Source organism: Mesoplodon mirus (assembly GCF_964341445.2).
Source record: "Mesoplodon mirus genome assembly, chromosome: 5".
NCBI classification, from domain to species: domain Eukaryota; kingdom Metazoa; phylum Chordata; class Mammalia; order Artiodactyla; family Ziphiidae; genus Mesoplodon; species Mesoplodon mirus.
In genome coordinates, this window is record NC_138980.1 from 63,848,186 (window position 1) to 64,129,788 (window position 281,603).

At 39.1% G+C, this 281,603-nt stretch overlaps 1 protein-coding gene and 1 pseudogene across 7 annotated transcripts; both read left to right on the forward strand.

Annotated features, from left to right (window-relative positions):
* Positions 1–117,161: 117,161 nt before the first annotated feature.
* Positions 117,162–242,585, forward strand: NR3C1 (nuclear receptor subfamily 3 group C member 1). 6 transcript variants are annotated; one of them, XM_082620918.1, is made up of 9 exons: positions 117,162–117,282; positions 120,873–122,084; positions 208,931–209,097; positions 215,301–215,417; positions 222,025–222,303; positions 222,796–222,940; positions 226,884–227,014; positions 237,942–238,099; positions 238,668–242,585. In XM_082620918.1, exons 2-9 carry the CDS (start codon positions 120,886–120,888, stop codon positions 238,818–238,820), a joined length of 2,349 nt encoding a protein of 782 aa, XP_082477044.1. In that variant the 5' UTR covers positions 117,162–117,282; positions 120,873–120,885; the 3' UTR covers positions 238,821–242,585. The 6 variants fall into 6 exon arrangements, with proteins under 6 accessions (XP_082477044.1, XP_082477042.1, XP_082477047.1 ...); XM_082620916.1 differs by lacking the exon at positions 117,162–117,282 and adding an exon at positions 117,311–117,670; XM_082620921.1 differs by lacking the exon at positions 117,162–117,282 and adding an exon at positions 117,312–117,670 and having other exon boundaries at positions 208,931–209,094.
* LOC309803977 (large ribosomal subunit protein uL4-like) lies at positions 160,740–162,319 on the forward strand (annotated as a pseudogene). Its single transcript has one exon. The product of its transcript is annotated as a large ribosomal subunit protein uL4-like (transcript).
* Positions 242,586–281,603: the final 39,018 nt, after the last annotated feature.

Here is a 281,603-nt window from a genome sequence, read left to right on the forward strand (position 1 = left end):
AGCAGCACAGCCTACATGGTTGAAGCTCATGATAGCACATAATTGAGAAAGTCTGTGATTTGAACTAAGCCAGGAAACTACTTGCCACAGGTCATCATGCCATACAATAAAAATGATAACTATATGTAAAACAATTTTTAGATAACCCATTATAGGACTCTTTTGGCTGTTTCATTCCAGCTATTTACAGGGACTTCATAACACATATATCTGTTATGACAAGGTTTGGGGGAAATGGGATAACAGAGAAGCTGATATATCTTCTCTCTGAGATCCTCAACTTCTTTTTTAATTAAGAAGGAACAAATACCACTATTGACCTCACAGAACTGTTGAAAGGACTAAATAAGCTGATGTGTGTCAGGCACATGGGCCAGGCCAAGTCATAAGGCTCATGAACAGTCACTCTTATCATCATATTATGATGCAACACTATTTCTCTTTAAAAAAAAATCTGTAACTCAGACTTTCTACCCCTAGGACACACTCTTCCATCAGTGAGAGCCAAGCAAGGGTTTATTCTGTGTGCAGGGGGATTATTTTTAGAATTTTCTTAGATTTCTCAGTTTTCTTAAGAATTTAGAAATTGTAGTTGGAACCTTATTCTGTGGATGGCACAGTTGAGTCCCATAGAGGACAATTCTGAAGCCACATGGAGTCCAGCAAGTTGCTGGTAAAAATAGTCAATCCATAACTGTGGTCTTGGCTTCATTAGAACTAGTGACATATGGTCTACGCTATATTTATTCTACTTCCTGGGCAAGAGCCACTTTGATACTCATTACAATATAAAATAGTTACAATCTATATATAAAAGGCCGAATCTTAATCATTGTGATTTTTGATACCAGTAAAAAAAAAATGTAGAAGAAATCTGTATATTATGGTTCTTAATGTATTTCTCAAGTGCTAACCATGTACCAGCCGCTGTGCTCAGTGTTCTATATGAATTGCCTTATGTACTGCTCTACCTATAAGTTAGATACCATGCCTATGCCCATTTTACAGATGAGAACACAGAGGATCACAACTATGAGGTATGTGGCCCAATGTTACCCACCTGGACAACCCCCATCTGTGTCATCTTCACTGTACTCTCTATGGGACAAACTTGTACCTCCTCTCCAGGCTAACTGTGATGGGTAAGAGCACAGACTCCTGGGCAAGTCACATCACCTCTTTGTGCCTCAGTTTCCTCCTTGACCACACAGGGACAATAATCCCATTTGCCTCGGTCAGCTTCTGTGAGAATTAAATGAGATGATGGATGTAAAGGACTTAACCTGGAACAACCAGTCTCACCCTTTAGGAACCCGACCTACCCTTTCTGGAATATCACACTTTACTTGATCGGAAAGAATTTCCCCAGGTTGTCTGGCCTGACAGTCCATTGTTCCCAGCCAAGTTCATGTTATGTAACTAGCTCCACCCCCCTGTTTTGGTTTCCTCAGATGGAAGGTTAATTTTTTATAGTCATTACAACTTCCTTAATCAGTTGCATTTAATTCCCAGTATAAGAAATATACGTAGTCCTGTGCTTCTGTTGATTTCTGGACTAAAAGATTTAACAGATCTCTGGTGTCACATGCTTCTCTGTTCCCAGCTTTCCTCTTCATAGAAATGAAATCTTAAGGATATCCATGAAGATGCTCTGAATATATATGTATTCTTTTTTTTTAAACATATTTATTGGAGTTTAACTGCTTTACAATGGTGTGTTAGTTTCTGCTGTATAACAAAATGAATCAGCTATACATATACATATATCCCCATATCTCCTCCCTCTTGTGTCTCCCTCCCACCCTGCCTATCCCACCACTCTAGGTGGTCACAAAGCACCAAGCTGATCTCCCTGTGCTATGCGGCTGCTTCCCACTAGCTAACTATTGTACATTTGGTAGTGTATATATGTCCATGCCACTCTCTCACTTCGTCCCAGCTTCCCCTTCCCCTGTCACTGTGTCCTCAAGTCCATTCTCTACATCTGCATCTTAACCCCGTACTGCCCCTAGGTTCATCAGAGCCATTTTTTTCTTAGATTCCATATATATGTATTAGCATACAGTATTTGTTTTTCGCTTTCTGACTTACTTCACTCTGTATGACAGACTCTAGGTCCATCCACCTCACTACAAGTAACTCAATTTCGTTTCTTTATATGTCTGAGTAATATTCCATTGTATATATGTGCCACATCTTCTTTATCCATTCGTCTGTCAATGGACATTTAGGTTGCTTCCATCCTGGCTATTGTAAATAGAGCTACGATAAACATTGTGGTACATGACTCTTTTTGAATTATGGTTTTCTCAGGGTATGTGCCCAGCAGTGGGATTCCTGGGTCATATGGTAGTCCTATTTGTAGTTTTTTTAAAGAACCTCCATACTGTTCTCCATAGTGGCTGTATCAATTTACATTCCCACCAGCAGTGCAAGAGGGTTCCCTTTTCTCCACACCCTTTCCAGCATTTATTGTTTGCAGATTTTTTGATGATGGCCATTCTGACTAGTGTGAGGTGATACCTCATTGTAGTTTTGATTTGCATTTCTCTAATGATCAGTGATGTTGAGCATCCTTTCATGTGTTTGTTGGCAATCTGTATATCTTCTTTGGAGAAATGTCTATTTAGGTCTTCTGCCCATTTTTGGATTGGGTTGTTTGTTCTTTTGATATTGAACTGCATGAGCTGCTTGTATATTTTGGAGATTAATCCTTTGTCAGTTGCTTCATTTGCAAATACTTTCTCCCATTCTGAGGGTTGTCCTTTTGTCTTGTTTATGATTTCCTTTGCCATGCAAAAGCTTTGAAGTTTCATTAGGTCCCATTTGTTTATGTTTGTGTTTATTTCCATTTCTCTAGGAGGTGGGTCAAAAAGGACCTTGCTGTGATTTATGTCATAGAGTGTTCTGCCTATGTTTTCCTCTAAGAATTTTATAGTGTCTGGCCTTATATTTAGGTCTTTAATCCATTTTGAGTTTATTTTATTTTATTTTTATTTATTTATTTATTTATTTATTTATTTATTTATTTTTAGCTGTGTTGGGTCTTCATTTCTGTGCGAGGGCTTTCTCTAGTTGTGGCAAGCGGGGGCCACTCTTCATTGCGGTGCGCAGGCCTCTCACTATCGCGGCCTCTCTTGCTGCGGAGCACAGGCTCCAGACGCGCAGGCTCAGTAGTTGTGGCTCACGGGCCCATTTGCTCCGCGGCATGTGGGATCTTCCCAGACCAGGGCTCGAACCCGTGTCCCCTGCATTGGCAGGCAGATTCTCAACCACTGCGCCACCAGGGAAGCCCCTTGAGTTTATTTTTGTGTATGGTATGAGGGAGTGTTCTAATTTCATTCTTTTACATGTAGCTGTCCAGTTTTCCCAGCACCACTTATTGAAGAGACTGTCTTTTCTCCATTATATATTCTTGCCTCCTTTACCAAAGATAAGGTGACCATATGTGTGTGGGTTTATCTCTGGGCTTTCTATCCTGTTGCATTGATCTATATTTCTGTTTTTGTGCCAGTACCATACTGTCTTGGTTACTGTAGCTTTGTAGTATAGTCTGAAGTCCGGGAGCCTGATTCCTCCAGCTCCGTGTTTCTTTCTCAAGATTCCTTTGGCTATTCGGGGTCTTTTGTGTTTCCATACAAATTGTGAAATTTTTTGTTCCAGTTCTGTGAAAAATGTCATTGATAGTTTGATAGGGATTGCGTTGAATCTTGATTGCATTGAATCTTGGAATGTTGATTCTTCCAATCCAAGAACATGGTATATCTCTCCATCTGTTTGTATCGTCTTTAATTTCTTTCATCAGTGTCTTATAGTTTTCTGCATACGTGTCTTTTGTCTCCTTAGGTAGATTTATTCCTAGGTATTTTATTCTTTTTTGTTGCAATGGTAAATGGGAGTGTTTCCTTAATTTCTCTGTTAGATTTTTCATCATTAGTGTATAGGAGTGCAAGAGATTTCTGTGCATTAATTTTGTACAAATTGACTTTTTAAATATTGTTGGGGAACAGGCTGTGGGAAATATTCATAGACTAGATGAGACAGAATTGGGACTTGTGTATTCTCTCATTCTCTTCCTCTCTCTTCTTTTTTGAATTTATTTTTTTATTTTAATTTATTTATTTTATTGACGTATAGTTGATTTGCAATGTCACATTAGTTTCAGGCGTACAGCACAGTGATTCAGTTGTGTGTGTGTTTATATATATATATATATATATATATATATATATACATGTATTTTCTTTTCCTTTATATATAGGTTATTACAAAATATCAAGCATAGTTCCCTGTGCTATACAGTGGGTCCTTGTTGTTAATTTTATATATAGTAGTATGTATGTGTTAATCCCAACCTCCTAATTTATCCCTCCCCTGCTTTTCCCTTTGGTATCTTCCTCTCTCTTGACGGCTGTCCAACTCAAAGTATCAAAGTGCCACTCACATCAGGGTCCACTAGATCTATCTACAACACGGAAAACAAATACCTGGATAGTGAGGCAAAGATCTAGGCTTTTTTTTTTAATTAAAAAAAATTGTTGTGCTGTTTAACACAGCTCACTGAGCACTTCCTTTTGCATGTGTAGACACAACCCTTTTTAAATCTGTATTAAAAAATAGAACTGGCAATGGCTTTTGCTCCCACTCAGGCTTGCCAAAAAGGTTGGAAGTGAGCATGCTTCTTCCTGCCTCTCTTGGCTGTGTTCTCTCTTAAAAGTTAGTGGAGACAGAAGCCTTCCCTTCCATAACTTTCCCTTGAGCAATAAGTTGACTAAGGGGTGGGGTCCAGGAGAAGGGCCCCCGCCTTTCATAATCAAGGAGGTGGTGATGTAGAAATATCAGGTGCTGGCAACAAAATTTTGGAACTTCTGATCAAGTGCCCATGCTGTTGTTTAATCCTTAATCATCCCTCTTGGCATACTTCCCATTGCTACTGCTTGCTTAAAATTGGAAGGGACTAATTGCCTCAATCTGTATTTTCTGTAAAGCTATGCTCAATACAAACCCCACAGGGACTCCTTGCATGATCATCTTGACCTAATAGGCTGTTTTATTTGCTTCCAAACAGTCTCTTCTATCTTCCCCTTACATTCTAAAATTTTCTTAGTCCCAAGTGACAGTCAGCAGTATGAGAGATATTTAAATGTTTCCTGCAGAGAAAGAAGTTGTTAGCTGAATTCCATACCCATCTCTCTGAATGGGTTTGACTATCAGTGGAGTTTGCTGCCATGCACAGGGGTCTTTATGGAAATTACCTTAACTATTTTGTTTTTCCTCAAGACTGTTTCAGAGACAAAGAATAATCATTATTCTTCAAGTCTTCTATACCAAAAAAAAAAAATGTCAGATTGTTTCAGCTAATTAAAATTGAAATTTGAGGGCTCTTGTAATCTAAAACATGTCATTCAAATGGAGGCTTTCTCGGGAGAAAAAGTTCATTGTACTCCTCAGGAATGAAAGTCCAAGATCCACCCAAGTTATTGCATAAACTTTTAGTTTATACTCACAGCTAATCCCATGCACAAGCCGAGATGGCCAACCCCTAGGTGCTGTCCCTGTGTTGCCAGAGAGGCCCTAAAATCTCTCTCCCTCTAATGCGTGAATTCTACCTTTTGTGAAAACTCCCTTAAAATCCCTAATAACCACAGGAGGAAAAATGTAATCAATCCCTAATAACTTGTAGTCAATTGTTAAATCTTTCCCTACCTTGGAATTAAAAGTGTTTTCTTCCCATTGCTTTCTTTTTGTAGATATGCCTATAGGTAGATACAGAGGCAGAATGAGTGTATATTACTTAGGGAAAAAAATGTTAATTTCTTACTCCATGGTAAGAGATGTGGTAGCACACAGTTGCTTCAAGTGAGGAAGGAAGAAAAATGTTAGGTTGAATGTGGGGAGACAAAAACAGGAGACAGAGGGGCTTCCCTGGTGGCGCAGTGGTTGAGAGTCCGCCTGCCAATGCAGGGGACACGGGATCGTGCCCCGGTCCGGGAAGATCCCACATGCCACGGAGCAGCTGGGCCCGTGAGCCATGGCCGCTGAGTCTGCGCATCCAGAGCCTGTGCTCCGCAACGGGAGAGGCCACAACAGTGAGAGGCCCGCGTACCGCAAAACAAACAAACAAACAAACAACAACAACAAAAAAAAACCAGGAGACAGAGATAAAGACATGGGGTACCTAAACCACAGTGGTGTTGGACCAGGCTGGACATGCTCACCAGGGCTGGGTCAGGTAAGGTGTGAGCACAAAATAAGAGAGGCACACCAATTTCTGCAGATGTCATTTTCCATTCCCATCTCTGATTACCTGTGCATACCAGCTCTGTAAGATTAACATGTCCCTAAAATAATATTTGGTCTCTGAGTCTCACTTCATATTTTATTGCAGTGAATTCTAAACAATCAGAGCCAGTTTCCAACGCTGAAAGCATTCCACAGAAATAATATAAATAGTCCAGCTTCAATCAGGTATCCATCCCTGAGCCAAACAACTAGGACCAAGAATGCAAACATGGGTGCATGGACCCGACCCGAGCAGACTGAAGAGATGCTCTCAGAGGAAAGAAGGGTTAAAGGAATTCTGTGACTTGTGTGACCTCAGGGAAAGTAATTTTACCTCTGTGAGCCTCTGTTTATCAGTAAAATCAATTATACCTCCTACTGTAAGGACCACTACTCTGTAAACCTTAAATTGCTAGTCAAGGATTTGGGGACCTGAGTTGACTGTAAGTTTAAGATGAATCACGAGTCTTATGAGGCTGCCAAAAAAGCAAACATGATCTTGGATCATAATAATATAAGTATATGCGTTAAAATGAGTGCGATGACAGCCTTCTTCTGTTGGATAAACATCTGATTCCTGTGGAGTAGAGTCTTGTGTTTGAGGTACCTCACTAAAAGAGATATTGGCAAACTGAGACAGGATATGGCAGAATTTAATAATATCAGTACTTCTTTACAGCATACCTTCATATAAGTTAGAAAAGCTTTTAAAAACTCCAATCCACAGGGTCTTAAACAGTTAGAGATGTATTTATTTATTTATTTTTACATAGGAAAGTGTCTACAGAAGATTGTTTCTGGCCTCGGGTCATTGGTCCAATGATGTTAAGGCTAGTGTCTCTGTTGATGTGATTGACCTTTCCTCATGGTTGCAAGATGGCTGTCAGTGCTCCAGACATCTCATCCATGTTCAAAGCAGGAAAAAGTGGAGAAAGAGGGCTATTAGCTTGATCTGTCCACAGTATCAGAAAAGCAAAAGCTTTCTCTGAGAAAACTCAAAGAAGACATTTTCTTATATCTCATTCATTTGAACTGTGTCTCATGGTCACCTTTAATGCAAGAGGGGCTGGGGAGGTATTTGCTAGAAGGTGACAAGGAAAAATGAGATCTACAATAGCTATATTTCAGCCAAACACTACTATCTGCCACGATTGCCATTATTTCCTTTCCTTTTTTTAAAAAAGAAACATTTCAGGTATATATAAAAGAGAGAATCTGATTGGTCTAGCTTAGTCAGGTATCCACCCTGACCCATCAGCTGTGGCTAAGATACAGACACAACTGCAAAAGTTTCATTACTATAAAAAGTGTTTGTAACGTGCACCCAAGCAAGAATACTCAGCTAAAAAAAAAAAAAAAATCACGAATCCAATTGAAGCCTCCTGTACACTTCTCAGTTGCATTTCCTCACCCTGACCCCATAACCAACCACTATCCTGAATTTGGGGTCTATTATTCCCACACATATTTTCACTATATATGGTTATTCTCATAGTCTCACTTGGGCTGTTTTAAAATTTGTGCAAGTACTGTAACTTAGCCCTCTTCGATTTCCTTTCTTAGCTAATTATAATTTTTGAGAATGATTTCATGTTTATACATATGGTCTAGTTCATTCAATTTCACTGCTGTATAAAAAGCATTTGTTGAAAATAGTACAATTTGTTTATCCATTCCTACATTGATAGACATTTAGTTTATTTATAATTCTTTGCTACTGTAAGAATGCTGCAGTGAATTTCTAGTACATGCCTCTTTCTGCACACATGAAATTATTTCTCTGAGGCATATACCCAGAGGTGGAATTGCTGGGTCAAAAGTTCTTTGAACTTTTAATTTTACAAAATATTGCCAAATGGCTCTCCAAACTGATCTATCAGTTAACCATCCAACACAGGGTATTATTGTTCTAATTGCTCCACGTTTTCACCAACTCTTGGCATTGTCAGGCTTCTCAGATTATGCCAATCTCATGAATGTGAAATGGTGTGTTGTCTCTTTTAATTTCCCTGATTACTAGCGAGATTGAGCATTATGTCAGATTTTTATTGGCCATTCGGCTTTCCCCTTCCTCTAATTTCCTGTTGATCTCATTCACCCATTTTCCCATGAATTTGTTTTCTTTTCCTTATCTTTCACATCTTTCTGTGTCTCATGCCCCCCGCCAGACCATGAGCATCTCTAGTTGAGTCATGGCTTCCACCATTCATTCAATTAATATCCACTAGTGTATATGCCAGACACTGTGAAAGCAATGGAGATACAGATCCTTGCCCTGGAGATATTATTATGTCTTTACAGTTCTTAAAGTCTGTCTGGCATATAAAGAGATTTGTTGAATGAATAAACAACGAATAAACACAATTCTAAGGAATCTGGGAGCTGTCCTCTGTGGTCTCTGTGTAGAGAAGTCCTCAAACTTACTCTGTTTTGCTCTAAAGGGAAGACTCATTTTAGACAGGTAAAAGGTACATGGAAAGACTTGGGCTCAAACAGAACAAAAAATTTTCTAATGATCAGATATGTTCAAAGATAGGGTAGTGAATACCCCATCACTGGAGGTATTCAAGAACAGCCTGATTAACTACCGAGCAAACCCATTGTATAAGGAATAAAACATTAGATAAGTAGTTGGACTAGTAAAGTCTTTCTCTATTCCCTGAAATTTTATAAAATGCAGTGTGTCATTTTAGTCCACTCAAGATCCCACTTTTTATTATTATTATTACTATTTTAATTTATTCTTGGCTGCGTTGGGTCTTCATTGCTGTGCGCAGGCTTTCTCTAGTTGCGGCGAGCGGGGGCTACTCTTCAGTGCAGTGTGCGGGCTTCTCATTGCAGTGGCTTCTCTTGTTGCAGGGCATGGGCTCTAGGCGTGTAGGCTTCAGTAGTTGCAGCACACAGGCTCAGTAGTTGCAGCATGCAGGCCCTAGAGCGCACAGGCTTCAGTAGTTGTGGCACATGGGCTCAGTAGTTGTGGTTCGCAGGTTCTAGGGTGCATGGGCTTCAGTAGTTGTGGCATGTGGGCTCAAGAGCCCAGGCTCAGTAGTTGTGGCACATGGGCTTAGTTGCTCCGGGGCAAGTGGGATCTTCCCAGACCAGGGATCAAACCCTAGTCCCCTGCATTGGCAGGGAGATTCTTAACCACTGTGCCACCAGGGAAGTCCCAAGATCCCACTTTTTAAAAAAAATCCCTCATGATTATGTGTAAAATTCATATCTGTCCATCTGATGATTTTCATATTCAAATGCCTGCGATTGCTCACCAAATGCCGTAAATCTGACCCTTTCTTATGCCTGTGGTTAGTTTCATAAATCATTTCCCTTACGGCCTTTTCAATTTACATAACCCTTCACATTATGACAGAAAGGATTCAACCTTTTTTTCATGCAGGTGACCTAATGTGTTACACCATAACGCTTGAGAAAAGATGAAGAAAGATTTGCTTCCTATCCCAGCACTACTCTATGAGGAACAAAATTACTGCTTTGAATCCAGCCCTTCTATTAGCATACATGCATCTGAAAACTTAGAAGTAAAGCTTGGAATTAGGATCTCCATTGGTTTAAAAACACACACATTCTCCTAGTATCACAGATTTTAAAGCAGGAAGAGACCGTAAAATCCTTTATGTTTACTCAGGTCGGGCCTCTGGTATTGGGCGGCCCTAAAGAACGAAAGAGCACTCCTCTTTTAGCCTCTGAATATCTACTTTGTTTGCACATCGTAGATTGGTATATGGCCACTTAAGCGGTCAGTAAACATCTACTCGAGTGCCTGCTGGGAATGTGACAGTGTGCTGGAGTTAGGACTGGCAGGATGTGTGAGAGATAGAGTCTCTACTCTCCAGTAGCTTGCAGTCTTAGTGGAGAGAGAGGTCACATGTGTACAGAGAACAAAGACAATATGACAGACATGAATGGAAGCCAGAGTCTGGTCCATAGTCAGCATCAGTAAATGTGTCTGTAACAAGAGGGCCCAGGAGGGACCCCAGCGCTCTGGCTTCTGTGCCTGGATGGATGGTAAAGCCATTCACTGAGAGAAGAAACACTGGAAAGGTCAAGACTGGCAGCAGAGGAAGCAGGGAGCGGGGAAACACAATCATGAATTTGTCTTAGCCATACTGGGGATGAGGTATGGCTGAGGGTCCGAGAGCTGGATGCAAGAGTTTAGAGCTCGGAGGAAATATCTAGGATAGGATACAAATCTGTGAGTCATTTGTACACAGGTGAGAAATGAGAATAGAGAGCCTAGGGCCATACTTAGAGAAACGCTGGATAGAAAAAGATGTATCCACAGAGGAGACAGAGGGAGGCAGTGGGGGGGGTGGTATCACAAAGAAGAGGGAACAAGAGAGGTCAGAGGAGTTCTGCCAAGATGCCAAGTAAATGAGGGCATGGAAGGAGTTACTGGCTTTAGTTTGAGGTGGTGACATCAGGGTTGGGCTGATCCCGAGAAGCAGCATGGGGATGGTACCCAGACATGCAGAGGAGGAGGACAAGCATTCTGGGCTGGGGAACAGCACTGCCTAAAACCCAAACAGCAAAGTAGCCATTGGGGTACGATGTGTGTCACAGTGGAACTTTCCTGTTTAGTCACCTTCCGGAAGGGGACCCTGGAGAGGAAGCCTGGGCCAGGAGGGCCTTGGATGTCTGGTGAAGAACTGGAATCTTCCTCTCCAACAAAAAAGACCCATCGTTGGTTTCTGAGCCCAGAAATGACTATGTAAAGCCGTGACAGATGCTTGCTAGCTATGGGAGATACGGTCCTTCTCAGTAACTGGGTGGGGGGCGCACTTCCGAAACACAAAATCAAGCTGAGATTCAGCAACAAAGCACAAAAACACTCTTCTGAGTGGGCAGATTTGTTGCGCCATTCTGTGAGCTCACGGATGGGAAACTCTCCACCCTCAAAGGGAAGCCCGATTTAGAGGTGTTGTTATTATAGTAATAGCCACTGCCTCCCCCTCCAAGGAGAAGAGTAGAAAACCAGCGCTCCCAGCAGAAAGCAGGAAAACAGTAACTACTGTCCTTTTATAATTCCTGACTTGGTGAGTTACATAAGCATGGGCTGTACCACGTCCAAGGTTCCCACAGCAGAGCTTTCATCTCCTCTGCCTCCAGGACCTTGGCTAATTTGACTAGTATGAGGTCTCTGCTTGCTCTGGTGGACTCAAGGCCCTTAGGGCAGTTGGGAGCAGGGATTCACATCTGTGTGTTTTAGAAACAAAATGCTCTGGTCCTGACCCTTCTCCCTCCTGCCTCCCGTTTCTAGCAGGGAAATAGAGGAGGGAAGCCAGATAAAGGGGTTTGGAGTCGTTGCTGGGGGTTTGCATCGGGAGAGGGGTTGCTAGAAGAGTCAACAGAGTTGGTGGCACGGAAAGAGAGGCAAGAAGAGAGAGAGGGACAGCCACGAAGCGGATTCCTCTCTGTGTGCCTCCTTCCTCTCCTCCCACCCAAGTGACAATAATGACAGCATTATGCCTTCCTTCATTGACTTATTGAGAACTTACTACGTGCTCAGCACTGACCTGGGCACGAAGGATTACCCAGTGAACAGCTCAGGCAGGTATCCCTACCCTCATGGAATTTGATTCAAGCAAGCAATCACATCAGCTGATGTGCGTTTGCAAATATGATGAGTGCAGGCTAACTTCTAAGAATGAGGAAGTAAGGCCAGACCACAAGGGCAGATGGGGCCATGATGCCAGGGAGGTCCCCAGACCAAACTACCCAGCGGCCCCCTCCATTGATCAGGGTGTAGGTAGTTATCTTAAAAGCACTGAGCAGCCAAGGAGCATTTTTAAGCAGCGGGTGGGTAGAGAGATCAGGTTTATGTTTGAATTCTCATCAACACCAACAATAATGCGAATGTTACTGTGACTAGCACTGCATACGTGTTTGGAGTTAGTAAGGTGCTTCCTCCTCTTCCTGTCCACAGGGTTTATCCCTGACCCTGGCCCTGCACTTCTTCTGGGGTCGATGGATCACTTGGCTGCAGCAGAGGGAGAAAGAGGCAGCAGGCAGATGTTCCCCTGGAGGAGTGGCCAAGAGAAACTGCTTTCAGGCAGCTGGCGCACACTTAGAAACGTGGGAGTCAGATAAGGGCATCTTGGAACCGTTTGGAGGTTAAACTAGCCTGTTTAAGCATGCCATGCGTATGAGGAAAATGCCCAAGCTACACTGTGCAGTGGGAAAAGCCAGGGACAAAGCAACAGAGGCAGCATCCAACACCCTGGGTGTCTCTATGGGCTCATGCACTTACAAGTATGCATGAATATGTTTGCATAGAAAAGAAGCCTAGAAGTCAGTACACAAAAACTCTTAACAGCAGGTAGATCTGCACAGTGGGACTCAGACTTACTGGGTTTTTATTCTTCTTTATGCCTTACTGGGTTTTCCAAACTACTCTGCTCCTTAGAATCCCAAACTACAATGCAGAGGGACCAAGGACAGGCTCATTCAGTGATCTCTTCAATCAACCAGTCATCATTGAGTGGCTCCCTCAGTGCCAGGAGCTGTGATTCCGATAAGAAGAGAGAAATCGGTCACCACCCACAGAAGGAGACCAAGCCACTGAGCTCCCCTGAGCCTCACCCTTGGAGGTTTTACCACCTATTCTACCTGCCAAGGCAGCCAGTAATTTTGTAGGGCTAATGTTTTAATAAGTTTATATTGCTATAGTCAGTTGGATCTGGAGATCAGGGCTGGCTTTCAGGATTGGCCAAAGTAGAAAACAGTTGACCATTAGATATGAGTCCCCACATATCCTTGTCCACACCCATGCGACGGCAGTTGGACTCTCCATGTGGGGGTCTATCCTAAAACAGTGCCTGAGATATAGAAAGCATTTGGAAATGTTTCTGGACATATTTGTTAGGAACCTTCCAATAGCTGATGAAACTGAAGCCAAAAGAGGGATTCACATAACTGAAGAGTCTAGGGTAGTACTGAGTCTTATTGTCCTGGCCTGGCCACATATCCAGCACTGACCCAGTCACTTTCCTAGGAAGACAGAATATATAGATTAGCTAGATCTGGGTCAGGTACCAATCCCTGGAGCCTGGGGGAGTGGTCAGCCTCCTGTGGAAGCTCAGGTTGAGTTTGGGATGGGAATGGTTCCCCAAAAAGGAAATCAAAATGTTGTTACCATAAGATAAAGGAATGAGTGCCCATCAGGCAAAAATAACAGATGCCCAGAAAACCAAGGGAATCGCTTAAGGCTTTCTGGAGGCATTTGCTTCCAGCTGAGTGCATGGAGGCAACATGGTGTAGTTGGTGGAACACTGGGCTCTGAAGGAAGAGACCAGCATTCTAGACTCACTATTTCTCTTGCCTCTTGTCTATCCCCAGATCCATCTCCACGGTGTTACCATGCTGATCCAGCTAAAATGCAAATCTAACCATGCCTCAGCATGAAATTCTTCACTGCCACCCACCCCACCCCTATCTCCCAACCCCAGCCCCACTGCCTGCAGGATCAAGTCCAAAGCCCCTCAGTAGCATGCAAGACCCTCTGCCTGCTTTTCTACCTCATCCCCCTTGGCCTCACACTGTCATCCCAGCAACCTGAGTTCCCTGTAGCTCACACTCACACACACACACCCCGAGCTGAAGCTATTCATGACTTTGCTCATGCCTTTCCCTGCAGTGCCCTTCACCTTTCCTCACCCAACTTTTACATTGCCAACTCCATCTCATCCTTGATAACCTGGCCTGGACATCATCTTCAAGAAACCCTCCGCTCCGTGCTTCCATGAGCACCATCATACCCTAAAGATACCTCTCCCTTAGCACTTGAAGTAATCTAATTACCTTCTTGTGATTCTAATCCAACAAAATAATTGTGGTAGAAATCTCACCTTACTTATATATACCACCCCAGGTGCTGGCATGCTCACTGGCCCCAAAGAGATGCTTATTAAATATTTACTGAACTGAACATTTCAGAACTCCATTCCCCCTTATCTAAAATGAGAACATTGGACTGTGTAAGCTATGAGATTCCTTCCAGCTCTGGAAGGTCATGGATCAGTCTAGCTCTTGTCACTGGAGAGAAAAATCAGGAGAGAATGAGACACAGAGAAAATAAGTTTTGATTTGCAGGCAAAGATTCAGAATAAGTCCTAACCAAGAGGCAATACCCCAGCCCAAACTGGGCAGCACATGAATTCTGTATACTTAAGAGGGAGTAAGGTCAGTGTGCATCCAAAACCAAGTGATGAAAAATAGAACTGCTTTATCTCCAGATGTAAGCTCACCACGTAAAGCATGTGGCCACTCACAGACACAGCATCTAGCATGCACTGGTCACAGAGTAAGCACTCAACAATTTTGTTGAATGGAATGCCAAAACCCAACTTTTTCTGCTGCTTCACCCAGAGGATGGACTGGCATTTACCTCGTAAGGGGAGAGTGCAGGAAATATCATACAAACATTATAAAAACAGCCACAGGCTATCCTGACAGATTCCCACAAGGCCTGCAGTTCAGCCTGAAAAACCTCTGAAAAAGCTTTTGCCAACCAAGAGGGAAGGACAAAAACTTAAAGAATAAAAACTAAAGCTCCATAAAATGCTGAAAGCTTAATAGCAATAAGATAGTCCCACCAGACTGAACCGACTTGAACATTTGCAGGGAAGGCTCATCTAAGTGCTATCACCCACTTCTTCAGATTCCTTTGCTATTCTTTTGACATCTGGTAGAGATTGAATGAGAGGCAGATTGAATTTATGGTTGGTGGAAAACCTAATCTGAAAGGAGGACAAAAAAGTCAGTATTTCATCATTGTTAGGCAGAGTGACTTGCCCAAGAGCTTCCCCATTTTTCAAAAATTATATGTCAGTTACTTGAGGAGGGGGAAATATAAGTTAAACTTTTAGGAAAATCACATATTCTAGGAAGAAATATAATCAAAGCGTTAAGGAGACATTTGCATCAAAATAAAATTCTATTTGATTGATCTAGCACTGATTTTCTAACACTCAAGGGAGAATTTATTTTGGGGGACATTACCTCATCATCTTTGTGGCTGGTTAGTGTTTTTATATCCCTATGAGTTTGTGCCAGAAGATTTATTTTGTCTCATGGCCAGAGTTCTGGTAATATAAATGTACTGTGCTTCATTTAATTTATTCATTTAATTTCTTCTTGGGTGATAGTTGTCTGTCTTTTCCCCTCTTCTAGCTCAGACTTCCTGAAAATCTTATGTAGAAAATTAAAGTCATATTCTTTCTGAACCTGAATTGATTTTGCCCAGGTCTTGTTTCAGAAATAATAGCAAAGAGAAATAATAGACTCCAAGACCTTGACTTTCACAGATTCCTTCTTTGCAGTCTGGCTTGAAGCCATCATATGAAGTCAGAGCTTTTTTTCCTCTCTCTCTCTCCTCTTTATCGCCCATATTTAAAGAGTAATCACTTGACTCGTGTCACTGGTTTATATGACTTTATTGTTACTGCTGAAAATAAATCAGTTTAAGAGCTGGTAATTAAATCATCTGCTTACATTTTTTTCCCCTTAAAAATCACTCAGAACCAGAACCGTTTTCCCCCCTAGTTCTGAGAAGCAATGTCACACAGATCTTAAGACTCTTGGGCGTTTGACATCGAAGGGAACCCTCAAGGTTGTGAAGTCCAACAAAATGGGGTGGGTGAGAGAGGCAGCCATCTGGCTGTCATTCATCCCCAGTCTTCACATGACAGTCTTATTTGACCTCGTTTATCCAAATATTTGCCCTTGTTCTTTCTTTTACTTTCTTTGTGTACACCTCTGTCTCTTTTTATTTATTTTTTCCTCCATAATGTAGAGCAAAGTAACTGTTGCTTGGTAAATTGACCAGGATAAAAACAAGCACATCTGAAAAAGGAAGCCAATATCCACCTCCACCCACAAAATAAAATTCATGTTAACAATTTATTTATTTGCTCTCATAGATGAGGTTAGCCAGATGATGTCTAGGTTTCCACTTTATGATATGTAGAAGCAGTCTTTTTTTAACACAATTTTTAAAGGTTACTTTTATTTACAGTTATTATAAAATATTGGCTATATTCCCTGTGCTGTACAATACATCCTTTGAACCTATCTTACACCCCATAATTTGTGTCTCCCACTTGCCCACCTATATATTGCCCCTCCCCCCACCACTGGTAACCACTAGTTTGTTCTGTATATCTGTGAGTCTGCTTCTTTTTTGTTATATTCACTAGTTTGCTGTATTTTTTAGATTCCACATATAAGTGATATCATACGATATTTGTCTGTCTGGCTTACTTCACTTAGTATGATAATCTCTAAGTTCATCCATGTTGCTGCAAATGGCATTATGTCATTCTTTTTTATTGCTGCATAGTATTCCATTGCGTGTGTGCACACGCACATGTGCGCGCATGCATGTATTGGGTTGGACAAAAGGTTTGTTCCGTTTTTTCCGTAAGATGGCTCTAGTAGTGCTTAGTTGTCTTTAACTTTATTCAAAACAATTTTGTTAGATTGTATTGTGACAGCCGTCATATCAGCGTGCATTTAAAACAAAAAATATTATCTAAATTGGTGAATTTTTGTAGCCATTTTAATATTGAAGATGAAAGAAAAAAGCAACATTTTCGGCATATTATGCTTTATTATTTCAAGGGTAAAAATGCAACTGAAACACAAAAAAGGATTTGGGCAGTGTATGGAGAAGGTGCTGTGACTGATCGAATGTGTCAAAAGTGGTTTGCAGGGCTTCCCTGGTGGCGCATCTGCCTGCCGATGCAGGGGACACGGGTTCGTGCCCCGGTGCAGGAAGATCCCACATGCCGTGGAGCGGCTGGGCCCGTGAGCCATGGCCGCTGAGCCTGCGCATCTGGAGCCTGTGCTCCGCAACAGGAGAGGCCACAGCGGTGAGAGGCCCACGTACCGCAAAAAAAAAAAAAGTGGTTTGCAAAGTTTTGTGATGGAGATTTCTTGCTGGACGTTGCTCCACAGTCGGGTAGACCAGTTGAAGTTGATAGCAATCAAATCATGACATTAATTGAGAATGGTCAACATTATACCATGTGGGATATAGCCAATATACTTTAAATATCCAAATCAAGCATTGGTTATGTTCATTGCTTTGATGTTTGGGTTCCACATAAGAGAAAAAAACCTTCTTGCCCGTATTTCCGCATGAGGTGCTCTACTTAAACGTAGTGAAAATGTTCCGTTTTTAAAACAAATTATGATGGGCAATGAAAAGTGGATACTGTACAATAATGTGGAACAGAAGAGATCGTGGGGCAAGTGAAATGAACCACCACTAACCACACCAAAGGCCGGTCTTCATCCAAAGAAGGTGATGTTGTGTATATGGTGGGAATGAAAGGGAGTCCTCTATTATGAGCTCCTTCTGGAAAACCAACGATTAATCCTAACAAGTACTGCTCCCAATTAGACCAACTGAAATCAGCACTCGATGAAAAGTGTCCAGAATTAGTCAAGAGAAAACGCATAATATTCCATCAGGATAACGTAAGACCGCATGTTTCTTTGATGACCAGGCAAAAACTGTTACAGCTTGGCTGGGAAGTTCTGATTCATCCGCGTTATTCACCAGACATTGCACCTTCAGATTTCCATTTATTTAGATCTTTACAAAATTCTCTTAATGGAAAAAATTTCAATTCCCTGGAAGACTGTAAAAGGTACCTGGAACAGTTCTTTGCTCCAAAAGATTAAAAGTTTTGGGAAGATGAAATTATGAAGTTGCCTGGAAAATGTCAGAAGGTAGTAGAACAAAAGGGTGAATATGTTGTTCAATAAAGTTTGTGGTGCAAATGAAAACTGTGTCTTTTATTTTTACTTAAAAACTGAAGGCACTTTTTGGCCAACCCAATACACACACACACACACACACACACACGCACACATATATGTATGATATATATGTGTGTGTGTATATATATATATATACACACGTACACCACATCTTCTTTGTCCATTCATCTGATGATAGACATTTAGGTTGCTTTCTATACCTTGGCTATTGTAAATAATGCTGCTATGAACTGCAGTCTTAAAATTAGCTCCATATTCCTTCAATAATGGTTCATTTTCAATGTCATGTTGCCTCATGATATAGGGCCAAGGTGTCTGTATTAGGATAACGATTTAAGAGAACTGAGTTTTAGACCCAGCATTGTCTCCACCCAGCTGTTGGATAAAGCCCCTTAAATTCTGTGGCTCTCAGTGTCCAAACATGTAAACTTGAACTCAAAGTCTTTTCCAGCTCTAACATTCTGGAGTCTTTGATCTGTTCTAAATATCTTCTCTAAATACCAACATTCTGTTTGTAGTCCACTTATGGTCTCCAAATTTAAATTATTCTTAATTTAATTATTCTTAATTTTCTTAATGAAAAATTTCTATATGTGACTCACATTCAGACAAAAAAAGCTGCAGAGGTTTCTGCTTTTCCTGCCTCACTCCTCCATTGGGCATATCTGACTCACCAAGAAAGGGGGCTGTGATCAATTAGAAAAATCTACTGTGAGTGAAGGGTCGGGAGGAACGTGCAAGGCCCATTCTGAGAGCAACTCAGATGAGCACATTTCTTCACACCAGGCAGAGAGGAGAGGCCCAATACCCCCAAAAAAGAGAAAATGGCTCTCAAAGCCAAGTTACATAACTTCTGATGTTTTTAAATTTCTTTGTAAAAAGTTCGACAAATTCACACTGATTTCAACACCAAGAAAGCTGCCAGTTTGGCAGTCCCATGCTGAATTTTCTCTCTGATCTGAGGTACAAAGTTCCTGGACTGTGTAAGTTTTCTTTCCTGCTATAGTACTTCTGACCTGCTTGGAGAGGTTACAGTCGAAAATGTAAAACTACAGCAATGAGATTGCATTATGATGTAGGACAAAGTTTGTACAAGTGGAAACAAAACAGCACCCAAACAGCCTGACGCTAATGCAAAGAGAGAGAAGAAAGTCAATTGACTTTCACAAACTTGTTTCTCTCTAAGAGGTCTTTTAAACAACTTGCGAAACTCTACAATCATTTGTATGCTGTAGGATCCTCTTTACTTCCTATATCTTACACCTGACCAGTTCCTCTCTGGCTACCCTCCCTACTAATCTCCCCAGACACAAGCTATGCTGAGCCTTGCTAAGCCACTCACAGTTTCTCAAGTTACCCCCAATCCCCTCCCTCCACCTGGGAAAAAAAGGTACATATTCTGAGGCCTCCCTAAACATCAGATTGAGACCCTATACAACCTTCAGGTCCCACACACTTAACACCTGAACTGAATGCTGTGCTTCTGTGTTTTCCTCCATCTCCCGTTTGCAAGATGCTTCAAGCTATGGACCAAATACTCTTCAGGTTTCTGTCGGCAGTGCCTGCATAGTTTCTGGCCCATTACAGGCAGGTAAAAAGTGCTTGTAGAAAAAATAAGTGAGTGAATGAATGAACAAATCAATAGTGGGTTCTATTGTTTCAGTATAAAAGACTGGAATTATTTTATTAGACAAGCTAAAATGTTACCTTCTCCAGTGCTAAATTGGACTGCTTTCACTTTTGAACTTTGAAGCCTCTGTTTAAATCCAAAAGACATAGAGAGATGATCTGTTTCTCCATGATATAATTTAGGCTGAATTCTGTTTATTAGCAAGTGTTCAGGAGGCATCATGAAGAGGCAGTCTGGGCATTTGATGATAGATAAGCCATCTGGATGCATTGTCAGTCAGACCATATGACACACATTTTGACTTCTGGGTCTAGGTATCAATGTAAGGGCAGATTCATCCATCTACATTCTGTTATGCAGGCCCCCTGTGATCAATAAAATGAATTTTGCAAGAGGTTTGGTAGGTGAGAGATTTATCTCTAATAGCCATGGAAAAACCGAGTGAAATCAGCTAGCCCAAACCAAAATGGAGGCCATTCCATCCTTACCAAGGTCCAAAACAAAAATCTTTATTCATTCTCTTATTTATTTTATTTAGGGCAAATCATAATATGTGTCAGTAAAGAAAATTGAAAAAATTATTCTTCTGTTTTTACACCTTCTGTGGTAGACTGTAATCTTCATGAGAGCAAGGATCTTGTTTATTTTGTTCACTAAGCAGTGACTACCTCCACAGGGAGTACTCCTTAAATATTGTTGACCAGTTAGATGAAAGAATGATGCTTACATGTGACGTAGAAAAAGGCATGCTATAAAATTTTCTCATAACAGCTTGGTGTTAAGAACGGCACATTTCTGGTAAATATGTTCTCTTCTATGAAAAGAACTATGATGTGATGCTACTGTAAGACTATAGCTTTCTCCCCTCACCACTCTTGAATGTAAAATTAAGAGAAACATGCTTTAGGTCAAGGGAGGCCAAATGAATGACGGAAACGATTTTCATTCCAGAAACATCAATAACCGAACATGAAAAAACATTTTTCTGCTAAGTGACCACATTGGTGGATTCTTCAAAGAGTCCATTAGGTAGGGAAGGAGATGCTGGTACTGAGAGGAAGATATCAATCCATGGGTGCTTGATGCACGACTGCTTCAGTCTCCCCATTGAGTCAACACAGGCTGGGAAAAGGTTGCACTAAGTTTCTGGGTTTCTAAGTTATTTGAACCTTTCAAAGAATGTTGAAAACAGAACTTGGGAAGAAACTTTTTCGCAGAATGGAAGGTTACAGCCTTAAGGGGACTTGGTGCCAGAGTTAAGACTGGTTAAAAATAATTGGTTTGCAAAGAGCAGTATTTTTTTGTCAAAATTAAGTCTACCATTACTGATATTACTCTAAAGGTGGCCTAGTATGGAAGAAAAATAGCAAGAGAAACACATTTTACTCAAGTATGAGTCCCCAGACTAAATTTTTTTCCAGTTCACTAAAATAGCATTGAAATTTTGAAAAGACTGTTACAAAAGATAAGAAGGGACACTGCATAATGATCAAAGGATCACTCCAAGAAGAAGATATAACAATTATAAACGTTTATGCGCCCAACATAGGAGCACTTCAATACATAAGGAAAATGCTAACAACCATAAAAGGAGAAATCGACAGTAACACAATAATAGTAGGGGACTTTAACACCCCACTTACACCAATGGGCAGATCATCCAAATAGAAAATAAATAAGGAAACACAAGCTTTAAATGACACAATAGACCAGATAGATCTAATTTATATTTATAGAACATTCCATCCAAAAGTAGCAGAATACACTTTCTTCTCAAGTGCACATGGAACATTCTCCAGGATAGATCACATCTTGGGTCACAAATCAAGCCTTGGAAAGTTTAAGAAAATTGAAATCATATCAAGCATCTTTTCTGACCACAACGCTATGAGATTGGAAATCAATTACAGGAAAAAAACTGTAAAAAAACACAAATACATGGAGGCTAAACAGTGCGCTACTAAATAATCAAGAGTTCACTGAAGAAATCAAAGAAGAAATTAAAAAATACATAGAAACAAATGACAATGAAAACATGAAGACCCAAAACCTATGGGACACAGCAAAAGCAGTTCTATGAGGGAAGTTTATAGCAATTCATTCTCACCTCAAGAAACAAGAAAAGTCTCAAATAAACAATCTAACCCTATGCTTAAAACAACTAGTGAAAGAAGAACAAAGAAAACCCAAAGTCAGTAGAAGGAAAGAAATCATAAAGATAGAGCAGAAATAAATGAAATAGAAACAAAGAAAACAATAGCAAAGATAAATAAAACTAAAAGCTGGTTCTCTGAGAAGATAAACAAAATGGATAAACCCTTAGCCAGACTAATCAAGAAAAAAGGGGAGAGGACGCAAATCAATAAAATTAGAAATGAAAAAGGGGAAATCACAACTGACACTGCAGAATACAAAGGATTATAAAAGACTACTACAAACAACTATATGCCCGTAAAATGGACAACCACGAAGAAATGGACAAATTCTTGGAAATGTACAATTTTCCAAGACTGAACCAGGAAGAATTAGAAAACATAGACCTGTCACAAGTAATGAAATTAAAGCCATAATTTAAAATCTTCCAACAAACAAAAGTCCAGGACCAGAGAGCTTCACAGGCAAATTCTATCAAACATTTAGAGAACAGCTAACACCGATCCTTCTCAAACTCTTCCAAAAAACTGCAGAGGGAGAAACACTCCGAAATTCATTCTACGAAGCAACCATCATGCTGATATCAAAACCAGAAAAATCTATTACCAAAAAAGAAAATTATAGACCAATATCACTGATGAACATAGATGCAGAAATCCTGAACAAAATATGAGCAAACAGAATCCAACAACACATTAAGAAGGATCATACACCATGATCAACTGGGATTTATCCCAGGGATGCAAGGGTTCTTCAATATACACAAATCAATCAGTGTCATACACCACATAAACAAATTAATGAATAAATACCATATGATCATCTCAATAGATGCAGAAAAAGCCTTTGACAAAATTCAACACCCATTTATGATAAAAACTCTCCAGAAAATGGGCATGGAGGGAACCTACGTCAACATAATAAATGTCATATATGACAAACCCACAGCAAACATCATACTCAATGGTGAAAAACTGAAAGCATTTCGTCTAAGATCAGGAACAAGACAAGGATGTCCACTTTCACCACTCTTACTCAACATAGTTTTAGAAGTCCTGGCCATGGCAATCAGAGAAGAAAAAAAATTAAAGGAATACAAACTGGAAAAGAAGAAGTAAAGCTGTCAGTTTGCGGATGACATGATACTATACATAGAAAATCCTAAATATGCCACCAGAAAACTACTAGAACTAATCAATGCATTTGGGAAGCTTGCAGGATACAAAATTAAGGCATAGAAATCTCTGGCATTCCTATACAGCAACAACAAAAAAATCAGAAACAGAAATTAAGGAAACAATCCCATTTACCATTGCAACAAAAAGAATAAAATACCTCAGAATAAACCTGCCTAAGGAGGCAAAAGACTTGTACTCAGAAAACAATAAAACACTGATGAAAGAAATCAAAGATGACAAACAGATGGAGAAATATACCACGTTCTTGGATTGGGGGAATCAATATTGTGAAAATGACTATACTATCCAAAGCAATCTGTAGATTCAGTGCAATCCCTATCAAACTACCAATGGCATTCTTCACAGAATTAGCACAAAAAATTTTACAATTCGTATGGAACCATAAAGGGCCCCGAATAGCCAAAGCAATCTTGAGAAAGAAAAACGGAGTTGGAGTAATCAGGCTCCCCAACTTCAAAGTATACCACAAAGCTCCAGTAATCAAGACAGTATGGTACTGGCACAAAAACAGAAATATAGATCAATGGTCCAGGATAGAATGCTCAGAGATAAACACATGCACGTATGGTCACCTAATTTACGACAAGGGAGGCAAGAACATACAGTGGAGAAAGGACAGCCTCTTCAATAAGTGGTGCTGGGAAAACTGGACAGCTACATATAAAGAATGAAATTAGAACACCACCTAACACCATACACAAAAATAAAGTCAAGGGCTTCCCTGGTGGCGCAGTGGTTGAGAGTCCGCCTGCCGATGCAGGGGACATGGGTTCGTGCCCTGGTCCGGGAAGATCCCACGTGCCGCGGAGCGGCTGGTCCCGTGAGCCATGGCTGCTGAGCCTGTGCGTCCGGAGCCTGTGCTCCGCAACGGGAGAGGCCACAACAGTGAGAGGCACGCATGCTGCAAAAAAATAAATAAATAAAATAAAATAAAAATAAAGTCAAAATGGATTAAAGACCTAAATGTAAGACCAGACACCATAAAACTCTTAGAGGAAAACATAGAAAAAACACTCTTTGACATAAACCACTGCAAGATCTTTCTTGACCTATGTCCTAGAGTAACAGAAATAAAAACAAAAATAAACAAATGGGACCTAATTAAGCTTAAAAGCTTTTGCACAGCAAAGGAAACCATAAACAAGACAAAAAGACAACCCTCAGAATGGGAGAAAATATTTGCAAATGCAGCAACAGACAAATGATTAATCTTCAAAATATACAAACAGTTCATGGAGCTCAATATCAAAAGAACAAACAATCCAATTAAAAAATGGGTGGAAGGGCTTCCCTGGTGGCGCAGTGTTTGAGAGTCCACCTGCCAATGCAGGGGACACGGGTTTGTGCCCCGGTCCGGGAAGATCCCACATGCCGCAGAGCGGCTAGGCCCATGAGCCATGGCCTCTGAGCCTGCACGTCCAGAGCCTGTGCTCTGCAACAGGAGAGGCCACAACAGTGAGATGCCCGCATACCGCAAAAAAAAAAAAAAAAAAAAAGAAAAGGGTGGAAGACCTAAATAGACATTTCACCAAGGAAGACATACAGCTGGCCAAGAGGCACATGAAAAGATGCTCAACATCACTAATTATTAGAGAAATGCAAATCAGAACTACAATGAGGTATCACCTCTAGCCAGTCAGAATGGCTATTTTCAAAAAATCTACAAACAGTAAATGCTGCAAAGGGTGTGGTGAAAAGGAAACCTTCCTGCACTGTTGGTGGCAATGTAAATTGATACAACCACTAAGGAAAACAGTATGGAGGTTCCTTAGAAAGCTAAAAATAGAACTACCATATGACCCAGCAGTCCCACTACTGGGCATATACTGTGAGAAAACCATAATTCAAAAAAATACATGTACCACAGTGTTCATTGCTGCACTGTTTACAATAGCCAGGATATGGAACCAACCTAAGTGTCCATTGACAGATGAATGGTTAAAGAAGATGTGGCACATGTATACAATGGAATATTACTCAGCCATAAAAAGAAACAAAATTGAGTTAGTTGTAGTGAGGTGGATGGACCTAGAGTCTGTCATACAGAGTGAAGTCAGAAAGAGAAAAACAAATACTGTATGCTAACATATATATATGGAATCTAAAAAAAAAAAAAATGGCTGATGAACCTAGTTGCAGGACAGGAATAAAGAGGTAGACATAGAGAATGGACTTGAGGACTTGGAGTGGGAGGGGGAAACTGAGGCAAAGTGAGAGTAGCATCAACATATATATACTACCAAATGTAAAATACTTGGCTGGTGGGAAGCAGCAGCATAGCACAGGGAGACTGGCTCAGTGGTTTGCAATGACCTAGAGGGGTGGAATAGGGAGGATGGGAGGGAGGCTCAAGAAGGAAGGGATATGGGGATATATGTATGCATATGGCTGATTCACTTTGGTGTACAACTGAAACTAACAGTATTGTGAAACAATTATACTCCAATAAAGATCTGTTAAAAAAAACTGAAGTTAAAAAAAAAATCTTGACAAATGAAAATGGAAATACAACATACCAAAACTTAAGGGATATAAAACAAAACAAAACCAAAAAAGCAGTTCTAAGAGGGAAGTTCATAGTGATAAATGCCTACATTAAGGGAAAAAAGCCTCAAGTAAACAACACAACTTTATACCTCAAGGAACTAGAAAAAGAGCAAACTAAGTTAGTAGAAGGAAGGAAATAAGAAAGATCAAACCACATGCATGCCACAACCAAGAGTTCAAATGCCACGACTAAGAGTCTGCATGCTGCAACTGCGAAGCCTTCATGCTGCAGCGAAGATCCTGTGTGCAGCAGCTAAGACCTGGCACAGCCATAATAAATAAATAAATATTTTTTAAAAAAAGCTTACCAAATCCTGAAAATTCTAAAAACAAAACAAAACAGAAATAAATGAAATTAAGACTAAGAACACAGTTAAAAAGATCTATGAAGCTAAGAGCTGTTTTTTTAAGCTAAACAAAATAGACAAACCTTTAGCTAGATTTACCAAGAAAAAAAAGAGAGAGGACTCAAGTAAATAAAATTAGAATTGAAAGAAAAGACATTACAAGTGATACCACAGAAATACAAAGGATCATAAGAGACTACTGTGAACAATTATATGACAACAAATTGAAGAAATAATTAAGTCTCTATAAACATACAACCTAACAAGACTAAGTCATAAAGAAAGAAAATTTGAATAGCCCAATAATGATTATAGAGACTGAATCAGTAATCAAAAATCTCTCAATAAAGAAAAGCCCAGGACTAGATAGCTTCACAGGTGAATTCTACCAAACATTTAAATAATTAATACCAATCCTTTTTAAACTCTTCTAAAAAATTGAAGAAGAGTGACAACTTCCAGAACCAGGTTAGCATTACCCTGGTACCAAAGCCTGACAAGAACACTACAGGAAAAAAAAAATTACCGTCCAATATCCATAAGGAACATTGATGCTAAAATACTCAACAAAATACTAGCAAACTGATTTCAAGAACACATTAGAAGGATAATACACCATGACCAAGTGAGATTTATCACTGTGATTCCAGGACAGTTCAACACATGCAAGTGAATAAATATGATGCACAGCATTAACAGAATGAAAGATGAAAATCATATGATCATCTCAATGATGGAGAAAAAGCATTTGACAGAATTTAACATCCTTCCATGATAAAAACTCAACAAATTAGGTATAGAAGGAATGTACCTCAACATGATAAAAGTCACATATAACAAGCCCACAGTGAACATCATACTCAATAGTGAAAGCTGAAAGCTTTTTCTCTAAGGTCAGGAACAAGAAAGAATGCCCACTCTCACCACTTCTACTCCACATAGTATTAGAAGGCTTAGCCAGAGCAATTAGGCAGGAAAAAAAAATAAAAGGCATCCAAATCAGAAAAAACAGTAAATTTGTCCCTGTTTGCAGATGACATGATCTTGTATGTAGAAAATCCTGGAGACTCGATCAAAAAACTGTTAGAACTAGTAAATGAATTCAGCAAGTTTTCAGGATGCAAAATCAACATACAAGTCAATTGCACTGTGTGTGTGTGTGTGTGTGTGTATGTGTGTTCCAGTAAAATTTTACTTACAAAAAAACCCCAAAAATATAGAATTTGGCCCACAGACATGGTTCCTCAACTCCTGGTGGTGAAGCATTAAAAAACACCTGTCTATAAGGTTTGTAAGAAATCAGGCTAAATGTTGCCCATGCTTTGGCTGGAAGATTTGCTTTTATTTGAGAAATGCTTTCCTCTTGCATTGTCAAGTACCAAGGGGATATGTGAGTCTCAAAGATGCCTCTTCAGGCATACCTATCATCACACCAGATCAACTTCTTCAAATTAATTTTTCTTTTTTTTAAACTGAGATGTAATTGACATAAAACTATATTAATTTCAGGTATACAACAGAATGATTTGAAATATGTACATATTACAAAATGACCCCCACAGTTAAGTCTAGTTAACATCCATTACCACACATCATTACATACTTTTTTCTTGTGATGAGAACTTTTAAGATCTACTCTCTTAGCAACTTTTAAATATACAATACAGTATTATTAACTATAGTCACCATTGCTATACATTATATCCCAGAATTTATTTTATTTTATAACTGGAAGTTTGTACCTTTTGACCACCTTCACCTGTTTCACCCACTCCCTAACCCCCACCTCTGGCAACTACTAATCTGTTCTCTGTATCTGAGTTCAGGCATCAGGCTTTCTTGGGTTCACTGTTGTTTTTGTTTTTGTTTTTGTTTATTCCACATATGAATGAGATCATATGGTATTTGTCTTTCTCTGTCTGATTTATTTCACTTAGCATAATGCCCTCAGGGTCCATTCATGTTGTTGCAAATGGCAAGATTTCCTTCCTTTTATGGCTAGATAATATTCCATTCTGGATATATATATCACATTTTTTATCCATTCATCTATTGATAGACACTTAGGTTGTTTCCATGTCTTGACTATCGTAAATAACTCTGCAATGATCCCTGGGGCACAGATTTTTTTTTAAAAAATACCATACAAGTAAGGCACTGTTTTATTATTTAGATTCTTGTCAGTTTGCATCAACAAAACATGTCTTTGTGTTTTCACAAATAAAAGGGCAAAATCAAAGTGAATATGATCTGTAGATTGTTGGTTTATATTAACTGAAAACAATAACAGAAAAAACCCCAAAGCTTTTAAGAACCCAAAATATCTTGTTCTTACACTGAGGCATTATATCCTTAATCTTTGTTCAGGTGTAATATATATATATATATATTTTTTTTTACATCTTTATTGGAGTATAATTGCTTTACAATGGTGTGTTAATTTCTGCTTTATAACAAAGTGAATCAGTTATACATATACATATGTTCCCATATCTCTTCCCTCTTGCGTCTCCCTCCCTCCCACCCTCCCTATCCCACCCCTCTAGGTGGTCACAAAACACCGAGCTGATCTCCCTGTGCTATGTGGCTGCTTCCCACTAGCTATCTATTTTACATTTGGTAGTGTATATATGTCCATACCACTCTCTCGCTTTGTCACAGCTTACCCTTCCCCCTCCCTATATCCTCAAGTCCATTCTCTAGTAGGTCTGTGTCTTTATTCCTGTCTTACCCCTAGGTTCTTCATGACATTTTTTTTCTTAAATTCCATGTATATGTGTTAATGTACGGTATTTGTCTTTCTCTTTCTGACTTACTTCACTCTGTATGACAGACTCTAGGTCCATCCACCTCATTACAAATAGCTCAATTTATTTTCTTGTTATGGCTGAGTAATATTCCATTGTATATATGTGCCACATCTTCTTTATCCATTCATCCGATGATGGACACTTAGGTTGTTTCCATCTCTGGGCTATTGTAAATAGAGCTGAAATGAACATTTTGGTACATGACTCTTTTTGAATTATGGTTTTCTCAGGGTATATGCCTAGTAGTGGGATTGCTGGGTCATATGGTAGTTCTATTTGTAGTTTTTAAGGAACCTCCATTCTGTTCTCCATAGGGGCTCTACCAATTCACATTCCCACCAGCAGAGCAAGAGTGTTCCCTTTTCTCCACACCCTCTCCAGCATTTATTGTTTCTAGATTTTTTGATGATGGCCATTCTGACTGGTGTGAGATGATATCTCACTGTGGTTTTGATTTGCATTTCTCTAATGATTAATGATGTTGAGCATTCTTTCATGTGTTTGTTGGCAGTCTGTATATCTTCTTTGGAGAAATGTCTATTTATGTCTTCTGCCCAGTTTTGGATTGGGTTGTTTGTTTTTTTGTTATTGAGCTGCATGAACTACTTGTAAATTTTGGAGATTAATCCTTTGTCAGTTGCTTCATTTGCAAATATTTTCTCCCATTCTGAGGGTTGTCTTTTGGTCTTGTTTATGATTTCCTTTGTGGTGCAAGAACTTTGAAGTTTCATTAGGTCCCACCTGTTTATTTTTGTTTTTATTTCCATTTCTCTAGGAGGTGGGTCAAAAAGGATCTTGCTGTGATTTATATCATAGAGTGTTCTGCTTATGTTTTCCTCTAAGAGTTTGATAGTTTGATAGTATCTGGCCTTACATTTAGGTCTTTAATCCATTTTGAGCTTATTTTTATGTGTGGTGTTAGGGAGTGATTTAATCTCATACTTTTACATGTCACTGTCCAGTTTTCCCAGCACCACTTATTGAAGAGGCTGTCCTTTCTCCACTGTACATTCCTGCCTCCTTTATCAAAGATAAGGTGACCATATGTGCATGGGTTTATCTCTGGGCTTTCTATCCTGTTCCATTGATCTATATTTCTGTTTTTGTGCCAGTACCATACTGTCTTGATTATTGTAGCTTTGTAGTATAGTCTGAAGTCAGGGAGCCTGATTCCTCCAGCTCCGTTTTTCGTTCTTAAGATTGCTTTGGCTATTCGGGGTCTTTTGTGTTTCCATACAAATTGTGAAATATTTTGTTCTAGTTCTGTGAAAAATCCCAGTGGTAGTTTGATAGGGATTGCATTGAATCTGTAGATTGCTTTGGGTAGTAGTGTCATTTTCACAATGTTGATTCTTCCAATCCAAGAACATGGTATGTCTCTCCATCTATTTGTATCATCTTTAATTTCTTTCATCAGTGTCTTATAATTTTCTGCATACAGGTCTTTTTTCTCCTTAGGTAGGTTTATTCCTAGATATTTTATTCTTTTTGTTGCAGTGGTAAATGGGAGTGTTTTCTTGATTTCACTTTTAGATTTTTCATCATTAGTGTATAGGAATGCCAGAGATTTCTGTGCATTAATTTTGTATGCTGCTACTTTACCAAATTCATTGATTAGCTCTAGTAGTTTTCTGGTAGCATCTTTAGGATTCTCTATGTATAGTATCATGTCATCTGCAAACAGTGACAGCTTTACTTCTTCTTTTCCAATTTGGATTCCTTTTATTTCCTTTTCTTCTCTGATTGCTGTGGCTAAAACTTCCAAAACTAGGTTGAATAAGAGTGGTGAGAGTGGGCAACCTTGTCTTGTTCCTGATCTTAGTGGAAATGGTTTCAGTTTTTCACCATTGAGGACAATGTTGGCTGTGGGTTTGTCATATATGGCCTTTGTTATGTTGAGGAAAGTTCCCTCTATGCCTACTTTCTGCAGGGTTTTTATCATAAATGGGTGTTGAATTTTGTCAAAAGCTTTCTCTGCATCTATTGAGATCACCATATGGTTTTTCTCCTTCAGTTTGTTAGTATGGTGTATCACATTGATTGATTTGCGTATATTGAAGAATCCTTGCATTCCTGGAATAAACCCCACTTGATCATGGTGTATGATCCTTTTAATGTGTTGTTGGATTCTGTTTGCTAGTATTTTGTTGAGGATTTTTGCATCTATGTTCATCAGTGATATTGGCCAAAACTACAGATATTTTTTTGACTTAGTGTTTTTTTCTTCAGATAAATACCCACAAGTGGAATTGCTGGATCATATGGTAGTTCTACTTTTAATCTGTTGAGGATCTGCCATGCTGTTGTCCATAGTGACTATACCAATTTATGTTCCCACCTACAGTGCACAAGCATTCCCTTGTCTCCACATCCTGGACGACACTTGTTATCTCTTGTTTTTTTTGATGATAGCTGTTCCAACAGGTGTGAGGTGATATCTCATTGTGGCTTTGATTTGCATTTCCCTGATTATTAGTGATGTGGAGCACATTTTCATGTACCTTTTGGCCATCTGTATGTCTTTGGGAAAATGTCTATTCAGATACTCTGCCCGTTTTTTAATCAGATTGGGTTTTTTTGCTATTGAGTTGCATGAATTCTTTATATATTTTTTATATTAACCCTTTATCAGATATATGATTTTCAAATATTTTCTCCTATTCTTTACATTGCCTTTTCATTTTGTTGATGGTTTCCTTTGCTGTGCAGAAGCTTTTTAGTTTGATGTAATCCCACTTATTTTTTATTTTGTTGCCTTTGCTTTTGCTGTCAAACCCCAAAAATCATCACCAAGACCAAATAAGGAGCCTTCTGTTTGTTTTCCCCAGGGTGCTACCTGGACATGCTTAAGTTTGTGTGCCTTCTCCCAATACCACAGCCAGCTTTCTGGGTTTGCTTGTGAGCTGTCTGCAAAAACTCGCACTCACCTAGTGGTGGGGGAGCACACAGGAACCAGCTATGTTTGGGGGGAGGCACCAGAAAATTGGGGGTGCCTCTGGGCCATATGGGGAGTCCGCAAGCAAGGCTGACTTCCTGATGGAGTCTGTAAAGCAGTTAATAGGACCCACAGCCCTCTTTGTTGAGTTCTGAATCCTGGTGGCTATGAGTCCCCACTTCTCTTCCCTACTCCCAGTCTTTCCCAACCATTTAGCCATGCTGATACTCTCAGTATTTTGGGTGAGGGAGAAACAAGTGTGCCTCTTGTTTTACATTCCATACAGCTGGAAAGCTGAGCTCTTACTGGCTACACTCTCACTTTCCCCTGTGGGAGAAATTGGGTCTGAGGAGGTCTTTCTTGACATCGGGCTGTGCCACCTTGGGAGTGGGGTGATGCTGATGAAGTGAAACTGCTCTTCTTACCCTCTTCATTATGTGTATTCATGAATTATTATTTTCTCCAGTCATGTGCTGGAAATTCTCTGCTGGATTTTCAGACTCCCACAATGGTACTTTCATCCATGGAAGTTGTCAAAATTGATGTTCTGTGGGTGGGATGACAGCTGAAAACTCTGATTCCACCATTTTGCTGATGTCACTCTTCAGTGAAAGCTTGAGAAGACTTTAAAAATTTTGTATATAGGGCCTCCCTGGTGGCGCAGTGGTTGAGAGTCCGCCTGCCGATGCAGGGGATACGGGTTTGTGCCCCGGTCTGGGAGGATCCCATATGCCGCGGAGCGGCTGGGCCCGTGAGCCATGGCCGCTGGGCCTGCGCATCCGGAGCCTGTGCTCTGCAACGGGAGAGGCCACAACAGTGAGAGGCCCGCATACCGCAAAAAGAAAAAAAAAAAAAAAATTTTGTATATAAATTTTTTTCTATGAACATTGTTGTCATCTTCATATCAATGTGTACAGCCCTAGCTCCTGTATGAGTCATTGAGATGCTATAGCGTAATGGTCCGAAGTGGGGTCTGTTGTACTATAGAGTCAAGCTAAGTCTTCCATTTATTAGCAGTTTGACTTTAGGCAGGTTATTTAACCTCTCTGAGAATAGGAATAATAATAATATCTATCCACTTCGTAGGGTTGATATGAGGATTGGATAAAGCAATGCGTGTAAAGTGCCTGGCACAAGGCAAGCACTCAGAATCATTGACTTTTTATTATTATCATCAGAATCATCATCATCATCACAAAAATTAGTAAAATGTGTGGTCATTTGGGACCAGACTGAAGTGTTTACCTTTAACGGACTCTGAAAAAAATTCATCCTGTTAAGAAAACTCATAAAATAAGCAAGGTTGTGAGAGGAAGAGTATACTTCTATAATTAAAAAAATGTTAAGACATCAGCAACATCAATTTTTACAAAAAAAAATTTCCCAGAAATGGTGCATTCAAACTAGTTACAAGTGTGCTCGTCTATAATGCTTAGCTTTGAAAAATCTCATTGTATCAACATTTCTGTCAATGTTTCCAGCTTCATTTGTGTCACTAAATATAGTTGAAAGCTATAAACTATAATTCTTTTAAAAATATTGTAAAACTCAGGTTTTACCCTATTCTGAATTCAAACAAATGAGTTTTGTGAGTATAGAAGGAAGGAAGGAGGAAAGGGAAAGGAGGAAAGAAAAGTCTTTTATAAATTTACTTGTAAAGAAGATATTTGCTAGAAAAGAGGTTTACTGTAAAACCATCTTTGCTTGTGGAAGATGAGTAAGGCCACATCCCTAAGCAACTTTCGAACAGCTGTAAGGACTGACAGATTTTACCCTGTTAACTCAGTCCTTTGTTCCCAGCAGAATATTTCTCAAAACCACAGCACAGGATGAGGGAGCTTCAAATAAATCATGATCATTGAGACTAGATGGACTGCCCAGTTATCAAACTCTGAGCTGTCCCTTTCAAATTTGATTTGGCCCAGTTTAACCTTGTAAAGAGAATTTTAAGGTTATAATACTGAAAAGTCTTCAACAGGCTCCTCTGAGGCAGCCTCCTCACTTAAGCTGATATATTTTACTTCCCCTGTATGTCTACCATGGGAGGAGATGTAGGTTCCAGCAGAAGTTTTTTTAACTGTTCAAATATTACAGATTGGATTGGAGAGGCTGTATTTCACAGACATTCCAAAATTATTAGATTGCAGACAGTCTGCTTTGGCTTTACTGGCTTGCTTTCTTTGGGAGAGGGTGTTGAATACAGTTGTCCAGTCCCCATTCCAGACATTCGGAAACCACATTTCTGGAGTGGAGGTTGGGGGAAGGACTCAGTATACTAACAGCTCTCAGGTGATTCTTATGTGTAGTCATGTTTAGGAATAGCTGCTATAGGACTCAGACCAAGAAAACCTTACCTGGATGACCTACAAGGACGCTATGGTACTGTCTTCCACATATGATGCCATAAATCTTAACTAAATGGAAGAATTCTTAGTGGGAAGTGGGGAGGGCAGAGGTCAGGGGACTTCAGGCCTCCTGCAAGGCATCCTCTTCACACCTCTGCCTATTTTTTATTTTCAAATAGTATCTGTGTTTGTAAACACAGTTCATTCAGTGTTTATTGAGCACCTACTAGGTATGCTAGATGAGCAACACAGAGCAGCTGATCAGGCGGATGTTAATTAATTCTAACATATGCTGATGCTATTAACAAGTGCAGTGGGAGAGGGCGTTTCAGAGGAGGAAACTCACAAGGTGCACCCCAGAAGCTACTTCACTGCACAGAAAAGTGAGGCAGAGGTGTTCAAAGGCAGTGAGACTGTAGGACGATTTTTGGTGCTTTCAAGAAATAATGAAAATATCCTGGACCCTTACTGTTCTCCAACAGAAAATAGGGGTGATAGCTACCTTAGCGGAGAAGGCCTGGGAGCAACTACCTCCCAATGCCTAGATCTCGGTTTCTAATACCATCCTCCAATGAAGGGAACCAGGGCTGCTTGGAGAAATGACAAACCCTAGAACTGGGGCAGGAAATTTATAAGATGAGCCTGTCAAAGGAACATAGGAGCCACTGAAAGAGCTCCCAGTGGCCCCAGGTGGCGCAATTTGAGGAAGAAATAAAGTAGTATTGAATTAGAACCCAAAGTAAAAAATAAATACTCATAAGTCCACACTGATATAAATGATGGATGGAATAAATAAATGGGGGCAAAGAACTAATCTGCCATGCAGAAGAATTCCAAATAACTTACGTAAATATTCTCAAGAAGGAGGGCATCAGTCCCCAACACCAGGTGGGCTGTGCATAACGACTTCGCTCCAAACAGTGCAGTGTGGAAAAGGAAGGAAAAAGTGTCACTTCACAGGGGAGAAATCTGACAAACACTGACTGAGCTAGGTGACCAAAGCTCACATCAAAAGTGATAAGTCATCCTTTTGTTTAGTGAAGTATAGTTGATTTACAATATTGTGTTAATTTCAGGTGTACAGCAAAGTGATTCAGTTTTTTTTTTTCAGATTATTTTCCATTATAGGTTATTACAAGATATTGAATACAGTTCCCTAGGCTACATAGCAAATCCTTGTTGCTTATCTATTTTATATATAGTAGTGTGTATCTGTTAATCCCATACTCCTAATTTATCCCTCATCTCTCCCTTTCCCCTTTCATAACCAGAAGTTTGTTTTCTAATATGTCTATGAGTCTGTTTCTGTTTTGTAAATAGATTCATCTGGATTACTTTTTAGATTGCACATATAAGTGATATCATGGAATATTTGTCTTTCTCTGTTAGACTTACATCACTTGGTATGACAATCTCTAGGTCCATCCATGTTGCTGCAAATGGCAAAATTTCATTCCTTTTTAAAGCTGAGTAATATTCCATTATATATATGTACCACATCTTGAACGTATGCACCCTTGGTACGATGGGATGAGAAAAGTGCCTCTTCTCTGGGGTCTTCCTCCTAAAAATGCATCACCTCAGAATAATCATGAGAAAAAAATTAGAAAAATCCCAATTGAGGGACATTCTACAAAACACCTGATCAGTACTCCTCAAACTGTAAAGGTCATAAAAAACAAGGAAAGTCAGAAAAACTGTCACAGCCAAGAGAAGCCTAAGACATAAGAACTAAATATAATGTAGTTTCCTGGATGGGATCTTGGACCACAAGAAGGACAGTGAGGAAAAAGTAAGGAAATCTGGAGAAAGTATAGACTTCAGCTAATAGTCATGGATCAATACTGGTTCATAAATGTGTCAAATGTATCTCATTAATGCAAAATATAAATAATAGTGGAAACTGGTTGTGGGGTGTTAGGAAGTTTCTGCACTGTCTTTAAACTTTTCTGTAAATCTAAATCGATTATAAAATGAAAAGTTTATTTTAAAAAATAGGGATGTAGGGCTTCCCTGGTGGCGCAGTGGTTGAGAGTATGCCTGCCAATGCAGGGGACACGGGTTCGTGCCCCAGTCCGGGAAGATCCCACATGCCGCAGAGCGGCTGGGCCCGTGAGCCATGGCCGCTGAGCCTGCACATCCGGAGCCTGTGCTCTGCAGCGGGAGAGGCCACAGCAGTGAGAGGCCCGCGTACCACAGGAATGAATGAATGAATGAATGAATGAATAGATAGGGATGCTCACCTGCTTGCCTGCCTGGTATTGTTGCTATGAATATCAAATGGCTTAATGTATGTGAGTGTACTTTCTAAACTCTGCTGCACACCACAGATATGAAAGGGATTTAAGTATGATTTTATTTCAGTAAAATTATTTTTATTTAAAAAAATTTTAATTTAAATTATTAAATTACTTTTAAATATTTAAAATTATTCTTGGTGTGAGGCTGCATAGAGACTGATTAGGCAGGCTGAGAGAAGACTATGAAGAGCCCCAGAAGATATGTTAAAGAGTTTGGATTTGATTCTGAAAATAATGGATCATTAAAGGTTTCTTAGCAGAAGAGGAGTGCAATTGGATCTGGATTTCAGGACTGGCAAAGGAAGGAGGCTGGAGTCATGGAAAACACAGAAATGGTGGCAGAGATCCTCAAAACAGGGCAGAGGTGGTACAGGGAGGAATCAAGTGGCATTGGCATCCCTCTGATAGGGATGATTTCCTTCTCTGTACCCCAAACCAGTAACCCTCCAGCCCAGACTTTTCAAGGACAGTGTTAACTTGATATCATTTTAATATTTTCAATAGAAATGATTCATTATTGAATAAGTGTATGTGAATTTTTATACATTGGTTAAAATTCTTATAAATACATAAATCACGCAGAGATATTTTGTTGTTCCATGGGTCTGGTTGGGGTTTGAGAAGGTTTTATCCTAATCGTGGTGGCCTAGCACATGTTAGTGGTTCATTACTCAGCCTCAGTTTCCTTCTCTATAATATGGGCATCATTATAGTACCTGCCTCATTGGTTGTTGCGAGGAATAAACAAGATAACCAATGTAAAAGCACATAGTTCATTTCCTGGCACGTAGAAAGCCCATGGCAAATGGTAGCTATTATTAATGGTGGTAGTAGAAGAAGTAATGGGCCTCCTTGACATTGTTCGGGAGAATTAATAAATATAGTGAAATAAATAAATTCCTGCTGCTACTCATCCTGAAGCACTGTATATATTTGCCTTGGTGAGAGCAGCTAGACCATTGCTAATAAGTGTCGACAGTTGGCGAGCATCTGCTGTCAGTGACTTTCCTCTTGAGGCTCATATATAAAGCCATTGTTTTGGTACTCTGTCTGCTTCATCTTAACACAAAGTAAGCACTCAACACACATTAGTTCTTCTTAATAGCATTATTATGCCACGCCATAATTTTCCCTATTGTTGGTCTCACAGACTTGTTCTATCCAGTTTCAGGTGCCCTGGAGGATAATTGCCCATCTATTTGAAATGCCCTCCTTGGCATCCAAAGTTAATACTCCATAGAGCCGACGTTTTATGTCACACTATCCCAAACGTACCCTCCAGGTATCATGAAAGTCTATCCAGCTGTTTCCTGGGATGTGATGACAGGCAAACTGACAAACTTAATTTTATGAGCGTAGTTGTGAAGGTTCTCTCTGCCCCGTGCCCTGCTGTTATCTGTGGCTAAGCTTTCATCAGCAGCTTGAGGGCAGGGTCCTGTACCACCCATCCATACACAGGGCTTAGCCTGCAGTGGGTCTTCATTAAAGCTGGTAATAGACACTGCTGGGAAAAACTTCTAGGAAGCACCACCTCTTTTCCTAAAAGTTCCCAGACAGAGAGGCACAGCACTACCAAAGCAAACTTCCTGCCGCACACAGTTTTACCTGGGGTTAACTCTCCTTGTGAAACTCCAGTGCATGAGCCACTTCTAACAGTCCCATTTACTTTTTAAAGAAATGAGGCTATTTTCTTCTCTATTCCACCATTCCAGGAAACTATCTGTAGATTTTTTTTTAAGGCAAGAACAATCTAATAATGAGTAATTTCACTGGTCTATATTTAGTAGCAAGGAAGATTTTTTTTTTTAGGTCATTGCAGGGAAGTTGTCAGAAACTGCAAGTTGGGAAGGGCTAACAGAAGGTAGATGTCATAGTTTTTTTTTCCTTCTAGAGCAGAGGGATTCGCCATCAGGAACCAGGTCTCAGAGAGTAGGGACTCAGTTTCCTCATCAACAAAATGGGTGTTATAGTACTTACCCTATGGGGCTTTGGTGAGGATTAAACAAGATAGCAACTGTAAAACACTTAGTTCAGTTCTCGGACACTCTTGGTCCATCTCCACCTGTCCAACTGTCAGCCACCACCTCCATTACCCCCCGTTCGCTGGATAGCTTCATGGCTGGTTCCATACTTTAGGCTCCTCCCTCTAATCTCCCAGTTTGCCCTTGTCCTTCCTAAAGCGTAGCTCTGAGGTGCCTCCCTCTGCCTTGCTATCTTTCTAGACTTCCTTAGGCCTTGGGCTGGTATTCTTGGCCTCCATCACTACACTACATCCCGTAGTTCTAGACCTGCCTCCCACTACCTGCTTGCACAGTCACTCAGAGTTTCCCAGTCATGCTGTGTGCCGTCCAATAGACAGCTAGTACATTGATTAAATGAGATGATTTATGTAAAGTCATTACATGAATGCCTAGAACATGATAAATAGTATTGTATTGATAGCTATTGGCATTGGCATTTTGAAATATTTTGAGCATACAGAAAAGTTTAGCATAGAAAGTAACAAATACTCACGCCCCAGCCACTCAACTTTATCAAATCATAATATTATGCCATATTTTTTCATATCTTTTTTAAGAAGCAAAACATTCCAGGTGTTACTGAGTTGAAGCCCCCTCTGTACTCTTCCCACCTCCCATTCCCATCCCTCCCTTCATAGCAGGGGCTACGGTCCCAAATTTTGTATTAATCATGCTTTTATATTTTTATCTTGTGTTCTAAAATTTTATTTAAGTGGTATAGTGTGGTCCATAGCCTTTTTCAAATTACATTTTTGGTCAACATTATGTTTTTAAGATTTATCTGTGTTGGAATATGTAATTTTAGTTAATTCATTTTCATTACTGTGTTGTATTTCATTATAGGAGCATTTTATATTTTATTCATTCCACTTTTGAGAGACATTTATATTGCTTCCAAAGTACAGATAGAATAAATATCAGAGATCATTGTGCAGATGAGAAAATGGAGCTAGAGAAGGGAAGTGATTTGGCTAAAGTCATAGAGAAGCGAGTGGACACAGGACTTTAAAGGAAATTATAGTACCCTGCAGTGGCCAGTTTTTGTTTGCCCAACAGACTTTCCCATTTGCTTTCTTCAGATTCCTTAGAGGAACTCATTCCTCATTCCATGAGACCCTGTTGGGAGTATCAGTCATTCCCTGGCCAATGAGCACGAGAGCCCATGACTCAGTGGTGGTCAATCACAATACCAAGTTCCTTGGTGAGCAGTGATGGGATCAGAATAGACCATGTGACTTAAGCAGAGCCAATCAAAATCTGTAACTCTGACAAGCTGAAAAAATATATGCCTGGGGTTTCCAGAAAATATTTTTCTGCTAGGTAGGGAGAATCTACCTCCAGCCAACAAACAAAGAGAAGCAGAGACAGTGGGGAGAGAGGAAAGAGAGAAAGACACAGAGAGGCTTAATGACATTGTTTGAGCCTCTGGAGAAAGCATTCCTAAACTTCTCATTTATGAAAGCTGATCAATACCTGTCCTTCTCCTTTGTTTTTAGCTTAACCAGTTTGACATGGGTTTCTTTAACTTGCAAAACAAGAGTCCTGACTCTGTTTCCACCTCTTTCTGTTCTGTCACCACTGCACCCCCTAGATATTCAGTAAGCAGTTAATTGAAAATGATGATCACAGTGAAGTCATACAAATACCACTAACCTTGGACTTAGGAAACAGCAAGACTAACTGTGGTCAAAGTTATAATGAGACGTTTCTCTTCTCTTGTATATTTTACTCTTACCTGCCATCAATTCATTCAATACATATTTATCATGTTCCTACTGTGTGGCAGATGGAAGATGCAAAACAAGGATAGCACAAAGGACATAGAGATAATAAAATACTTTTCTAAGCATTTTGTAGGAAGTGGTACAATATTAATTCTAAATAGACTGCCATTAGGAGATAATGCCTATTCAAATACCTAGAGAAAAAACTAAAAAACCAAGAAAGGAATTAAATGGAATATTTAAAAATACCTGATTAGCCTAACAGGAAATAGGAAAGAACAAATAGAGGAATGAAGAGGAATGGACAGATAGAAGACAAACAATAAGACAGTAGTCTTAAACCCAACCTTATCAATAATTACATTAAGAATAAATAGCTTAAGCCACCAATTAAGAGGCAGAGACTTTTAAATGGGAAACAAAACCAAGACCTATTTGTTGTCTGTAAGATACACACTTGAAATATCAAATAAGGTTAAAAGCAAAAAGATGGGAAAATATATCATGCAAACTGTAAGCATAGGAAAGCTAATGTGGCTACATAATATGAAACAAAGATGACTTAGGAGTGACATCAGAGAAAAGGACAAACATTTCATAATGATAGAAGGGTCATTTCATCAGGAAGACATAGCACTTATAAATGTGTATTAACTTAGAAACAGAGGTTCAAAATACATGAAGCAAAAGCTGACAGAACTAAAGGCAGAATTAAGATAAAGTCACAATTATAGTTGGAGATCTTAACCTCCCTCTTTCAGTAATTAGTAAAACAAGTAGACAAGTAGACAGTAACTGGTAGAGCGAGTGATGTATATAGACTATCCAAATGCTATTAATCACCTTGACCTAAATGATATTTATAGATCATATGAAATCACTGCAGAATATACATTATTTCCAAGTGCATGTGGAATACTCAGCAGAACACCCCATATCCTCAAATATAAAATAAGTCTCAATAACTTTTAAAAAGATTAAGATAAAAGCATATTCTCTGACCACAATGAAATTAAGTTAGAACTTAATACCAATAAAATATCTGAAAACTCTCCAAATATTTTAGAACTAAACAATGCATTTTTAAATGACACGTGGACCAAAGAAGAAATTAGAAAATATTTCAAAATGAATGCTAAAGACAATACAGCATATCAAAATGTGTGGGATGTTGGTTAACCAGCATTTAGAAGGAAATTTGTAAATTTAAATGCTTATTTAGAAAAGAAGAAAAAGGGCAAAAATCAGTGATTTATGTTTACACCTTAAGAAATTAGAAAAGAGCAAATCAATACCAAAATAAATAGAAAGAAAGAAATAATAAATATAAGAGCAAAATTCAATGAGATGAAATGAAAAACCATAGAAAAATGTAACAAAACAAAAAGGCTATTTTTTGAAAATATTAATAAAATTGATAAACCCGTAGCGAGACTGATTAACGAAGAAAGGATGAGAATACAGATTACAAATGTCAGTAATGAAAGAAGGTGTGTCATTACAGGTCCTACAGACATTAAAGGGTAATAAGAAAATATTATAAACATCTTTATACCAATAAAACTTGACAACTTAGATTAATTGGACAAATTCCTTAAAAAATAACTTGTCTTTCCTTGAAAGGCATTCAAAGCAATCCTAATAAAAGTCAAGTCGGCTTTTTGAGGAAAGTGATATGATGATTCTAAAATGTATATGGAAATGAAAAGAACCTGAAACAGCCAAAACAATCTTGACCCAGAAAAATAAATTTGGAGGGCCTCACACTACCTTATTTTAAGACTTTCTATGAAACTACAGGAATCATGACAGTGTGCTTTGGTATAAGGGTAAACAAATAAATCAATGAACCTAAATACAGAGTCCAGAAGTAGATCTACACATATTTTTCAACTGATTTTCAACAAAGAACCCATGGCAATTTACTGGAGAAAATAAAATCTTTTCAATGATTTGTCCTGGAAAAACTAGATAAGTATGCAGGAAAGAAGGAAGAGAGGGAGGGAGGGAGGAAGTGAGGGAGGAAGGAAGGAAGGACTTTATACCATATACAGAAATTAATTCTAAATGGATCCTAGAGCTAAACATAAAAGCTTGAACTTTAGACCTAAACATGAAACTTCAAGGAAAAAAAAAAAAAAAACTTAGGATAGTATCTTCATGAGCTTGGAATAAATGAAGATTTCTTAGATGATACAAAAAGCATGAATCATAAATGATAAATTAGACTTCATAAAAATTTAAAACTTCTGCTCATTAAAAGATAGGGATAAAATATTTATAATGTATAGATTATGTACAAAGGGTTTGTATCCAGATATATAAAGAACTATTGCAAATTAATTTTAAAAAAACAGTAAAGATGGGCAAAAAGACTTGGATACCTCACAAAGAAGATGTATGAGGGGCCAATAACACATGAAAGTGCTCAATACCTTTAATTAAAACCATGAGATACAATTTCATATCCACTAGAGTAGCTAAAATCAAAAAAGCAATACCAAATTTTGGTAAGCATGTAGAGCAGCTGGCATTCTCATACGTTTTTGGTGGGATTGCAAAATGGGATAGCCACTTTGTAAATCTGTTTGGCAATTCCTTATAAGGTTAAAGATACTCTTATTCTGTAACCCAGCAGTTCTACTCTGAGGTATTTATTCAAGAGAAATAAAAACATATGTCTACACAAACCCTATACAAGAATATCCATACCAACTTTATTTAACATCCAGAACCTGTCAGCAAATGTCCATCCACAAGAGAATGGATAAACAAACTGTGATATGTTCATATAATGGAATACTACTCAGCAATAAAAATGAACGCAGTACTGATATGTCCAACAACATAGACAAAACTATTGTGATAGAAATCAGAGCAGTGGTTTTCTGCAGTAGATTAGGATTGATTGGAAGGAGGCACGAGAGAGCTTTCTAAGGCAATAATAAGGTAATGAAATAATAATGAGGTAATGAAAGCATTCTCTATCCTGATTGGAGTGTTGGTTACAAAAGTCTATATGTTTGTCAAAGCTCACCAAATTGAACAAATATTTGGGATCTTTGCATTTCACCATGTGTAAAATTTACCTCAGTAGAAACAATGATCTCTTTTCTATTAAAGGGGAGACAGGGTGCTGCTGAAGGAAGAGGTACCTAGGAATCATGGCTTGACCGCTTACTAGCTAAGTGACCTTGAGCAAGTTACTTACCCTTCCATAACTTACATTCCTCATCTAAAAATGGAGATGATGATAATACCAATCTAATTATGTTTGTTGGGAAGATTAAAGAATGTAGCCCCTGAAACCGGCTTAGCACAGTGCCTGACCTGATCTCCTACCTTCCCAAATAGGCTCAGTCTTGAAGACCTAGTTAGTCCTTGTATCTTTTCTATGAACTCACCCTCTTAAACTCTAGCCCTCACCACTTTGTTCTTGATCCTTCTCTTGCTCAGTACTTTATTTCTTCACCTCACATTTTGATAGAGCCCTCTAGCACTCTCCTCCTTTTCCCTGTGTTTAAATGTGATCCCCACAGTAGACTGCAAGCTCCTTGAGACCAGGACTCTCTCTGCTATCTCCACACCCCGGGAGTATGGGAGGTACCCAGGTAGTATTCCACAGTTGCTTCTCTGTGTTATTATTTAATTTGTGAATAGGTAATACAAAATTTTAAGGCAGAATAGTCAGTGACGAATCTCACATTGTTCAAGAATTTTAAATAATAAAAAATATTCAGTGAAGAGTCTCTTCCCAACCTCTCTTCTATCTGGTTCGCATGCCCCCAATACCACCAAAAAAAAGAAAACTCCTGTTATTCCACATATTTCTCTGTGAAAATATGATACATATTCTTATTTTTCCCTCTTCGTTACATAAAAGGTAGCTACCATAACACTTGTGCATTTTGTTTTGTTTCAACTAACAATATACTTTGAACCTCTTTGCAAATCACTCATAGAAATCCATCATAAAATGTCCTATTGATTAATGTGCTATAAGTTATTTCTGATCTTTTGCTGTTACAAAAATGCTATAGTGAAAAACTTTTTATACAGGCCTTTCACACATGTACCAGTACAACTGTAGTATAAATTCTTAAAAGTGAAATTTCTGGTGTATAGAACCTATGCATTATTAATTGATATTGTCAAATTGTCCTCCCTAGGAGCTTACCAATTTATATATCCACAAATGTTGAATGACACTGCTTGTTTCCCAACAGCCTCGCCAATAAATGAGTGATCAAACACTGGGATTTCTACCAAAATCATAAGTAGAAAATGGTGTCTCAATGTAGTTTCTCTTATAGGAACCTGAGACTCTCGTTATATGCTTATATACCATTTGTTTTACCTTCTTTGTGAATTGTCTATACCTATCCCTTGCCCATTTTTCTTTACAGTTGTTGGGCTTTTTCTTTTCAGTTTCAAGTCATTCCTTATATATCGGAGAGATGAATACTTTTCAATATGAATTGCAATTTCTCGGTGTGTCCTTTGAATTTATTCTCTGCTCTTGTGGTTTCTGCTAGGCAAAGTGGTTCTAATTTTTACATACTTTAATTTATTAATCTTTTATTTTATGGCTTCTAGATTTTGAGTCATAGTTATTAAGGCCTTCATATATTTTTTTTGATTTGGCTGTTTCATTGTACAACAGATAACAATCCAAAAAGATGGAAGATTTCACTGTAAAAATGGAAACCTCGGGAGTATTAAAAGAAAAGACAGATGCTTCTTGACTTGAATTGAGTCCAATTTAATTGACACATTTTGCATGTTTGGGGACCCACTTAACTCCACATTAGACACAGAGAAGGAATCTTGCTAATCTTGCCTGGGGACATTTTACTTTGATTATCCCGTTGGCTGAAACATGATGGCAGCTCTAACTGGGAACTCATGTTTCTCACTCTGGCTGTGGTCCAGACACTTTTTCTAAGTTGCCGCTTTTGTTTCTTTTGTTGCATTTCTTTGTTTTGCTTTGTTTTCTCATGAGCAGGAAAACAAGCAGTTGTCAGCCACAGTTACTCAGAGACCCTTATCATTGCCTTTTTCTGCCTATCACCATGGGCCAAAACAAGGGAATTAAATTGTTCACGCATTTACTCATCCAACAAATGAATGTATTAAACAGCTATTAAATGTAAGGCAGCCTGCTCAGCGCTAAGCAGACATGATGGAGGAAAGCAGGCAAAGTCACTACCTGCCTGAAGCTTATATTCTAGCATGAAAGGTTGATCTTAAACATGTCATAAGAGCTAAGTGCCAGGAAAAGTTATAGGGTGTTGTGAGAGTTTGTAACAGGAACCCCTGCCCTAGTCTTGACAGATCATGGATGAATTCCCTGAGGAAGTCTCTTTGGAACTGAGTATTGATGGAGTAGGAACTAATCAGGCAAAAAGCGGACAGAGACTTCCAGACAGAGGGGGAAAACCAGAAGAGAAATGGCCCCAAGGCCAGAAGGAGCATGGTGCCATATAGGAAGCGAAGAAGAGTGAGGTGATTGGCTTGGAGAAGGGAAATGGCATACAAGCTACACAGGGGCTGCTGTCAGTTGGGTTCCCTGGCTCTTGGGATCACCAACTAGGAGGAGAAGAGGAAAGAGTAAGATTAGGTGGACGGAGAAGTTGGGCTATGGTGCAGTCACAAGAAGACTTCAGCTGACTCTGCAGGGAGCTCTGAACTGGGATGCCCTTCAGTGTTAGGACATGGGGGACAGCCTTCATGTCCCAATGTTGAATAGTCAGTAGGCCTGGGCTGCTCTCTGCCAGCTAGTGCTGATAGGTGAGGACTGTCAGATGGCAGCACTGCCAACAGCTGGGAGGAGAAGTCCTTTGTCCTGGAAGGGAATCTGGGCAGCAAAACACAGTAGGAGCAAATCCTTCTGAGCCTTTCAGGTCATGGTAAAGAATTTTAATTTTATTCCAAGTGAAGGGGGATGCCAAAAGAGAGTTTTACACAGTAAGAAAAATGATCTGATTGACCTTTAAGAGTAGTCTGGCTGCTTTATGTACATATTTTAAGTGGATGAATGTGGAAGAAGAGAACGCACTTAAGAGCCAATTGCAGTGGTGGCATGGACTTGAGTGGTAGCGGAGGAGAGAAGTGGGAGGTGGGAAGGAGTTTGACTGGGTTTGGCCACAGTGTCAACAAGATTTACTGATGGATTGAATGTGGGTTGGTGGGGAAAAAATAGAGGAATTATAGATGATGGCTTTGGATTGAGGGTTTGGATTGGGCAGTTCCTAGACGGTGGTGCCATTTAATAAGATGAGGAAGATGGGAAGGAGCACTGTTCTAGGCCATCTCATCACATATCCCAGGAAATCAACTTTGTAATACATTTGTCAGCTATTTTCTATCTTTGTGCTATTCCAAACACACAAGGACACGTTACCCATTCTTTGGGCCATAGTTTTCACTTGAAACACAGGTCAAAAGCCTCTCATCCTTCAATGTCCTGGTCCAGTGCTACTTCCTCTGTAAAACCTTCCTTTTTCATAAAAACATTGGTGTATGTATAGATCCTGATATTTTGTATTTGGGGAAACTAGAAATAAGGGAAATTAACTGACTTGCCCAAGACTGTACTGGATACCAACAGAGCTGTGACTAGACATCAAGTCTCCTGATTCAGTGGCTGAAAACAGCATTAAATCAAGGGAGAATGGAAAGTCAACAAGGAGGGGCAGAGTGAAGGCCATATCAGTTAGGAATTGATTATGGAGGTCCAGGCAAGAGATGATGGTAGCCTAGCCTAGGGTGAGAGTAGGGAGAAGAAGTGAACATATCTAAGAGGCTTCTAGGAAGTAGAATGACCAGGACTTGGTGTTGGTTTTGGACAGAGGAAGTGAGGGAGAGGCAGGTGTCAAGAGTAACTCTTTGGATAACCTGTCATTCCACAAGCTTGGAAGCAACAAAAGAAGACTTGGTTGGGGGGGAAAGATCATGAGTTTGGTTTTAATTTCATTGTTCAGACCTGAACTCATACCTCTGGGATTAGGGGCTTGGCACTGGGACCTCCCAGTGGGATCACTAGGTGACTAGTACTTGAACCTCTGTGGGAAAACTGCAGGGCTGGTGCTCAGACCTCCAATGAATGTTTGTCACTGGTACTTGGAACACCAAGAAACAATGGACTAGAGCTTCATGCTGCGCCCTCTCCCTGCCTGTCTCCTGCCTTCCAAATTTCCATCACTGCTTCCCACCGGCAGAACCTAACTTGGAAACTCAGGTGTCTGGGAAATGCAGTATCACAGAGCAGAACATGGGGCAGTGAGCTTGGGGCTGAAAGACCTTAGATAATAACCAGAACAACAGGATTAGGGAATGAGCCCTGGGTTAGGAATCAAAACACTGGGTTTTCTTTCCAGCTTTGCCATCAGCCAGGTGTGACCTTGAACATATCACTTCACATCTCTGAGTCTCTTTTCCCTTCCTTCAGATGTGTAAACATCTCTCTGATGTTGCACATACTTAGATGTCTGTCCTTAAAGAAGCCTTCTCTGACCCCCATCACTTAGGGGGATTTGGTGCCCTTCCTGTTGCTCATATAAACACCTCTCCTCACCTCCTTTTTAAAAATTTACCTTACTTTTTAACTGAGAAATACGTAACACACAATTAAAAGCACAGATCTTAAATGCTCAGTTGGGTGAGTTTTGACAAGTGTATACACCCATGTAATCACCAGTAAACTTTGCCATTTAAAAAAATTTTATTTTTTATTGAAGTATAGTTGATTTACATTGTTCTAATTTCTGCTGTACAGCAAAGTGACTCAGTTATACACAAATATATATATTCTTTTTTAATATAAAATTTGCCATTTTAACCATCACTTAGTATACAATTCCATGGCATTAATCATATTCACAATGTGTGCAACCATTACTACTACCTACCTCTTAGTATCACATTGCATTTTACTTGCCTATTGATAAGTATGAATCCCCTAATAGAGAGTAAACCCTCAAGGGCTAGAATCATGTCTTATCCCAGTGATTGGCGTTTAGTAAATACTGATATTTGTTGGTTGGTTGAACAAGTGAATGAATGAATGAATGAATGTCTAAAGTCTCACTGAATGTGTCTTTTTATTTAGTAACTATAATAGAGTCATCTAACTTCTCCTTTAATTCTCCTCCCTTTCTCAAATGTTTATTAAGTATCAACAGGTTTTCTGTGCTAAGCTCTAGAAATCAAAAGACAACCTGGGCAGAATTCCTGCCCACAAGTCCACAGCCAGGTGAGGGGGTCCAGACAAGTAAATAAAGTGTAATAAAACAATTAATTCTTAGGAGGAAGATGAACAGGGTGGGAGTTATGGTTGCAGAAATCAGGTTATGCCTTATACTGACTTGGAAAATCAAGGACAGCTTCACAAAGATTAAGAAAACAGGCTTAGTGGTGTTGAGTGGCAGGGTGGGGTGCAGAGTCTAGAGAAACTGCAAGGAATTCTTTAGGGCCAGAGTCAGGGTCCTTTCTCCTCCTGGAGTCCCACTTTCTGCCTCAATGCCTGAGACTATTTTTGGCAGAGAAGTAAAATAGTGACACTAGTTTTTTTAAGCATAATGGGTTTTGCTTATCCCCTTCCCACCCCACTTCCTCTTCACTAAGGTTCTTCCTTGTTTCTCAACGCTTCCCTGTTTCTCAACGTTTCACTTGAGTTAGTTTCTCCTCTTTGTGCATGCTTTCTTTAAACGGGTGGCTTTCATTATTTGTGGCTTCTCATAAGGTCTTTGTTCAAGACCTTGGGGTTTTCCCAGAGAAAGCCATGTAAATCTCTAGAATAGTTTTACATATTTATTGGTCTCATTCAAAAGTAGCTGATAAGGGAATCTGTACGTCCTTGCTACTATGAGTACTCATATTCACGCACACACACACACACACACACACACACATTCTCTCATGTCCCCCACTCTACCTCACTCTCCCATTGTATGTATCTTAAGGACTCAAACCACTAAGAAGTAGTTATCTGTGGTCAAAATAGTGTTATCAGACTTTAAATAACTTAGGGACCAAGACGCTCTTATTTAAAGGGCTGGGTGATTAGATGGATGGATGGATGGATGGATGGATGGACGGATGGAAAGGTGAATGACCGAGACAGTCAAGCTTCTGCAATCATGCTGAGGTCACCCTTAGTAACAACCCTTAGTAGGCTACTCACAATTCGTGTTGGCAGTGATGATGACAATAATAATAATACTGATGATTGTGTAATGTAAGTGCTACAACAGGAGAATGAGAAAATGTTCTGGGAAAGGATGTCAATGAGATTCCAAAGAGTTAGTCAGGGCTAAGACTTCATGCTCTCCCTCTTTTGTTCATTGAACTGAATATTTATGGGGCAGTCTTCTTAGGCATCACCTTTTGTTCAGCCCCTACTGTGCATTGTCGTGAATACAAAAGAAGTATTAGATGGCACCCTTGTGTGTTTTAGGGTAATTCATGGCCTGACATAAGAGATCCCCTTCTCCTTGTCAACCCTAAATTAAGTAATTGGGTGAAAGATTGTGAACTCTCAAGGATGGGAATCATCCAAAAGCATTTTTCAATAAAGACTTTATTTTCTACTCAAGATAATATTAAGTAATAATAAGATATTATCCACGCTGTTTCTCAGGTTCTAACTATAAGGCATCTTGAATAGTTTGAGAAATCCAAACAAGATCATACCCTATTTTCAGAAGCACAGATAGAGAGGTCCATCTATAGCCAGGCTCAGTTGGAGATGTAGGGGAAGGACATGCCTCTCTCTCTTTTGTGCCCAAAATGATTTATTCAGAGAAAGATATAAAGATGTAGAAGAGTATCTCATGCTTTCCTTTCCACCTCTCATTGTCACAAGGGAAATTACACATGACATTGGATTAGCCCAAGTGTTGCATTGCCACGCAGTCCAAAACTCCCTCTTTGCCCATATGAAAGAGGGATTGTCGTGTGGCCAGGAAGATTTCCAGAGTATGCAAAGCAGGGTTATCTGAGGACCCTGGCTTCTGCCCAAGAAGAAATTTGACTCCAGTTGCAGAAATAGGAATAACTCAGAAGTCCTACAAGCCAAGGGTGAAAAGATGAACCAGCCTCAACAGCTTCCCTTATGAAATGAAGGCAGAACTATTTGATAGTAAGGCTATAAGCAGAAGTAGCAGCAGCTAAAAAGGCAGGAAGACCTGTGTGCAAGGTAAATTTATATTTGAGCCGGAAGTATAAGCAAGCACAAACTGTGAGGGGCTCATTGTGCTTGGTACACGTTTTCCACACACAGCTCATTAATCTGACGGATTCCAGTTTAATCGTCACCTCCCTGAAGAAGCCTCCCTAGTCAACCCTATCGTCACCCCCTTACCCCACTCCTACCCCCAGATATGGAGACTTGATCAGGGTCCCCTGTATATGCCCTCATCAAATCCTATGTTATTTAGCCCATCACAGTAATCACATTTGTAAATAGTCATTTACGAGATTATCAGCTGCCTCTCTCTCTCCCTGACTGGGCTATCAGCTCCCTGAAGGAAGGGGTCACGTCCGTCATTTTCTTGCTGTACATACTCAGTGTTCACACAGTGCCTGGTTTGCATCAAAAAATAAATAAATGTTTCTTGAAATGTTTAATGAGAAGAAGCATTTACTCTGCAGAGGACACAGCCTTGAGAAGACTGAAATGAGGAGCCTGGCTTCAGAAGACAGGTTGTTGCACTAATTTACATTCCCACCAACAGGGTACGAGGGTTCCCTTTTCTCCACATCCTACCCATCACTTGCTATTTGCGGTCTTTCTGATGATAGCCATTCTGACAGGTGTGAGGTGATATCTCGTGGTTTTGATTTGCATCTCCCTGACGATCAGCCATGTTGACAAACTAGTGGTTACCAGTGGAGAGAGGGAAGGGGGAGGCGCAAACTAGGCATATGGGATTAAAAGATACAAACTACTATGTATAAAATGGATAAGCAACAAGAATACTACATTGCAAGGCACAGGGAATGTAACCATTATTTTGTAATAACTTTAAAGGGAGTATGATCTGTTAAAGTATTGAATTACTGTGTTGTACATATGAAGGTAATATAAGATTATAAAGTATACTTCAATTTAAAAAAAAAAGAAGAAGAAGAAAACAGATTGCTGTTGCTGTCCCTGGAGAGATACCACCCAGCCTCTGGGTTTGAAGCCCTGGGCCCCTAGCAACGGCACCTCTGGGGTCCCAGTTCCTGCCGCAGGATGCTTAAGGGTGAATACTTGGTTACCCACATATGTCCCCAAAACAAATACCAGAGGGAACGAAGCACAGACTACATGCCACATAAGCAGAATTATTGCTAAAAATAATGCTTCTCAAAGCCTCAGAAAGGAGTCAGTGAATTAAAGGTTTATATTAACCTCAATTCAGTTTTCTTTTCCTTTACAGGAAATTGTTTTAATTTGCCATGTGCATCTGTTTGATGTTTACGTCACTGACTGTATTTAAAAAAATAGCTGCAACATTCTGTTTTGTTCTAAGTTATTTAAATAGAAAAAGGACCCCAATTGATACCTTATTAGTTGCTATATAATAATTTGTTTTCAAAGTACTGGATTCTTTTAAAATTTAGGATACTATACATGTCTTTCCTATTTGGGAGTGAGAGAAATATTTTTTAAGAACATCACGTTCAAATAAATAAGTAAAACATCTCCCTTCTCTTCAATGGTCCTACACATCGTATTTTATACGATTAATTTAGATATCCAGGCTGTTGAACTGTCTGGGTTTTCTATACTTTTTGAAAGAATAAGGACTTTTTATGGGATAGGTAGAACATTACTTTGAAGCAGGGTTTTTGGACCTGACAATTCTTTGTTTTGGGGGGCTGTTCTGTACATTGTAGGACGTTTAGCCTCTCCTACTCGATTCCAGTGGCATACACCCAGCTAGAGTTATAACAATCAAAAATGTTTCCCGGCATTGCCACATGTTCCAGGGAGCAAAATCATCACTGTTGAGAACCGTTGGTTTAGAGGGTGGGAGAGGCTAGCAGGCAGAGACTGTTTCTTCATCCTTCAAGAAAGGTAGACCTAGATGAGGCAAGACCCATCATTGGCCTTTTTGGTCATATATTTTTCCAATCACCAATTTGGTCTCCTTAAACCACTTTGGACTGGATGCTGAAATGCTTCATAGAGTCCCATCCCTTGGTGAAAACATGGGACAGAAAATGTCTTTCTGAAATGCCTGGAGGCTCCCCTCCCTATACAGTGGAGAGAATACTGTACAGGCAACTAGTCAGACCAGCAGTCTGCTACTTGTTCCCCATGTGACTCTGGGGACTCCCAAGTCCCTCAACTATACAAAGTACTGGTACAATGCTTGGTCCCCATATCAAAGAATGGTTGGAAGAATGGAATCAAAAGGTACCCAGTTTTGTTTTTCACAAGTGACAGAGTCAGACCAAGGAATACCTGTCAATGTAATGCCCTTTCCTGAGAAAATTACTTTCTCAGTGGGAGGTAGAACAGAGCGTGGTTATGGGTCTGGTCTTTGAAATCTGACCAGCCAGGGCTGAAAGCAGCTACCTCATCTTACCAGTTGTGTAGCTGGTATACCGACTAGGACACATAACCTCACTTAGCCTCTCTTTCCTCATCAATGAAATGATCGTAACATCTACTATAAAGGGGAGACTGTGAGAATTACAGAATATATGCAAGGCACATTGTACAAGTGTCCAACATAGGAGAGGCACCCACAAGTCATGTTTGCCATGGCTGTTACCATTGTTAATAAATGCAGAAAATATTACGTGCTGTCTGGCTCATGGGAGAGACATTTGGGAGCAGAGTTTCCTTTAGGATCCCTAAACCAGAGCTTTAACGGAAATGTCCACTTAAATTGCTTTGCTTACGTCCAACAGTGCAGAAAGTCATGTTGGAAAGATTAGTCCTTTGTCAGGCTTTGATGGCGAGAACTGTGTCTCATTCACATCTATGTTCAAAACACCTAGCACAATGCATGGCCAAAGTAGATGCATTCAATCCTCTACTTGACAGGTTAAATTTCTAAGCATCTGCTGGGTACCAAAAACAGTTCTAGGGTCTGGAAGAAGGAACAAAGATGAGCAAAAACAGGTGCAGTCATGGCCCTCATGAAGACAAGAGTCCTATTGCAAAGACTGCAAATCAAAAACTCACAGGGAACAGGCAGATGTCAGAAGAGCCACACAATCTTTTTGCTCTCTTTAATTTTCCCACTTATGGTAGACACATAGTTATAGAGAATTCATTCTCAACTTTAAAAAAAAACAGGATTATAAAAATGCTAGTAAATGGCAGACACTGTAGTCTCAGTTTTAGAGACAATAGTGCATGGTAAGAAGTGTGGTTCGCTGGAGAGGAGAATGCTACTACTGAACAGTAAAGGTGGCACAGTCTCTGAATGGTTTTGAGATTTCTGGCTCAGATCAGTCTGAAGAGAACTGATTTTCGATAGTGGGGTGCTTATAATGGACAGAGGGTGGCAGGCAGTTGCGAGGGCCATGGGTAAGATATAGTATGAACTCCAGAAGACTGGGTTATAGGAGCCATATTCCCTGAGTCCCTGAGCCCACAAGGCTCAGCCACGTACCTGACAGTGTAGGCACTGTTGCACAACTAGGACGATAATGACTGGCCTACCTCTTTATAGAGATCTTTTTTAACATTCACCCAAATTATAGAGATGGGGAAGGAAAAAAAAAACTTTTCATTCAGTCGTCTTGAGAAAACTGTCAGAAAATTCCTCTCCAGGTGATTTTAAGTATCTTCTTCCTGTGGGAAGAAGCCAATAGAATTAAGCATCCCTCTGCTAGATTAAATCTTAGTGCTTTTAGAATGGTTAACGTCTATAGGACTTGTTAAATGGTTGGGGTTGGTCTTAATCTCCTAGATGCCTATGATTAGAGTCTTGACAGAGCCCCATGGGGTGCTCCAAGAGAGATTAGGACCACCCAACTTTTAAAAAATTTTTCTTTTTCTTTTTCTAAAATTTTGGTCTTTAGACTGAAGCATCACAGGACTCTGGATAAGGAACAGAATGAAGGTAGGATTATAGGGAAAGGCAAAAGGAGCTAAAGGACATTGAGGGAGGAGATTTCAAAAGAGTTTGGGGTCATCATAGTTTTAAAATAAATATGAAGCAAAATTCCAAACTGCGCATTATTTACTTCTAAATAGGACATTAGCTGGGTCATTTTTAATTAAGAGGTCTGCAAAATTCCACATATAAGAAACTGTGCAGTTTTGTGTTCTTTCTCATACAGGTTTCAGACTTGTCTGGTTTTCTCTTGGTACGCTTATAAAAACAAGTATAAACTGAATGCTATTTTAATAACCTTTATGGTACAGTATTATATATTAGATGCAATTCATTATTTCTCACCCCATATTATTTCCCACAGCATACCACTGCTTTTACATTAGATGTCTACCCTACAGGGAGAAAAATGGGTCTGAAATATAAAGCTAGCCCTTTCTTTTTACAGACATCCTGTAATTAGCCCAAGTTTTCATCTCTTCACAGCAAGATCCTGCTGCACAAAAGTTCTCTTTTCTCAACATATTTTTGCCAGATGTTTCCACCAAAAAAAAGTGTAAGGCAAAGTATTTTGTGTGCATTGGTGCATATGACTTCATCCTTAATAACTGCCTCAAAATGCTCCACCTCCTTAATTAAGTGAATTAGTTCTCCTCCAGTTCCTGTGTAGAGAACATCTATTGTCTCCATCTTCACAAACTCTCAGCATTTCAGCCATGTGTGACTGTCCCGTGTGCCCTCAGGAGGAGTCAAACAGCTTCACTCACACTCATCCTATATTTTTAAAACCCAGAGTAAACACTTTAGCTTTTTGACCGATGAGAACTCACTCACTGCAAATTAACCTGTGAAATTGCTGTTCTCTCTCCAGTTAACCTTACAGTTTTGTCTGATTAAAGGATGATTCTACACTCTGTGTTGAAATATTATGATAAGTTTGCATCCGTATTAGCAGTCAGGCTCTATTTTGTTTCAGATAGCAAGGTTTTCAGCTTTGCTAGAGAATACTTCTATGTATTCTAAAATATTTTCCAGAATATCAGTGCCCCTGAGGCGGGGGAGATCAGGAGAAGCAGGTGGGAGGGACTCTCCGGGAAGAGCAGGAGAGGAGCAGAGGGCGATCGCCTGGCCCACTTGGGCAGAGAAGCCTGCTGAGCTCCCAAGCTGGTTCCCCACACTCCAAAGCCCCATCCAGTGTTCTGGGGGCATAGGAGGGAGGCTGGGGAGATCAGGAGTGGCAGGCGGGAGGGGCCATCCAGGAGGAGCGAGAGAGGAACAGAGGGCAATTGCCCCACCCACTCGGGCCAGGGGAGCCTGCTGAGCTCCCAGGCCGATCCCCTGCCCTCCAGGCCACATGGGTCCTTGGGGGCATAGGAGGGAGGCTGAGGAGATCAGGGGAGGCAGGTGGGAGGGGTCCTCCCAGACCCCAGACTGGAGGAACAGAAGAGGAGAGGAGGGCGTTTGCCCTGCCCTCTTGAGCCCAGGAAGCCTGCTAGCTCCCAGGTGAGGCCCCCTGCCCTTTGAGACCCGGCTGGGGGGCAGGCCTGGGCCCCTTCTGTTCCTTGAGCCTAAGCCCCATCCCCCACAGCCCCCAGCACCATTTCCAGCCCTGTGGGGCCTGAGCATTGGACCTGCCCACCACCCAAACCTTGCCCTTGCTTAGGCCCCGCCCTCCACAGCCAAGGCCTTCCCCCCCACACTTTTTTTTTCTTTTCCCTCGTTCTCTTTTTTACTATTGTGGTACTGATGTACCTTCCAGTTGTTGATTCATTTATATTTTTATTTTTACATTCTATCGAACATATCTGTTAGTTTCCTAGTCTAATTTTACTTTTTACTTTGTTATCGTTCTCTTTTTTTTTTGCCACCCCACATGGCGTGCGAGATCTTGATTTGAAAGCCCAGAGTTGTGGGGAAGCTCCTACAATGGGAGCTCCGAGTCTGAACCACTTAACTAACAGAGAACCTCAGACCCCAGGGAATATTCATCATAGTGAGGTCTCACAGAGTGCCTCATCTCAGCACCAAGACCCAACTATTCCCAATAGCCTACAAACCCCAGTGTAGGAAGCCTCAGGCCAAACAACCGGTAAAACAGGAACACAATCCCACTCATAAAAAACAAAAAAAAATGAGATGGCAAAAAAATATGTCACAGATGAAGGAGCAAGGTAAAAACCTACAAGACCAAATAAATGAAGAGGAAATAGGCAATCTACATGAAAAAGAATTCAGAGAAATGATAGTAAAGATGATTCAAAATCTTGGAAATAGAATGGAAGCATGGATTGAGGAAATACAAGAAATATTTAACAAACATCTAGAAGAACAAACAAACAGAGATGAACAACACAATAACTGAAATGAAAAATACACTAGAAGAAATCAATAATAGAATAACTGAGACAGAAGAACAAATAAGTGAGCTGGAAGACAAAATGGTGGAAAGAACTGGCAAGGAGCAGAAGAAATAAAAAGAATGAAAATAATTGAAGACAATCTCAGGGACCTCTGGGACAACGCTAAATGCACCAACATTCGAATTATAGGGGTCCCAGAAGAGGAAGAGAAAAAGAAAGGGTCTGAGAAAATATTTGAAGAGATTATAGTGGGAAACTTCCCTAACATGGGAAAGGAAATAGTCACCCAAGTCCAGGAAGCACAGAGACTCCCATCCAGGATAAACCCTAGGAAAAAGACACCAAGACACATATTAATCAAACTAACAAAAATTAAATTGATAGAAAAATATTAAAATCAGCAAGGGAAAAACAAAAAATAACATACAAAGGAATCCCCATAAGGTTACTAGCTGATTTTTTAGTGGAAACTCTGCAGGCCAGATGGGAGTGGCAGGATATACTTAAAGTGATGAAAGAGAAAAACCTACAACCAAGATTACTCTATCCAGCAAGGATCACATTCAGATTCGATGGAGAAGTGAAAAGCTTTTGAGACAAGCAAAAGCTAACAGAATTCAGCACCACCAAACCAGCTTTACAACAAATGCTAAAGAAACTTCTCTAAGCGGGAAGCACAAGAGAAGAAAAAGACCCAAAAAAATAAACCCAAAACAATTAAGAAAATGATAATAGAAACATACATGTTGATAATAATCTTGAATGTAAATGGATTAAATGCCCCAACCAAAAAACCCAGACTGGCTGAATGGTTACAAAAACAAGACCCATATATATGCTGTCTACAAGAGACCACTTCAGACCTAGGGACAACATACAGACTGAAAGTGAGGGGATGGAAAAAGATATTCCATGCAAATGGAAATCAAAAGAAAACTGGAGTAGCAATACTCATATACGATAAAATAGACTTTAAAATAAAGACTGTTACAAAAGATAAGGAGGGACACTATGTTATGATCAAAGGATCATTCCAAGAAGAAGATATAAAAATTATAAATGTTTATGCACCCAACATAGGAGCACCTCAATACATAAGGAAAATGCTAACAACCATGAAAGGAGAAATCGATAGTAACACAATAATAGTAGGGGACTTTAACACCCCACTTACACCAATGGACAGATCATCCAAACAGAAAATAAATAAGGAAACACAAGCTTTAAATGACACAATAGGCCAGATAGATCTAAGTGATATTTAGAACATTCCACCCCAAAGTGGTGGAATACACTTTCTTCTCAAGTGCACACAGAACATTCTCCAGGATAGATCACATCTTGGGTCACATCAAGCCTTGGAAAATTTAAGAAAATTGAAATCGTATCAAGCATCTTTTCTGACCACAACACTATGAGATTGGAAATCAATTACAGGGAAAATACTGTAAAAGACACAAATACATGGAGGCTAAACAGTGCACTACTAAATAACCAAGAGTTCACTGAAGAAATCAAAGAAGAAATAAAAAATACATAGAAACAAATGACAATGAAAACACGAAGACCCAAAACCTATGGGACACAGCAAAAGCAGTTCTAAGAGGAAAGTTTATAGCAATTCATTCTCACCTCAATAAGCAAGAAAAATCTCAAATAAACAGTCTAACCCTACACTGAAAACAACTAGAGAAAGAAGAACAATGAAAACCCAAAGTCAGTAGAAGGAAAGAAATCATAAAGATCAGAGCAGAAATAAATGAAATAGAAATAAAGAAAACAATAGCAAAGATCAACAAAACTAAAAGCTGGTTCTTTGAGAGGATACACAAAATGGATAAACCCTTAGCCAGACTAATCAAGAAAAAAAGGGAGAGGATGCAAATCAATAAAATTAGAAATGAAAAAGGAGAAATCACAACTGACACTGCAGAAATACAAAGGATTATAAGAGACTACTACAAACAACTATATGCCAATAAAATGGACAACCATGAAGGAATGGACAAATTCTTGGAAAGATGCAATTTTCCAAGACTGAACCAGAAAGAATTAGAAAATATAAACAGACCTATCACAAGTAATGTAATTGAAACCATAATTAAAAATCTTCCAACAAACAAAAGCCCAGGACCAGATGGCTTCACAGGCGAATTCTATCAAACATCTAGAGAAAAGCTAACACCGATCCTTCTCAAACTCTTCCAAAAACTTGTGGAGGGAGAAACACTCCCAAATTCATTATACGAAGCCATCATCACCCTGATACCAAAACCAGACAAAGATGTCACAAAAAAAGAAAAGTACAGGCCAATATCACTGATGGACATAGATGCAAAAATCCTCAACAAAATACTAGCAAGCGGAATCCAGCAGCACATTAAAAGGATCATACACCATGATCAAGTGGGGTTTATCCCAGGAATGGAAGGATTCTTCAATATACGCGAATCAATGTGATACACCATATTAACAAAGTGAAGGATAAAAACCATATGATAATCTCAATAGATGCAGAAAAAGCTCTTGACAAAATTCAACACCGCTTTATGATACAAACTCTCCAGAAAATGGGCATAGAGGGAACCTACCTCACCATAATAAAGGCCATATATTACAAACCCACAGCAAGCATCATACTCAATGGTGAAAAACTGAAAGCATTTCCACTAGGATCAGGAAAAAGACACTCTCACCACTCTTATTCAACATAATTTTGGAAGTCCTAGCCACAGCAATCAGAGAAGAAAAAGAAAAGGAATACAAATTGGAAAAGAAGAAGTTAGACTGTCACTATTTGCCGATGACATGATACTGTACATAGAAAATCCTTAATATGCCACCAGAAAACTACTAGAACTAATCAATGAATTTGGTAAGATTGCTGGGTACATAATTAATGCACAGAAATCTCTGGCATTCCTATACAGCAACAACAAAAAATCAGAAAGAGAAATCAAGGAAACAGTCCCATTTACCATTGCAACAAAAAGAATAAAATACCTAGGAATAAACCTGCCTAAGGAGGCGAAAGACTTATACTCAGAAAACTATAAAACAATGATGAAAGAAATCAAAAATGACATAAACACATGGAGAAATATACCATGTTCTTGGATTGGAAGAATCAATATTGTGAAAATGACTATACTACCCAAAGCAATCTACAGATTCAGTGCAATCCCTATCAAACTACCAATGGCATTCTTCACAGAATTAGAACAAAATAATCATTCAGTTCGTATGGAAACATAAAAGACCCCGAAGAGCCAAAGCAATCTTGAGAAAGAAAAATGGAGTTGGAGGAATCAGTCTCCCTGACTTCAAACTATACCACAAAGCTCTAGTAATCAAGACAGTATGGTACTGGCACAAAAACAGAAATATAGATCAATGGTACAGGATAGAATGCCCAGAGATAAACCCACATATATATGGGCACCTAATTTACAACTAAGGAGGCAAGATCATACAATGGAGAAAAGACAGCCTCTTCAATAAGTGGTGCTGGGAAAACTGGACAGCTACATGTAAAAGAATGAAATTAGAACACTCCCTAACACCATACACAAAAATAAACTCCAAATGGATTAAAGACTTAAAAGTAAGACCAGGCGCTATAAAACTTTTAGAGGAAAACATAGGAAAGACACTCTTTGACATAAACTACAGCAAGGTCTTTTTTGACCCACCTCCTAGAGTAACAGAAATAAAAACAAAAATATGCCAACACATTTATATGGAATCTAAAAAAATAGAGTTGTTCTGAAGAACCTAGGGGCAGGACAGCAATAAACATGCAGATGTAGAGAATTGGCTGAGGACACAGGGAGGGGGAAGGGTAAGCTGGGACGAAGTGAGAGAGTGGCATGGACATATATACACTACCAAATGTAAAATAGATAGCTAGTGGGAAGCAGCCACATAGCACAGGGAGATCAGCTCGGTGCTTTGTGACCGCCTAGAGGGGTGGGATAGGGAGGATGGGAGGGAGGGAGACACAAGAGGGAAGAGATATGGGGATATATGTATATGTATAGCTGATTCACTTTGTTATACAGCAGAAACTAACACCATTGTAAAGCAATTATACTCCAATAAAGATGTTAAAAAAAGTTATTATAAAAAAATTTAAGAAGAAATAGATGTGGCACATATATACAATGGAATATTACTCAGCCATATAAAGAAATGCAATTGAGTTATTTGTAGTGAGGTGGATGGACCTAGAGTTTGTCATACAGAGTGAAGTAAGTCAAAAAGAAATAAATACCATATGCTAACCCATATATATGGAATCTAAAAAAAAAATTGACTGATGAACCTAGTTACAGTGCAGGAATAAAGAGGTAGACATAGAGAATGGACTTGAGGACCTGGGGTGGGAGAGCAAAGCTGGGGCAAAGAGAGAGTAGCATCGACATATATACACTACCGAATGTAAAATAGTTGGCTGGTGGGAAGCAGCAGCATAGCACAGGGAGATCGGCTCGGTGCTTTGTGATGGCCTAGAGGGATGGGATAGGGAGGATGGGAGGGAGGCTAAAGAGGGAGGGGATATGGGGACGTATGTATGCATATGGCTGATTCACTTTGTTGTGCAACAGAAACTAACACGATATTGTGAAGCAATTATACTCCAATAAAGATCTATTTAAAAATTTAAAATTAAAATTAAAATTAAAAAAATAATAATAAAATATTTTCCACCCTTATGATCTTACCTATCTCTGCCATCAACACTGAATTTTGTAAGGTCAATAGTGGAGGTGACCTTAGGAAATCTGATTCAGCCCCCTTTTTTGATAGCTGGCAAAACAGAGGGAGTTGCCCCAATCATACATCTAATTGGTAAAGACACCTTGACCCTCATTCTCTATTCCACATCTGCTAATAACAGATGGCACTGAATTTTCATGTGGAAAACCAAAAGAAAACAACAACAACAAAATCCCATCACCTTTTATCAATGACATAGGCTTAGTATCACTGATGATGATGCTACAGCTACTTCTTACCAGTGGCAAGTCAATATTTCTCTCCAACTATCTCATGGGTTGGGCTGATGTAGCCACACTCTCATTTAATAAACTTGGAATACAGCACGATTGTAAGCTCCCACGAGGATGGGTGGCATAGGGTTAAAGACGAGGAAAAAAGTCTTTCTAGTTAGATATGAGTCCAAATCTCAGCTTTACCCTTTATAGAAATGACTTGGGCAAGTTATTCAATTTCTCTAAGCCTCAGTTTTCTCATTTAAAAACTGAATTTTTTTAAAATTGTGATATAGTTGATTTATAATGGTGTGTTAGTTTCTGCTATACAACAAAGTGAATCAGCCATACATATCCCCTCCCTCTTGGACCTCCCTCCCATCCCACCCATAGGAACTTCTTCAGAGGGCTGTTGTGAGGAAAGAATAAATGCATTGATGAGCATAAGCATGGATAGTGTAATACCTGACACACAGCAAGCATCTGACATACAGCTTTTGTTATATTTGGTTAAAATCCCAAAGCTTGGCAACTGCCTGGATTAGAGAGGTAGGGAGAAAAGGAGCAGAAGGCAGCGTCACAGATGAGGGTGAGGTTTCAAGCCCAGGTTACTAGACATTCCTAGTCCTCACCAGTATCCACCTTATCTCTCCCTCCCAAACATGAGAGACACTGCATTTCCCAGCCCCCTATCAGTTAGGTGGGGGCCATGTCTGGGACTAGGGTGAGACCGGTAAGTTGCCTAAGGTAAAAAATACAAGGAGCCACTGGCTTTTGGGGTCACACCAGTGCCAGTCCTGTGTTTGCGTGACCCAAAGAGCCCATGCCTCCTTAGATGTCACACTAAGGGCTTCACTCCTCTCAGCCTCATCCCAACCCTGAGTAAAGCCATGTGACGAGGGCTGGCCAGTGAGCTGCACCTGGACATGACCCTCAGAGCCAGTACTGGATAATCCTCCATGCCCTTTGCCTCTGCCTCTGCAACTGAGGAGGATGCCGGTTCTAGATGGTGGAGCTCAGTGGCTCCATGTCATAGAGTCCCTTGCCAGCCTACATGGACATGGAGCAAAATTGAGAGATGAAATTGTGTTGAGCCACTGAGGTGTGAAGAGGCTTTTTTTTTTTTTTGCTGCTGTAACAAATCTAGCCTGTTTTTTTTGTTTTTTGTTTTTTAAATATAAATTTATTTATTTTATTTTTGGCTGCGTTGGGTCTTTGGTGCTGCGCTCGGGCTTTTCTCTAGTTGCGGTGAGGGGGGGTTCTGTTCGTTGTGTTGCACGGGCTTCTCATTGGGGTAGTTTCTCTCGTTGCAGAGCATGGGCTCTAGGTGTGTGAGCTTCAGTAGTTGCAGCATGCGGGCTCAGCAGTTGCAGTGCACGGGCTTAGTTGCTCCGCGGCATGTGGGATCTTCCCGGACCAGGGCTCAAACCCTTGTCCCCTGCATTGGCAGGTGGATTCTTAACCACTGCGCCACCAGGGAAGTCCCCAAACCTAGCCTGTTTTTATTCTCATTATTAGCATTATCCCAATCAAAATAAATCACTTCATTTTGGTCACTCTTCTGAGAATCGAGCCCAGTTGAAATGTTAGCCTTGGCCCTTTCTATTTGTATTTTCTCTGAACTTCAGTTACCTTGGTCGATAAAATGGCACTAATAAGCCATGACTTGCAGGGTTCCTGGGTGGGGTTGAAGTGCAGGGTTGCATTCTAACTGGCTGTAAATGGGAATGTCCTTCTTGAGAAGCTTCTCATGGCAAGGGAATGTCTCTATATCCCCAAGACCTAGCACAGTGTCTTGGCATGTTACAAACGTTTAATAGATGTTTGTTGATTAAGTAAAAAAAGACTGCTTTATGAGTTATAACAAATTTTCTACAGAGTAAAAGCTATGAGCCATCAGTCAACCAAGAAAATGGCCCAGATTTTCTCCTGGGTCTCCCTGTGAATCTCTTATTCTTTCAGTGCCTGCATCAGCTGAGTTGTCAAGGTTGCCTGCATCATCTTTGAAATATTATTAGATGTTGACCCATATTGTGTCAAAATTATACATAGACCTGGATGTGTGTTTGCCTCCCCTACTGTTCTGACTACTCTCGCTCTCTTTTCTCATCTGTTTCCCTCATTTTACTGTATTTAAATTGATGAAAGACTTTAAAGACTTTACCAGAATGAGATATTCTGTATTATACTGACTCAGTGAGATTTCAAGGGACTTAGATTCAAACCTTGAATAAGTTGCCAAGTTCTTTTCCTAGCATTTAGGTGAGATTTCATCTGTTCCTTCTAAATTAAGTAGATACGACCTGGAGTTCCCCTCATAGTTCTGATCAGTTCTCTTACGTTCTTAAGCTTTCATCATTACCATCATCCCCACCCCCGTCATCTTAAGCTTTCATCATTATCGCCATCATTGTCTCAGCAGTGTATTTATCTGGTCCTCTGTTACTCTGTTTACTCTAAATGCTCCACTTGCCTTTTATCACTTAGAGTAGTGAAACACATGCCAGTATTAGTCCTACTCTACAGATGAGAAAGTTGAGGTTCAAGAGAATAAGAAACTTTTATCAGATATCAGATATAGGTAACTAAATACCAGAGCAAAGATTAAACTCAGGTTCGGTTTGACTCCAAATCCTGTGAGCTTACCTTGCCCTTGTACTGACTAAGCAAGAGATAAACATGAAGGGGATCTCAAAGGTGACCCAATTCCTTCCTGTTTCATTAAGTTTTAAAACATATATTTGAAAAGTGGCAGTGATACCTAATATTCTGAGTATTTCAGTAGGGATGGGAAATGGGGAAGAATAATTGGCAGCCCAGTCTGAAGAATTGGGCTTAAGTAAAACATTACTTAGAAAAACATCCCCCATTTCTTTTTTTTTTTTTTTTTTGCTGACAAAGTATGATTTAATATGTTTTTTCACAACACTTTGATTTTCAGTTTCGCCACAAGAGTGATAATCAAGTGAATAATCGGCAATCTGAAGTGCTCATTGACAGCAAGTAAGAAATATATTCTTTATGCTATTTTTAAGATGTCTGGCCACAAAAGAGGTCTTGACAATTGGTGGCTTTCTCATTTAATTGAATCTATGTTTCTTTCCCCCCTTTAACTTTTTTTAAAAATTTATTTATTTGCTTTTATTTTTGGCTGTGTTGGGTCTTTGTTGCCGTGCGCGGGCTTTCTCTAGTTGCAGCAAGCAGGGGCTACTCTTCGTTACGGTGCACAGGCTTCTCATTGTCATGACTTCTCTTGTTGCAGAACAGGGGCTCTAGGTGCTTGGGCTTCAGTAGTTGTGGCTCGCAGGCTGTAGAGCGCAGGCTCAGTAGTTGTGGCACATGGCTTAGTTGCTCCGCGGCATGTGGGATCTTCCCGGGCCAGGGATCAAACCCATGTCCCCGGCATTGGCAGGCAGATTCTTAACCACTGCACCACCGCGGAAGCACTCCCCCTTTAACTTATTAAAAATTACAGTGTAAGTCCTTTGTATCTTCATGGCTCTTTTTTTTTATTAGTTTCTGCTTTATAACAAAGTGAATCAGTCATACATATACATCTGTTCCCACATTCCTTCCCTCTTGCGTCTCCCTCCCTCCCACCCTCCCTATCCCACCCCTCCAGGCGGTCACAAAGCACTGAGCTGATCTCCCTGTGCTATGCGGCTGCTTCCCACTATCTATCTACCTTACGTTTGGTAGTGTATATATGTCCATGCCTCTCTTTCGCTTTGTCACAGCTTACCCATCCCCCTCCCCATATCCTCAAGCCCATTCTCAGTAGGTCTGTGTCTTTATTCCTGTTTTACCCCTAGGTTCTTCATGACATTTTTTTCCTTAAATTCCATATATATGTGTTAGCATACGGTATTTGTCTTTCTCTTTCTGACTTACTTCACTCTGTATGACAGACTCTAGGTCTATCCACCTCATTACGAATAGCTCAGTTTCGTTTCTTTTTATGGCTGAGTAATATTCCATTGTATATATGTGCCACATCTTCTTTATCTATTCATCCGATGATGGACACTTAGGTTGTTTCCATCTCTGGGCTATTGTGAATAGAGCTGAAATGAATATTTTGGTACATGACTCTTTTTGAATTATGGTTTTCTCAGGGTATATGCCTAGTAGTGGGATTGCTGGGTCATATGGTAGTTCTATTTGTAGTTTTTTAAGGAACCTCCATACTGTTCTCCATAGCGGCTGTACCAATTCACATTCCCACCAGCAGTGCAAGAGTGTTCCCTTTTCTCCACACCCTCTCCAGCATTTATTGTTTCTAGATTTCTTGATGATGGCCATTCTGACTGGTGTGAGATGATATCTCATTGTAGTTTTGATTTGCATTTCTCTAATGATTAATGATGTTGAGCATTCTTTCATGTGTTTGTTGGCAGTCTCTATATCTTCTTTGGAGAAATGCCTATTTAAGTCTTCTGCCCATTTTTGGATTGGGTTGTTTGTTTTTTTGCTACTGAGCTGCATGAGCTGCTTATAAATTTTGGAGATTAATCCTTTGTCGGTTGCTTCATTTGCAAATATTTTCTCCCATTCTGAGGGTCGTCTTTTGGTCTTGTTTATGGTTTCCTTTGCTGTGCAAAAGCTTTGAAGTTTCATTAGGTCCCATTTGTTTATCTTTGTTTTTATTTCCATTTCTCTAGGAGGTGGGTCCAAAAGGATCTTGCTGTGATTTATGTCATAGAGTGTTCTTCCTATGTTTTCGTCTAAGAGTTTGATAGTTTCTGGCCTTACATTTAGGTCTTTAATCCATTTTGAGCTTATTTTTGTGTATGGTGTTAGGGAATGATCTAATTTCATACTTTTACATGTCGCTGTCCAGTTTTCCCAGCACCACTTATTAAAGAGGCTGTCCTTTCTCCACTGTACATTCCTGCCTCCTTTATCAAAGATAAGGTGACCATATGTGCGTTGGTTTATCTCTGGGCTTTCTATCCTGTTCCATTGATCTATCTTTCTGTTTCTGTGCCAGTACCACACTGTCTTGATTACTGTAGCTTTGTAGTATAGTCTGAAGTCAGGGAGCCTGATTCCTCCAGCTCCGTTTTTCGTTCTCAAGATTGCTTTGGCTATTCGGGGTCTTTTGTTTTTCCAAACAAATTTTGAAATTTTTTGTTCTAGTTCTGTGAAAAATGCCAGTGGTAGTTTGATAGGGATTGCATTGAATCTGTAGATTGCTTTGGGTAGTAGAGTCATTTTCACAATATTGATTCTTCCAATCCAGGAGCATGGTATGTCTCTCCATCTATTTGTGTCATCTTTAATTTCTTTCATCAGTGTCTTATAATTTTCTGCATACAGGTCTTTTGTCTCCTTAGGTAGGTTTATTCCTAGATATTTTATTCTTTTTGTTGCAATGGTAAATGGGAGTGTTTTCTTGATTTCACTTTCAGATTTTTCATCATTAGTGTACAGGAATGCCAGAGATTTCTGTGCATCAATTTTGTATCCTGCTACTTTACCAAATTCATTGATTAGCTCTAGTAGTTTTCTGGTAGCATCTTTAGGATTCTCTATGTATAGTATCATGTCATCTGCAAACAGTGACACCTTTACTTCTTTTCCAATTTGGATTCCTTTTATTTCCTTTTCTTCTCTGATTGCTGTGGCTAAAACTTCCAAAACTATGTTGAATAAGAGTGGTGAGAGTGGGCAACCTTGTCTTGTTCCTGATCTTAGTGGAAATGGTTTCAGTTTTTCACCATTGAGGATGATGTTGGCTGTGGGTTTGTCATATATGGCCTTTATTATGTTGAGGAAAGTTCCCTCTATGCCTACTTTCTGCAGGGTTTTTATCATAAATGGGTGTTGAATTTTGTTGAAAGCTTTCTCTGCATCTATTGAGATGATCATATGGTTTTTCTCCTTCAATTTGTTAATATGGTGTATCACGTTGATTGATTTCCGTATATTGAAGAATCCTTGCATTCCTGGAATAAACCCCACTTGATCATGGTGTATGATCCTTTTAATGTGCTGTTGGATTCTGTTTGCTAGTATTTTGTTGAGGATTTTTGCATCTATGTTCATCATTGATGTTGGCCTGTAGTTTTCTTTCTTTGTGACATCCTTGTCTGGTTTTGGTATCAAGGTGATGGGGGCCTCGTAGAATGAGTTTGGGAGTGTTCCTTCCTCTGAAATTGTTTGGAAGAGTTTGTGAAGGATGGGTGTTAGCTCTTCTCTAAATGTTTGATAGAATTCGCCTGTGAAGCCATCTGGTCCTGGGCTTTTGTTTGTTGGAAGATTTTTTATCACAGTTTCAATTTCAGTGCTTGTGATTGGTCTATTCATATTTTCTATTTTTTCCTGATTCAGTCTTGGCAGGTTGTGCATTTCTAAGAATTTGTCCATTTCTTCCAGGTTGTCTATTTTATTGGCATAGAGTTGCTTGTAGTAATCTCTCATGATCTTTTGTATTTCTGCAGTGTCAGTTGTTACTTCTCCTTTTTCATTTCTAATTCTATTGATTTGAGTCTTCTCCCTTTTTTTCTTGATGAGTCTGGCTAATGGTTTATCAATTTTGTTTATCTTCTCAAAGAACCAGCTTTTAGTTTTATTGATCTTTGCTATCGTTTCCTTCATTTCTTTTTCATTTATTTCTGATCTGATCTTTATGAATTCTTTCCTTCTGCTAATTTTGGGGGGTTTTGTTCTTCTTTCTCTAATTGCTTTAGGTTCAGGGTCAGGTTGTTTACTCGAGATGTTTCCTGTTTCTTAAGGTGGGATTGTATTGCTATAAACTTCCCCATTAGAACTGCTTTTGCTGCGTCCCATAGGTTTTGGGTCATGGTGTCTCCATTGTCATTTGTTTCTAGGTATTTTTTAATTTCCTCTTTGATTTCTTCAGTGATCACTTTGTTAATGAGTAGTGTATTGTTTAGCCTCCATGTGTTTGTATTTTTTATAGATCTTTTCCTGTAATTGATGTCTAGTCTCATAGCATTGTGGTCGGAAAAGATACTTGATACGATTTCAATTTTCTTAAATTTACCAAGGCTTGATTTGTGACCCAAGATATGATCTATCCTGGAGAATGTTCCATGAGCACTTGAGAAAAATGTGTATTCTGTTGTTTTGGGATGGAATGTCCTGTAAATATCAATTAAGTCCATCTTGTTTAATGTATCATTTAAAGCTTGTGTTTCCTTATTTATTTTCATTTTGGATGATCTGTCCATTGGTGAAAGTGGGGTGTTAAAGTCCCCTACTATGAGTTTGTTACTGTCGATTTCCCCTTTTATGGCTGTTAGTATTTGCCTTATGTATTGAGGTGCTCCTATGTTGGGTGCATAAATATTTACAATTGTTATATCTTCTTCTTGGATCGATCCCTTTATCATTATGTAGTGTCCTTCTTTGTCTCTTCTAATAGTCTTTATTTTAAAGTCTATTTTGTCTGATATAAGAATTGCTACTCAAGCTTTCTTTTGATTTCCATTTGCATGGAATATCTTTTTCCATCCCCTTACTTTCAATCTGTATGTGTCTCTAGGTCTGAAGTGGGTCTCTTGTAGACAGCATATATATGGGTCTTGTTTTTGTATCCATTCAGCCAATCTGTGTCTTTTGGTGGGAGCATTTAGTCCATTTACATTTAAGGTAATTATTGATATGTATGTTCCTATTCCCATTTCCTTAATTGCTTTGGGTTCGTTATTGTAGGTATATTCCTTCTGTTGTGTTTCTTGCCTAGAGAAGTTCCTTTAGAATTTGTTGTAAAGCTGGTTTGGTGGTGCAGAACTCTCTCAGCTTTTGCTTGTCTGTAAAGGTTTTAATTTCTCCATCAAATCTGAATGAGATCCTTGCTGGGTAGAGTAATCTTGGTTGCAGGTTTCTCTCCTTCATCACTTTAATTATGTCCTGCCACTCCCTTCTGTCTTGTAGAGTTTCTGCTGAGTGATCAGCTGTTAACCTGATGGGGATTCCCTTGTGTGTTATTTGTTGTTTTTCCCTTGCTGCTTTTAATATGATTTCTTTGTGTTTAATTTTTGACAGTTTGATTAATATGTGTCTTAGCATATTTCTCCTTGGATTTATTCTGTATGGGACTCTCTGTGCCTCCTGGACTTGATTAACTATTTCCTTTCCCATATTAGGGAAGTTTTCAACTATAATCTCTTCAAATATTTTCTCAGTCCCTTTGTTTTTCTCTTCTTCTTCTGGAACCCCTATAATTCGAATGTTGGTGCGTTTAATGTTGTCCCAGAGGTCTCTGAGACTGTGCTGTTCTTTTCATTCTTTTTTCTTTATTTTGCTCTGCATCAGTTATTTCCACTATTTTATCTTCCACCTCACTTATCTGTTCTCCTGCCTCAGTTATTCTCTTGATCCCATCTAGAGTATTTTTCATTTCATTTATTGTGTTTTTAATTGATGCTTGATTCATCTTTAGTTCTTCTAGGTCCTTGTTAACTGTTTCTTGCATTTTGTCTATTCTGTTTCCAAGATTTTGGATCTTGGAAATAGAATCTTGGGTCATCTTTACTATCATTATTCTGAATTCTTTTTCAGGTAGACTGCCTATTACCTCTTCATTTGTTAGGTCTGGTAGGTTTTTATCTTGCTCCTTCACCTGCTGTGTGTTTTTCTGTCTTCTCATTTTGCTTATCTTCCTGTGTTTGGGGTCTCCTTTTTGAAGGCTGCAGATTCGTAGTTCCCGTTGTTCTTGGTGTCTGTCCCCAGTGGCTAAGGTTGTTTCAGTAGGTTGTGTAGGCTTCCTGGTGGGGGGGACTAGTGCCTGTGTTCTGGTGGTTGAGGCTCGATCTTGTCTTTCTGGTGGGCAGGTCCACGTCTGGTGGTGTGTTTTGGGGTGCCTGTGGCCTTATTATGTTTTTAGGCAGCCTCTCTGCTAATGGGTGGGGTTGTGTTCCTGTCTTGCTAGTTGCTTGGCATAGGGTGACCAGCACTGGAGCTTGCTGGTCGTTGACTGAAGCTGGGTGCTGGTGTTGAGATGGAGATCTCTGGGAGATTTTCACCACTTGATATTATGTGGAGCTGGGAGGTCTCTCATGGACCCGTGTCCTGAAGTTGGCTCTCCCACTTCAGAGGCACAGCAGTGACTCCTGGCTGCAGCACCAAGAGCCTTTCATCTACCCAGCTCAGAATAAAAGGGAGAAAAAGTAGAAAGAAAGAATTAGTAGAAGAAAGAAAGAGAAAGAGAAAGAAAGGAAGAAGGAAAGGAAGGAAGGAAGGAAGGAAGAAAGGGAGGGAGGGAGCAAGGACAGAAAGAAAGAAAGGAGGGAGGGAGGGAGGAAGGAAAGAAAAAGAAAGAGTGAATGGAAGAAAGGAGGGAGGGAGGAAGGAAAGAAAAAGAAAGAGTGAATAGAAGAAGGGAGGGAGGGAGGAAGGAAAGAAAGAAAGGAGGGGCGGAGGGAGGGAGGGAGGAAGGAAAGAAAAAGAAAGAGTGAAAGGAAGAAGGGTGGGAGGGAGAGAGGACGGAAAGAAAAAGAAAGAGTGAAAGGAAGAAGGGAGGGAGGGAGGAAGGAAAGAAAGAAAGACAGACAGGAGGGAGGGAGGGAGGAAAGAAAAAGAAAGGGGTGGAGGGAGGGAGGGAGGAAGGGAAGGTAGGAAAAAAAGAAAGAGGGAAGATAAAGTAAAATAGAATAAAGTATAAAATATAGTAGCGTTATTAAAAATAAAAAAGTAATTATTGAAAAAAAAAACGGACGGATAGAACCCTGGGACCTATGGTGGAAGCAAAGCTATACAGAGAAAATCTCACACAGAAGCATACACATTCACAAATACACATTCACAAAAAGAGAATGGGGGGGGGAATCGAAAATCTTGCTCTCAAAGTCCACCTCCTCAATTTGGGATAATTCGTTGTAAAAAGAGGAAAAGGGGGAAAAGTCTGAAATCTTGCTCTCAAAGTCCACCTCCTTAATTTGGGATAATTCGTTGTAAAAAGAGGAAAAGGAGAAAAAATCTTAAATCTTGTCCTCAAAGTCCACCTCCTCAATTTGGGATGATTCGCTGTCCATTCATGCACTCCACCAACGCAGGGCACATCAAGTGGACCGTGGAGCTTTAATCCCCTGCCTCGGAGGCTGCACAGAGAGATTTCCCTGTCTCTTCTCTGCTCTCACAGCTCCCGGGTCTCAGCCTTGGACCTGGCCCCGCCTCTGCACGTAGGTCACCGGAGGGCGACCGTTCTTCACTCAGACAGGACGGGTTTAAAGGAGCCGCTGATGCGGGGGCTCTGGCTCACTCAGGCCGAGGGGAGGGAGGGGCACGCAGTGCGGGGCAGGCCTGCGGCAGCAGAGGCCAGCATGACGTTGCACCAGCCCGAGGCGCTCCGTGCGCTTTCCTGGGGAAGCCGTCCCTGGGTCCCGGGACCCCGGCAGTGGCGGGCTGTACAGCCTCCCCGGAAGGGGGGGGGGTGGACAGTGACCTGCACTCGCACACAGGCCTTGTGGCGGCGGCAGCAGCAGCCCCAGCGTCCCACTCCCGTCTCCGGGGTCCGCGCCTTCAGCCGTGGCTCGCGCCCGTCTCTGGAGCTTCTTTAAGCAGCGCTCTTAATGCCCTCTCCTCGCGCACCAGGAAACAAAAGGGAAGAAAAAGTCTCTTGCCTCTTCGGCAGCTCCAGACTTTTTCCCGGACTCCCTCCGGGCTAGCCGCGGCACACCAACCCCTTCAGGCTCTTCCTGCCGCCAGCCCCAGTCCTCTCCCTGCGCTCTGACCGAAACCCGATACCCGAGCCTCAGCTCCCAGCCCCGCCCACCCTGGTGGCCGGGCAGACAAGCCTCTCGGGCTGGTGTGTGCCTGAGGGCACCGATCCTCTGTGCAGGAATCTCTCCGCTTTGCCCTCCACACCCCTGTTGCTGTGCTCTCCTCGGCTACTCTGAAGCTTTCCCCCTCCGCCACCCGCAGTCTCCGCCCTCGAAGGGGTTTCTAGTGTGTGGAAACCTTTCCTCCTTCACGGCTCCCTCCCTCTGGTGCAGGTCCCGTCCCTATCCTTTTTTCTCTGTTTATTCTCTTTTTCTTTTGCCCTACCCAGGTATGTGGGGAGTTTCTTGCCTTTTGGGGGGTCTGAGGTCTTCTGCCAGCGTTCAGTAGGTGTTCTGTAGGAGTTGTTCCACGTGTAGATGAATTTCTGATGTATCTGTGGGGAGGAAGGTGATCTCTGCGTCTTACTCTTCCGCCATCTTCCTCCGGACTCCCCCCATTTCTTTATAACCTACATTTTTAAGAGAACAGGAAGGGGAGACGATTTGGCAAAATTGTTTATTGAGAGACAGTATTTTTTTAAAGTCACATTTAAAGGTATGCATGCCTAGGGACTTCCCTGGTAGCGCAGTGGTTAAGAATCCGCCTGCCAGTGCAGGGGACACGGGTCCGAGCCCTGGTCCGGGAAGATCCCACATGCTGCGGAGCAACTAAGCCCATGAGCCACAGCTACTGAGCCCACAAGCCACAACTACTGAAGTCCATGTGCCACAACTACTGAAACCCATGTGCCACAACTACTGAAGCCCACACTCCTAGAGCCCGTTCTCCGCAACAAGAGAAGCCACCGCAGTGAGAAGCCCGCACACCGTAACGAAGAGTAGTCCCCACTCGCCACAACTAAAGAAAGCCTGTGCACAGCAACGAAGACCCAACGCAACCAAAAATATAAATAAATAAATGTATTTTTTTTAAAAAAAGGTGTGCGTGGCAAGGTTTAAAAAGTTAAGGAAAAATAGCTCCCCAGCCCCCTCCCCCTCAGATGTAGCTGGAGCTTGAGGCTTGCAGGGCCGGAGACACGGCAGACCCGGGACCCAGAGCGGCTCGGAGGGGGTGAATAATAGTTCTTCAAGTCTGCAATAAAAAATGGCCTCCAATAAAACTACATTGCAAAAAATGGGAAAGAAACAACATGGAAAGAGTAAAAAAGTCGAAGAGGCAGAACCGGAAGAATTCGTGGTAAAAAAAAGTACTGGACCATCGTGTAGTGAATGGGAAGGTGGAGTATTTCCTGATGTGGAAGGGATTTACAGATGCAGACAATACTTGGGAACCCGAAGAAAATTTAGGTTGTCCAGAGTTAATTGAAGCATTTCTTAATTCTCAAAAAACTGGTAAAGTAAAAGATGGAACAAAAAGAAAATCTTTATCTGACAGTGAATCTGATGATAGCAAATCAAAGAAAAAAAGAGACGCTGCTGACAAACCAAGAGGTTTAGCCAGAGGTCTCGACCCAGAGAGAATAACTGGTGCCAGTGACAGCAGTGGAGAATTCATGTTTCTCATGAAATGGAAAGATTCAGATGAGGCGGACTTGGTGCTGGGAAAAGAGGCAAATACGAAGTGTCCTCAAATTGTCATTGTTTTTTGTTTTTTGGCTTTTTTTGGTACGCGGGCCTCTCACTGCTGCGACCTCTCCCGCTGCAGAGCACAGGGCCCGGACGCGCAGGCCCAGCGGCCATGGCCCACAGGCCCAGCCGCTCTGCAGCATGTGGGATCCCCCCAGACCAGGGCACGAACCCGCGCCCCCCGCATCGGCAGGCGGACCCCCAACCACTGCGCCACCAGGGAAGCCCTGTAATTGCTTTTTATGAAGAGAGACTAACTTAACATTCTTGTCCAGAAGATGAGGCTCAATAATTGTTTGCATTGCTTTATATATATATATATAAAATCTGGGTCTTGGTTTTTTGATTTATTAGTGTGAAGAAATAACTACATTCTAATGAAAATCAAGTTTGATATGTTCGTTTTGAAGTAGTATTGGGGAAGTTGTGGGGTTTTGGGGGGGTTTTGTTTTTGCTTTGTTTTGCATCTGTAACACTGGTTACTTTGAACAAATAAAAGCTTTCTGTAGTTGCTTCCTTTAGCAGAAAAGAACATTTGATACCATGGTATATTATTTCCTCTGCATTAGATAACAGCTTTTCTAAATGTTGGGGGAAATCTCCAGAGTCATTACTTAATCAGAATTTAGAATTTGCATTTAACTCATATATGCCTAAGGACCATTCTGGGGTTTTTGTATGTGTATACATGAAACACATATGTAAATGGTTTGGGGTTTTTTTTTTGGTTATTGGTTAAATACATTTACCAAAACAAAACCAGCCTTTCACAACCATGGATAAGCCCATGTTTCTGGGATTGTCATTTTGAGCAATATAAGAAATCACTTCAACTTAAATTGAAAATTTAAGCCTTAACCTTTCAAATTAAATAATTTTGTAATTAATTAGACAAATTAATGTAAACAATTTAAATTGGATATTTTTTTAAAGCAGCCCTATCAGAATCTGCATCCATATCTACCATCATATAAAGGCAGTTTTATATGTAAAGCCCCTGAAAGGAAAATTTTATCTCTGTCAACCCAAATGAAAAAACTAGAAAAATTCTGGTATGTTTTAATTAGCCAAGCAAGACTTAGTTAAATGGACATTTAAAGCTTCCTTTTGGTAAACCATTCTTTTATAAGAAGTTGAAATCCCCATGCTGTGTTTACTGAAAGACTATGATACATGGAATGTCTCAGCCTTGTTAATGGAAACCTAATCAGATGGTTAGAGATGTTGGCAATTTAGGATCTGCAGGAATAAATGAGTGAACAAACTTTTCTAATCTAAACTTGACCTTCATGTTTTTTCAAACTTTACCCCAACCCATTCCTTACATGTAGGCTCAATCTTCTCAGTATTTTGGGTTACTGGTTCAGCAGAAGCCAGGAAAAACAATAACTTTGTAGTAATCAGAATATTATTCAACTATATATTGTTTACTGTATTGTAAATACTGGTGAACAGTGGTCAATAAATAGTTTTATATTCCTTTTAAAAAAAAGTTAACAAAATGTATACTAATTATTCTTCAGGCTAATTTAAAGCATTACACTTTGTTAAAAATAATAAATTTTGGGCTTCCCTGGTGGCGCAGTGGTTGAGAGTCCGCCTGCCAATGCAGGGGACACGAGTTCATGCCCCGGTCCGGGAAGATCCCATATGCCGCGGAGCGGCTGGGCCCGTGAGCCATGGCCACTGAGCCTGTGCATCCGGAGCCTGTGCTCCACAGTGGGAGAGGCCACAACAGTGAGAGGCCCGTGTACTGCAAAAAAAAAAAAAATAATAATAATAATAATAATAAATTTTCTTTCGAAAAAATGACCTTTCAAACTGAATTTCTTTAACTCTTGAGGTTGAGTGTCCTATGTCTGTTGGCCATTTTTATTTCCTTCTGCCTGAATTATCCATAAAATTTGCCATTTTCTATTGAAACATATGTGTGTATATATAAATAATTTGCAAGAACATTTTATATATTATGGAAATTAGACCTTTTTTTTTTTTTTTGCGGTACGCGGGCCTCTCACTGTTGGTGGCCTCTCCCGTTGCGGAGCACAGGCTCCGGATGCGCAGGCTCAGCAGCCATGGCTCACGGCACGGCATATGGCATCTTCCCGGACCGGGGCACGAACCTGTGTCCCCTGCATTGGCAGGCGGACTCTCAACCACTGCGCCACCAGGGAAGCCCAAGGAAGTTAGGCCTTTTGACTGTCATTATACTGTATTTCCCAAGTTTGTCATTTATACTTTCTTTGTTTATGGCATTTTCTGTAAAAATTTATTTTTTCATTTTTATGTTTAAAAAGGTAGCTTTGATACTTCCTATAACAGAGGAAGAATTTGGATATTAAGCCTAGTTTCACCAATCTATTTCATGCCAATAACAAGTAGGCAGGGAACCACTGTATAATTTGTGAGGCAATTTGCAGAAGACTTCCTATTAGTCTCTGGCATCATTAAATAATAGCCATGTGCTGATTTGGCTACTTTCCATGCAAGGCCTGAGCCACACTATCAGCACTGAAAGCCACACTATCAGCACTCACATCAGTTTGCAATGCCTGGTTGATCAGAATAGGTGTTAGCACCAGCCCATAAAAATACCGCTAATTTATGGATTTGTTGAAATGTTGAGTGATTTGCTGCTGAGAGAAAGAATTTAAGAAAGAGAAGAATGAAAGAAAGCTGGAAAGGAGGGAGAGGGAAAATAAACAGAAAAGGAAAGGACAGAATAAAAGAAAAGGAAAGAAATAGGAAAAGAAAAAGACAAAGAAGTAGAAAAGAAAGTTATTGAAAGAAAATGGAAAGGTAAAAAAGGGAGAAAGAATAGAAGGAAAGAAAGAAGAGAATCAAAATATAAGTAAAGATGGAGGATGGATGGATGGATGGGTAAATGGATGGATAGATGGGAGGGAAAAGAAGGAAGCGGGGGAGGCAGGGAGGAAAGAGAAATCAAAATATAAAACTTCAGGCTAAATTCATTTCAATTATACAAAGAATCATAAATCCTAGGGATAAAAGGGAATACAAAGTTCCTTTAAATCTAAAGCTTTCCTTTTGCAGGAAGAAAAACTGAAGCCCAGTAAGGTTGAGTAAATTCCCTCAAGCTCACACAGCATGTTCATAACCGAATGAGAATCAGATTCCAGCCCAATCTCCTGACTTCCAGTCTAATATACCTTCTCTCACATTTTGTTTCACTGGAAACTTGCTATTGGTTTGAGTTGACTTCCAACAACTTCCAGCTTAAATAATATTATAGCTAAAATTGGGCCTTTTGCTAGACCAGAAAATCTTACCCCATGTGATTTTTTTAAATTGTAACACATTGTCATAACAGAATTTAACCTATAATGTGTAAACACCAAAAAAACAAATGAATTAGCAGTTCCTTCCTACTTAAAAAAAAAATTAAAAGGGAAAGCTGTTTGCAACCTATAATAGAAAAATGTATTTCAAAGGAAATGACTTAACTTAGGAAAAGACCAAAGTCTTCATTACTATTTGGTAGAATTTTGATTTTGTGCCATAGATACCTGAGAAACATTGTGCTTTTTTCTATTGCTGTTTAGGAACAGATAGTTAAAGAGAAAGAGAAGCGGGAGGTGGATGTAATTGCAGTTGGCTTTTCATTTCAGTGAGTGTGATTTAAGTTCGAGATATGACTTTCCTAAGAAGGGGAGTGGATGGTGAATGGTTGAACATCAAAAAGAAAAATTATGAACGACTGGAAAACCATAGTATTTCTCCAAATGCCCTTAAACACAGAAAAGATCCCCTTTCACTTGATGTAAATGTGCCCCTCATTCTTGTTGTCAGGAGGCAGGACTGAGTGAGACCTCAGATTTCTTTCACTCCTATGATTCTCTATGATCCTCTAACAGTAAAAAAAAAAAAAAAAAAAAAAAACAACCCTTTGCCCTAAATAACCAGTTATTTTTTCTATAAGCCCGTTTTTATTATTTTTTGAATTTTATTTTTTTAATACAGCAGGTTCTTATTAGTTATCTGTTTTATACATATTAGTGTATATATATCAATCTCCTAATTCATCCCACCACAACCCTGCCTCCCCCTGCCCCCTGCTTTCCCCACCTCCCCCTACCCCCTGCTTTCCCCCCTTGGTGTCCATACATTTGTTCTCTACATCCGTGTCTATTTCTGCCTTCTGCCTTGCAAACCAGTTCATCTGTACCATTTTTCTAGATTCCACATATATGCGTTAATATGTGATATTTGTTTTTCTCTTTCTGACTTACTTCACTCTGTATGACAGTCTCTAGGTCCATCCATGTCTCTACAAATGACCCAGTTATTGCTCTGGCTTTCTATTTTACTTTGGCAATGGGGAACTTGCTTCATTCTATTAATTTATTTTGGATGGCACTCTGCTATATTATCTTAGCTGTTTAGAATTGGTGCCAATGCTGTCAGAGTGTTTAGTTTCATCCATTCATTCAACAAATACGTATTGAGCTAAGTACCCACTGGGTACTGTTTTAGGTGTTGAGCATACAGCATAAACATCACAGATTAAAAACTCTGCCCTCACAGAATTGGCACTCGGGTGGGAGGGTGGGCAGAGATAGACCATAAATAAATTGGTATGATCACATATGGTGTGTTAGGAAGTAATAAGTGCTACGGTGAAAATGAAACAAGGGGCTAGAAAGGGCAGGGGTAGTAAAGGAGCCTTAATTTTCAGTAAGATGATACGGAGCCGAGGTAGATGGACTCTCTGATGAGAAAACACTTGAGCAAAGACCTGAAAGAGATAAGGAGTGAGGCACAAGTATATGGTCCCTTGGTTCTAGTATCCCTGGTGGACACCAAAATCCATGGATGCCCAAGTCCCTTATGTGAAGCGATCGAATTGCCATCGGCAGTTGGTTGAATCCTCCGATGTGGAGCCTGCGGATACTGAGGGCTGACTTTTTTCTGAGGCATCTTTCAGGAAAAGGGAACAAGCCTGAGGAGAGACCTTTGGGCTGAGTGGCAGAGGCACTGTGAGTGAGGGGGAGAGCTCAGAGAGGTTGGTGCCCAGAGCTTGTAGGGCTGAGTAGCCATTGGAAGGACTTTGGCTCTAACTGTGAGTGAGATGAAAAGACAAGACACTGGGGATGCTTGAGCAGAGGGCTGTGACCCACATTTTCACACTATCACAGTGGCTGCTGGCTCGAGAACAGCAAGAAGGGCAAGGGCAGGGGCAGACCCACCAAAAGGGACAATGCCAATCCAGGCAGGAGGTGACGATTTGTGTCATGATAGTACTGGGGAAGGAAGCCTGTGGCAGATTCTGATATACTGAGACTAGAAATAAGAGAATTTGTTAACGGACTGCATGTGAGGTATGAAAGAAAGGGAGAAGTCAGGATGATTTCAATACGGTCTCATTACCTTCATTCCATTATATAGTCACATAAATCTTCAACATCCACCACAACCCTCTTCTTCTCTACCTCCACCCACCCCAGGTCCAGTTATATTTACAGCCAATATGTTAATACAAGTTGTCTGCCATTAGGCCTTACAGAATCTATTCTGATTTTCCCTTCATATGAGCTTACAGAGTCCAGACTGAGTTTGACTGTCATTGTAACTAGATTTTTGTTGTACATGTTTCTTCTTCCTTTCCTATGGTTTCTAGAATTTTATTTATGTTTTCATGGCCTGATTGTATATGAGTTTTGTTGTTATTTTTAAACTGGGGAAACATACTTGGGAGGGAGGGAGAGATGAAGGAAAGGAGGAGGGAATGGATGGATGGATAGATGGATGGATGGATGGATGGATGGATGGATGGATGGATGAGGAAAGAGATAAAGGGATGGTACAGCCACTGTGGAGAAAAGTATGGAGGTTCCTTAATAAACTAGAAATAGAACTACCATATGACCATAATTCAAAAAGATACATGCACCCCCATGTTCATTGCAGCACTGTTTACAATAGCCAGGACAAGGAAGCAAACAAAGGAATAGATCAAGAAGATGTGGTACATATATACAATGGAATATCACTCAGCCATAAAAAAGAATGAAATAATGCCATTTACAGCAACATGGATGGACCTAGAGATTATCATACTAAGTGAAGTAAGCCAGACAAAGAAAGACAAATGTCACATGATATTGCTTATATGTGGAATCTAAAAAAAAAAAAAAAAGATACAAATAAACTTATATACAAACCAGAAATAGACCCACAGACATAGAAAACAAACTTATGATTATGGGGAACAGGGGGAGGGATAAATTAGGAGTTTGGGATTAATATATACACAGTACTATATACAAAATAGATAACAAACAAGGACGTACTGTATGGCACAGGGAACTCTACTCAATATTTTGTAATAATCTATAAGTGAAAAGAATCTGAAAAAGAATATATATATATATATATATAAAACTGAATCACTTTGGTGTACACCTGAAAGTAACACAACATTGTAACTCAACTATACTTCAATTAAAAAAAAGAGAGAGCTAAAGGGAAAAAGCTAGGCAAAGGTTGGGGGGCGGTTTGTTGAGAGAGAGAGGGAGATAGAGAGGGAGAGAGAGAGGGAGAGTGAGAGGGAGAGAGAGAGAGAGAGGGAGAGAGAGAATATGAAATGGCCAAATAATAAATAGGTAAGTTGAGTTGGAAAGTAAAGAAGTAAATGCAAGGAGACAGACAGAGTAAAAGAATGTGATGGCTCAGGATAGATTCATCACCCCTCTTGGAACAATTAAAAAAAAAAAGTGTAGCCAGTGTAGCAGCAGTATGTCCCCAAGCTGATGACCAATAGAACTTAAGGTAATAGTTCACATTAATTTATTTTGAGGCAAAGGATAAAAATAGAGAGAACAAAATTTAAAAGACTAAGAGGAAAACCTAAGTTCAGTATATGCTAATTCAGAAAAATGTTTTTATAACTTCAGGAAGGAGGACAGCATTCTAAATTTATTATTCTAAAAAGATAGCAAGATAGGATAAATAGTAGCACCAGGATGATGACTTGGATGTGTTAAATTTATCACCTTGAGACCAGATTTATTTATATATTCATGCTCCATATCCTTGTATGATAGCTTTTAAGAATATAAATAATAGAAAAGAAGAAAAGAAACAAGTGAAGGAAACAGAGTGAAGAGACAATATTGATAAGAAAATAAAGTGAAGGATAAAATTAATATACAACCACTCACCTCCCTCAGAAAAATAAAGAAAAACAAATGCAAACATGAAGTTCTGCAGTCATTAGGGATAGTCTATAAGTTTGGTTTTGAGCTCCTTACCAACCAAAGCAAAGAAGAAAATATGATAATGTATAAAAACCTACAGTTTCTATAAGGTTAAAATAAACCAGCACTATTGTGGAAGCTAAGACTAAAATCTAAAGAAGCTATATTCTGTGGAGCCACATAATATGGATAAAGACCTTGACAATATTCTTTCAACAAATACAATAACATGTTTCTTAGAACCAGTTTCTTCTTAGGCTCTTAGTGAACTGTTCATCTTTTCCCCTTCTTGAGCAAAACATCACCTCTTAATTCTGGTAACTTTTATTTCATATTAATTGTTTTAGAACAATTACAAATTGTACCATAAAATGATCATTGCCACCATGGTAACCATTTGACATGGCTGTTACTTTGTATATGCCAGTTAATGGGATAAAAGGGCAACAGTTTCTAGGTGTAATTTCTGCAGATATTTTATGTAAAACAGTGACATTTTTGCAACTTCTGCCATTTGACCTGTGTCGAGCAAGCTTTCTGGAAACAAATCCACTTGACAGATTCCACTATGATTAGGACTGAATGAAAACCTTCTGATTGGGACTGAAGCCATGATTGTTGGTTGCACTGTGAGTGTTCTTAGGCTGGGACAGTTCTCTGGACGTCACCATCATTAGTATCAATATGGCCACATAACTGGTCCCTCACTTTCTCAACCGTTACCAATGTGCTTAAATGGAGCTCATTTACAATCTAAATGCGTGTGCGGGATGGCAATCAGGGCACTGTGCTAATTTAGGTATTGTGTTTTTAGGGGCAACAAAAGATATGCTAATATTTTATTCATCTTCAAATTAACTATAAATTGTGCACCCTTGTATACCTCCTCCTCAGGCAAATGAGGAAGTCCCAGTTGTTAAAATGAATGTATAAAAATCAAAATGAAGGTTTTTTTTCCTGGCACCTGCTGGATGGCAGAGAATTATCATCAATGGCAATATTGCCCTGGAACACAGGATTTCATTTCTTTCCACTGGGTAGTCAGAACGTGTGTGCGGATTTCTCTCAGCCCCTCCAAAAGTCCCCCCTTCCTCTTGTCTTGCCCCTTCTCCCCCTCATTCTTGTGCCTGTGCAGACATCTGAGTCGCCCGCTAATCACTTTCACTTCTGCTGGGGAAACTACAACGCGCTTCTTTAGTATGTGGAGAAAAGGAAAAAACTTAGATCTTCTGATACCAAACCACTGGGCTTTGGAAGGTCAGTCATCTGTCAAGACCAACAAAACCATAAAATGCCCACGTGTCTCAGAGGAGCACTGGGGCATAAATGGGGAAGGAATAAAAAAGAGTCAGAAGGGGAAGAGAAGAAGAAAAGAAAGACAAAGAGGTGAAGACAGAAACAGTGTGGTGTGAATATCCACACACTCATCTATAAATCCTTGTTGAGCATGGGGAAGTGCCTGGCACCACACGTCACATGTTAGTTTCCACTAGGGTGTGACTCTGGGAATGTTTGCTGAATCAGTACCTCTGAGCTGAACAAGGAAATTCACCCAAATTAAGAGAATCATGGTATTAATTAGGGTCACTCCAAAAAAAAAAGTTATAGCCGAGAGGAAGAATCCTCTGATCTGAATTTTTCTCATCTTGTGAAATTCCCTGCTCCACGTTCAAAGCAAAGAACACATTGATGGTCACCATTTGTCCATCAAGGGCTGTGCAGTTGGCTTCCTCTGGAAAAAGGAATCTGCGTCACTACTAAGCTAGATTTTGTTCTTCTGCTATTTCTGAGTGTTAGCCCAGAAAGGGGCCAGCTTCTGTGAGCAGAGCTGCAGAAGCAGGTGCAGTTTATGTCCCGCAGATACTAACTTTGATAAGCACTTAATGGAGGCCTACTTTGTGTAAGAATGGAGAGAAACAAAGTACAGCTCCTACCCTCTTGGGGCTTTTAACTAACTTCATGAGGAGAATTTTCTTGTGTGTGGCTCCTTCCCTCAAAGAACAAAGAAGGCATGTCAGAGGCTGCTTCAGTCAAGTGTCAGGGAAGGGAGGTAGGTGGTATTTTCATTCCCATTCTACAGCTGGGTAAAGTGAGTTCTAACAAAGTCATGTTACTTGCTAAACGTCACCCAGAGGTCAGAGCTTCAGAAAAAAAAAAATTGATCACAGGGCTGATTTCGTGTAGCTGGGTAGTTTAAAATGAAAAGGAAGAAAACATTCTTATCTAAAAAGAAATGTGTTGCTCTGAGTTTCTCGGTTTCATTTACTCAGCAAGTAGGTGCCAGGTGCTATTCTAGCAATGAGGCTATAACAAAACTCATATGATGCTAGATAAGAGAGCCAGACAAGACATTTTTAAAAATATATATGGTGCATCAGGTGGGAAGTGCTATGAAGAAAAGGAAAACATAGGGGATAAAGCATGCTGGGAGGGGGCTGTTTTAGATGGAGTGGGTGGGAGGCTTCTCTGAGGAGATGACGTTTGAACACAAGTCTGAATAAAGGGAAGGAGCTCGTTATGTGGATCTGGGGGACTCAGGGCAGGGGAACAGCAATTAGAAAGGAAGGTGCTTGGCAAATTTGAGCAACAGCGTGGCCGGAGCGCACAGAACCTGGGGTGGTGGGGAGACGCGGCCAGCAAGGCCGCCAGGGGCCAGGGGGTCAACTCTGGCTTTGACACTGAGTGAGACAGGGAGCAATCAAGGGTTTCAAGCCAAGGACTTGCCATAACCTGACTTAGTTTGAACAAGATCCCTCTGGCTGGTGTGTGCACAGACTGGAGCGAGGTGAGAGGAAGCAGGGAGGCAGTCAGGAAGCCATTGCTGAAAATGATCCTGTAAATTACAGACGGTGAAGCCTCGGGTGGAGGTGGAACAGAGGGCCTGGTGAAGGTGGTCGTCTCCGTGCAGGTTCTCCGCGTGAAGTCTACAGGATTGGCTGAAGGATGGGGATGGGGTGTGAGAGAAAGAGAGGCTTGCAGATCAGAAAACTTAGCTGTGCTGTCCATCCCTTACAACCTCGTATTCCAGGATACCCATCGGGCCAAGGAATACCCACCCTTCTCCTGGACACTCGGCCTTTCAGCCTGACTAGATGACTATCTGTTTAGTCCTGGTTCCACCCATCACTAGGTGAGAGACTAGGGCACGTGAGGGGCCCTCTCAGGTCCTCAGTATCTTGGCTGAGAATGAGGGGTGGTCATTTCCTCTCCACTTACTTCAAAAGGAGATGTTGAACAAAAGTCTAGGATGTAGGCAGCTCAGGCTTAGGGATTATGATTATTAGTTAACGTCATAAGCACCTTCAGAGTTAACTTTATGAGTCAGCTGAGTTGACTTTGGGGTATCATTAATAGATTCCAGGAAGCTCCCCTGCCCAAAAGTCTCCCTCTAATGGCCTCTCATGATGAAAGGATTTCACACTTTGTCTGATTCTTCCCTGTTCAGGCATGGTGGACCCCAGACATACTCCTTTAAAACAGAAACTCTAACTCGAGCTACTGTCGGTCCTTTGCCATTTTAGGTGAATTTACATATCAGATTGCCTTTCTGCCATTATAGCTGACTTAAGTTTGAATGGGAGGAAGGGAAGAATAAATACGGGGCAGAGAATACGACAGCTGGGGAGTTGCTGAGTACGTTGTGGACAGATTGAGAAGATCCCTTTCAGGGAGAACCTCCAAAAATAAATTCTGTCTATTGTGAAATATTATCCAGATTTGCCTCACGTCATAGAGTCTCTCTCATCTAATAATAATGCAGTCCTAGAAGGGCACCTCCTTGAAATAATTGCAACAAGTAGCTGCGGAAAGCAAACTGTTTCAGAAAAATGTTGAATTCGTGGAGAATAGCATGCCTTAATAGCCCCTTTGGCTTGCTTTGTTTAAACAAACTCCCCCCAGGCATCTCACGCTTCTCTAATTATGAGTGTCCCTACATTACCTCAGCCTTTTACAGAGTTCTTTTCCCCTAAATATTTCTGGAAATGCCCAGGGATACTGACATGTGATCAGAAATAATTTGGCTGAGTGTCCCCACCATGGCGGGAATCCATGGACTGAGACTCTGACGCTTCCCCAGAGATGATCCTCGGGGCTAGAAGTCTGTGCCCATCCCCGTGGCTGTTACAGTGACCACCACCTGCATTCCTGGTGAATGTGGAATACCTGCCAGTTCCCTAAACTGGAAGCTCTTGTCACGTCCCCGCTCAGCAAAGCAAGAGGAGAACGCTCGGGGTGACATTCAGCCAAAAGTCCCACGGCACATTTGCTCAACCTCAGAGGTCACAGTGGCTCGGGGTAGGGCTTCCTCAACGGAGGTGTGGGAGCCAAGCAGGGCACTGCCAGCCCGTACCCTGACAGTTCTCCCCGAGCACTGCGTCTCCAAGGCTGAAACTCCGCTGCTGTCCCCTTTGCAGCTGCTCTCATCTCCTCAGGGCGAGTCATCTCTGTGCCCAAGCCAGGATAACTGGGATTCAAAGTCAGAGGATGTCGTTGCTGTAGTACACTCAGCTAGGGGGCCCACTGCAAAGTTGCTTGAGTGCCAGTGTGTTTCTACCGTTATAGGGTTATCATTCTCCCAAGTCACACCCACTGTGCCTTTCTCCAAGGTTGCAAACATGCCCCAGGCTGGACAAGTTCTGGGATCAGTTGAGAGACTACCTGTAATTCCCACTCTCCACTACTATCAGCCTTTACTCCTGGAATTGCAGTGCCAGTTTCGTTCTTCCCTGGAGGCTCCTGTTCCTCTACAACATGTCTTCCACCTGGGAGCACCTCGTTTTGCAGATGTTGGTTTGCAGTGCCTTGGTGGGCAGGATTTCAGTCTTTTCTCGGGAGGTTCCTAAGCCCTTCTATTGAAAATCAGTAGAGACAAATGAATGCATTGGGGAAGGGAGTGGACTAGTTCCCTCCTAGAAGCTCCGGAGCCACAGTCTACACCAGTTCCTGGACTCTGTTGTCCTAAACCACGTCTGAACCTTTTCCCTCTTCTCCCCTGAAAGGACAACCAACAGTCCATCCCATGAAGCCACAAAGACTAAAACCTCCTCTCTTTTCCCCACATCTCTGCTCAAGGAACATTGTAGATGATTGAATTCAGGACTTGTTTAGCTGGTACTAATGGTTAACTGTGAGTTCCTAAGTGGAAGTCAGAATTATCTGCAAGTTCAAAATGGGAATGTGTTTTTAGTGTTTGCATGTAAATGCTCAACACTCCCAAACAGGGTGGAACCTGGTTGAGGAGACAGGCTGTGAAATATAGGCTACCAACATCTTTCCTTAAAATAACATGCGTTGTGAAACTTTTCTCCTCATAAAAGTAATACATCTTTATTGGAGAAAGTAGAAAATTACAGAAAAATATGCTGAAGGAAATAATAATCAACTATCATCCACTTCTGAGAGATAACCACGGTTAATATTTTAATGCATTTCCTTTGAAATTATTTAGCATAAATTAATATATTTTAGAAAACATAATCTAATATAAAGGCATGAAATACATAAAGATTTTTTAAAATTCATTTGTTTTATTTATTTTTATTTTTGGCTGCATTGGGTCTTCGTTGCTGTGCTCGGGCTTTCTCTAGTTGTGGTGAGCAGGGGCTACTCTTCCTTGAGGTGCACGAGCTTCTCATTGCAGTGGCTTCTCTTGTTGCGGAGCACGGGCTCTAGGACTGTGGGCTTCAGTAGTTGTGGCACGTGGGCTCAGTAGTTGTGGCACGCGGGTTCTAGGTCACCCGGGCTTCAGTAGTTGTGGCTCGCAGGCTCTAGAGCACAGGCTCAGTAGTTGTGACACACGGACTTAGTTGCTCTGCGGCATGTGGGATCTTCCTGGACCAGGGCTCGAACCCATGTCCCCTGCATTGGCAGGCAGATCCTTAACCACTGCACCACCAGGGAAGTCCCAGTAAAGATATATTTTTAAAAGACAGTATTATACATGTTTTATACACACACAATTTATACATACCGATATATATGTATATATAAATATGTATTACTAGTAAGTATAATACAATAAGTATACCTATACTTATTATTTTATTGTAAGCATTTTCCCAGGTAATTAGGAAATCATGGGGTTTATTTTAGATAGGTTTGTTTATTAAATAACAATAGACCACACTGTTTCAGGTATAGCATATTCTTTGTATTAAATAGATACAGAGTTAACCAAAACCTGCATGTTCACATGTAAAAATCCTCTTTGACCCTTTGTTAGTTCTCGTTACCTGTCCTAGCTTGAGAAGAAAAAATGTCATTTTCCTTTAAGGGGAAATCATGATTTATGATGGCAGCATTCCATCTCATGGATGCGACATAATTTATTTAACCGTTCTCCCACTGGTTGAGATTAGGGTGCTTTCTAGTTTTTTATTAGCACACAGTGCCTCTCTTATTCTTAGTGAGGTAGGACATATACTTAGGAGCAGAACTTCTTTCTCAAGGGATAGATATTTGGCATTTGTGGGTATAATGCCATGCAAACAGCCGGTTGTGTTGTGGTACCAGGTTCTAGGTGGGTGACTGGGCTGGAGAACAGGCAGCAGCACATGGTTCAACTTCAGCTTTTGTTTCTGGTGGGAGGAATCCAGACACCCAGTTCCTAAAGTTCTTCTATCTTAAAGTGGTTACATTACCTTGTCAAATCACTTAACTTACCTGCCTCAGTTTCCTTATCTAGAAAACAAGGATAACCTCATCGGTTTTGTAAACGATAAACTCCTACACAAGATGAGGCATTCGTTTAACCATATAATGTGCTTATAGAGCTAAGTGAATTCATCAGTGCTGTGCCTCAGACGGCTGATTTTGATTTCTGGATCCATCATTCATTACCTATTATTATGTAACTTAGGCAAGTTACTTCTCTTTTCCTCCATTTCCTCATCTATCAAATGGGTAACAGAAGCACCTCATAGGTGAGGATTAGGTAAGATCGTGCTTTTAAAGCGTGTAGCATGCGTTAGTTACTACTACTGTCATTGTAGCTTACTATTAAGCAGTGGATTTAGACTCGGGCTGAAGCTGTTTGGAAGTCACTGGCTTCCCGTTGGATGTTCTTAAAGCACTGGTGGTGTGAGCATGTCTGTATCACGCAGGTACAGATGTTACCAGGATACCGAGGTCACTTTATTCAAAAGGCCCAAGCAAATTAGTAAAGTCAGTGCTTTTCAAAATGTGCACCTGGAAGTTATCATTTCTGCAGTGTGCCCCAGGGACCTGGTAGGGAATGTCGTGCTAAATTGAATGGTAAGGGCAATGGGAATTTCAAGACCCCCCCACCAAGAACATAGCTTTGTTTTCATGGCAAAAATTGTTAGCTGATGAACAAAACCATTTCTCCTTGGACCGACAAGTGGATCCCGGGTCCCGGGTCCCCTGCAGTTAGGTGTTACCATGTGACACTGTGGGCCTTGTAGTCTCGGTCTCAGCCACCCACCTCTGCCACTGCTGCATGAAAGTAGCCCTAGGCAGTATGCAGACAAATGCGTGCGCTATATCCCAATGCAACCTTATGAAACTTTGCTGTAGTTTGCCAGCCCCTGGACTGGAGCACAGCAAGCAAGGAAGAGTTGTACCACGTGGCTGGAAATGCAGAAATTGCCCCATAGGAAAGACCTTGTGGACCCCAGCATGAAGTTTTCTTTTTACCCGAAGAGCAGAAGGGAAGCCTTCATAGGGTTTTGGAAGGAGTATGATCTGGTATGAATAAGCCCTCAGTCGACCAGTATTTCAGTTTTCAATCACCATGTGAACCACTGGTCCCCCTTGATTACTTCCTCTGTAGTGCCTCCTCCTATGGAAACTCAGAGCAAGCTTCTGACTGAGATGGTATCAGCAGCCAGACCCCAAGGCGCCTCATGAGGCAGCATTTATAACCTTGGTGAATTTGCCACGGCTTTAGCATTAATCCAAGGCAGTATCAGAACCCCGAATCCGTCAGCCCACATCTCTTTCTTCCTGTCAGGCTCACACTAAGTTCAAATGATAAACGTGTTAAGTCAGAAACCCAGCTTAGTAACTGTCAGTGAAAACCATAGTTGCCACCAGTGAGCTGTCCCCATCGACATATCTACATTGGAATAACATAACAATAATCATAATGGTTGGCCTCTACTAACATGTGCTGAGTACGGTGTGAAGCACTCAGCCTGATTACCTTGTGTAATCTTCACCACAGGCCTATCAGGTAGGAACTGTGGTTAAGCCCCCTTTACAGAGAAAGCCAGAGGTTATATAACTTGTAAGATGACAAATCTAGTGGGCGGTAGAGCCAGGAACTGAACCACATGGTACAAACTAGAGTCGGGGCTCTTAACTTCTACAACATGGTGTCCCAAAGAAGGCAAATATGCTCAGAAGGTTGCTAGGGGACGTTAAATCCATGAGGGAAAGGAAGGCAGAAAATCCAGTTTTAAGGTGCAACCGTTTCACAGAAGAGTGTTGCTGCCGGCGGGTCCTCACCTCACAAAGTCCTTTGGTTACAGCCTTCCACCCACTTCCACCCTGGCCATGGCCTTCCTGCTAAAACAGGAATTCCCAAATCCCGTTATCTCCTAGATGGGGCCTAAGAAAGCAGTTCTGAGTTTTGTTTTGCCAACTCTCTTTTCCCTCTGCATCTGGTCTTATCTGCCACTCTGCCCCTTTAGATGACTTTGCATCTATTTTAAGTGAATTTCATAGTCAAACTATGAGGGTAATTCCTTCCACCCCACCCCACCATCAGGGCAGTCCCCAAACATGATTAATCATCCTTACCTAATAATATGCAAAGTACTTCAGAATCCTTATTTATATCCTCCTGTTAAAAAAAAAAAAAAGGAAAGAAAGAAAGCAGCTATATCTGAAGTGGGATGTTTAAGAAGAACACAGTTTGCCCCACTAGATAATGAAAATCCTTATCTCTAACAGTGTGGTCCAGGGCATCCAATTTTTTTTTTTTTTTTTTTTTTTTCCTGTACGGGGGCCTCTCACTGTTGTGGCCTCTCCCGTTGCGGAGCACAGGTTCCAGACGCACAGGCTCAGTGGCCATGGCTCACGGGCCTAGCTGCTCCACGGCACGTGGTATCTTCCCGGACCGGGGCACGAACCCATGTCCCCTGCATCGGCAGGCGGACTCTCAACCACTGCGCCACCAGGGAAGCCCTGCATCCACCTTTTGAACTCCTTCAAAGAAAGCAGCAATGGAGGAAAAGGTCTGCTTTGGTAAACAAAACAGGGTCTGTACGATTTATGAATTACATCCCCATGAACAAGTCAAATCCTCCACCTACTAACATGGATGCACCATCCAGAGAACAAGCGAGGTAGTTCACTGTGAAACATGTTGGGGGAGCCAGTAATCACAGGGCCCCATGAGCTAGCCCCAGATACACAGCTGTTCAGTGCCCTCCAGAGCCTGCACACCTCTCAAAAGGACGAACTTGTGGGCTTCCCTGGTGGCGCAGTGGTTGAGAGTCCGCCTGCCGATGCAGGGGACACGGGTTCGTGCCCCGGTCTGGGAAAATCCCACATGCTGCGGAGCGGCTGGGCCCGTGAGCCATGGCCGCTGAGCCTGCGTGTTCGGAGCCTGTGCTCCGCAACGGGAGAGACCACAACAGTGAGAGGCCCGCCTACCGCAAAAAAAAAAAAAAAAAAAAAAAAAAGGACGAACTTGTGACTTTGGGACAGTGTTTGACCCACGAATTAGTGCACCATAAAGTTGTAATAAACTTTGTTTTTTCAAAGTGCTGCTTTAATGAGCAGATGAATTATCATGTGGGAGTTCAAAAATTAGTCAACTGACTCTTAACAATCAGGTCCTTTAAACTTGGCCCTCCCTTGCCCCCTAAACTACTCCTGATCATAATCTAAATGAACCTTAACTTCTCACCTAGAATGGAACACATGTATTCTTACAAAACAAATATTAATGGAATAACTCTTGTGCTTTATTCTTTTAGCTGATCTGTATCAATGTAGCAACATTCCAAAAAAAATAGAAAGCATATGTTTTTGGTTTTTTCTTTTTTATTATTACTATGGACATAATTCACATAACATAAACTTCACCACTTTTTAAAGTGCAATTCAATGGGATTTAGTATAGTCTTAATTTTGTACAACCATCCCCACTATCTAATGCCAGAGCATTTCTATCACCCCAACAATAAAGCCTGCACCTGTTAGCAGTCTCTCCCAATTCCCTTCTTCTGAAACCCCCTGGCAACCACTAATCAACTTTCTCTCTCTGTGGACCTGCCTATTCTAGACATTTAATATAAATGGAATCATATAATATATGGCCTTTTGTGTCTGTCTTGTTTCACTTAACATAATGTGTTAAAGGTTCATCCATGTTATAGTATATATCAATTAGTACTTATTCCCTCTTATGGCTGAATAAAATTCTGTTGAATGGATTCACCACATTTTGTTTATCCATTCATCAGTTGATGGACATTTAGGTTGTTTCCACTTTTTGGCTATTATGAATAATGCTGTTATGAACTGCCATGTATAAGTTTTTGTGTGAATATATGTCTTTATTTCTCCTAGGTAGATACCTAGGAGTACAATTTCTGGGTCATATGGCAACTCTATGTTTAACTTTTTAAGGAACTGCCACAGTGGCTGCACCATTTTATAATTCCATCAGCAATGTTTGGGAGTTCCAGTTTCTCCACATCCTTACCAGCACTTATTATTTTCCTTTTTTATTTTTTAATTCTAGCTATCCTAGTGGGTTTGAAGTGATACTTCATGTGTTTTTTATTTGCATTTCCCTAATGACTAATGATGCGGAGCATCTTTTCATGTGTTTATTGACCATTTGTTTGTCTTCTTTAGAGAACTGTCTATTCAAGTCATTTGGCCATTTTTTAAAACATAAAGTTGTCTTTTTATTATTGAGTTGTACAAGTTATTAATATATTCTGCATCTAGACTTTTATCAGATACATGATTTTCAAATATGTCTTCCATTTTGTGGGTTGTCTTTTCATTTTCTTCATTGTGTTCTTCAAAGCAGAAAAGTTTTTTATTTTGATGTGGTCCAGGTTATCCATTTTTTTCCTTGTTTGCTTGTGCTTTTGGTATCATATCCAAGAAACCATTGCTAATCCTAGGTTATGGAGATTTACACCTGTGTTTTCTCTAAGTGTTTTATAGTTTTAGCTCTTACATTTAATTCTTTGTTCCACTTGGAGTTAATTTTTGTATATGATATGAGGTAAGGATCCAACTTCATTCTTTTGCATATGGCTATCCAGTTGTCCCAGCACCATTTGTTGAAAAGATTATTCTTTCTTCATTGAATAGTCTTGACATTCTCAGCAAAAATCAGTTGTCCATAGACATAAAGGTTCCTGGACTCTCAGATCTATTCCATTGGTCTAAATGTCTATCCTTATGCCATTCTACACTATCTTGATTACTATGACCTTGTAGGAAGTTTTGAGGTCAGGAGTTATGAGTCCTCCAACTTCACTCTCCTCTTAAAAGATTATTTTGCTATTCTGGGTTAACAACTTTTTAAAACATCAAGTTAAAAATGAAGCTGCAACTCACTAAAGAAAGACAGTTTCAAGCAGTCACTGTGACCTGTGCTTGGTATATGCTACTTTCGAAATGTTTATTGCATAGACTGGATTGATTTAATCTCTAATCTAATTCTGAATGCCAAAGTCACTTCTTCTTTGAGCCTTTCCTCAACCCTTTCTCCTTTCTAAGAAAACCAGTAACTTCTTCATTCATACACTGTACGTACATCTATCAGCACCTGGAACACTTTATTATATTTATTTGTTTATGTGTCTATTTCCCCCCATTAGACTATAACCCCATAGAGGACTAGAATCATGTCTAATTTGTCTCTGGATCCCAAAGTCATGTCCTGAGTAGAGGGCCAATATGTGTGTGTTGGAAAGAGAGAAGACAATAATGAAAGAAGGGAGGATACTTGAGAAGGGAAGCAAAGTAAAAGAGAAAAAGAAACAGCTAACACTTACTAAATGTTTATAATGTTCCAGGCATTGTTTTAAGAGGCTTTATCTTATGCATTCTCACAGCAACCCTATGAGATAAGTACTCTTATAATCCCCATTTTACAGATGAGAACCTGAGTGACGGGGCTTCCCTGGTGGTGCAGTGGTTAAGAATCCACCTGCTGGGCTTCCCTGGTGGCGCAGTGGTTGAGAGTCCGCCTGCCGATGCAGGGGACACAGGTTCGTGCCCCGGCCTGGGAGGATCCCACATGCCGCGCGCGGAGTGGCTGAGCCCGTGAGCCATGGCCGCTGGGCCTGCGCGTCCGGAGCCTGTGCTCCGCGGCGGGAGAGGCCACAACAGTGAGAGTCCCACATACAGCAAAAAAAAAGAAAAGAAAAGGAAAAAAAAAAAGAATCTGCCTGCCAATGCAGGGGACACAGGTTCGAGCCCTGGTCCGGGAAGATTCCACATGCTGTGGAGCAACTAAGCCCATGCACCACAACTACTGAGCCAGCATGCCACAACTACTGAAGCCCGCGCACCTAGAGCCCATGCTCCGCAACAAGAGAAGCCACTGCAGTGAGAAGCCTGCGCGCCACAACGAAGAGTGGCCGCCACTTGCCGCAACTAGAGAAAGCCCGTGCAGCAATAGAGACCCAATGCAGCCAAAAATTAATTAATTAATTTAAAAAAAGAACGTGAGTGACAGAGTTCAACAATTTGCCTGAAGTCACACAGCTAGCAAGTAGCCTAGGCAGTCTGGCTCCTTGGTCATGGTCTTCAATACTATGCCAGGCTGCCTCTCAAATAAAGACTAAAATAAAGATCCTTGGGCTCCGTTTAGAGACTGGTTCAGTAGGTTTGAGGTGGTGCCCAGATATCTGTACTTTAAACAAATTCCCAAATGATTTGGTGGAGCGCTCAGTTGGAAACCAATGCTGTAAGGAATGGCCAAATAAAACACAATGGAGGGTCAAAGCAAGGAGGATTTTGCTGTGATGTCACACTTGGGAGGAAACGCCAGGAAAAGCAAGAGAAAACTGGGTACTAGTAAAGACGAGGGGGAAAGAAAAACACAAGCTACTGGTGGTCTAAACAAGAAGTAGAACTGACCAAGCAATGAACACGTCCGCCACCCCCTACTTTGGCCCCCAGCTGGCCCTGGCTGTGACTGTATGGCATATCCTGCAATGACATGTACCTTCTACCAAGTCCTCATCATACCTAAAATAATAGGATTTCAGAGCGTCCTATGAGCAAATGAATGAACCATAAGGGCAAATAAGAATGAATAGTAAGAGAAAGAACTAACATTTATTTACTTCTTATTATATTCCAGGCTATGTTCTAGATGCTTTATGTATAAGAACTTACTTAATTCTCATAACAATCCTATGGGGCAGGTACTATTGTCTTCCCTCGTTTTACAGGTAAGGAATCTGAGGTACACAGAGGTTAAGAAGCTTGCCAAGGTCACATGGTAACAAATGGCAGAGCCAGATTCAAACCCAGGAACTTTTGCACAAGAGCTCACACTCTCAGGCTGCTTCTAGACAAAAGATAAAAAGAAGGAATGAAGGATGAGGCCATTAATGCTGAGATTTAGAAAAGCTACTTGAAGGGACTTCCCTGGAGGCCCAGTGGTTAAGACTCTGCACTCTCAATTCCGAGGGCACAGGTTCCATCCCTGGCTGGAAGATCCCACATGGTGCACGGTGTGGCCAAAAAAAAAAGTGACTTGGTTGCAAATTTTCATTTGAGAGAAGTGAACACACAAACCCTTCTGAGGCCCCCTGTTGCTGGCCCAGCTCTGGCAGGAATGTTAGGAAGATCATGGGAGCCCAAAGGGCACTTGGCTCCCTCCTCCCAGAGACTACAGGGGCCACCATGGGTGGCTGGTCCTTTGGACTCCTGTGGTAGTGGAGACAAGCCAAGACTGTTGCAAGTGTCTAAGACTCCCAAATTAGGGTTAATTTAGTCTCTTTTTGGTAAATTTCATTAAAGCAACCATCCAAAAAAAAAGAAAAAAAATGTATTTGTGCTGAGTTACCTAGGTAGGGGAAAATGACTTTTTAAAATTACCACTATTTTGGTAGCAAGAAAAGTTTGAATGATGCTACCAGGAGCTCTGAAGGAGCCCCTTTTATCTCTGGAGATGTTAAAACATGTAAAATGTCTGGAGGATATACTTTTGCATTGACCTTAGGATCTTTAGAAACATTGCTTTACTGTGTTTCCTGATGGTGACTGAAAGCCAGCAGTGAGTGGGTTACATCTAGGGCAGGAATTGTCAAGCTCCACACTACCGGCATTTTAGGCTGGATAATTCTTTGTCGTGGTGACTGTCCTGTGCATCGTGGGATGTTTGGTAGCATCCTTGGCATCTACTCATCGGATGCCAGTGAGATTCCCCCCCTTCCAGCTGTGATAAACAAGCATCGCCGACTGTTCACTGGGCAAAAATTACCCCCAGCTGACAACTACTGATCTAGGGGAAACCATTATAATTAATGGCTCCTCCATGATCTCTTCACGCTTTGCATGAAATGTTCACATTCCAAGCACAGTGCTTCAAATACTCAGGTGTTATCCCTGAAAATATTTATAAACAAAATACATTTAATAGCAGGATATGAATATGTTTGTGTCCTTGGACGAGGGACACATATGTTCTTGGTGATAGTAAATTGGTAATACTACGGTTATTATTACTATTAACTATTACTACTACTGTTATTAGTATCAAGTACTGTGCTCAAATGAGCATAAATAATCTCATTGAATCCTCACAACAGCCCTAAGAGGGAATCCAATCATTATGCCTATTTAATAGACTGGGAAACTGAGGTAACTAAGTCAAGATCACATATCAGATCAGAAGCATCTGAGCCTGTGTTCTTTCTGGTTCTGCCCTAGTCCAAGCCAGTTTCTTCCTCACGTCATGAGCTTTGTCGTCTCTCGAGCGACTCACACTATATCTGCCCCTGCTCGACACCAACTCTTGCTCATCCTTTAAGTCTCCAGAACCTTCCCTGATCCCTGACCTCCTCTGTTCCTGTCACACCCTGTACACATCTTCATTACTGCATATACTGTGTCACATCATCTGTTTGTGTTTCTGACCCCTCTTCACTGGGAGAGATTTGAGGGTCAGAAGCTTCCCTTATTTATCTCTATCTGCAGTGCCTTACATATAGGCATACAGGAGGAGCCCAATAAATATGGGCTGTCCAGTAAAAACTTTGCAGCTAGGAACAGGATTACTTCTGCATGGGTTGAAAGAGTTTGGGAGGAGAAGTCCAGGGACCAGAGCAGAGAAAGACAGTTGAAAAGAGGAAAAGAAACGTTCCCAAGATCATGTAGTTGAGGGTGAGGCAAGAAGCGGTCCCCAAAGCCAAAACCGAAACCCAGTCCCTGTCCCCCTGCTCAGTGCTTTGTCCACTGTGTTATACAAACATTGATGGTGAAGTGAGTTTGTTTATTTTTGGCTGCATTGGGTCTTCACTACTGTGTGGGCTTTCTCTAGTTGTCATGAGTGGGGGCTACTCTTCGTTGCGGTGCGCGGGCTTCTCATTGCGGTGGCTTCTCTTGTCGCGGAGCACGGGCTCTAGGCGCGTGGGCTTCAGTAGCTATGGCGTATGGGCTTAGTTGCTCTGCGGCATGTAGGATATTCCTGGACCAGGGCTCGAACCCGTGTCCCCTGCATTGGCAGGCTGATTCTTAACCACTGCGCCACCAGGGAAGCCCCTGAAAGGGGTTTTGATGGCACTGATAAAAGTAAACAAATGAATTTGTGGGTTGACACGTGGCCAACAACAAATTCATAAAAGGTAAATATTGACATCTGAAGATTATAGGTCACTATGTTTACTGTGTAGAGAACTGGACCAGGAGTTAGGAAGGCTTGCATGTTCATTTTGGTTCCTTGGCAAATCAGTGAAACTCCAGTCAAATCATTCCATTTCTCTGTGCTTTTCTTTCTTTTGGCTGTGGAATTTTGCTGGTTAAAGAGCATGTGATCAACTTCTGTGCTTTTAAATGTCTTTCTCTATTTGAGCATGCTCAGCTGGATTGGGAAAATCTGTGGCTCTCTTGGGTTTTAGAAGGATAAAATCCCACAGTGATCTGTAACTTGTGTGGTTTATACAATTACAGAACCCCAAAGCTTTGGGGAGCCTGATAAATCACACAGTGAAATTTTCCAGCTGAATTTCTTTTACACAATCCCCAGCAGGTGCTCAATGAGTCTCACTTCACATTCCATGATGTAAGGAGGAAAGTGGTTCAATTTGAAGGAAGCTAGTGCAGTGCGTGCGTGTGTGTGTGTCCCCTTTCTGATTGGCATATGCCTATGTGTCCGTCTCAGTTTCTGTAGGGCTTTTGATTTGTTGGTTTCCTTACATTGCCAGTCATTAGCACAGGGCTTAGTGACAACAATAATCATGTAACATAACAGTACTTATGAAATGTCAGAGACTGTGCTAAATGCTTAACATAGAATAGCTTGTTTAAGCTGTATAAGAAACTTATGAAGCAAATACTATTATTACCTTTATTTTTCAGATAAGGAAACTAAGACTCAGAGAGGTTAGCTAACTTGCCTAAAAATGCATGTCTACTAAGAGGTACAGTCTCAAGTTTATTTCAGAGAGAGCTGGAGCTATTAATAACTAAATAAATGTTTACTGAATCCAGTTAATGATATCCCTATCTACCACCGCTTCTCATTCCCTTGCTGCAGATGAGAGAAAAGTATAAAGCTTGCATATGGAAAACAATAGCAATATTTGTATAAGTATTGTGGATTTAATTCAACTGAGGATTGGTTTTTCATATTATTGGAGGTTTTCCTTCAGCTATCAAGTTAGTTTCAAAAACACAAATTAGAAGAAGATATAAAGATATTTTAATATATACTTCACTAAGCTGTATTTACAGATACTGTATTTAAGTTAATATATTATCAAGTCTACTATAAACAAAGCAGTAAAATATAAGGCTGGATCAATATGGAAAGCAGAGGTAATAATTTAGGCTTCCCTAAAGAGAAACTAGATAAGACATTTCTTTTGGAATATTACCAGGCTTTATTTTTTCTTTTAAAGCACAACCTAAAATAGAGAAGCAATTTCTATATTAATAAAAAAAATGGAAATCTGAGGCAGCTGTAGCCAGAATGAGTGAATTAACTGCAGGTTGATGGTCTCATTTATAGACATGTGTTTTAAATAAAGAAGGAGATTGACCATCTCACCTAGTTAATCATTAACTGGAAACTCTAGCCAAACTCATGAAGCAGGTAAAGTTTATTTTCAGGCGTTCAACTGGCTTCTCTCTCTGGCTTCTCTTTTGGGGTCACCCTAGATGCCTAGTAACCTTAGCCTGCCTCTCTCTTCCAGAAGGAGCAGCACCCTGTGTTTGAGACCTTTACTTCATATGTCAGGATCCTTTCAGATGCAAGTGTTAAAGAGCTAACACCAACTGGCAGAAGGGGAAAAAAAAAAAAAAGAATTTATCAGAGTGTGTAATTGTCAAGTCTAGGGGTGGCCCTAGCCTGAGGATCTAGACATTCATATTATGTAATTGAGAATCTATCTCCAGATCCCTTTCCTTTTTCTTATTTTTTTGTAAACCTCTTTCTGACAGAGGTTCTAAGTAGTAGAATACAGCTGCTCCAAGCTGGAATCTTATCAGCTTAGCTACTCCTGTTGAAAAAGGGCAAGTCCCTGAAGGCCTTAGAATGAAGGCTCATTTGTGCCTGTCACATGCCCATCTCTGACCTAAGGCCAGTCCTAGCCCATCTATAGAGTTTGGGATGGGGTTAATCCCACCACAAACACATGGACTCAAGTTGGGAAGAGGATAGTTTTCCAAAGGAAAATTGAGGTCCTAGTACCATATGTGGAGAGTGAATGTGTGGCAGGCATGAACAGTATCTACCCCATCTGGTTATCGTAGAAGACATACCAGGTACCCTCACAGGATGGAGATTGAGCATCAGAAGCCTTGTGGTGCCCCTAAAGGATTCCATGCAGGTGACTCTTCTTAGTTCATATGTAAACCAATCCTCTTGAATTTATAATAAGTTAACATAAGGATGCATCCAGCAAAACTGGATCCATAAGCAAGACATGAAGGATCTTCAGGTGGTAGCTTGTTTTGCATAGCCATCCATGACTAGTGCTCTAACTGAATTTTTCTAGAATACCTAGAGGAAGATGAAAGTAGAAATTGAGCTGGTAATAGACAAGCCATTTTTTAATAAGCCCATTAGTGTGGCACATTTGGGTGCTTAATGGTTGTTATGCATCACATTTGCCTTAGTAATTCCAATTCTATACTACAGAAATACTTTCACGATGGTGCATAAAGATACAGATACAAAGATATTCATTGCAGCATGGCTGACAATCGTGAAAAATTGGGAACAAGTTAAATATCTGTCAATAAGGGAAAGGTTAAATAAATTATAGCGAAACAATAGAAAGCTGTGCTGGTATTACCTGAGAATGTTTTATGGAAACATGTCCAGAAACATCTTATTTGATGAATAAAGTTGAAAAAATGTATAGTAAAATCCCATTTTTGTTTTCTTAAGAAACTGTGTGCATGCATAGACAAGAAGGGTCTGAAAGAATGTACACCAACTCGTTAAAACTGTTACACCTGCAAGATGGGATCATATGGGGGAGAGTTTTTACTTTTTAATTTATGCATTTCTGTCTTCTGTATGTTTGGATTTTTAAAAATAAGTATGTATTTTTTTAGCATGTATATTTTAAAGTTCTTTTTAAGACAGAAGTAATATCTAAAATTATGTTTTGGGCTTCCCTGGTGGTGCAGTGGTTAAGAATCTGCCTGCCAATGCAGGGGACACGGGTTCGAGCCCTAGTCTGGGAAGATCCCACATGCCACGGAACAACTGAGTCCGTGCGCTACAACTACTGAGCCTGCGCTCTAGAGCCGGCGCTCTGCAACAAGAGAAGCCACCGCAATGAGAAGCCAGTGCACCACAATGAAGAGTAGCCCCTACTCGCCTCAACTAGAGAAAGCCTGGGTGCAGCAACAAAGACCCAGTGCAGCCAAAAATAAAATAAATTAAAATTATGTTTTATTCTTCTAATGCCATCCATACGCAGATAGTCATTTTTTCTTGGGAGCCCCCAATCTTCCCTCTGTAAAATCTTTCTCCACTTATCATTTTCATAACTCATATCCTCACTCCTCACTGCTCTCCATTTTCTCTACAGAATGACCCAGTCAAGACTTACAGCATTATTAGGCATTATTTCTAATAAAAAAATGGACTTGTAAGGCATATGTGGAATGTACTAACAGAATAGCCATTCAATAACCTTTTATTTATTTTCCCCCCTCACAATTTATCCCCTCACTAATATCAGGGATTCCTTGAACTCTTTATAATAAAACTAAATTTAGATAGATGGATGGATGGATGGATGGATGGATGGATGGATGGATAGATAGATAGATATCTCATATGTGGAATGAAATTGAGCAATTAGAAACAGATTTGTTGGTCTGATGAACAGAAACACATGTGAAATCACAGGGAGGTAAAATAGGAAATGAAAATCAGGACCAAGGAAAGAGGAATAAAAATATGCTGCACATAATTCAATAACTATTTGCTGATGGTAATTATAGGGATGGAAAACCCATCAGGCCTATGGAGCTAAAATTAATCAGCAAGTATTCATGGAGTGCCTCCTGCTTCTATTACTGGTTCTGGCTTCCTGCCTGTCCAGTGCCCAGGCTGGAGACATTTGCGCAACAGTCAGCTTGTCAAGACAGAAGGAGCAAAATAAGCAGGCAGAGGCTCACAGCAGCCTTCTAACACCCCATCATGTTCACTGGAATCACAAGCAAGTGAGATAATTTCCTTCTGTGAAAGACTATAAAACTAGCTTAAAAGTTGTAAACATCACTACATCAACTTAAAAGAGCCGATTACTAGAGGTATTATTTCTGCAAAGCAATAGTCAGTTCGTTTGTACACTGAAATTTCTAAAGTACAAATCCTTATTCTATTAAAGTTGGGACGAGGAATCAGTAGGACTTGTAACAACTATACGTAATTTTCAGGGTTCTTTGCTGACAAACATTTTAGGTCATGACTAATTCCCCTAAAATGTAAAATATGATATTTGTGTCACTGTTAGTATTTTGATAAATAGCTGTTGTAGTGGACATCTGTTGTTTTCTGCATGGCCTTTTCTCCTACTTTAATTTAAAAGCCCAGTTACTGGGAGGAGCGTCTCTCCTCTCTCTCTCTGTCCTTTCCTTCTCTCTCCTTCTCTCCCATTTGTACCCTACTTTTTTTTTTTTTTTTTTTTTTTTTTTTTTTGCGGTACGCGGGCCTCTCACCGCTGTGGCCTCTCCCGCTGCGGAGCACAGGTTCCGCACGCACAGGCTCAGCAGCCATGGCTCACGGGCCCAGCCGCTCCGCGGCATGTGGGATCTTCCCAGACCGGGGCACGAACCTGTGTCCCCTGCATCGGGGACACTGCGCCACCAGGGAAGCCCTGTACCCTACTCTTAAATGTCAGTGGTGGGCACTTGTCCTAGGCTTTGGCAATCAGGGTATACATCCCTTACATCTCTTGGTCATAGTCATTGCTTCAGGGATGAGCACATGACCCAACTAGACCTATGAAGCTCCTCCCAAGGACATCCACTAAGATTTTTGGAAGAGAACTTTCTTTCCACTGAAGTTACTAAGCTGGTAGAGTGTTTTAAATCCAGGTGCTGCGGGCCACCAGGTGGAGATAACTTTCCCAGGAATAAAGCCAAAACAGAGGAAAGTAAAGCTAAGAGAGAGAGTTCAAGTCCTTTTGATATCATTTGAGCCCCTGTATCCAACCATGCCTAACACTAAACTTGCTTTTGACTTTTAAGTAAATCAAAAAACTTCCTTTTTGCTTTCACAGTGGGTTTCTTTTAAATCCATCACAAAAATGTCCTGATAAAATACTGATGGCAAGTTTTCTTTGTGTTATTTCCATGAGAAATAACCAAATAAACTGGAGAGGACCTTTCATAATTCAAACGAGTCATGCTCACCTCCTAGAAGCCCTCCCTGACCACCATCTCTACACCCACACCTTCCTCCCTGCCCTTAAACACCCAGGTGACTTGATGCATATGTAGTGCAGATGCAGCTGTCACCACACTTCTACCAAGTCTGCCTTATGTGATAATGACTTGTTACTGTGTCTGTCTCCGTGTCCTCCAGAACACAGATTGTATCTTCATAATTTTGATATCCCTGCAGCCTTACGCTGGGGCCTAACATGTAATAGCTGCTATTTTGTTGAAGAAATTGTATTTTGCTGAAGAAATGAATGAATGGGAGAGAAAAATAGTCGGAAAAGTCCCTTCTATTAATAAAGATTCCATGATTAATGGGAACTGTGGATAAAATAACTAGTATCAGAAGACCAAAGTACACCAAACTGATATATCCAAACTGAATCCTCAAACTGTCAGTCATTGGTGGCTGTTTAGTTGAGAAATTGTCTTTTCTCTGGTCATTAGGATTGAGAAGCTAGGTGAATGGGAAGGAGGTGGTGGTTGTTTTTGTTTGCTTGTTTGTGGTGCAAAACATCGGCTATATTTTAAATTCCATAAAATTTAATAACCTCTCGCAAAATGCTAAGGCTGAAACATACAACCTGTAACATAGAGTATAGGTTGTAGGTTGTAAGGGTGGAAGCAGGGAGAGCAGTGGTGGCCAGAAGCTTGCTGGTAACTAGAAGGCAATCCAGTAGGGTGGCTTACAGTGGGGCTTCTGTGACAAAGCAAAGAACAACACGATACTGAGAAGTGTAGAAAGAGGCAGCACTAGCTGCGTAGCACAGGGTGATCAAGTGAGAACGAGTTTTACAATTAATATGGCCGAACTCTAGAAAAAAAATCTACTGCAGGTTGGGATAGGATCAAGGCATTGGGATGAAAAAATAATCCCTCTATGTGGGCAAATATCTTTTTTAAATTAATTTTTATTGGAGTATAGTTGATTTACAATGTTGTGTTAGCTTCGGCTGTACAGCAAAGTGAATCAGTTATACGTATATATATATCCACTCTTTTTTTAGATTCTATTCCCATATAAGTCATTACAGAGTATTGAGTAGAGTTCCCTGTGCTATACAGTAGGCCCTTATTAGCTATCTACTTTATATATAATAGTGTGTATATGTCAATCCCAATCGCCCAGTTTATCCCTCCCCCACCCTTTTCCCCTTGGTAACCCTAAGTTTGTTTTCTACATCTATAACTCTATTTCTGTTTTGTAGATAAGTTCACTTGTACCCTTTTTTTTAGATTCCACATATAAGCAATGACATATGATATTTGCCTTTCTCTGTCTGACTTACTTCACCTAGTATGATAATCTCTAGGTCCATCCATGTTGCTGCAAATGGCATTATTTCGTTCTTTTTTTATGGCTGAGTAATATTCCATTGTATATATGTACCACACCGTCTTTATCCATTCCTCTGTTGATGGACATCTAGGTTGCTTCCATGTCCTGGCTATTGTAAATAGAGCTGCAGTGAACACTGCGGGGCATGTGTCTTTCCGAATTATGATTTTCTCCAGATATATGGGCAAAAATCTTGATAAAATTTCGAGATGAGTAAGAAAACTTCTGAGTACTTGAGTTCCAGTTATGACATGTTACTGGTATTTGGGGTTTCCCCTCCCCTTTCCCACTGCAGAGCAATCAAGCCTAACTTTCTTCATGTGCTTCAAAGATCTGGACTTGAGCTCTAGCACTGCCTCTGTTTCCTTCCCTCCTTCCACATGCTGCTCCCAACTCCTTCTCTCAGGTGCAGCTTTCTATGCACTCACTTCCTCCAACCACTGGGCCTTCTCAGTCTTGGCCAGACAGTCTTCCTTCGGCAAGGGCAGTTTCTGAAAGTCCATCTCTTCCATGGAGCTGCTAAATGACTGGTTCGCCTTCCTTTGGCCTCCAAAATGCTTCCCCTGTCCAACCATATCTTCCCACCTCTGCCGCCACCACCCCAGTACAAACCTGTGTCTTACCCTGGACCAATGTGCCTGTCTCCTCGCTGCTCTGCCTGCTTCCTGTCTTAGCTTCTGCACCCCAGGCTCCACGTTACAGGCAGAATAAGCTTTCAAGTAGTAAATTAGATTACATCAACAATCAGTGTGCTGATAAATGTTTAACAGCTGCTGGGAGAGAGTATCTATGTATCTATTATACATTTTACTGATATAAAGAATGCATATCACACAATTTACCAAAAAGTAATAAAATATACAACACTTTTTTACAGTAAATTCTATCCATATATAACCCATTGATTTTCCCAGAATGGTTTCAGTGATTTTTGCCAAACTCTTGTATCCACAGTCAACCTACAGCTGCAATTCAATTATGTTTGGCAAAAGCAGATCATGTTTGGTTAATATTCAATTCAGCAAAGAAGGTGCTCATGCCACCAAAGTTCAAACATGAATGTTGGTGATTTCTTTACATTAATGGGCGAGATGAAAGTGAAACAACAAAGATGTACATTCGGACTACACTTTGTCAACAATATGAGTGCTTCTTTGCTGATCAGATAATAGTTTTCAAGTACTGGAAAAATATTTCCTCAATTTTTTGTGTTATTCATAGAGGAACACACTTTGAAGTTCAATCTTTACTGTTGAAATTTTCTCCTATCACTTTCTTAGGTTTAGACAATCAACACAATAAATCAAGCTCTGACTGGCAGTGTTTTCCAATGTCCATAGTGTAAATACTACACCATGATTGATTTCAAACTACTGAAATAACATTTCTGAATGCAAAGTTGGGAAGAGATGCTGTATCACACCAATTATATAGGATATCCATTATGCAGGATGGACAGAAATAACTTTAAAGCATAGATAATAGTAAAATAATTAAGAAGTGAAGTTTTGAACATTTATTACCATTCTTTTTAAAGTATTTTGTTTAATTGTAAGTTTCTAAATAATTTCATTTTTAATCTTGGCCATGATGAACAACCGACTTACAGAATTCCTGAAAATTTAGCAATCAGCTCCCCAAGCTGGTACAGCTGGCTCCAGCACTCTTCTGAATTGTCACTCCTCTGCTCAAACTTTCAGGCTACCCATTGCACTGATTATCTGGGCAATGAGTAAAGAGAGGCAATGACAATTCTCAATAAAATTAATAAGTACTTTTGTTGTGATGAATTAACAATGAAAAAATTCTACACATCCCTCCCTGTTTTCCCAATCTTGGTGTTTAAAATCTCCTTTGTATGCATCATCCTGTTTGACTTACAGATTCCTGTGAGGTAGCAGGGGTAGATATCATTATCCTTCTTTTACAAATAGAAAAGCAAGACTGAGAAGTGAGTGACTGGCCCCAGCTGATTCAGTTAAGCCAGTGACAGAACTGGATTTCAAATTCAGGTCTCATATTGACAAACAAGAGGCTACAGAAAATTTAACTGACTAATACTGACATCAAATTTAAAAGTTGTAGGGCTTCCCTGATGGTGCAGTGGTTGAGAGTCCACCTGCAGATGCAGGGGACGCGGGTTCGTGCCCCAGTCCGGGAAGATCCCACATGCCGCAGAGCGGCTGGGCCCGTGAGCCATGGCCGCTGAGCCTGCGTGTCTGGAGCCTGTGCTCCGCAACGGGAGAGGCCACAACAGTGAGAGGCCCCTGTACCGGAAAAAAAAAAAATTTTTTTTAAGTTGTAACCAATGTCCTTTTTAACACTTTGGAGTCTGATATAAAGTACATTCATATCCTGTTAAGGGACCCCACCCCCATGCCAAGGATGTTTTGATCTTTTAATGCCACTGTTTCTAACTTAGCTTAAAACAAAACAAAAGCCCAGGGTGACCTAATAAATAAATAAGGTGTAAGCACTAAAATGAAAATGTAGGTTTTCAGAAATGAGCTGAGGTCCCACCTAGAAATGGAGCCAATTGAGACAATCTCTACCAAAGGAACACGGGATATGAAAGGAGATTAAATCAGAAGAGGAAGAAAGCTAATGACATAATGGCCAGCCACAAATGCCACAGATGAAAAACAAAGTACATAATACTTGTTACAATGATTCAGTGTGCTTGCTCTAATATCTCCAAACACTAAAAACATTACGTTCCTGCTCACTGCAACATTTATCTCATTTATCTGCTGATATTTACTTCAACTTTGAATCAGGTACTGCTTAGACTAAGTTCTGCTGGCATAAAGCATATAGACTTAACAGGACACTCAGAAGCATATCATGCATATGAGTACAAATTGTGATATTTTAGGTAGCTTATGATGAAATCATTGAAAGCATCATGAGAAGCAGCAAAACACCAGGGATGCTGATAACAATTTAACATTTCCCAGTTCATGTGAGAATGTTAATTCCAATTACAAAAAGAAGTACCAAAGTGGAATTCATTATGATTAAGAACTTGCTGTTCTATGTGTGAATTGTTTATAAAAGCCATGTCTGGTGTAAAATGCAAATATTGAAGCAGAGAGAAATGGGGCATTCGAAGCTCAGCTGGATTCCCTTGAACCTCTTACCTTCTAAAGTTAAACAAAAACAGCAGTTTTTCCCAAAGACAAGATACTATTTTAAAGAGACATCTGCTACCTATGATAGCTGTAGGAACACTTTTGTGTTTTTTTATAACATCTTTATTGGTGTATAATTGCTTTACAATGGTGTGTTAGTTTCTGCTTTATAACAAAGTGAATGACCTCTATGTATATCCCCATTATCTCCTCCCTCTTGCATATCCCTCCCACCCTCCCTATCCCACCCCTCTAGGTGGTCACAAAGCACTGAGCTGATCTCCCTGTGCTGTGTGGCTGCTTCCCACTAGCTGTTTTACATTTGATAGTATATATAAATCCATGCCACTCTGGCACATCGTCCCAGCTTACCCTTCCCCCTCCCTGTGTCCTTAAGTCCATTCTCTACATCTGCGTCTTTATTCCTGTCCTGCCCCTAGGTTCTGCAGAAACTTTTTTTTTTTTTTTAGACTCCATATCTATGTGTTAGGATACAGTACTTATTTTTCCCTTTCTGACTTACTTCACTCTGTATGACAGACTCTAGGTCCATCCACCTCACTACAAATAATTTCGTTTCTTTTTATGGCTGAATACTATTCCATAGTATATATGTGCCACATCTTCTTTATCCATTCATCTGTCGATGGACACTTAGGTTGCTTCCATGTCCTGGCTATTGTAAATAGAGCTGCAATGAACATTTTAGTACACGACTCTTTTTGAATTATGGTTTTCTCAGGGTATATGCCCAGTAGTGGGATTGCTGGGTCAAATAGTAATTCTATTTTTAGTTTTTTAAGGAACCTCCATACTGTTCTCCATAGTAGCTGTATCAATTTACATTCCCACCAACAGTGAAAGGGGGTCCCCTTTTCTCCACACCCTCTCCAACATTTATTGTTTCTAGCTTTTTTGATAATGGCCATTCTGACTGGTGTGAGGTGATAACTCATTGTAGTTTTCATTTGCATTTCTCTAATGATTAATGATGTTGAACATTCTTGCATGTGTTTGTTGGCAATCTGTATATCTTCCTTGGAGAAATGTCTATTTAGGTCTTCTGCCCATTTTTGGATTGGGTTTTTTTTTTTTTATATTCAGCTGCATTAGATGCTTGTAAATTTTGGAGATTAATCCTTTGTCAGTTGCTTCATTTGCAAATATTTTCTCCCATTCTGAAGTTTGTCCTTTTGTCTTGTTTATGGTTTCCTTTGCTGTGCAAAAGCTTTGAAGTTTCATTAGGTCCCATTTGTTTATTTTTGTGTTTATTTCCATTTCTCTAGGAGGTGGGTCAAAAAGGATCTTGCTGTGATTTATGTCAGAGTGTTCTGCCTATGTTTTCCTCTAAGAGTTTTATAGTGTCTGGCCTTACATTCAGGTCTTTAATCCATTTTGAGTTTATTTTTGTGTATGGTGGTAGGGAGTGTTCTAATTTCATTCTTTTACATGTAGCTGTCCAGTTTTCCCAGCACCACTTATTGAAGAGGCTGTCTTTTCTCCTTTGTACATTCTTGCCTCCTTTATCAAAAATAAGGTAACCATATGTCTGTGGGTTTATCTCTAGGCTTTCTATCCTGTTCCACTGATCTACATTTCTGTTTTTGTGCCAGTACCATACTGTCTTAATTACTGTAGCTTTGTAGTATAGTCTGAAGTCCAGGAGCCTGATTCCTCCAGCTCCATGTTTCTTTCTCAAGATTTCTTTGGCTATTCGGGGTCTTCTGTGTTTCCATACAAATTGTGAAACTTTTTGTTCTAGTTCTGTGAAAAATGCCATTGATAGTTTGATAGGGATTGCATTGAATCTGTAGATTGCTTTGGGTAGTATAGTCATTTTTATAGTGTTGATTCTTCCAATCCAAGAACATGGTATATCTCTCCATCTGCTTGTATCATCTTTAATTTCGTTCATCAGTGTCTTAGAGTTTTCTGCATACAGGTCTTTTGTCTCTTTAGGTAGGTTTATTCCTAGATATTTTATTCTTTTTGTTGCAGTGGTAAATGGGAGTGTTTCCTTAATTTCTCTTTCAGATTTTTCATCATTAGTGTATAAGAATGCAAGCAATTTCTGTGCATTAATTTTGTATCCTGCTATTTTACCAAATTCATTGATTAGCTCTAGTAGTTTTCTGGTAGCATCTTTAGAATTCTCTATGTATAGTGTCATGTCATCTGCAAACAGTGACAGCTTTACTTCTTCTTTTCCAATTTGTATTCATTTCTTCTTCTTCTATGATTGCTGTGGCTAAAACTTCCAAATCTATGTTGAGTAATAATGGTGAGAGTGGACAACTTTGTCTTGTTCCTGATCTTAGTGGAAATGGTTTCATTTTTTTTACCATTGAGAATGATGTTGGCTGTGGGTTTGTCATATATGGCCTTTTTTATGTTGAAGTAGATTCCCTCTATGCCTACTTTCTGGAAAGTTTTTATCATAAATTGGTGTTGAATTTTGTCAAAGCTTTTTCTACATCTATTGAGATGATCATATGGTTTTGATCCTTCAGTTTGTTAATATGGTGTATCACATTGATTGATTTGCATATATTGAAGAATCCTTGCATTCCTGGGATAAACCCCACTTGATCATGGTGCATGATCCTTTTAACGTGCTGTTGGACTCTGTTTGCTAGTATTTTGCTGAGGATTCTTGCATTCATGTTCATCAGTGATATTGGCCTGTAATTTTCTTTTATTGTGACATCTTTGTCTGGTTTTGGTATCAGGGTGATGGTGGCCTCTTAGAGTAAGTTTGGAGTGTTCCTCCCTCTGCTCTATTTTGGAAGAGTTTGAGAAGGACAGGTCTTAGCTCTTCTCAAATATTTGATAGAATTCACCTGTGAAGCCATCTGGTCCTGGGCTTTTGTTTGTTGGAAGACTTTTAATCACCGTCTCAATTTCAGTGCTTGTGATTGGTCTATTCATATTTTCTATTTCTTCCTGGTTCAGTCTCGGAAGGTTGTGCTTTTCTAAGAATTTGTCCATTTCTTCCAGGTTGTCCATTTTATTGGCATAGAGTTGCTTGTAGTAATCTCTCATGATCCTTTGTATTTCTGCAGTGTCAGTTGTTACTTCACCTTTTTCATTTCTACTTCTATTGATTTGAGTCTTCTCCCTATTTTTCTTGATGAGTCTGGCTAATGGTTTATCAATTTTGTTTATCTTCTCAAAGAACCACCTTTTAGTTTTATTGATCTTTGCTATTGTTTCCTTCATTTCTTTTTCATTTATTTCATTTATTTCTGATCTGATTTATGATTTTTTTCCTCTGCTAACTTTGGGGGTTTTTTGTTCTTCTTTCTCTAATTGCTTTAGGTGCAAGGTTAGGTTGTTTGAGATGTTTCTTGTTTCTTGAGGTAGGATTGTATTGCTGTAAACTTCCCTCTTAGAACTGCTTTTGCTGCATCCCATAGGGTTTGGGTCATTGTGTTTTCCTTGTCATTTGTTTCTAGGTATTTCTTGATTTCCTCTTTGATTTCTTCAGTGATCTCTTGGTTATTTCATAATGTATTGTTTAGCCTCCATGTGTTTCTATTTTCTACAGATTTTTTCCTATAATTGATATCTACTCTTGTAGCCTTGTGGTTGGAAAAGATACCTGATACAATTTCAGTTTTCTTATATTTACCAAGGCTTGCGTTGTGATGCAGGCTATGATCTTTCCTGGAGAATGTTCCATGAGCACTTGAGAAGAAAGTGTATTCTATTGTTTTTGAATGGAATGTCCTATAAATATCAATTAAGTCTATCCTGTTTAGTGTATTATTTAAAGTTTGTATTTCCTTATTTGTTTTCATTTTGGATGATCTGTCCAATGATGAAAGTGGGGTGTTAAAGTCCCCTACTATGATTGTGTAACTGTTGATTTCCCCTTTTATGGCTGTTAGTATTTGCCTTATGTATTGAGGTGCTCCTATGTTGGGTGCATAAATATTTACAATTGTTATAACTTCTTCTTGGATTGGTCCCTTGATCATTATGTAGTGTCCTTCCTTGTCTCTTGTAATAATCTTTATTTTAAAGTTTATTTTGTCTGATATGAGAATTGCTACTCCAGCTTTCTTTTGATTTCCATTTGCATGGAATATCTTTTTCCATCCCCTCACTTTCAGTCTGTATGTGTCCCTAGGTCTGAAGTGGGTCTCTAGTAGACAGCATATATACAGGTGTTTTTTTCTTTTTTTGTATCTATTCAGCCAGTCTTTGTCTTTTGGTGGGAGCATTTAATCCATTTACATTTAAGGTAATTATCGATATGTATGTTCCTCTTACCATTTTCTTGTTTTGGGTTTCTTATTGTAGGTCTTTTCCTTCTCTTGTGTTTCCTGCCTAGAGAAGTTCCTTTAGCATTTGTTGTAAAGCTGGTTTGGTGATGCTGAATTCTCTTAGCTTTTGCTTGTCTGTTAAGGTTTTAATTTCTCTGTTGAAGCTGAATGAGATCCTTGCTGGGTAATCTTGGTTGTAGGTTTTTCCCTTTCATCACTTTAAATATGTCCTGCTACTCCCTTCTGGCTTGCAGAGTTTCTGCTGAAAGATCAGCTGTTAACCTTATGGGGATTCCCTTGTATGTTATTTGTTGTTTTTCCCTCTCTGCTTTTAATATTTTTTCTTTGTATTGAATTTTTGATAGTTTGATTAATATGTGTCTTGGTGTGTTTCTCCTTGGATTTATCCTGTATGGGACTCTCTGTGCTTCCTGGGCTCGACTGTTTCCTTTCCCATATTGGGGAAGTTTTCAACTGTAATCTCTTCAAATATTTTCTCAGTCCCTTTCTTTTTCTCTTCTTCTTCTGGGACCCCTATAATTCAAATGTTGGTGCGTTTAATGTTGTCCCAGAGATCTCTCAGATTGTTCTCAATTCTTATCATTCTTTTTTCTTTATTCTGCTCTGTGGTAATTATTTCTACTCTTTTATCTCCAGGTCACTTACGTGTTCTTCTGCCTCAGTTATTCTGCTATTGATTCCTTCTAGAGAATTTTTAATATCATTTATTGTGTTGTTCATAATTGTTTGTTTGCTCGTTAGTTCTTCTAGGTCCTTGTTAAACGTTTCTTGTATTTTCTCCATTCTATTTCCAAGATTTTGGATCATCTTTACTATCATTACTCTGAATTCAGTTTCAGCTAGACTGCCTATTTCCTCTTCATTTGTTTGGTCTGGTGAGTTTTTAACCTTGCTCCTTCATCTGCTGTGTGTTTCTCTGTCCTCTCATTTTGCTTAACTTACTGTGTTTGGGGTCTCCTTTTCACAGGCTGCAGGTTCGTAATCCCCATTTTTTTTTGGTGTCTGCCCCCAGTGGCTAAGGTTGGTTCAGTGTGTTGTGTAGGTTTCCTGGTGGAGGGGACTAGTGCCTGTGTTCTGGTGGATGTGCCTGGATCTTGTCTTTCTGCTGGGAAGGACCACGTCTGGTGGTGTGTTTTGGGGTGTCTGTGAACTTAGTATAATTTTAGGCAGCCTTTCTGCTAATGGGTAGGGTTGTGTTCCTGTCTTGCTAGTTGTTTGGCATAGGGTGTCTAGCACTGTAGTTCACTGGTCATTGAGTGGAGCTAGGTCTTAGCATTGAGATGGAGATCTCTGGGAGAGCTTTTGCCGTTTGATATTACATGGACCCGGGAGGTCTCTGGTGGACCAATGTCCTGAAGTTGGCTCTCCCACCTCAGAGGCACAGGCCTGACACCTGGCTGTAGCACCAAGACCCTGTCAGCCACACGGCAATGAGATGTCCTGGTCAAACGGGGTCCCAGCTGATTCTGAACAGAACCATGAGACACACAGAGACATTCCAGGGACAGTTTTTTTTAAGTAAGTTCTGACAACCCACACAAGATGCTCGTGTTGGCTTAATATAAAATTAACATATTCAATGAACTATCATTCAAAATTATTAATACATACAAAAATGATACAAATTTATTTGATTCCAATTTTCATTTAATATCATAGATCTAAAGTGGGGTGGAGGGATAGGAGGATAGAATAAATGGAAACTACAGCCACAACAAGGAATCATGGGCTATTGGAAAATAAGTTACAAGGTCTCCTTATGTCAAAGGAAATATGTGTGATAAACAACAGTAAAGGTGGGAATGAATGTGGTATACGCTGTGCTCTTTCTTCATCAGGCTGTCTCTTAAATGAAACTGCTGAATGCATTCATCTCAAGTAATCCAGGTTCTCCATTCTCCCTGGAAAACATACTGATTAATGCAGGGCAGGCTGAACACTGGGGCCAAGATTACTTCCTATACTCCACACACTGCTGTTCCCACCAGTTATGCTCTGTGCTTACTAACACTTCCTGGTGTTTTGGGAGTTTTTTTCCCCAAAAAATGTTTATTCCATTTGTGTCATTCTTGTAATTACTCGATTTAATTAAATATTACATAAAATGATGAAATATGGGTAATAGAAGAAATAGTTGTTGTTCTATAAAATCTAAATGGAAAAACGCCCTATAAATAATTGCTGTCAAACTAGGTGGATGGAAGACTACTTTAAAAGATTGTGGCAAGGGCAGGGGGATGAACCATAAAAATTTAGAAATCTACACTCATTTTGTAAGTATTTTAATTTGTTGCTCTTTAAAGAAAACTGGGGAAATAGTAATACTACATATGAATAATAATTGCTAACGATGATTGAACACTTAATATACCCCAGGAATTAGTCTGAGCTCTTCACATATATCGAACTTGTTTACTGTTTATAATAACTTGAATTAATAGTATTATCATCCCCATTTTATAGATGATGAAAACTGAGGCACAGAGAGTTCGGTTGCCCAAGGTTACATTCTTCATAGAGGTGGTGGAGGCCAGCCAGCCAGTCTGGCTCTTAACAGCTATGCTGTACTGATGCCATCTGGGTACAGTTTATACATGAATGAAAACACGGAATGCCAGTCAGTGGGCTCCCCAAAGCTTTAGACCTTCATCAGAGGATTAGAAAATAAATGTTCAATCACAGGTTGTAGGTTTTAAAGCTTAAAATTTCCAAGTATAATTTTTTTTTTACGATTTCCTTGCTTTAACTTTTTTTTTAACTGACTTTTTAATTAAATTAAATACCAGTCCAATCCCATCAGTGAGAAGGTTTTGCCTTCTACAAAGGGGCAAGTGAAAACGGTGGTTTTAAATACATACCAGAATGGGAGTTGAGATCTGTGTACACTGGCATAGGGATTTACTGTAGATACTTGAGCAGGAACATGACAGGATTTAATTGATTTAGAGGAGTAATCTGGCAGTGAGGCCTGGATTATTTTAATAGAAATGATACAAGAGATGAACAAAATGGGAGAACTCACTTGGATAATATATCAACTGCTGTATAAATGTAAAAAGTGGTTTGGTTACTATTCAGGTTTAAGGTTTTATTGACCTTAGGATACAGTCTCAGGCCCTTTCCATTCCTTCCTTCCTTCCTTCATTCACTCATTCATTTAACAAATATCCACTGGGCACCTACTATGTGCTAGTGATATAGCGATGAAAAAGACAGACACAGGCTCTGCCACCACAGGGCTTTTATATTCTAGTGGAGGACACAGAAATTTAACAAATGAATCCAGAAATAACAAACTATCACTGTAATGTTCTACCAAAGTAAAGTACAGGACAGTATAGGAACAAACAGTAATAGGTCTTTGTTTGTTTTAGGAAGGAGTACTCAGGTGTTTAAACATAAGACAGTTAAAATGAGGATCTTGAGTACTACCTGTACACATTTCATTAACTCATTTGGCCTCCACAACAATTCAGTAAAAGCGATATTATGACTAGTTGACTGAATGTTTTATTATAACTACGTACTGGTCTCTGTTGTAGGAGTGGGACATATAGCAATGAACAAGACAGAAAAGGTTCTTGCCTTGATGGAGTTTGGATATATTACCTTCATTCTCACCTTTGCTTCTGAGACAATCAAATATATTCCCCCTCAGATGGGGATTCATCCTATTTCTTCTCCTGTAGTAATTATAACTTCCCAGGGTTACAGATTAGTTATTTTCATATCTACAGATTTAAGATAGTATATATAAAACACTTTCAATGGTGCCTGGCAGATAGTAGAAGTTCAATAAATATTAACTACGGTTAGAATTGCTGTTATTATTACAGTGCTTAATCTCATGTCTTTTCTGGTACACTGGATTTCATTTCTTGAATTAAATTCCATACACACTTATTGCAAGCCTATCATGGAATTTACATACTCTTTCATGGAAGTTACAAGATCAGTGAAGAAAAATCTCTTTAATATTGTCTATTTCTATCCTCCATGCTTAGCTGTGTGATCTTGGATACACCTCAAGCTCTGTAAGCCTCAGTTTCCTCATGTTGAAAAATCAGAGTAATACCTATCTATTCAGCTATTGTCAGAAGTGGGCAGCAGACGTGTGTGTATGTGTGTGTTGGGTTAATCAATAAATGTTAGCCATAAAGCACAATTCTAACTCTGAAAAGCAAACACTGGGCTAATCTACAGTTTGTGCATGCTTTCGAATGAACATGCAAGACTAAAGAATGAGAGTTTTTTCTATCAAATTAAAAAATTAACAGGCATATTTAGACCACTGAAAAGAAAAAATCAGGAAAATTCCACACTTTTGCTCCATTGAGAGTGTTTTCAAGGGCGATTTTTAATTTGAAATGTTGTGTCCTCTCCCATTTTAAAGTGATCCACTGGACCTGCAGGAAAAAATGAGTGGGGAGAAAGTTAATTGGGAACTCTTATAAAAGCAGATGTTTAAAAGCAGGGTATCCACCACCTACAATGTGAACAGGTAAGAGAGATGAGGTGGGTTTTTTTAGAGCACAGATTCAACTATGAAATAGGTTTATGGTATGGGAAGAGGTACTTAATTAGGTATCTGTTATGGTCCCTTTACATATATATGTACAAATTATTATATATAATATACTACATATATAAATAGTGCCTACTATAACTTCTAAGCAGATGTACAAGGATGATCATTTCAGTACGTTAACTCATTTTTAAAACATGCGTAGCATATTATGTATTGTAGGTTTGATTTTTTTTTTCATGAAGCTGTTGGTTGTTTGGGGACCCAATGCAGTAAAGACATCTGATTCTAGTATTTGAGACTCGGAAGGTAGGACACCTGGCAAGTAGGGAAAGTAGCGTTCTCGAGGCAATTCTCATTTAGTATCCACTATAAGCACCCAAGACAGGGGCCTCCCTCCAGTTGACTTAAACCAAGGGAAAGAAAAGAGGAGTCGTCTCGTCTGTATCCAGAGGGGTTTTGTTAACAACTGGGTTGCTCAGCGCCCTTCATAAAAATTCTCCTGGCTGAGGGTTCTACCAGCCAGGGTTGGCTGAGGGTTGGCAAAGGTCTTGGTTCCCCTCTCTTCCGAGGCTGTGAGCGTATCTTCCTTTGCCAAGATGGCGGCCCTGGCATCATCTGGAGGCGGCCCGCGCAGATCGCCTCTGGGCAGGCGGCTCGCTAATAGCCTTTCTCTCCCGTCATCTCGAACGACACACGGGGCAGCGCCTACACCCCCAGAACCGAGAAAGGGCGACCTAGGCCGCCCGGTAGCGAGAACCTTGGCCAAGATGGTGGACGCGCGGCCGGGCGGTGTCAGCTGCCTTTACCAAGATGGCGGCAGGCGGCTTCCGGCACGCACTCCCCCCAAATCCTCTGCAAGATGTCAGGGCAGAGCAGCCGCCGCCAGTCTGAGCGCGGCCGGGGGAGAGAGTGGCTGCGGCCGAGCGCCCGGGCAGGGCTAGGTGGAGCTGCGGCAGCCTCCGCCCCCGGCTGCAGCTGGCAAGCGCTGTCACCTGTGGGGTCGCAAAAGTTACCTCCCCAAACCCTAAAGCAACACAGCACAACCTTTCTCCGAGTCACACAAATCATAATACGTGCCGCCCAAGGTAGGAGGCTCGATCCCGGCGTCGCCCAAGTCCTCCGGACGCGGCGAGATGGGGAAGGGGGCTGGGGCGGGGGCCTCCGGCGCGGACTCCTCTCGCCCCACTCCCCTCTCGTTGGGGACAGGCCACGTGTTTCCCTCGGACAGAGGGGGAGGCGCGTAACGGGAAGAGCTGGAAGGAGTTTAATGCTGACATTTTAAAGATGCGTGTGTTCTGTTTTATTTGGAGGGATGGGGGTCCCACGAACACGAAGGGGTGGGCGACGCATTGAGGCGAGTGCAGCAAATGTCAAGAGTCGGGGGAGGGGCCTCAGCGGGAAACTTGGACGTGGGCCCCGAAGGGGGTGGAAGGAGAGGTCAGGAGTTGGGGTGGGGGGAAGGAGGGCGTACTGTGCAAGCAACTTACTGTTTCGCTTGCAACTTGCTTTTAAGCCTGCCACCTCCCGCTTTCTTTAAAAATAATAATTTAAAAATGCAAAGAAATCCACTTCGCTGGAGGTTTTGCATTTGGCGTGCAACTTCCTTCAAGTGTAAGCGCGCTAGGAGGGAGGGAGGGATGGGGGTTGAACTTGGCAGGCGGTGCCTCCTTCTGCCGCCGCCGCTGCCGCCGCCGCCGCCTCGCAGGCTCGGAGAAGAGGGTGGGGGACAGTCGGGGCGCAGGGGAGGGTGGGTTCTGCTTTGCAACTTCTCTCCCGGTGCGAGCACGCGGCGGCGGCTGCAGACTGGGCCGCCCAGACGATGCGGGGGTGGGGGACCCGCCGGCACGCGACTCCCCCCCGGCCCAGAGTATGTATGCGCCGACCCCCTTCCCTGCCCTCCCCTCCCTGAAGCCTCCCCAGAGGGCGTGTCTGGCCGTCCGGCCCTACGAGGGGCCGAGACGCCGCTGCACCGTTTCCGTGCAACCCTGTAGCCTCGTGCGAAGTGACACACTTCGCTCAACTCGGCCCGGGGGCGGCGGCGCGGACCACCCTCGCGGCTCTGCTGCGGGCCGCGCCCCGGCTCCCCCAGCCAGCCCGCTGTCACCCGCAGGGGCGCAGACGGTTGCCGCCGAGGGACCGGCGAGTCGGGAGGAGTGGGTCGGGAGTCGCGGAGCTGGGCTGGGGCGGGAAGGAGCAGCGAGAAGAGAAACTAGAGAAACTCGGCTTCCCTCCGAAGCCCGCCCCAGAAAGACCAGGTCGGCCCCCGCCGCCGCCTCCTCCTCTCCTTTTTCCTGGGGGGTGAGGGGTGGGGGGCGAGGAGAAGCCTCGCGCGCCCGGGAGTCAGCCTCGGCAGGGGCCGTGCCGGGGGGCAGCGGGCGGGCAGGCGCCGTCGCGGCCGGGGTGGCGGGGCCCTCGCGGAGGGCGTGGGGGCGGGGGCCGCGGCCGCCCCTGCAGTTGCCTAGCGTCGCCAACAGGTTGCACCGTTCCCCGCGCCGCCGCGCGGCCCCTCGGGCGGGGAGCGGCCGGGGGTGGGGTGGGAGCGCGTGTGTGTGCGAGTGTGTGCGCGCCGCGGCGCCGCCTCCGCCCGCCCCCCGCTCGGTCCCGCTCGTCTGCAGCGGCCGGGCGGCCCTTTCGCGTGTCCGCGCTGCCTCCCCTCCTCCTCCTCCTCCTCCATTTTGCGAGCTCGAGTCTGTGACGGGAGCCCCAGTCACCACCCGCCCGTCGGGGACGGATTCTAGTGGGTGGAAAGAGACGCCGCAGCCGGAGCGGCGGGAGCGGCGGGGCGCCGGCACGGAGGACGCGCGCCCGAGAGCCCCGGCCCGCGAAGACGGGCGCGGGGCGGGGAACTGGCTTGTCAGCCGGGAAATGGGAGACTTTCTCAAATAGGGGCTCTCCCCTCCCCCCATGGAGAAGGGGGCGGCTGTTTACTTCCTTTTTTTAGAGAAAAAAAATCTCTCGCTCCCGCTCCTCCTGCTTTCACACGCTAAGTTGTTTATCTCGGCTGCGGTGGGAGCGGCGGACGGTGTGGGGTGATTGGCGCCGCCGGCAGAGGTAAGGGGAGGGGAGGGGAGGGCCGGGGGCTGGGCCCCCACGGGCGCTCGCTCCCCGAGGTGCGGACCGGGGCCGGGAGGCCGGCTCGGGGGCGCCGCGGGAGCCTGCAAAGTTTTATTAGCTTCGGCTAGTGGGGGTGGGGGCTGGCGAGGGCCGGGGGACGGTGACGACAGGGCAGCGCGCGGGTGACAGCGCTGGCCTCTTCCTCTCCCTGGACCGCCATCCCCTGGCCGAGGGGGAGGAACCCGAGCTCTCTGCGAGTGGAGCCTCGTCGAGCCGCCCGGGTTTCCAGGCTCTCGTTCGCTGGTGAGGAATCCTGGTCTCTCTCTCTCTCTCTTTTTTTTCCCTTCTTCCCCAAGTCCCTTTTCTTTTCCCTCCCAGGGGGCCTCCCAGACACCCATTTTTTTGGTGAACGCTGAGCCGCGTCTAAATCCTGCTCGCCCGACTCTGTCCGCTCCACCCTAGAGCGCCCGAGCGCGAGCAGGGTTTGTGTCGAGGCTCCAGCGCGTCTCCTTTCTGGCGGGCGCGCAGGGGTGTGTGTGAGTGTGTATGTGTGCGCGCGTGTACACACGCAGGGGGCTGACAGCCTGCTACTCGGAGACTTCGGCCAGGGCTGGTGTTATCTGGTGGAAGTGGGCGTGTCGGAGAAAGAACTCAACAGGTCTGGACACATTTCTCTTTTAACCTCGTGCTTTTTTCTACACACCCCCCCCGCGAGGGTTTGTTCTTTAGCGCTTGGCATCACTTCGCTCCTGAAGTTTTGAAGTGGCCCCTTTTAGAAGACCCTCCCTAACCATAATAGTTTCGTGATGCGATTTTTGACAAGCGCTAGTCGGACGTTTTGAGGTTGCAGACTTGGTAATTGCAGCCTTGTAATGCCGCTTAAGACCCCTTGGCATGGTTCATTAAGGCCAATTACTGTGACACGGCTATTTGCAATTTAAACGGGGGGATAAAATCGTTTGAGGGATCGTTTCGTTTTATGAAGTATTGTTTTGGTTTCGAGTTTGAAGGCAGCTGTCAAAGTGGCGTGGAAATTCATTAGGCTCCATTTGATACCTTGTGTTTAGAGATCGTTATCAGCTAAACACGGCTGAGGGGCGGGGAGATAAGCAGTTTACCCTCAAGATTTGTAGTGGCACGTCCCCACCTCTCTGTCTACCTTCATCACGCTCCACTTTTATCGAGGGCCAGTGAAGTTTATGCTTCTTAAAGTCTCTGTACGGGAAAAGTTTCCTTTCATTGGACAGGATTTGACTATACTGTCGCAAATATGCTTATCAAAGTCTCTGCCCGCCTCTTAAAACATCTTGATTGTCGACAGTCTTCTAGCAACCTAACCCTCTTGAGAGTAGGCTCAGAATTAGGATAGGTGAAGGTTTAGAGTGCAGGGAGGATTATTCTGAGCATTGTATTATGTTTTATTTTACTTGGATTTATATGAATGTGATTTTACAGTTCTGGGGTTTTTTTTCCCTTTGTTTTTCAATACTTCGATATTTGGAAAGGAAAAATCTTAATTTAGAGACATAATAGTATTTCATACTGAAGGTCTTAAGCAGTTTTAAAAGAAAATGTAGCTTCATCTAGATTTTATTGTGTTCTAAGCGTTTGAGAGAGCTATATTTCTTATACCGTATTTTAAAAAATTGTAATGAGAAGCTACTACACATTCTTTTGTAAATCTAAATTTTAGTTAGCCTGTATATAGTGTGTTTCATTTCATGTGTCCAAATTTGAAAGCAGGCACTATTAGGCACATTCAGTAAGAAATACGGGTTTAAAATAGGAGCCTTTTCCTACCCTATTGGAAGATGAGCAGACCATCATTGTTTATCTTCCAAGTAAAATGCATGGTTCACTAGTAGGTTGTACTAAAAGGTTTGGATGTGTGACCAGCCGGTAGGAGAGGAATTGGGAGTAATTAGAGATAGAGAATTCTAGCATAGTGTTTATCAGATTTTATGTTTATTAGTTCTCAGAAAAGCCAACAGCCTTGACTGGTTGAAAAGAGGTGGGAATTTCAATGATCATACTTCCTTTTTTTAAATTAAATACTTTGACATCAACTTGAACCTTCAGAATAATCAGATGTAATGAATTATAATGTCTGTGATTAACAAAGTTACCAATTTGTGAGTGGTAGTATGAATAGCCAAGCTTAGTTTGATACAGTTTTGTTCTCAGCTGTGCAAATGGACTGCATTGTACTTTTAAATGTGGCACTGAATGTGAGCAGGAGACACGGCTTTTATATTATGGAAGACAGAATCTACTCTTCTGATAACAAGGAATTAGATTCGGAATTAACTAAAAGGTTCATTTAACAGGCTCTTACTAATCGGATCACAGAGATAATGTGATTTTATAGCTTATTATGTCCCCCTCTCTTTTTTTTTTTGGTAGCTGATATTCACTGATGGACCCCAAGGAATCATTAAGCCCCCCCAGTAGAGAAGAAATACCCAGCAGTGTGCTTGGTCGAGAGAGGGGAAATGTGATGGACTTCTATAAAACCCTAAGAGGAGGAGCTACTGTGAAGGTTTCTGCATCTTCACCCTCACTGGCTGCTGCTTCTCAGGCAGACTCCAAGCAGCAAAGACTTTTGGTTGATTTTCCAAAAGGCTCCGGAAGCAATGCGCAGCAGCCAGATCTGTCCAAGGCAGTTTCACTCTCAATGGGACTGTATATGGGAGAGACAGAGACAAAAGTAATGGGAAATGACCTGGGATTCCCACAGCAGGGCCAAATGAGCCTTTCCTCTGGGGAAACAGACTTTCGGCTTCTGGAAGAAAGCATCGCAAACCTCAATAGGTCGACCAGTGTTCCAGAGAACCCCAAGAATTCAGCATCAGCTGCTGCCTCTGCTGCCCCCACAGAGAAGGAGTTTCCAAAAACTCACTCTGATGTATCTTCAGAACAGCAAAATTTGAAGGGCCAGACTGGCACTAATGGGGGTAATGTGAAGTTGCATACCACAGACCAAAGCACCTTTGACATATGGAGGAAAAAACTCCAGGATTTGGAGTTTTCTTCTGGGTCCCTAGGTAAAGAGACAAGTGAGAGTCCTTGGAGCTCAGACCTCTTGATAGATGAAAACTGTTTGCTTTCTCCTTTGGCAGGAGAGGATGATCCATTCCTTCTGGAAGGAAACTCAAAAGAGGACTGTAAGCCTCTTGTTTTACCGGACACTAAACCTAAAATTAAGGATAATGGAGATCTGATCTTATCAAGCCCTAACAGTGTGCCACTGCCCCAAGTGAAAACAGAAAAAGAAGATTTTATCGAACTCTGCACCCCTGGAGTAATTAAGCAGGAGAAACTGGGCCCAGTTTATTGTCAGGCCAGCTTTTCTGGAGCAAATATAATTGGTAATAAAATGTCTGCCATTTCTGTTCATGGTGTGAGTACCTCTGGGGGACAGATGTACCACTATGACATGAATACAGCATCCCTTTCTCAACAGCAGGATCAGAAACCTATTTTTAATGTCATTCCACCAATTCCTGTTGGTTCAGAAAATTGGAATAGATGCCAAGGATCTGGAGATGATAACTTGACTTCCTTAGGGACTTTGAACTTCTCCGGTCGATCGGTTTTTTCTAATGGCTATTCAAGGTAAGATTAATGCTTTCTGTTTCTTGAGAATGGTACATTTAAGATCAATTGATAGATTTACATATTCATTTATTTGCATGTGTTCGACAACAATTCAAGTGCTTTTTCACGTGAATCAGTTTAAGCGGGCTCTTGAAAGTAGGCATGGTAGAAAACCCAAGTGATTGGTCTGTACAAAACCCTTCCCAGTTTTTTTTTTCCCCTGAAATAAGGGTATATAGTATCCCATTGGCCAGTAATTGAAATTTTTATGTAAACATTTAGAAGAATACTGTTCATTAACAGGTGTCTTTAGTAAAAACTATGTAAATTCAAGGGGGTATAATGTTTAGAAATGTATATTTATTGTGCATATTTTTTAAGCTGTTTTAGAACATGCTCTTACACTATGATGAAGAACACCTGTAACACCTCACGTAATCAAACGTTGTGCTGTATTTGTACATTTGTGAAGTGTTAGCCTGAGGAGATTAAAGGGTTAAAAATGAGAAGTACTAACAATGAACCCTTTTCTTGAAACTGAACCTTGAAGAATCTGAGTTCTGAGATTGCTAAAGCAGTGCAGTCAGTGCACAGCGTACCTGACGAGAGTATTAGACGTGGGACTTGCCCACAGAGTTCCTGACCTAAAGCAGACAAGTTGTGTCTGCTAACTGGTCTCTTTAAGAAAGGAATTGGTGGCAACACGGTGCTTGATTTTACTTTAAAATGTTCTTACAAGTTCTCAAGTATACAGCTGATGGCCTACATTGTTGAGCTTCAGTCTCAGCTATGTTTGATTTGTTTCTCTGTCTCCTTTTTTCTCCATCATTTATAAGTATATTGACATTTCCGTTTGACCTCAAAAAGGTCTGTTAAAATGTAATTACCAGGAGAAAGTTCTAAATGTAGGTGTATCTTCCTAGGGGTTAAGTTCTCTATCCTGCACCCCCACCCCCAGTTCAGATAAATGTATATCACATTTTAGGTGTGAAGGAAAATATAAAAATGTTATTGTAGAGACACAAGATTGATTAATCAGTGGGTTTTTTTGAGGGGGGAGGAAGGGCATAGTAGACACAGTGATTTCTTTGTATGTAAGTACTGTAAGTTCTTAAATATTCGTGATAGTCACTGTTCACATTAACTAGTCATTGAAGATTTTATTTAAAACTCTCTTTAAAAATGCTTTTTCTGTTAAAGGTATATTCTAATACTGAGGTGTCTCTTTTCTTTCCTCTTTAAGTAGGAAGCTTTGCTTGTTGGGGAAAAAATTTAGACTTAGATTTAGGCTATGTTCTGTTCCTTTTAAAGGCTTAGATGTTTCTTATCAAAAGAAAAATCCTTGGTTCTTGTGTGTCTTAACGTAAACTACCTACTGATCTATTATTAAAATAATAATTATCTTTTACTTAGAACACTTCAACTTTTTATTGCTATCATTCTGAATTGAAGGTTTAAAATGTTTTCAGTAAGGAGATTTGAGATGTTATCGCATAAGCTGTTGTGTTTAAATGTTAAAAGACATGCTGTGTTTTAAATTTTTCAATCTCAAATTTTTGGCAGTGGAATTCATGATTGAATGTGCTTGTTTGTCTTGAAAGAGTAAGTACAGTTGGTTTGACTAAGCTTTCTGTAGGAAACTTACATTGATTTATAAAACATGTAATTGTACAAAGAAAAATCATATATCTTAGGAAAAGCTTGGTGATTATTAATGCTTTTTGTTCTGATAATCAGCATGGTAATGTTATCATTTTCCTTACTATAAAAAAGGCATGGAACAAGAACTTATCATTTTCTATTCACAGTGAACTTCCATTAAGCCCTATAGAATCTAGGATCTGGAGAATAAGTCTTAGATGAATATAGTTATCCTTAAATCATTAAAGAACATTTAAATACTTTTTCTAGTAGTTTATAATATTTAAAGTGTGTCAGCCTCTTAACAGCCATATGATGGTAGACAAAGCAATGATAATGTGGCTCTTTCAAGATTCTTTAATATCCAGTGAAATGATTATTTTATGCCAATGTGTGATTTGGAATTATAATCAGTAGTTTGTGTCCTAATGAAAAGGTATAATATCTTTACAGGATAGTTTGAGAAAGTTTGAAAATTTTGTACCTTATGGGATTAACATTGGGAGCTGTGATTACCCAGAACAAAGCTTCTTCCAAATAAATTGAAACAATGTTTCTTTTTTACCACCATTGAATTAGCCTGTTGTTTCCAAACAATAGCCTTGATATAACTAAAATTGGTTGCTTTCTCTTCTCTATATGTTACTTTGGTAACAGCCAAACATTAAGACCAGTGACCCTGAGTAATCAGCAGGTAAATCAACATGTTGAGACCACAACTATACTGAATACTGACTTTCTGAATTTCGATACAGAAATATTAAATCCACTAATAACTTGCATTCTATTTAAGTTTTTTTAAAGCAAAAATTGTAATTTGACTTTTTAAGATGTCACCTAAAATTGCTTTTTCTTAGTATGCTTGAAAAAAGACACTTTACACTCTGTTTTGGGAGGGAAGGCAGTTCCTTCTGATGTGTCTACATAGCACAACATCCAGTTACTACGTTAAATTGTAAAATTATGAGTGTCATGATTGAGTATGGTAAAGTATTTTTTTTAAGGTTTAAGTTCGTTGATAGTAAAACAAGAGAAACCTTATTGATACTCAAATACATTCTTTAAGTAAAACGAACTAGCCATTCTACCTTAATATGCTTTTTAAATTCTGAAATTCAGTAAATTTGACATAAACTTGTAACATTGATGAAGGCAGATTTCTGCATGATTTGATTTTCAGCATTGTTTCACTTGAGCATTAATGGTGAAACTGTTGAAAAGAGGCAAAGAAGTAAATGGTTTCAGGTGGAATTAGAGCTTTTATTGGGATTATGTTGAAACTTTAGTATTAAAAAGTTGATCGTTTTCTGAAGGGTATGATTATTGGAGAGAAAGAATGATGCAAGATGAATTTGTAAATTCAGTCTTAGGTGGAGTTTAGGGCTCTGTTCGTTGCCATTTAATGAAGCTATGAAACTTTATGTAGATTTTAACATCTCATTATTAATTGCACCTATGTCTAATTTTATTAACATAATGCAAATGAAGACCTGTACAAGCACAGGATGAGTGAAGCAAATTCTGTCCCTTTTTCATTTTTCTTATTAACATCATGTTGAATGTTTTCTCAGAGAAGGGAGGCATAAAGAAGAGATTTTTATTGATTTTCCCCCTTTTTAATGGATACTTTCTTTACTTCCTTTTTCCTCTCCTTCCAGAGTTTCTGTCAGTGTCTTTTTTAACCTGAATGTTTCTGATATTCACTCATAAAACGATTTCTGAATGTTAAAGGAGATTTGCTTTTGGCTCTTTGTTTATCTTTAGCTTTATGATAATCTTTTCCTTTTTTTAAAACCCTGTACTTCTTTATGGCTATATTATTAGTAAAAAAAAAAAACCACAAGGTAAAACACATTGTGTATTCAGGTGTGTCAATTTAGTGTGGAATGACTCCAGTACAGAAATGTGTGATAAGCGTGTGGTCAGATTTTATTGAAATTACTCCTTGTGATGTTTCTTTGGCTATTCCATTATATTTTTATAACTGATAAAATCATTTGTATTATAATGCTGTTTTGGTTTTATCTATTGATGTTACAGATATTTTAGTTAATCTGACCACTTTCAATATTATGTTGACTGTTTATAAATTTCATGAAAGACCTATTCTGAAACATACCTTCCATAAATGTAGCTTAAATGCAAATTGTAATAGTAGTAAAATTCATATGTGTGTAGAGTCACTTTAGGGGCTTTTTGAGATTTTAGTGAAGGAGAGATTGGATCAAAAGGGTTTATTTTAGTATGAGTGGCTAATGTGAAAGAACATCTGTATTAATTGGTTGATTATAAGTCGTAATCCACTCTGACCTGCAGGTGATTGAAATAAGCTAGTTGTTAGGAAATCTTAATTTACGTTGGGTTTAAAATAAGCCTGGGGCATATTTCTTAAAACCCACTTTTTCTTACTTTTAATATCACACCTAATTTTACTGAGCAGTAAGTTCTCATTATGTACTACTATTTATCTGAGCAAATTAAATAGACAAAATACGTTTGTGCCTAATAGCATTTACCCTTCTGAGGAATCCTGGTAATTGTGTAATGCCGTTTTTACAGGTATTTGCCAAATTAATGGGCACTTACTTCCATATTTCTGAGTCAAGGAAAATGTATATTGGTAAATCGTGTTGCAAAAGAATTTTCAAGAAATATTTTGTTGAAGTAAACTATAACTGAAAAAAATCAACTACTTATTGACCTTTATAGAAGTGTTTAAAAGCCCATGCTCTCCTTATTTCTGTAATTTCAGAGAGCCAACTGCTCTCATTTCCTTCTGGCTTGTTCTACTCGTGTTTTGTATTTTCAAGTAAATAAAAATATTCTTATGGGGAACTTCCATTTAGGGGGAAAAAAAAAAGAAAAGATCTGTTAAGTGTTCCTCTCTCTTTGAATTGTGCATAATCATTTTTATGTTAACTTGGATTAGAGTGTGAGTTTTAATGGTAATTTTTGTATTGATTTTACCCAGTAAGTTATATTTTAGAAAGTAAGCAATTTTATAGTGGTTCAAAAATTAGTTGTAGAGAGTGATTTCAACCCCCAAGCACCTAATTTTGACAAGTTGCCTTTTTATTCCTCACTACCGTCACAAATGTCCCTTGAATACGGGTTTCCAGTGGAGTTTGTGAATTAAAGGGTATTGGGGGAAGGGAGGCAAGAGAGGGAGGGGCAGTGGAGATGTGGAAAGGTGGAAGATAAGTTTAGAAACATCAAGAGCAATTCCGAAAACCAACAATTTGGATCAGCTGTCATGAAGTCAGAGGACTAAAAAAAGAAAAATTTAGGGCTGTGTTTATGTGCAAAGGATTGCATTAACCAGGATTACAATTTAGTTTCTTTTATTTAAGGTAAAAATCTAAAGCTAATTGTGGCAATATAACCCTGATGTTTATAGGATTACGTTGTTGTCTTTTGCTATACTTTATTACCAAAAAAATAAAAGATGGAATGGAAATTTTAATTCCTTTTAAATTATTTCAGCTAAGATCAAGTTTATATTTTCCCCATGTTTATAGGCTGCTATTTAATCAATAAAAATTTAATTACTGGCATGTAGTTGAAACAATTATGATGTGTTATGTTGATATAACCACTTTATATTTCCTAGTGCACTTTGACATACACTGTCATCTGACTATGGAGTACAACCCTCTTCTTTAGTAATGTATTTCCATGGGTTGCATATTTTTCTGCTGGAATGTTAAGGAAATAAGTTCTTATTTATGTTACATATATATAATAAATTATGGGATTCTGCAATTGCCAGATGGTCATTTAAACTATTTATATTGCAATATGGTCCTTAAAGCCAATTATTTTGAATGGAAATGTGTCATCACCTAATTTTATCTCTGGGCCAGTTTAAATATTAATGACTTATCTTAGTAGAGCTGCATGCTTAAACATACTTTTCCAGAGTAACTCAAATATTAATTTTGAGTGCTTTAAGACTTTTTTCTTTTGAGCAAGTTTCAGCGAGATTAAAAATGTCTATAATACAACAAATTTAGTGAAAGCCTCTTATTTTAGAATTTTTTTCATTCACGCTGTTAGCGCTCCAAAAATATCTGTGGGGAGAGAAAGGTTTAATGATATGATTCGTTGTAAATGTTTAGCACATTATCTTACATTGAATTTTTATTTTTTTAACAATTTGAGAGTTCAACTTAAGTATGCAGTGTTTAGGACATACAGTTTATTGCAATAAATGTTAACTTTTCTTTTTATAATAAAATTAACCTTTATTCTAGTTGATTTCATAATTATTCTTAATATTTAGCTGTGGCTATTATGAAAGTATATTTGATAGCCAATTTTTTAAAACTATTGTGAAATGACATCTAACTTAGTACATGCTTTATTATTTCATGCTGGTTGGGGCAATGCAATGACTTATGACCTTATGATTGTCACATGTTGAACTTTAAAGCTCTACCGGTTTGCTATGGACACTTTTACTTTGTTGTTTTAATGTTTTTGTGCTTTTGTAATTATTGAGGATAAGGGTTTTCTTAATTTTAAGATGATATAAATTGCAAGTTTGGTGGTGTTTTTTTTTAATCTTCAAATCCCTTCCAAACAATTTAATTTAGTTATTCAATAGTAGAAATAGCAGAAGGAACTAGACTAAAAATTAGAAGACTTGAGTTCTAAGGCTGAGCTGAACCAATCTATGACCTTGAGTAATTAGGTGTTTTAGAGTCAAAATATTTTCTTTACAATTATATATGAATTATTTTCAAAACGTGTGTGTACTTCTGTTTCTAAAATTCTTCAATCTTCTTAACCTATTGTTTTAGTGAAGGAGGCAACTGGGGTAGGGAATGATATACTAAAACTGGGTCTTTGTACATTATCAAGAAGTACAAGACAAGAATGAACACAGATTTGGTATTTTTATGAAATAATAATTTAAAATAATGTAGTTGATGGTACATAGAAAATAATATGTAAACACTGTTGTTGGTAGAGCCAGAGAGGTGGGGCTCTTGGGTTCTCAAAGCTTGCTTTCTATGTTTGGTACAATGATTTTATTTTATTTTATTTTTTTTATAAATTTATTTATTTACTTATATTTTTTTGCGGTACACAGGCCTCTCACTGTTGTGGCCTCTCCCGTTGCGGAGCACAGGCTCCGGACGCGCAGGCTCGGCGGCCATGGCTCACGGGCCCAGCCGCTCTGCGGTATGTGGGATCTTCCCGGCCCGGGGCACGAACCCGCATGGCCTGCATCAGCAGGCGGACTCTCAACCATTGCGCCACCAGGGAAGCCCAGTACAATGATTTTAGATGAGAGCTTAAAGGGAGTTGAGAGCTCATCTACTCCCCACACTCTCATTTCTGAGATGAGGAAATGAGACCTATAGAAAGCGTCTAGAGAAAGATCACAGAATTAGTTAGTGGTATCACACTTTGAATACCTAATTCTCAATAGTCTAAGCTCCTCAGAAGGCTTCTCTCAACATCTAGTCTCTAGTTGTAGAGATCTGAAACATAATACAGATTAGGCAGGTATTCTATGAAAGTTACTTTGATGTTAACTATATTATCCATGTTCTTTCCTATATATTTTTAACCTTAAAAATCTTAGGAAAAAAGATTATTAAAAATCTTTAATATAATTTTGTGGCACCACTATGCTAAGGACTTTGTATGCATTCATCTCATTTAAACCTCTTAACAATCCTATGAAGATTTTTAATTCTAGTTTCTATATTGTTACTGATTCTGTCCATAGCTTTGTAGTATTGAAGGCAGCTGTTATCTACCTTAATTTTATAGGTGGGGAAATTTGAGACATTTAAAGAAAAAGAGAAAAAAGTAGTAATACTTAATAGTGATCTGAAGGGAAATATTTGATATTGTGTTAGAAATCCCTCTTGGATCTTTAATAATTTTTATTTGTCATCAATGAATTTTTAAACACTATACTGACTATAATGAATACCAAAATTTATCCTAAGTTCATAAATTTGGGAGAATTATGAAGCTCATTTGACTTTATTTACTAACTTTTTTCTTTTTGATAAAGTGGTTGAAAAAAAACTGTAGAAAAATTTAGTGGATTAAACCAAAGATATAAATCTCTTTAGATAACAAAGAACTAAGTACAGAAACACGTCAAGTGGCAGTTTCTTATCACTAAACACATACAGTGGGCTGGTGTTGGTGCAGTCTATGGGTACTAGGTTTCTTTGTTTTTTTGTTTTTTTTTACGCGGGCCTCTCACTGTTGTGGCCTCTTCCGTTGCGGAGCACAGGCTCCGGATGCGCAGGCTCAGTGGCCATGGCTCACGGGCCCAGCCGCTCTGCGGCATGTGGGATCTTCCCAGACCGGGGCACGAACCCATGTCCACTGTATCGGCAGGCGGACTCTCAACCACTGTGCCACCAGGGAAGTCCTGGGTACTAGGTTTTGAATATAATCTAAGAAGAAATGTTTTTAAAGGAAAGGTAAGAAAAATAGGTGAAATAATCTCTAATTCAATACGTTAGGGATGAGTGATCCTTTAATTGATAATATTTAACAAGATAATAATCACTTAACAAGACTGTGCAGTGCTTTGGGGGTACCAAAGACATTATTTGAAAGAGAAAAGAGAATCTGGAAGAAAAAGTTAGAACTAAGAAATCCATGGAAGAAGAAAAAGGAAGTTCTAAACGCCAGTTCCAGTGTCTGGTTGAATCTGATTTTTCTAATGCCTAAGTGCTTCTGTATGAATACTGGGAAATATATAAGCAGCCTAGTTACACTGTGTTAATAGGTGGACGAGCCACAAAGGCCTGTCCTAGGAAGGGAATTCTTGAGATGGGTGGAGTGGGAGGTTAACTACAACATCTCAAAGGTCCTTCTAACTGCCTCGGCAGCAGCAAACACTTACTGAGCTAGGCATTGGGCATCCGGAGATAAAGAGAAATATCCCCAACCGCGACTTCACAGATCTTCTCGAGATCTTTATACTTGTTCCACCCTGCCTCCCACTGCACCCCACCCCACAACTTTCCACATCCATTTTGCTTTTTGAAATGTCCACTTACCCCAGAAGGCATAACTGAAACTTCATAGAGGAGGAGAGTGTGTGGATGCATGGAAAACAGGAGTTGATTCAGTTATTTGGAATAAAAAGGCGGTAACAAGGAGTCTGAGACAGATGGAAAGAATGAGCTGATTAAATGAGGAATGAGTAGTTGGGAATGAGCCAGCAGGAGACTTCGTCACCTGTGGAGGAAACTGATATGTACAGTGTTGTCATCCTATACGTTATGTGTTATAAGACAAGGAGAAAACATGATTTGTATGCTTAGTGCATAACCTCAGGTTATGCCCCCTTGGTGTAAGACTTTCTTTTTCTTCTAGTCACTTAAGAATTATCTCCTTACTCTCTAGAAGAAGTATAATCCTCTTTTTAGGTCCCCTGATGCATTTTATGCCTGGGAACATTTTCCTCCCGGATATCTACATGGCTCTTTCTCTCACTTTATTTAGGTCTCCACTTAAACATCAGCTCCTAAGAGAGACCTCTCTGACTGCTTTATCTGAAATAGTAGCATCTTTCACATACTCTTCCCTTCCCCTCAACATTATATACCTAATTGTTTGTGTCTTATCTGCTCACCTGCTGAAATCTAAGTTCCATAAGAGCAGTGATATTGTCTGCCTTGCTTATTCCTATATCCCAGCAAGTCAAAGAGTGTCTAGCACGTAGTAAGACCTCAAAAAATACACGTTGAATGTATGAATAAACAAACTTGACATATAAACTAAGATGTATAAGGATGGATTGCACTCCTGTCTTTCCAGAGAAAGGAAATGTCAGCAGATAGTATCACTGAGAGAGATGATAGCCCAGGTTATCTTCTCCAGATAGGAAACAGGTTTTAAGATGGATAAGTGCTTATGTATCCAGAGACAAAGTGTACATAAAGAATTTTGTTTTTAATTGTTGTCAGCCTTTAAGTTTGCTCTAAGACTTTGAAATGAATTGCTTTTTCACAGTGTTTTACAACAACTCTGGTACATTTACCATTGAACAAATTAGGGTAACCAAAGGTTTGAAATGAAGAGTTTGAGGTTTGGCTTTTTCAAATTTATCCTGCTTAAGCTAGTAACCTTTTGTAGCTTTCATCTTTATGTTTTTCACTTGTTTAAGAATTGAGGTTATGCTTGCAGACATCTAATGTATACATTTGTGTCGATTTATCTAGACAAGTCAGGCAAGAAATCAATTTGCCCCTTTTTCAGATAACTGTGTGTACAATGACTGAATACTCCAAGAGAGGAGGTATCTTATTTTTGCTTGAACTTCCAAATTATCGTTCTTCAGCTTATTTAGATTTGACTTACTCTACCTATAGTTTTGACTTCTTCTATCTATGGTATATAGCAGCAATTCAAAGTTAGTAAGATAAGTTATCTCTTCTACTAAGAGTGGTAGGAGAGTTCAACCTAATATGGTAAAGACGGTCACAGAAAAGAGAAAATGTAAGGTAAGTAGGTATTAGCTAAAGCCAGAAAATCAGATGTGGTCATTTAAGAATGAACTGCTTTAGTATTCAGGAAAAAAAGAGGGGAGGACCAAGGACAGTGCTCTGGAAGGCATCCAAAGAGAGCAGCCACAAAAGATAATGAATAGCTGGAGAATTAGGAGACAACAATTTTAAATTGGGGCGGGAGAGAGCAGTATATGCTGTCAAGTCAACTAGGGTAGAAGAGAGAGAACAGAATATCATAAATATGAGAGACTGTTGTTGAAGCCAGTCTTTAAAATATATAAACATTCTCAAAAGTCAAAGAGAAATCAGTGAAATCCTAAATGGAACAACAACACAACTAGATTTAATTTAGTTATTTAAATTCAGAAAGAAAGGAAGAAACCCTAAGTTTGAGATCTTAATCAGTCTTTCAAGTTTAGATGAAAATATTGAAGTGGATAATAAGAAACATGCTTGTGAAACCACAAAGACCCTGACACTGGGTTGGGAGTAAGAGACAAAGGCAGGAAACCAGGAGGGAATTAAGTTTCTGTTCCTGGAGAAGCCAGCACAACAGAAAAACAAAAACCAAAAAAAACTGGCCATACCCTAGTTCAAATTGACTGCAACACTGCTTTCACTATTATTCCCCTAATCAAAAAATGTCTGTGATTCTGTTATTTATAGCATTGTGGTTTTCCATCTTCTTTCCACCACAACCCATACGCCAAATAGCAGCCACATGGATACTCCAGAACCCTTGGAGCCTGTGGGTTATGCACAATTCATGCAGCTGTATCCTGATCTATCATATCCAGGAAAGCACATCTGAGTGTAACTGAGATCACAGGATAGTCTGTGAATTGGCTCTTTTAAAGATTGTTTTTGTTTATTACTATTTTCACAAATGCCTTTTCAAAATTTACAAAAATAATGTGTTTATTCCCTTCAGCAAAATTATACCAAGAAAATTTAATAAACTTTTCTTCATTGTCTCTCCTTTCCTCTTTCTTCCTTTCCTTTCCTGTTTCCCCTTATCTTCCACATTTCTGTATAATCATGTAAGCATACACACGCACATATAAAGGGTTCTGGGTTGTTTGTTTTTAAATAAGAATAGGATCATCATATGCCAGTTTCTCTGCAGTTTGCTTTTCTAACAGTACACTCTGAACATCCTTCCAGATAAACAGATGTAGATCTCATTCTTTTTAATTAGTTGTACAATGTTCCATTCAGGTTGTTTCATGATTTTTGCCACTACAAACAAGGCTGCAATAAACACCCTTTTCTATGTATCCTTACAAATAGCAACTTTGTTTCTAAACATAGATTCCCCCAAAGTAGGGTTGCTGAGTCAAGGGTATATACACTTATATTTTTGACAGGTATTTCCAAATTACTTTTCACAAGGATTACAGCAAATCAGTCTAAGCTGGCAGTGTTTTTACTTTATAATGAAAATACATAAATCATTATTAATAACAGATTCCTTGCCACAAATCCTGAAATTGATCACAACATACCAGTGTGCCATATGATGTAGCTGAGGACTACTGCAGTCTGAATTCAGCCTCATCCTCTCTGCTTTTAACATTGTGTAACCTTCTAGACCAGTTTGATGCCCACTCACTTTGTACACTTTCCTTTATGTAGCCCAGCCCATAGCAACCTCATCCTTCATCTGATGGTATCCAATGGCAACTACTGACCATACAGATTTTTATACCTAAGTCAGTGCTACAGCACACAGTAGGTGTCCAATAACTATTTGTTGGATTAATACTGTTTTCTTAATTTATTATTTATCTCTTCAACTAGATCCATTCTTTTAAGACAAGCAAAGCTAATGCTACAGCACTTAGCACTTAAGATACTCAATTTAGGTTGGCTTTTTAAACAAAGAACCACAGAGAAGAAGAGCAAATAATGTGGTTTTACCTTTAGTCATATATTTTACCCCTTTTAGGGCAAATTGGAACTGTAAGAATCCAGTACCAGCAATAACAGTAACAACATTTGTGTTCAGCAGTTACTATATGCAAGGCACAAGTCGAGCTGCAAAGGATACAGCAGCGAGCAAGGCCAGTGTTGTTTCTGTCTTTGTGAAGCTTATGGTCTTATGGATGTTACATTTAAAATATTTGTAGGTAGAAAAAAAAAAGATAAAATATGTGTAGGAAATGTTAAAACAATGGTGTCCAATTTCAGGCTCTTTCCAGCAGAGGCTGTGGAATATTTATCTATTCATTCAACATTTAGTGCCAATTCTGCCAGGCACTGAAGAGAAAGCCCAAAGGCAGCCAGACCTTTGCTGGGAGACAGCAAACTAACCAGGGTGACTGCTTGTTGGTGATAGACCTGTTTCCCAAACTAGCTTCACCGTTTCTGTATCTGTGTATAGCAGCAAAGGAATAGACAGAGTAGTTAATGTTAGCGTGTACTCTAGGGGCATTCCTTGTTCAGGAAGGGTGCCAATCCCCATCACTACCTAAAACACAAACCACCAAGGAGTGTGCTCCTGTCATTCACTTCAGCGGAAGCCAGTCTTTCTGTCCAGTCCTCACTTTTCATATGAGGAAACGAAGGCCAAGTACAGTTAGTACAGTACTGTGGGTAAGAATTAGGACTCTGCAGTCAAATTCTCTGGGTATGACTGTTTAACAGTTGTGTGACCTTGAGCAAGTTTGTAACCCTGTAAGCCCTCAGTTCCCTCACCTTTAAAATGGGCACAATGAGATAATGGGTATAAACCTCATAGCACAGCGTCTGGCCGTTGTAAAGCACTTGCGAACTGTTAGCTAATTTTAGTGACATGGCTAAGATTAGACGGCTCCTTAAATGCCAAAGGTTCCTGCTTGAGAACTGTGTCCATTATGCCATACCATTGCTATTCGTAAGCTGTCTTTAATTGAGGTAATTCTTAAACTAGCTTCATTATGATCTTAACTTTCAAACTAAGTAATTATAGTTACGTAATGGAGACTTTCACCTCTGGTACCATTATCAGATTTTTTGGCCATAAGTTTGAAGAGGAACTGAAAAATGCATATGTGATGGATGTTTTGTTAAAATGAGTGCAGAGTGCTTCCTTCCCTTCTGGCTCCCTCTCCACTGCGTCCTCCCTCCCCACCACGCTCCTCCACTCTGAGTCACTCTTCCACTACTTGAACCTCTTAGGAACTCCGTTAAGGTAAATCAGGATAATTGTCTGAAGAAGAGCAATCCTCTCATGTCTTGACCAACTTCTGCGATTTTATAAGTAAGTTCATTGCTTCTATCATCTGATCTCTTCATGTATCTTTAGCTTCTTCTTAAAGAGGATATTAACTCTCTAAAAGTCATATTACAGTATTAAGTTTCTACCTCTTCAGAGAGGGACTTTAAGAAAATAGTTTTTTAATGATTCAAAATGAATTAAATCTCACCATTAAAAGGACTTTTACTTTCTGGATGTAGATTTTCAAATACCTAATTGTTCATGTTGATATCTAAATTTATTATATTTCAACAAGCTTTTCCGTGTTGGAGCCATCTTTCAGGAGCAACTTTGTTTCCCTTTCTCTGCTTTCTCAAAGTGAATTTGTTTGATAGCTGTATCAGGTAGTACTTGCTCTATAACAAACCATCCCCAAATTTAGTGCCTTTAAAATAATAACCATTCTTTTCCCCTCATGAGTCTTCAGGTCAGCTGGGCAGTTCTACCGATCTGGCCGGGCTCAGCTGATTTCAGCTGGGCTCACTCAGTGTGTCTGTGGCAGCTGGCTGGTTGACTGTAGTGATGAAGGCTGACAGCCATGTCTCATTATCCAGCAGGCTCTCCAGAGCTTATTCAGAGTGTACCAGCAGGGCTCCAAAAGAACCAGCAGAAGCATGCAAAGCTTCTTCAGGCCTAGACTTATTTCTACCTATTGTCAAAGGTTCTATTGGTCAAAGCAAGTTATAAGTCCAGGTCAAGATTCAGGCAGGAGGGACAGGAGCCACGAAGTTACACTGCAAAGGGCATGACTAGAGGGAGGGGCCTCTCTTGCGTTGTGTCCCTATAGTTATGGAATTGGGTGGATTTGAAATTGTGATCCTTCGGTTGGTGATATTCTAATTGCTTATGAAACTTGCCCAGGGTAGAAAGGCAGAGTCATTGTGACCAAAAGGATAAAAGCCTGGAATTCAGAGACTGAGGTTCAAATTCCAGCTCTATCACTTATTTCTGCAGTCCTGCACAACTTACTTACCCTTCCTGGTAGGCACTCAGTAATGGTTGATTCACCTGAATTTCATATTCTTTATGTGTAATTTATTAGAAAGAAAGGGTTAGGTTAGGTATCTGCTAAGTACTTAAATAATTGCTTTTATTCATGCAAGATAAAAATTGCTTTTATTCCTGGCTCCCATACTCTACTCAAGGTGTAAGACTCAGTTACTTCTTTGGAATAAAAAGGAAGGAAAGCGTGTTAGGGAAGGGAAGAGGAATATTTGACTAATTGTGGCCTCAAAATGAAGTGACCATTCACTGGGGAATTTCCCTATAAGAAAAGAATGGCTGAGACCCATAGTTAAGAGAGAAAAATCCATAGGTCTCTTTGGGTAGGATTCACTGTGTCGTGGGGTGAGAGTTGTAACATTAGACACAATCCAAATCTACATTTTAAAAAAAGAATTCTGGCCCCTCTTAGACACACTGGGTGCCTTCACATCAGATTGGGGAACTGTCATACCTAAATCAGGTATTACATGAGATAGGGAAAAGAACAGTATCATCCCACATTAACAGTTCTAAGTAGACTGCTTTTAAAAAATTAAAGGAGCCACCTAGAAATAAAATCACATGAATTCTTTTCCTTGTGTTGAAAATAGTTGTCGTATTGGGTAGCAACTAGACACAAATCTCTCTATCCTACTAGTAGGAAATAGAAGAGGTCACACACACACAAACACACATACATATGGTAAAATTAAATTAGCTCAACTCACACAAAGAGCCAGGTATTTCAGAATCCAGACAATCAGAAATGTTAGCTGGAGTTCTTATTGCCTCTTCTAGGAGGGTACCGGGTACATGTTCTCAAAAACTGAAAACTGAGACTGAACCACCTCTGGCATTAGCTAAGGGTGTGAACACAAGTCAGGTGATTTGTTTGGAAGGACAGTTACTTGGAAAGAAGAAAATTTTGTCAGGCTTGTAAAGTTCAGTACTCAGAAGTGGATGGTCATAAAGAGATGGCAGTAGAAGAGTGTTTCTCCCCACTAGTACCTGCTGATCACGTGGGTCACTAAGTGTATTACTGAGGACCTTCCACCTGTTCAGTGTTGCACTTGTGCTTCAGGGAAGGTGGAGAAATCATATTCTTCCTGATCTCAAAGGAGCCTCCATCTAGCTGGGGAGACAGGATGTAGATCCATAAAGTAATTAAGAAACAATGAACTGTAGCAGGTGCTGAAGAGTGTTCCAGGGCAAGACGGAGAAGGTGAGATAGAAAGAATCCTGTAGAAGAGGAGGCTCCCTTAATGTCGTAGATCTGTAGGGCCTCCAAGTCCTTATCTGAGAACTTATCTAAGGTTCCTTACCACTCTTAGCAATCAAATTGCTACTGCATTTGTGAGACATAGAAAGGCTGTGCTTAACCCTTTCAATTTTTCAGTTTATTTCTCCCACTTCTCTTGTGCATCAAGTATGAGAACTTTTTCAGCTTCCTGTAATCATCTAAGTTTACTCTCTTTTTCCTCTACACCTTTCAACTTTCTACTGGGTAATGACTTTACCTATTGTGCCTTAGAAAAATTCTAATTGGCACAGACCTAATTTCAGGAAGCCTCACTTGAAAGCTAAATAACACTGAGGGTTTCCAAAACTGATAGAGCACTGTGCCTCCTTTAAAAGGGGAAAAATAGCGAAAAGTTGCAAAATACCAAACCCTGCCCTGTTTTTGCATCTCTCAAATATTCATCCAGAGACCATTAAGAAATTAACCTGAATTTTTTTGAAATAAGGATTTTTTTCTTAGTTTTTTAAAAAAGCACTTTACACTTTACTCTTTTATTCCTCTTTCATTAATCAATTGGGCAAGTAATGATAGTTCTCAGAGAAGTAGATTGACAGAAATTAAGTGGCGGTGTGCTATTATGATAGATGCTGATCTTTTGATTACTTTTGATATTTTTTGTGCTTTCCAGAAGTTGACAATTTGCTTGTAAATGAAAGTACATGATCTTCAATTCTTTAAAATATTTTAAAAATTGGAGTAACATTCTAATTTGTAAAATATGTGTATATATAAAAATTTTGTCTCTTAAAAATGTATCACAGACATCTTCTATGTCAAACAAATCTTTCTTTTTTCTTAATTTTTATTGGAGTGTAGTTGATTTACAGTGTTGTGTTAGTTTCAGGTGTACAGCAAAGTGAATCAGATACACACACACACACACACACACACACACACTCTTTTTTACATTCTTTCCCCATATAGGCCATTACAGAGCATTGAGTAGAGTTCCCTGTGCTACATAGTAGGTCCTTATTAGTTATCTATTTTATATATAGTGGTATATACATGTCAGTCCCAATCTTCCAATTTATCCCTCTACCCCACTCTTACCTCCTGGTAAGTTTGTTTTCTACATCTGTAACTTTTTCTGTTTTGTAGATAAGTTCATTTGTACCCTTTTTCGATTCCACATATAAGCAATATCATATGATACTCGTCTTTCTCTGTCTGACTTACTTCACTCAGTATGACAATCTCTAGGTCCATCCATGTTGCTGCAAATGGCATTATTTCATTCTTTTTCATGGCTGAGTAATACTCCATTGTAATTACTCCACTTCTCTATCCATTCCTCTGTTGATGGACATTTAGGTTGCTTATGTCCTGGCTATTGTAAATAGTGCTGCAATGAACATTGGGTGCATGTATCTTTTCAGATTATGGTTTGCCCACGCACAGCAACAAAGACCCAACTCAGCCAAAAATAAATAAATTAAATTAAAAAAAAAAAAAAAGAAAAAAGAATAGGTGGGATGACTAGACTTCCTTAGCTGAAAGAGTGAGGGCCTGAGAAGGATTTTGGATAAGTTCAAATATAGCTGCTGACCTGATGTCAGCCTGAAGTCTGGCAAGGTACTGTGTTGAATCTAGCATCTCCCTGCATGATTTAGAATATTGGAAAGTTAAACAACATAAATATTGAGGAGTGAACAAACGTTGGGAAAAGACAATAAAGGCAGTGGCATATTTTATATATTAATAGAGTGGCTTAAATAAGACAGTTGTAGAAGCTGAAAGACAGGAAAGAAAAAAATGAATCTATGTGATATCTTGAAAACACATTTTTCTGTTTTACCATAGGTACCTTTTTTTTTCTCAAGGTAACAGTAGTGTTTTCTTTTTTTTAATTGCACACGTCTGTAAACCTAATTAATAGGTTTTTTCTATTCTTTTTTTATACAGCAGGTTCTTATTAGTCATCAATTTTATACACATCAGTGTATACATGTCAATCCCAATTGCCCAAGTCAGCACACCACCATCCCCACCCCATCGCGGTTTTCCCCCCTTGATGTCCATACGTTTGTTCTCTACATCTGTGTCTCAACTTCTGCCCTGCAGACTGGTTCAGCTGTACCGTTTTTCTAGGTTCCACATATATGCATTAATATACGATATTTGTTTTTCTTTCTGACTTCACTCTGTATCACAGTCTCTAGATCCATCCACATCTCAACAAATGACCCAGTTTTGTTCCTTTTTATGGCTGAGTAATATTCCGTTGTATATATGTGCCACATCTTCTTTATCCATTCATCTGTTGATGGGTATTTAGGTTGCTTCCATGACCTGGCTATTGTAAGTAGTGCTGCAATGAACATTGGGGTGCATGTGTCTTTTTGAATTGTGGTTTTCTCTGAGTATATGCCCAGTAGTGGGATTGCTGGATCATATGGTAATTCTATTTTTAGTTTTTTAAGAAACCTCTATACTGTTCTCCATAGTGGCTGTATCAATTTACATTCCCACCAACAGTGCAAGAGGGTTCCCTTTTCTCCACTGCCTCTCCAGCATTTGTTATTTGTAGATTTTCTGATGAAGCCCATTCTAACTGGTGTGAGGTGATACCTCATTATAGTTTTGATTTGCATTTCTCTAATAATGAGTGATGTTGAGCAGCTTTTCATGTGCTTCTTGGCCATCTGTATGTCTTCTTTGGAGAAATGTCTATTTAGCTCTTCTGCCCATTTTCGGATTTGTTTGTTTGTTTTTTTAATATTGAGCTGCATGAGCTGTTTATATATTCTGGAAATTAATCCTTTGTCTGTTGATTCATTTGCAAATATTTTCTCTCATTCTGAGGGTTGTCTTTTCGTCTTGTTTATGGTTTCCTTTGCTGTGCAAAAGCTTTTAAGTTTCATTAGGTCCCATTTGTTTATTTTTGTTTTTATTTCCATTACTCTAGGAGATGGATCAAAAAAGATCTTGCTGTGATTTATGTCAAAGAGTGTTCTTCCCATGTTTTCCGCTAAGAGTTTTATAGTGTCTGGTCTTACATTTAGGTCTCTAATCCGTTTTTTTCCATATAATTATAGAGTCTATTTATTTATGGAATAAAGGACCAGCTAACAGTATAATCTACACTAAAGCCATGATAATTCTTCATGAACTTAGTTGGGAGTTATCCAGAGCTCTTCTGGGAGTTATTCTGCAAAGCAACTCCATTATCTTCTGACAGATCAATAATGTGAACCATCATAAAGGGTGTTTCAAGAGTCTGGCTAGTGAACTTCATTTCCATTTTGCTCTGGATCAGTGGTTCTCAAACTTCAGTTGCATCAGAATTACTTGGAGAGTTTGTTAAAACACGGATGCTGGGACTCATCCCCAGAGTTTCTGCTTTAGGAGTCATGGGGTGGGGCCTAAGAATCTCCAGTTCTATTAAGTTCCCAGATGTTGCTGCTGCTGTTGGTTGAGGTCCACACTTTGAAAAACATTGTTCTAGTACACAGTTAACATGCATGGAAGATACCTAGTCTACATTTCTAAGTTGGCCAGCATCCAGGGAATTTCAGGGGTCTTCCAAATGCCATCAACTCTACTGAAGCTCTCTAAAGAACCCATGAAGCTCCAGACATCTCACAAACCCTTTGGACTTCTAGATAAAGATGTAAACATATGAAAAACCCAGAGGTAGCGGGGATTACACTTCTTAAATTTCTAGGAAAGCTTCAGGCCCTTGGAGGCTCTGCTGACTTTTGAGTCCAGATCATAGGGTTATCCTGCAGCCTACCTAATTATATACTTGGTCCAGTTGATTTTGTTTTGACTTAATTCTCCCAAGCAGACCAGACCCTATAATAATTTTAGCATCTCGCCCCTGCCCAATTATGCCTTTCTAATATTACAGGCCTATTACATATACTCCTAAATTCACAGCCGTTTCAGTGAGTTTTATGATGATTATAATTTGCTTTCCAGTCCCTTTTTACACACACACACACACACACACACACACTGTATTTTATTTTTACAAGAGATAACTAAACTGACACCAAGCATTGTAAATGGATGACCACAACAAAAGCAACAATGATTGCAATTACCAAACACGAAACACACTCATACTGTGTCATAATATTGACATTCAGTCCAGTAATCCTTCACTGTAACAGCTCCTTTACTTTGCTGTGAAAATTTATTTGTGTATTTTTTGCCTCTGAGTCCTTATGGTATTTTTTTTTATTCAAACAGAAAGTCACAAATGTTATAATCATCCTCATCAGTTCACTCAGTCCCATGTAATTAACTTTTTTATCTTGATCTTTTGTTAGCACTTTTATGAATTCATCAGTTTTCCGTTAGAGTTCTGAAAATGCTTATTCATTCAGTTCAGCAGTATAGTCAGTTACCAGAAACCTGTACTTGTCAGAGTCTTTTCCATGAATTCCTCGAAGATGAAACCCTTTTATAGGAACATTTTTGAAAAAGCATCAGAGTACACCCAGAACTGTCTGTAAATGACAAAAGACTTTAAAATGACCACGGTTAAAGATTTGATGAAAGTTCATAATAATGCAATTGACAAGGAAATTTAGTTATTTCTGAGATATACATTTTAAAGTAATAACTAGAATTATGACTTATAACATTATACCAGAACATATAAGATTTTTAGAAATTTCATGTAATGTCTGAAACATTTATATTAATAGATTTCCATACAAATAACCCAAAGAAAGTACAGTGTTAGTTGTTTTTGTTTGTTTTTTTATACTGCAGGTTCTTATTAGTCATCAGTTTTATACACATCAGTTATACATGTCAATCCCAATCGCCCAATTCAGCACACCACCATCCCCACCCCACTGTGGTTTTCCCCCCTTGGTGTCCATAGGTTTGTTCTCTACATCTGTGTCTCAACTTTTGCCCTGCAGACCGGTTTAGCTGTACCGTTTTTCTAGGTTCCACATATATGCATTAATATACGATATTGGTTTTTCTCTTTCTGACTTACTTCACTCTGTATGACAGTCTCTAGATCTATCCATGTCTCAACAAATGACTCAATTTCGTTCCTTTTCATGGCTGAGTAATATTCCACTGTATATACGTACCATAACTTCTTTATCCATTCGTCTGTCGATGAGCATGTAGGTTGCTTCCATGACCTAGCTATTGTAAATAGTGCTGCAGTGAACATTGGGGTGCATGTGTCTTTTTGAATTGTGGTTTTCTCTGGGTATATGCCCAGTAGTGGGATTGCTGGGTCATATGATAATTCTATTTTTAGTTTTTTAAGGAACCTACATACTGTTCTCGATAGTGCCTGTATCAATTTACATTCCCACCAACAGTGCAAGAGGGTTCCCTTTTCTCCACTCTCTCTCCAGCATTTGTTGTTTGTAGATTTTCTGATGATGCCCATTCTAACTGGTGTGAGGTGATACCTCATTATAGTTTTGATTTGCATTTCTCTAATAATGAGTGATGTTGAGCAGCTTTTCATGTGCTTCTTGGCCATCTGTATGTCTTCTTTGGAGAAATGTCTATTTAGCTCTTCTGCCCATTTTCGGGTTTGTTTGTTTGTTTTTTTAATATTGAGCTGCATGAGCTGTTTATATATTCTGGAAATTAATCCTTTGTTGATTCATTTGCAAATATTTTCTCTCATTCTGAGGGTTGTCTTTTCGTCTTGTTTATGGTTTCCTTTGCTGTGCAAAAGCTTTTAAGTTTCATTAGGTCCCATTTGTTTATTTTTGTTTTTATTTCCATTACTCTAGGAGATGGATCAAAAAAGATCTTGCTGTGATTTATGTCAAAGAGTGTTCTTCCCATGTTTTCCGCTAAGAGTTTTATAGTGTCCGGTCTTATATTTAGGTCTCGAATCTATTCTGAGTTTATTTTTGTGTATGGTGTTAGGGAGTGTTCTAATTTCATTCTTTTACATCTAGCTGTCCAGTTTTCCCAGCACCACTTGTTGAAGAGACTGTCTTTTCTCCATGGTATATCTTTGCCTCTTTTGTCATAGATTAGTTGACCATAGGTGCGTGGGTTTATCTCTGGGCTTTCTATCTTGTTCCATTGATCTATGTTTCTGTTTTTGTGCCAGTACCATATTGTCTAGATTACTGTAGCTTTGTAGTATAGTCTGAAGTCAGGGAGTCTGATTCCTCCAGCTCCGTTTTCTTCCCTCAAGACTGCTTTGGCTATTCAGGGTCTTTTGTGTCTCCATACAAATTTTAAGATGATTTGTTCTAGTTCCGTAAAAAATGCCATTGGCGGGCTTCCCTGGTGGCGCAGTGGTTGAGAGTCCGCCTGCCAATGCAGGGGACACGGGTTCGTGCCCCGGTCGGGAGGATCCCACATGCCGTGGAGCAGCTGGGCCCGTGAGCCATGGCCGTTGAGCCTGCGTGTACGGAGCCTGTGCTCTGCAATGGGAGAGGCCACAACAGTGAGAGGCCCACATACCGCAAAAAAAAAAAAAAAAAAAAAAAAAAAATGCCATTGGTAATTTTATAGGGATTGCATTCAATCTGTAGATTGCTTTGGGTAGTATAGTCATTTTCACAATACTGATTCTTCCAGTCCAACAATATGGTATATCTCTCCATCTGTTGGTATCATCTTTAATTTCTTTCATCAGTGTCTTAGAGTTTTCTGCATACAGGTCTTTTGTCTCCCTAGGTAGGTTTATTCCTAGGTATTTTATTCTTTTTGTTGGGAGTGTTTCTTTAATTTCTCTTTCAGATTTTTCATCATTAGTGTATAGGAATGCAAGAGATTTCTGTGCATTAATTTTGTATCCTGCAACTTTACCAAGTTCACTGATTAGCTCTAGTAGTTTTCTGGTGGCATCTTTAGGATTCTCTATGTATATAGTATCATGTCATCTGCAAACAGTTTTACTTCTTCTTTTCCAATTTGTATTCCTTTTATTTCTTTTTCTTCTCTGATTACCAAGGCTAGGAGTTCCAAAACTATGTTGAATAATAGCAGTGAGTGTGGACATCCTTGCCTTTTTCCTGATCTTAGAGGAAATGCTTTCAGTTTTTCACCATTGAGAATGATGTTTGCTGTGGGTTTGTCATATATGGCCTTTATTATGTTGAGGTAGGTTCCCTCTATTCCCACCTTCTGGAGAGTTTTTTATCATAAATGGGTGTTGAATTTTGTCAAAAGCTTTTTCTGCATCTATTGAGATGATCATATGGTTTTTATTCTTCAATTTGTTAATATGGTGTATCACACTGACTGATTTGCATATATTGAAGAATCCTTGCATCCCTGGGATAAATCCCTCTTGATCATGGTGTATGATCCTTTTAATGTGTTGCTGGATTCTGTCTGCTAGTATTTTGTTGAGGATTTTTGCATCTATATTCATCAGTGATATTGGTCTGTAATTTTCTTTTTTTGTAGTATCTTTGTCTGGTTTTGGTATCAGGGTGATGGTGGCCTCACAGAATGAGCTTGGGAGTGTTCCTTCCTCTGCAACTTTTCAGAAGAGTTTGAGAAGGACGGGTGTTAGCTCTTCTCTAAATGTTTGATAGAATTCACCTGTGAAGCCATCTGCTCCTGGACTTTTGTTTGTTGGAAGATTTTTAACCACAGTTTCAATTTCATTACTTGTGATTGGTCTGTGCATATTTTCTGTTTCTTCCTGGTTCCGTCTTGGAAGGTTATACCTTTCTAAGAATTTGTCCATTTCTTCCAGGTTGTCCATTTTATTGGCGTAGAGTTGCTTGTAGTAATCTCTCGTGATCTTTTGTATTTCTGCAGTGTCTGTTGTAACTTCTCCTTTTTCATTTCTAATTTTATTGATTTGAGTCCTCTTCTCTTTTTCTTGATGAGTCTGGCTAATGGTTTATCAATTTTGTTTATCTTCTCCAAGAACCAGCTTTTAGTTTTATTGATCTTTGCTATTGTTTTCTTTGTTTCTATTTCATTTATTTCTTCTCTGATCTTTATGATTTCTTTCCTTCTGCTAACTTTGGGTTTTGTTTGTTCTTCTTTCTCTAGATCCTTTAAGGTGTAAGGTTAGATTATTTTCTTGAGATTTTTCTTGTTTCTTGAGGTAGGCTTGTATAGCTATAAACTTTCCTCTTAGAACTGCTTTTGCTACATCCCATAGGTTTTGGATTGTCGTGTTTTCATTGTAATTTGTCTCTAGGTAATTTTTTATTTCCTCTTTGATTTCTTCAGGGATCTCTTGGTTATTTAGTAATGTAGTGTTTAGCCTCCATGTGTTTGTGTTTTTTACCTTTTTTCTCCTGTAATTCATTTCTAATCTCGTAGCGCTGTGGTCAGAAAAGATGCTTGATATGATTTCAATTTTCTTAAATTTACTGAGACTTGATTTGTGACCCAAGATGTGATCTATCCTGGAGAATTTTCTGTGTGCACTTGAGAAGAAAGTGTAATCTGCTGTTTTTGGATGGAATGTCCTATGAATGTTAGTTAAATCTATCTGGTCTATTGTGTCATTTAAAGCTTCTGTTTCCTTATTAATTTCATTTCAGATGATCTGTCCACTGGTGTCAGTGAGGTGTTAAAGTCCCCCACTATTATTGTGTTACTGTCGATTTCCTCTTTTACAGCTGTTAGCAGTTGCCTTATATATTGAGGTGCTCCTATGTTGGGTGCATATATATTTATAATTGTTCTGTCTTCTTTTTGGATTGATCCCTTGATCATTATGTAGTGTCCTGTCCTTCCTTGTCTCTTGTAACATTCTTTATTTTAATGTCTATTTTATCTGATATGAGTATTGCTACTCCATCTTTCTTTTGATTTCCATTTGCATGGAATATATTTTTCCATCCCCTCACTTTCAGTCTGTATGTGTCCCTAGGTCTGAAGTGGGTCTCTTGTAGACAGCATATAGATGGGTCTTGTTTTTGTATCCATTCAGCCTGTGTCTTTTGGTTGGAGCATTTAATCCATTCACATTTAAGGTAATTATCAATATGTATGTTCCTATGACCATTTTCTTAATTTTTTTGTTTTTGTAGGTCCTTTTCTTCTCTTGTGTTTCCCACTTAGAGAAGTTCCTTTAGCATTTGTTGTAGAGCTGGTTTGGTGGTGCTGAATTCTCTTAGCTTTTGCTTCTCTGTAAAGCTCTTGATTTCTCCATCGAATCCGAATGAGATCCTTGCTGGGTGGAGTAATCTTGGTTGAACGTTTTTCCCTTTCATCACTTTAAGTATATCATGCCACTCCTTTCTGGCTTGTACAGTTTCTGCTGATAAATCAGCTGTTAACCTTATGGGAGTTCCCTTGTATGTTATTTGTCATTTTTCCTTTGCTGCTTTCAATAATTTTTGTCTTTAATTTTTGCAAAGTTGATTACTCTATGTCTCAGCGTGTTTCTCCTTGGGTTTATCCTCTATGGGACTTGCTGCGCTTCCTGGATTTGGGTGGCTATTTCCTTTCCCATGTTAGGGAAGTTCTCAACTTTAACCTCTTCAAATATTTTCTCAGGTCTTTGCTCTCTCTCTTTTCCTTCTGGGACCCCTATAATGCGAATGTTGTGCGTTTAATGTTGTCCCAGAGGTCTCTTAGGCTGTCTTCGTTTCTTTTCAGTCTTTTTTCTTTATTCTGTTCTGCAACAGTGAATTCCACCATTCTGTCTTCCAGGTCACTTACCCATTTTTCTGCCTCAGTTATTCTACTATTGATTGCTTCTAGTGTAGTTTTCATTTCAGTTATTGTATTGTTCATCTCTGTTTGTTCTTTAATTCTTCTAGGTCTTTCTTAAACATTTCTTGCATCTTCTCGATCTTTGCCTCCATTCTTTTTCCGAGGTCCTGGATCATCTTCACTATCATTATTCTGAATTCTTTTTCTGGAAGGTTGCCTATCTCCACTTCATTTAGTTGGTTTTCTGGGGTTTTATCTTGTTCCTTCATCTGGTACATAGCCCTCTGCCTTTTCATCTTGTCTTTCTGTGAATGTGGTTTTTGTTCCACAGGCTGCAGGATTGTAGTTCTTCTTGTTTCTGCTGTCTGCCCTCTGGTGGATGAGGCTATCTAAGTGGCTTGTGCTGGTTTCCTGATGGGAGGGACTGGTGGTGGGTAGAGTTGGGTGTTGCTCTGGTGGGCAGAGCTCATTAAAACTTTAATCTGCTTGACTGCTGATGGGTGGGGCTGGGTTCCCTCCCTGTCGGTTGTTTGGCCTGAGGCAACCCAACACTGGAGCCTACCTGGGCTCTTTGCTGGGTCTAATGGCAGATTCTGGGAGGGCTCACACCAAGGAGTACTTCCCAGAACTTCTGCTGCCAGTGTCTTTGTCCCCACGGTGAAACAGAGCCAGCCCCCGCCTCTGGAGGAGACCCTCTAACACTAGCACGTAGGTCTCGTTCAGTCTCCCCTGGGGTCACTGCTCCTCCTCCTGGGTCCTGATGCGCACACTACTTTTTTTTGTTTGCCCTCCAAGAGTGGAGTCTCTGTTTCCCCAGTCCTGTCAAAGTCCTGTAATCAAATCCCACTAGCCTTCAAAGTCTGATTCTCTAGGAATTCCTCCTCCCATTTCCAGACCCCCAGGTTGGGAAGCCTGACATGGGGCTCAGAACCTTCACTCCAGTGGGTGGACTTCTGTGGTATAAGTGTTTTCCAGTTTGTGAGTCACCCACCCAGCAGTTATGGGATTTGATTTTACTGTGATTGCGCCCCTCCTACCGTCTCATTGTGGTTTCTCCTTTGTCTTTGGATGTGGGGTATCTTTTTTGGTGAGTTCCAGTGTCTTCCTGTCAATGACTGTCCAGCAGCTAGTTGTGGTTCTGTTGTTCTTGCAAGAGGGAGTGAGAGCACGTCCTTCTACTCCGCCATCTTGGTTCAGGCTCCCATAGGTACCGTTTTAAATGAATTATTTCATACATATCAAAAGAAGTATGTAACATATGTATGATTTACAGAATAATAAAGCAAACACTTCTTTGTGCTCATCTCCCTAACATAAGGAAGAGATCATTACTGTTACCTTTGAAGCTCACTGCATGCCCCTTCCCAGTCATATCACCTTCCTGCCCAACCTTTGGTAACTATAATACTGAACTTTGTGTTTTTGCTTTCTTTTGCTTTATGATTTTATTACCTATTTATGTATCCCCAAATGATACATTATTTTGTTTTAGATGTTTTTTAACTTCATGTAATGGACTCAGGTTGAATGTGGTCTTTACAACATATTTTTTTAAATTCAATATTGTAAGGTTCATCCATATAATCTGAAGTATATTAATACAGATGTATGTTATGCCTTTGAATAAATATAGTACATTTTTCTGTTCTCCAGTTAATGAACATTTGGGTTTGTTTCCAGTTTTCTGCTATTTTGAACAATGCCACTGTGAAAATGTCTCTTAGTGTACATACTGTAAGAGTGTTTTCCTAGGGAATTATATCTAGAAGTGGAACAACTCAGTGAGAAGGTATACACATCCACAGCTTATAGATAATTCCAGATTGTTTCCAAGCAGTGTTATAAGTATTCTTTTTGCCCCACATGCTCACCAACATGTGGTAGTGCTGGTCTTCTGTGCCAGTTTGGTGTATGTGAAATATTTACATTTTGGTTTTTCATGGTACCATATAAGTAGATTCTTAAAAAATATTTAGAAATCAAGGCAGGGTTTTTTTGTCTGTTTTCTTTTAATGCAGAAATTGAGATTAGGACTTGGAATAAACATCATTTACAAAAGTGCCTAAAAGGAAATCTTTTTGGTATTCTGGAGCTACTCTGTCTCATTGAATAACACTAGTGTGTTAAATTACACATGGATGGTTTAGAAGTCAGAGCAATAATTGTGCTTATGGAACAGAATGATAGTAAGCTGTTTCTGAGTGACTGTACTAAGGACACTTGCTGTGGGTCCTTTTTGGCCTCCCCAACTTATGGCTGCTAAAAGTTCCAATAAGCTTTAAAGACTCATGTTAGATAAGAATGGTGGTGACCACCTGTGTTAGAACATAGGAGCCTACTACAGAAAATTTTGAAACTTACTACAAGTGTTAAATGAAGGCTAAGGAAGAGAGGTGGGAAAAAAAGGTTGGAGAGAATCAGTTGAGCAGTTTATGGGTAGACAAAACAATTCTTTGGGAAAGGAAAGAAAAACGTGATTAGTATTTTACCCTAGCAACAGCGGCATACGTAACTGTAAGTTATAGTAACACGGAATTCTTTTTTTTTTTTTTTTTCTGTGGTACGCGGGTCTGTCACTGTTGTGGCCTCTCCCGTCGCGGAGCACAGGCTCTGGACGCGCAGGCTCAGCGGCCATGGCTCACGGGCCCAGCCACTCCGTGGCATGTGGGATCTTCGCGGACCAGGGCACGAACCCGTGTCCCCTGCATCGGCAGGCGGACTCTCAACCCCTGCGCCACCAGGGAAGCCCCCCGGAGTTCTTAACAATATACAGAACATTCCCATTTTTGATCTCATTTAATGATAATGCTAGGAGAAATGTATCATTTACCACTGCTTTATTGATAAAGAGACAAAAGGTAAGAGAGGTGAAACAAGTTGACACCCATCAGGGCTCTTCTTCTCAAGCTCACAGTTCTTTTGCTTCATACTTTTCTTACTCCTGAGCGTCACAGCTGCAGTTTCTGCTGAGGGTAATGTCTGTCAACAAGCACTGCTCCTCTTGTTTTCTGAGCAGTCTGATGTCCTGGTAAGGACTAAGAAGAAAAAAGCTGAATTCCTGCTCAGGAGCTTACAGTCTTATGGAATGAAGAAAAAGACTGATATGTAACAAGAAGAGATCAAAATGGTTTCTAATTAAATGCTAGACTGTGCAGTACAAATCTGCTCTAGTTGTAAATCAGAAATCAAGGGCACTTTCCAGAATGGAATAAAAGTGTGGAAATTGAAAGTTAAAGTTATTTTCAAAATTCTAATTGAGTTTTCTTTTAAGAAAAACACTTCCATTCTGGTATTTAAGGTATTACTAATTTGTCTGGTAACTTCAAGTAGCCACGTAATGTAACATGGATGTACATATAATGAAAAACCAAAAGCATTTTTAAAGACTACTACCCAAATGTAAAATACAGTTTTTTCCTTTTCGGGTCTTTGGTCAATTAAGGACTCATTTAGTTATGAGTAAGACTCATGGAAAACATTTAGTTTCCTATATTTCTATACTTTTATTAATAGCCCTCCATACTTTTCATTTGATTTTTCATTTGGCTGTGGTCTAAAGAATTCATGGACATTTAAAAAACAAATTTTAACAGTTTTTCTGAATTGATACATCATTAGCGTCAGATTGCCTTCATGATCTCAGATACTAAGCTTCTAACTACTTACAGTTCCTGATAATTTGCTTTTATATAGAGCTAATTCCATTGTATTAGAACTTCAGTTTTCTTTTCTTCAAGGCATTTTATTGATTTCTTGGGAGTCAATAAAAACTTCTAAGTGAGAACTTTGGGGCTTCTGCATCTGTCATGAAACTGTGAGGCGAGTAGGTGTTTGCGTAGGGGTACAACTGATAATAGCCTGAAGCCAGACCAATATAACCTCAGCTAAAGGCCAGTCATTGCTAAAGCCTGGGAAGACCAATGTGTTGTAATACACACATCTGTAGCCAGTGTCCTTAATATACTGGCTTCATGTCTCAAGACTCCCTTCTGTAAATATGCAGCTTAAGAAATTCATTATCATTCTGCCCCAGAAGAGAGAATCTCAAAATTAACTTATTCCCTCATTTTAAGTAAAGTTGGCTAAATAATAATGACATATTTATAATTAGTGGCTTTTTGAGAAGGATGATGATCATGCACATTATACTTCAGAGTTACCATTTTGTAGGTCTTTTAAGAACAAAAAGTCAATAGGCTTCCTCTGCCTGGAGACTGTGCAAGTGGTACCATTTTGTCATTGGCTCCTAGCTGCCAGCCCAAGATGACATCAAGTTAGCCAAAGAGAGTAAACTTAAGTTGATAGCATCTGCAACGTGTTTCAGAGCTATTATTTTTGAATAGATATCAGAAAACATCTTTTTTTGAGGGTTGGGGGAAAAGGGTTTGGAGGGACTATACTATTATGAAGATCCATTGAGCTGCTTTAGCATTGTACTAGTACCAAAGAGCAAGATTCCATTTTAATCTCCTTTTCCATGAATTTTTAACTTTGTTCATTAAAAAAAACCTCTCCATTGAAATACATTCTTTATTAGGCAAGTGAGTATTTATTATAACACCTTTCACAAATTGTATTATTGTTTGATCCTCATAATCTGGTGAGGTACTTAGAGCAAATATAAAATTATTCCTATTCTTTTGAATAAGAAAACAGGTTCAGAGAGATTAAGTGACTTGGATGTTAGTTCAGCAGAGCCACGATTTGAAACTAGGTCATTACTTCTGAGTCTGTGCCTTTTCCCACTATACTTGAGTGCTTTCTGCTTCACAGAATTATAAACATGAATATTTACTTCTCATATTTTTCATTCAAAAGTGCATTGATTTTGTAAATTAAGGCGTTTCTGCCCATATTCATGGTTTTCAAACACTTTCATCCATAAGGAGCTCCCTTTGAAAGCTTTTGTGAACATCTTTTATCTCATCTTTCAAAGAAGAAGAAATGACTAGTGATTGGTCAGATTCCAGTTCCAGGGAAACTGATTAGAGAAGATACACAGGTACCAGTGTGCTCACAGCTTTCTTACAGTTACACACATTATCGTGTAGAGCCTCTTCAGCACGATGCCCAGATGACCTGATCACCAAGCCAAATGTGAAGTCCTGGGTCCCAACCTCAAAACCCATAATCTCGTCTTCTCCAATGAGTAGAGGTAAATGTATAATAGGTAGGAGATTTCTACAGATGAAACATCCTTAAAACAAGTTCTAAAAACACTGAGATGGCTTTCAAATTTCCCAGAATCCTTATATCCAATATGGTTGAACTCTTCTCAGAAAGAGAAACTTATCTGAATTGCAAAATCTTAAAGATGTCTTAAAATAGGTGACCTTTAAGGTACACTCTAAACTTGAAACTGAGACTTGAACACACCTTCACCATCTGATTTTATATTGTCAAAATGTATGAGGAATTAGAGCTCTAGTAAGTTTGGAGTAGTTGTCTCAAAATAATATAATTCTACATGATGGATTATTTTTTCCTATTTAACAGATTAAACTTCACATTACAACAGGATTTTTCAGCCTCAGCACTACTGACATTTTGAACTGGGTAATTCTTTATTGTTGGGGGACGTTCTGTTCATTGTACGCTGTTTAGCAACATCCTTGGCGATCAATCATTAATCCTTTTGTCTCTATGGATTTGCCTATTCTGGAAATTTCACATCAATGGTATGCAATAAGTGGCCTTTTGTGTCTGCCTTCCTGCAATTAGAATGTTTTCAAGGTTCATCTGTGTTGTCACATTTTAACAGTACTCCATTCCTTTTTATGACTAAATAATATTCCACTATATGACTATACCACATTTTGTTTATCCACTCATCAGCTGATAGATATTTAGGCTGTTTCCACTTTCTGGCTATTGTGAATAATGTTGTTACGAACATTCATGTATAAGTTTTTGTGTGGACATATGTTTTTTATTTCTCTTTCATAGACACCTAGGAGGGGCGTTAATAGATATCTGTGTTTAACCTTTTGAGGAACTGCCAAACTTTTGCACAGTGGCTATACCATTTTCCAGTTCTACAAACAACATATTAGAATTCTAATTTCTCTCACATCCTTGCCCATACTTGTTATTCTCTGTCTTTTTTGTAAGGGCCATCTGAGTGTATGTATCTCATTGGGGCTTTGATTTGCATTTCTCAAATGACAAATGAAATTGAACATATTTTCAAGTGCTTCTTGGCCATTTGTATATCTTTGGAGAAATGTCTGTTCAAATCCTTTGCCTGTTTTTTAATTGGGTTGTCTTTTTTTTTTTTTTTTTTTTTTTGGCGGTACGCGGGCCTCTCACTGCTGTGGCCTCTCCCGCTACGGAGCACAGGCTCCAGACGCACAGGCCCAGCAGTCATGGCTCATGGGCCCAGCCACTCCATGGCATGTGGGATCCTCCCAGACTGGGGCACGAACCTGTGTCCCCTGCATCGGCAGGCGGACTCTCAACCACTGCGCCACCAGGGAAGCCCTGGGTTGTCTTTTTATTGTTGTTTGTAAGAGTTGTTTATATGTTCTGAATACTAGACCCTTATCAGATACATGATATGCAGATATTTTCTCCCATTCTGAGGGTTGTCCTTTCATTTTCTTGATCATGTTATTTGAGTCACAGATGTTTTTCATTTTAATGAAGTCCAATTTATTTTTTCTTTGCTTGTGCTTTTGTTGTCATATCTTTAAAAAAAAGTTGCCTAATCCATGGTCACAGATTTTTCACCTGTGTTGCCTTCTAAGAATTTTATAGTTTCAGCACTTACATTTAACTCTTTGATCTGTTTTAAGTTAATTTTTGTATATAGTATGAGGTAGGGATCAAACTTTATTCTTTTACATATGGATACCCAGTTGTCCCACCACTATTTGCTGAAAAGACTAATGTCTCCATTGAATGATTTCAATACCCTGGTTGAAATCAACTGACCAACCACAAATATATGGGTTTATTTCTGGACAGTCAGTTCTATTCCATCAGTCTACATGCCTGATTTTATGCCAGTACCACACAGTTTTTATTAACTATTTTTACACACTAAGTTTTGAAATTGGGAATATGAGCCCTCCAACTTTGTTCTTTTTTCAAAATTATTTTGGCTATTCTGTGTTTCTTGCAAATCCACATGAATTTTAGGATCAGCTTGTCCATCTCCAAAAAATGGCAGTTGGAATTTTGATAGAGATTGCATTGAACCTATAGATCACTTTGGGGTGTATTGCCATCTTAACAATATTAAAGTCTTCCAGCATGAACACATGATATCTTTCCATTTGTGTAGATCTTTAATTTCTTTACAGTGTTCTGTAGTTTTCAGTATAGAACTCTTGTGCTTCTTTGGTTAAATGTATTCTTAAGTATTTTATTCTTTTTGAAGCAGTTGTAAATTTGTTTTTTGTGTTTGTTTTTAGTTTCATTTTCAGATTGTTTATTGCTACGGTATAGCTATGCAACTGATGTGTTATTTTGTATCCTGCAACTGCTGAATTTGTTTATTAGCTCTAGTAAGTGTTTTGGGTAGATTCTTTAAGATTTGCTGTACATAAGATCCTGTCATTTCAAAGTAGAAATAGTTTTGTTTCTTCCTTTCCAATCTGGATGATTTTTACTTCTGTTTCCTGCTTAATTGCCCTAGCTAGAACCTCCAGTGTAATGCTAAATAGCAATGGTGAAAGTGGGCATGTTGTATTGGTTCTGAACTCAGAGGGAAAACTTTCAGTTTCAGTATGTTGTTAGCTGTGGGTTTTTCATAGATATCCTGTATCAGATTGAAAAAGTTCCCTCTTTTCCTAGTTTAAGTATTTTTATCATGAAAGGGTGTTGGATTTTGTCAAACACTTTTTCTGCATCTATTGAGAAGATTATGTGGTTTTTTTTTCAGTCTCTTGTATAGTTTATTATATTAATTGATTTCATACACTGAACGAACCTTGTGTTCCTGGGATTACACTCACTTGGTTATGGTTTATAACAGTTTTTGTAGGCATCTAGATTCAGTTTGCCAGTATTTTGTTGAGGATTTTGCACTTATCTTTATAAGGGATATTGTTCTGTAGTTTCATTGTAATATATCTGTCCGGCTGTGATATCATGATACTGGCCTCAGACTGTTAGGAAGTGTTCCCTCCTCTCCTGTTCCTAATTCTTCTTTAAACAGTTGGTTAAATTCACCAGCTAAGCCATCTGGGCTTTGTTGGAATTTTTTTGATTACTAACTTAATCTCTTTACTTATTATAGGTCTATGATATTTTCTGTTACTTTTCGAGACAGTTTTGGTAGTTTCTAGAAATGTGTCCATTTCATCCAGGTTATCTAATTGGTTGGTATACAGTTGTTCATTGTATTCCTTTATAATCCTTTTTATTTTTCTAAGGTCAGTAGTAATGTTCACACTTTCATTTCTGATTCTAGTCATTTAAGTCTTCTCTCTCTCTTTTTTTTTTCCTTTGGTCAATCTAGCTAAAGTTTTTATTGATTTTTTCACTGAAGCAACTTTGGGTTTTGTTGATCTTTTCTATTGTTTTTCTATTCTCTACTTCATTTATTTCCACTCTAGTCTTTATTATTCCTTTATTTATGCTTCTTCGTTTTCTAGTTTCTTAAGGTGGGAGATACAGCTATTGATTTCAGTTCTTTCTTCTTTATAAGGTAAACATTTACAGCTATAAATTTCCCTCTTAGCACTGCTTTTGCTGCATCCCATAAATTTTGGTATATTTTATATTTTGTTTTCATTTATCTCAAGGTATTTTCTCATTTCCCTTGTGATTTTTTTTCTTTCTTTAACTCACTAATTATTTGGAATGTTTAATTTATATATATCTGTGAATTTTCTGAATTTTCTTCTATTAATTTCTAACTTCATTCTGTTGTGGTCAGAGAACATAATTTGTATGATTTCAGCCTTTTAAATTTTATTTGTTTTATGGCCTAGTGTATAATCTATCCTAGAGAATGTTCCTTGTGCACTTGACAAGAATTAATATTATTCTTTTGTAGTGTTTTTCTTTTGGAGTGTTTTACAGATGTCTCTTAGATTTAATTGTTATAGGGTGGTGTTCAAGTGTCTGTTTCCTTGCTAAATTTCTTTCTAGTTCTATTATTGAAAGTGGGGGTATTAAAATGTCCAGCTAGTATTACTGGGTTATTTCTCTTTTGCTAGGTTTTGCTTTATATTGTTGTTTGGTGCATATATGTTTATATTTGTTATTCACTTTTATCATTATACACTGTCCATCTTTGTCTCTGGAGACAATTTTTGTGTTGTCTCTTTTATCTTATATTAGTATAGCCACTCTTGTGTGTGCTGTTTGAATGGAATATCTTTTTCCATCTCTTTATTTTCAGTTTATATCTGTCTTTAAATCTGAGTCTCTATAGACAGCATATAGTTGGATCATTTTCTTAAATCCATTCTGCCATCCTCTGCCTTTTAATTTGAGAGTTTAATCTGTTGATATTTAATATAGTTACTGGCAAGGAGGACTCTTTTGTTCCTTAGTTCCTCCATTACTATCTTCTTTTGTATTAAAGTTTTCTAGTGTGATAATTTTAATTCGCTTGTCATTTCTTTTTTTTTGTTGTTTTTTTGTTGGTTTTTTTTGTTTTTTTGTTTTTGTTTTTGTTTTTTCTTATTTGACAAACCCTTGTGTCGAGGGCTGACTTTCAATAGATCGCAGCAAGGGAGCTGCTCTGCTACGTACGAAACCCCGACCCAGAAGCAGGTCGTCTACGAATGGTTTAGCACCAGGTTCCCCACAAATGTCATTTCTTTTACTCTATTTTTTGAGTTATTTTCTTACTGGTTGCCCTGGAGATTACATAGTCTCTATATATCTCTATATTAGATTGTCTGTTATTGTTACAGATTTCATCTTTATATATTGTGTGCCTGTCCCCCTAGATTTATAATTACTGTTGATGCAGTTGTCTTTTCAATAAGAAAGGGAAAAGGAGTTATAAACAAAAGATACATTTACACTGTCTTGTGCATTTACTTATGTAGTTACCTTTCCTTGTGTACTTTATTTCTTCATGTGTATTTGAGTTACTGTGTAGTGTCTTTTCATTTCAGCCTGAAGAACTCCCATTAGCGTTTGTTGGAGGGCAGGTTTGCTAATGATGAGCTGCTTCAGTTTTTGTTATTTGGGAATGTATTAATTTCTCCTTCATTTTTGAAGGATTGTATTGCCAGATATAGAATTCTTGAGTAACTCTGAATTCTTATAGCACTTGGAATATGTCATCCTACTGTCTTCTGGCCTGCCTCTGCATAGTTTCTGATGAGAAATCACTTGTTAGTCTTATTAGGAATCACGTGAACATAATGAGTTGCATCTTTCTTGCTGCTTTCAAGATTCTGTCTTTAGCTTTTGATAGTTTATGATGTGCCTATGTGTGGATCTTTTTGCGTCTATTCTTTTGGAGTTTGTTGGGCTTCTTGGATATTTTTCATAAAATTTGGCATATTTTTGGCCACTATTTGTTTAAATATTCTTGCTGCTCCCTTTTCTCCTCCTTATGTGACTCCCATTATGCATATGTTGGTGTATTTCATGGTGTCCCACAGGTCTCTGCGCCTCTGTTTGGTGTTTTTGTTTGTTTGTTTTTCCATTTCAACTTTACTGATTCTTCTGCCTGCTCACATCTGCTTTTGAGCCCCAATAGTGAATTTTTCATTTCAGTTATTATACTTTTCTGCTCCAAAATTTCCATTTGGTTCAGTTTTATAATATCTCTTTATTAATCTACTCAATTTAATGACACATTTTTGTTTTTAACTTTCCTTTAAGTTCTTTAGAGATAATTTACTTTATGTCATAGAACACAGTTAAAATAGCTTTGTCTAGAAAGATCAACATCTAGGCTTCCTCAGTCAGCTTCTATTCTTTTCTCTTGTGCATGTGCCATACTTTATTTCTTTGCATACCTTGTAATTTTTTTTGAAAACTGGATATTTCAAATATTACAATATGGCACCTCTTCCCCCTTTGCAGTGTTTGTTGTTTTCGATGTGTATTGTAGATGTTGTTTGTCTAGTGACTGTTTGAACTAATTCTGTAAAGGTTGTATTCTTTGTCCATTGTGGACCCTGAAGACTCTGTTCCATTTGCTTAGTGTCAATTAATGATTGAATAGTGGTTTTATCAAATATCTGGAAACAATAAAATTTTCCAACCTTTGCCCAGGGGCTCAGTGTGTGTGTCAGGGTGAGCCTTTAACTCTGGAGTTTACAATTCTGCCTTAGCCTTTACTTCCAGCTTCCATAGAGCTTCAAGGTCAATAGAAGGTGAAATCCTAGGGCCTTCTTAGATCTTTCCTGAGGCCATGCATTTGGCCTTCTAGATTTCCAGAATATCTCAGACCTTTTCAAAGCTCCAGACTTTCCTTCTAAGCTTTCTGGTTAGTTTATTGTTTGCCCCCAACTGTTATCCATCACCTCAAGCAACAGCAAACTAAGACATTAGCATGAACATTGCCAACAAATCCTTTACCCCCAGCCACACATTGCAACCATGCCCCCTACTGCTGAAATATAGCACTTTAGCACTGAGCCAGGTCTGAGTTAGGCAAAATAAAGACACTCTTTTTGAGGTGGTCTTCTAGGGAGCCACCAGAATGGTCAGAACAAATAATTAGAATTCTTTGCAAATAAGGTTCATTTTACTACCTCTGGTACTAGGAATGTGGGCTGCTATTTTCATGACTACTGCTAAGCGGGAGAGTAGGGGATGGGACTGGGTAAGTTAAAAAACACCACAAAGTTTGCTATTCTTAACCAAGAATCAGTGGCGGGGCTCGGGGTGGGGTGGGTGTTGGAATAAGCATTGTCTGGGTGCTGCAAGCCTTTGAGGGTTCCAAAAACATTGGTTCTGACCGTTTGTGCCTTCTTATTCTTTGCTCCTATGGGGGGTGGAATCTGGAGTTCCTTATTCCACCATTTTTGCTAAGTTCACTCTCTTTTTAAAAATTTTTATTGGAGTGTAGTTGATTTACAACATTGTGTTAGTATCTGCTGTACAGCAAAGTTAATCAGTTATACATACACATGTATCCACTCCTTTTTAGATTCTTTTTCCATATAGGTCATTACAGAATGCTAATTTCACTCTCTTATATTAAAAGTGCTTTTTGTAAAACCCAAATGTTTTTTCTCTGAAGTCTCTCCAATTCTGAATAATGGAAAATACTATTATGGCCTTTTGGTTTGGAAAATGAATCCATATTCGCCAAAAGCCAGCATTAGAGCTCTTGCAAACTGTTTTACTGTTGGTCTTAACTTTACAATCTATCGTCTTGTATATTGGCTACTACACAAGTGTTCCTGAACTGTCACAAGTTCAACTTTGGAACAAATGAGCTTTTTTGTAAAGAAGTTGCAGTTGTTTGAAAAGTACATATTTATGCCTTTTCCACCAAACTGCTTTTCTTGGGAAACCTAGAAAATTCTTATAGCTGCTGGCAAACATTTCAAGCCACTCTATGGTGGTACTTGCCCACCATCCGAAAGTTTCAGTAGTAGTGTCATCTTTATCTGTATGGTGGTATTTGAGCAACTGATTGATTTAGTAGTGTTTTTCAGACTACTCTGAAGAACTGTCATGAACTATAGTGGTAACTCCAGGAGATGGGGTCTAACACAGAGAAACCTACCCAGGTTTTATTACATACCTTATTTCCATTGAAGCTTTTCTTTGAAGAAAGAGTTCTAGGGTTTTAAAATTTATTTCAAATGCCATTTGTTATATTATATTTTTATGTAAATTTAGTGAAATTAATTGAAAATAGAAAAAATTATGGTGCTGATTTAGGGATTAAAATGTTGGGTTTCTATATTTAATAAAATTAGGGGCCTCCCTGGTGGCGCAGTGGTTGAGAGTCCGCCTGCCGATGCAGGGGATACGGGTTCGTGCCCCGGTCTGGGAGGATCCCATGTGCCGCGGAGCGGCTGGGCCCGTGAGCCATGGCCGCTGGGCCTGCGCATCCGGAGCCTGTGCTCCGCAACGGGGGAGGCCACAACAGTGGGAGGCCCGCATACCGCAAAAAAAAAAAAAAAAAAAAAAAAAAAAAAAAAAAAATTAGGACAGTGATAGAAATTGTGAGTGTGCACCAAATAGTCAATCTCTGGCTTTACCTGCGTGCTCCTTGCACTTAATCAGGTGTACTTTTCGTTCAGTAATAAAGGGGGGAAAAATCAGAGAACATGTGTGAAGTATAGAAATATATCACTGAATATGGTATCTTTAGAATGAAGTACAACTAGGGATTCTGTAGTATACTTCAGCTTTCTTGGAATAGGACATTACCCACCTCATCCCCACACCCCCTTGTAAAACATGTCTTTTCACTTATCACAAATGATTTTTAAAAAGCATTGTGTATAGAAACAGGGAATGCTTGATTTATCACCGAATCAAGACTCTCCATCGGCTTTTCCTGTGGGAGCCGCCGGGTTGAGGGGAGCGTGGCCTTCTCCTCTCCCCACCATGGCGTGTGCTCGTCCACTGATATCAGTGTACTCTGAAAAGGGGGGGTCATCTGGCAAAAATGTCACTTTGCCTGCTATGTTCAAGGCTCCCATTCAACCAGATATTGTGAACTTTGTTCATCAGCTTGCACAAAAACAACAGACAGCTCTATGCTGCCAGTGAATTAGCAGGTCATCAAACCAGTGCTGAGTCTTGGGGTACTGGCAGAGCTGTGGCTCGAATTCCCAGGGTTCGAGGTGACAGCACTCACCGTTCTGGCCAGGGTGCTTTTGGAAATATGTGTCGTGGGGGCCTCGTGTTTGGGCCAACCAAGACCTGGCGACGTTGGCACCACGGAGTGAATACAATGCAGAAGCGATATGCCATCTGCTCTGCGTTGGCTGCCTCGGCTTCACCAGCACTGGTCCTGTCTAAAGGTCAACGTATAGAGGAAGTTGCAGAACTTCCTTTGGTGGTTGAAGATAAAGTTGAAGACTGCAAGAAGACCAAGGAGGCTGTTTTGCTTCTGAAGGAACTTAAGGGCTGGAATGATATCAAAAAGTTCTACGCCTCACAGCGAATGAGAGCTGGCAAAGGCAAAATGAGAAACCGTCGCCGTATCCAGCGCAGGGGACCCTGCATCATCTATAATGAGGACAGTGGTATCATCAAGGCCTTCAGAAACATCCCTGGAATTACTCTGCTTAATGTAAGCAAACTGAACGTTTTGAAACTTGCTCCTAGTGGGCGTGTGGGACGCATTTGGACCGAAAGTGCTTCCCCCAAGTTAGAGGAGCTGTATGGCACTTGGCATAAAGCTGCCTCCTCAAGAGTAGCTACAACCTCCCCACGCACAAGATGCTCAACACACACCTTAGCAGAATCTTGAAAAGCCCAGAGATCCAAAGAGCCCTCTGGGCACCATGCAAGAAAGTTCATCGCAGAGTCCTGAAGAAGAATCCACTGAAAAACCTGAGAATCATGTTGAAGCTAAACCCATATGCAAAGACGATGAGCCGGAACACCATTCTTCGCCAGGCCAAGAACCACAAAATCCAGATGGATAGGGCAGCAGCAGCACTAGAAGCCAAATCAGATGAGAAGGAGGTTCCAGGCCAGAAGCTTGTGGTGGGAAAGGAAAGAAGGCTGTTTGGGTTAAGAAGCTGAAGAAACCAAAGAAGGCTTTGGTGGGGAAAAAAGGCTGCAGTGACCAAGAAACCAGCAGCTGAAAAGAAGCCCACTAAAAAGAAGCCCACAGAAAAGAAACCCACCAAGAGAGGAAAAGAAGGCTGCTGCATAAACTTAAATTTGTTTATTCTGTAAAGGTCAAATCATTTTGGACAGCTGATTTTGAATAAAGACCTGATCAAAGAGGAAGTGAAAAAAAAAGACTCTCCATCATCTGGGAAATAACTGATAGAAGACTTTTGCCAATTAACTTACCTTTCATTTCCTTTTCTAATTCTATTAAAATTTAATATTTTTAATTATGCCATAATCCAAAGGTTTTAATCCAGTGACATTAATTCCTGTATCGCTGCTGCCTAGTTTGTCTTCTGTCATTCAGCAGTGCTTCCTACTTATAGTCAATAAAACTAGCTTAATCTAACCATCAAAAAAGAAAGCGATTGACTGAGTTTAGATAAACAGCTCTAATCTGTTTTCAACATAAATATTCACTACTCTCCAGTTGCTGAAAGGAAAATGGTCCATCCAGAATTGTTCTGCGACACGATTATTTTTCTTCATCCCCATTCCTTCTTCTGTGGGGTATTTAACTTATTTTAAATTGTAATCAGTATGTTGTAACTTCTGTGTGCTTTGTTTGTTTTTATTTTTCACTGGATAGACTCTAGACAAAACTTTTTAGGTGCTGTACAGCAGTAGCTGTCAGTTTATAGTGGAGACAGTTTACAGTAGAGCTAGGCTGTGTGCTTAACTTGGAAGTCACTCTGCTTACTATTTATCAGTTGCTTTACAGGGGTCCCTTAATGAGATAACAGAAACCAAAGAAACATCAGTAGGTGGAGCAATGTCATTAATGTTTCATTGTATGTTACAGGTAAGACAAAGCCTAGTACCACTTTTGGCAACTATGTGATTAAATATGGGTAAATTTCTTTATTCTTATATTGACGTTTTATGTGGCAGTAGTAAATTTTAGATTAGTCTTAAATTAATCAGCAAAGAAAAAGTCTGAGAGTATCCTGAATATTTTGTTTCTAAATAATTTAACAGTGATCTAGTAAGCTACTCCTATAGAAATGTAATTGATGATCTTGAAAACTTCACCCTCTTTAAAATTACCACCTTGAATTTTACCTATCTTTTAAAGGTGATTCAAGTCCTCTCTGAAACAAGGCTGGCATCTTTTACCAATTTTTTAAAAAATAGCTTGATAGTACATAAAATTGCAGAGAAAAAAATCTAAACATCTTTCAAAACCAAATCATATATAATATACTAGAAGTAGTTTTACTAAGTTTGCAACTAGTGGCAGAGATTAGAACTCATGCATTTAGTATATTTCAAAAAATTTTTTATATTCCAAAATTTTGATCCAATATTGTGCTATAAAAAATACCTTGGATAATTATTCTTTAATCACGTATGTGAAAAATGTGGCTTTTCTTTTGCAAGCTAGTAAGCTTTTCACAGTGTCACTGTGGCTTTTAAATTTTTAATTACTCAACAGAGTAAGCTTGAAACCACACATACCACTTAAATTAAACTATGCATTCATGTATGCTTTTTCCTATAAAATATATGAAACTCAAATCTGTAATTTTGAAATTCAAAAGTGGTTTTATTTTCTTTAGTAGAAATAAAAGCTTGATTTTTAAAAATCCAAACCGAGGAAACAATTGTGTACTTTGGTACATTTCTCTATTAGTATTGACTATACACCATGTGGCCCATTAACTAATAAAGGCAATCACTTCAGAATTCATGAGTGGCAGAAGTCACTGAGTACTTTGGGAAATAAGAGGAGAAAGCTTTTGTTGAGGATCATTGAGGAAGATTCTAAGGCAAAAAGGGGCAGAATAAGCAAAAATCTAGAGATTCATTATAGGCACTCAGAACATATACGTTAAGTAAATGAATGAAGGAATTTAAGTTGGCATATTGAGGGACACTGAGAAAACGTACCGACTGGATGACAGTTCCTGCAAGAAATTGGTGAGAGATATGCTACAGTCCAGATTTTGGTGGGCCTTGTTAAAGTTCTGGCTTTATTTTTATAAGGAAAAGAAGGTTTGATAGAGGTTTGGAAATGAGGCTTGGGGCTGATACTGGAGACAATGTGAAGTTTTAGGGCAGTGGTTTCCAAACTCTGTTTAAATACAAATACAAGTTTGATGGTAAGCCTGGCATTCCAATTTTAGTTTTACTGGTTTCAGCAAAACAGCTTCACTGATCTGATTGCTTCCTATATAGATTAGTATTATGATTTTGTATAAAATATGCTTTATCAGTATAATATCACTTCTACCTGTTTTATGTGTTGGGGGTTCAGCATAAGGGTTACTTTTTTAAATGAAGCATTTTGCAGCTAAGGGCTTGAAAACTCTTGTTTTAGGGAAACGGATTAAAGCAGGTAAAACTACAAAGAGCAGAGTTACGAGGTTCTTGTGTTCAGGCTCCTTTGGTAACATTTACACAGTAGTATTCCTTTCAGAAATATTTAATGGTACCAGATATTAGACGGTTGTAATGGCTAAAGTGTTCAGAGGATGCTAGGATATTCATGACTCATGATCAAAATGACATTAAGGCTATCTCTCTTCAAAATTACATCATTTACTCGTGTGGAATACTTGCTGTTAATGCAGGTGTCCCAGAGCCTTTCTTCCTTTCTCATGTCCTCTTGTGACCTGTCCACTGCTGAACTAACATGAGTCTCACTGGATATGATTAAGAAAAAACATCTCTGATGGAGAATTCTCTGTATACTGAATGTTAAATAATAATGTCTTTTGGAAAATGGCAGCAAAATATTTGAAAGGGTGAATAAAGAAGTAAAAAGAACAAAACTTAACAATTCTATAAATGTTTTGTTTATTGGGGTGGGGAATGGGAAGAGCTGCTGGTAAGAGAGGATGCAAAGAGAAGAGATGTCTACTTTCATTTTCTTGTAGCCCAGCCCCATTCAGCCAAATCCTGACATACTTTACTGAAAATAAATTTCCTATTCAGTAGCACATAATAACCTAAAGATCAAGGCATCTTAACTCGGCTGTTTTCAGATGAAAGAACTATTCATTTGGCTTAAAAAGATATTCAAGAAAATATCTGCTTAAAGTTTTTTCTTGCTTACCTCAGGTTTTTTGGTTACCTATTAACCAAAATTTCAGAACTACTTTTAGTTCTGGATGTCTAACAACTATCTAAGGGAAGGAGAGGCTTGGGGGAAGATGAGATGATACTCAGGAATACATACCACCTTAAATATAAGAGACAATTAAATTACAATTATGAAGGTATGTATTTTTCAGTGAGGACAACTAATATATTACCACAGTATTTTCTTTTTTATCGAGTGTTAAAAATGCTAATTTGAAGGTACTACTCTGAAAAACTTATATAAAAAATAGCGGGGGAGGTGAAGAAAAGGAGGAAAAAAAGCCCATGGCATTACCCTATTTGTAGTTCATTACCCTATTTGTAGTGCCTACATTGCCCTTCTTTCGTTCAGCTCTAAAATGAGGATTATAGAATTCATTAAAATTTTTTTAATTATAGAATTATTTTTCACTTAATAGGTAAAATGTACATCTTTTGATTTCCTTCAGTTTCAGCTTTCTCATGCTTTGATGCTCAATTTTGTGTGGAATAGAGTTGTTTTGTTAAACAAAACTTTTTTATTTATGTTTTTTTCATTGGTTAAAATTGAAAGGGAAAGTGAGGTTAGAAATTTATCTGAAAAATGGAACTATTTATAGAAGAATTATATTTAATTATCAACCTATTAAATTTGAATTTTGTCAGTACTATGCATAATCTTATTACCAGGCTACTTATCATTGTGTTGACAAACCAACTTGCTGTCCTGTAGAAAATGTACTAGGAAATACATTACCCATATAAAATAAAACTTTCAACCTATCTAATGAATAGTTGATGATTGTTATTAGCCCTTTGGGTTTAGAAGTGACTGAGGAAGTGAGGAAGTACCACTTTTGCCTCATCATTATTTTGAAATCCTGTTTATAAACTATATAATTCCCAAGGCCATGAATCTGGCACCTTTCCAGGTATTAACTATTGTAACAAAGATAGAATTTGATTTTATTTACCTAGTGAAGTCTAATTCAGACCTCACACCCTAGTGAGATCTTAGAAATAACATGTACTCTGACCTGTAACTAGTCCCAGTACTCTATGTTCTCTCTCTTTTGGGGCTCCTAAAAGAGAAATTTAACCTAAGTATGATGATCATTAACACTAAACCCCCCACCCCTAATTTTTTTTAGAAAGTAGTATAGGATAATTTAGTAAGTTATTTGATAGAATTTGCACATGATTTTTTTTAAAGAAATGGAAATTGAGAAACACAAAAAAGTTAAAGACGTGACAGAAGAATTATTATCATAGGACCAAAGGTTGCAGTAACTAACACTCCGAATTTACTGGGCATAACGGACTTAGAACATGGAGAAACAAAGAGACAAAAAACAACCCATACTAGCTCCAAGGGCCTACATAATCCTACATTTAATAAAATGATTCACTCTGCCATTTGGGCTTGGAAATTAGGTAAAATTACTGAGATAACCAGAAAATGTCTGTCATGAAATGATTTGTTTAGGGTCCTCTAATAGTAAAAGGTGTAAGTAAGTCTCTAGAACCTACTGAAAAATTGACTCAAGAAGCATATAAGGAAGAAGCCAGAGAAGCCAAGTAATAATAGTGCTTTCTGTTTTATAGTAGTTAGCTTTGGATGTTTCTGTGGTCTTACTAGCTTCGTCCTCTTTCCACAGAGGCTGTTGAAGGCATCTATCATTTCTGTGTTTGGTCATCTTTTTGCTCCAGATATGCAGCTTTAAAAGTACTATTGGTTCCTAGGGCCCTTTGAGCTGGGGTTTGTTCAAAATGGTTGGTGACTTGATTCTAGGATTATTTGATGAGACATTCCCTTTTTATGTCTGTCACTCATTTTAACATTCATTGAACACACTGAGTGAAAGATATGTTCTGAACTTTTCAATGGCAGCTGATAACAATGATGGCAGGTAACCTTGGGGAGACATTTAGGGAACAGCGATAGTAGACAAGTTTGGTCCAAAAGAAAAAGGTTTATTATTACTACCTGGTTTTCCCTAAACTAGCCAGTGTGGGTGGGAAGAGGCTCTCCAAGTGCCAAGTAGCAAACATGATTTCTGAGGGCAGACCAGGAATCACTTGTTTGAATCATCGTGTTATTCTTACCCACGTCTCTCTTGTTAATGAGAGTTCATTTTTTCTGTTTTTTACTCCTCCTCTGGACATTCTGTTTCTTTTACTATTCTCAATCTGCATGCTAAAAACACTGTGTATTTAAAGGTTTCCGTCTAATTAAGTTCCAATCCATTTTAAGATATTGTAGCCTTTAAAAGTTATACTTAAAAGGTACTTAAAATGATTAGAGGACACCACTCATTCCACTGATAAACTATTATTTTAAGATTGTCTATTGAGGGGCAATTATTTGACTTTAAAACGCTGAGGTTATGGAAACTGGATTATAATATTTTACAGCAGTATTAAAAGTAATACCTCTAAGAATTTAATAAAGCTTATAAACCTCTCTATTGCTCTGTCTTGAAAAGACAGTCTGACTCTGTCTGTAGGCATTCATTCTTTGTGGCATGACTGGTCGACAACGAGTAAACAACTTACTGTAAATGGGCACCACGCCAGCTGGCTTCAAGCAGCCTCAAGCTTGTGATTTGCAGTCAGGGTTAGGAAAATGCCTTTTAACTTATTCATTTCCGCTTCTTTTAAACAGGGAAAAAAGGCACAACTATACTGATTTAAGTACCTCATAAGATCTTTCAAGGCTTACAAGATCTTTAGGAATCCCATGGAACTTATCAGTACTATTTCACTGGATCTGAATACCTCTCACGTAACAATGATAAGTTTTAAAAGGCAGTTTTAAATATTAAAAGAAATTTTTCGAATTGGCTTGCCCTCACCTTGTCTATTTGGGATTCTATTTGGGAGCTTCTCTGACCTAGTTTCAAAGAATTTAATTTACTGGCCAACACTATTTTGGGGAAAAAATGTTGTATAAAAAACTGAGTTTTTTTATCATTTTATTTTTTTTACTTACATAAGATAAACCCAAAAAATATCTTGGAAAGAGGGAAAGAACTTAACCTTTCCTCTAAAGATGTATTATGCCCAAAGCAATTGTTTGGAGCTGGTGAATAATTTAACCACCTAAGCCAACTGAGGGTCATCCCTGCATGAAAAGTGGAGGCTCCTGAATTCTGTACAATTTTTTATTGAAAAACTAGTCAAGGCCTATGGTCTTCTTGAATATTCTATTATAGTGTATCCACAATTCAAGAAATGCTTGTGGTTAGTTTTTTTTAATTTTCATTAAGGTTAGAGCAGTTTTGTGGAATCAAATTATTAATTTGAAGGTTTCTAAAAGATTTCTGTAGATTTTTATACTGAGAGTCATCCCTGCATGAAAAGTGGAGGCTCCTGAACTCTGTACAATTTTTTATTGAAAAACTAGCCAAGGCCTAATGGTGTTCTTGAATATTCTATTATACTGTATCCACAATTCACGAAATGCTTGTGGTTAGTTTTTTTTTTATTTATTAAGGTTAGAACAGTTTTATGGAATCAAATTATTGATCTGAAGGTTTCTGAAAGATTTTTGTAGATCTTTATTTACTTGGAAATTGGATGAAGGATATTTTGTCTAAATTAAAATTTACTTTAAAAATTAAAGCATTAGGGGGGACCTTCAAGATGGCAGAGGAGCAAGACGTGGAGATCACCTTCGTCCCCACAAATACATCAAAAATATATCTACGTGAGGAACAGCTCCTACATAACGCCTACTGAACGCTGGCAGAAGACCTCAGACTCCCCAAAAGGCAAGAAAATCCCCACGTACCTGGGTAGGGCAAAAGAAGAAAGAAAAAACAGAGACAAAAGAATAGGGACGGGACCTGCACCTTGGAGGGAGCTGTGAAGGAGGAAAAGTTTCCACACACTAGGAAGCCCCTTCGCGGGCAGAGACTGTGGGTGGTGGAGGGGGGAAGCTTCGGAGCCGCGGAGGAGAGCACAGAACAGGGGTGCAGAGAGCAAAGCAGAGAGATTCCCGCACAGAGGATCAGTGCTGACCAGTACTCACCAGCCTGAGAGGCTTGTCTGCTCACCTGCTGGGGCACGCGGGGGCTGGGAGCTGAGGCTCAGGTTTCGGAGGTCAGATCCCAGGGAAAGAACTGGGGTTGGCTGCATGAACACAGCCTGAAGAGGGCTAGTGCGCCACAGCTAGCTGGGAGGGAGTCCAGGAAAAACTCTGAACCTGCCTAAGAGGCAAGAGACCATTGTGCGTGAGAAGAGGGGATTCCTTCCCTGTCTGCCCACAGAAGGCAGAGCACCGCCTAACAAGCTCCAGAAACAGGTGTGAGCCGTGGCTATCACTTCGGACCCCAGAGATGGGCATGAACCACTATTGCTGCTGCTGCAGCCATCAAGAATCCTGTGTGCAAGCACAGGTCACTATCCACTACCCGCCCCAGGAGCCTTTGCAGCCCGCCACTGCCAGGGTTGTGTGATCCAGGGACAGCTTCTCTGGGAGAACACATGGCGCGCCTCAGGCTGTTGCGATGTCGTGTTGGCCTCTGCCACCGCAGGCTCACCCCGCATTCCAATTATAACTACCGTACCCCTCCCTCCCCCTGGCATGAGTGAGCCAGAGCCTCCCAATCAGCCACTGCTTTAACACCATCCTGTCTGGGTGGGAACAGAAGTCTGAGGGCAACCTACATGAGAAGTGGGGCCAAAACCAAAATTTAACCCCAGGAGCTGTGCAAACACAGAAGAGAAAGGGAAATCTCTCCATGCAGCCTCAGGAGCAGCAGATTAAATCCCCACAATCAACTTGAGGTACCCTGCATCTGTGGAATACCTAAATAGACAATCAACCCAAAATTGAGGTGGTGGACTTTGGGAGCAACTGTAGACTTGAGGTTTGCTTTCTGCAACTGACTTGTTTCTGATTTTTATGTTTATCGTAGTATAGTTTTTAGCACTTCTTATCATTAGTGGATTTCTTTATTGGTCTGGTTGCTCTTTTTTTATTATTTTAATTTTTTTATTTTAATAATTTTTTTATTTTAATTATTTTATTTATTAAAAATTTTTTTTCCTTTCTTTTTTACTCCCTTATCTTCTGAGCCATGTGGCTGACAGTGTCTTGGTCCTCTGGCCTGGTGTCAGGCCTGAGCCTCTGAGGTGGGAGGGCAAGTTCAGGACATTGGACCACCAGAGACCTCCCAGCCTCATGTAATATTAGTCAGCGAGAGCTCTCCCAGAGATCTCCATCTCAACACTAAGACCCAGCTCCACCCAACAGCCAGCAAGCTCCAGTGCTGGACACCCCATGCCAAACAACTAACAAAAGACAGGAACACAACCCCATCCATTAGCAGAGAGGCTGCATAAAATCATACTAAGTTCGAAGACACCCCAAAACACATCACCGGACACGGCCCTGCCCACCAGAAAGACAAGGTCCAGGCCCACCCACCAGAACACAGGCACCAGTCCCCTCCACCAGGAAGCCTACACAAGCCACTGAACCAACCTCACCCACTGGGGGCAGACACCAGTAACAATGGGAACTACGAACCTGCAGCCTGTGAAAAGGAAACCCCAAACACAGTAAGTTAAACAAAATGGGAAGACAGAGAAATACACAGAAGATGAAGGCACAAGGAGAAAACCCACCAGACCAAACAAATGAAGAGGAAACAGGCAGTCTATCTGAAAATGAATTCAGAGTAATGACAGTAAAGATGATACAAAATCTTGGAAATAGAATGGAGAAAATACAAGAAACGTTTAACAAGCACCTAGAAGAACTAAAGAGCAAACAAACAATGATGAACAACACAAAAAATGAAATGAAAAATTCTCTAGAAGGGATCAATAGCAGAATAACTGAGGCAGAAGAACGGATAAGTGACCTGGAAGATAAAACAGTGGAAATAACTGATGCAGAGCAGAATAAAGAAAAAAGAATGAAAAGAATTGAGGACAGTCTCAGAGACCTTGGGGACAACATTAAATGCACCAACATTCAAATTATAGGGGTCCCAGAAGAAGAAGAGAGAAAGGGTCTGAGAAAATACTTGAAGAGATTATAGTTGAAAATTTGCCTAACATGGGAAAGGAAATAGTCAATCAAGTCCAGGAGGTGCAGAGAGTCCCATACAGGATAAATCAAAGGAGAAACATGCCAAGACACATATTAATCGAACTATCAAAAATTAAATACAAAGAAAAAATATTAAAAGCAGCAAGGGAAAAACAACAAATAACATAAAAGGGGATCCCCATAAGGTTAACAGCTGATCTTTCAGCAGAAACTCTGCAAGCCAGAAGGGAGTGGCAGGACATATTAAAGTGATGAAAGGGTAAAAACCTACAACCAAGATCACTCTACCGACCAAGGATCTCATTCATATTCCACGGAGAAATTAAAACCTTTACAGACAAGCAAAAGTTAAGAGCATTCAGCATCACCAAACCAGCTTTACAGCAAATGCTAAAGGAACTTCTCTAGGTGGGAAAAACAAGCGAAGGAAAAGACCTACAAAACAAACCCAAAACAATTAAGAAAATGGTAATAGGAACATACATATCAATAATTACCTTAAATGTAAATAGATTAAACACTCCAACCAAAATACATAGACTGGCTGAATGGTTACGAAAACAAGACCTGTATATATGCTGTCTACAAGACACCCACTTCAGACCTAGGGACACATACAGACTGAAAGTGAGAGCATGGAAAAAGATATTCCATGCAAATGGAAATCAAAAGACACCTGGAGCAGCAATTCTCATATCAGATAAAATAGACTTTAAAATAAAGACTATTACAAGAGACAAAGAAGGACACTACATAATGATCAAGGGATCAATCCAAGAAGAAGTTATAACAATTGTAAATATTTATGCACCCAACATAGGAGCGCCTCAATACATAAGGCAAATACTAACAGCCATAAAAGGGGAAATCGACAGCGACCCAATCAGTAATAGTAGGGGACTTTAACACCCCACTTCACCAATGGACAGATCATCCAAAATGAAAATACATAAGGAAACACAAGCTTTACATGACACATTAAACAAGATGGACTTCATTGATATTTATAGGACATTCCATCCAAAAACAACAGAATACACTTTCTTCTCAAGTGCTCATGGAACATTCTCTAGGATAGATCATATCTTCGGTCACAGATCAAGTCTTGGTAAATTTAAGAAAACTTAAATCGTATCACGTATGTTTTCCAACCATAACACTATGAGACTAGATATCAATTATAGAAAAAAAACTAGAAAATACAAACATAGGGAGGCAAACAATACACTACTGAATAACCAAGAGATCACAGAAGAAATCAAAGAGGAAGTCAAAAAATACCTAGAGACAAATGACAATGAAAAGACAACAACCCAAAACCTATGGGATGCAGCAAAAGCAGTTCTTAGAGGAAAGTTTATAGCAATGCAGTCCTACCTCAAGAGACAAGAAAAATCTCAAATAAACAACCTAACCTTACACCTAAAGCAAAAAGTCCCCAAAGTTAGCAGAAGGAAAGAAATCATAAAGATCAGATCAGAAATAAATGAAAAAGAAATGAAGGAAACAATAGCAAAGATCAATAAAATTAAAAGCTGGTTCTTTGAGAAGATAAACAAAATTGATAAACCACTAGCCAGACTCATCAAGAAAAAAAGGGAGAAGACGCAAATCAATAGAATTAGAAATGAAAAAGGAGAAGTAACAACTAACCCTGCAGAAATACAAAGAATCATGAGGGATTACTACAAGCAACTATATGCCAATAAAATGGACAACCTGGAAGAAATGCATAAATTCTTAGAAAAGCACAACCTTCCGAGACTGAACTAGGAAGAAATAGAAAATATAAACGGACCAGTCACAAGCACTGAAATTGAAACTGATTAAAAAATCTTCCAACAAACAGAAGCCCAGGACCAGATGGCTTCACAGGCAAAGTCTATGAAACATTTAGAGAAGAGCTAAGACCTATCCTTCTCAAACTCTTCCATAATATAGCAGAGGGAGGAACACTCCCAAATTCATTCTACGAGGCCACCATCACCCTGATACCAAAACCAGACAGAGATGTCACAAAAAAACTACCGACCAATATCACTGATGAACATAGATACAAAAATCTTCAGCAAAATACTAACAAACAGAATCCAGCAGTGCATTAAAAGGATCATACACCATGATAAAGTGGGGTTTGTCCCAGGAATGGGATGTACATAGCTACAATAATCAAGACAGTATGGTACTGGCATAGAAACAGAAATATAGATCAGTGGAATAGGATAGAAAGCCCAGAGGTAAACCCGTGCACATATGTTCACCTTATCTTTGATAAAGGAGGCAAGCATATACAATGGAGAAAAGACAGCCTCTTCAGGAAGTGGTGTTGGGAAAACCGGACAGCTACATGTAAAAGAATGAAATTAGAACACTCCCTAACACCATACACAAAAATAAACTCAAAATGGATTAAAGACCTAAACGTAAGGCCAGACACCATAGAATTCTTAGAGGAAAACATAGGCAGAACACTCTTTGACATAAATCACAGCAAGATCGTTTTTAACCCACATCCTAGAGAAATGGAAATAAAAACAACAATAAACAAATGGGACCTAATGAAACTTCAAAGCTTTTGCACAGCAAAGGAAACCATAAACAAGATCAAAAGACAACCCTCAGAAGGGGAGAAAGTATCTGCAAACGAAGCAACTGACAAAGGATTACTCTCCAAAATATACAAGCAGCTCATGCAGCTCAATAGCAAAAAACCAAACAACCCAATCCAAAAATGGGCAGAAGATCTAAATAGACATTTCTCCCAAGAATATGTACAGATTGTCAACAAACACATAAAAGGATGCTCAACATCACTAATCATTAGAGAAATGCAAATCAAAACTATAATGAGGTATCACCTCACACCAGTCAAAGTGGCCATCATCAAAAAGTCTACAAACAGTAAATGCTGGAGAGGGTGTGGAGAAAAGGGAGCCCTCTTGCACTGTTGTTCGGAATGTAAGTTGATACAGCCACTGTGAACGGTATGGGGGTTCCTTAAAAAACTAAAAATAGAACTACCATATGACCCAGCAATCCCACTACTGGGCATATACCCTGAGAAAACCATAATTCAAAAAGAGTCATGTACCACAATGTTCATTGCAGCTCTATTTACAATAGCCAGGACATGGAAGCAACCTAAGTGTCCATTGACAGATGAATGGATAAAAAAGATGTGGCAAATATATACAATGGAATGTTACTCAGCCATAAAAAGAAATGAAACTGAGTTATTTGTAGTGAGGTGGATGGACCTAGAGTCTGTCATGCAGAGTGAAGTAAGTCAGAAAAACAAATACCATATGCTAACACATATATATGGAATCTAAAAAAAAAAAAGGGTTCTGATGAACCTAGGGGCAGGACAGGAATAAAGACGCAGACCTCGATAATGGACTTGAGGACATGCGCAGGGGTAAGGGTAAGCTGGGACGAAGTGGGAGAGTGGCACTGACATATTTACACTACCAGATGCAAAATAGACAGCTAGTGGGAAGCAGGTACATAGCACAGGGAGATCAGCTCCGTGCTTTGTGACCACCTAGAGGGGTGGGATAGGGAGGGTTGGGAGGGAGATGCAAAAGTGAGGGGATATGGGGATATATGTATACATGTAGCTGATTCACTTTGTTATATTGCAGAAACTAACACAACATTGTAAAGCAATTATATTCCAATAAAGATGTTAAGAAAAAATTAGAGCATTAAAATCTAAGAAAAATATGTGTCTTTTGACAGTAAAATCTTATATTATCACTTAAGAATAAAGTAGTACATTCGTTTGTATCTTTCACCCTTAAATAGTTTAAAACCTCTTTCATACCTGAAAGTCTTTCAGGTAGGATTTAACTGCGTGGCGTAATCCCTGATTATTAAAACAAATCAGTAAGTTTTCTTTCGGTGAAGAGACATTTATTGAGGTGGCATATGTTTCCCTTTCTAAGATCACTTAAATTCCTGTCTGTTCTTTCAATGCATTTAAAACTAATATAACTACAAGCTGTAAACAGAAAGACATTTGATTTTAGATAGCCTGTCCTTCTTTCATTGTTAAAATATCAAAATAATTTTTTTAGAGCATATAGTGTACTTTAGTGAATGTTTCAGTTCTCCCTGAATCAGTATTTTTAAGTTTTCTTGGGCCATAAACCCTCTTGAGAATCTGATGAAAGTAACTGACCTGCTCCCAAAGAAAAACTTCACGAGGCACAGATACATACAATATTTTATCATTTTACCAATGACGAAATTCTTGGAACTAGCTAAAGCTCATTCATGAAACTGAAGTTAATAAATAAGCCCTATGGTTCTGTCAACATTTCAGAAAGAATAAAATCTAGGAGGGTTAGGTTTGAACATCTCTGTTGTTACCAAAGTTTATGGAACTCAAATAATGTGAAACTCCTTTCCTCTTAAAAACTAAGAAAGCAGGTCAGTACTGGGATTAGCATTTGCCATTTCGTACAATAATGCTTTACTTATTTTGAATTGTAATAATGGGTTAAAAATTAGGATATTTGATGATGTAAACAGTACTAAGAAATTGGCCGTTATCTCTAAAAAGTATCCATGGCAATTTACCAAAAAAACGTGAAGTCGGGACATTTATCTTAATTTGAATTAAACTAGAAATTAGCAGTGACAGAGGCACCAAACAAATTATTTTGATTGTGTGCCCCCAAAATGTAACATATAAATTATATGTTCTATCACTTCTAACTGGTGCAAAGACTGTGATGAGTAAAAAGTAGCTAATCACCAAATTAGAATCCTGTGGGAAATTCTCGGGCTGCTGAGAAAATAGCAGATTTAATAAATTTGAATTTGGGGGCTCAGGATTGGTTATTTATATATTGATAAAGCCTTCTAAATGCTTCAGATATTTCTTCTGAGAATTGCTGGTAACATGATAGCGGTGGCCATTATAGGAGTATTCTGTCATAATTAGGTATTAACAATATTTTGTGACTGAAAAATTAACCCGGCATGTAAAAAAGGACACGTTATAGAAGATATTGAGATTTTCAGCAATGAATGAAAATGTTTTTTCTCTAATTGAGAACATGATAAATTACAATTACAGAAGGGGAACAGACTTCATGGCATTCCTCTATAAACCAAGAAGATATGTCCATGATAATCAATTCATGCTAGTAAGTGAAATTTTAAGTTCACAATAATAAATTTTTGCTGTACCAATCTCAGAAAAAGTTTTTCATAAATATTATTTGTTTGGGATATTGGATTTATAAAGTGCACAGTAATCTTCTGATTGATCCTAGGATCATTTCATTTATATATCTATATATATGTGAACTTATATATGCATTTATATTTGTGTATCATTTATTTCATTCACCACGTAATGTAGTACCAAGGCAAGCAGCACAAATTATAAAAGGGCAACATTTTGCTAAGCATTTTTATCATCACTGCATTGCATCAAGTGTGTGTTTACCCACGTGTGTCATTGTGCAAAATCTTAGAAAGCCACAAAAGAAAACCCCAAAATTAAGGGAATGGGAATGTTGTGAGGGATTCAGCTATGCCTAAAATTACATAACAAAACCCACTGACCTGTTAGGTCATCTTTAATATCTCTTTTAGATGTGTCCCAGGCCTCTGATCTGTTTGGAGTAAAATTGGTCTGAAAGTCTTAAATGGTTTTTGACCCATATAATTATTTCCTAATAAGCATGTGGTATAACTGGAAAGTTATGAAGCTATGACACTTGCTGGTCTAGTGCAGTATGTACAAACTACTGTCTTCCAATTACAAACCATTGGACAGCTTCTGCAAGATTGGTAGGGGGAAACCTTTAAAAAGAAAGCCATTATTTCTTGTCATTTTACTTAGCTGAGAATGTAGTAGAACGAGTGAACTGATAAGAGGGTGGAAATATTTTCTACAAACAGTTTAGTATTTATAAAATTCATTTTTAAGTGTTTAAATCACCATTTCCAAAAAATAAAATAAAATAATGAAAAAAAAAAACACCATTTCCCCTCTTTAAGCTATATGTTTCATGCCATAACACAACAGGGAGTATCTGAGTTATATGACAATTCTGCTCTGTCAGATGTTTTTGTTCATGGTGGCGGGGTAAATATAGCCCCGGACCCATCCATCCCCCTTTTTTGTAATAAAAGAAAAAATTACTCTCACCTACATGCTTATAATTAAAATCTTGACTTTTTTAAAATGTTAAAAAAATTTTAAGATCATTTTTTACAAAGTCAAGTGTGTGGAGTGTGGGCTGTTAAGAGTGTGGGCAAAATGACTGGACACAGATTGGTACAAAATAATGGAAGTCTTTCAGTGTCACTGTAAGGAGTTCGGATTTTATTCTGAAGGCAGTAGAGAACCATTATGTTTTTGACCCAGGATTGATTTGCTCTAAGCTGTATCTTAAAAAAATTACTCTGGCAGTCACCTGTAGGATTAGTTATATATTTATTGCTTTGTTTTATTTGAGGAAGGGAGAGCTGCAGAAGAGAGACCATATAGAAAGGTGGTTATATGAGCCATTAACAAAGGTCAGGCAAGTAGTAGTAAAAGCATGAACTGGAGTGGTGGCAGTGGAGAAGGAAATACATGGACAGACGTTGAGAGTCACTTGGAAGATATGATGAGGCAACCGATTGACCTTGGAGAATCACTGGTTTTTGTCTACACTATTGACATCTTTCCAAAGTTACCAATTACCTTCTTGCTCTTAAATCTAGTGGACACTTTCCAGGAACCTACTGTGTACCAGCCCTATGCCAGATACCAGGATCCTATTTGTAAAGGCTTCTTCCTATGGTTTTTGTAACATAGTTACTCTTTCTAGTTTTCCTCCTTCTACCTCTCTGTCCTCCTCTTTGCAAGTTCCTCTTCCTTTTAGAGTTTCTCAGAGCTCTGAACTAGGCCTTCATCTCACTTTCTCCCTCTTCCTGAATAATCTTATCTCTTCTGTTGCTTTGGCTACAACCTGTCCATATGCAGTGGACCTGTATTTTCTGTATCTCCAGCTCAGATGCATTCTCTCGACCTCCTGACACTTATTTCCAACTACCTACTGACTGTCTTCTCTTGGATGAGTTGTAGTCCTCTCAAGCTCAACATGTCCAAAATAATTCATCAACTTATTCCAAGCCATGCTTCCTTTTGCTTCCTTTTTTGATCTTATACTCTGTCCTGCAGCTAGAGCATTCAAACATACAGATAATGATCAGATCACTCCCCTGTTTATAATGCCTTAAGGTCTTCATTGCTTCAGGACAGTCTAACAGTTTACCGTGATTTCAAGGATTTTTAGGATCTGGCAATAAGCTTTTTATTGTGTAACCTTTCCAAACTGCTATTATTTCCCTCTTTCTTGCCTCTGTGCCTTTGCATAATGCTGTTGTGTGTACATCACCCCACCTCTAACCCCATATCCTTTCCACCTGGCTAGCCAGCTCCTCCTCCTGGGTAGCCAAAGGCAGCTAAAACTCACATCCTCAAGCAAGCCCGTTCCTGATCCCCCACATCTGGGTGAGATGTCCCTCCTTAGTACCAGGCATTTTCTCTATCCTAGCATTTATCCCATTGTATTACAGCTACCTGTTTACTTATCTCTGTCTCCCATTAGTCTAAAAGTTCTGTGAGGGTAGAGGAGTGTGTCTGTCTTTTTCACTGTGATGTACCCAGTGCCTGGTACATGATGGGTGCTCAATAAATATTCATAAATATTCAAAGTATTTATGCAAAAAATAAATGTGAAAAAGTGAGCAGGAAGAGAGAGGAAGTTGGAAGGCAAGGAAACAAGACTATGAAAGATGTGGGAAAGGAGCAGGATAAGAGGTAGAAGAGTTGAATTTGTTTTAGGAAATACTGTGTTTTAGACCACTGTAACTGAAGCAAAAAACTGAGGCCTGGGTGTGGGCAGACTCATCAAACAATGGGTCGTGGTAGGTGACAGAATGGAAGGATATCCAAGCTCCAAAGTAGACCTAGAAGAAGGAGTAAAGTCCTCTAAAATGATAAATACTAGCAAGGAGGATTAGGGGATGGAAAGATAAGCCTATTCCACATACAGCTCTGGCATATAAAGGATTACTGAGTCATGGTAAAGAGAGTCACAGCAGTGGTAGAGGGAAGGAAGAGATTTCTAATTCCTCTTCCTGGCCTTTTATCTCAGATTGAAGCTGTGAGGGGAGGAGTAGCCATGGTCAGACAGTGTCGTAAGGAAAATGGTGTCAACGGGGAAGCTTGGGTGTTTTGTAAAGCAGTGCAGCTAAGGAAGATTGTGCTAACATTTTTTAACCACCACCACCACCAAAAAAAGACAGTATGATCATCTTTGACTCTCCATCCTTTCTCAGGGACTTGGGAGGGCTAAGAAGAGAAGAATTCTTCTGAGTGTAAGAAGCTTCTACCCTCCACTCATTCCTTATTTCAGTTTTTACCACATGTTACTCAGCAATAATTAGGAATTTGTATAAAATTTCACTAGGATGGCATGCATGGAGAGAATAGTAATTATTTGGATGTTTCCCTCTGCCAATCCAAGGAGTATTTGTGGAAAAATATTTACAATATAGTAAAACCCATTCTCTTTCTATATTCATATACAAACTTTAAATTGAGCCCTTAGATTTTTTTAAAAAGGAGAAGCAATTAATATTCTGACAAAAAAAGTATATTCATATAATAATTGTTGAATGAAGGAGTGATTCAGTGGATAAATGCATGAACGTATTTATGGAAAGATGGATGGATATGCATAATGATAAGGATAATGGATGGGTATGGATAATGCATCTAGATCTACATCAGGGGTTGGCAGGCCTACAGCCCACAAGCCAAACCTGGCCCTTCAAAAGCCATGAGCCAAGAATGGTTTTTACATATTTAAAAGAATTGTAAAAACAAGTAAACAAAGAGTACGTGACACACGGTCCACAGAGCGTATAATATTTACTGTCTAGTCCTTTACAGAAAAAAATTGCTGACCCTTCATCTAATCATTCTTTTCAGTGGGTGTATGGTATTCACCATATGGATATATATAGTCTGTTCTCATTATTCACTCTAGTTATGTTCCAGAGTACTCTCAATGAACATCGAATTAGCAAATACTGAGAGCCAGATACTACCAGGACAAATACAGGGTTAGGTTTCTATGATCCTTTGTTCACAGTGTTTTTGCCAACCTATCAATATGTAACCTTGTTTCATGTGTGTTCCTATTTAAAGATGCCTTATTTAGTAAGTACCACTGATTCATTTACATTGAACTCATGGCCAATAGCACTGTAAATCAGGCCTGATCAAAGCCTTTCTGATACTATATCACTCCTCTTAAGGTACATCACAACCTTCTTGTGCTTAGGAATACTAAACAGTTCATTTTAAACAGGGAAGTCACCAGCAAAAAACACAGAAATGCAAAAACATGGCATTAAATATACCACAAAAAGGACACTTGTTTACAGTATGAGATCTGAAACATAGGGTTTCATAGTGTCATTTTGTTTGACATCAGCTGGGAACATGTGCATTAACTCAAATTTTTCACCATTCTGTGCTTATCCACAAAAGGCCAGGAAAGCACTGTGAGCAGTTGATTTTGGAGTTAAAAATAAATTTCAGCAAGTAGGCGAACTTGCAAATAAGGAAGCTGCAAATACTGAGAATCACCTATACCAGTTTATCTGATCATTAAATCAGTTTTTAAAAGTAGTTTTACAGTACCTTAGAACCTGCCCTGATTTTTAGTCAATGTTGTAGCTTATAGTTTCAGTGGGCATTTTCAGTAGTTTTATCAGAAGTCACGTTTCATATCTTATAATTGAAGTCCCAAAGTATGCTATACGAAAGGTAAGTTGAGAATGTGAGGCAAAATCAACAGATATCTATCATCATAACTTTGAGCTGGAAAAAATTTTAAACCTTCATGGAGGTCCTGAGATTTGAGATGAATACTAAAGAATCGTGTGCAGGGTAACTCTATCAGGCTACCTGTATTTTGAGGGTCTAGGCCTCAGACCAAAACGACACAAATGGACAGGAATTCAGATAATGTGGTCAGAGGACAGAGTCTGAAAGCTGACACTGGAGTGTGTACTTAAAGGGGCAAGAGCTCAACCTGGAAAGGCAGACTGCGCACAGGCAGTGGAGAGCTGTACTTGCTAACTGAAGAAACTTGGCCTCTATCTTCTACAAAGCAAAGCTATTATCTTTTGAGGGACTGCATAAAAGCTGCATTTTAAAAAAATTATTTATTTTTGGCTGCGTTCGGTCTTCGTTGCTGCACGCGGGCTTTCTCTAGTTGCGGTGAGCGGGGGCTACTCTTTGTTGTGGTGCACAGGCTTCTCATTGCGGTGGCTTCCCTTTGTTGCAGAGCATGGGCTCTAGGCGCGTGGGCTTCAGTAGTTGTGGCTTGTGGGCTCAGTTGTTGTGGCTCATGGGCTCTAGAGTGCAGGCTCAGTAGTTGTGGTGCACGGGCTTCATTGCTCCGCAGCATGTGGGATCTTCCCGGATCAGGGTTGGAACCCATGTCCCCTGCCTTGGCAGGCGGATTCTTAACCAGTGCGCCACCAGGGAAGCCCCAGAAGCTGCAAGTTGATAGAGCTTTTACCTGCCTGAAAGTATCGATGTCATTTCACCAAATGATATTCCTCTGTGTACAGTTTGGTCTAAGTTTCTACCATGGGAGTGCGATTGCACATTCTTGACTAGGGAGAGGTGGTGGCCTTTTTGAGCTGAAGTTCGTGGGTACCAAAAGTTCCTACCTAATTAAGCTCTTGGCAATCTCCATTTCTATGCATAGTAAAATGGGTTTCCCAAAAAGTCATTGTGTATGCCCTCTCATGTCTATGACAGATATCAGAAATGTCATGTAATTTAAGTGGAATTTACAAGAGAAGAAGGTGGCCTTTAATTCTTTAACAGTGTGATAACCCTGTAAAAATAATTAACATAAGATTTGGGGCACAGAGGTAGTGGCACTGGCTTAAGTTGCAAGTTTTCGTGTGCAAGTTTTTTTCTCTTTGTTTTTTTTTTGGGGGGGTGGTTCGCAGGCCTCTCACTGTTGTGGCCTCTCCCGTTGCGGAGCACAGGCTCCAGACGCGCAGGCTCAGCGGCCATGGCTCACGGGCCCAGCCACTCCACGGCATGTGGGATCTTTCCGGACCGGGGCACGAACCCGTGTCCCCTGCATCGGCAGGTGGACTCTCAACCACTGCGCCACCAGGGAAGCCCTTCTGTTTGTTTTTTAATAGAAGTAAGGGGGAAATGCCAGTACTAATTCCAGTTTCATTTCTTACAAATGGTAGTGACTGCAATTTATAAAAATGTTACAGGTTTTATTCCCTTTTGTAACAGATGAGAATATTTTGAACTTTAGTCTCTACTTTCTTACCACTTTAATAAAAGACAATTAGAATAAATTGCAGTTAAAGATAATTGCAAAAGATTTTTATATTTATGGATATGTGATATTTGGCATTTTCTGTATCAAATATACATTTTATATACTGTTACATCTAAGCATCAGGAAAAGATTGAGGGGGGACTTCTTATTAAGAGGAGCTTCTCCTCTGAAAAGGGATGTCTTTTACAGTGCTACTTACTGAAGCCTGTATTGTAAATCATAAGACACTGAGCACATACAAGGTCACCCTCTTACTGCTGCTTTGGTAACATTAGAAACCAGTTTTCAGTAACCTTTGTAACATGTACTGTGTTTCTGCCAAGCAACCTTTAATTATAAAAGAATCTTATTTGATTTTCTGATTCTAATTTTTTTCTCCCTAAATTTAAAAACTGCTTGCTACATTTTTAGTTTTTAAAAGTATGATTAAGTTTTGAAGTTTCTGGTCATTTCAGTTTTGCTGCTATACTTTATTAACATCTTTTAAATGTTTCATTTTAACCACTCCTGGGATCTGAAAGTTATTTTGGTGGCAGTCTTTTCCTTGTAATCCTGAGAGTATCCAAATTTGGGAAATTTTAATTTTCTAGATTTATAATTTTATTTTAGAAACACAAAAATCCAGTTTCCTATATATTGTTCAAGGCCCTAGGCCTTTTGTCAAATTATTTTAATGTATTGATGGTATAGTAGATGGAAAAATCATAAACTGATGCTGACTTTTTAAGTAGCTGGATAGAGACCTATTTTCCTCTTCCATCCTGTCTCATCTTTTCTTTGGGAGACCACTCTGTATGGATTGAAGATTTGAGGTCTGTGGGTGGGACCTAGGTGGGAACAAATTAGGAGACTGTGCCATACTTAAAATGGCAAATGCCCAAAATTTTAAGTTTGTTGTGAGGAAGGGGGAAAAAAGGAAACAGTGGAACAGTGACCCTGACATAGCCCCTTGGCTGGCCACAGCCACTGCTCATTTAACCAAGTGGATATCAGCTCAGTCGCTTGCCAGTTGTCTCTAGCTTTTCAGTAACTTACTTTGATAACCTAGATTTAGGATTCTGACAGCATGCAATGTATGCCTCTTAATAATCTGCCCTTTATTAAAGGTATAACATTGTATGTTTAGCATAGTGGTTAAGAGAGTGGCATCTGGAGTGGTCTACCTCATCTGGGATCCAGATACAGATATTTTATAGTTGTGTCACTTTCTTTGGGAAAATTACCTAACCTTTCTGAGCCGAAATTTCTTCATCCATAACATGGGGCTAATAATAATGCATGTGCAAGATGAGAAATTTGACACCACTAATTGCCAGTTATGACCTTGGGCAGGTAACTTCTCTGAGTGCATTTTCCTTGGCTATTTGGGGATAATAATAGTATCTACCTCATATGGTTGTAGTGAGGATTGAATAAGGTAAGGTTTTTGTAAGGGTTAGAAAGAGCTAATATTTATAAAATACTTAGACCAGTGTTTAGTACATAGTAATTACTCAATATTAATTGTTATCATTGCTATTATTTTGATATGGCTCTATTTGGTTGACTTGTGTGCTAACAGGATACACTGAAATAAAGTTTAAGAACTGACTTCATGTTAGAGAAAAGCAAACTTTTACACAAAATGATGATAAGTAGTGGAAGACTGTTGGGAGTCTATTTTTCTCTCTTTTGTGTCTAATTTATCCTAGTCCTTTTAAAATCTGGATTCCCCAAACTAGATATAGTAATATATAATATTTAAATGCTAAGTACTGTATCAGAGTAAAGTAACTTAAAGACTGCTCCATGTTATACCTTACAGGAACATAATTAATAAAACTGTAATTCAGAAAAAATGCTAGCCTAAAATTGATTTATAAAAGTAAATACTTTTTATTAACTGTCCTTTTATAAATTATCCACAAACAGTTGAATGAGAACATATGCAATTCATCTCTCTGTAATGTTAGCTTTTTAAATCTGTATTACTTGCTGTATTTGGAAGAGCACAGAAATGGAGGTCGTAAAACCTGGATTTTAGTCCTAGTGCCATCACTAAATCCCTCAGGACCTTGCAGAGCTTCAGCTACCTCATCTCTAAATAGGGATAATAATACTGTTTACCTTCCAAGAATATTATGAAAATAAGACCAATTTCTAATGTGAAAACACTTTGAAAAGGTTAAGTATTATCAGTCTACACAGGATGACAGTACTGGGACTATTGCTAGCTACTAACAGTGCGTAAAAGAGAGGCAGCATAGAGCACATGCTGCTAGTTAAGGGCATGGGCTCTGTGTAGCTGGAATGCCTAGAAGAGAAATCTGGCTCCACTAATTGCTAGTTACATGACCTTGGACAGGTAACTTCTCTGAGTTTGCATTTTCCTCGTCTGTTTGGGGATAGTAATAGTACCTACCTCATATGGCAGTGGTGAAGACTGATTAAGGTAAGGAAGGTCGAGTTCACTCACATTGCTTGGTCCTTAATACACACCTGCTATTACTGGTTCTAAGACAGTGTTATTGTTGTTGTTCATCTCTGGTTGTTTGCCATTACATGTCTGAGTTAGAGAATCATGGATATTAGAACTGAAAGAATCCTGAGAAAAGTATCAGGTCCAGCTCCTGCCACCTGCAAGATAAGTGGCTTTATCTGTGAGTCACAGAAAAGGGAGCTTGAAATTCCAGGGAAGCTAAATGAGTTACTGATGGTCACTCAGTGAGTTGGTGGTAAGACATCTGGAATTTCTCTGGTTGCCCATTTCTGGGAATGGGGGGTACAGGGATCTGCTTTGCACTAAAATGCTGTGCCTTTCTAAATATGAAAGTGCACTATGGCCATTTGTTACTAAAATTTCTGTCTTACCACCTTTCCCTAGATGCTATCTAACGTTTGTACTTCATGGCTTCCAGATCTCTTGGGACCTTGGTTAGACAGTATTTTCTACTGTTCTTTAGTATTTTTCTTGGTCCTGTTCTGTTGTCTTTGAGGTTCCCAAAAGAGCCATACTCTGTATCAAAAGACCCTCTGCACATGCTGTCTTTTCTCCCTTGACCTCACTCCCTCTTCTCCTTACCTTTCCAACTTTTAGCATTGAAGTCATCTCCTCCACGAATACTTCCCTGACACCTCTCTCTACCTAAAGGTCCTTCCATATTCTCCCATGGCAGCATGAATCATAGAATATTATAACTGCCCATCTCCTTGCATGTCTCTTATAGTGGGCTATAGAAGCTTCATGAAAACAGAATCTGTGTCTAACTTCTCATTGTAATCCTAAGTACATAGCACGTTTCCTATCTCCTATAGCTCCTGGTTAAGAATTCGGTCATCCTTCCTTCCTTGCTCAGGACTTTCTGGTTCCATCTCAAAACATTTTGGGGCATGTCTTTCTCTTGGTTTTGCTAACATTTTTCTCTAACTGCCTTTTGATGGCTTTTCCAACTTCTCCTAAAAATTGATTCTTCAAATGTGTATGCATAGTAAATGTTATTGATCTGTCATCAAAATGCAGAGGAGCACAGAACTCAGTAAACAAACTCCTCAGCAAGAGGTCTGAGAATCTAGATTCCAGTTCTCAAAGAGCTCACCTTGGTGGCCTTGGACAATTGACCCTCTGAGCCTGTTTCTTTATTCTTTTTTTGGGGGGGGGCTGTGGTGGGTCTTGGTTGCTGCGTGCGGGCTTTCTCTAGTTGAAGCAAGTGGGGGCTACTCTGTTGCGGTGCGAGGGCTTCTCATTGTGGTGGCTTCTCTTGTTGCAGAGCACGGGCTCTAGGTGTGCAGGCTTCAGTAGTTGTGGCACGTGAGCTCAGTAGTTGTGGCTCACGGGCTCTAGAGCACAGGCTTAGTAGTTGTGGCGCACGGGCTTAGTTGCTCCATGGCACGTGGGATCTTCGTGGACCAGGGCTTGAACCCGTGTCCCCTGCATTGGCAGGAGGATTCTTAACCACTGCGCAACCAGGGAAGCCCTGTTTCTTTATTCTTAAAGTGAGGATAGTAGTAGAGCCCATTCCGAAAGATGTCACCAAGATGAAAATAATCAAGATAATTCCTGTGCTGCATTTGGCACAGTGCCTAACACATATTAAGTGAAAATTAACAATAATTAATTGTAGATTAAATTAGCAAATTAACAGATTAAATGAGGTAACCAAAAGGAAAGAAATTCTGTTAGAACATGTTTCAGAGCCTTTTTTTCTGTGCAACACCTGCAAGGCACCTCTTTGTTATTCATACTGTTTTGACTGTGGCTGTCCTGGATTCCTGTTGAAAGTCTGAGAGACCAATTTGTCATTTTGAACGTGGCATCAGTAGAAGAGCTTATGACTCATCAATCACGTCATCCTGGACAAGCATCAAATGGGTGTGAGCCAGGACATGATGTGATGAAAGACATTCATTTCTCCTCTCTTCCTTCTTTGTGTTTTCTTTGCCACAAAACTCTAGTCATGTCAAGCCCAAATGTTCCATAGTAAGAACATTTCAGCTCAATTCATAATGAAAATTGAGGGCATTTGTGTATATTATCTGTTGTAAATTGAATAATGCTATATTCAGTCATAATTTATTTCAAATAGGTCTTTTCTTTCCCAAGGATTCTACTTTAATAATGAAAGAATAATAATTCTCTAAGAATATTTAAGAGCAGGTTTATATTAAATATTTAATGTCATTTCACTTTGAACTTTCTGGTTGTAAAGCAAAATAACTATATTAATACTAAAGGATATGAAGCATATGTCCTGTTAAAAGAGTTTTGGCAGTTAGAAGACTTGTCTTCTGGCGTTGAAAAGGCATGTTCCTTAGGGCAGCTGTGAACAGTATATACAGATGTCCCTGAAAAGACCAATGGTGGATGTAGTTCTTTGTACTTTTATACAGATTGGCATTCTGGTTGCTGAGTGATTGACTTCTGTTTTCAGTTCTTCTGTTCAAACTCACTATTGTTCTAATGACTTTGCTTAAGTAGAGCACCTCCTTTTACTATAAGCCATCAGAGCACTTACCTTTAATTTTTTAAAGTGCTCAAATGAGAACCTCATAAATTAGAGAACAACTATAATTCGGAGTCAACACATCCAACCAAGCCTTTGGCAAAAGGAACTTTCCTTTAAGTTGATTTGCTTTCCTTTAACTTTCCACTGTCAATTTTTGCTGATTTTTTTTCTTTGGAGCCATGACTTGTTTAATATATTTCAGGCTTTTGACTAAACCAAGTAATATAGGTTAATATTTTGAAACTACAAGAGCTTATAAAACATCTGAAAGAAGAGTTTGCATATGCCCACAGATTGAAAAATTGTTTCATTTTTAATGGATGAGCTGCCTTCAATATGTATACTTAATGGCTGGCACTCAAAAATATTTGGTAAATGAATGATACCATCTTTCAAAATATTTAACCCTCCCAGAAGGCAGAACCAAGGTTTGGATCTTCGAAATTTTTGCATTTCCATGTAAATTGTGAGAGTCGGCTTGTCAGTTTCTACACACACACAAAAAGCCTGCTGAGATTATGATTGGTATTGCATTCAATTTATAAATCAGTATGGTGAGAATACACATAACATTTTATATCCTTCCATTTAATTAGATCTTCTTTAGTTTCTTTCAACAATGTTTTCTAATTTTTCTTTAGAGCTCTTACCTTTTTTTCCCATTTATTTTTGTTTTGTGTGTATATATATGTATTTGTTTTGCTGTAATCGTTACGTGACGTTAATTTTAAATTTCATTTTTGAATTGTTTGTTGCAATATATAGAAAGAGGGTTGATGTTTATATATTGTGCTCTGTCACCATACTAAATTTATTGATTTATTCCAATTTCTTTTTAGCCAGTATTTCTTTGAATATCTTTCTGCTTCGTTCTCACTGTCTTCCACTTCGGAGACTTCATTTACATGTATGTTAGGCCATTTGATATCGTCTCTCAGGTCCCTTAAGTACTATTAATTTTTCATCAAGTCTTTTTTACCTCTCTGTTCTTCAGACCATATGCAAATTCCATGGATATTGGGTATGTAACAGTTCACTTAATCCTCCTGTTTTTTGTAAGGTACCTCTTCCCTCAGCTCTGTCTGGAATCCTTCATTCCAGAGCCCTTTTATTTTGCTCTTTACAGAGAAAGGCCTTCAATCTTCTGTCTAGGAGGGGATAGATAGGGTGAAAGGAAGGATGATAACTTCTAGTTTCAAAAACTGGGATCAAAATAACAGAGGAATCCACCTTGGAGGAAACAGAAAATGTGCAGAGAGAAGGGACTTTCCAAAAACCTATCATCTATATGCTCAGAGATAAGAAAAATATTGCATTCATCAAATAAGAGTAAGGGGTTTTAAAAAAGGGAAGACGTTTTGGAGAATAAAAGCAAACTCTTGGACATTAAAAAGATGACAGCATAGATGCAAAGCTCAGTAGAAGGATCGGGATATTAACCCAGAAATAAGAGCAAAGAGACAAAGAAATGGAAAATAGGAGAGAAAATGAGAGGACCAAAGAGTTCCAGAAAAAGAAAATGTAGACAACAAAAGGAAAGAAATCATCAGGGATTGGAATAGGAGATGTAATATAGGAATTAAGTTATTTGTGCCTTTCCCTATTTATTTTATTTAGAGTTTAAAAAAGAATTTACTATAAAACAAAGCATACATAAGAATAAACAAAACACACGTATGTACAATTTATTGAATAATTATAAAGCTAGCACTTGTGTCAGTATCATGCAGGAAAAGAAAAAGAACATTGCCAGTACCCTGGAAGCCTGCAGTGTGACCTTCCCAGATCACAGTCCCATTTTGCTCCCCCTCCCTAGAGGTAACCACTATCCTGACACTTATATTTTCTTGCTTTCCTTACTACCTATACATACACCCTTAAACAATATCTTAGTTTGCATCTTTTTGAACTTTAATTAATAGAATAATATTACATGTATTATTTTGTGTCTAGTTTCTTTCACTCTACATTACATAATTCATCCATGTTACTATATTGAACTGTAGTTCACTGCTGTTTAGAATTGTACCACAGTTTATATATCCATTCCATTATTATGAACATTTGAGTAGTTTCTAGTTTTGGTTTATTACAAAAAATGCTGCTGTCAGCATTGGTATACATTTTACTGTATCTGCACATTAATGTCTTGATGAATATTAATTTCTTGGTATATGTCAGGTGGTGCAGTTGCTGGATCTTAGGATGTTCTTGTCTTCATCTTTACTGGGTAATGCCAAACTGCCTTTAAAAGTAATGTACCATTTAAACTCAGTTCCTTCTTATTGTTAAATGTTTAATTTTTGGCAATCTGGTGTGTGTGTATAATGGTATTTCATAGTGGTTCTAATTTACATTTCCCTGATTACTAACAAGGCTGATAAAATTTTGGAATTCCTATTTTATAAAGTACCTGTGTACATTTTTTGTCCATTTTTTCTAGCAGGTTTTCTGTCCTTTTAGTTGAAACCTAAATTTGTAAATATTCTCAGAGGACAAGTGGCTAAGGTGCTTTTCCTTAGATTTTAGCCTAAATCCTGTATCATTTTGTCAGCTCACTAGTGCTTTTAAGGTGATTTTTCAAAAAATTTTTTATCCAGCATTTTGTTTTTGTCAGGCAAGTTGGCCCCATAACCTGGCCTGCCATTTCTAAAAAAGAAAGCTGTAAATGCTCAACGGACTTTGAACCAATCTTCCTGATTTTGACCCTACCTTTAACCCAAGTTTCTGAGCTTTTTGGAAGTTCTGTCATACTAATTAGGTTGCTTCTTAGCTTTCCCCACTGGTAACTTAACAGACCCCAGAACACCCAATCCAATATAAAATATTGCTGGTATTGTCTCTTCTCTTTTTCCCCCCAGCGCTATTGTGGTATAATTGACAAAAAAATCACTTCTCTTATCTTTATTCTTAGAGGTTTATGCCTTTTAAAACAAATGTCATTACTCTCATTTTACTGGGCTCCAGAGGGAGCTGAAATAAAAGCTTGCGTTAAAAATATCATCTTTGGGCTTCCCTGGTGGCGCAGCGGTTGAGAGTCCGCCTGCCGATGCAGGGGACATGGGTTTGCGCCCCGGTCCAGGAAGATCCCACATGCCGTGGAGCGGCTAGGCCCGTGAGCCATGGCCGCTGAGCCTGCGTGTCCGGAGCCTGTGCTCCGCAATGGGAGAGGCCACAACAGTGAGAGGCCCGCGTACCACAAAAAAAAAAAAAAAAAAAAAAAAAAAATCATCTTTAACCAGAACTGTAGATGGCTGGACATTTTATTTTCAAGCTCACAGACACTTCAAACAATAATATGGCTAAAAGAAGTATCAAGTGAGCAATAGTACAGGCTCTGATCATCATAGACTGTACCATCAGACTTGAAATATTTTTAAATTGATTTAAAGTTAGGGCTTTATAGATACATCCTCAATGGACTAAGTGTTGAAATACTTAACGTCTAAAACATTATTATAAATCAAGGGAAGACAAACACCCCAGTAGAGAAATAGGCAGTGATCATCACTTGACAGCTGACCAGATTTGTTTTCTATTTGGAATGGATGTAGGGACATGCATGTGCCTGCTTTCCTGGAACAAGGGGAGGGTAGGCAGTTTAACACCATGTGTGAAAAGCCCTAAATTGTCCATTGGCTTTCCTTGCCCTTCTAGGTATTTAACTTAAGTATATAATCAAAGATGTTTGGAAAGGTTTATGCAGTGGTATTTCTAATAGTGAAAAAATCAAAAACAAAGAATGACCAATAATGAGGGACTGGCTAAGTTAAAACTTTGCCACCATCAGAGAATCATGTAATAAAAGATTATCTATTGACATATAGGACGTTTTCTCAAAATGCTAAATAACGAACAACAAATGAACCATGTCTCACATAAAATGCTGAGCCATCTATAGTGTTATCCCCAAAATAAATAAGATGAAGTATTTGTATAGAAGTGTTTGCTGGGTTTTCTCTGACAAAAGTAAGATGGCATTTTTTCTAATTTAAACTTTTTGGTGTTTTCCAAATTTCTTAACTAAATATTATTTTTATAATTTTAAAAAGTATCCTCCAGTTTAGCTTTATTTGGCAAATTACTTTTTTAATGTATCTACTTGTATATTTCTAAATGAATGTAAAGCAATAATCTTGGAGTAGATTATGGATTAGATATAAAGAAATAAACAAGGAAAAAATAGTTTGGGCTTTTTATGGACATAGTAACAAGTTTTCCTCAGTGTGGCGATCATAGTTGTATTGAGTTTATTCAGTTTTCCTTTCTCACATGAATGAAAAATGGGGCAAGTCCACACCTAGAACCGCCTTAGCAAGTAACACTCTACTGCACATGATGCTTGCAGGGAGAAAAGCAATTTTCTATTCCAAGTGAGACCTTCAAGCCCACAAATAGAGTCAACGAGTTATTTCAGCTACCCACTGCAGTGGCAAGAAAAGTGTGAGCCTTTCATGTTCTCTATCGTAAAACTGTTTCTCATTCTTTTCAGGCTTACACTACATTTCAAAAATAAAAATTTTCCTTTATATTACTCTTTTTGGGGACTATGAGAAAAATTGAAATTTCAAACAGGGATGTCAGATCTGCACTGGTATTCAGCACGTTCTGTTTCCTGAATACAGAACTAACTGCTTACATAAGAACTCAATTTTAAAACACTAATGGCTATTCACGTTCTTATTCTCTTAAGGACGGGATGTGGTTTAGTTAAAAACAATTTTTGTAATACTTTTGATAAAGTGTTTAAGATAAGTTTGTGAGAATACAGCGTTCATTTCGTTTTTAAATCTTCTGCAAATTATTTTAGAAAAAGAATTACTATTATTTGATCATAATTGCATATCAAGTTCAGAGCTTGCAGATTGCAAGTTTCCCACTGCAACAGTAGCTACCATTTATCTGTTCTCAAAAAAGTGCTGCTCGTGCCCTTGAAATTTTTATACTCCTAGGAATATCCCCAAAACTTTTTAAAGCAAAAATCATGTCATCACTTGCTTTCAAAGCTTCTTTTCCATTCCCATATGGTTTCTGAAATGTTAGCAGACACCATTTTAGAAGAAACAAGTTACTTGTGTAATATTCTAAATTGAACTGCAGTAATCTACAGAAAAATTAAAGCTTGCTTGTTCTTTATTGTTAAGTTCAGCAAAGTGAAACTATATGATAGCTTACGTTGCTTATCACTGTTATTTATGAAATTTTATTGAGAAAATCTGTACACAGACAAACATTGAAGTCATAGTACATTATATTTTCAGTATGTTTTGACTGATATTTAATTATATAATTTAGCAAAGGAATTTTAGAACAATTCACATGTGTTTTCAAAATGTAGTCAGCCTTTTTTATCTATGTCTGGAGAATGCACAGTAAATAGATAATAAATGAGTATTGGTGAAAAGTAGTAATTCTAGATCTATGGTAACTGTTACTTTGGGTATCACTTGACCTTAGTTTCTCTGAAATAGGAGCTCTTAACATCCTATTATCACTATAATGTTGTACTAATTTAATCTACCATATAGTTAGCCAGAAGTCTATTACTGTATGTGCTAAAAATTTAAAAAGCAGTAGACTTTTCAAATAAACTAAAAATACATCTAAATAATTTTTTTTAATTTGAATTTTGATTCAGATTTAGACATTGCCTCTCAATAGTATTTTTTATTTTATATTGGAGTATAGTTGATTAACAATGTTGTGTCAGTTTTGGGTGTACAGCAAAGTGATTCAGTTATATATATATACATGTATCTATTCTTTTTCAAACTCTTTTCCCATTTAGGTTATTACAGAGTATTCAGCAGAGTTCCCTGTGCTATACAGTAGGTCCTTGTTGTTAATCTGTTTTAAATATAGCGGTGTGCACATGTCAATCCCAAACTCCTAATCTATCCCCTCTGCCCCCAACCATAAGTTCGTTCTCTAAGTATGTGAGTCTGTTTCTGTTTTGTAAATAAGTTCATTTACATCTTTTTTTTTTTTTTTTTTTTAGATTCCACATATAAGTGATGTCATATTTGTCTTTCTCTGACTGACTTACTTCACTTAGTATGATAATCTCTAGGTCCGTCCATTGAGTGGGATTGCAGGGTCATATGGTAGCTCTATTTTTAGTTTTTTAAGGAACTTCCACACTGTTCTCCATAGTGGCTGCACCAATTTACTTTCCCACCAACATTGTAGGAGGGATCCCTTCTCTCCACACCCTCTCCAGCATTTATTGTTTGTGGATTTTTTGATGATAGCCATTTTGACTGCTGTGAGGTGATAACCTCATTGTAGTTTTGATTTGCATTTCTCTAATAATTAATGATGTTGAGCATCTTTTCATGTGCCTCTTGGCCATCTGTATGTCTTCTTTGGAGAAATGCCTATTTAGGTCTTCTACCCATTTTTCGATTGGAATGTTTGTTTTTTTGATATTGAGCCTCATGAGCTGTTTGTAAATTTTGGAAATTAATCCCTTGTCGGTCACGTCATTTTCAAATATTTTCTCTCATTCTGTGGGTTGTCTTTTCATTTTGTTTATGGCTGTGCAAAAGCTTTTGATTTTAATTAGGGCCCATTTGTTTGTTTTTGTTATTTCCATTACTCTAGGAAATGGATCGAAAAACATCTTGGTGCAATTTATGTCAAAGACTGTTCTGCCTATGTTTCCCTCTAAGAGTTTTACAGTATCCAGTCTTACATTTAGGTCTTTAATCCATTTTGAGTTTATTTTTGCATATGGTGTTAAAGAATGTTCTAGTTTCATTCTTTTACATGTAGCTGTCCAGTTTTCCCAGCACCACTTATTGAAGAGACTGTCTTTTCTCCATTGTATAGTCTTGCCTCCTTTGTCATAGATCAATTGACCATAGGTGCGTGGGTTTATTTCTGGGCTTTCTATCTTGTACCACTGATGTATATTTCTGTTTTTGTGCCAGTACCACACTGTTTTGGTGACTGTCACTTTGTAGTATAGTCTGAAGTCAGGGTGCCTGATTCCTCCAGCTGTTTTTCTTTCTCTAGATTGCTTTGGCTATTTAGGGTCTTTCATATCTCCACACAAATTTTTAAAGTTTTTTTTGTTCTAGTTCTGTGAAAAAGGCCATTGGTAATTTGATAGGGATTGTACTGAATCTGTAGATTGCCTTGGGTAGTAGAGTCATTTTGACAACATTAATTCGTCCAGGTTAAGACCATGGTGTATCTTTCCATCTGTGTCATCTTTGATCTCTTTCATCAGCGTCTTATTGTTTTCCAAGTATGGGGCTTTTGCCTTCTTAGGTAGGTTTTATTCCTAGGTATTTTATTCTTTTCGATGTGATGGTAAATGGGATAGTTTCTTGAATTTCCCTTTCTGATCTTTCATTGTTAGTGTATAGAAATGCAACAGATTTCTGTGTTTCTGTGTATTGATTTTGTATAAAGCGTCCTGGGACTAGTTCTCTAACTAGTTGAGCTTTAATTTCTAAGTTCTGAGTTTCAATTTATGCTTCTATGCAACGGGATTAGTAACATCTGCTTTCAGGATATTAATAAGGATTACAGAATATATCAGGTGCCTAAGACATAAGAAGTGCTAAATGGTAGCGGTTATTATATAGTCCAGTTGAATATATAATTCTACTACCTTAGCACCTTTTTTTAAATTAAATAACTACAGTTTTTTTTTTTTTTGGCTCTATCAGTCTTCTTGACATCAGTGGACATGTTAATTTATGTCCATGATTTTCTTCTAGTCAATAGACGTAAATCTTCCATCTATAAAACTGGTAGTGTGGCTAGACAGCTCCTTTCTAGTTAAGGCTGTATCCTATTAAGTGTTATGAATTTTTCAAACTAATACAGAAATTATTCACATCATTGTATATCCCCAGCTGGATACTTTGGTGGAGCAGTATATTTCATAAAAATTAAATGCATTTCAAAAAATTCTAAGGTCTAGGGCTTCCCTGGTGGCGCAGTGGTTGAGAGTCTGCCTGCCGATGCAGGGGACACAGGTTCGTGCCCCGGTCCGGGAAGATCCCACATGCCGCAGAGCGGCTGGGCCCGTGAGCCATGGCCGCTAAGCCTGCGCGTCCAGAGCCTGTGCTCCGCGACGGGAGAGGCCACAACAGTGAGAGGCCCGCGTACGCAAAAAAAAAAAAAAAAAAAATCTAAGGTCTAATATGGTAGTCAGGCATAACTGCTTCAAAGCTCCTCTAAGGGCAAAAATGGTGTTTTGAATATGCAAAACACTCCTATTTCTATTTTTGTATTTTTGATTCGAGGTCTCCGTGTTATTAACTCGGTATTTAATGGCTCGTGTGACATTGTCTTAATAATGTAGAATGTGAATATGCTAATTTAAGATTTAAGTCAGTAAAACAAGAATCTAAAGGAAAAATGGAAGTGACTAGGATACTTTTGTATCTTTTTAATTATAGATAATTTCTACTTCATTGTGATAACAAGGACAGTCAGAAGAGGGAAAAACAAATTATTTTTGATGTTTACCTTTACCTCAGGACTATCTACTTGATGACTCACACACTCTTTTAAAAACTCTGTCAAGCTGAACAGATATTAACCTGTGGGTCCCTGCCAGATAACACAGTGATGAGGGTAAGGAGCCTGGATTTTGGAATCAGACAGTGCTGAATTCAAATCCAGATTGTGCTAATGCGACTTTGGCCAAACACCTGACTTAATTTCTGTATTCTCATTTGTAAAATGGACTAGTGGTAAGGATTATTTGAGATAATACATTTATTAAAGTACTTAGCCATGGATCTTGGTTTGTAGAACTAAAAGTCAACCAGTTAGTGTCCAATATGATTATTACTATGATGGGAGTGTTTTGTTCCACCTACCTGAAAACCTTCCTAGTCTTAAATTTTTCATCTAACTGCCTGCATTGCAGACGTTCCTAGAAGAGGAAGGAAGAAAGGAATAAGTAACTTTTACATCATTCCAGAGACTAATTTCTTATTCCTTTCTTCCTTCCTCTTCTAGGGACAAGTTCACCAGTGTTCTCACTGTATATAAATACTTTAAATTATTCCTTTAAATTGTTTCAGTGGGTATCTAAGAATCAGGGTGTGAAGTGAGAGCATCATCATCAAAACCTGAGGAAAATGTATATAAGTAAGGAAATTCTCATACTAATTTAAGAATCTAATCTAATTTAGGAATCAAGTCTTGGCTTTTGACTGAAGGTGGGAGTATGTGGCTTTAGACCAAGTTCAGGTTGGTTTTGAGGGGTTTGTTCTTTCCTTTATACTAAAATAAATATGAATGTAGACACAGCTGTTCTGCATTTTGTTTGATTTTATAAACATCTTAGTAGGAATTGTGCTAATTGTACAGTATGAGATATACATTAGTTTGACTAAATTTTCAAATGATACACAGACTGTCGCACAGTTATAAGGCAATTGTTTTTACCTATTTGACCTGCTCTGGCAATCCTTATTTGGGCAAAAATCTTTTTCAGATCATGTTTGGAAGCAGGTACAGGGAATTTGCTTCCTTTTGCTGTATATCACTGAGACATCAAACCACAGCCCTCAAAGGAGAAGGCAATTCATTCCTCAATTTGAAGACCTAGATCTACCTCGTCTTCTCAGTTTTGCCACTTTATTGTAGTGAGGGAGGTGGAATACTGGTTAAGAACGCTGATTTTGGTGTCAGAAAGATAGGCATTTGAATCCTGACTTTGCTAGTTACTGTGTCACTGTAGGCAAGTCAGCTTCTCTAAATCTGCTTCCTCATCTGTAAAACACTGAAAACAGTACCCACCTCGTACGTTTGTGGAGAGGATTAAAGGGGATAATGTATATAAAGAAAGAGCTTGCAGAGTAGCTCCTAGTAGTAGTGAGGTGATAGATGTTTATGAGATTGTACCCATAATACAGTTAACATGTTAGCTGCCTCAAATTCTTTTGCAGAATATAAAAAGATGTAACATATAAATAAGCTAAATAAAATAACATATACTGGACACTGTAACAAGATGCTGGTGATATAAGAGGCCTAAGACGTGGACCCTACCTAAAAGGAATTATTGATGGAAATATAAATCAAAAGGTATCATGTGTAAAGTGCTACATGGCAGTGTTTAAGGGAGTCTAGAGGTTGTCTTGGATCAGAAAGGCCACGGCAGACACTCCAGGCTGGAAGAAGAGATCTTAGGACAAGCTTCGAGGGAAATGAGGCACATAGTAGTCAACTTCATAAATATTTGTAGAGGGACTTCCCTGGTGGTCCAGTGGATGGGACTCTGCGCTCCCAACGCAGGGGCCCTGGGTTTGATCTGTAGTCAGGGAACTAGATCCCTCATGCCACAACTGAAAAAGATCCCGTACATGATGAGGATCCCATGTGCCACAACTAAGACCCGGCACAGCCAAATAAATAAATAAAATAAATATTAAATAAAAAATAAATATTTGTAGAATACAGGATCCCTAAGGTGATAAAGAAACCAAATGGTTCGTGTAGAGGAGTGGGAAGACATATAATTGGAGAAAGAAAGGTGAACCAGATTGTGGACCATGTTGGGCTTGTACTGCTTATTACATGGAAGAGCCTAAGAGATTTTTAATTATGATGAGAAAAATGAGTTTTAGCATTGTAGGGGACATAATGGAAAGAGAAGCAGCCAGAGCCAGGAGGACTACTTAGTATAAACCACTGCAGGGGTTAAGGCAAGAGGTGAGGGAAGACATGCATTAAGATGGAGGCAGAGTGGATGGAAAGGGAAAGGTACATCATAGGGAATAATAAATAGGATGTGGAAAAGGGTTGGGACTGGCAACTAAGTACTAAGGGTTACTAAGTATAGTGAGAGGAAGTCAGGTCTCTCTGAGAACAGAGTAAGATATTTAGAAATATGTGGTGGTTGTAGTTGAGGTGGAAATGCACAGCGTTTTTTTCTTGTCAAGCATTTCACAGCAGTTATATTACAAATTACAGTAAATGATCAAAATTCCAGAATCTGAAAATTAAATAATTTACTTCAAACTAATGTAAAATGAAATAAAATACAAACCACCAACTTAACACTATTCTAAATTAAAGTACAAACCCAAAATAGACCACAGTTGGTGAAATCTACAAAGTAACACACATGACTAAAACCAAAGAGGACTCCCAAATTCCAAATAACTGAATGTACAAAATACAAAAGATGCAGGTACAAGCCCCAATTAAAGCTTATAATGGAATTACAAATAATTATAATAACAACAGCATTCAGCTATGGGACTTGACTCCTAAGTTACCTACTGAATAGCACTGTAGGAAGACAAGGTATTACTGCCCCACTCCGTAAAAATAAAACCCAAGTAAAACTACAAATACATTAGTATATGAGAAAAAACAAGTCATGAAAGGACATTTTAAAAAATTAATCACAAGTGAGATTCAAGCTCAAAAATATAACTCCACAGCCATCAACCCTAGATATATAAATATATACATTAGAAGAAGGCAGTAAGTGTAACATTGTCTCAAACCTGTTCTTGCCTTATTTGAAGATGTCACATTCATAATTCTGCATGTACTAAACCATAGTTATTCTTGTGTGCTCTTAAGAAGCAAGAAAGCATCAGATAGAACGAAATCAGGTCTTCATTCTAGAAATAACCATGTAATGAAAAAAGTTTTTTCCTCACTGTGCTTGCTACTTACTCTTGGTCTTAGTGTTCTGTTACTAGAACATCATTACTCCTCCTTTCATTGAAACTCATGTCCCTCAGTGCAGGCCTGAGCAAATGGAACTGAAAACACGAAACAAGATTTCATCTCTTAGGAACTAAGTTACCCAGCACCATCACTAGACTGAGGACTGACCCTTCCAGAGAGAAAGAAAAACAGAGGAAAACATGTTAGATTAGACTTTAAGAAAGGAGCATATAGATAGGGTGACCATATTCTCTCTTCATATAAATAAAAATACAGGTCCAAAGAAGTCTTTCACAGACCCAAGTATATTCTTGCCTACTTCCTACCCCTCCCTTGGGAAATAGTGACAGCTTCTTTGGAGTTTATTGATTCAACACCTTCATTTTACAGACAGGGAAACTAAGTGCGGAGATGTTAAATGACAGGCCATTGGTGTCTCAGAGATCTAAAAAAAGACATCTCCAACAGTCATCCTTTACTGAAAATGTTCCTGGACACTACAGTACAGGTTTACAGTACAGGTTTTGTTGCTCTAACCTCCTCCCTAAGATGAGTGAGTATAAATGATGCATAGTTTGACGAAACTGTCTTAGTAGGCACCTAAAGTTAAAACCAATAGAAACCTCTCTCAACAAATGCAAAGCAAAGAGATTAATCAGTCTTTTTTCTTTTTTTGGCTTGCTAAGTAAGATAAAATGCACTCTGCTAAAACCATTTAACAGAAATATTGTGAAAGCCTTACCCCAGAGTATTTTTCTATTTGATTTGAAAACTATTCCATAGCTTATTATCAAACAAATCAGTAATCCTTTAGCTAATGCAGGGATAAATGGGCAGTCAGAAAACATAATCACCGGTGTGTGCAGCTGAGTATTTACATTTTTCCTAACGAACAAAGATAAGAAAAGTGCAGGTGACTTTAATGTGTAAAAATCACCTCTTAGTGCTAGTGCTAGAGGGAAAAATAGAAGTAAATTACTAACTCAAGCTAATCACTAAACTTGTGTAGTCCCTGGCCTCAGCTCTGTTTTGAATCTCTTTCTGGACTTGTCTTGAATCAAAGAATATTTACAGCTACCTCAGTAGGGCAGTTGCTCCAGTTTAAAAGATAGTTTAGAAGGTTTTACAATAAGTTTCTGGTCCTTGTTGAATTTTTTTTTCCACTTTATGTTGCTTAAAGATTTATAGCAAGGATTTCTTAACCTCAGCACTATTGACATTGAAGCTGGATAATTATTTGTTGTGGAAGACTGTCTGCTGTGCATTGTGGGAGGTTTAACAGCGCCCTAGCCTCTTCTCACTAGATACCAGTAGCATTTCCCGAGTTGTGACAACCAAAAATGTCTCCAGAGGTAGCCAGATGTCCCCTGTGGAGTAAAACTGCTCCCAATTGAGAACCACTGCTTTATGGTATTAGGACAAAAACTAGTAAGCCAGTGAGAATATACCTATTCCGTTTGTAGTTGGTAAAAATGAATCGAGTTGTAGCAGCTTTATTTCCAGGAGTTTTTCCCATGTTAATATTTGCTCTCTGAGATAATATCAGTTTTCCTTTTTTCCAAAATGAATTTCTTGCATTTTATTGAAAAATTGTTGATTAAATTCACTTAAATTGAAGGCTAAGCCAACCACACCATTTGGGTTTATAGTAGTTTATCATCTCTCTTCCTCTGTGGGGGAAAGCCTCTCACTTAGTAGCAATACTGTATCATTTTGCCAAGTACATTACAGTCCCCATTTAGAAATAAGGCAGTTGAGATTTAGAGACATTACACGCTACTACACTGCAGTTAGGTTATGAATTCTAGCATGTCTCACTTAAAGTCCTCACTGTCCTCTTTAACAGCAGTTCTCAACATGTGATCTATGGACCCCTGGGAGTCCCCGTTCTTTTCAAAACTATTTTCATGATAATACATAGTCTTTATTTGCATTTTTCACTCTGTTAACATTTGCACTGATGGTACCAAAACCAATGATGAGTAAAACTGCTGGTGTCTTAGGGTACAGTAGTCATTGTATTTAACTGCAGTATACTCACAGTTAAAGAAGAAAGCAAGCCAGTTCCACTTAAAGATACCTTTGAGGAAGCAACATACTAATTCACTTAAATCTCCACCCTTTAATATATGTGTCTTCTTAATATCCATTTTATGTAAAGCACTTATGCTGCATATAGTATTTGATGGTTGTCTCAAACAGTCTTACATGTGCTTTTCTTTAAGTTGTGAGTTGAACAAACTACTTTTTTCATGGTATAGAATGGATAAACTATGGGTTTTCAGCCTTGGGAATTTGGCAAATGTTTTCTCAAAAATGACTGAAGTGAACTTATCACTTCAAGGAAGACAACTGACAGTACTTGTTGCCAATCAATAAAAATTAGAGTTTTCCAAACAAAATTCAGAATTTTGGAAACCTTGTATCTGCCACTGTGAGCTTGACAAATACAACTCATATATTGTATAATGAACTGTGTCAACATTTGGAAGATCTGCATAACTTAGTGAACCAGTATTTTCCAAATGACTAATGCATGATAGTTCAAAATCATGCATGGGTAAAAGATCCATTCAAAGTACAAGACAGACCAGTGGATTTTAATGTAACATAGATACAAAAAAGTGCACTGATATGGTTTTAGATTCCTCATTGCAACACTAACCTTTACAAAACTGAATTGTCGATTTTTGGTGCAGAATCAAGAAAGACTATCTACAATTACCTGAACTTAAGTTTTCTGGAGGACCATTAACCTCCCCTGGCTCACAGAGAAGGTTCTTCAAAGCACTTCTCATTCCTTGGGATCCTCCAGAAAGGAAGGAGAAGTTGGGAGGAGGGAGAAAAAAGAAGTTAATGCCTGAGGGTTAAGGAGAAACATATTGTTTGATGATCGCCAAGTGTGTGCCAGTACTTTATGTAACTCAAATATATAACCTACACAGAAAGCCCTAAAATGGTACTAATAAGGAAGAAGAGTCAAGGGTTTATCAGCTAGCCACTGTCACACAGTTGTTAAAGCTCTGGAGCTAGGATGTAAGTCCAGATTTGTCTCTATATATAGCTGAATCACTTCCTAGTAGTACTACCATGACACTGAAGCAGCCAAAAATATTCTGCTACTCCTACCTAGATCAAAGTTTCTAGGTCCACTATCATTTCAGTAACACATTTTCATGTACGATATGACCTCTCTATCCTCACAGTGCCTGGCATTCAGATGCCAGGAATCATGTGCTGAAAGGGTGTAATTTACCTGCACATTTTACATGTTTCTCAAGGTGAGTAACTTCCATCCATCCGTGATCCTCCTTTCATCAACTGCCTTTCTTGCAAGAAAATTAAATAGAAAAACCTGCTTTATACGTGTCTTTTCTCTCTCTAATGTAAACTCAGTAGCCTCAGGAATAACTTGATGTCCAGCACACTTTCCATTTTGAGTGGGAGACAGCATTCAAGTATTCACCTGAAACAACACATTTTGTTATTTCCACTCTTCACTTAAAAGAAAGCACTCTGGCTACAGTCAGTTCATAATAGAACCTCTTAGCATCTTCAGAATGTTTGTTTGACACAGCTGTAAACACACTGAGCAAAAGACCGGGACAATTCAGCTTTTCTGTTCAAAAGGGGGTGTAGGGCTTCCCTGGTGGCGCAATGGTTGAGAGTCCGCCTGCCGATGCAGGGGACACGTGTTCGTGCCCCAGTCTGGGAAGATCCCACATGCCGCGGAGCGGCTGGGCCCGTGAGCCATGGCCGCTGAGCCTGCGCGTCCGGAGCCTGTGCTTCGCAACGGGAGAGGCCACAACAGTGGGAGGCCCGTGTACCACAAAAAAAAAAGGGGGGGGGTGTAATATGCAGTCTTATTATGGTGTGCTTTTTCTTTCTTGTTTTCGTGTATCCTTATTAAAAGATGATGATTCCATATGGTTCTCCTTTGAGTTCTAACCATTTTGTTGAATCCCCGCCCTTTTAGCAGTATCATAGGGTCACGTTTGCAATTGAATAACATTTTGTGGTCGTTCATTTCTCCCAATGGTGTTCACTATAGGCCATTATAGTGCTCATATTTGTGTGACAGAAACTGATTTTTTTCCATTGGTCAGTGGTACACTTAGCAGCTTTCCACGTATTTAGTTTTTATCTGATGTAGCCTAGACTGACTGCCAGAAGGGATGCTGAAGGCCTGACTTAAGTTCCAGATTCTTTTTTTTTTTTTAATTTATTTTTACATCTTTATTGGAGTATAATTGCTTTACAATGGTGTGTTAGTTTCTGCTTTATAACAAAGTGAATCAGTTATACATATACATATGTCCCCATATCTCCTCCCTCTTGCGTCTCCCTCACTCCCACCTCCCTATCCCACCCATCCAGGTGGTCACAAACCACTGAGCTGATCTCCCTGTGCTATGCGGCTGCTTCCCACTAGCTATCTATTTTATGTTTGGTAGTGTATATATGTCCATGCCACTCTCTCGCTTTGTCACAGCTTACCCTTCCCCCTCCCCATATCCTCAAGTCCATTCTCTAGTAGGTCTGTGTCTTTATTCCTGTCTTACCCCTAGGTTCTTCATGACATTTTTTTTTCTTAAATTCCATATATATCTGTTAGCATACGGTATTTGTCTTTCTCTTTCTGACTTACTTCACTCTGTATGACAGACTCTAGGTCCATCCACCTCATTACAAATAGTTCAATTTTGTTTCTTTTTATGGCTGAGTAATATTCCATTGTATATATGTGCCACATCTTCTTTATCCATTCATCTGATGATGGACACTTAGGTTGTTTCCATCTCTGGGCTATTGTAAATAGAGCTGCAATGAACATTGTGCTACATGACTCTTTTTGAATTATGGTTTTCTCAGGGTATATGCCCAGTAGTGGGACTGCTGGGTCATATGGTAGTTCTATTTGTAGTTTTTTAAGGAACCGCCATACTGTTCTCCATAGTGGCTGTAGCAATTCACATTCCCACCAGCAGTGCAAGAGTGTTCCCTTTTCTCCACACCCTCTCCAGCATTTATTGTTTCTAGATTTTTTTGATGATGGCCATTCTGACCGGTGTGAGATGATATCTCATTGTAGTTTTGATTTGCATTTCTCTAATGATTAATGATGTTGAGCATTCTTTCATGTGTTTGTTGGCAGTCTCTATATCTTCTTTGGAGAAATGTCTATTTAGGTCTTCTGCCCATTTTTGGATTGGGTTGTTTGGTTTTTTGTTATTTAGCTGCATGAGCTGCTTATAAATTCTGGAGATTAATCCTTTGTCAGTTGCTTCATTTGCAAATATTTTCTCCCATTCTGAAGTTTGTCCTTTTGTCTTGTTTATGGTTTCCTTTGCTGTGCAAAAGCTTTGAAGTTTCATTAGGTCCCATTTGTTTATTTTTGTTTTTATCTCCATTTCTCTAGGAGGTGGGTCAAAAAGTTGCAGTTTGATCAGTCCATTTGTTCATGTAGTTTTTTTTTTTCTTTATGTCTGCGTTGGGTCTTCATTGCTGCGTGCGAGCCATCTCTAGTTGAGGCGAGCAGGGGCTACTCTTCATTGCAGTGCACAGGCTTCTCATTGTGGTGGCTTCTCTTGTTGCAGAGCATGGGCTCTAGGTGCATGGGCTTCAGTAGTTGTGGCTCACAGGCTCTAGAGTGCAGGCTCAGCAGTTGTGGCACGTGGGCTTAGTTGCTCCGCGGCTTGTGAGATCTTCTCGGACCAGGGCTCAAACCTGTGTCCCCTGCATTGGCAGGAGGACTCAACCACTGTGCCACCAGGGAAGCCCTGTTCATTTAGTTTTTAACTTTCTCTTTTGTTTGCCATCTCTAGCTCACAGTTGAGTGGCCTGAACGTGTTTTGCATGTGCTCTAATTATAACTGAGAATTTGGGAATACTGTCCTAGATTTTAGACTTAATACTACTTACATAATACTTATATCAGGCTTTCTCATAAAATCTCATTTTCCTGATGGAGAAAAGAATGAACATTTATCAGGTGCCTGCTGGAGGGAGGAACTATGTGCTAGACTTTCTGTGTGTTCTCTTGTTTTCACAACACACACACAGGTGATGTCCTTCCAGTTTACTTGTGAGAAAACAGAGGTTCAAAGTAGTAGATACCTATCCAAGGTCACATAAGCTTTGAAATGGTAGAACTGGGATCTGAAACATGTCAATTTGACCACAAACAGGCTCCCTGATCAACCTCTGACAACTACGTGACCTCATCCAGAGGTGATGGCATCCTTTTCACAGGGTTGTTGAGAGGACAGATGAGATTCTATTCATGAAAGTGTTTTAAAACTATAAACTACTACCAAAGTACTGTTTAAAAATTTTTAATATATATTTCTTTGTGTGTGTGTGTGTGTGTGTGTGTGTATAAAATTAGTTGAGGAAACATTGTAGAGTTAACCTTTCAAATCAATAAATATTGCACTTATTTTCCATAAACTAAATATACAAACAACTGGTTGGTCCCTAAAAATAGATGTCAGATGACAGAGTTTGGCTGAACAGGAATAGGAGCATCTTCAGAACAGGAGCCAAGGAATTTTTTGCTTCCCTAACACATTGCTCTGTTCACTCACTCCAAGACCTTCCTACTTCTCTGTAAAACTCTGGCCCAGAGCAGCTCTGCTACATTAGTCACAAGTTTCCATTAATCAAGGATGGTTCGTGCCAGACCTACAGCAGAGTCATTTCAGGTTATTCTCTTCCATTGTACGCTTTCAATATGCACTCAGTACACTCTCCCAAATCTAGCAGGGGATCAATGCCTTATGATACGGAAGCATCCAGAAATTCTCCTTGACACAGTGTTCAGAGAACAATATGAAACCCTGGGGCCTATTCCCAGAACTGGAGTGGTGGGAATGCTGTCAATCGCTGAGCCTCTAGATAAATATAGGGTTGGCTAGCTTCGTTTGAGGACAGAATTCAGGGGGAGCTCTGGAGTTTATCGACCTAATTATTTAAAGTGACATTTACAAAAGAAATTGTCATTCTACAATTAACTTTAACTTTTTTTATATTTATTTATTTAAAATTTTTGGCTGTGTTGGGTCTTCGTTGCAGTGCACGGGCTTCTCATTGCGGTGGCTTCTCTTGTTGCAGGGCGTGGGCTCTAGGCACGCGGGCTTCAGTAGTTGTGGCGCACAGGCTCAGTAGTTGTGGCGCATGGGCTTAGTTGCTCCACGGCATGTGGGATCTTCCTGGACCAGGGCTCAAACCCGTGTCCCCTGCATTGGCAGGCAGATGCTTAACCACTATGCCACCAGGGAAGTCCAACTTTTAACTTTATTCCAAAAACAGAATAACAAAAAGATGTTACTTAATAAATATAATTTCTAACCATGTTAATAACCCAAACAATTTCTTAAGTCAGTTTGCTCTGTGATTTAGTTTAAGCATATTTGTAATTGAGATTTAATAATAATGTATTATTTATGAATAATTTATCCCTAAATGCCAACTCTTTTAGAGAATAGGCAGATAAAGAAAATCTCAGAGAGAGATTTCTTATATAGGTGATGAACAATACACTTTAATGTGTAAAGTTCCAAAATCAACAGATTGCTACCATCCATATTTTTGAAGAACACATAACCAGAGAAGGAATTAGCAGTCTCTAGAAACTATTTTCAGGGACTCTTTTTAGTTACACAAGGTTAGAAAGGTTAGGAACTCTTTTGAGTTATACAATACACAATACAGTTTTGGTTCTAAAGTTAGCATGTAAGATGAACATTCCTTAGAAATATACAACACTGGAAACCACTGTATCATCTATAATGAAAGTTTTATAGTTAATTTTTCCTCTAGCATTAAAGGGATCACTGTTTCGTTGGGTTATAAAAATATATCTTTATAAGCAAACGTGGCAAAATGTTGAGAATTGGTGAGTATAAGTAAAGGCTATATATCCATTGCACAATACTTTCAACTTTTGAGTGTTTGAAAATTCTCAAAACAACAAGTTAGAAAAAGAATATCTTTTGTGGTGAGAAATCTATAAAATGAAAACAAGACCTAGCAGGAGAAGCAGATTCCCATTTTCCATCTTTTTCTCCAGGGCATATGTACACAGAGTGGGGAGGGCAGCATAGTCCTTACTGTTGAAAGCCCAGTGCTGGAAAAAAGTCTTACTTGCTGCAAGCCAGACTAGAAAGTTATAGGAGGTAATGTTTCTGCATCATTCTCTTCTAAGTCATAAAAAACTGTCATTTCAGCTAGGATGACATTGGGAATGAGAGATGCTGGACCAAACTTTAATACAGTCATACCTCAGAGATACTGCTGGTTTGGTTCCAGACCACAGCAAGAAAGAAAATGTTGCAATAAAGCAAGTCACTTTCCAGTGCATGTAAAAGTTATGTTTACACTATACTATAGTCTGTTAAGTGTGTAGTGTGTCTGAAAAACAATGTACATACCTTAATTTTAAAATACTTTTTTGGACATATACCCAGAGAAAACCATAATTCAGAAAGACACATGCACCCCAATGTTCATTGCAGCACCATTTACAATAGCCAGGTCATGGAAGCAACCTAAATGCCCATTGACAGACGAATGGATAAAGAAGATGTGGTACGTATATACAATGGAATATTACTCAGCCATAAATAGGAACAAAATTGGGTCATTTGTAGAGATGTGGATGGATCTAGAGACTGTCATACAGAGTGAAGTAAGTCAGAAAGAGAAAAATATCATATATTAATGCATATGTGTGGAACCTAGAAAAATGGTACAGATGAACCGGTTTGCAGGGCTGAAACAGAGACACAGATGTAGAGAACAAACCTATGGGCACCAAGGGGGGAAAGTGGTGGTGGGGGTGGTGTGATGAACTGGGAGATTGGGATTGACATGTATACACTAATGTGGATGAAATAGATAACTAATAAGAATGTGCTGTATAAAAAATAAAATTCAAAAAAAAATACTTTGTTGCTAAAAAATACTAACCATCTGACAATTTTGCAGCATCTGTTAAGTGCAATAAAGTGAAGCACAATAGAGCAAATTATGTGTATACTGTAAGAAATATTAACTCAAGCAGAGGAATGGGTAGAATTGTAATGAGACTTGAATGAAATTAGAAAGATCCCTGTACAATATCTTAAAATTAGAGGGAAAGAAATGATGTCCTAAGGAATCTTTGGTGGTTGATGGATATATACTATATCTCTTGATCATGGTGGTAGTTACACAATTATCCATTTAACAAAACTCATCAATTGTAGACTTATAAATGGTTAATGTTATTGTACGTAAATGATACTTTAGTAAAGGTGATTATAAACAACTCCCAAGCAACTAAAAATTATAATATCTAAGTCCATTCTTTTTAAGGGATACTTTTCTTTTTTTTTTTTTTTTTGCCACGCCACATGGCTTCTGGGATTTCAGTTCCCCGACCAAGGATTGAACCTGGACTACGGCAGTGAAAGTACCAAATCCTAACCACCAGACTGCCAGGGAACTCCCAGGGAATACTTAAAAAGAAATTACCTCACTCTTAATTTTGTATAGAAGAATAAAATATTATTTGACTATATCTAGGTAGGATATTTTAATGCTTGCTAGTACTTGAGGCCAGAGTTCAGTGTGAACATGCTCACTGTGGAGTGAGAAGGTAAGAGAACTGTATTTTGATACTTCTGTGACAATCATGACAGTTAAATCGTCACACTGCTTTCTTCCTTTTTTAGCCCTGGAATGAGACCAGATGTAAGCTCTCCTCCATCCAGCTCCTCAGCAGCAGCGGGACCACCTCCCAAACTCTGCCTAGTGTGCTCTGATGAAGCTTCGGGATGTCATTACGGGGTCTTAACTTGTGGAAGCTGTAAAGTATTCTTCAAAAGAGCAGTGGAAGGTAGTGTGTGTTTTGAAGAGTTTTATTATTCCTCTGTTTGGTTCCTATTTCTCAGAGTGGATTCTGAAATTTCTATTATATGCAAAGCCCATTAAGGCTAGAAGTCAGTAAAAGCAGGGAGAGGTGGGTAGCTCCTAAGTGCTCTAGTGGGGAAGAAATACTTTAAAAAACAGACGAATAAAATAGAAAACTATAAACTGAAGGGAGGGAGTATGGTCAGAGAACAGAAGATAACTAAGGAAGTGCTATCATGTGAAATGATGGTGTTAGGTTTCAGCAGTAACTAGTGCTCACTGTGTTAGTATTATGGGCTTTAATTCCCATGAATTAGCTGGTTTTAAAGCCACCAACTGGCAAAAATTAGTGATAATGAGAACTGTGAGGGGGAAAAGTGTTTTGTTTTGTTTTCCAATAAGCCAGGGCCGTGCTTTGTGATATAAATGTGGTGTAAGACCTGATCCCTGCTCTCTGGGAGGTCACAGTGTACTTGGAAGTGAAAGATGAGTTAACAGTTACAAGGTACAGAGATTATAATACAGAGGAGCAAGTGACAAACTGCCTGAGGAGGTCAGGAAAGAAGGTGTTTTAGAGAAGGTGATTTCACTTGACAAATATTATATTCATATAAATTTTACCCTTGTTACAGATTCAGCCTGCACGTCAGCTCCTTAAAGAAGGAAAAATTGATTCCATAAGCGAATTATTGGAAGTCACACTAAAATTTTTTAATATTACCAGTGAATCCTCTTAGAAAAAACTGTTTTGTAATTTAGTTATTTGTAAAGCATTTGGAAGGCAGTGTGGCCTGAATGGATTACCTAAAGCTCTGATTAGATAATTATATTTTTTAAAAGTTAACATATTCATTCACAGTATGAGAAAGATTATTATTATTATCTGGCTTCAGTTGAGTTTGCATGTCCTTAAGAGTTAGATGAGTCATTTTCTTTTGTTTGGATTGCTTTTAATATATCAACAAACTATAAAATTACTTGTGTTATCCCGCAGAGAGCACAGAGATGCAGGCTTTAACCAGTTTGGTATCATCCAACTACTGAGTAGAGTCATTAAGTAAAGCCCACCCCTAATTAATGCAATGTCTCTAACAAAGTAGATGTTATTTACCACAGACAGAAGCTTCTTCTTGTCCTTACTTTATTCAGCACTTTCTTCGCTGTTTATTCAGCACTTTCTTCGCTGATTAGTTCTTTCCATGGTATATATAAATGCAGTGATAACAGTATTACAGTATTCCTGTATATCAAAATAATTTGACAAATTTTAATTCTGAAAGTGAAATTCAGAATGAGACAGTGGAGCCTTAAGAGAAATACAGGAATTAAAAAACATTTTTTTTTCATTTGTCCTCATTTTAACTAAAATCATTCCTTAAAACAGGGCTACAAATTCCAATTCCAATGCCTACAGGGACTGAGTGTGGGTCATTCTGGCCAAATATAATACAACTGGGCAAAAAGGGCAGTTATTTATGTTAGAGAGTGCAAGCATGCCCTACCTAAAAGCATCCAAATGCAATTTTAAAAAAAATAAGCTAAACATACTACAAATAAGACATCACTGCAGGGCCTCCCTGGTGGCGCAGTGGTTGAGAGTCCGCCTGCCGATGCAGGGGATACGGGTTCGTGCCCCGGTCTGGGAGGATCCCATATGCCGCGGAGCGGCTGGGCCCGTGAGCCATGGCCGCTGGGCCTGCGCATCCGGAGCCTGTGCTCCGCAACGGGGGAGGCCACAACAGTGAGAGGCCCGCATACCGCAAAAAAAAAAAAAAAAAGACATCACTGCAGGCCATATGCTCTCTGGGCTTAATCTCTGCTTTAGAATTAAATTCTTATACTTGTTTTAAGGTAAACTTTCATTGAATATTAGCTATACTATTTCAAAATGTATATCATATAAGTATTTAAGTTAAATATGATAGCTAGATTACATGATTAATAAGAAAAGGTTAAAATGTGAACTGTGTTAAGTAAATCCTTTATTTGGACTTAAATTTTCTCCAGGGTCACTTCCAGCTCTAAAATTCTGTAATCACTTGCTAACCTAACTCATGGCCGTTCTACTTTTCCTTTCTAGACATGATGGAAATCTGTTTTTAAGTCCAGGTACATATTTTGGAGCACTTTCTTGAACAGTTACAAAGATGAAGCTTGTATGATTTTCATTATACCACATTCATTCCATTTTTAACACCTGCTAGAAATTATAGGTTGTCCACCAAACTGGCAAAGTATTGTAAATACCCAAACATTTAAATATTTTTAAGAAATTTGCAGAAGTTTTACTTATTTATTATCCATACAACCCAGATCGAGGATTGATACTTTGAATTTTTTTATTCATTATTCTGGGAGTTGCTTTTTTGCATACAGAGAAGAATTTGGGTAGCTCCATTTCTTTAGATGTATACTAGCTGAATGATCTTTTTTTTCGCTGAGTCCCTTTTTCTTATGTTCCCTTTGCACAAATTGCATATAATCTTTGTTGGTGGGTCATAATGGAGATGGATATCAGCTACCCTTAATTTAAGATGTACTAAGCACTATGTTTTATATGTCATACCACTTAATTAACAGCTCTGTGAGATCTTAGATGCTATTATGATCCATATTTGATAGACTAGAAAACTGAAGCTCACACAGTTTGACAGGGCTAGGATTCAAACATAGCTGTCTCCACACAGGCTCTTAATCTCAATGCTATACTGACTTCCTGAAAGGATAAAAATCACATCTCCTGGCCATTTATAATCTAGTTAAATACTGAGATGAAAGCAATAACAAGGGAATTATTTACTAGCTAGTGTTTATTGAGTGCTTACAATGTGCTAGGCACTATTTTAAGAACCTTCTACACAACTGCCTTTAACCCTTGCAGAAGCACAGCAAGGTAGGTGCTAATTTTCCAACTTTACAGATGGAGAAACAGGGGGTTCAGAGAGGTTCATAAACATTACTGAGATCACACAGCTAGGCGGTAGAGCTGCAAATCAGACCAAGGGCTTCCTGGCCCTTTGCCGAGTGCACTTTGCACTATACCACACTGTTTTTGAGAGCAGTAAAGAAAGATGCTCAAGCTGACAGTCACAGTTCACATTTGAAACTTGGATACTTCCAATAGAGTATACAAACTACAGAAAACCCTAGGACATGCCCTTTGCTGTGTGGCCCATTTCCTATACCACTTTCATTATCTTGATCATGTCCAAGCATCACTGTTCTATTTACTACCTAATATTTTTTTTGGATCACTCTTCTTTATAACTTCATTTTAAAACAACTTCACTATCCCTACTATATTAGTTATCTATTGATGTGTAACAAATTACCCCCAAAATTAGTAGCTTAAAACAAGAGATGTTTATTATATCACGCAGCTTCTGAGAGTCAGGAATTTGGGAGCAGCTTATTAGCTGGGTAGTCTTGGGACTCTCATGAAGTTACATTCAGACTGTTGGTGGAAGCTGCAGTAATCTGAAGGCTTAAGTGGGGCTAGAGGATCCACTTCTCAGCCCATTAACATTGCTTTTCGCAGGAAGCTTCAGTTCCTCAATATGTGCACCTCCTCTAGTTCTGCTCTCAACATAGCAGCAGGCCTCCCCTAGAACAAGTGATCCACAAGAGAGGCTGTGATGAATATGGGAACATAGTATCTTTATAACTTAATCTCAGATGTGACATACTTGTCACTTGTGCCGTATTTTATTGGTCACACAGACCAGTGCTGGTATAGTTTGGGAAGGGACTATCTAAGAGTGTGAATACCTGGAGACAGAGACCACTGGGGGCCATCTTGGAGGCTGGCTACCACACCTACCAGCAATAGAACTAGAATCAATTGCCAAAAATAGGTTTTTACCATAAAAATAAATACAATGAAAACAAAACAATGTTGAGAAATTCCAGCTGGCCCGAAGGCTCTTCTCCTGACATCTACTCTCTCTTTTACTTAGAAAGGGAATTTACCAAGTGGTAGAAGACACAGGAATTCCAAACTAAGATGTCTTATTGTCTTATCAAAATGATTGACAGGGAGTGACTATTGGTGGTACATGTCCATGCCTTGTAAACAGTGACCACTATTCGAAACTCCTCTTTTTATAGATAAGACACCCAAAGGCTTGTCCAACTTCATACTAATAACCAGAAAGAGCTGATTTGAACTTATGAAGGTACAATGCCCCCTGATCGTGTAGCTCACATTCTTAATTGTGCTCAAGACATGCCTGGGATAAAGAAATCATTATTAGCATAACATGCACATTCTCATCTTTTGGTTAGATATAAATAACACACTGAAACTTTTTCTGTGTTTAGCAATGAGTAATTTTTTCAATTAACTACAGGACAGTGATTCAGGGATATTCTTATGGGGTAGAACTTCTTTGTAGTATAACTGCTTCAATTATGATGGCATCTGTTGTTCCTACTTAAACTGTATAGAGGATAGAATTATTGCACTAGTGCCTTCATTTCATGTCCAAGTAAAGAAGTAGCAAACTTACACAATACAGAAAGGAATTGAAACAGCTCGTACACACATTTGGCATCGGAGAACAACTCTGGAACAAAGCTGAATTGTAGACCATTAGTCAATTCTGTGGCCTAATTCTTCCAAAGAATTGAACCTGATACAGTTAACCATCTACCCCAAACTAATGCTCAACAAGCACTGTGATTTAACATGTTAGGAAGAAATGAATATAGTTTGTTTTCATCCAAGTCAAGTAGATTATGCTATGCATAAGGTATCTTTTCCCAGAAATTAGACTAGGTATATTCAACCTAATGAATTGATGATTATGATTTTTTCTTTTTTCTTTGAATATGATTTATTTTTGAGAAGACAAATGTCCTGTAGTCTTCTGAAGACCATCCCCTCTAGTGTAAAGACACAGACTCTTAATTATCTAGTGTATCTATTTAGATATGCTGGTCTTGTGTAGGAGGATCCTTTCAGTTTTTGCCAGGCTAGCAAATCTTCAGATAGTTTTCTTCAACAAAAGAGGGTACAGTTGAGGGGAGGGAGAGGGTAGGAAGACTTTCTGTCTGTCCCCCCACCCTTTTTTAATTAATTAATTTTTGGCTGCATTGGGTCTTCGTTGCTGTGTGCGGGTTGCGGTGCACGGGCTTCTCATCGTGGTGGCTTCTCTTGCTGCAGAGCACAGGCTCTAGGCGCGCAGGCTCAGTAGCTATGGTCCGCAGGCTTAGTTGCTCCACAGCATGTGGGATCTTCCCGGACCAGGGCTCGAACCTGTGTCCCCTGCTTTGGCAGGTGGATTCTTAACCACTGCGCCACCAATTTTTGACAGGTGAAAACTGCATTTCTACCTCTTAGCACATTTAATACTGGGTGGCAGAAGATTTTAGACAGTAACGATCCTTAGTATTTGGAGTCACAAAGCATGTGAAATAATGAACAAATCTCCCTAAGTCCTATATACAGTAGCTTAGTTTGCCAAGTCTGTGATACACCTAACTAATTGCTGGCAACCTTAACATAATTTAAGTGTTTACCTATCACTTTATTTAAAAATTTGGAAGGGGAGCACACTTTATTTGCATACGGTGGTGCAATGCTGAATTAAAGTCATTTTCCCTTTGCGACTCTCACAGTATTTTTAAACCAGTTTCCTCTTTCTCTAGTCCTCCTTAGCATTAAGTTAGAAGTCATAATAAAATAGTGAGATCTTCTATAAATAGAATAAATAAAATACAGAGATCTTCTGTAATTGTTAGAAGAAACAACTCTTTAAAGCACAGTTTAAAGAACAGCTTATCAAGAAGGAGGTTACCCCTGGTAAGTAGTGACTGAAAGGGGGCGACAAGAGGGTTTGTGGGGGAACTGTTCTGCTTCTTGATATGAGAGCTGATTACATGGAAGTGTTTGGCTTATGAAAATTTATTAGGTTAGGTGGTACACTTAGGATTTGTGAGCTTTTCTGTATGTATACTGCAGTAAAGTTTTTTTTAATGAACTATGTCAAACAGAATACGAAAGGCTTTTTATTTTAAGTTGACCTCTCAACTTTGTAATGAATGTAAGAAAGTACACTATATGTTCCTTAATCAATGCCTTTGGTCCTTGGCTATGTTCCCCCCAAAACAACAACAACAGCAAAGAGCCTCTCCATAAAAATATCCTTTAAGGCCTGTGAAATTTTAATAGTGCCTTTATTTTCCATATAGGACAGCACAATTATCTTTGTGCTGGAAGAAATGATTGCATCATTGATAAAATTCGAAGAAAAAACTGCCCAGCATGCCGCTATAGAAAATGTCTTCAAGCAGGAATGAACCTGGAAGGTAATGTAAATATCTAAAATGAACTGTCTCTGCATCATATAAAAATTTATTGTTTTACTTTTTAAAATATACATAAGCAGATGTAATAATTAAAAGGATTTTTTAATGAGTATTTCATATTCTGCTTAAGTTTATTCACCAACTTTTACTGTACACACTGAATTCGGCGTAGCCAGACTAAATGCTAAGAAAGAAAATTATGTAATAATGAAACTTATAAGACTTGAAGAAACATTACTTTGATCTTTCGTATTTCTTTTTTCAACCTTAAAACTATTTGCTAGGGTTAGAAATGTTTTTATACCAGGTATAGTTACATGTCCATTATTCTGTTATTTACCTTTTACTTGGCACATATGTATATATATAAATCTTTTGTTACAAACCTGCAGGGGGGGAAAACTCCTCAAGGAGGCATTGGATGGGTTTTGTTTGTTTTGTTTTTCAAGCAAAGAAGAAATCTGAAACTAGTTATAAGTTTCATATCCTGGTTTATATAACAAGCTGTATAATTAAAACTGATCTCATTATTCAAAATCTTTCCTCTGGAAAAAAGTTTGGAATTTTGCCTTAGTTGAAACTGCAAGTTCCATGAAGGTGGTAGTGGTGATCTAATAACCCCTGTGCACTTTGATTCAGCAAGTACTCACCAAGGCAAGCACTAGACATAAAACTGTGTCTGCATTCAACATCAGTAAAATAGTGCCTGTATTCAAGTACTTTACTGTCTAGTTAGGTTGCACAGTCAATGACAAAATGGTACAGCACACTACAGAAGGAATAGAGAGCTACAGGAGCAAGAGGAAGGTCACCTAATTCTGTCCTAAAAGGCAGGGAAAGCTTCCTAGAAGAAGCAACATTGAATTTTAAATCTAGAGAAGTTGAGTAGGAGTAGGTGGAAAATAAGGGCAGAGACATGATCAGACTTGTATTTTGGAAAGACTAATCTTGTCTAATATGGTGATATTAGAGGGAGAATGGAAACCATGTGGTTCTTTCGACAGAAGAGAGACTGTTGATGCTATCTAGTACACACTGTGTGTATATGTTTTTAAATATAAAGTAGATTTATGGATGTGACTGTAGTCTGATTCCGCAAACCAGACACACAACATTATCTCCTCAGTTCCTTCATATTACTTCGATAGCAAAAAAGACAGATTAAATTAGTCTTTTCTTCACCATGTTTACAGACCTTCATGACACACCAAACACTTTATTATAGAGTGTCAACATGTTAAACATTGCTTTAAAGAAAATGATAACTGGGACTTCCCTGGCGATCCAGCGGTTCTCTGCGCTCCTAATGCAGGGGGCATGGGTTCAATCCCTGGTTGGGGAACTAAGATCCCGCATGCTGCATGGTGCGACCAAAAAAACAAAACCCCAAAAATACTTAAAAAAAAAAAAAGAAAATGATAAATGCCCATCTTCTTGTAGGTGTTACAAAAGCTACAAAGATTGATTACACATTCATGTAGAAGTTCACTTTCAGTACCACAAGGATAATTTCTTCTTGTTACAAAAAAACCCCAGATAGTTATTCCTAACTTTCTTACATATCACATCTCTGTGCATATTTTAGTTTCATGTTCTCTCACCATTTAAATAAATATGTATTAACGCATGTCAGGTTTTAGTGCTTGGTTTATACATTTTTTTCTCCAGCCCCAGTTTTACTACTTTCCTTTAATACCCATGTTTTCATCTCAGCTATTTTATATTTAGAAATAAGTTTACTCAAAGGACAAGCTCAAATAAAATTCTGTCATATCACTAATATAGTGTGGTTGCTTACCCAGTAACATTTTAGATGCTTTCCCAAATACACATCAAGCTTAACTTTGATCTTTGGAGCTTAAGCATATAATGTTCTTTTGAGCAATTCCTCCCCTATCCCAAGTATAAGGGAATTTTTTTATTCAAAAGAAATAAGATATATCACCTATAAAATAATGATTCTGGTGGACCAGGTTAGTAAGTTTGTCCCATTTCTCCTCCTTCTTACAATTTAGTAACAGCTGTAGTGCCCTTTGCCTTTACCTCACCAGAAGACCAAGGCAGCGAGTGACATCTCATTTTCTCTGTATTATCAAATATACCATCACTGCCATTTCTAATCAGGTCTTCCGTTGAAAAGTCAACTTTTTTGAATGAGTAAAATTTAAACGTACAATTAAACTAAGCTGCAATTTCTCAAAACACTGAAATAAAAAACAACCACACTGCATGCTTCTATAAGTTGTCATATAAAATATCAGAATAGTGGGGAAACTAGCCTTTGTCAAGAGCTACTACATGCTAGTCTTTGATATACATTCTTCTACTCAAAGAGGTTATTTTGGACCCTCATATTAAAACCACCTTCAGGTAGGACCAAGGTTAACCGTATGTCCACTTACACTACACAGTTCTAGTTTGTTATTTAATAATATATTAGCTATTAGGTAGCACATACCATGCAGTTGATCATGTAACTCGTAGAAGAATTTAAAGAAAGGCTTTCAAAACTCTAATAGAGTTTTTGTGTATATGTGGTTTTAGTGCGAAAGCCTCACTTTCGTTTTTAATTATTCCAGTCTATATAACAACTTCTATTTGGAGTAGGTATGTGTGTGTCCCGGAAGTATTTGGTGGGCAATAATACTTACTACTACATGGCTGAACTACAGCGTTGTTCTGTGTTTTTAAACAATCTTTACCAGTGTTCTCTGGTTCATCGGAGTGTTTCCCCTGAGCAAGGCGGTCACCATAGCCCCAGAGCAGCCTTGCAGAAGCAGTCACTCTCCAGAGCCCGGTGCTCTCCCCACATGTGATGTCGTGCTGCAAGTGCTGTACTTTGATACTGCTGCTCCACACCGAGTGACTCTCAAGGTTTAGTTTAAGGCAACCTTCTTCACTGCTTAAAGTGCCTGGCCTTTGAGTACAGTAAGGTTCTTAATGGTGATCCTAAATGTGTTTCCATTTTAAGGTGTATTGTAATCATTCCTAATTTTAGTTTTATTTTTGTCATAAGGGTCAAGTGGGACTCATAGGCAAGGAGGCTTATGGTATCAGATTTCGTAACTAAATTTTTAAGCTAAGTTTTAAGCTAAGTAAGATTTCTTTACTTAAGAATGAAATGGAGCTATCACAGACTCATGAACACTTCTGTAGAGATCATATATTGACTGCTCATCTCCTGTATGCCCCAAGGGGTCAGGAACTTCACTTAGAGAAAAATCTTATTAACTAAATTGTGATTAAAAATAGTGATTGCTTAACTAATTCAATGAACGATTCCTTGCCACAGTTACGTGAAAATAGTACATATTCAGCACAACACAGTTGGGCTCAATTGGCCTTTCTGAGCTTTATTCACAAGCATCAGTTCTCTCTTAGGACTGTAGATAAGCAGTAAGAAATTAAACTGATTATATATTGAGTATAGACGATGATTTTTTAATTTTTTTCCTTTGATCTTTATTTTTTTACGTTTTAAATTTATTTTTTATTGAAGTATAGTTGAATTACAATGTTGTGGTAATTACTGCTGTACAGCAGAGTGACTCAGTTATACATATATATGCATTCTTTTCATATTCTTTTCTGTCATACTTTATCACAGGATACTGAATATAGTTCCCTGTGCTATAAATTAGGGCCTTGTTATCTATCCATTCTTTATGTACCAGTTCGCATCTGCTAATCCCAAACTCCCAATCCAGCCCTCTCCCACCACACTCTCCCTTGGTAGCCAACAGTCTGTTCTCTGTGTCCGTGAGTCTGTTTCTGTTCTGTAGATAGGTTCATTTGTGTCCTATTTCAGATTCCACATATAAATGATATCATATGGTATTTGTCTTTCTCTTTCTGACTTACTTTACTTAGTATGCTAATCTCTAGTTGCATCCATGTTGCTGCAAATGGCATTATTTGGGGGGTTTTTTATGTCTGAGTAGCACTCCACTGTGTACATGTACCACATCTTCTTTATCCATTCATCTGTTGATGGACACTTAGGTTGTTATTGTGAACAGTGCTGCTATGAACATAGGGATGCATGTATCTTTTTGAATTATAGTTTTGTGTGGATATATGCCCAGGAGTGGGATTGCTGGATCATATGGTAACTCTATTTTTAATTTTCTGAGGAACCTCCATACTGTTTTCCACAGTGGTTATACCAACTTAAATTCCCACCAACAGTGCAGAAGGGTTCCCTTTTCTCCACACCCTCTCCAGCACTTGTTATTTGCAGACTTCTTAATGATGGCCATTCTGACTGGCACGAGGTGGTACCTCATTGTAGTTTTAATTTGCATTTCTCTGATAATTAGCAATGTTGAGCATCTTTTCATGTGCCTATTGGCCATCTGTACTTCTTTGGAGAAATGTCTATTTAGGTCTTCTGCCTATTTTTCGAATGGGTTGTTTGTTTCTTGTTGTTGAGTTGTATAAGCTGTTTGTATATTTTGGAAATTAAGCCCTTGTCAGTAACATCATTTACAAATATTTTCTCCCAGTCTGTAGATTGTCTTTTCGTTGTTTTTTTTTTTTTTTTTTATGGTTTCCTTTGCTGTGCAAGAGCTTGTAAGTTTGATTAAGTCTCATTTGTTTATTTTGGTTTTCATTTCTGTTGCCTTGGGAGACAGACTTAAGAGAACACTGATATGATTTATATCAGAATGTTTTGCCTATGTTCTCTTATAGGAGTTTTTATGGTGAGAAGACTTTAAAATCCTCCAGTTTGTCATTGTCCTTTCTTCTTTGTTCTAATGTGGAGTGTAGGAACACATATTCTAGACAAATTTAAAGTTATGGTTAATTGAAGTTTTTACCGTACTGTTTCAGTGTATTGACTGGGGATATGCATGTTCTTGTTTACTTTGTCAACAAAGTACATTCCACGATTTGGAGATCTGGGTGTCAGTGAGAACCTTTGGTTGTTTAAAGGGTTTCCTTACGTGTAGGAGCTCTTCCTTTTTTAAAACTTCATCACTCCTCTGTAGACTTGGACTATGTGAATTCAAAATATTCTACAACTGTATTTTACCACCAGTTGTGGCAATGATCATTCTTATATAGTGCTTAATATGCGCCAAGAACTGTTTTACGTGTTTTATATATTTTAACTGACTTAATTATCAACAAGACGGTATGAGGTAGGTACTAATATTATCCTCATTTTATAGAAGAGGAAACTAAGGCCCAGGGAATAACTTGCACAGATACCCAACTACTCAGTGGCAGAGCCCGGATTATATTCAAACATGCTGGTTTCATATTTATGCTGTCTCTACTACTACAGCATACTGTATCTTCAATAGAGCGTGGTAAAATAAATTAGAACAGATCTATCGTGATCCTGTTTCTCTGTTTTGAAATGTTAACTAAAAATTCTTAAATGTCTCAGCACAGAGCACAATAAGAAATGGGACCATTCTATTCAATGTAAACAACAGGGTTTTTTTCCTTTCTAACACTGTACATTGAGATACATAGCTCTCGCCACCACATCTGTCCTCCACAAACTAGGTACTTTGGCATTTTAGGGACAGGGGATCTAATAATTATTTTAAAATGTGATTAGCATTTACTTTTCCCTTAGCAAAATGGTTCGCATACCTGACAACTGAGACAGGTACATTTCTTCTTTCATGCAAATTACATTCCTTGCCCTTCCTTGGAGTTCTGAGTACTTTCTCTTTAGGAATACTAAAATTCTTTTCTTGCCTAATATTTTTATTTGTCACTAGAACAAGTAACTTCAAGAGTATGAATACTAAAAAATCTATAGAATCCATGCTGTAATTTGATTATACTGTTCCAAACTAAGCCAAAAATAAAAGATGGTTTTAGTTACTTTATATATTACATGAAAATGGATACTTTAGGCTTATAGAGTCATGAATATAAATCTCTTATAAAAAGGAAATTACCCACTGGTAATTTATGTAAAGAAATTTAAAGTTTTTCTCTTCATTTCCACAAAGGTTTTTAAGTCCCATATAGTATCCATCATATAAAGGTAAAAAGTGGATTTTTCTGCTGTTAGAACTAATACTATTTTTAGTGTGTGATCTCCTATGTAATCTTACTATCTTGATAAGAAGGGGACTTCGTGCAAACGTATAAACAGTATCACTCTCTTCATTACATATACCCATAATTAGATTAACCGTAAGCCACAGTTACTAGTCTGGGATTACAAACTGAGATTCTTTCTTTCAGTTGATAATAAAAGTAATTTGCCTTGTATAACTAGTGAAAATTTTTACTTTGGAGTGAAACTGAGACAGAAATTACTTTATGGAAGAATCTAGGTGAGTGATTTGTTTATATTGTTTTAACATAGTGTTGTAAGACAATTTGATATAAAGTATAACTATAATGAAGAATGGCTTATCTGTAGAGGAAATTGATAAATGAAAGGGTTCCTCTTGATCCTTTGCTTTCAGGCAAAAATATGTTTTTCTCTTATCATAATTGCTAAATAAAAGATTTCTCCTCTTTCAAATTAAATAGTTGCAGAAATTAAAATACCTCTTTAATTAACTGTGCTGCCCAGATTTTCCCATTACAGCTGATTTCTGTTTTTTTTGTTTTTTTTTTAATATACCCACAGCTCGAAAAACAAAGAAAAAGATAAAGGGAATTCAGCAGGCCACTACAGGAGTCTCACAAGAAACTTCTGAAAATTCTGCTAACAAAACAATAGTCCCTGCAACATTACCACAGCTCACCCCTACCCTGGTGTCACTGCTGGAGGTCATTGAGCCGGAGGTGATATATGCGGGCTACGACAGCTCCATTCCAGATACAACTTGGCGGATCATGACTACACTCAACATGTTAGGTGGGCGGCAGGTGATCGCAGCGGTGAAGTGGGCGAAGGCAATACCAGGTAAGATGCAAAGATAATGCAGCTAAGGCACAAGTCTTAGACTCTTTTAAATAAAACATTTGGGCTTTCTATCGCCCTGGTCCCATGGCCTCCTGCCATCCCCACTCCATCAAGGGGGAAAGAGGTATAAATATCAGGGGAAATTTTTTAACTTAAATTCACTGAATGAGTAACATCCCAGGACAGGACTCTTGGCTTTCTATTTTACTATTTAGTATATAGCATTTTACTATTTAGTCCATGTTTACTCCCATAGGCAAAAGGTGACAAAAACTGGCAACTCTTAAGTTTTCTTACATTGAATGCTATTAAAAAGTACTGAGGGCTTTGGTCTTAACATGTCAGATGACAAAGGAAAACTGTGCCCACTTTGTGCTTCATTTCCTCTATCTGTTAAGAGTCCTCCAAAACTGTCTTTGGCAGCTCCCAGAGAGATGATCTTCTCTTTGGCAACTAGAATTCTTCCTCATACCTTTATTCCTCTTAATTCAGGATTCAGGAACTTACATCTGGATGACCAAATGACCCTACTGCAATATTCATGGATGTTCCTCATGTCATTCGCCCTGGGGTGGAGATCATATAGACAATCAAGTTCAAACTTGCTGTGCTTTGCTCCTGATCTGATTATTAATGAGTAAGTCATTTGTGAGTCATTTTCCCTGTATTCATATTCCTTCAGGACTGAATCAATCCTACCAGGTATCTTGGAACTGGGCAAACTTGAAATAGAGTTTATGAATGCTTAAGGCAGGCCAAGTGTAATGCAGACCAAATTACATGTGGCATTATTACTGTAATTTAAGGATTTTTTTAAAATAGTGAGCATCGCTTTGGGTCAGTAAAGTCTACAGCAAGTAAAAAGGAATCTTACTGTGGCGTTGTTTTAATTATGTAACCCTATTTCAGAAAGGAAACAGATGCAGTGTTTGCATTGCATGATGCAATTCATACTGATCTTGCTTTCAGCAGGGACAATTACAGATGGGGATGACAGGTATGGACCCAGAGACAAGAGGTATCTCTTTGCATGGCAAGGCTCACTCAATCAATGTCTGTGACTTGGAAAGAACATGGGAACAAGATTTTATTTTTAAATTCGGGAGGGAACCAGCCACACTTTAAGATTTGATAAATCAGCTGTTCTCTAGTCCTCTAGGCCTGTGACATACTTCAGATATCCATTCCCCCTTACCCATTGCAGCTGTTTTCTAACTAGTTTTCCACCTCCAATTTATCCTCCATCATTATCCTCTAAGTTTTTCTTCCTAACGCAGTTTGATCATATAATGTATCACCCAACACACAGGTGTCTTCAGTAAGCACTCAGTGCATACTCAGCATGGTTTCTGGCTTTCCAGAATCCAGCCTCATTTTATCTCTCATTGTTCTCCTTCACATACTCTTTGTTCCCACTCAGAGCGATCTATTCTTCAAACATACCCCTAGCTCATAATGTTCATACCACCATGTAAAACCTCTCTGCTGTACATCCCTAGCTCTTATCACTTTCTACCTTTTTATTACTACTTTTTCGTACTCACAGCTTATTTCCTTTATTAGAATGCAAACAGGAGAGTCACACACTCACATATACATACCCATTGGTCTGGGCACAGTGAAAACTGAAGGAGATTTGTGTCCATGTGAAAAAAGATAGAGATTTTAAAATTGTGAGCTCTGGGTGCTACTGACTAAGGATTCCAAAAAAATTAATGAAATCTTAAACCACATTATTAGACTCATTGACTCTATGTGAGTTAACCCATCATTAGTAGTTTGTGTTTAGGATGCCATATTAAAAGTAACAGTGACTGATAATTGTAAATATGTCCAGAGTGGCAAGGAGTTTGGAAATTAACATCAACTGATGAACAGAGGATGAATGGAGGAAGGAGAAAAGGACACTTGAGAACAATGAGGACAGCCTAAAAAGATATCCTGTGAAGATAAAGCAAACATATTGTTTTATCTGTTGGGTATGCCAGGCACAAAAATAACAGGTGGAAGTTATAGAAGAGCATCTATTAGAGCTGAACTGAGTGTGAAGTGGGAGGGGGCTTGCCTTATGTAATAAGCTCAAATTATTGTATCTATTTTAGTAGAGACTGAATGATGCTAGCTCTAAATATTTTAAAAGAGGCTGAATTATTGAGTTAAACATGGTGTTGTTGCTCTATTGGTAATACTTATTTTCCAGCATAGTATTCATTTAATCATATTTGAGTACTTACCAAGTGCCAGACACTATTTAAGAGCTTGAGCTATAGTAGATGAGGCCCCTGCTAACATACTGATGAGGAAAATCAAATAAATGACCAAAATTATTTCAGAGAGCCATGATAGAATAGTGTGGGGGGGAGGGGAAGGGAGAGGGGTATAGGCTACTTTAGATTTGGGGACCATAGAAGGCCTCTCTAAATAGCTGAGTGCTAAATAGTACAAAAGAACAAGTTTATAGGAAAGGTAGGGCAGCTCAGGCAGAAAAGATGAGTACAAAGGCTGGAAACAACCTTGGCATGTGTAAGGAACTGAGAGAAAGTCACTGAGGATGTTCTATGAGTTTAGAGAAGTGGACAGGGACCAAGTCAAGCAGCATCTTGTAGGCCATGAAATAGAGTTTAGATTTTATTCTTGGAGCATGAAGAAGCCAGTGCGTGGGGGAGGGGGGGTTCAAACAGAGGAAAACATGATGGAAAGTGGATTACAGGGTAACATCAAATACTTACCACACTCTTAATTTGTACCTGGTACAGTATTAGCAAAGAACTACAGCAGAGAACAAGAAAAACAAAGTTCCTGACCTTTATTGCTTACACTCTAGTTGAGGAGACACAGATAACCATCAAATAAATAAAATAATCTCAGACTGTGATGGAGTTTTTACTAGAGAGAGGTCTTTTTCAGATAGGGTGGCTAATAGCTTGTTGGAGGAGGTGTCATTCATTTGAGCTGAGTGAGACCTGAAGGAGAAGATCAGTCTTCATAGTGAGAAGAAACATGACAAGAGGCATGTGAAATATGTACTATAATCAGACTCTTTGTATTCCAAGAAGGGGCCATATCTCTGCCATCAGTTGGTAGGCACTGCCATGTGGTTCACCAGACCAGATCTCCACACATACTCTTAGGTATCTACTTCAAAGAAAGAAGTCACCTTGACTATCTATTGCCAAAAAAAAAGACTCCTCAAACCACTGCATCACAATTTGACAAGATTTTAAGTTGTTTGAATATACATATAAGCTACATATTTTTATCAGTTAAATTTGATCAAAGACATTCTTAGTACTTGCTCCTCATTTCAGAATCTGACCATGCTTGCTTAAAAAGTTAAAAACATGTTGACAGGGACTTCCCTGGCGGTCCAGTGGTTAAGACTTCGCCTTCCAACACAAGGGGTGTAGGTTCGATCCCTGGTTGGGGAGCTAAGATCCCACATGCCTCGCAGCCAAAAATCCAAAACATAATCAATGTTGTAACAAATTCAATAAAGAGTTTAAAAATGGTCCACGTCAAAAAAAAATCTTTAAACCAAAACAACACGTTGACTATATTTACTCTTCATAGTCACTTTCTAAAAGGCAATTTGAAGTCATTTAATTGGGATTAAAACTGTGAACAGATTTATATGAAACATCAACATATCCTCTTTTATAAAATTAATCTAATTCAGTTTTTATTTGGGGGGCACTCAAATTTAGACTTAAACAGTTATAGCATAACCTTATAGCATAACCTGGTATTTCTTATATAAAGTAGGAGTTAACAGAAATTTTTTCTCAGTGTTCAACTTTATTGGAGGGATAAATGGGTTACAGAAACAATAGCTTTAAGTGGGCATTCTTATTTCCCATTCTTGTATCCTTATGCTGTTGTGATAATCATCTTTTTTTTTTTTTCTGTTAAGTCCAAGATCACATTCTGTCAGAAAATTTAAAAAAAAACAGATCTTGAAGTATTTTTAAAAGCATGAATGAGGCTCAGTTTCAGGCTCTTAGTGTCATTTAAAAAGTTTGAGAGTCTATTTGAAAATCATAGATGTGATACTAACTGTTGAGAATCCTAACTGAGAATTCATTTGGGGTACCTTTAGTTGGAAGAATATTCAGTTTCATAATGCCTCATAGTCAGAGGCAGATTTTGGGTATCAGAAAGCCTAGAGTCAAGTTCTAATTCTGACCCTCTACGTAACTGTAAACAGAACACATATAGTTAGTTGTCTTTAGAATGGAATGCTGTGAGAAAAAATACCATTTGATTTTCAAATGGGTAGGATTTAAAACTGTGTTGTCTAACTGGACATATTCAGATACTACCATAAAACCTTTATTTAAATGAATAACTGGTAATAAATTCTGTAGAAATAAATTCTAAAATACTTAAATAAAACAAATGTAGAACAATAATTTCTCCACTATATTAAGGAAAGTTTACCAAAATTCTAATCCAGAGAGAGTTAGCATTAATTGCAATAGTTAGATGAGTTCATGGCTTTGCAAAATAGAACAAAAAAGTACTTTTTTGGGGAACAAGAATTATTTCTTCCTAACTCAAACACTGATATTTGTCTTTCACAGGCAGAGAATGGCTTTACCCTGCATGTATGACCAATGTAAACATATGCTATATGTTTCCTCTGAGTTAAACAGACTTCAGGTATCTTATGAAGAGTATCTCTGTATGAAAACCTTACTGCTTCTCTCTTCAGGTTGGTAGAACACCTACTCTAATATTCACCTAAATATTCAAAAGCATAAAATATAGAAGTCTAGAAACAAAGGTTTATTTGTATACAAAGCACTAATAATTATACCAAGTCTACTATTTCCTGCTAGTCAGGTACCTTAGATTTTCATAAATGTAAAATTTTAGAAAGGTACAGCCAGTGATACCAAGATTAATAAGATAGATAGGTATCATGGAGAAATGGAGAGGTATATGAGAATCACATGGCAGGGAGGAGGAGGTCTCTACCGATCTGGAATATCTACAGCCTTCTTCCTTCCTGCAACCTTTGACAATGCCACTATAGAAGACACAGAGAAGGAATGCCAACAAGAATGATTTTTGTTTCTCTACTACACTGTTATTTGGTGAAAAATTTTAGTTATACAATGAGTACTACTGTGTATAAGAAATTACAGATGAGACCTAATAAAACTTAAAAGCTTTTGCACAGCAAAGGAAGCCATAAACAAAATGAAAAGAACCCACAGAATGGGAGAAAATATTTGCAAACAAAGTGACCAACAAGGGATTAATCTCTAAAATACACAAACAGTTAATGCAGCTCAATATCAAAAAAACAAACAACCCAATCAAAAATGGGCAGAAGATCTAAACAGACATTTCTCCAAAGAAATACCGACAAAGAAATGGCCAAGCTGCTCAACATCACTGATTATTAGAGAAATGCAAATCAAAACTACAATGAGACATCACCTCACACCAGTCAGAATGGCTATCACCACAAAATCTACAAACAGTAAATGCTGGAGAGGGTGTGAAGAAAAGGGAACCCTCTTGCACTGTTGGTGGCAATGTAAATTGATACACCCACTATGGAGGACAGTATAAAAAGTTTCTTGAAAAACTAAAAGTAGAACTACCATATGATCCAGCAATCCTGCTCCAGGACATATATCTGTAGAAAACCATAATTCGAAAAGATACATGCACCCCAATGTTCTCTGCAGCACTATTTACAATAGCCAAGACATGGAAGCCACCTAAATGTCCATCGACAGAGGAATGGATAAAGAAGATGTGGTAATACACAACAGAGTATTAGCCATAAAAAAGAACAAAATAATGTCATTTGCAGCAACATGGATGGACCTAGAGATTGTCATACTGAGTGAAATAAGTCAGACAGAGAAAGGCAAATATCATATGATATTGCTTATACGTGAAATCTTAAAAAAAATGATACAAATGAACTTACTTACAAAACAGAAATAGAGTCACAGATGTAGAAAAACTTATGGTTGCCAAGGGGGAAGCGGGGGGAGGGATAAATTGGGAGACTGGAATTGACATATACACACTACTATATATAAAACAGATAACTAATAAGAACCTACCATATAGCACAGGGAACTCTACTCAATACTCTGTAATGGCCTATAGAGGAAAAGAATCTAAAAAGAGTGGGTATATGTGTATATACAATATAGCTGATTCACTTTGCTGTACAGCAGAAAGTAACACAACATTGTGAATCAACTATACTCCAATAAAAATTAATTTAAAAAAATTATGGGAGAAAAAGATATAACCTACAAAAGGTGTGCTTGATTACTATTAGAAGGTTGGTTAATGCAGCACTGGAGCTGGACTGCTGGACAGAGGTATTCTATCTAAAGTTTATAGAACAATCTTCAAAGTTTAGATGAAGTTATTGGTATATGAACTTCAGTGAGACTACTTTCAGTTAGCAAAGGCATACTAGAAAACTTTTGAAAAATACAAAGTATCTTTATCTTAGTAAAAATGTGGCATTTTCAACAACTAATAAAAGAAGGCTTCATTCCATTAGTAACTGTGGTTTCAAAGTTGCTAAATAACTGTAAGCTATGGATGCTGCACATGACTATATCTAAGCTTTTCCAAAGCACACATCAATATTAATGCTTTCATACTATCTTCATTTTACAAAAGGTTGCTTAATGTCACTAGATTTAAGGAATATTAATATTTCAATCAAAGTAAGAAAAATTTCCACAACCCATTAAAAATACTAATTTTTAAGGTTACCTGTAGCAGTACTCTTGTTAAAGAAGTGAGCTTGATGTTGTTTGAGGAAACAATTAAATTTCTGATCATGAATCATTTTGATTGGTAATATCCAGGTACAGGTCAGTGCTAAGATACCGACTAACCTTACTGGTAAAAAATGATGCTTTAAGTTTTATACATTCCAGACTCACTGAGCTATATGTTTTTTTTTTTCATTGTAGATGATAAGAAAAAGTAAATTGAACCAGTATATAACACTGGTTCTTTAAAAATAAAATCAAATCAGAAGAATGAAAATACATACCTTAAGATATAATTAGACATCTACTCTGATAGAACACTGATAGGTATCCTTACCTCCTGCTAAAAATGCTGGACTAAAACTTTGTGCAGGCAGGTACTGAAAGAGGTAAGCTGCATTCTGAAGCTAGCTTTCTCTTAGAGGATATTTGCAACGCCTGGTAAATTAGTATACTTAGTAAGTTTAAAGACAAGTGCAATTGTAAAAACAAACAAACAAACAAAAAACAATGATGGCTCTAAAGGCAGATTAGACACATTTGAAGAGGCTTTAAACTGAAATACATATCTGAAGAAATCAGCCAGAATACAATTTTTAAGATGCATATATATGTGTGTATACATGTGCATGTATTCATATTTATATGTGTGTTATGTATGTATGTAAATGAACAACAATAAGAGGCATGATTGAGGGAGGTCTAAAACAGTGCTTCACAACTCTTTTCGTGTCATAATGAACATAAAAAATAGCATTCATACATAGCACAATGAGGTAAATGAATAAGGCTACTTGCAACCAGTGGTGACCAGCATAACAGACATTATCAACACATTCGTAACCCATTCATAGCACACCAGTTGAAAAAAGCTCTGGTCTTATTATAATCATCAGAGATCCAGAATGAAAGGTGAAAAGATATAATGGCTGAAAACTTTCCCGAACAGCAGCAATTGAAGAAAGTGGAGTAAGTTTTTTCAAAAAGCTAAGGAAAAAAAACTGAAAAATGAGAGTGGCTTTCCAGTTTCAGCTCTCACAATTAAACAGCTTGGCAGTTATCACTCCCAACCTCACAAATAATTAAAAGCTGAGCAAACTGACAGTCAATGACTTTTTTTTTTTTTTAGATCCATCAGTGAAGTAAGGTCACAGGGCAAACCACTACCTGAAAATCTGGAGAAACAGGCAAATACAGAGAAGCTCAGCCAAGATCAGCTTTCTGGAAACAGAAGCTACCGGAGCCAGTAACATAGGAACACTTACAGTATTTTTGATGAATTTCTGGAGATCAAGTGAGGAATAGCTGGCATGTTAAAAACTCTGGGGACCCAGTCTTAGGGGGGTGTCCCCCACAGTTTTCTGGGGTTTACCAGGTTTTCAAGGTGAAGATCAGAGAAAGATTCCCTCATGTTTCTGACCTGGAGAAAAGGGCAAATAGATAATTCCAGCCCCCTTTACCTTCGTATCTCATGTAAGGGAGGAGAAGGAGGGGAAAAAAGGTTCAGAAGCACATCTAAAGGTCAGAGCCTAGGGACTCAGGCCTACTATAATTAATTTTAAAAAAAGAAAAAAGAAAAACCTGAGATTTAACCATAAAAGTTATAAAACACTCCACATCCCCAGCACCTTACAACCATATTAACAGAGTTCCAGTATAATCCAGAATTACAACTGGGAGAGCTACAGAACACAGCTGTTTAAGAAGGTGTTCTTAGGGAAACTCAAAGACAACAGGGGGAAAAAAATAAGAACAAGGAAATTAGAGGAAACTGAAACCTCTTAACGCCTGTAGCTTCAGCAAGCCTTAAACACAATCTGCTCCTAGCCAGATTAAAAGCCTAATTAATTACCTCAGTTCTGATATGTCATATCCAGCTTTCAGCAAAAAATTTAAAACTACAATCTGGAGAGAAAAGCATCAAAACCAGACTCAGACATGACACTGATGTTATAATTATCAGACAGGGAATTTAAAATAACAACAATTAATATATTAAGGGCTCTAATGGAAAAAGTAAACATACAAGAATATATGGGTTTTGTAAGCAGAGAGGTAGAAACTCTAAGAAAGAATTAAAACGAAATGCTAGAAATTAAAAATACTGTAATGAAAATGAAGAATGCTGGGCTCATCAGATTTGACACAGCCAAGGAAAAGAATCACTGAGCTTGAAAATCCCTCAGTGGAAACTTCCCAGACTCAAATGCAAAGAGAAAAAGAAATGAAAAAAAATGCAACAAAATATTCAAGAACTGTGAGGACAATTACAGAAGGTGTAACCTACAAGTAATGGGAATATCAAAAGTAAAAGAAAGGGAGGAACAGAAGAAATATTTGAAGCAATAAAGGCCAATAAATTTCCAAAATTAATGACAGACGCCAAAGCACAGATCCAGGAAGCTCGGAAAATACCCAGAAAGATAAATAAATAGCAAAAAATCTACACCTAGGCATATTTTACTCAAATTACAGAAAACCAAAGACAATAACCAAAGTTATTGGTTACTGGCCTCTTGAAAGAGGCCAGAGGAAAAAACAGCTTAGTTGTTCCTTATAAAGGAATAAGGATAAAAATTACATTCGAATTCTCATTAGAAACCATGCAAGCAAGAAGGTAGTGAACTATTTAGTGTTGAAAGAAAGAAAAAGATCACCCATGTAAGATTTGGTGTCCAGTGAAAGTACCCTTCATAAGTGAAGGCAAAAGGAAGACTTTCTCAGAAAAGAATCTGGGAGAATTAGTCGCTAGAAGACCTTCCTTGCATAAAATGTTAAAATAACTTCTGCTGAGGAAAGGAGATTAATTTAGTTCAGAAACACAGATCTACTTAAAGGAAGAGCTCTAGAGAAGGAATAGATGAAAATAAAATTTCATTTTTCTTCTTAATCTAATAACTGTTTAATAATAGCAACAGTGTATGGGATAATTATAACATATGGATAAGTGAAATGAATGTTAGCAATGTTAAAAGGATGGGGGTGAAGAATTGGGAATACTCTGTTTTAAGGACACCTGCACTACCTATAAAATAGTACAGTGCTATTTGAAAGGAGATGTAGATTAGTTGTAAATGTACATTGCAAACTCTAGGGCAGCCACTAAACACAATTTTAAAAAGAAGTAATGATATACTGAGAGGAGAGAAAAATAGAATCATATGAAACACAATAAAAACTAGAAAAGGAAGAAAAAAGGAAATAACAAGAGTGAGTAGAAAACAGTCACAGACATGTAGATATTAATCCAGATATCTCAACCACTTTAAATTTGAAAGGCCTAAGTATACCAATAGTCCTTTTTTTCTTTTCTTTTTTTTTTTGGTACGCGGGCCTCTCACCGTTGTGGCCTCTCCCGTTGCGGAGCACAGGCTCTGGATGCGCAGGCTCAGCGGCCATGGCTCACGGGCCTAGCCGCTCCACAGCATGTGGGATCTTCCCGGACCGGGGCACGAACCCACGTCCCCTGCATTGGCAGGCGGACTCTCAACCACTGTGCCACCAGGGAAGCCCAGTCCTTTTTTTTTTAAATGAAGGTCAAAAGAAAATGTGCCACCACAGATCCTCAGTAAAGTAATATACTTAGGCTAAGGAAAGTAATCCCATCTTTAAAGAGAGAAAAAAGAACAAAGAAAGTGGTAAATATTTAGATACATTTAAACTAACACTGTATAACAGTAATAGTGTCTTTGGGGAGTTAAAAAATAGAACTAAAGTACACAATAATTACATACATGCAAGAAGGCAAGAAGGTGGGCTTCCCTGGTGGCACAGTGGTTAAGAATCCCCCTGCCAATGCAGAGACACGGGTTTGAGCCCTGGTCCGGGAAGATCCCACATGCTGTGGAGCAGCTAAGCCTGTGCACCACAACTACTGAGCCTGCACTCTAGAGCCTGCGAGCCACAACTAATAAGCCCACGTGCCACAACTACTGAAGCCCACGCACCTAGAGCCCCTGCTCCGCAACAAGAGAAGCCCGCGCACCGCTACAGGATAGCCCCCACTCGCCCCAACTACAGAAAGCCTGCACGTAGCAACAAAGAGCCACTGCAGCCAAAGATAAATAAATAAAATAAATACATTTATTTTTTTAAAAAGGCAAGTTTGATAAGTTAAAAATGAGTTTAAATTTCAAGGATGACAACAAGAAATAGAGTGTACAGAGTATACAAAGTACATACCAAACCATGAGGGGTTGGAGGGAGAACATGGTAAGAAAAACCAATCCAAAAGAATAAAAGAAATGAGAGGCAGTGGGTGGGGAAGCATAAACAAAGGCATGATAAGAGGAAGTAACAAATAGATAGTACAAATAAATTCAAAGATATCAGCAATTTCATTAAATATAGATGAATTAAATGCTCCAAGGCTCCAAGATGAAAAGATATAGAAAGTGCAAGACTGGATTAAGAAAACAGTCCAACTTTGTGCTATTTATAAGAGATATACCTAAATAAAGATGTTGAGTGGCTGATACACTATGCATAGTGTAACCCAGTGGTGGCAAACCTTCTGTAAAAGGCCAGATGGTAAATGTTTTCAGCTTTGCATACAGTCTCTGTCAGTAGTACTCAAACTCTGCCCCTTGTGATGTGACCACAGTCATCAACAATACTTAAGGAGAACAGGTATGGCTGTGTTTCAGTAAAACTTTATTTACAAAAACAGGCTGCATGTAGTAGGTCATTGCTGACCACTGCTTCACCCAAAAGAAAGCTGAAGCAGCTACATTATTATCAAAATAGACTCTAAGGCCCCCCAAAACAGTTCTATATTTAAAGATACTCATTAGATAAAGCATTCTACTCACCAGGAAAATAATTCTGAATATATGGCCCTGAACTACATAAAGCAAAAATCCCAAGGATTATTGGGGGTAATTTAGAATGGATGAAATTCTTTTAAATATAAATACTGAATAGGATTTCTCCCCTAATTATTTTTAGAAGAGGACAACCAGCAGGGAAAAAAAATTATAAATAAGCAGTCATTATTTTAAAAATTAGCAATAACTAGATTATTTATAATAATGTGTAAAAATTAACCCACTTTAAACATGGCAGTGATAAGAGTATCACTCCTGATTAAGTAGCCTTCATTTTCACACTAATACTGACATCTCAGAAGTGTCAACTTTGCTTTATGGAATCAAGATGTTTTCATATGTATTCTTTGGTCTAATCCTAACCAAAATCCTATGAGAGTGATATACCACATTAAAAAAATGAAGGATAAAAACGTATGATCATCTCAATAAATGTAGAAAAAGCATTTGACAAAATTCAACATCCATGGGAGGGAGACGCAAGAGGGAAGAGATATGGGGATATATGTATAGCTGATTCGCTTTGTAACACAGCAGAAACTAACACACTATTGTAAAGCAATTATACTCCAATAGAGATGTTAAAAAAAAATTCAACATCCATTTATGATAAAAACTCTCAACAAACCCAGTATAGAGATAGGGTACCTGAACATAATAAAGGCCATATATGACAAGCCCACAGCTAATGTCATACTCAGTGGTGAAAAGCTGAAAGCTTTTCCTCTGAAATAAGGAATGAGAGACAAGGATGCCCACTCTAGCCACTTCTAGTCAACCTCGTACTGGAAGTTCTAGCCAGAGCAGTTAAGCAAGAAAAAGAAATAAAAGGCATCCAAATCAAAAAGGAAGAAGTAAAACTCTAACTGGGGTCTGCACATCCTGGGTGGTCTAATTATTACTGCCTGTTTAATTGTAATCAATAAAACTATTTGAAAAAAAAATTTTTTAAGAGGTAAAACCCTCACTATTTGCAGATTATCTGATTTTATAAATAGAAAACCCTAAAGATGCCATCAAAAAAACTGTTTGAACTAATAAATTCAGTGAAGTTGCAGGATACAAATTCAATTTACAAAAAATTAAGAAAATAATTCCATTTACAGTTGCATCAAAAAGAATAAAAAACATAGGAATAAATTTAACCACAGAGGTAAAAGACTTGTACGCTGAAAACTAAGACGTTTCAGTGAAAGAAACTGAAGGAAATAAAAAATAAATGGACATTCTGTGCTTACGTATTGGAAGAATTAATATTGTTAAAATGTCCATACTGTTCAAAGCAATCAACGGATTCAGTGCAATCCCTATCAAAATTCCTATGGCATTTGTCACAGATACAGAACAAACAATCCTAAAATTTGTATGGAAGCATAAAAGACCCAGAATAGCCAAAGCAATCTTGAGAAAGAAGAGCAAAGCTGAACACACGCCCTGGTTTCAAACTATATTATAAAGCTGTAGTCACTAAACAGTATGGTACTGGCATAAAACCATTCACATAGATCAATGGAACATAATTGAGAGCCAAGAAATACAGCAGTGCGTATACCGACAAAGGAGCCAGCAGTATACAATGGGGAAACGACGGTCTCTTCAGTAAAGATGTTGGGAAAACTGGACACCTACATGCAAAAGAATGAAACTGGACCACTATCTTACACCATACACAAAAATTAACTCAAAATACATCAGACTTGAACATAAGTCCTGAAATCATAAAAGTTCTAGAAGAAAACATAGGCCGTAAGCTCCTTGATGTCCGTCTTGGGGTTGATTTTTCGGATTGGACACCATAAGCCAAGGCAACAAAAAGCGAAATAAACAAATGAGGCTATATCAAACTAAAGAGCTTCTACACAGCAAAGGGAACCATCAACAGAATGAAGAGGCAACCTACCAAATGAGAGGAAATATTTGCAAATCATATATCTGATTAGGGGTTAATATCCACAACATATAAAGAACTCATACAACTCAATAGCAAAAAAACAAATACCCTGGTTTTTAAAATGGGCGAAGGACCTGAACAGACATCTCACAAAGACATACAAACAGTCCACAAGTACTAAGAAGGTGCTTAACATCATTAGTCATCAGGGAAATGCGTGCAACTCAAAACCACACCTTACATCTGTTAGAATGACTATTACCAAAAAGCCCAAAGATAACAAGTGTTGGCAAGGGTGTGGAGAAAAAGGGGACCTTTGTGCACTCTTCAGGTAATGTAAATTGGTGCAGCCACTATAGAAAACAGTATGGAGGTTTTTCAGCAAATTAAAAGTAGAACTACTGTATGATCCAGCAATTCCATTTTGGGGTATTTAACCATAGGAAAAAAGATATGGAAAAGAGAAGTGCACCCTCACGTTCACTGCAGATTAATTTATGATAGCCAAGATATGGAAACAGCCTAAGTGTCTGCTGATGGATGACTGCATAAAGAAAATGTGGTATATATATTCGCTGGAATATTACTCAGCCATAAGAAAGAATGAAATCTCATCATTTGCAACAACGTGGATGGACCTTGAGGGCATTATGCTAAGTGAAATAAGTGAGAGAAGACAAATACCATATAATCTTACTTGTATGTGGAATCTAAAAAGCTCATGGGCACAGAGTACAAACTGGCGGATACCAGAGTTGTGTGTGTGTTGGGGGTGGTGGTGTTGGGGGATGGGAGAAATGGGTGAAGGGTTTAGAGAGTACAAACTTCTAGCTATAAAATAAATAATTCATGGAGATGTACAGCAGGGTGCCTACAGTTAATAATATGATACTGTATATTTGAAAATTGCTAAGGGTAAAATCTTAAAAAGTTGATCACAAGAAAAGTTTTGTAACAATTTATGGTGATGGATGTTAACTAGACTTACTGTGGTGATCATTTTGCAGTATATACAAATATTGAATCATTGTGTTATACACCTGAAATTAATGTAATGTTATATACTAATTATATCTAAATTTTTTTAAATAAAAAAATTTTTTTAATTCACTGAGAAAGAGTAGGAAACGGGCTCAGGGAGGTTATACTCAAGTCCACAGGGCAAGTAAGAATGAAAAAGACTTCCTTCTCCTGAACCCACTGCTTTTCCTCTGTTCCAGCATTTTCTAAGATGTCAGCAGCAATGAAGTTTAAGTTGGGGAAACAATGTGTTCCCCTCCCTAGAGAGTGTGTAATTATAGCTCTGAGCAGTCCTGAAATCCAGAAATCTGCCTAACTTTGTATTACACACTTAGTTTTGCTAAATTCTGACCATCAAATCCTTTTTTCCCTAATCATCATTAACACAGAACTGGAGCACACTTTAAGAAATGTAGCATCCACATAAGTCATAATCTCTGCAAGACTAAGTGAAACCATGGTTAACACTCTGTTCACAGTCCTTACTGGCATCATTTTTTGAAGAATAGTATAAAAAACTGATTTTATACCAACTTTATGGTCCATGAGGTATTTTCTATATTTCTATACATAAGGGAAGGCAGATATTTGCTCCCCAGTAAGGCATATATATAAGCCACATAAAAAATCAAGTTTCTTTTTAGATTGGAATTATACCAACTCAGTATGTTAACACATTGATTAATAAAATGTACTGCATGCTGATTTTAAGGTCCTAATTGACTGGTGATATCACAGACATTCCAAGATGTAATTGGAAGAATAAACACTGTTTTGTTGAAACCGTCTATGTCTGTACTAGAATTAAACTCAAGGGCAGAATGACAGCCAATGTATTATTTATTTGGTCTTCAAATTAGCTTTGTGAACTAGGGAGGAAGGTGTTTACCAGCTCCATTCATAGATGAGAAACAAAGTGATAAACCCAAAGTTAAGTCCTCCAACTTTCTATTATCCCATATTCTCTCATGGCTGTAGTTTCATAATCCTTCAAAAATGCTTATGTTTTAATGGAGTGCATTAAGAACAGATAAGACTATGTAAATCATGAAATGTGCTACTACTAATAAATAGCCTACTTGTATAAATGAAAAGTTATCACAAGAAAATTCTTTAATTGATTACATCTTAACCTTTTAGTTCCTAAGGAAGGTTTGAAGAGTCAAGAGCTATTTGATGAAATTAGAATGACCTACATCAAAGAGCTAGGAAAAGCCATTGTCAAGAGGGAAGGAAACTCCAGTCAGAACTGGCAGCGGTTTTACCAACTGACAAAACTCTTGGACTCCATGCATGATGTAAGTGTCAAAAATCCAAATATCAAAAGAATTTTCTGAGACATAAAGTATGTCCTGATTAGTGTATATAATTATATACCAGTAGTTGTTGGGTTTTTTTTTTTTCCCATTTATGGACTTTTGTGATGGTTTGATTTCAACCTGTAAAGTTCAGCTTGGCACACATTTCTCCTAAGACCAATTATGAAATACTGTTTCATCTAGTTATGTGCATCTAACATCATGATGCTAGTACAGAATTTAACAGCACTATTTTTTTTAAAGGTAGAATTCCTTATTTTTGTATGCATTTATCCAGTAAGTTCGAATGTGTCCTTCATATACTATGGTGCTGCAATTCTTCACAAAATACTTAATTCCATATAATTCTATATACAACTAAAGAAATTCAAAGATTTTTGGTACCTGAGTGCTCATTTTATTTAGGTAAACTTCTTTTTCACCTGGGGAATTCCAGCAGAGATTGGTATATTCTAAGTCAGAAATTTAAAAAAAGAGGCCAACAACAAGCATGAGATATCCCTACTGCTAATTTTTTGACTGTTCATTACTATATATTCTCTTGCAGGTGGTTGAAAATCTCCTTAACTATTGCTTCCAAACATTTTTGGATAAGACCATGAGTATTGAATTCCCAGAGATGTTAGCTGAAATCATCACCAATCAGATACCAAAATATTCAAGTGGAAATATCAAAAAACTTCTGTTTCATCAAAAGTGACTGCCTTAATAAGAAAGGTTGCCTTAAAGAAAGTTGAATTTATAGCTTTTATTGTACACACTGTCAATCTGTCCTGTAGCAGTTTTTTCTTTTTTTTGTTTTTGTCTGGTTTTGGTTTTGGTTTTGTTTTAAATACGCACTACATGTGGTTTATAGAGGGCCAAGACTTGGCAACAGAAGCAGTTGAGCCATCACTTTTCAGTGATGGGAAAAGTAGAAAGTGATAGTTGGTGGATCCCAGAAATTAGAAACAATAACATGGGGGTAAGCTCCACTTTCAGAGAAGGATGGCACCTAAACCACCAGTGCCTGAAGTCTGCGTGATGAACTTTCTGCTCATACTTTTCACAGTTGGCTGGACAAAATTTTCTAGACTTTTTGTTGGTGTATTTTCCCCTGTATAGTTAGGATAGCATTTTTTGATTTATGCATGGAAACCTGAAAAAAGTTTACAAGTGTATATCAGAAAAGGGAAGTTGTGCCTTTTATAGCTATTACTGTCTGGTTTTAACAATTTCCTTTATATTCAGTGAACTATGCTTGCTCATTTTTTCTTACATAATTTTTGTATTCAAGTTATTGTACAGCTGTTTAAGATGGGCAGCTAGTTCATAGCTTTCCTAAATAAACTCTAAACATTAATCTTCTGTGTGAAAATGGGTTGGTGCTTCTAACCTGATGGCACTTAGCTATCAGAAGACCACAAAAATTGACTCAAATCTCCAGTTTTCTTGTCAAAAAAGCTCATATTTTGTACATATCTGCTTCAGTGGAGAATTATATAGATTGTGCAAATGAACCGTCCTAACTGGTGTAGAGCCCCTAGTCCAGTGACCTGCTGGGTAAACCATGGATTACAAAAGACTAATTAAAAAAATAAAAACATAAAAAATAAAAATAATAAAACTACCAAGAGGCCCTGTTTGTACCTAATGCCCTATCTCTGCAATGGTTAGATGGCAAGAAAGTTGGTAAACTGTCTTTCAGGACCTTTTGTTGTAGTTTGTATAACTTCTTAAAAGTTATGATTCCAGATAACCAGCGGAAACACAGCTGAGAAGATTTTAATCTGTCCAAGTAATTTCCCCCACTAAACTTTACGCACCCCCCCCCAAAATCTGTAATATGGCAAAAGTGGCTAGACACCCATTTTCACATTCCCATTTGTCACCAATTGGTCTTTCTTTCCTGGGGGTATAGGAAAGCTCAGCTACTGATTTTTTCTGATTTAGGACTATATGTCAGACTTCCATGTTCGTAAAACTATACATCCCTCACATCCTTATGTGTGCCATGGAGTTCAACAAAAGTCATGTGAATTTCTCCTCCTCACTGTTGAAAATTATCATTTTAAACAAGATAGAAGCTGTAGTAGCCCTTTCTGTGTGCACCTTACCAACTTTCTGTAAACTCAAAACTTGTATTTACTAAGCCACAAGAAATTTGATTTCTATTCAAGGTGGCCAAATTATTTGTGTAATAGAAAACTGAAAATCTAATATTAAAAATATGAAACTTCTAATATATTTTTATATTTAGTTATAGTTTCAGATATATATCATATTGGTATTCACTAATCTGGGAAGGGAAGGGCTACTGCAGCTTTACATGCAATTTATTAAAATGATTGTAAAATAGCTTGTATAGTGTAAAATAAGAATGATTTTTAGATGAGATTGTTTTATCATGACATGTTATATATTTTTTGTAGGGGTCAAAGAAATGTTGACGGATAACCTCTATGATTTATAATGTGTGCGAGCATTCATACAGGCAGCAGTGGGCTCAGAAACCAAACAGGTCTGCTCTAGAGGAAGAGGGAAATGGAGACTGGCCCTGTGTGCTGTGAAGGTTCTCGAGGCTCCGTCCCATTGAGGTCAGAGAGGAAGTAACCCTCTGCCTCCCAGAATGGCCACCCTTCTCATTCCAACAGTGAGTCTGTCCGCGCAGGTTTAGTTTACTGAACCTCCCCTTGCACTAAAGTGTGTAATCAGGGGACAGAAAGGCGGTGCTTACACACCTACAGGCACCATCACGTACAGCCTCTCCAACAGTTTAATAAAAACAGAGGCTTTAGAAGTTTGGCAATAATATGCATAGAGGTACCAGCAATATGTAAATAGTGCAGAATCTCATAGGTTGCCAATAATACACTAATTCCTTTCTTTCCTACAAGAGTTCATTTCCAAATGAGGACATGTTTATGTTTTCTTTGAATGCTTTTTGAATGTTCTTATTTTTCGGTATTTTAGAGAAATTATTTAATAAAAAATGTAATCATTTGCTTTTTGAATGCTCTCTAAAAGGGGCTATTCCTTTGTAATTGTTTAAATTGATCTCAAAGTATTTTAAAATGGTTTGTAACCCAGCTGGATGTGAAATTTTTGGTGCCTAAGAAATACCGCTTGAATATTATCATCAGCGACAGTGTTACGTTTCAGAAAGAGCTTCTGAAAGATAAATTATTATTCATTTATAGAACGCTGCAGAATGCACATCACACGGGAATCTGGACTTTAGCCCCAACGACCTTGGCTCCCCAAAAATAGAGCTCAGTGAATAAAAGATATGTGCACTTTGTGGTTAAAAGGAAATGGACTGACACTCATAAAACTATAGGAGGCTGTACATTAAATGAAAAAAGAAGCTGTGACAATTTAGGATATGTGGGAAAGAAGAAATTTACCTGAATTATATGTGAGTATAATTATGGATTTAAGTGAAGAAAGCTATGGTGCTATTTGAAAGCAGCTTCATCTTCTATGTATGTGGTATCTTGCCATCCCAAACTGTTGACATTTGTAGTAATTTCAGCGAGAGGTGACGTGCCTAGGTGACTCACAACAAATCCTGAAAAGTATTTTTAATTACTGGTGGAAAAAAGTGACCCTCTCTGTATTTTTAGGCCTTGCTATGGGATACTATATAAGTGCTTTGGGATATGTATACCCAACTGTCTAAAACTATGAGGGGACCCTAAAAAGAGCACCTTCCTTCTCCTGAAAAAAAAAAAAAAAAAGACACCCAAGAAGGAAAACTAGCATGATTAGTGTTTATGAAGAGCTTAATATTTAGCATAGGATGAGCTCTGGATATGCATATAAAGGAAAGCCAGCCTCATTTCAGAACTGGGGGATGGGAGAATGAGCAATTCCAATTTCACTTATCTATCTACACAACCTATTATCGTTAAGTCTTATCATTTTAGTTCTCTGTTAAGTATCCTAAAACTACATCACCATGAGATAAACAATATTATTATACTTTGATCTGATAGAAGTCAAGAACTGTGGCAGCCCTCAGTGAGATTTTGATCTTGGTGGATCACCCAAAAGACTGTAGCTGTAGAAGAAAGTGTTTTTCTGTGCCTGGTTTGAGAATTGGAAGAGAAAATAAGAGTGTAAGGAGGACATGTTAACCACTTGGAATGGAAGTTCATCGTTTTCAGTCAGCCTGGTCCACCAAGGATTAGTTACCAGGTTTTTGGGAAAGGATTACCTTCTCTCTAGAAAATGCCTGAAAGAAGGATTTTATTTTCTGATGAAAGGCTGTATGAAAATACCCTCCTCGAATAACTTGCTTAACTACACATAGATTCAAGTGTGTCAATATTCTATTTTGTATATTAAACAAATGCTATATAATGGGGACAAATCTATATTATACTGTGTATGGCATTATTAAGAAGCTTTTTCATTATTTTTTATCACAGTAATTTTAAAATGTGTAAAAATTAAAACCAGTGACTCCTGTTTAAAAATAAAAGTTGTAGTTTTTTATTCATGCTGAATAATAATCTGTAGTTTAAAAAAAAAAGTGTCTTTTTACCTACGCAGTGAAATGTCAGACTGTAAAATCTTGTGTGGAAATGTTTAACTTTTATTTTTCATTTAAATTTGCTGTTCTGGTATTACCAAACCACACATTTGTACTGAATTGGCAGTAAATGTTAGTTAGCCATTTACAGCAATGCCAAATATGGAGAAACATAATAAAAAAAAATCTGCTTTTTCATTATATGACTCCAACATGCTTTTGTAGAACTCATGCAGTTCCAATTTTCCTGCTTTTTCCCTCCCTCTTCTACTGAAGGTGGAGTTACCACTTCAGGAAGACGTAAGATGCTAAAGTGGACATTTCAATGTCCATGTGGCAATGGTTACATGTTAATATGGCAGAAATTCAAAATGAGCTTAACCCTGGCTTCAAAGACCCAAAGACTGTCCCATCTATGCCTCAAATGGTCATGTACCAACTACTGCAAAGGCTATTAAGGGAAGGAAGAACTCACTCACTCCTAAGCCTTCTCCAACTGTAACAGTCTTTCTTTATCATGAAAATTGATATTTTATGTAAATAAATGTATTATCTAGTCAAAATTCTTATCTTAATTTAAAATCAGCTCTTTCTCCAGAAAAGGACATAAACATTTAGTAAATATAGCAATGTTGCACATTATAGACAATAAAAGCAGAAGGGGTAAAATGGTAAGCCAGCTATTCTATACAATCTATATAGTATTTCCAAAAGCAGCATATTGTGTTCAGGTCATATCCATGAACTGGATGATCTAACAAACTTTCCTATCAATACTCTTCTCTCCACAAGTGACCTCCATCCCTAAGGGTATTATGATTTTAAAACCAAGTTTGCCTTACCCATCATATGTGGACCACGTATTTGCTATGTACCCACTATATGATAAATACTGAAGCTAGAATATGAACAAGAAAAATACTATTGCTACCCTCAGTCACTTGCAAAAGTGTATACAACAAACCTCCTTTCCCAGTGTCTTAAGGTGCAATGCAGAAGTGCCAGATGATATGGCAGTAGTATGTATACACATTATTGCTTTACCATTCACTTCAAGTATTAACCTTACATTTGTAGAACACTTTCACATACATTATACTAGTTAATCCTCGCCTACCCAATAAATGAATGAAATAAAAACAAATTCTGAGGAAGATATTAACTCTATTTTATAAAAAAGGGGAAAAGCTCAGAGTTTAAACTGATTCATACCTGCTAACTAACTCCCATTTTATTGAAGTTTGAATGAAAAATCTTTGTAATGAGGCCACATTTATCCCATGTCAGAGAACATGCCTCTAGTCTACAAGCTCCCAGGGAACTGGTGTTGCTTTTCTGTTGTTAAACTAAGCTAGTGTTTCACATTTACTGAGCACTTACTTTGTGCCAGGCATCATGTTTCAATATATTATCTCATTTAAACTTAGCAACCCTATAAAGTGCTACTATAAAGTAGTACTATTAACCTCATTGTATTTATATGAGGAGACTGTGGCTTAAACAACTAACTTGCCTAGGTCACAAAGCTTGGAAGCAGTTAAGTACAACTTTTTTTTTTTTTTTAAACAAACACTGGGCATCTGGCTCAAAAGTCCATGTTCTTAAGCACTACTGAGAAATTATTAATACAAAGCTCCTAACTAGATTAAATGAACCCATATTGACCATTCTATATCAGCTTTTTGACATTATCTCATTTAATCTAATCATTTTTACTACCATATCGATTTTGACTTAGACATTTAACAATGATAATTCCTTCTCTTAAAAACATGTGTCCTGGGCTTCCCTGGTGGCACAGTGGTTAAGAATCCGCCTGACAATGCAGGGGACACAGGTTTGAGCCCTGGTCTGGGAAGATCCCACATGCCACGGGGCAACTAAGCCTGTGCGCCACAACTACTGAGCCTGCGCTCTAGAGCCAGTGAGCCACAACTACTGAAGCATGCGCGCCTAGAGCCTGGGCTCCGCAACAAAGAGAAGCCACCGCAGTGAGAAGCCTGTGCACCGCAACAAAGAGGAGCGCCTGCTCGCCGCAACTAGAGAAAGCCCGTGTGCAGCAACAAAGACCCAACGCAGCCATAAATAAATAAATTTTTAAATAAACATGTGTCCTATCCCTTGGGGATGTTGATGGTAAAAACAGCTGCCCAGAGATGACAATACCCTTTGGTTTGTCAAATATACAAGGAACCTGTCTCACTAACACCTAAAGGAAAATCAACAAACTTACTTCTTCAAGCTATAGAGGGCACATAGGCTACACGCAAAGTGAGGAAGACAGTTGTTTATAAATGAAAATTGATGCAAAATTTATTTAGTTTGGCAAGTAAGAGCCTGATTTGGGGTGTTGAAAATACAGAGGCATTTACACTAGTTGAATATTTTTTTAGACCTTCAGCTGATCTCTATTAACTGGCAGTAAGTGGCTCTTAAGAGCACTAGTAACTATAGCACTCTCCTTTTCTTTTATCAAGCTTCTGTTTCGCAGTTAAAATGAAACAGTATTTTGCTAGGGAAACATTTTTTACTTTATTCGGTTACAGACATGCTAATCTCAGAACAGTTCATACAGATCAGGGGTCCCCAACCCCCAGGCCGCAGACTGATAGTCCGCGTTAGGAACCGGACAGCAGGAGGTGAGTGACAGCAGGCGAGGTGAGCGACAGCGGGCGAGCAAGCAAAGCTGCTTCTGCTGCTCCCCATTGCTTCCCATCGCTCGCACTACCTCCTGAACCTTCCCTCCTCTCAAGTCTGTGGAAAAATTGTCTTCCACAAAACCGGTCCCTGGTGCCAAAAAGGTTGGGGACCGCTGATATAGACCATATCAGAAACCCAAAAAACTTTCCTAACTCTATCCAACCCACTTAAATAAAAGACAGTTTATACTGTTCACCTTCTATACCCTCACCATAAATCGTCAATATGTGTACACAATGTAAATAAGCCATAGCTTTTCTATTAATGTGGCAACGTCTTGGAAAGAACTGTCTTTGAGTATACACGGGATTATGCTGGAAATAAGAATCTAGGTCATCCAAAACCATTAGGGTTGTTTACTAGCATTGCAGGGAATGGAGATAAAAATAAAATGCTTGGCAGGGGGGAAGATGGTGGAAGAGTAAGACGCTGAGATCACCTTCCTCCCCACAGATACACCAGAAATACATCTACACGTGGAACAACTCCTACAGAACACCTACTGAACGCTGGAAGAAGACCTCAGGCCTCCCAAAAGGAGAGGGGATTAAGAGCGCTGCTTAAACAAGCTCCAGAGACAGCTGCGAGCTGCAGCTAACAGCGTGGACCCCAGAGATGGGCATGAGACACTAAGGCTGCTGCTGCCGCCACCAAGAAGCCTGTGTGCAAGCACAGGTCACTATCCACACCTCCCTTCCGGGAAGCCTGTGCAGCCCGCCACTGCCAGGGTCCCAGGATCCAGGGACAACTTCCCCGGGAGAACGCATGGTGTGCCTCAGGCTGGTACAACGTCCCGCCAGCCTTTGCCGCCGCGAGCTCGCCCTGCATCCGCACCCCTCCCTCTCCCAGGACTGAATGAGCCAGAGCCCCCGAGTCAGCTGCTCCTTTAACCCCGTCCTGTCTGAGCGAAGAACAGACAACCTCCGGTGACGTACACACAGAGGCGGGGCCAAATCCAAAGCTGAGCCCCAGGAGCTGTGCGAACAAAGAAGAGAAAGGGAAATCTCTCCCAGCAGCCTCAGGAGCAGTGGATTAAATCTCCACAATCAACTTGATGTACCCTGCATCTGTGGAATACATGAATAGACCAAATCATCCCAAATTGAGGAGGTGGACTTTGAGAGCAAGATTCATTATTTTTTCCCCTCTCCCTCTTTTTGTGAGTGTGTATGTGTATGCTTCTGTGTGAGATTTTGTCTGTATAGCTTTGCTTTCACCATTTGTCCTAGGGTTTCATCCGTCCGTTTTTTGTTTTTTTTTTTTACTTAAAAAATTTTTTTTCTTAATAATTATTTTTTATTTTAATAACTATTTTATTTTATCTTACTTTATTTTATTTTACCCTCTTTCTTTCTTTCTACTTTTTCTCCCTTTTATTCTGAGCCATGTGGATGAAAGGCTCTTGGTGCTGAAGCCAGGAGTCAGTGCTGTGCCTCTGAGGTGGGAGAGCCAACTTCAGGACACTGGTCCACAAGAGACCTCCCAGCTCCACATAACATCAAACGGCAAAAATCTCCCAGAGATCTCCATTTCAACACCACCACCCAGCTTCACTCAACGAACAGCAAGCTACAGTGCTGGACACCCTATGCCAAACAACTAGCAAGACAGGAACACAACCCCACCTATTAGCAGAGAGGCTGCCTAAAATCATAATAAGTCCACAGACACCCCAAAACACACCACCAGACATGGGCCTGCCCACCAGAAAGACAAGATCCAGCCTCATCCACCAGAACACAGGCACTAGTCCCCTCCACCAGGAAGCCTACACAACCCAATGAACCAACTTTAGCCACTGGGGACAGACACCAAAAGCAACAGGAACTACGAACCTGCAGCCTGCAAAAAGGAGACCCCAAACACAGTAAGATAAGCAAAATGAGAAGAAAGAAAAACACACAGGAGATAAAGGAGTAAGATAAAAACCCACCAGACCTAACAAATGAAGAGGAAATAGGCAGTCTACCTGAAAAAGAGTTCAGAATGATAGTAAAGATGACCCAAAATCTTGGAAATAGAATAGAGAAAATGCAAGACACAGTTAACAAGGACCTAGAAGAACTAAAGATGAATCAAGCAATGATGAACAACACAATAAATGAAATTAAAAATACTCTAGATGGGATCAATAGCAGAATAACTGAGGCAGAAGAATGGATAAGTGACCTAGAAGATAAAACAGTGGAAATAACTACTGCAGAGCAGAATAAAGAGAAAAGAATGAAAAGAACTGAGGACACTCTCAGAGACCTCTGGGACAACATTAAATGCACCAACATTTGAATTATAGGGGTTCCAGAAGAAGAAGAGAAAAAGAAAGGGACTGAGAAAATATTTGAAGAGATTATAGTTGAAAACTTCCCTAATATGGGAAAGGAAATAGTTAATCAAGTCCAGGAAGCACAGAAAGTCCCATACAGGATAAATCCAAGGAGAAACACACCAAGACACATATTAATCAAACTCTCAAAAATTAAATACAAAGAAAACATACTAAAAGCAGCAAGGGAAAAACAACAAATAACACACAAGGGAATCCCCATAAGGTTAACGGCTGATCTTTCAGCAGAAACTCTGCAAGCCAGAAGGGACTGGCAGGACATATTTAAGTGATGAAGGAAAAAAACCTACAACCAGGCTTCCCTGGTGGTGCAGTGGTTGAGAGTCCGCCTGCCGATGCAGTGGACGCGGGTTCGTGCCCCGGTCCAGGAAGATCCCACATGCCGTGGAGCGGCTGGGCCCGTAAGCCATGGCCGTTGGGCCTGCGCGTCTGGAGCCTGTGCTCCGCAACGGGAGAGGCCACAACAGTGAGAGGCCCGCGTACCAAAAAAAAAACAAAAAAAACCTACAACCAAGATTACTCTACCCAGCAAAGATCTCATTCAGATTTGATGGAGAAATTAAAACCTTTACAGACAAGCAAAAGCTGAGAGAGTTCAGCACCACCAAACTAGCTTTACAACAAATGCTAAAGGAACTTATCTAAGCAAGAAACACAAGAGAAGGAAAAGACCTACAATAACAAACTCAAAACAATTAAGAAAATGGGAATAGGAACATACATATCGATAATTACCTTAAATGTAAATGGATTAAATGCTCCCACCAAAAGACACAGAATGGCTGAATGGATACAAAAACAAGACCCATATATATGCTGTCTACAAGAGACCCACTTCAGACCTAGAGACACATACAGACTGACAGTAAGGGGATGGAAAAAGATATTCCATGCAAATGGAAACCAAAAGAAAGCTGGAGTAGCAATTCTCATATCAGACAACATAAACTTTAAAATAAAGACTATCAGAAGAGACAAAGAAGGACACTACATAATGATCAAGGGATCAATCCAAGAAGAAGATATAACAATTGTAAATATTTATGCACCCAACATAGGAGCACCTCAATACATAAGGCAAATACTAACAGCCATAAAAGGGGAAATCGACAGTAACACATTCATAGTAGGGGACTTTAACACCCCACTTTCACCAATGGACAGATCATCCAAAATGAAAATAAATAAGGAAACACAAGCTTTAAATGATACATTAAACACGATGGACTTAATTGATATTTATAGGACATTCCATCCAAAAACAACAGAATACACATTTTTCTCAAGTGCTCATGGAACATTCTCCAGAATAGATGATATCTTGGGTCACAAATCAAGCCTTGGTAAATTTAAGAAAATTGAAATTGTATCAAGTATCTTTTCCGACCACAACACTATGAGACTAGTTATCAATTACAGGAAAATATCTGTAAAAAATACAAACACATGGAGGCTAAACAATACACTACTTAATAACAAAGTGATCACTGAAGAAATCAAAGAGGAAATTAAAAAATACCTAGAAACAAATGACAATGGAGACACCACGACCCAAAACCTATGGGATGCAACAAAAGCAGTTCTAAGAGGGAAGTTTACAGCAATACAATCCCACCTTAAGAAACAGGAAACATCTCGAATAAACAACCTAACCTTGCACCTAAAGCAATTAGAGAAAGAACAAAAAACCCCCAAAGTTAGCAGAAGGAAAGAAAATCAGATCAGAAATAAATGAAAAAGAAATGAAGGAAACGATAGCAAAGGTCAATAAAACTAAAAGCTGGTTCTTTGAGAAGATAAACAAAATTGATAAACCCTTAGCCAGACTCATCAAGAAAAAAAGGGAGAAGACTCAAATCAATAGAATTAGAAATGAAAAAGGAGAAGTAACAACTGACACTGCAGAAATACAAAAGATCATGAGAGATTACTACAAGCAACTCTATGCCAATAAAATGGACAACCTGGAAGAAATGGACAAATTCTTAGAAATGCACAACCTGCCAAGACTGAATCAGGAAGAAATAGAAAATATGAATAGACCAATCACAAGCACTGAAATTGAAACTGTGATAAAAAATCTTCCAACAAACAAAAGCCCAGGACCAGATGGCTTCACAGGCGAATTCTATCAAGCATTTAGAGAAGAGCTAACACCTATCCTTCTCAAACTCTTCCAAAATACAGCAGAGGGGGCAACACTCCCAAACTCATTCTACGAGGCCACCATCACCCTGATACCAAAACCAGACAAAGATGTCACAAAGAGAGAAAACTACAGGCCAACATCACTGATGAACATAGATGCAAAAATCCTCACCAAAATACTAGCAAACAGAATCCAACAGCACATTAAAAGGATCACACACCATGATCAAGTGCGGTTTATCCCAGGAATGCAAGGATTCTTCAATATATGCAAATCAATCAATGTGATACACCATATTAACAAACTGAAGGAGAAAAACCATATGATCATCTCAACAGATACAGAGAAAGCTTTCGACAAAATTCAACACCCATTCATGATAAAAACCCTGCAGAAAGTAGGCATAGAGAGAACTTTCCTCAACATAATAAAGGCCATATATGACAAACCCACAGCCAACATCATCCTCAATGGTGAAAAACTGAAACCATTTCCACCAAGATCAGGAACAAGACAAGGTTGCCCACTCTCACCACTCTTATTCAACATAGTTTTGGAAGTTTTAGCCACAGAAATCAGAAGAAAAGGAAATAAAAGGAATCCAAATCGGAAAAGAAGAAGTAAAGCTGTCACTGTTTGCAGATGACATGATACTATACATAGAGAATCCTAAAGATGCTACCAGAAAACTATTAGAGCTAATCAATGAATTTGGTAAAGTAGCAGGATACAAAATTAATGCACAGAAATCTCTGGCATTCCCATACACAAATGATGAAAAATCTGAAAGTGAAATCAAGAAAACACCCCCATTTACCATTGCAACAAAAAGAATAAAATATCTAGGAATAAACCTACCTAAGGAGACAAAAGACCTGTATGCAGAAAATTATAAGACACTGATGAAAGAAATTGAAGATGATACGAACAGATGGAGAGATATAACATGTTCTTGGATTGGAAGAATCAACATTGTGAAAATGACTCTACTACCCAAAGCAATCTACAGATTCAATGCAATCCCTATCAAACTACCAATGTCATTCTTCACAGAACTAGAACCAAAAATTTCACAATTTGTATGGAAACACAAAAGACCCCAAATAGCCAAAGCAATCTTGAGAACGAAAAACGGAGCTGGAGGAATCAAGGCTCCTGGACTTCAGGCTATACTACAAAGCTACAATAATCAAGACAGTATGGTACTGGCACAAAAACAGAAATATACATCAATGGAACAGGATAGAAAGCCCAGAGATAAACCCACGCACATATAGTCACCTTATCTTTGATAAAGGAGGAAGGAATGTACAGTGGAGAAAGGACAGCCTCTTCAATAAGTGGTGCTGGGAAACTGGACAGGGACATGTAAAAGTATGAGATTAGATCACTCCCTAACACCATACACAAAAATAAACCCAAAATGGATTAAAGACCTAAATGTAAGGCCAGAAACTATCAAACTCTTAGAGGAAAACATAGGCAGAACTCTCTATGACATAAATCACAGCAAGATCCTTTTTGACCCACCTCCTAGAGAAATGGAAATAAAAACAAAAATAAACAAATAAGACCTAATGAAACTTCAAAGCTTTTCCACAGCAAAGGAAACCATAAACAAGACCAAAAGACAACCCTTAGAATGGGAGAAAATATTTGCAAATGAAGCAACTGACAAGGGGTTAATCTCCAAAATTTACAAGCAGCTCATGCAGCTCAATAACAAAAAAAACAACAACCCAATCCAAAAATGGGCAGAAGACCTAAATAGACATTTCTCCAAGGAAGATATACAGGTTGCCAACAAACACATGAAAGAATGCTCAACATCATTAATCATTAGAGAAATGCAAAACTACAGTGAGATATCATCTCACACTGGTCAGAATGGCCATCATCAAAAAATCTAGAAAGAATAAATGCTGGAGAGGGTGTGGAGAAAAGGGAACCCTCTTGCACTGCTGGTGGGAATGTGAATCGGTACAGCCACTATGGAGAACAGGATGGAGGTTCCTTCAAAAACTACAAATAGAACTACCATATGACCCAGCAATCCCACTACTGGGTATATACCCTGAGAAAACCATAATTCAAAAAGAGTCATGTACCAAAATGTTCACTTCAGCTCTATTTACAATAGCCCGGAGATGGAAACAACCTAAGTGTCCATCATCAGATGAATGGATAAAGAAGATGTGGCACATATATACAATGGAATATTACTCAGCCATAAAAAGAAACGAAATTGAGTTATTTGTAGTGAGGTGGATGGATCTAGAGTCTGTCATACAGAGTGAAGTAAGTCAGAAAGAGAAAGACAAATACCGTGTGCTAACACATATATATGGAATCTAAGAGGAAAAAAAAAAAGGATGTCATGAAGAACCTAGGGGTAAGACAGGAATAAAGACACAGACCTACTACAGATGGACTTGAGGATGTGGGGAGGGAGAAGGGTAAGCTGGGACGAAGTGAGAGAGTGACATGGACATATATACACTACCAAATGTAAAATGGATAGCTAGTGGGAAGCAGCCGCATAGCACAGGGAGATCAGCTCAGTGCTTTGTGACCACCTGGATGGGTGGGATAGGGAGGGTGGGAGGGAGGGAGACGCAAGGAGGAGGAGATATGGGAACATATGTATATGTATAACTGATTCACTTTGTTATAAAGCAGAAACTAACACACCATTGTAAAGCAATTACACTCCAATAAAGATGCAAAGAAATAAAAATTAAAATAAAATAAATAAATAAAACTTTCCAAGTGGCGGTAATAGGTGATAGTGTGCATAAAAACCAAACAAAGATTCACAGAACATGAAACTATATCATAAATACCTCTTTATCAGTTTCCCTACCAACTATGTGGCAGGCGTGCTAGAGGAGTCAATTAAAAGACCACTAAGCCAATACTAAAACTTCAGCGTGATATTCCTGCCCTCAAGGAATCAAAGATGAGACACGTGGCTCATCAATTCCATTGCTCTGTGTCTATTTGAAAGGAAAAAAACACGGGCACACAACGACTTGCATGCAGATATTCAGAGCACCATTATTCATAATAGCCAAGAGGGGGAAAGAACTCAAATGTCCATTAACATAAACACAACATTAATGAATGAACACATACACAAAATGTAGCAGAGCCGTACAATAAAATACTACACAGCAATAAAAAAAAAAGATAATGAGGGCTTCCTTGGTGGCACAGTGGTTGAGAGTCCGCCTGCTGATGCAGGGGACGTGGGTTCATGCCCCGGTCCGGGAAGATCCCACATGCCGCGGAGTGGCTGGGCCCGTGAGCCATGGCCGCTGAGCCTGCGCGTCCGGAGCCTGTGCTCTGCAATGGGAGAGGCCACGACAGTGAGAGGCCCACGTACAGGAAAAAATAAAATAAAATAAAGATAATGATGAATGCTATAATATGGATGAACCTCAAAAACATTATGCTAAGTAAAGGAAGTCATACAAAAAAGACCACATATTGCTTGATTTCACTTATATGAGATGTCCAGAGAAGGCAAAGCTATAGAGTCAGAAAGCAGATCAATGGCTTCCTATGGCTGGGGATGGCATCAGGGCCTAAGTGAAAATAGGTATGAGGGAACTGTATGGGAAGATGGAAATGTTCTAAAATTGCATTATAATGATGATTTTGCAACTCAGTAAATTTAATAAAAATCATTAACATGTACATTTAAAGTGAGTAAATTTTATGGTATGTAAATTATATATAGATATATAGATATAGATATATATAAAATATCTAAGAGTGGACAAGCAAAGTATTATTGCCATTCACTGTATCAGAGGCTGGTACAAAATACTTTGAATACATAGTGCAGCTGTTTTTGAGGAAAGCCTATGAAAAGGTGTTTTCATTGTGCTGGGTGCTAAAGGAAGAGTTGAAGTTCAGCACAGACAAGGACTTACTCATTTAATATTAACAGATTTCTCTCCCAGTCTTTTATATGTTGTACTCACCCTGAGATAGCAACCATGCACAAATAGATTGCCAATGTGACAGATAAAAAACTCATAGCATACACATGACTGCTCATTTTAAATACAAAAGAATATGTGGCACAAATACTGTTAATAATTTAAGACCTTAACAGTTACAACTTCATAATGAGACTAATGTGGGTTCAAGCCTTACTTTTGTTCTTCACTAAATCTGTGATCTTGGAAAGTTCTACAGTCACTTTAAGCCTACTTCCACATCTGAAAAATTGAACTAATGCCGACATCTTAAAGGAATGAGAATTAAATGAGATACGACATATTTAAGCTGCTTTAGTTCAGTTATTACCACATAGCAAGTGCTCAAGACGTTAGATTTCAAGGAAATATAAGAGAAAAATCTAAGACATCTAAGGAAATCTAAAAGAAAAGGGGAATTTTGTTTTTAATGCTCTCCCAAAAAACATACATAAAGGGTCAAGGTGAATCAGATGAAGAGTGATGTGAACACCAGAACTGCATACAAATTTCCAACCTCACATATCCTAATTAATAAAAGTCACACTGTTCTGTTACTGGCCTGCATTTTCATTATCCTGTACATTCCCAACTACCAGAACTTGGCAGGTGTCATCCAGAGGCACTCAACATTCCTTCAGAGAGGGTCTTCCATTTCCAACCCATATCTGAAAGCGTGAGAAGAGCAGTGCCAAGGCAATAAGATCAAAGGAGAAGTGGGAAGTTATAGACTTGATCTAAGTCTTCTGTGCAGAATTTTTCTTGGTCAGTGAGAAGCCTGGCAAAGAAAGGGAACCAGCCTGTTTACCCCACATGGAGAGTTTCCCAAAGCTATCACTGTAACTGATACATATAAATATGAACTAAATTTCATTAACTGTTACTAATGAGAGGGAGAACAATCTGAGCTAAAAATCAAGATTGTAAATTTTACATAGCCCAGGGAATAGAAAACATATCCACACAAAAAACTTCTACACAAATATTCACAGCACCATTATTCATAATGCCCAAAAAGTGGAAACAATCTAAATGTCCATCAACTGATAAATGGATAAATAACATGGTATATTCATACAATGAAATATTATTTAGCAATGAAAAGAAATGAAATATTGATACATACATTTTTTGGATGAACTTTGCAAATACTATGCTAAGTAAAAGAAGCCAGTCACAAAAGATCACATATTTTATAAACCAATTTACATTAAATGTCCAGAATAAACAAATCTGGACATTTAATGTAAATGGATTATGGACAGAAAGTAGATTTGAGATTCCCAGGGGCTGGGGGAGGAGGAGGGGATATTAAAGAGTGACTGCTTAATGGGTACCAACCTTCTTTTTAAGGTAACGAAAATGTTCTAAAAGAAACTTGTATTGATGATAGCACAGCTCTGAGCATACAAAAAGCCTTTGAATTGTACATTTTAACTGGGTACGTTTTTTGGTATCTGAATTGTAGCTCAAAAAAGATGTTTAAAAAAGAGGAAAGAGGGACTTCCCTGGTGGCACAGTGGTTAAGAATCCGCCTGCCAATGCAGCGGACACAGGTTCGAGCCCTGGTCCGGGAAGATCCCACATGCCCCAGAGCAACTAAGCCCGTGCACCACAACTACTGAGCCCGTGCGCCTAGAGCCTGTGCTCCGGAACAAGAGAAGCCACTGCAATGAGAAGCCCACGCACCACAACAAAGAGTAGTCCCCACTCAGCCCCTGCTCACTGCAGCTAGAGAAAGCCCACACACAGCAACGAAGACCCAATGCAGCCAAAAATAAATAAATAAATTTATAAAAAAATAAAAAAGGAAAGAAATAGATAACCTAGTTAGCCCTTTATCTAGTAAATTGAATTTGCAGTTAAAAACCTTTCCATAAAGAAAACTCTAGGCCCACATGGTTTCACTGGTGATTTCTACCAAACACTTAAGGAGAAATAATACCAATTCTACAGAAACTCCTCCAAAAACAAAACTGCACAGGAGGGAATACTTCTCAATCCATTCTAATCCATTATGCTGATACGAAAATAAGACAAAAATTACAAGAAAAGAAAACTACAGACTAATATCCCCTGTGAACATAAATGGAAAAATTCTACACAAAACTTTACCAAATAGTATTTAACAATCAATTACAAGGATGACACATCATGATCAAAGGGTTACACCAGGAATACAAGATTGGATTCACATTTCAAAATCAACCAATGCAATTCACAACAGTGAAAAACTGAAAATGAAAAATCCATATGATTATCCAAATAGATACAGACAAAGCATTTGACAAAACCCAACATACACTCTTAATTTAAAACAAACTCTTAGCAAACTAGGAATAGAAGGAAACTTCCTCAACTTTATAAAGGGTATTTTAAAAACACCTTCTGCTAGTATCATACTTAATAGGAAAATACTGAATATTTTCCTCCTAATTTCAGTAAAAAAACAAAAACAATAAAAACAGGGATGTATATGCTCTTACAACTTCCATTTACCACTGTACTGGAGGCTTTAGCAAATACAATTAGGCAAGAAAGAAATAAGATGCAATGAGATTAGCAGGAACAAGTAAAACTATCTTTACTCATAGACAATATGATCATCTATCTAGGAAATCTACAAAAAAGCTACTAGACTTCAAAAAGTTGAACACAGGGGCTTCCCTGGTGGCGCAGTGGTTGACAGTCCGCCTGCCGATGCAGGGGACACAGGTTCGTGCCCCGGTCCGGGAAGATCCCACATGCCGTGGAGCGGCTGGGCCCGTGAGCCATGGCCACTGGGCCTGCGCGTCCGGAGCCTGTGCCCCGCAACGGGAAAGCAGTGAGAGGCCCGCGTACCGCAAAAAAAAAAAAAAAAAGTTAAACACAGAATTAACCACATGACCCTGTAATTCCACTCCTAGGTATAAACCCAAAAGAATGGAAAACAGGTACTCAAGCAAATACATTTACACATGTTCATAATAGCAGCACTATCCACCACAGCCAAAAGAGGGAAATAGCACACATGACCATCAATGGGTGAATGGTTAAATAAATTGTAGTATGTATAAACAATGGAATAGTATTCGGCCATAAAAAGAAATGAAGTACGAATTCATGCTACCATGTGGATTAACCTCCAAAACATTACTTCAAGTGAAAAAAGCCAGACACAAAGGGTGACACACTGTATAATTTCATTCACATGAAATACCTAGGATAGACAAATCTACTGATATAGAAAGAAGGCTGTTGGTTGGCTGGCTCTGGGGGAAGAGAATAATGGGGAGAAATTATGAGTAAGGGTTTTACTTGGGGTTATTAAAATATTTTGGAACTAGACAGAGATGGTGGTTGCACAACACTGAGAATATACTAAATGCCACTGAATTAAATGGTTAATTTTATGTTTTATTAATTTCATCTCAATAAATTACTAGTTTTAAAAAAGCTACTAGAACTAATAAGTGAGTTTAGCAAGGTTGCAGGATACAACAGGGGTTAGCAAACTATGTCATATAGCCAAACTCAGCCCACTGTCTATTTTTGTTAAAAAAAAAAAAAAGTTTCTGAAACAGAGACATGCATTTTATGGGTTGTCTATGTTGCTTTCGTATGGCAAAGGCAGAGCTGAGTAATTGTGTAAGAGACATACGGCCTGCAAAGCCTACAATATTTACTATCTGGCCCTTTACAAAAAAAGTTTGCTGACACCTGGGATACCAGATCAACATACAAAAATTAACTGTACTTCTATGCACTAGCAACAAACAACTAGAAATTGACTTTTTAAAATACTGTTTACAATAGCTTCAAAAACCGTGAAAACCTTAGAGACAAACCTGACAAAAATATGTGACAAACCTATACACTGAAAGCTATAAAATACCATTGAGAAAAGTCAGATCTATATACATGGAGTAATATATCTGTTCACGTGATTAAGGACATTATCATTAAGATGTCATTTCTCAAGCTGATCCATAGTTTCAATGTAATCCAATTATAATTTGAATTTCTGTAGAAATTTACAAGCACTTTCTCAAATTCATATGGAAATGAAAGGACCTAGAATAACCAAAATATCTGAAATAAAACAACAAAGTTGGAGAGCTAACTACCTGATTTCAAAGAATATTATAAAACAATAGTAATCAAAACATCATGGCATACAAACAGACAAACAGATCAATGGAACAGACTACAGAGTCCAGATGTAAACTCACATTTATAATAGACACTGATATTTTTTTAACAAAGGTGCAAAGGCAATGCAATAGAGAAAGGAGCTTTTCTACAAATGTGCTGGAATAATTGGCCACGCATGTTTTAAAAATAACTTGGGGGCTTCCCTGGTGGTGCAGTGGTTGAGAGTCCGCCGGCCGATGCAGGGGACACGGGTTCGTGCCCCAGTCTGGGAAGATCCCACATGCCGTGGAGCGGCTGGGCCCGTGAGCGATGGCCGCTGAGCCTGCGCGTCTGGAGCCTGTGCTCCGCAACGGAAGAGGCCACAACAGTGAGAGGCCCGTGTACCACAAAAAAAAATAAATAAATAAAATAAAAATAACTTGGATCCATACCTTGTACCATATGCAAAAATTAACTTAAAATGAAACACAGACATAAATAATCTAAAACTGTAAAATTTGTGAAATAAACATAGGAGAAAACCTATGTGACCTTGGGTTAGTCAAAGATTTCTTAGATGTGCACCAGAAGCACACTCTATTAAAAAACAAATTGATAAACTGGATTTCACCAAACTTTAAAACGTCTGCTCTTCAAAACACACTTTTAAGAATATGAAAAGACGAAGCACAAATTGAGAAAAAAATTTTTGCAAAGCATAAATCTGATAAAGAACTGTTACCCAGAATATATAAAGAACACTCAGAGCTCAACAATAAAAAACAAAAGTGGGGGGCAAAATATCTGAGTAGATGCTTCACCAAAGAAGAAATATGAATGGAAAATAAACACATAAAAAATGATCATTAGTCATTAGGAATATACAAAATAAAACCACAGTAAGATAACACCACACACCTATGAGAATGCTAAATAAAAATGAATGAATAATTAACACGTGCATTAACATGGATGAATCTCAAAACCATTGCACTAAGTGAAAAAAGTCACAAACAAAAGTATTCATACTGCATGGTTCCATTTTTATGTCATTCTGTAACTGCAAATCCATAGGAACAGAAATCAGATCATGGTGGCCAGGGGATGGGGATAAGAGGGAAATGACCACAAAGGTAAAGGAGGGAACTTTATGGAGTAGTACCTTGATTGTGGTGGTGGTTACATATTTACATGACCATACATGTCTATCAAAACTCTGAACTGTACACTAAATAGGGTGAACGTTACTGTATGTAAACTATGCCTCAAAAAATCTGAAGTTCAAAAAGCAAAACCCTTAATATAACTACTCTTAAAAAAATAAGACATAGATTTAAATGTCCTTATTTCTTAAAGAATATTAGGCACTGAAAAAGAGTTCAAATAAAGGTTCTCAGATTAGAAATTGTGGGGGATGGAAGAAGGTATTCCACAAAAATGGAAATCAAAAGCAAGCTGGAGCAGCAGTACTCATAACAGACAAAAGAGACATTAAAATAAAGACTGTTACAAGAGACAAAGGACACTACATAACGATCAAGGGATCATTCCAAGAAGATATAACAATTGTAAATATATATGCACCCAACAGAGGAGCACCTCAATATATAAGGCAAATACTAACAACCATAAAGGAAGAAATCGATAGTAACACAATAATAGTGGGGAACTTTAATACCCCACTTTCATCAATGGACAGATCAAACAGGACTTAATTGATATTTATAGAGCATTCCATCCAAAAGCAGCAGAATACATATTCTTCTCAAGTGCACACAGAACATTCTCCAGGATTGACTCCATGCTGGGCAACAAGGCAAGCCTTGGTAAATTTAAGAAAATGGAAATCATATCAAGCATCTTTTCTGATCACAACTCTACGAGATTAGAAATAAACTACAAGAAAAAAACTATAAAAAACACAAACACGTGGAGACTAAACAATATGCTACTAAACAGCCAATGGATCACAGAAGAAAGCAAAGAGGAAATCAAAAAATACCTAGAAACAAATGAAAATGAAAGCACAATGACCTAAAACGTATGGGATGCAGCAAAAGCAGTTCTAAAAGGGAACTTTATAGCAATACAATCTTATCTCAGAAAACAAGAAAAATCTCAAATAAATAACCTAACCTTACATCTAAAGCAACTAGAGGAAGAAGAACAAACAAAACCTGAAGTTAATAGAAGGAAAGAAATGGTAAACATCAGAGCAGAAATAAAGGAAATAGAAACAAAGGAAACAATAGCAAAGATCAATGAAACTAAAAGCTGGTTCCTTGATAAACAAAATTGATAAACCTTTAGCCAGACTCAACAAGAAAAAAAGGGAGAGGACTCAAATCCATCAAATTAGAAATGAAAAAGGAGAAGTTACAACTGACATCACAGAAATACAAAGCACCATAAGCAACTACTACAAGCAACTGTATGCCAATAAAATGGACAACCTGAAAGAAATGGACAAATTCTTAGAAAGTTGCAGACTCCCAAGACTGAATCAGGAAAAAATAGAAAATATGAACAGACTAATCACAAGCACTGAAATTGAAACTGATTTAAAAACTCCCAACAAACAAAAGTCCAGAACCTGATGGCTTCACAGGTGAATTCTACCAAACATTTAGAGAAGAGCTACCCCTATCCTTCGGAAACTGTTTCAAAAAATCACAGAGGAAGGAAAACTCCCAAACTCATTCTACGAGGCCACCATCACCCTGATACCAAAACCAGACAAAGATACCACAAAAAAAAATTATAAGTCAATATCACTGATGAACATAGACGCAAAAATCCTCAACAAAATACTAGCAATCTGAATCCAATGATACATTAAAAGGATCATACACCACAATCAAGTGACATTTATCCCAGGGATGCAAGGATGTTTCAATATCCACAAATCAATCAGTGTGATACACATCAACAAACTGAAGAATAAAAACCATATGATCATCTCAATAGATGCAGAAAAAGCTTCTGACAAAATTCAACACCCATTTATGATACAAAACTCTCCAGATAGTGGGCACAGAGGGAATATACCTCAACACAATAAAGTCCATGTACAACAAACCTACAGCTAACATCATACTCAATGGTGAAAAGCTGAAAGCATTTCCTCTAAGATCAGGAACAAGGCAAGGATGTCCACTCTCACCACTTTCATTCAACATAGTTTTTGGAAGTCCTAGCTTCCAAATCAGAGAAGAAAAAGAAATAAAAGAAAACAAATTGGAAAAGAAGAAGTAAAACTGGCAATGTTTGCAGATGACATGATACTATACATAGAAAATCCTAAACATGCCACCAGAAAACTACTAGAATTAATCAATGGATTTGGTAAGGCTGCAGAAATAAGAACGCACAGAAATCTCTTGCATTCCCTATACACTAACAACAAAAGATCAGGAAGAGAAATTAAGGAAACAATCCCATTCATCACTGCAACAAAAAGAATAAAATACCTAGGAGTAATCTTACCTAAGCAGGTAAAAGACCTGTACTCAGAAAACTGTAAGACACTAGTGAAAGAAATCAAAGAAGACACAAACAGATGGAAAGATATACCGTGTTTGTGGATTGGAAGAATCAATATTGTCAAAATGATTATACTACCCAAGGCATTCTACAAATTCAAATGCAATCCCTATGAAATTACCAATGACATTTTTCACAGAAAAATGAATTTTTCAAAATCTTAAAATTTGTATGGAGACATAAAAGACCCCCAATAGCAAAAGCAATCTTGAGAAAGAAAAATGGAGCTGGAGGAATCAGGCTCCCTGACTTCTTTAGACTATACTACAAAGCCATAGTCATCAAAACAGTATGGTACTGGCACAAAAATAAATATAGATCAATGGAACAGGATAGAAAGCCCAGCAATAAACCCACGCACCTATGGTCAATTAATCTACAACAAAGGAGGCAACACTACACAGCTGGTGGAAAGACAGTCTCTTCAACAAACAATGCTGGGGAAACTGGACAGCTACATGTAGAAAAATGAAATTAGACGATTTCTTAACACCATACACACACAAAAAAACTCAAAATGTTTTAAAGACCTAAATGTAAGACCGGACACTATAAAACTCTCAGAGGAAAACATAGGAAGAACACTCTCTAACATAAATCACAGCAAGATCTTTTTTGACTCACCTCCTAGAGTAATGGAAATAAAAACAACAATAAACAAATGGGACCTAATGAAACTTACAAGCTTTTGCACAGCAAAGGAAACCATAAACAACACGAAAAGACAACCCTCAGAATGGGAGAAAATATTTGCAAATGAATCAACAGACAAAGGATTAATTTCCAGAATATATAAACATCTCATGCAGCTCAATATTAAAAAAACAAACAAACAAATCCAAAAATGGGCAGAAGAGTTAATAAACATTTCTCCAAAGAAGACATGCAGATGGCCAACAAACACATGAAAAGATGCTCAACATCACTAATTATTAAAGAAATGCAAATCAGAACTACAATGAGGTATGACCTCACACTAGTTAGAATGGTCATCATTAGACAATCTACAAACAATAAATGCTGCAGAGGGTGTGGAGAGAAGGGAACCCTCTTGCACTGTTGGTAGGAATGTTAATTTATACAGCCACTATGGAGAACAGTATGGTTAAAAAACTAAAAATAGAATTACCATATGACCCAGCAATCCCACGACCGGGCATATACCCAGAGAAAACCGTAATTCAAAAAGATACATGCACCCCAATGTTCACTGCAGCACTATTTACAATAGCCGGGTCATGGGAGCAACCTAAATGTCCATTGACAGACGAATGGATAAAGAAGATGTGGTACATATATACAATGCAATATTACTCAGCCATAAAAAGGAACGAAATTGGGTCATTTGCAGAGACATGGATGGACCTAGAGACTGTCATACAGAGTGAAGTTAAGTCAGAAAGAGAAAAACAAATATCGTATATTAATGCATATTTGTGGAATCTAAAAAAATGGTAGAGATGAACTGGTTTTCAAAGCAGAAATAGAGACAAAGATGTAGAGAACAAACGTATGGACACCAAGCAGGTAAAGGGGTGGTTGGATGAAATGGGAGATTGGGATTAATATATACACTAATATGTATAAACTAGATAACTAATGAGAATCTGCTCTATAGCACAGGAAACTCCACTTTGCTGTGCAGTAGAAACTCACACAACATTGTAAAACAACTATACCCCAATTTAAAAAAAAAATGGGCTGAAGACTTAAATAGGCATTTCTCCAAAGAAGATACACAAATGGCCCACATGAATATGAAAAGATGGCTCAGCTTCACTCATCATTAGGGAAACACAAATTAAGACCACAAAGCTTCTACCTGTTAGGATGGCTATTACCAAAAAGTCAAAATACAACAAGTGTTGGTGAGGATGTGGGTAAACAGGAACCCTTGTATACTGTTGGTAGGAATGCAAAACGGTGGAGTTGCTATGGAAAACAGCATGGAGCCTCCTCAAAAAAATTAAAAATTTAAGTACCATATGATCCAGCAATCTCACTTCTGGGTATATATCCAAAAGAATGGAAATCGGGATCTTGAAGAGATATCTGCACCCCCAAGTTCACAGCAGCCACTATTCACAACAGCCAAGATGTGGAAACAATGTAAATGTCCATCAGGGGATGAAGAGGTAAAGAAAATGTGGTATACCTATACAATGGAAAGTTATTTAGGCATTAAAAAGAAGAAAATTCTGGGCTTCCCTGGTGGCGCAGTGGTTGGGAGTCCGCCTGCCGATGCAGGGGACGCGGGTTCATGCCCCGGTCCGGGAGGATCCCACATGCCGTGGAGTGGCTGGGCCCGTGAGCCATGGCTGCTGAGCCTGTGTGTCCGGAGCCTGTGCTCTGCGGCAGGAGAGGCCACAGCAGTGAGAGGCCCGCGTACCGCAAAAAAAAAAAAAAAAAAAAAGAAGAAAATTCTGCAATGTGCAACAACATAGATGAACCCAGAGGACATTATGCTAAGGGAAATAAGCTAGTCATAGAATAATAAATAATGCATGATACCACTTACATGAGACATCTAAAATAGTCAAACTCATAGAATCACAGAGTGGAATGTTGGTTGCCAGGGGCTGGGGGGAGGAGGTTAAGGTCAGGAAGTTGCTAATCAATAGGCATAAAATTTCAGTTATGCAAGATGAAGATCTGCTGAACAACACCGTGCCTAGTTAACCATATTGTATTGTACACTTAAAAATTTGTTATGAGGGTAGGAAAAATTTACTATTTTTCTGGCTCATAGAGCCCTCCTTGAAGAAAGAGCTTAATGTACAATGTCAATAAATAATTTGGAAATACCTTCAAAGTCAATGGTGAGGGTGACTTATAAAGCAAAGAAGAAAGTTTTGTTACTGCATGTGTTTAGTAATGCCTTTGAAAATCCGTGTTTAGCAGTTGTTTCAATAAGATTATTTAACAGTCTGAAGCATTAAAAACAGACTGGGGCAGAGGAATGTAGTCAAAAGACTAAAAATAATTTTTAATTTTTATCTAAATTATGAGCTTTTTCAAATATAGCTGGTACTTTCAATAAAGTCCACAAGAGAGCTGGCAAATCTCAAGCTATAATTCAGAATTTTCAAAGATTAATCTGTACATGAAAGCAAATAACACAATAACAGAATTATTCAAATTGCAGCCTTCAGGAGGTCAAAAATAAAACAAAGATTTAGATAAAAATGTTGATTTTGTAGTGAATAGACCTCTAATCCTAAAAATGTGAAAATATACTTTCTACCATCAAAATACAGTGTGTCAGCATCTTCCAGGATTGTTACAATTAAAAAGACAGACAATAAAAAGTGTTGGCAAGGATGTGGAGAAATTGGTATCCCTATACATTGCTGTTGGGAATGTAAAATGGTGCACCCACTGTGTAAAAGTTTGGTACTTCCTCACATAGTTAAACCTAGAATTACCATATGTCCCCGATATTCCACTCCTAGGTATATATTCAAGAGAATATTTTTTCTTAAAAAATAGTTTTTCTGGGCTTCCCTGGTGGCGCAGTGGTTGAGAGTCCGCCTGCCGATGCAGGGGACATGGGTTCGTGCCCCGGTCCGGGAGGGTCCCACGTGCCGCGGAGCGGCTGGGCCCGTGAGCCATGGCCGCTGAGCCTGCGCGTCCGGAGCCTGTGCTCCGCAACGGGAGAGGGCACAACAGGGAGAGGCCCGCGTACCGCAAAAAAAAAAAAAAAAAAAATAGTTTTTCTTGGGCTTCCCTGGTGGCGCAGTGATTGGGAGTCCGCCTGCCGATGCAGGGGACACGGGTTCATGCCCCGGTCCGGGAAGATCCCACATGCCGCAGAGCGACTGGGCCCGTGAGCCATGGCTGCTGAGCCTGCGCGTCTGGAGCCTGTGCTGCGCAAAGAGAGAGGCCACAACAGTGAGAGGCCTGTGTACCGCAAAAAAAAAAAAAAAAAAAGTTTTTCTTACACAAAAACTTGTACACGAATGTTCACAGCAGCATTATTCACAATAGCCAAAAGGTGTAAACACCCAAACGTCCATCAACTGACAAGTGGATAAATAAAATGTAGTATATGCATACAATGCAGCATTATTCAGCCATAAAAAAAGAACGAAGTACCGTTACATGCTACAACATGGACAAACCTTAAATACATGTTAAGTAAAAGAAACCAGTCACATAAGACCACATATTGTATGATTCCATTTATAAGAGATATCCAGAGTAGGCAAATCCAGAGATAGAGAGTAGGTTAGCGGTTACCAGAGCAAGGGAACCAGGGGGAGAGGAAATAACTGCTAATGGGCATAAAGTTTCTTTTTCAGGTGATAACAATGTTCTGGAATTAGTGCTAATGACTGCAGAACTTTGTGAATATACTAAAAATCACTGAATTGTACACTTTGAAAGATACAGTGCATCAGAGCAGGGTGATACATCTGATTAAACAAGGCATAATCTCTGTGACCTGGGGGCCATGAACAGTTTAGCTGTTTCCCACTTAAATATATCACAAATTACATACCTTCTTGTGGCCAAGAATCAAATACAGACACTGTCAAATCACAAACATGAACCAAAAGCTGATATGACACCACCTCTCATGTACAAAGCTGCCAGAGATTCAGCTGAAAGACTGGATTTGCTGAAACCTCTTTTATGGTTGATGTGTTCCAAGAATTCATCAATAAATACACATTTGGGCTTCCCTGGTGGCGCAGTGGTTGAGACTCCGCCTGCCGATGCAGGGAACACAGGTTCGTGCCCCGGTGCGGGAAGATCCCACATGCCGCGGAGCAGTTAGGCCCGTGAGCCATGGCCGCTGAGCCTGCGCGTACGGAGCCTGTGCTCCGCAACGGGAGAGGCCACAACAGTGAGAGGCCCGCGTACCGCAAAAAAAAATTTAAAAATAAATAAATAAATAAATAAATACACATTTAAGTACAGAGCTGAGAAAATATTTTTCCCAAGCACTTCTTGCTCTAGCCAGATCCATCTTTTGGTCTTCAGAACCACAGGAAGAAAGTCTCAGCATTATTTTTACCTTGAATACGAATGTTTCCAGAATATACTAAATTCCTGACTGAGTAAAGTGTTTTATAAGAAACTGTGTTCTGTGTCTACAACATGGGAATAAGGCACTGTAATAAATATGATCCTAAAAGGACCCATTTCCCCTAGCAGTTATGGGTAGATGGGAAGAAATTTGTCCCAAGTAAAGTAAGTAATATCACCAATGATATTCAATAACCTGGAAAAGAGCTGCTGACTACAGCAGAGGTTGACCTTCAATTATAATGAGGGTCAATAAAGGGCCAATTACCCACAACATTAGAATTCACTGACAACAGCTTTTAGCACTCCATTTTTAAAGAAAAAGGATTATGCCTTTAGTGTTTACACTCCAAATCCAAAATTGTAGGATGTTATCAGGGGCTCTTATAGTCAACACAGACACTCAAACCAAGCTTGTAGTACCACAGATTCCATGTGCTTCAGAGCAAAGGCCTACGTTTGTGTTGATCACCTACCCCCAGAGCTTAGCACAGTGATTAGCATTTTATTAGTAATATTTCTTAAACTAATGTTTAATGAAATCTAATCTAAAATAATGACCTTAAGCCACTGTAAAATGGGAATTCAAAAAAAATATAACATATCCCTCTTATATCTCTACTTACGAAAGCAGTAGAGGAAGAGAACTTTTAGAGGGATTTTTCAAGTTCCCTTTTAAAGCACATACTGACTACAGTCACTCTTCCAAGAGCAAATTAAATAAGTACAAAGAAATACTGTACAATAGAAGTCTACCATCATTTTTGCATCTGGGGCAAAGGATAAGCTCGGATAAGTTAAATACTTTATTAGCCAGGCTGCCCACAGGAAGGGACTGATTATTCTCTTTTGACCCCATGATAAAGGATTAAAATGATGTCATTTGTTCTCAGGTTCTAGGGACAAGCTAGCCACACGTGTTTACAATGGACCTCCCGTACAAACACAAAAAGAGAGAGAGCAGAGGACAAATCCTAGGTGTTTCGTTAATGGATTACACCTGCAGTGAAAAGGGTTTCCTCTGGTTTGGGGCCACCACCCACTTTCCGATAATGAAGGCTCTATAGGCAGCACTACAGTATCCTGTGATAACTGTGTTGCGTGAACAGACAGCAGGCTCTAACCTCCACCGCCTACGAGTTACGTGAGCTTAAAACTCGTCTAGGCTTTAGGCTCTTCATCGATACAACACGTAGTCATCACCGCAGCTGGCTCTTGGGATTTGCTCAAGGAAGAAATTAGCTTCTGTATATGTAAAACAGCTGGCACAGAGAGCAGATACTCAAAAACGTAAATCCCCTCCCTGAACTTGTCACTGCTATCAGAGGTAAACACAGACACACACACACACTCCACAAAGGTTTTCCACGGCAGTTTTCCAGCACGTGCATCCAGGATGCCAAAAAGAATTAGGGTGTCCTTGCCCTCGGGGAACGTACAGTCAGGCTCAGGAGACGAGCAGCTTGAGTGGCTATACAGACCTATCACTGGGCAGGCCCGGCTGCGGCTGAACGCCTGCCTAGCCAGTGTGAGGCAGACACCCTACACACCTGGGCAGGTACTTCAAAAGCTGGGCCGCAAGTGCTAGAAACTCGACTCAAACCAGCTTAAGCAATACTACAGAAAAAAAAGCCGTACCTCAGAAAGTACGATGTTGAAGCTCAAAATCGGCTTCTGGCAGCACTCACCTCTGCACGCGTCCGCCTCAGGCCGAGATGGGTTTCTCCCTCGGGCTGCAACATGGCGCCGACCACCGGTTTGCCTGCGGCAGAGAGGCAGGGCTTCCTTCCAGACGGCCTTAAGAGCCCGTACTCACTTCTCATTGGCCCAAACTGCCTTGGGCCTGCCTACCCTTCAACCAATCAGTAGCAAGAGAGAGCTGACTAATCATGACTGACTTAAAGCCTAAGCAATGGGTGGAAGGGACGCTTCAGAGTCAATCGCACTATTTACAAAGCACCCAGTAAATGAATATTTGGTGAAGGAATGGATGGAGTAATGAATGGCTGAATCTATAATATAATGGAATATGTGCTCTTTTTGAAGGATTTTTTTTCCAGGGAAGGACGTGGGTGGGGGGGGGGCGGTGCTGCTTTTGATTTGAGTTCCATATAATTACAGTCACCTGAGTATACCCGAAATGACTTCATTGGAAAGCTATCAGCAATTAGGCAGACCACCATTAGTATTACCAATCAAGTAGTACGAGTCAGGCAGTATGTGGAGTGTAACTTGGGCTTAAGAGCACAGGATTTGGAGACAGGTCTGTGTTCAAATCCTGTCTCTACCATTTACTAGGTATGATAAGTCAGTATATTCCATCCCAGTAGATTAGAGGTGGTCATGGGACCCAAGTGGTCCAGGGTAAAACCTAGAAGTTTTGCTGAAATTCTGGGGACAGAGGGACTCTCTGAGGTACTTTAGCAGATAGAATGCCCACCCGGAGCTATGCCCACCTGGTGGCTATGTTGGTACTGTGAGAAAGCCTGCCTGAAAATGAAATAAAGCTGAGGGAAGAGACGGAGGGGGCAACTCTCTGATGACATCATTGAGCATCTGGATACAACCATTTCTGAATGCAACTGCATCTCCTGGTCTCTTCACTTATGTGGGCCAACAAAATCCTTTCTTATTTAAGCCATTCTGAGTTTGGTTTCTATCACTACCAACCAAAAGAGCCTCATTCAGGGACTTCCCTGGCAGTCCAGTGGTTAAGAGTTCACCTTCCAATTCAGGGGGTGAGGGTTTGATCCCTAGTCAGGAAGCTAAGATCCCACATGACTCTTGGCCAAAAAAAAACAAAAAACCAAAAACATAAAACAGAAGCAATATTGTAACAAATTCAATAAAGACTTTAAAAATGGTTCACATAAAAAATCGTTTTTAAATTAGTTATCTATTTTATACACATCAGTGTACACATGTCAATCCCAATCTCCCAATTCACCACACCACCACCACCCCCGCCCCCCACTTCCCCCCTTGGTGTCCATACGTTTGTTCTCTACATCTGTGTCTCTATTTCTGCCTTGAAAACCGGTTCATCTTAAAAAAAAAACAGTCTCATTCAGTGGCGTACCAAGAGGAGGGTGGTATGAACAGAACACCTTGCAGGGAGGAATATTTTATCATGACCTGGTTTAGAATCGCCAGCTCAGTAAAAAAGCACACCAGCTCTTAGCTGTTTGAATTCTCTATAGACAATGTATCTCCTTATTGGTGGCCCCAGGCACACTGCTCCCACTGTCCCCTCCCACCCCATCCTCACTCCCCATCTCTGCCCTGGTCCCATACAGTCAATGAAGAGGAATCATAGATTTTGAAATGCGTATGATCTCAGAAAGGCTCTAATTCAATCACTCCATTTATCAATAAGGAACTAAGACTTGGAGAGCGAATAAGGTCTGACTTGCGTTGGTTCAGAGAAGCGTTAAGAAGGGGCAGCAGTGCCCGAGTAACCCATGAAACAGATGAGCAACATAAAATAAAAATCCTCCGTGGGCTTGGGGCGTTTCTGTTCCCGTGCCCTCTGCTATCCACCGGGTGTGGGTATGAGTGGGGAGTTTTTTTCAGTCTACTGCTTTCATGCTCAAGGATTCAGCCACAGCCATCAGCTCAAAAGACTAGTCTATTTTTATCCAGGCAGAGATTCTGGCACTTGGATCACGTCTTTGTTTCAAACACAGCTGAAGAGCTGGGTTGGTAGAGCAGAGATCCCACCAAATGCCTTGTACCTCCTCACACTGGCACACACCATCTTAAGATCAGGAGTTCTCGGAAGGGCTTTTGTGGATGAAAAGCTGGGAAACTGTCCCTAAAACAGTTTATGGACATCTCTGGATTAGGGGTCCACCAGCAGTTATAGTTTCACATATGTTGATGAGGGATAAGATTGAGACCCTAGACCCGCCCCTCCCTGATCAAAGTTAGATGACTGTTCTGGAAACAACAAAATCCCCACTGCATTTCCCATCCCCCCACCCCCACCCCAAACATCTTTCCCTTTAGTCACTCTTACCCTGGGTTAGTTGTAAAACGAAACAGAAAGGCTGCTCTCTCCATTTCTGCCTACACCCTTAATTTGGTCCTACTGGGCAGTGAAACAAGTACCCTGACGAGAAAGAAGGGGTAGAGAAGGACAAAAGTACTGTTATTAGATTGATTTTCTGTTGGGCATTTGGCCCTAGACGACTGTTTATAAGCAAGGTCCAGTGTCTGAAGATCTGGGTTCAAACACCAGCTCCAGCAGTTACAGGCTTTGTGAACTTGGATGAATCATTCTGTGCCTCAGTCTTCTCATCTGTAAAACAGAGCCCATCGTACCAGCTTCACAGGGTGCTAAAGTGAAAGGGAGTCAAGTAAGTTCTCTCTTTAGTGTTCATGGATGACAGTTACCAGGTCAGATTACTGCCTGCCAAGTTCCTTTCCCACATCTCCACACTCATACAATCCAGCAACAGAGGCCCGTGGGGCACTTGCTGAGTCATTGACCTGATCAGCGGTCCTGCTCGAGCTCAACTCCAGACATCCTGGGTCTCAGACCTGTACTAATGTCTTTAATGGCTCCGAGCTACACTCATATTTACCAGAAATACATAAATTAGGTAATTATGGTTGGCACAAAACAAAACAGGGCCCAAGGAAGGTCAGGCTGACGAGCACAGAGAAAAACTCCCCTCCAGCGCTGTTCCCACCCTGCCCCGGGGCGGAGGCCAGCAGGCCCTCATCTGTCAAGTGGGAAGCATCAGCTGGGCCTGAAGAGTTAGCAGCTGTTTTGCCTGGCTGTGGCCTCCCACCTCCACACAAACCTGGTTGCTTTCTTTTTTAACAATAAGGTAGAGGCAAGGTATTCTAAGTCCCTTCCCAGAAGGGAGGCATGAGCGCTCTATCCTGCAGCAAACGATCCATTATCCATCCTGAAAGAATCTTCCAAACTCTTCCTAGGCCAGCTAATTCCCTATAGAAGGCTTCTGCAGTGGAAGCAGCCAACTGTCTTCAGAGGGAATTTTCTCCTTTATGGTTGAAGTCTGCAGTGGCCCGTGAGAGGAATGGTTTCTGTCCTACTTTGCTGGTCCCGACAGGATGACCATGGGACAAGGCCCTTTCAGCAGCTCTGTTCTTCACAGATGGAGCCTTCTTTGAGTCACAGCTTAAATGTTACCTCCTGCTTGGAGCTGTCCCTGACCCCATACACCCTTCTGGTACCAGGAATGTCTCCTTCACAACCCTCACATCTTTCATTTTTGTTCATTTCTTTATTTGTGCACATTTGACTAATGCAAATCATTTGTTCGTGGCTGTCTTCTCTACAGGGCTGTGAGGAGAGGAGGGGTCAAGTCTGTCTTAATCATACCTGCAACTCCAGGATTTAGCATTGTGCCTGGGCCCCAGTGGGTGGGTGTTGAGTGGGTCTTACCCATGTCACTTCTTTGGGCTTCAGCTTCTCCAACAACAAAGGACAAGCTTCTGGATTACCTGACAATATTAAAAACCCTGTGATTCTGTGAGGAGAGGGCTACAAAGAGCCCGGACAAGTTCACCTCCATGAGTCAGGCTCCCACATATAAGCAAAAACTGAGGGAGGGCTTACAAGTTTCCAGCTGGCAGTTATGTTCAAAAGCTGTGCCATGCCGTTGTCGGATGACTGACTGCAGATGCCCTCACACCCTCAGCAAGGTTAGAGACCTCATCGGAATGGGGATTCCTGGCCAAAATGCAACTGGAGGTTTAGCATGCCACAGCAGCTGAACAGGAAGGGTACCAGGGAGAAAGAATAAAGGCGATTGGACCACACTAGGCCTGGTCTTCAGCTGAAGCATCTTCTTCTGTGTTTGGGGCTCTACCCTCCACCCTCCAGTCCCCCAAGCCTCTCACCCCTCCCCCCAGAGCCCTGGACTGAAAGCTCAGGCAGACAGGAGTCCCTGGACCCAGCTCCAGTCTCTGGGCTCAGAGGGAGGAGATAGTCTTACTGCAGACTCAGAGAAGTGCCTGTCCATGGCACAGACTAAGGATGTCATTTCCAGTTGGGGGTTCACAGGTGCCAGTTTTAGAAAGGTCCTCCTCCCTCCTTCTGTGGGCTCTTTCTAGTCCTGTATTTTAACCCGAAAGGGATCCACTGTGGCAATTAGCTAATCAGATAAACCCCTCTTCTCTGCCTTTTCTCTTGGCAATTAAGAGCAGTTTACACGCATATTGAAATCAAAGTGCACTTACCCTTTGAATTGTGTAAGAATCTCTATTACAGCTACATTTGCATTCAAAGTGTGAAAGGACATGTTCAAGGACATTCAGGAAAAACTTGTTGTAATAGCAAAAGGTTGAAAGGAGCTTAATGTGCATCACTAAGAGATGTTGAATAAATAAATAACTACATCCCCATGTGATGCAGCCCTACATAGCCATTAAAAAGGAAGGTCTCTATGTATTGATACAGAAATATTCCCAAGAATATTAAAGAAAGCAAGATGCAGAAGAGTGTTTAGAGCATGCTATCATTTACTTAAAAATCAGCATATACCTAAATGCATGTTACATGTGTTGAATTATGTCATCCCCAAATTCTTACGTTGAGGACCTAACCCCCAGTACCTCCAAATATGATCTTACTTGGAAGATAAGGTCTTTACAGAGGTAATTAATTAAAATAAGGTCATGAGATTGGACCCTAATTAAATATGACTGGTATCCCTATAAAAAGGTGATATTTGGACACACATGTGCAGAGTGAGAACGCCTTGTGAACACAAAGGCAGAGATTGGGGTGATGCATCTACAAGCCAAGGAATGTCAAAGATTGCCAGCAAGACACCAGAAACTAGTAGAGAGGCATGGGACATACTCTCTTTCACAGACTTCAGAAGAAACCAACCCTACAAACACCTTGTTCTTAGACTTCTAGCCTGCAGCAGCCTTGGTAAGCTAATACAGCCTCTGTGTGTGTGTGTGTGTGTGTGTGTGTGTGTGTGTGTACAAAAACACACACAAAAAGCCCAATGATATGGATTGCCTCCATGGAGGGAAATAGAAGTGGGAAAGAAAATTTTCACTTTTCTTTTATACCTTTTGAATTTTGGACTCAGTGTGTGTATGTATGTATTACCTTCCGAGTTCCTCCAAGCTCCCCACCCCAACCCCCAATAAATCATTATATATACAAGCAAATAAAAGTAGCCTTCAGGAGACTACACTCCTCACCCAGAAAATAACCAAATCTTCCCAATCTAACCTTCAGGTATCAATATGCTTTAATCTCTGGTGCCAAGTCCGACCGATTGTGAGGGTTTGTTTCTAGGAGTGCTGTCTTGACAATGATGCCAAAGTCCCTGCTGGGCTCAGAGGAGGAGAGTTCATCAATCAATTAGCATGTCTGCCATGTGCAGGGAGGGACTGAGGGGCGGGAGCTACAACATCGGCCAGCCCTGATCTATCCCATTACTGGCCCAGGCTGGGAATTTCAGGTTGGTTTGGGAGTGTAGAGGGTAGTACACAAGTAATACTCATCTTCATGTAATGGGAAGGCTTATTATTATGGAGATCTACTACAGTGTATGGGTCAGACAGGTGGCTCCAGAATATGTGACAGGATGACTCAGCTCATGTCTGAATCTGGGCCAACTGTGTGTGAAGAAATCCTTCTTCCTTTCTGGAGTAGATGGGCAGATGGATAGTCATTGTGTGAATCACAAAGCCCAAGGCCCCAAATGGTTGTACAGATGGAGAAAAATGAGATCCTGTGCAGGAGGCGCCCATCTCCTCAGACTGTGGGGTCTGCCCCCTGCATGTACTGCATCTGCCAGAATGCATGCACTGCAAGAGGCAGACCAAGCCCCCGGCGTGGAGGGACGCAGAGCCTTGGCGTGACTGCAAGTACTTCCTGGACCTTGGCCACCTCCCAAAGTAGAAATGACCAGAAAGTTGGAACAAAACTCAATGTGGAAGAAATTAGAACAGAGGCTGTTAAGTGAATGCCAGGGTCAGTCTAACCCTGCTTCTAAATATCATAGGAAAACATGACCATGTGTGCAAATGGACACCTCACATGTCAGCATTTTATGCTGTTTACATATTATTCTATCTCTGAGGGATAATAGCTAAAGCCTTTTAACAAGATCAGCTCTTTCTCTGATCCCATAGAAAGTAAATTACCCCAGCCAGCAAATCCAGGATACATTTTTTTTTTTTAATGGCCAGAGACATCCCCTCAGAGATCTGCTGAGAAGGCAGGAGATCAGGGAGACAGGTAAAGAAAGAATACAAGTTCACCTGGAAGAAGGTTGAGATAAAGGTGAATTTGGAGCCTTGAACTCTACCTTGCATAAGAACCAACATTCTAGTACTTAGGCAAGATTATAAAGCTACAGCAAAAGGGCGATGCTTCTAGGGCACAGTGGTGCTCTGTGGTACTCTAGGCATGTTATACATGGCTTTTCCCCAAGACAGGCAAGTTCAGCGCTGGGAGTACAGAAGTCAACAGCACAGAATCCTTGATCATGAAGAGGATGCAGTATAAACATAGAAATAACCAACGACAAGGCAGACTCGCGGGTTATACTAACAAAGGCATGGAAAACATGCTCTGGGAGCAGAGAAGAGGGAGAGACAAGGAGACTTCCTTTCCAGAGAAGGTGACTTTGAACTGAGTTTGAAAGGTAAGTAGGGATCTTCTGGGTTAAAAAATGGAGGAGAAAGGAGAGTCCAAACAGAAGGAAGACCTCGTTCAAAGGCTCACTAGTGAATGAATAAGGAGGACTCAGGGAACCAGCAAGCAGCCTGGTATGCTGGAGGGTGGGGATTTGGGGAAAGATGAAGCTGGAGAGATGGGCTGAGCCTTGCATGCCCATTCGAGAGTCCACACTCCATCCTTGAGTCGCTGGGGGAGCCAGCACATGCTTCACCATGGTGGGAGAATCATCACATTTCCTACTCCAGAGGTAACTTTGCCCTTAACGTGAAGAGTGGACCAGACTTGTGGGACGTGGTAGAAGGGAAACTAGGTAGGAGGCTGCTGAAATAGTCCAAGGGAGAGAGAGATCATAAAGACCTGAAAGTCAACATGTGACATGAAGAGGGAGAATCAGGTCTGGGCCGTTTGGGATTTGGAATGGACAGGACCTTCCTAAAGGAACAGCTCAGGGGAGGATGATTTTGAGATTTCCAACTTGGCTTGTGACATCGCCCAAAAGAGAGGGCATAGGAGAAAGGGGGGGCGAGGTGTCATTTTGGACATGCCGAGGCTGAGGTGCCTGCGGGTCATCTAGCGATGTCCAGCAAGCAGGCAGAAATATGGGTGTGGAGCCCGGGAGAGAGGAGTCCGGAGGAATATCTTTCTTATGACACATTCCTGTTAAGCCTCCATTCCTGGGGTTTGGCTAAGGTCACTGTGGACAGATTGGTCGGGGGAGTGCTATTCTGAGATCCTGACTGTAGAGTCTCCCAGTCCTAAGAGCGAGACAGGTTTCTTCCTCTACCTCTGTGTGGGGACCAGAATTTGCACAGGCTCGTGTGCCTGGCAGAGAGTGGAAGTGAAAACATATTCCACTGTTCCAGGGGCCTAGCACTGAAGTTCCATCTTCAGCCACATGTTTTCCAGGTAAACTTCTCACACAAGATGAATTTCTTGCAGAATCACAGAAGTCTCCGGAACCCCAGGGCTCAGCTAGCAAACTGGGACCTTGAGATGGGAGAGGAAGAGGCAGGAAGAAGTTCTCTCCCTCACCCCACCTGCCCCCCGCCATTCCCAGGAGTCCAGTAGGAACTGAAGTCAGAAGAAAATCAACACTAAAAGCAGTTGGTGATTGGTGTTATCAGAAGATGGGCTGGCCAGGGCAGGTAAAGGAGAAGGAAAGAAGTTCCAGCATATTTTAATGGAATGGCTCTGATTCTAGATAATTTCAGAATAACATCATAATAACATTAGTTTATACCTGAAGATACGTCAGGATGCATGAGCATAAAAGCTATGTCATTTGCATTATCTCACTTACTAAACACCATCCCTGCGAGTTTGGCTCTGTATTAAAGTTATTACCCCCATTTTGTGGATGAGGAAAATTGGAGGCATAGAGGTTTAATGACCTACCCCAAATTGTCTATCTGATAAGTGGTGTATCTGAGTTTTGGAAGCAGTCTGTCTGACTCCAGAGGTGCCCTCTTAACCACAAAGCCACAGGCTCCCCAGCATATGTGTGTAATTGATGTATTTTATGGCACTTTGTGCTGCTAAAAGTACTGCCACATATTTATGTCCTCCAAACTGACAGCGACAGGGCCAGGACTAAACTTTTAACCTGAAACGGCTTTCTGTGGAGTTCACTGGGGCTGGAAGGGAGACCCAGGATTTGGTACACTGCTGTCCCTTCCAGGCATACGAGCCTGAGACATAGCATCAGTCAACCCCACTGGCCTCCACCTTATACAGGATGCACTTCATAAAACCTGCATTTCCTATAAGACCACACAGGGACCCCAATCCTTGGACCACAGCTTCCAAGAGGAACTGAAACAAAGTGAGTCACAGAAGGCAGACGGAGAGTCACATTTTGTACTGCAAACCCAAAACGCACTCTCTAGCAAATCCTCATGTTGGTTTTGTACTCGTTTTCCTCTTGGCTTCTAAACTCTTTAGACTACACCCAGAGTTTCATTATTGTTGTTAATTGATTAACAACAGAAACAGCTGTCAGTTACTTTGTGCACTGGATATTTAAAAAAAAAAACCAACCCACATAATTTCAGACTTACAAAATGTTGCTAAAATAGTGAAGAATTCCTGGACACTCTTTCCCCCCAACACCTCAAATGTTAGCATTTGCTCTATTTACTTTATCTATCAATCAAATTTTTCTTTTAACATTTAAGATGTTGTAGATCCGATGCCCTTTATCCCTCAGTACTTGTGTACATTTCCAAAAAGTCTGCCTACAAATCCTGCCTCTCAAAACCACAATGCAATTATCTAAATCATATTAACACAGATGCAATACGTTAGTTATCTAACCAATAAACCTCACTCAGATGTCGCCAAGTGTCCCTGTAATGTTCTTTTTAGCCCAAGAAAATCCACGATTAGGTGTTGCATTCCCATTGTCACGTGTCTTGACATCTGGAACAATTCCTGAATCCTTCTATTTCATGACATTGACATTTTTGAAAGGAACACACCTCCATTTGGTTTGTCCTCATGGTGAGATTCAGGTTATGTACTTTTTTTAGGAATTCCACTGAAGACATGATGAGTTCTTCTCAATGCCACACAGAAGAGACATGCTGTCAATTAGTCCTAGTAAAAGGTAGTGTCCGCTGGTTTTCTGTGCTGGTTTTCTCCACTGTAAAGTCACTCTTTTTTGTGTGTTGGGGGGTGCTCTCACTGTTGTGGTCTCTCCCGTTGCGGAGCACAGGCTCCGGACGTGCAGGCTCAGCGGCCATGGCTCACGGGCCCAGCCGCTCCGCGGCATGTGGGATCTTCCCGGACCAGGGCACGTACCCGTGTCCCCTGCATCAGCAGGTGGACTGTCAACCACTGCGCCACCAGGGAAGCCCTGTAAAGTCACTCTTTTATCCTTGTGATCAATGGGTCTCTTGTGAGGAGATACTCTGAGACTAGGCAAATATCCTGTGATGAATCATCCATTGATGATTCTCGACTGACTCAAATACTATTATGGTTGCCAAATGGTGGCATTTTAATTCAGTCATTCCTTCTACCATCATGAGTTGGCTCTCAAGTATAAGGAGGAGCTTTCTTGTTCGCCTTATTTATTTATATTGGCATGGACTCGTGAATTCTTACTTTATTCAGTTTGTTATAATTCTTTACTACCATCTTTTATTTTGACACTCAAATTGTCCCAGATGTCCGCCAGGTACTTTATGTAAGATATTTCATATAATTCTCAAAGCAACTCTATGTAGTGGGGATTATGATTATCCCTATTTTGCAGACAAAGAAGTTGAAACTCAGAGAGATTAACTTCTGTAGTGTTTAATTGGTGGAGTTTCCAAATTTTGATGCCAAATGCTTGATATATATGTACATATACAGGTATATGAATTTCCCCCCCAATCCTCCTGATGTCCCCGCCATACAGGAATTATCCCCTCCCCTCCTATTTTAAGATGGGAAAATAAGCTCAGAGAGGTTAAGTAATCAGTCACAAAAGCTGTGATGAGAATTCAGAGGCCTGTTTGAAATCCTATGTTGTTTTTCAGCAGACCACGTTGCCCCTTTAAGCTGTTTTTCCTTTTGTAGATAGGATCCGTAAGCATCTAGTCTTATTTAATTCTACTCAGGACAGAGGAGGTAAAACTGTGGCTTTTTTACTCATAGCCTGCATTTGTAACTATTTTTGCTTTGGCTAAAAGCTACCCTGATTCTAATCAGCACCAAAGCTAGGAAGTTGTGGTGTTTTAGATCTTGCCAGAATCCATGGTGTTCTTGGAAGTTCATGGCAATTGAGTTACTAAAAAATTTAATCTCTCAAGGTGAATGTGTTCATTCCAGTTTTTAAGGAAGACTTTGGTAAGGTCATTCATCATATGGTCACCCTTGGATTTACTGTCTATGTAAATATGGATTTTTCCATTACTACGCTTGTGTTAATCACAGCACAGTGAAGCAACTTCTCATTCATGAATCTGTAGGCCAAGGAGAGTTGCTAATAGCTACCTAAGGAGAACCCAGACATTTTTGATATTTAATTGAAAAGGAAATGCGTGTATTAAAGCATCAATCATGTCCAGCTTTGACCCCAGGTGACCTCAAAATGAGGTTTGAGGACCACCAGACTTACAATCACCCCAGATGCCCATTACAAACAGAGTCTGTTACTCTAGGAGGTGGATCGAAAAAGATCTTGCTGCAATTTATGTCAAAGAGTGTTCTGCCTATGTTCCCCTCTAAGAGTTTTATAGTGTCCAGCTTTACACTTAGGTCTTTGATCCATTTTGAGTTTATTTCTGTGTATGGTGTTAGAGGATATTCTAATTTCATTCTTTTACATGTAGCTGTCCAGTTTTCCCAGTGCCATTTGTTGAAGAGACTGTCTTTTCTTCATTGTATATTCTTACCTCCCTTGTCATAGATTAATTGACCATAGGTATGTGGGTTTATTTCTGGGCATTCTATTCTGCTCCATTGATCTATATTTCTGTTTTTGTGCCAGTACTAAAGTGTTTTGATTACTGTAGCTTTGTAGTGTAGTCTGAAGTCAGGGAGCCTGATTCTTCCAGCTCTGTTTTCAAATGGGACCTAATTAAACTTAAAAGCTTTTGCACAGCAAAGGAAACCATAAAGCCCACAGAATAGGAAAAATTACTTGCAAACAAAGCGACTGACAAGGGATTAATCTCCAAAATATATAAACAGCTCATGTAGCTCTATGTCAAAAAAACAAACACCCCAATCAAAAAATGGGCAGAAGATCTAAATAGACGTTTCTCCAAAGACGACAAACAGATGGCCAAAAAGCACATGAAAAGATGCTCCACATCACTAATTATCAGAGAAATGCAAATCAAAACTACCATGAGGTATCACCTCACACCAGTCACAATGGCCATCATCAAAATGTCTACAAACAATAAATGCTCAAGAGGGTGTGGAGAAAAGGGAACCCTCCTACACTGTTCATAGAAATGTAAATTGGTACAGCCTCTGTGGAGAACAGTATGGAGGCTCCTTTAAAAACTAAAAACAGAACTACCATATATGATCCAGCAATCCCACTCCTGGGCATATATCTGGAGGAAACCATAATCCGAAAAGATACATGCACCCCAATGTTCATTGCAGCATTATTTACAATAGCCAAGACGTGGAAGGAACCTAAATGTCCATCGACAGAGGAATGGATAAAGAAGATATGGTACATATATACAATGGAATATTAATCAGTCATAAAAAAGAATGAAATAGTGCCATTTGCAGCAACATGGATGGACCTAGAGATTACCATGCTAAGAGAAGTAAGTCAGACAGAGAAAGACAAATATCATATGATATCACTCATATGTGGAATCTAATTAAAAATGATATAACTGAACTTATTTACAAAACAGAAACAGACTTACACATTTTGAAAACAAACTTACGGTTACCAAAGGGGAAACATGGGGAGAAGGGATAAATTAGGAGCTTGGGATTGACATACACACAGTGCTATATGTAAGATAGATAACCAACAAGGACTACTGTAGAGCACAGGAAACTCTACCCAATATTCTGTAATAACCTATATGGGAAAAGAATCTGAAAAAGAATGAATATACGTGTAACTGAATCACGTTGCCGTATACTGAAACTAACACAACATTGTAAACCAGCTATACTCCAATAAAATTATAAAAACAACAACAACACAAACACAGAGTCTGGGGCCTTGTCCCAGAGCCATTGAATCAAAATTCTTCAGCTTTAGCAAGCTTCCCAGAGACCCCTGACGCTCACTAAAGTGGAAACGGATACTAGGGCCTCTGACCCAGCGTGGTTCCTGCGTACTCACAATGATGCTGGCTTTATACCAGCAAAGTCAGCCTTTAGGCTACTTGACCTCTGCCTTGCCTCTTGCCCACAGCAGTTATCAAGGGAAGGGTAATTCGCCAGTTTCACTGCCCTTGGGGAATGAGTCTGGGGTGGGCTCCCATCTCCTCCCTCCTGCAGGAAGCAGGCAGCAGAGGGAATGCATCATCCCTCAAGTACTCTGATCAACATCAAGAGTTCTCATCTTCTAAGGGCAACTTCCCTTGGAGATCAAATTTACAGGAGTGAAAATCGAATTGACCTACATCATGTGTTTAAGCCAAGCCATGTGAGTCACAGGACACTGCATTCTGACAAGTTATGGCTTTGGTGTCTGCCCAGGTGTGTTCATTTTGGTCATGACTGGAGACGAAAGTGGGGAGAAACACATGATACGCAGGGCTGTCCTTTACGGGGGCAATGGGCAGAGCCCACACAGCCCTAGGTGCTTCCCAAGCCTGGTAGACTGGACACACTAATGAATATGAAACAATGCAACAAACGTCTAGAAACTACCAACTTTTTCCAAGGTATAGAAGAAATCCATATTGTAATACTATATTATTGATTTTTGAGGATGGCAAAT

Excerpts from the sequence above, each read along its gene's own strand:
- NR3C1 (XM_082620918.1), top strand. The coding sequence starts at position 120,886 with ATGGACCCCAAGGAATCATTAAGCCCCCCCAGTAGAGAAGAAATACCC. Across the intron at positions 215,418-222,024 it reads AGCAGGAATGAACCTGGAAG|CTCGAAAAACAAAGAAAAAG; the intron begins GTAATGTAAATA and ends ATATACCCACAG. Across the intron at positions 222,304-222,795 it reads GTGGGCGAAGGCAATACCAG|GATTCAGGAACTTACATCTG; the intron begins GTAAGATGCAAA and ends CTCTTAATTCAG.